This window comes from Lithobates pipiens, unplaced genomic scaffold (genome assembly GCF_037356315.1).
Source record: "Lithobates pipiens isolate NorthernLeopardFrog02 unplaced genomic scaffold, aLitPip1_a1.2 Scaffold_16, whole genome shotgun sequence".
Taxonomy (NCBI): Eukaryota; Metazoa; Chordata; class Amphibia; order Anura; family Ranidae; genus Lithobates; species Lithobates pipiens.
Genome location: NW_027507748.1, coordinates 48,556,818 through 48,845,175, shown reverse-complemented (window position 1 = coordinate 48,845,175; position 288,358 = coordinate 48,556,818). Strand labels below are relative to the sequence as shown.

The 288,358-nt window shown below is 45.1% G+C and overlaps 2 protein-coding genes across 3 annotated transcripts; both read right to left on the bottom strand.

The window, feature by feature from the left end:
• Window positions 1-63,640: 63,640 nt before the first annotated feature.
• Window positions 63,641-186,889, bottom strand: SH3BGR (SH3 domain binding glutamate rich protein). 2 transcript variants are annotated; one of them, XM_077479863.1, is made up of 7 exons: window positions 186,709-186,879; window positions 146,739-146,924; window positions 125,423-125,503; window positions 82,797-82,877; window positions 72,930-72,965; window positions 69,551-69,674; window positions 63,641-63,912 (listed from the first exon to the last, which is right to left on the bottom strand). In XM_077479863.1, exons 1-6 carry the CDS (start codon window positions 186,751-186,753, stop codon window positions 69,582-69,584), a joined length of 522 nt encoding a protein of 173 aa, XP_077335989.1. In that variant the 5' UTR covers window positions 186,754-186,879; the 3' UTR covers window positions 63,641-63,912; window positions 69,551-69,581. The 2 variants fall into 2 exon arrangements, with proteins under 2 accessions (XP_077335989.1, XP_077335990.1); XM_077479864.1 differs by lacking the exon at window positions 72,930-72,965 and having other exon boundaries at window positions 186,709-186,889.
• LOC143981473 (uncharacterized) lies at window positions 87,899-94,813 on the bottom strand. Its single transcript, XM_077479350.1, has 2 exons — window positions 91,091-94,813; window positions 87,899-88,026 (listed from the first exon to the last, which is right to left on the bottom strand). Exons 1-2 carry the CDS (start codon window positions 94,200-94,202, stop codon window positions 87,899-87,901), a joined length of 3,240 nt encoding a protein of 1,079 aa, XP_077335476.1. The 5' UTR covers window positions 94,203-94,813.
• Window positions 186,890-288,358: the final 101,469 nt, after the last annotated feature.

Genomic DNA, 288,358 nt, shown 5'->3' with positions numbered 1-288,358 from the left:
AACTTTAACCATAATTTGCTTAGCAGGTACGCCATTCAGCTGCAGCGCGGATTTATTTATCTTGACAGCAACAGCGTTTGCTCCCACGATACATAAAGCCGTGACTCCAGTGCTGTAGGTGGTGATTTCACCACCACAGTTAAAAAAGAGCATATATGCCGAAGCATGGGGGCATAAGGGGTGGAGGAGCGATTTTGCTCCTAATGCCGCGTACATACGGTCAAAATTCCGACGGAAGGCTTGCCCGTGGAAAAGTTTGAACGTATGTACGCGGCATAACTTTTTTGCGGGAGGATGCCCCCATGCTTCGGCATATATATATTTTAGGCACAGTTTGTGTTAAAAAATGTTTTATTTTTTACAGTTTTTTTTGGCATTTGCTTTGCAGGTATGGTATGGTAAGGTTTTACTGTGATGTTACTTTGTTTTAACGTTAACCATAATTTGCTTAGCAGGTACGCCATCCAGCTGCAGCGTGGATTTATTTATCTTGACAGCAACAGCGTTTGCTCCCACGATACATAAAGCCGTGACTCCAGTGCTGTAGGAGGTGATTTCACCACCACAGTTAAAAAAGAGCATATATGCCGAAGCATGGGGGCATAAGGGGTGGAGGAGCGATTTTGCTCCTAATGCCACGTACATACGGTCAAAATTCCGACGGAGGGCTTGCCCATGGAAAAGTTTGAACGTATGTACACAGCATAACTTTTTTGCGGGAGGATGCCCCCATGCTTCGGCATATATAAATGGTGCATGTATGTCCATCATTAGAAGTGGGTGGATGAAGGGAGGTATTCTAATGGTGGGCATACCCACCGATCAATCTCTTTTTTTTCGTTCAGACAACATGACTCTCAGTAAATAGCTTGGGGTGTCTACTTTCCAAAATGGGGTAATTTGGGGGGGGGTTTTGTGCTATTTTGGCATTTTATGGCCTTCAAAACTGTGATAGGTAGTGAGGAGTGAAAAAAAAAAATTAATGCCCTTAGAAATCCAGAAGGTGGTGCTTGGATTTCGGGGTCCCGTACGCGGCTAGGCTCCCAAAAAGTCCCACACATGTGGTATCCCTGTACTCAGGAGAAGCAGCAGAATGTATTTTGGGGTGTCATTTCACATATGCCCATAGCATGTGTGAGCAATATATCATTTAGTGACAACTTTGTGCAAAAAAAAAAAAAGTTTGTAATATTCCCGCAACTTGTGGCAAAATATAAAATATTCCATGGACTCAACATGCCTCTCAGTAAATAGCTTGGGGTGTCTACTTTCCAAAATGGGGTCATTTTGGGGGTTTTGTGCTATTTTGGCATTTTATGGCCTTCGAAACTGTGATAGGTAGTGAGGGGTGAAATCAAAAATTTGCACCCTTAGAAATCCTGAAGGTGGTGATTGGTTTTCGGGGTGTCGTACGCGACTAGACTCCCAAAAAGTCCCACACATGTGATATCCCCATACTCGGGAGAAGTAGCTGAATATATTTTGGGGTGCAATTCCACATATAACCATGGCATGTGTGAGCAATATATCATTTAGTGACAACTTTTTGTAAAAAAAAAATTTATTTTTATTTTTTGTCATTATTTAATCCCTTGGGACAAAAAAAAAATATTCAATAGTCTCAAGATGGCCCTCGGCAAATAGCTTGGGGTGTCTACTTTCCAAAATGGGGTCATTTGGGGGGGGTTTTTGCCATCTTGGCATTTTATGGCCGTCAAAACTGTGATAGGTAGTGATAGGTAGTGAGGAGTGAAATAAAAAAATTAATGCCCTTAGAAATCCTGAAGGCGGTGCTTGGATTTTGGGGTCCCGTACGCTGCTAGGCTCCAAAAAAGTCCCACATATGTGGTATCCCTGTACTCAGGAGAAGCAGCAGAATGTATTTTGGGGTGTCATTTCACATATGCCCATAGCATGTGTGAGCAATATATCATTTAGTGACAACTTTGTGCAAAAAAAAAAAGTTTGTAATATTCCCGCAACTTGTGGCAAAATATAAAATATTCCATGGACTCAACATGCCTCTCAGTAAATAGCTTGGGGTGTCTACTTTCCAAAATGGGGTCATTTTGGGGGGTTTTGTGCTATTTTGGCATTTTATGGCCTTCGAAACTGTGATAGGTAGTGAGGGGTGAAATCAAAAATTTGCACCCTTAGAAATCCTGAAGGTGGTGATTGGTTTTCGGGGTGCCGTACGCGACTAGACTCCCAAAAAGTCCCACACATGTGGTATCCCCATACTCGGGAGAAGTAGCTGAATATATTTTGGGGTGCAATTCCACATATAACCATGGCATGTGTGAGCAATATATCATTTAGTGACAACTTTTTGTAAAAAAATTTTTTTTTTTTTTTGTCATTATTCAATCCCTTGGGACAAAAAAAAAATATTCAATAGTCTCAAGATGGCCCTCGGCAAATAGCTTGGGGTGTCTACTTTCCAAAATGGGGTCATTTGGGGGGGTTTTGTCCAATCTTGGCATTTTATGGCCGTCAAAACTGTGATAGGTAGTGATAGGTAGTGAGGAGTAAAATAAAAAAATTATGCCCTTAGAAATCCTGAAGGCGGTGCTTGGATTTCGGGGTCCCGTACGCGGCTAGGCTCCCAAAAAGTCCCACACATGTGGTATCCCTGTACTCAGGAGAAGCAGCAGAATGTATTTTGGGGTGTCATTTCACATATGCCCATAGCATGTGTGAGCAATATATCATTTAGTGACAACTTTGTGCAAAAAAAAAAAAAGTTTGTAATATTCCCGCAACTTGTGGCAAAATATAAAATATTCCATGGACTCAACATGCCTCTCAGTAAATAGCTTGGGGTGTCTACTTTCCAAAATGGGGTCATTTTGGGGGGTTTTGTGCTATTTTGGCATTTTATGGCCTTCGAAACTGTGATAGGTAGTGAGGGGTGAAATCAAAAATTTGCACCCTTAGAAATCCTGAAGGTGGTGATTGGTTTTCGGGGTGCCGTGCGCGACTAGACTCCCAAAAAGTCCCACACATGTGGTATCCCCGTACTCGGGAGAAGTAGCGGAATATATTTTGGGGTGCAATTCCACATATAACTATGGCATGTGTGAGCAATATATCATTTAGTGACAACTTTTTGTAATTTTTTTTTTCTTGTCATTATTCAATCCCTTAGGACAAAAAAAATAAATATTCAATGGGCTCAACATACCCATCAGCAGTTTCTTTGGGGTGTCTACTTTCCAAAATGGGCTCATTTGGGGGGGGGTTTGTACTGCCCTGCCATTTTAGCACCTCAAGAAATGAGATAGGCAGTCATAAATTAAAAGCTGTGTAAATTCCAGAAAATGTACTCTAGTTTGTAGACGCTATAACTTTTGCGCAAACCAAAAAATATACGCTTATTGACATTTTTTTTACTAAAGACATGTGGCTGAATAAATTTTGCCCTCAATGTATAACTAAAATATAGTTTATTCGATTTTTCTTATAACAAAAAGAAGAAAATATCATTTTTTTTCAAAATTTTCGCTCTTTTTCCATTTATATCGCAAAAAATAAAAATCGCAGAGGCAATCAAATACCATCAAAAGAAAGCTCTATTTGTGGGAAGAAAAGGATGCAAATTTCGTCTGGGTGCAATATTGCATGACTGCGCAATTACCAGTTAAAGCAGCGCAGTGCGAAATTGTAAAAAGACCTCTGGTCCTTAAGGTGTTTATTGGTCCGGGGCTGAAGTGGTTAAGGAACTTTAAAAAATTTCTTTTGGAGGATCACTTTTATAAATATTGTGTATTGTTTATTTTATTGTGCATTACTTTTCATTTATTTTTTGGTACTATTCGTATCATTGATTGGAATTTTCACGTCAGGGGTAGGAAACCTTTTGAGCACAGTGTGCCAAAAAATTTGAAATTGAGCGTGCCGATTTTATAACAAAAAATGTCAACTTCACACTCTCAATCACAAAAAGGATTTTTTATAAAGTAATTGCTGTAAACTACTTTAGTAGTGAGAAATTAACATCCTGCACTCCCACACCTCAGATCAGCCCTAATTCATGCAACTCCACACCTCAGATCACTGCCCCCCCTGCAAATCTTTTTCACCATTGTACCCCCCTGCTCATCTGCCCCACCACTGTAACTCCCTGCACATCTGCCCCACCACTGTAACTCCCCGCACATCTGCCCCACCACTGTACTATCCTGCACATCTGCCCCACCACTGTAAACCCCCTGCTTATCTGTCCCACCCCTGTAATCCCCTGCTCATCTGTGCCACTACTGTAACCAAGGAAAAGAAACACAGTGCCTCTAAGTGCAGTATTGGTAAATTTGAATGTTCGAAAATTTGTACATTTGCACATTCGTAAATTCGTACACTTGTAAATTAGTAAATTCAAAAATTAGTAAATTCGGAAATCTGAAATAATAATAATGAACTAATAATAACTTAACTATTACTAATTATTAAATTATAGATATTGGAATTTCCTTTCAAATTTGGCTGTCAGTGAACGTAACAAATACAAATTTATCCAAAGTTACGAATTATCCGAAATAATGAATGCTGTATCTAAATGAATGGAACGTAATGAATTAATAATAATAAATAACAATAATAATAATAAAAACATTTTATTATTATTTATTATTTATTTGTTCTGTTCCATTTGTTTAGATGCGGCATTCGTTATTTCAGATAATTCGTAACTTCGGGTTAAATTTGTATTCAATACGTTCACTAACAGCCAAATTTAAAAGTAAATTTTATAGTTACTATTTCAGATTTTCTAATTTTTGGGTTTTCGGATTTTCGAATTTCCAAATTTCCAAATTTTCTAATTTACGAATGTACGAATTTACGAATATACTAATTTTCCAATTTACGAATGTACTAATTGCGATCATAACGAATGACCCGAAAAACTAAAAAAAAAAAAAAAAAAAAAAAGAAGCAAATGAAATGAAAATGAACACCTTTTTTGACAGTGCACATGTCTAGTAAAAAGGTCCTACAGGCAGAGCAGGGTCAACAGGCGGCGGAACCCCTTTAATTCTGGCTACAAAGGGAGGCCTCACACAAGGTGGGATCTGTCTCAAACTGGTGAAAACTCCCTCACCCTGTCCCTAGGTGTTCCGTAGCTAGTTAGGATGAAAGGGATAGTGATTATCTTGTGAATACTGGTGACTCTAGGGGAGACGTCTATATGGGGGGCAGAAGCTGGAAAGTAGAAGAACCTCTAGAGTGGGTAAGAACTGGAAAGGCTTTGAACCTAACATTCATGGAAGGAGTAACCAGTACCATTTTATTTGATTTTGATTTTGTTATCTCCCAGGGAGAACTGTGTGCTCAACATGGGACCAGGTTCCGTGGACTACAGCCCATCAAGATTGGGGGTATAATCTTCCACACATAGGTGGCCTACAGGAAAGACTGTCTATAATGATAGCAGCTAATTCCCCCTGTACACATTCAAAAAATTTCAATTAACTATTGATTGAGGAAATAGGGCAATTCAGAAATAGTTCACCAATTGATACAAATAAATTCATAACAGAAATAGAAGTGACAGAAAAAGAAAAATGGGATAGGAAAGCCTATATTTGCTCCTTGCCCACTAGGGAACATATGGATCAATATGTATATAGGTTAGAAACCTCATACAAAAATGAATTACGGGAATTTAAGATCTCTGTAAAAAAATATCCAGGAGAAAATAGATACAGTAAATACGAGAATGGTGGTAATTGAGCAAAAAGTAACACAAGTGTAGCGCTAACCCCCAAAGGAGCTGCTGGTTATTTTTGGGCTTACCGCTACCTTCAGCTCTCCTTGTGACATGTCTAGGGGATGTCCCGTGGTAGATGACCCAGTAACTTGAGACTGACAATAAATCCACTTGAATGGATTTTATTTTCAAAAACTCAAACCATTGAACAGTCTTTCAACTTGGGATCAGAGTGTTGGAAAGGGTAGTTCAGGTACTCTCAATGTCAAAGTCCAAAAAACGTTAAAGAACTTACTTACTTTGACTGAATCCAGAGAATAACCATTCCCAGCTGGATGAACACTCGGGTTGGACAGTCCCTCTCTCACAAGGCCTAGCAGCCAACAAGGTGCTTACTCAGGAACAAAGTCTTTGTCACAGACGTTGTTGCAGAACACGTATGGAAACTAAGCTGTAGAACACTTGTAGGATACCTGGATCTCTCAGCCTGCTTGGCGATATCCACAAGACCGGATTCTTTCGGTAACTTCAGCCCTTCCAGGCTCTTGTTAAGAAAATCAACCCGTACGTGGTGTTCTTCTAAAGTGTCCTCCCCTGGAATGCTCAAAGTACAATCCTTCTTTAGTTTCCTTGCCTTGGGCTAGCTAGCCCCAAGGTATCAAAGTCAGGTGGATCCGCACCCCAGGCCATAGCCTTCCTGGGGGCTGGTCAGGAGGACCAGGACCAAGTAGTCAGCACATCATACTGGACCGGAACCCCGAACCACATGATGTCCATATCTTAAATACTTATTATTATTATTATTATTATTATTATTATTAATAATAAATATCTTAAATCCTGAATAATAATAATAATAAATACTCTCTCCCAGAGGACACAGCGAGAGGGCCACTCCCACTGACCTGGCTCCGAAAGAGAGTAACTTAAGCACCTGACCAGACCATAGTTCTATGCCTGCAACAAGAGACAGTGCCCCCTGTGGCCAGGCTGAACATCTCACAGCCCAGTCAGACTAACACAGAAGTCCAATTTAGGCAAATAGACCCAAACCAAACTGTAGTTTGGATAAAGTTTAACTTTGAAAAAACACACAGAGCTTGCTCTTCAGGAGCCCGCCGCTAAACACACTCCCACCGCTTATTTAGACGATGTCCCCATCGTCTGGGAAAGACAGGAAAAAAGAAACCCAGAGCTAACAACTAGTCCTATCAAAAAAAAAACATTAGAGTACCTGAATATTGGGGTGGGAAAGGGAAAAAAAGGGAAGGGAATCAACAGTAAAACTTCCATATTGCAGCAAACACAGAATTATCTTACACCAGAGTTACCACCCAAGCCTGTCTATCTAACCCACCCATTCTCCGGCGGTTTGATAGATGCTCTCCGGTGAATCCTGGAAAAGAGAGGAACATATATACAATATTTTACACCTAACTATTAGAAGGCAGGATTCCAGCAATCTCTGTGGATTCCTCTCCTCTAAACTCTAAAATTTCTTAAACTTCTAAAACCGTTTTTTTTTCTGTAAACAGTACTAATTGCGCCGACTCGTGCCACCTAGTGGTATACGTTGCTGAAGTGCAGTCTTTAACCTAAAACAGTTTAAGTATTCTTGACACAGTGGATGTTCCATTCTCTGTGTGACTGGCTCTGACTAACTACCTCAAAGTTTAGTAGTTTCAAAGAAAAATGCAAAAGAGATGAAGACCCGGAGAAGCTCTCCTTGCAAATTCAAAGTCTTAACTCAGGAACAGTTCGCCAGTAGAAACAGGGATCAGGCAAAGTTAAATCTTTCCCCTTTGTATCCACGGTAGTGATAAAGTACACAGCACTGTCTTTATCCGGTCTGCAGATCACAACTTTGTCCTCAAAGATGTGCCGACCGTAACTCCAATGCTGTAGACATCCGACAAACCATTCATAAAGCTCCGGTGAAGAAGCCTTTTTCCGGAGCGGCTTTGGTACTTTTAACCACTTGACCACTGGGCACTTAAACACCCTTAATAACCAGACCAATTTTCAGCTTTCGGTGCTCTCGCATTTTGAATGACAATTACTCAGTCATGCAACACTGGACCTATATGACATTTTTGTCCTTTTTTTCACACAAATAGAGCTTTCTTTTGGTGGTATTTAATCACCGCTGGGTTTTTTATTTTTTGTGCTAGAAAAGAAAAAATACCGAAAATTCTGTAAAAAAATGAATTTTTCTTTGTTTCTGTTAGAAAATTTAGCAGATTAGTAATTTTTTCTTCATAAATTTTGGCCAAAATTTATACCACTACATATCTTTGGTAAAAATAAGTACAAATTGGTGGATATTATTTGGTCTTTGTGAAAGTTATAGAGTCCACAAGCTATGGTGCCAATATCTGAAAATTGATCACACCTGAAGTACTGACGGCCTATTTCAATTCTTGAGACCCTAACATGCCAGAAAAGTACAAATACCCCCCAAATGACCCCTTTTTGGAAAGAAGACATTCCAAGGTATTTAGTAAGAGGCATGATGAGTTTTTTGAAGTTGTCATTTTTTCCCACAATTCTTTGCAAAATCAAGATTCTTTTTACTTTTTTTTTTTTTTTCACAAAATTGTCATATTATCAGGTTATTTCTCACACACAGCATATGCATACCACAAATTACACCCCAAAACACATTCTGCTATTACTCCCGAGTATGGCGATACCACATGTGTGAGACTTTTACACAGTGTGGCCACATACAGAGGCCCAACATGCATGGAGCGCCATCAGGTGTTCTGGAGCACCCAGGACAATTCTGACATTTCTCTCCTACATGTAAAAATCATCATTTATTTGCTAGAAAATTACATAGAACTCCAAAACATTATATATGTTTTTTTAGCAAACACCCTGGAGAATACAATGGTGGTCTTTGCAACTTTTTATCTCGCACGGTATTTGCACAGTAATTTTTCGAATGCTTTTTTTTGGAAAAAAAACTGTTTTGTGCTTAAAAAAAAAAAAAAAACACAGTAAAGTTAGCCCAATTTTTGCATAATGTGAAAGATGAAGTTACGCTGAGTAAATAGATACCTAATATGTCACTCTTCAAAATTGCACACGCTCGTGGAATGGCGCCAAACGTCGCTACTTAAAAATCCCCATAGGCGACAATTTAAATTTTTTTTACTGGTTATATGTTTTGAGTTACAGAGGAGGTCTAGGGCTAGAATTATTGCTCTCGCTCTAACGTTCGCAGCGATACCTCACATGTGTGGTTTGAACACCGTTTTCATATGTGGGCGGGACTTACGTATGCGTTCGCTTCTGCATGCGAGCACATGGGGACAGGGGCGCTTTAAAAAAAAACATTTTTTTTTATTGTTCATTTTACTTTATTTATTTTAGTTTGACATTTTTTTCCCCAAAAATAATTTTTTTGATCACTTTTATTCCTATTACAAGGAATGTAAACATCCCTTGTAATAGGAATATGGCATGACAGGTCCTCTTTACAGTGAGATGTGGGGTCAATAAGACCCCGCATCTCACCTCTAAGCTGGGAAGCCTGAAAAAAAAAAAAGATTCTGGCTTTGATCGTATTAGCGATTCGGTAGAAGCACCGGAGGGCGGAGGGCGGCGGGGGGGGGATGTCTATGGCTGGGTATTGCAGGGTATCACCGACTATGGCTGGGTATCTCAGAGTATGGCTGGGTATCTCAGAGTATGGCGTTGCAGAGTACTGCGTTGCAGAGCATTGCAGGGTATTGGCGGGTGTTGCAGAGCATTGCAGAGTGTTGCAGGGTATTGGCGGGTGTTGCAGAGCATTGCAGAGTGTTGCAGGGTATTGGCGGGTGTTGCAGAGTGTTGCAGAGTGTTGCGGAGTGTTGTGGAGTGTTGCGGCGTGTTGCAGGGTGTTGCAGAGTGTTGCAGAGTGTTGCAGAGTGTTGCAGGGTGTTGCAGGGTGTTGCAGGGTGTTACAGAGTATTGCAGAGTGTTGCAGAGTGTTGCAGGGTATTGCAGGGTATTGCAGAGTGTTGCAGAGTGTTGCAAGGTGTTGCAGAGTGTTGCAGAGTGTTGCAGAGTGTTGCAGGGTGTTGCAGGGTGTTGCAGGGCGTTGCGGAGTGTTGCAGGGCGTTGCGGAGTGTTGCAGGGCATTGCGGAGTGTTGCAGGGCGTTGCGGAGTGTTGCAGGGCATTGCGGAGTGTTGCAGGGCATTGCAGAGTGTTGCAGGGCATTGCAGAGTGTTGCAGGGCATTGCAGAGTGTTGCAGGGCATTGCAGAGTAATGCAGAGTAATGGCAGGGTATTGCAGAGTAATGCAGGGAATCAAGGGGTTAATTTTCGGTGAGCAGCGATGTGGGCACTGCAGATGCAGCCCACATCGCTGCTGACACCGATCTCTTCCCCCTCCGCTGTACCGATCCGTTATGACGCCGGCTTGTTTACAAGTGATCACTCCGTCATTTGACGGAGCGATCACGTGGTAAAAAGCCGCGATGAGCGGCCGTTTACCGTGATTCGTGATGCGCCGGGTCCACTGGACCCAGCGGTCACGGATGCTCTCGTGTGCGCGCCCCAGGGGGCGCGCGAGAGCAGAATTCTGGGAGGCCGTTAATTAACGGCCTCTCAGAGTTAAACAACCGCCATGAGGCCGTTAATCGGCAATGGGCGGTTGTTAAGTGGTTAAATAGCTCCAAACATCGTCCACGTACCAGGCCTCATGGTTCTCGTCGATGACAGTCATAATGTTCCTTGGAACATAGGGGAATTCCAACCCCATGCTCTGTTGTCACCCGCCTATTCTAACAGTCTCGGAGACCCGATTGGCCTCGTTATGATCGGGCAGTTTTACTTTTTTGCATGGCTTAATAACTACCAGCCTTTAACAGAAAGTTTAAAAGAGTACTCAAGGCAACTTAGGTTCAAAGTGCCAGTCGTCTCCCTCATCTGAACCAGAGCTGTTCCCTGAGCTCTGTGACGACTCCCCTGCAGGCCGACAGTTTGTGGTAACAACACCCGTAGCCTTCCTGTGCCTATCCGCAGGTATCCTCTTCCAGATGTTCGGCCCGGTACGGCGTACGGACGATCCGGATTTACAGCCACAAGGAGTGCTGGACTGCTTTGTTTCCTTGCTATTGAGTTTCTCTGCAGCAATACTCACAGCAGGGGTCGTGTCCACAACCTCCGGAGCAGTTTCCCAAACTTTGGAGGGTGCAACATCCTCTTGCGCAATGCGAGCTCCAACCGATGATACTGGGGCATAGACAATCTCCTCCTCGGTTGCCACATCCGTGACCCAGTTCATGAGGTAGGCCCGAGGTAACTCAGTGGGCTGCTCGACCTTGAACCTGTATTCCCCACTTTTCTTGCACCTGGAGAATGGCAGAGGGTTAGCGATTAGGCCGTCGCACTTTCCGCACAGCATACCCAGGCCCTCAATGTCTCCAGTGGTATACAGAATAAACCGCCCCTGCGGCAGCAGACGAATGCCCATGTCCGTAAGTACAGTACCAGGCAACTGTATTCCTTTCCCTTCCAAGAGGCATCCTGGGTCCTTGCGCAGGCTGCACACCCGGAGCACGATACATCTTCAAGAAAAACTTTTTCTCTAACACTCCGAGAAAAATGTCAACCGCTCTTTCCTCCTTCCGCAGCACACTCTCACGCGGTGCCTCGTGCAGGAAAGAACAACTCAGGCTCCTCCCACTGGGATGCTCAGGTTGGGCAACTTTGCTGGCTTTTCGGCAAGGGCTCCTCCTACGCTTACGCACCTCAGTGAAAGTCCAAGTAAAGATGGAGCCAATGGCGCAGTTACAAAACACAACCCTCTGTCCTTGCTTTACCACGTGTACAGTTCCTTTGTGAGGAAACGGTAAAATCCCAGACTACGAGCCCCCACATGTAGCACTAACCCCCGAAGGAGATGCTGGTTATTTTTGGGCTTACTGTTGCCTTCCATTCTCCTTGTGACACGTCTAGGGGATGTCCCATGGTAGATGACCCAGTAACTTGAGACTGACAATAGATCCACTTGAATGGATTTTATTTGCAAAAACTCAAACCATTGAACAGTCTTTCAACTTGGGATCAGAGGGTTGGAAAGGGTAGTTCAGGTACTCTCAATGTCAAAGTCCAAAAAACGTTAAAGTACTTGCTTACTTTGACTGCATCCAGAGAATAGCCATTCCCAGCTGGATGAACACTCAGGTTGGACAGTCCCTCTTTCACAAGGCCTAGCAGCCAATAAGGTGCTTACTCAGGAACAAAGTCTTTGTCACAGATGTTGTTGCAGAACACGTATGGAAACTAAGCTGTAGAACACTTGTAGGATACATGGATCTCTCAGCCTGCTTGGCGATATCCACAAGACCGGATTCTTTCAGTAACTTCAGCCCTTCCAGGCTCTTGTTAACAAAACAAACCCCTACGTGGTGTTCTTCTAAAGAGTCCTCCCCTGGAATGCTCGAAGTACAATGGGTCTCTCCCTAACCGGAGACGGCACCCAACCACCTCAGAATCCTTCTTTAGTTTCCTTGCCTTGGGCTAGCCAGCCCAAAGGCATCAAAGTCAGGTGGATCCGCACCCCAGGCCATAGCCTTCCTGGGGGCTGGTCAGGTGGACCAGGACCAAGTAGTCAGCACATCATACTGGACCGGAACCCCGAACCACGTGACGTCCGTATCTTAAATACTCTCTCCCAGAGGGCACAGTGAGAGGGCCACTCCCACCAACCTGGCTCCGAAAGAGAGTAACTTAAGCGCCTGACCAGACCATGGTTCTACGCCCGCCACAAGAGACAGTGCCCCCTGTGGCCAGGCTGAACATCTCACAGCCCAGTCAGACTGACACAGAAGACCAATTTAGGCAAATAGACCCAAACCAAATTGTAGTTTGGGTAAAGTTTAACTTTGAAAAAACACATAGCGCGTGCTCTTCAGGAGCCCGCCGCTACACAAGCAAAATAAAAAATACAGTACAGGAACAAGATCGCCATTTAAAACAAGCAATAAATATTATAGATGATCAAGAAAATAGAAATAGAAGAAACAACATAAGAATCAGAGGTTTACCGGAAGCAGTGAGCTCAAAAGAATTGATACCATGTTACAAACTATATTTAAAGCACTAATACAAAATCCATCTCCAACGGAAATAATATTTGTTCGAGCTCACAGTGTAATGGTGTCTGGAAAACCAGATCCAACTAGACCAGGAGATGTAATATGTAGGATGCACTATTTTCAAATAAAAGAGAAAATCATGTTAGCCGCCTGACAAAATAAAAACATACAGTATGAAGGGACACAAATATTATTATTTCAGGACTTTTTTAAACATACATTGAATTTGAGAAGAGCTTTGAAACCTCTTCTGGAACAACTCCAAAAAAAGGACATACAATATAGATGGAAATTTCCATTTCAACTTCAAGCGCAATATGAAGGACTAACAGCAACATTCAGAGATTTGGAAGATCTACCGGAATTTTTGATGTTAAATTGCCATACTGTCCTAGAAAAAAATTTGAAACAATTAATGAATGTTGGAGATAAATGGAAGAAATAAAGTGGAAAGACTAAAGACTTTGATATGTTGAGGAAGATGGGGATTGGAGATTGGAAAGAGGGGAGGAGAAGGAATTGGAAGTAGTAGGGGTACTTAGGGGAGAGAGAGGATTCGATTATGATAAGGAAATTATGAAATTATAGTATCACGGGTTGCTCTAAACAAATATTATAAATATCACACATATAGATATTTAATCACATTTATTAATAAACAACAGAAATTAAATTGTCAGGAAATATATCATAACAAACACACTTATATACACATATGTATATATACATATATTACACAAAAGATGACAATAGACAAAAAGAAAGAAAAAACGGGAAGGATTGAAATAGGTCCTGGCTTGATGGCAAACCAGTAAATAGAAAATAGTAAGTGAAATGGATAGGTGACAATGCCAATAAAAGGCACCACCATCCCTGAATAGTATGTAAATCTGGAAGGGTAATTTAATGGGACTTTCAGGGTGCCAAATACAAAGAATGGAGTAATACAACAACAATTATAAAAAACGGACAAACGTTTTAAAACCAGTAGTGTTGGCTATACAGGCCTTCTTCCCTTCCTGCCTGTACTTCTTCTAGTCTAGCCAGCTATCTATCCGACGTTCTCCTTTATTCCCTTTCACTATCCACACTTCTCCTATTTATTTTCTTTTGTTGCCCTACTCGCGGACTTGAGAGCGGAGGCGGAGGACAGAGGCGCGTCCACTAATTGGGGCATGTCAGCTGCTCCAGTGCCACCTCCTCTGTCGCTAGTGTAGTTTTATATCCAGTGATCTCTCATCTCCAGGTGTGCAGTGCGCCGTCCACTGATTATGTGCCTTTTATGTGTTTCTACACACATAAAAAGAACCCTTTTCACTCCCATTAGCAGACACTGGATGGGGTCGCCATGCTTGTTACACCTTTTCTTTTTTTTCAATTTCTTTATTTATTTATTTTTTCCTTTCCATTTTTTTTTTCCCTCATATAAGCAAGAATGGAATTTTACATAAGCAATCTAAGAGTCATACATCGAATTTCCATATTCGTACATAATAAACAGAAAGAGCATAACAATTCATTCTATTCCCTTAGCCTCTTACTCCCTTTATAGTATAATATATAAGTCCAAAGAGAGAGCAGGCTAGGTTAATGGTAATATATAGGGACAGCATCATAGAAACTTCTCTCTCAGTCCCACATACCCTATATCTGGTCCTGGGTTGTTACTGTTCCCAGTCAGGCCAGAGTTGTGTTGTTATCCTCTTATTTCTCGTCTTCCCCCCCTTTTATTTTCACCCCTATTCTTCTCCAACCCCCCTTCCTCCCTTTCCTCTCTCCCCCCTTTCCTCCCTTTCCTCTCTCCCCCCTCTCCCCCCCCCCTCCAGACCAAAGAGAGGGGGAGGGGGGGAGAGGGGGAGTTCTCATCTTCTTCCCCTGTATCTCCCCCTCCTCCCCCCTAAATCACATCAATCTGTCTCCTTCCCTCCCCCGAGGAGATATAGAGGTTCCATGGTGTCCATATTTCCAAGTAAGTTTTCCTTCTTTTCCTGGCTGTCCATATTAGGTCTTCCATCCTGTTCACCTCCTCAACTTTCTTCAACCACATGCTCACACTGGGGGGTTGTGTTTGTTTCCACCTAAGTGTTATACATGACTTGGCTGTATTTACCAAGTGACACAGGATGGAATTCCCACCTATACTTCCTGAGGTCTCTGACAAGTTCAGGGGGAATACCGCTGGGTCCTCCCGTATTTCTACTTCACTGAATTTTTGAGTAATCTCCCGTACATCCTTCCAGAATTTCTTAATTTTTGGACATGACCAAAATATATGTAGAAAATTTCCCGCTTCTTTCTGGCACCTCCAACACTTATTTGATATGTGAGGGAAATATTTTTGAAGTTTTTCTGGTGTTCTGTACCACTGTGCGATAATTTTATAATTAGTTTCCTGTAATTTTGTGCATGTTGCTGTTTTAAAAATTGATTGTATCATATTTTTCTTCTGCTCCTCAGAGAAAGTCCTTCCTAGGTCTATTTCCCACTTCCGAAAGAAGGGTAACTGAAAATTTTCTACGGGTTTAATCAATAACGCGTACATTTTCGAAATTACATGCGTTATTGGTTCCTTTTCCGTACAGAGTTTCTCAAATGGCATATAGCCTCGGTCTAATAACTCTGGCGCTATCTCTGTTCTTAGAAAATGTCCTAATTGTGCCGCCTGCCAGAAATCTAATTGAAAGGGGCCTTTTCTATCTATCATCTCCTGCATTGTTGGCCATTTACCTTTTTTCACGAAATGCGAGGCTTGATATATTCCTTTTTTAATCAACTTGTCAAAAGGTCCTTTCTGTATGCCTGGTATAAATCGGGGGTTACCCAATATAGGGACTAGAGGGGAGTTCTGTGTCGATATCTTATTCTTAGCTAAGAGATGGTAACATATCTGTAATGTGGGTCCTATTGTAGGGTGTAGCTTCGTATCTAATGTCAGATTTCTGTAGCACCAAGGTGCTCTATGTAGTAGCTCCCTACATTGTGCTTGCTCTAATTTTACCCATATTTTCTGATCTCCATGTCGACACCAGTCTAGCAATCTACCTAGATGTATTGCCTGGTAATATTTATATACATCTGGTGTTGCTAATCCCCCGTATTGCTTCGGTAATGTTAATAATGTCCTCCGTATCCTTGGTTGTTTATCTGCCCAAATAATTTCATAAATAATGTTTGTATAGTTCTAAAAAAATTCCTTGGTATTAACATTGGGATTGCCTGGAGGAGGTACAGGAGTTTTGGCAAAATATTCATCTTGATTATATTATTTCTTCCAAACCAGGAATGTATTCCCCTGTGCCATCTCTCCAGGCATCCTCGTACCATCTTCAATACTGGTGCGAAATTTAATTCATATATCTTATTGAAGTCTGTTGCGATCGTTATTCCCAAGTATTTCAGGCCATAGTCCGTCCAGTTAAATTTGTAATTTAATTTTATTAGTCTCGTCATTTTCTCTGGGACTGCTATCATTAAGGCTTCTGACTTGGAGCAGTTTATTTTAAAGTGGGATAGTGTACTGTATGTCTCAATTTCCTTACATAGATTTGGGAGCGAAATTGTCGGATTCGTCACTGTGAAAAGCATATCATCTGCATATGCTGCCACTTTATTATGAGTTTCTCCTATGGTTATTCCTTGGATATCCCTGTTGAGCCTTACTCTGCATAGCAGTGGTTCAAGGGTCAACGCAAATAACAAAGGGGACAATGGACATCCCTGTCTGGTCCCATTTGTTATTGGGAAAGATGAAGATACCACTCCATTTACTCTTACTTGAGCTGTAGGTTTTCCATACAAGCTTGTTATCCAGCCTATCATTTTCCCCCCTAGCTTTATATGTCGGAGTACCGAGAACATGAACCCCCACCCCACCCGATCAAAAGCCTTTTCTGCATCTGTTCCCAGAAATATACAGGGGGTCTCGGTGGAGTTGACTGTATGTATTAGGTTTAAGGCCTTAATAGTATTGTCCCTTGATTCTCTTGTTGGGACATATCCCACTTGGTCTTGATGAATCAGGGAGGGCAAATACTGTTGTATCCTCAAGGCTAGTAATTTGCTGAATATTTTCAGATCCGCGTTCAGTAAAGATATTGGCCTATAGCTTCCACATTGTTTCGGGTCTTTACCTTCTTTCTGTATCACTGTAATTGTAGCTTTAAGTGTGTCTGAGTGGAAAGTCGATATGTCTCCTATTTCATTGAACAGTTTAACCATATATGGGCATAATTCCGGCATAAGCGTCTTATAATATTGGGCTGATAGTCCGTCTGGGCCAGGTGCTTTCCCACTTTTTATCTGTTTTATCGTGTTTTGTACCTCTTCTAGTGTGATTGGGGATTCCATCTCCTCCCGTGCAGTACTTGTCAGAGTCGGCATTTCACTTGAGCTTATGTATTCATTTATCTTAGCTTGGTCTAATGCCCTCAAGTTCAGATTATACAATGAGGAGTAGAAATCGCCAAACACACCAGCAATCTGTTCTGGCACCCGTTCTTCCTCCCCACCTTTTTTTCCTTATTATAGGTATGTATGTCTTGGATTGTATTTCCCGTAATGCTCTCGCTAGTTGTTTTCCGCATTTATTGCCGGATTCATAGCTACACTTACGTCCTATCTGAATTGCCATTTTAGCTCTGTACTGTAGCAGATCTGTAACTTGCCTACGTGTACTTATTAATTCTTGTTCAACTTCTAAGTTCTGGGCATGTTTATGTTGGGCTTCTAGATGTTGTATTTTTACTAATAGTTCTGTTAACTTAGTTTCTCTTTCCTTCTTAATCCTTGCTCCATGCTTAATCAGTACTCCTCTGATTACTGCCTTGTGCGTTTCCCAGATTGTTCCCGAGGAACTTTCTGGGCCTTCATTCTCCTGAAAGAAGAATTTTATCTCCTTTCTGACGTCCTCCAGGACTGAAGGATCCTGAAGGAGGCTCTCATTAAGTTTCCACATCCTAGGGGTTAGGTGTTTTTTCTCCGTTAAGTTATATTTTAGAAAAATTGGGGCATGATCTGACCAGGTAATTAGACCAATAGTGGCTTCCTTAACTGAGGATAATTGTTTATGCTTAATAAAAAATATATCTATCCGTGAGTACACTCTATGCGGATTAGAGAAAAAAGAGTAATCTCTTTCCTTGGGGTGTAATAATCGCCATATATCTACCAGTTTTGTTTCTCTTATTGCCTGGGCTATCCTCTTTCTTATTTTAGGTGTCACTGACGATGTCCCCGATGAGGTGTCTTCACTGGGGATTAATGGGATATTAAGGTCTCCCCCCATAATCAACTGTCCTTCTTCGAATTCCATAAGTTTATCAAGTATCTCTTTAACAAAAAAGTCTTGTTGTATTTTGGGGGCATAATATGTTGCTAATGTAACTCCTACCCCTCCTATAGTCCCCTTTCCAAACAGATACCTTCCCTTTGCATCTATCATGGAATCCCTATGATTCCATGCTACTGTTTTTGATATCATGATGGTGACTCCCTTAGTTTTGGAAATCGAATTAAATGCATGGTAAACCGTTGGATACCCCGTAGACCTCAGCAGAGAGAGATTATTTTCTCTGAAATGTGTTTCTTGGATAAACGCTACATCTATCTTCAGTCTCTTTAAATCATGGAATAACATTCGTCTTTTTTCCGGAACGTTCAGTCCCTTTACAATCAGGGACATTATTTTTAAAGTTTCCATATCTCCTCGGGAGGAGATGCAGAGGCAAATGAGAAAGAAAAAAAAAAAGGGGGGGGGGGGGAGAACCCCCTCTAAACCTACCCCCTCCCACCCCCCTCCCTCTCGTCCAATCTACTACTCCCTCCCTCCCTCCCCCACTACCAATCCCTGGGTTGGCCGTTCAGCAATGGTCTCCCCACGGATCTCAAAGCTCTACTGCTTTTAACCACTCAATTTCCGGACCCTCCGGATTATGGGTGTTTACCTAATGGGGTTTTGTGGTTGTGCTTGGCTGCTCCCAGGCAAGCTTCCCCCGTGCCCTCCGCCAGTCTTTTATAATATCACGTTTTCTACTGTCACCTGTTACTTCTCTGCACACATTGTGTCTACTCCAACATGGCTCTTGCGAAAGAAGGGGGGTATCAGAAAAAAAAAAGGAGAAAGAAACCATAAGAGAGACATAGTTAAATATGTCCGTCCCTTTCCATCTACGTATATACTTCTATGTATATCCACCCATACCCTTGCATATACATATATGAACACACACATCCACAGCTGAACCTGTGTTTGCAAATGCAGCATGTACCCATCTCTATATTTATCCAAAACTTAAGCCTCCCCTGTATATATAGTTTATATTAATCCCCCCCCCCCCCCCTCTTTCCCATTCTCCATGTCTCCTCTCCGTTTCTCTCTTCCTTCCTCCAGGAGCCATATTGTGTATTGACCTTATTCCAAAAAAAAACAGTACATTAATCCAATAATGCAACAATACAATACAATACCCTACATTCCTCATCCCAAAGAAATAAAAAGAGGGGGAGGGGGGGGGGAGGCGAGGAGGAGAGAGGGAGAGAAGAAGGGGGGGGGGGGACAGAGCCGGAGGCCACATCTCATAAAGTTATTTTATTCATCCTTAGGTTCGGGTAGGGGGGTCTGGTCCCAATCCGTAAGCCTTCCGTTTCCCCCAGGTCCCTAGCTATGTGCTTTATTTTATTAGTAGTGATATTAATAGTTGATAATATTAGTGATTAGTGATTAGTGATTAACCATATTTATTAATTATCCTCAAAAAAAAAGGAAACCAACAGTTTCTTGTGTTCTAATTCTATATACTCTCCCCCACCTACTCATTGTCCCTCATTGTCCCACCCTCTCATCCCTCACAAATCTAAACCATCCCATGTGCCACCATCATACCCATATGCATTTACTGCATTTACTGACCCTCCACATCCATTACTCCCTCCCTCCCCCAAAAGAGAAAAGAAAAAACATAAAGAAAAATATTATATATTATATTAAGTGCCCCCCCTCCTCCCAACACTTTTAAATAAAAAAAAAAAGGAAAAACCACTGCAACCCCTATCATTTCGTTTTCCCCCTCTTTATCCCTAGTGAAATATAATACTCTCCTGAGTAGCCACCTCTCCTAGGAACCTAGGTCATGTAAATCCCCCCCAGGGACCTGAACCCCCCCTCCCTTTATTATAATTATATAATCTTATTTGTGTGTTTATCTTAGACTCTCCACCTGTATCCCCCCCCCACCCCGCCCCCCCCCCTCCCGAGCCCCCCCCACCCACCTACTACCCCCACCTCGTCCCGCATTATCTCCACTCATCCTAATCCAAATCCAAAAAAAAAAAAAAAAGAATTGAGAGCATATCTCTCTCCTCCCATACTTCTTAAATCATCATGGGGGGGAACGATTAGACAAGTTGGAAGCCCATGGGATGAGGCTGCGGAGTAAAAAAAAAAAAAAAGGAAGTGGAAAAAAAAAAGGAAAGAAAGAAAAAAAAAAAACAGAGAAGGGGGAAAGCCCCAGTAGGCGCACAAACAAAACAAACAAAAAAAGGGGAAAAAAAACAGATTCAGAGATATGAATTAATTTGGCTTAATTTCTAACACGAGTCTCATTGTGCTGTAATATGTCTTTCTCATCCTTCCCACTCCCTCTCCTTCCCTCCTGTACTTTCTGTTTTTTTTCTCTGTAGCTGAGAGAGTGGGAGTCTCCAGTTCGGCACCATAAACGGCTCAACACCTATAAAGGCGAATAACTTTGAAAGATCGCTGTACAGTCTCAATGTGCATGTAGATGTTCCTTTTCTTATTACCACAGCAAGAGGGTATTTCCATCTGTATGTATGTCCCTCCCGTCGTACACAGTCCAAGACAGTACGCAACTGTGCTCTGCGCTGTAATGTGGCCCGCGATAGGTCAGGTAAGAGCTTCACTACTGATCCCTCTATCTCAATATTGCCAGCCATCCATGCCTTCCTCAGCAGAGTCTCCTTATGCGCATATCTATGGAGGCGGCAAATTATATCCCTGGGCCTTTGCGGGTCTACTGATTTAGGTCCTAACGCCCTGTGTACTCTGTCCAAGTCCATGTTGGGCGGGACGTTACCCTCTAAAATCATGTGAAAAATGCTCATTACCTTCTCCTGCAAGTCCTCCTGCTCAGCGACTTCTGGGACGCCTCGGAGCCTCAAGTTGCAGCGACGACTACGATCTTCAAGTTCCTCGATCTGAAGTTGCATCTCCACCAACGTCTCACCCTGCTCTTTGCTCTCCCTCTCCACTCTCTCCATTTTTCCTTCAAATGAGGATACTCTTACCTCCCCCGCTATCAGGCGGTCGGAAATGAGCTGGATCTCAGTGTGTACTTGCTGGATCTCAGCACGGTGTGTCTCCTCCACTCTCTTAATGAGAGCCTCTATATCGGCTTTCGTTGGTAGAGCCTGGATTAGACTCTTCAGATCCTCTGCTTCCAATCGTATACAACGAGGGGTAGCTTCCTCGTTTTCTCCTTTGCCATTCCCGGCCTCGGTTGAGCTTTTCATCTCCCCCCTATTCCTCCGCATGCTCACCTCCGCTTCCGATCGTTTAATACGAGGGGTAGCTCCTTAGTTTTCCTCTCTGCCGTTCCCAGCCTCGATTGAGCTTTCCCTCTCCCCCCTATTCGTCCGCGTGCTCACCACCTCGCGAGGCTTGGCTATGTCCGTAGTCTCCGCGATGTTCCCGGCAGCCGACATCCGCCTCGGGGAGAAATACTGCTGTATAGCGGGTTGCGGGGCACTGTGCCCTGCAGCTCTGCGAGAGGTTTTCGCTTCTCTCTGTCTAGGTGCGCTCATTCCGGGATCCTCAGGTGCAAATCACCTATGACTGGCGGTTCAGCTAGGAGCACAGACTCTGCACGCCCTCACTCAGCCATGCTCAGACCACTCCCCCAGCATGATATAGATATTTAATCACATTTATTAATAAACAACAGAAATTAAAATGTCAGGAAATATATCATAACAAACACACTTATATACACATATGTATATATACATATATTACACAAAAGATGACAATAGACAAAAAGAAAGAAAAAACGGGAAGGATTGAAATAGGTCCTGGCTTGATGGCAAACCAGTAAATAGAAAATAGTAAGTGATATGGATAGGTGACAATGCCAATAAAAGGTACCACCATCCCTGAATAGTATGTAAATCTGGAAGGGTAATTTAATGGGACTTTCAGGGTGCCAAATACAAAGAATGGAGTAATACAACAACAATTATAAAAAACGGACAAACGTTTTAAAACCAGTAGTGTTGGCTATACAGGCCTTCTTCACTTCCTGCCTGTACTTCTTCTAGTCTAGCCAGCTATCTATCCGACGTTCTCCTTTATTCCCTTTCACTATCCACACTTCTCCTATTTATTTTCTTTTGTTGCCCTACTCGCGGACTTGAGAGCGGAGGCGGAGGACAGAGGCGCGCCCACTAATTGGGGCATGTCAGCTGCTCCAGTGCCACCTCCTCTGTCGCTAGTGTAGTTTTTTATCTAGTGATCTCTCATCTCCAGGTGTGCAGTGCGCCGTCCACTGATTATGTGCCTTTTATGTGTTTCTACACACATAAAAAGAACCCTTTTCACTCCCATTAGCAGACACTGGATGGGGTCGCTATGCTTGTTTATCTAAATACACGCTGTTTGTTTCTATTTTTCTACTATCTTGCGCCTTCCCCTTTTGTTTTGTTTTCTCTTCCTGTTAACTGCTGCTGCAATTGACCAAGTCTGTTTTTATATGCATATTGTCTGAATAGATTTCTGCCTATTACCGTCTGCATGTACTTTCCCCAATCTTGCTTGAAGTGGGGACATACAATCTGTATTTAGGATATATGGTCCTTCAAAAATAGAAGATGACCTGTACACATACATACAGTGGTGTGAAAAAGTGTTTGCCCCCTTCCTCATTTCCTGTTCCTTTGCATGTTTGTCACACTTAAGTGTTTCGGAACATCAAACCAATTTAAACAATAGTCAAGGACAACACAAGTAAACACAAAATGCAATTTGTAAATGAAGGTGTTTATTATTAAAGGTGAAAAAAAATCCAAACCATCATGGCCCTGTGTGAAAAAGTGATTGCCCCCCTTGTTAAAACATACTATAACTGTGGTTGTCCACACCTGAGTTCAATTTCTATAGCCACACCCAGGCCTGATTATTGCCACACCTGTTCACAATCAAGGCATCACTTAAATAGGAGCTGCTTGACACAGTAAGGTCCACCAGAAGATCCTTAAAAGCTACACATCATGCCGAGACCCAAAGAAATTCAGGAACATTTGAGAAAGAAAGTAATTGAGATCTATCAGTCTGGAAAGGGTTATAAAGCCATTTCCAAAGCTTTGGGAATCCAGCGAACCACAGTGAGAGCCATTATCCACAAATGGCGAAGACATGGAACAGTGGTGAACCTTCCCAGGAGTGGTCGGCCGCCCAAAATTACCCCAAGAGCGCAGCGACGACTCATCTAAGAGGTCACAAAAGACCCCACAACAACGTCCAAGGAACTGCAGGCCTCACTTGCCTCAGTTAAGGTCAGCGTTCATGCCTCCACCATCAGGAAAAGACTGGGCAAAAATGGCCTGCATGGCAGAGTTCCAAGGAGAAAACCACTGCTGAGCAAAAAGAACATCAAAGCTCGTCTCAATTTCTCCACAACACATCTTGATGATCCCCAAGACTTTTGGGACAACATTCTGTGGACCGATGAGACAAAAGTGGAACTCTTTGGAAGGTGTGTGTCCAAGTATATCTGGCGTAGAAGGAACACTGCATTTCATAAAAAGAACATTATACCAACAGTAAAATATGGTGGTGGTAGTGTGATGGTCTGGGACCGTTTTGCTGCTTCAGGACCTGGAAGACTTGCCGTGATAAAAGGAACTATGAATTCTGCTGTCTACCAAGAGATCCTGAAGGAGAATGTCCGACCATCTGTTCGTGTACTCAAGCTGAAACGAACTTGGGTTCTGCAGCAGGACAATGATCCTAAACACACCAGCAAGTCCACCACCAAATGGCTGAAGAAAAACAAAATGAAGACTTTGGAGTGGCCTAGCCAAAGTCCTGACCTGAATCCTATTGAGATGTTGTGGTATGACCTTAAAAAGGCCGTTCATGCTCGAAAACCCTCTAATGTAACTGAATTAGGACAATTCTGCAAAGATGAGTGGGCCAAAATTCCTCCTGGACGCTGTAAAAGCCTCATTGCACGTTATCGCAAACGCTTGGTTGCAGTTGTTGCTGCTAAGGGTGGCCCAACCAGTTATTAGGTTTAGGGGGCAATCACTTTTTCACACAGGGCCATGGTGGTTTGGATTTTTTTTCACCTTTAATAATAAACACCTTCATTTACAAATTGCATTTTGTGTTTATTTGTGTTGTCCTTGACTATTGTTTAAATTGGTTTGATGTTCCGAAACACTTAAGTGTGACAAACATGCAAAGGAACAGGAAATGAGGAAGGGGGCAAATACTTTTTCACACCACTGTACATACATATATATATATCTAGCACTAACCCCCGAAGGAGCTGCTGAATTTTTCTGGGCTTACCGATTACCTCCACCAGCTCACACTCGTTGTCCTTGTCTAGGGGTTCCCAGGGTTGATGACCCAGTAACTGTAGAGACCGACACTTGAATTCTTTGTTAGGATTTTTATTTTTGCATAAAACAGTTGAACAAACTCAGTCTCTAAGTTGGGAATAGAGGGTATCAGGATAAAGTTTAGCTCAGGTGCTTGGAACTGCTGACTTCAATAAAAGTCTCTCTCACTGTACACAATCCAGTGAACAGCGGCTCGCAACTGGATTCTTTAACTGTTGGATAAATCCTTAAGTTTGGGTTTAGCAGCCAACAGGTAATTCTAGCTTTTCAAAGTCTCTCACACAGACTTGGTTGTAAACTTAGTTACAACTGGAAGGGTAGAAGTAGGAACTTTTCTTACTGTATCAGAATCTTTCAGCCGGTCCGGCGATACTGTAAGAATTGTAGATTCAATCAATGTCCATGGAAGCTCAGCTTCCAGGCTCTTACCGAGCAGCCAGCCTTGTGCGTGGCTCTCTTACTGAAGAGTCCTCCCCTGGTCGCGTGTAGATTTGCTGGGCCTCTCCAAACCCGAGACAGCACCGGAACACCTTAGAATCCTCCTTCCAGTTACTGCGCCTCGAACTAGCCAGTTCTGAGGCTCAGAAACCAATGGATCCGCACCCCAGGCCATGAGGGCCCCTGGGGGCTGGTCAGGAGTACCAGGACCATGGAGTCAGCAACAAATTCTGGACAGGAACCCCGAACCACGTGACTTCAGCACCTTAAGTACCTTCTCCCGGATTACGTAGTAAGACAAACGCGCCCACTGATTGGCCTCCGAGATGAAGATTGGTACCCAATGCGTCCAGCTAGACTGCGTTCTAAAGCCTCCCACAGGTGTACAACCCCACCTATGACCAGGCAGAACTTCTATACAGCCCAGCCAAACTGATGCCAAAGTACAATTTAGCACAATTAACCCCAAAACTTACTACAGTTTTGAGCAAAAACTAAATTTAAACATATAGCACGTACTCGTTAGGAGTACCGGCGCTACATATATATATATATATATATATATATATATATATATATATATATATATATATATATATATATATATGTAGACTGAGCAGGAACAGGTACTTATTGTTTATGTAAACAACAAATATCTTAAAATTCTACCCTGGCTTACATTTCTTAATCAGATAAAACCGCGTTATATGTTGGCACCCCTGGCTTTTTTCTAAGACCCAGTTTTTGTGGTCCGTAAGTACACTTGCCACTGTTTCACTTTGATCACCATTATTCACATATTACCCATTCCCCCTCCCCTCACCACACACCTAATTTCCTTATATCACTCTTTACTTTCTTGTGGCATCTTCACTTCATGTTACTCTGTATCACATCCATCTTCTTTCCCTCGTCTCCCCCTTATCCTTTCCTTCCACAACTCCTTCCCAATGTTCCCTTCCAGTTTTTTCCTCCCACCCTCACCTTCCCTCCCCACCCCTTTGTTTCCCTTACCTTTTCTCTCCTCCCCTTTTCCCCCTCCCCTTTTCCCCTCCCTTTCTCCTTTCCCCGTCTTTCCCTTTCTCCCCTCCCCCCCTTTTCACCCATTCTATCCCATTCCCTTTTCTATTCTATTCTCCCCCCCCCCCCCACTTTGCCCTTTCTTCCCCTTCTCCCCCTTTTCTTCATCCCCCATGTCTCGTCTCCTTCCTTTTTTCCCTCCCCACCTCTATCATCCCCTCCCCTTTTCCAACATCCCACCTCCCTTTTCCTTTTTATCCCTCCCCGTTCCCCCCTTTCATGTTTTCATCATTCCATCTCTCTCTCTCCCCCCCTTTGCCCACTCCCTCCCCTTCTCCTTTTCCCCCCTTCCCCTTCCCTGTTTTCTTTCCCCTCCCTTCTTTCTCCCCTCCCCATATTCTTCATCCCTTTTACCTCCCTCCCCTTTTTTCCCTCTCCTCCCCCCCTTTTTCCCTTCCCTCTTCCCTACACCTTCCCCCCCACTTCTTTCCTCTTTTTTCCCCTAAACAGCCCACGATTCCCTTCCCCCCACCCCCTATCTCTCTTCCCCCCTCCTTCCATTCATCCTTACTCCTAGTCATTTTTCTTTTTCATTGGATAGATTGGCCCCAGCCTCGGTTCTGGGCCTCTTCTGGTCAGCCTCTTGAGCACAGCCCAGTGCCTGTCTTTCTATTCTATTTTTGGCTCAACATCAGCATGCAGTTAACAAACCCCGGTTGATGGGTGGCTAATGGATCTGGACGGCCATGATATATTCTTGTGCACATTGTTATTGCTTTGTATGTTTTTAACTGTATTCTTGTTCTATGTAGTGACACATCTATTTCTGTCTTTCAACAAATATCCCCCGAGGAAGCCCCAGCGGGCGAAACATGTCAGGACACAATTGCTGAAAGACCCTGATCTATCCATCTACTAGATGTGCACTTATATCTGCACAATGTCTGTATAGCCAACACTACTGGTTTTAAAACGTTTGTCCGTTGTTTAATACATTTTGTTACTTTTTTTTATAATTGTTGTTGCATTACTCTGTTCTTTGTATTCGGCACCCTGAAAGTCCCACTAAATTACCCTTCCAGATTTACAGTAAATAGAAAACATTTAATGTACTTATTTATTAATAATTATTACACAAGCACAGACGGTTTGATACAATAGAAGGGAATAGGTAGTCACTTCAATAAATAGGTGGAAGGGGTGGGGGAAAGGGTGGGTAGAGGGAACTATAATTCCCCTCCTTCTTCCTTTTTTTTTCCTTCCCTTCTCCTTGCGATCTTTAAGACCTTTTCAAATATTCTTCATAGAAATTGATTTAGAAATGTATAAAAATGTATGGCTCTTTGTCCCTTGAAGATGGAAATAAGTTAAGTGATTTAGAGAAAAAGATAAAAAAATGTTTTTTTTTTTATAGCCTTATTATTAATTACTATTTTGAGACTAAAATGATAACACAAAACTGCAAATGTAATGGATATGATATAAGTCATGCTTTGGAGGATCCCCTCGCTTTTATTCCATTTGTTTTTTTGGGGGGAAGGGGTGGGGGGGAAGGGTGGGAAGAGGGGCCTATAATTCCCCTCCCTTTTTTTTTCTTCTTGGGAGTGGAAAACCTCAATAGATACATGTATTCAAATAATAAAATATAACAGTATAAAAAAGAAGGAATAGAAAAATGCTCAAATAATAAAAAATTTAAGTAGTGCGGCATGCATAACTTCGATGTGCCACAGATCAAATGACAGTATCTCCGGACCTCCCCCATTAGGGATCTTACTAATAAGTAATATAGACTTAAATTAAGTCAGTTAGTATTGTAGTGAGTGTGTAGATTTGTACGTGTTGTGATAGTTTTGTGTTTTAAAAAAAAAAATTATTTCTCTCTTCCCTCTCTCTTTATGGGTACGGTGAAATATTGTTCTTTCAATGCCAGAGGCCTTAACTCCCCCTCAAAAATAACACCATTTTTAAATCAATTTCCTAAACAAAATATTGGTATTATTTTGTTTCAAGAAACACATTTTCGTTCAGATCACATCTCCAAAATATATAATAAAAACTATCCAACATTGGTTCACGATTCATTCCCATATTCTAAGTCACAAGGAGTTTCTATTGCAGTTCACAGAGACTTACCCCATAAAATATTGCAAAATTGGAAAGGCAAATATCTTTAATTTTGAGGATCTTACTGTATGAAAAAATGTTTACAATCATCAATTTTTATTTGCCAAATCAGGAACAAATAAAGAATGGGATATAGGCTTTTTTGAGCGCAGTGGATAAAGCAGAAGGGACGGTAATAATTGGAGGAGATTTCAACTTTATAATGGACCCAAAAATAGATACAACAGTAATTTATTCATGCAGAAATGATAGTCAACTAAAATAATTGAAATATGCATTGGAAAAATATCGGATGGTGGATATTTGGAGGATTCAACATCAAACTGAAAGGAATTACTATAGTATTATAATTAATGTAGCGGCGGCTCCTGAAGAGCACGTGCTATGCGTTTTTCTAAAGTTAAAGTTGCCTAAACTGCAGTTTTGGTTTGGGTACAATTGCCTAAATTGGGCCTCAGCATCAGTCTAACTAGACTGTGAGATGTTCAGCCTGGCCACAGGGGGCACTGTCTCTTCTGGCAGGCATGGAACTATGGTCTGGTCAGGTGTTTAAGTTACTCTCTCTCGGAGCTCGCCCAGTGGGAGTGCTGCTCTTGCTGTGCTTTCTGGGACAGGGTATTTAAGATGCAGACGTCATGTGGTTTGGGGGTTCCAGTCTAGAATATGTGCTGACTTCATGGTCCTGGTCTTCCTGACCAGCCCCCAGGAAGGCTATGGCCTGGGGTGCGGAACCACCCGACTTTAATGTCTCGGGGCTGGCTAGCCCGAGGCAAGGAAACTAAAGGAGGATTCTGAGGTGGTTGGGTGCCGTCTCCAGTTCGGGAGAGACCCAGTGTACTTCAAGCATTCCAGGGGAGGACTCTTCAGAAGAACACCACATACAGGTTGGTTTTCTTAGCAAGAGCCTGGAAGGGCTGAAGTAACCGAGAGAATCTGGTCTTGTGGATATCGCCAAGCAGGTTGAAAGATCCAGGTATCCTACAAGTGTTCTAAAGCTTAGTTTTCCTATGGGTTCTACAACAACGTCTGTGGCAGAGACATTATCTTGTACATTTCTACAACAACATCTGTGGCAGAGACTTGTTCCCGAGTAAGCACCAAGTTGGCTGCTAGGCCTTGTGAGAGAGGGACTGTCCTGCTGAGAGGGCTCCCCTTGCGGCCGAGTGCAGTACAACCCTGAAGATGACACAGGGATGCAGTGCCCACAGTAGCACAGGTTGCCGGGTAGCAGCAGTAGATGGAAAAGCTGAGAAGACCAGTCTCCGGGGGCAACTGTGCAAGGAAGTCCAAAGGCAGAGTCAAGGCCAGGCCGAGGGTCAAACATGGGAGATCAATCCGGAGGTCAGAGCAACGGGTCCTGAGCTGGAGACCAGGAAGCAGAAGCCAAGCCAAGCCGAGGTCGGGTGCCAGGAGCAGACAAGGAATATCGGGTACAAGCCAGAGGTCGGAGCCAGGAGAGTAACAGAAGCAGGTCAAGCAAGCCGGGTCGGTAACGGGAGATCAAACAGCAGGGATCACGGGCACAGGTACTCAGGAGAAGCTGACGATAATCCAGTGATGCGGCACTGTCAGGTGAACGTTTAAATAGGCACGGTGCTTGGGTTACGTCGTGAGCGCGCTATCGCGTTCGTACGCCTACGACGTGTAACGTTATGTGCTCGTCCTACCCCGCGTACTCGCACTCGATCGGAAGCAACATCAGGTGTTCGTCTGGGAACCACATTGCGCCTCCGTGAGCGCTGACGCGCGTTAACACGGTCGTATCTCGCAAGGTTATGCCTATTTCCCTGACAGTGCCTCCCCCCAAGGGGCAGCCTCCGGATGCCTAAACGAGCCCATTTTTCGGGATGAAGACTACGAAACCTGTGTATGAGCCTAGGGGCGTGTACAAAACTTGCAGGTTCCCAAGAATTCTCTTCAGCAGAATACCCCTTCCCTTTAATTAGAAATTGGATTGTCCTACCTCTCCGACGGCAGTCAAGGATAGACTCGACTTCAAATTCGGTTTCGTCACCAACCTGAACCGGAGGCGGGGGCACTTCTTCTCTCCCTGAAAAAGGACTGAAGATGACACGTTTGAGAAGAGAAACATGAAACACAGGATGGATTCTGAAAGATTTAGGCAAAGCAAGTTCAAATGCTACAGGGTTAATTTCACGTCTAATCTCAAAAGGGCCCAGGAATTTGGGTCCCAACTTCCGAGATGGACATGACAATTTCAAATTTACTGCTGAGAGCCAAACTTTGTCCCCTATCTTAAAGGTAGGGTTAATTCTCTTCCTCTTGTCATAATGTTTCTTGTACTCCTCTTGAGCCTTCTTCATAGTATCCTGGAGCATCTGATAATTTGCTTGGATGAGGTTTACTCTGTCCTGAACTGCTGGGACCGTGGATTCAGGAATGGTATTGGGTAAAAATGAAGGATGGAAACCGTAATTTGCCCAAAAGGGTGATTGGTTGGTAGAGGCGTGCACTGAGTTGTTATACGCGAATTCCGCACAAGGTAGCAAGGAAACCCAATCATCCTGGGAAAAGGAACAGAAACATCGTAGGTATTGTTCAAGCGTCTGGTTGGTTCTTTCCGTTTGTCTGTTACTCTGTGGATGATAGGCCGAGGATAGACATATTCTAATTGACAGCAACTTACAGAGCTCCTTCCAAAACCTGGAGGTAAACTGTACCCCTCTATCTGATACAATGCTGTCGGGCACACCATGTAATCGGACAATTTCCTTTATAAAGATTTTTGCGGTATCCAAGGTGGAGGGGGTCCCTTTCATCGGCAAAAAGTGCGCCATCTTGGATAAACGGTCCACCACCACCAAGATGGTAGTATACTCTTCAGAAAGAGGAAACTCCACAATGAAATCCATAGAGATTTCCTTCCAAGGTTTCTCTGGGACTGGTAGCGGCCTTAGCAGGCCCCAGGATCTAGCGTTAGACCCCTTGTTACGTTGGCAGGTTGTACAGGAGTCAACGTACTTCTTACAGTCAGATCTTAGGGTAGGCCACCATAAGGACCGCTGCACAAGATCAATCGTCTTCCGGACTCCGAAGTGGCCAGCTAGTTGATGGTCGTGGAAGGTCCTTAATACGAGTAACCTGGCTTGCTGAGGAACAAAAATTTTATTCTGATGCCATAGAAGCCCTTCTTGGCTTCTCAGGGAAGAAACTTCTGTTTCTGTACACTGGCTAGAGGCCTGCACTATTGAAGCTCTTAGATCCGGTTGAATTAATAGGAAATTCTGAGGAGAAAAAATTGTACTGGGTGGTATTCTTTCTGGGGAATCTGGGAACATTCGGGACAAAGCATCTGCCTTGCCATTCTTAGATCCTGGACGATAAGTCACATGGAAATTGAACCTCGAGAAGAATAAAGCCCATCGGGCTTGTCGGGGTCTTAGACGTTTGGCCGTGCGGAGATATTCTAAGTTTTTATGATCAGTAAAAACCAAAATGGGGTGAGCGGCACCTTCCAGGAGGTACCTCCACTCTTCGAGGGCGGTCTTGATCGCCAGAAGTTCCCGGTCACCTACATCGTAGTTCTTTTCTGGGGAGCTCATCTTCCGTGAGAAAAAGGCTACGGGATGCAATAATGCCTTGGGGCCTTGACGCTGGGATAGAATCGCCCCTGTGGCCACCTCTGAGGCATCAACCTCCAGCACGTAGGGTAAGGCGGGATCTGGATGCTGCAGAATTGGTGCGGTAGTGAAGAGGGTCTTGAGCTGGTCAAAGGCGGACTGTGCTGCTGAGGACCAGAGGAACTTGGTATGCTGACGAGTGGTCTGCGTGATGGGTGCTACAATGGTGGAGAAGTTCCTTATGAATCTTCGGTAGAAGTTTGCGAACCCGATAAATCTCTGAACACCCTTCTTGTCAGAAGGAGCGGGCCAGTCTAGGATAGATTTCACTTTTTGGGGGTCCATGGCAATTCCACCTGTGGTGATGATGAGTCCCAGGAATTGAATGGATTCTTTTTCAAAGTCACACTTCTCGGCTTTAACGAATAGTCCATGGGTCCTAAGAATGCATAACACTTTCCTAACATGTATTCTGTGGAGTTCCAGAGTGGTCGAAAAGATAAGAATGTCGTCCAGATAAGCGACGACAAAGTGGTCTAAGTACTCCCGGAAGATGTCATTAATAAAGTGCTGGAAAGTTGCTGGGGCATTGCACAATCCGAAGGGCATAACTAAATATTCGAAATGCCCAAATCTTGTTCTGAATGCCGTCTTCCACTCGTCCCCCTCCCGGATACAGACAAGGTTGTAGGCTCCACGTAGGTCAAGTTTGGTAAAAATGCGGGAAGTGTGGAATCTTTGGAACAGTTCTGGGATGAGTGGAAGTGGGTAGCGGTTCTTAAGGGTGATATTATTTAATTCCCTGTAGTCCACACATGGTCTTAAAGTCTTGTCTTTCTTTTCTACAAAGAAGATGCCTGCACCGGCAGGGGATGAAGAGGGACGGATGAATCCCTTTGCCAGATTCTCGTCTATATACTGTCTCAAGGCCCCAAGTTCGGTCTCAGAAAGAGGGAATATCCGGCCAAAGGGAATGGGAGCTCCTGGCAATAATTCGATGGGGCAGTCATAGGGACGATGAGGAGGTAGGATATCTGCCTTTTTCTTGTCGAACACATCTCTGAATTCCTGGTAAGCTGCTGGTATGTTAGGAGCTGGACTGGGTATGGGTTGAACGGTCAAACAACTGGACAAGTCTCCAGATTCGGAATCCAGACAATATTGTTGGCAGTAGGCGGAAGTAAAGGATATTTCTTTCTTGAACCAATCAATCCGAGGGTTGTGTGCCTGAAGCCACGGGATTCCTAGGATGACGGGAAACATGGGAGAACACAGGACATCAAATTTAAGAAACTCCCGATGACCCGAATCTGTGGTCGTTAGAATGGGTCTTGTTTCCCTGGTGACATGGCCAGAGCTAGGTAGGGAGCCATCGGCCAGACGGACAGTCAGTCTTTGTTTCTTTAGAAGAAGTGGGAGAGCAAGACTCTTAGCCAAGGTTAAATCCAAAAAACAGCTGCAGGCCCCAGAATCAAGTATTGCCTGTAAGTGGACTTCCTGACCTGCCACCATCAACGTGACAGGAAGGGTGATGTGGGCTGAAGCGGGCTTCGTTACTTGGAGGTGAAATGGAGTACAGAGGGTCGGTTTACTTGGTCTTGTGGGACAGTTGTTTATAAGATGTCCTGACTCCCCACAATAGAAGCAGAGGTGTGCCTGACGGCGGTGAAGTCTTTCTTCAGTGGTTAAGGAGGAACGGAACAGGCCATTCGGAACAGAGGTTGCCATCGGGCAGACCGGAGGTGGAGCCTGGATAGGATTAAGAGTCCGAGCGCGTTCAGACTGGCGCTCCCGTAGGCGCCTATCAAGCTGAATGGTAAGTCGGATAAGATCCTCAAGTGTTGGGGGAACCTCCAACCTGGCTAGTTCATCCTTGAGGACTTCTGACAACCCCATCCGGTATTGATATTTTAGAGCTGCCTCATTTCAGCCAGCATCTGTAGACCAAGTACGGAACTCTACTGTATAGTCCTCTGCAGGCCGCTCACCCTGGCGAAGGGAGTACAAGGTTGCTTCAGCTGTAGCTGTCCGAAAGGGATCATCATATAAACGAGCCATAGCTAGAAAAAACTGATCGAAAGTACTAATGAAAGGGCTGCGTTGCTCTAGTAAGCCGTGGGCCCATGTCTGGGGATCGTCCCTTAGTAGAGAGATGGTAAAACCCACTTTGGTTACTTCAGAAGAAAAAGTCTGAGGTTGCAGGGAGAAGTATAAATAGCATGAGTTCCTGAAGGATCGAAATTTTCTTCGGTTCCCATGGAAATACTCTGGTGCAGGGACTCGTGGCTCTGGAGAGGTTGTAATTATAGTGGTAGAACCTTGGCCGGAGGGGATGGGCGACTCAGGAGAGTGCTGCAGACGTTCCTCCAGCCGGAGATACTTCTCTTGGAGTCCCTTAATCGCTGGGGTAAGAGCCATAACTTCCTGTAGGATGGCCTCCATCGGGGAGTTACCTCTGTCGGCCTCTGACATTGGCTGGATTATACTGTCAGTATCGAGGTAAGGAGGCCGAGATGCTGAGAGGGCTCCCCTTGCGGCCGAGTGCAGTACAACCCTGAAGATGACACAGGGATGCAGTGCCCACAGTAGCACAGGTTGCCGGGTAGCAGCAGTAGATGGAAAAGCTGAGAAGACCAGTCTCCGGGGGCAACTGTGCAAGGAAGTCCAAAGGCAGAGTCAAGGCCAGGCCGAGGGTCAAACACGGGAGATCAATCCGGAGGTCAGAGCAACGGGTCCTGAGCTGGAGACCGGGAAGCAGAAGCCAAGCCAAGCCGAGGTCGGGTGCCGGGAGCAGACAAGGAATATCGGGTACAAGCCAGAGGTCGGAGCCAGGAGAGTAACAGAAGCAGGTCAAGCAAGCCGGGTCGGTAACGGGAGATCAAACAGCAGGGATCACGGGCACAGGTACTCAGGAGAAGCTGACGATAATCCAGCGATGCGGCACTGTCAGGTGAACGTTTAAATAGGCACGGTGCTTGGGTTACGTCGTGAGCGCGCCATCGCGTTCGTACGCCTACGACGTGTAACGTTATGCGCTCGTCCTACCCCGCGTACTCGCACTCGATCGCCTGGGATCCACATTGCGCCTCCGTGAGCGCTGACGCGCGTTAACACGGTCGTATCTCGCAAGGTTACGCCTATTTCCCTGACACTAAGCCTCTGTACACACGGTCGGAGATTTCGACAACCAAATCCGTCGGATTTTGTCCGTTGGATCTTGTCCGAAACTGTTGCATACACACGGTCGGACAAAGTTGTTGAAAAATCCGCTCCTTCTTCCTTTTTTTTTTCCTTCCCTTCTCCTTGCGATCTTTAAGACCTTTTCAAATATTCTTCATAGAAATTGATTTAGAAATGTATAAAAATGTATGGCTCTTTGTCCCTTGAAGATGGAAATAAGTTAAGTGATTTAGAGAAAAAGATAAAAAAATGTTTGTTTTTTTATAGCCTTATTATTAATTACTATTTTGAGACTAAAATGATAACACAAAACTGCAAATGTAATGGATATGATATAAGTCATGCTTTGGAGGATCCCCTCGCTTTTATTCCATTTGTTTTTTTGGGGGGAAGGGGTGGGGGGGAGGGTGGGAAGAGGGGCCTATAATTCCCCTCCCTTTTTTTTTCTTCTTGGGAGTGGAAAACCTCAATAGATACATGTATTCAAATAATAAAATATAACAGTATAAAAAAGAAGGAATAGAAAAATGCTCAAATAATAAAAAATTTAAGTAGTGCGGCATGCATAACTTCGATGTGCCACAGATCAAATGACAGTATCTCCGGACCTCCCCCATTAGGGATCTTACTAATAAGTAATATAGACTTAAATTAAGTCAGTTAGTATTGTAGTGAGTGTGTAGATTTGTACGTGTTGTGATAGTTTTGTGTTTTAAAAAAAAAAATTATTTCTCTCTTCCCTCTCTCTTTATGGGTACGGTGAAATATTGTTCTTTCAATGCCAGAGGCCTTAACTCCCCCTCAAAAATAACACCATTTTTAAATCAATTTCCTAAACAAAATATTGGTATTATTTTGTTTCAAGAAACACATTTTCGTTCAGATCACATCTCCAAAATATATAATAAAAACTATCCAACATTGGTTCACGATTCATTCCCATATTCTAAGTCACAAGGAGTTTCTATTGCAGTTCACAGAGACTTACCCCATAAAATATTGCAAAATTGGAAAGGCAAATATCTTTAATTTTGAGGATCTTACTGTATGAAAAAATGTTTACAATCATCAATTTTTATTTGCCAAATCAGGAACAAATAAAGAATGGGATATAGGCTTTTTTGAGCGCAGTGGATAAAGCAGAAGGGACGGTAATAATTGGAGGAGATTTCAACTTTATAATGGACCCAAAAATAGATACAACAGTAATTTATTCATGCAGAAATGATAGTCAACTAAAATAATTGAAATATGCATTGGAAAAATATCGGATGGTGGATATTTGGAGGATTCAACATCAAACTGAAAGGAATTACTATAGTATTATAATTAATGTAGCGGCGGCTCCTGAAGAGCACGTGCTATGCGTTTTTCTAAAGTTAAAGTTGCCTAAACTGCAGTTTTGGTTTGGGTACAATTGCCTAAATTGGGCCTCAGCATCAGTCTAACTAGACTGTGAGATGTTCAGCCTGGCCACAGGGGGCACTGTCTCTTCTGGCAGGCATGGAACTATGGTCTGGTCAGGTGTTTAAGTTACTCTCTCTCGGAGCCCGCCCAGTGGGAGTGCTGCTCTTCCTGTGCTTTCTGGGACAGGGTATTTAAGATGCAGACGTCACGTGGTTTGGGGGTTCCAGTCTAGAATATGTGCTGACTTCATGGTCCTGGTCTTCCTGACCAGCCCCCAGGAAGGCTATGGCCTGGGGTGCGGAACCACCCGACTTTAATGTCTCGGGGCTGGCTAGCCCGAGGCAAGGAAACTAAAGGAGGATTCTGAGGTGGTTGGGTGCCGTCTCCAGTTCGGGAGAGACCCAGTGTACTTCAAGCATTCCAGGGGAGGACTCTTCAGAAGAACACCACATACAGGTTGGTTTTCTTAGCAAGAGCCTGGAAGGGCTGAAGTAACCGAGAGAATCTGGTCTTGTGGATATCGCCAAGCAGGTTGAAAGATCCAGGTATCCTACAAGTGTTCTAAAGCTTAGTTTTCCTATGGGTTCTACAACAACGTCTGTGGCAGAGACATTATCTTGTACATTTCTACAACAACATCTGTGGCAGAGACTTGTTCCCGAGTAAGCACCAAGTTGGCTGCTAGGCCTTGTGAGAGAGGGACTGTCCAACCTGTGTGATCATCTAGCTGCGAATGACTATTCCCTGGATGCAGTCAAAGTAAACAAGTTCTTCAATGTTTTTTTGACTTTGACACTAAGTGTCAGTATCGAGGTAAGGAGGCCGAGATGCTGAGAGGGCTCCCTTTGCGGCCGAGTGCAGTCCAACCCTGAAGATGACACAGGGATGCAGTGCCCACAGTAGCACAGGTTGCCGGGTAGCAGCAGTAGATGGAAAAGCTGAGAAGACCAGTCTCCGGGGGCAACTGTGCAAGGAAGTCCAAAGGCAGAGTCAAGGCCAGGCCGAGGGTCAAACATGGGAGATCAATCCGGAGGTCAGAGCAACGGGTCCTGAGCTGGAGACCGGGAAGCAGAAGCCAAGCCAAGCCGAGGTCGGGTGCCAGGAGCAGACAAGGAATATCGGGTACAAGCCAGAGGTCGGAGCCAGGAGAGTAACAGAAGCAGGTCAAGCAAGCCGGGTCGGTAACGGGAGATCAAACAGCAGGGATCACGGGCACAGGTACTCAGGAGAAGCTGACGTTAATCCAGCGATGCGGCACTGTCAGGTGAACGTTTAAATAGGCACGGTGCTTGGGTTACGTCGTGAGCGTGCCATCGCGTTCGTACGCCTACGACGTGTAACGTTATGTGCTCGTCCTACCCTGCGTACTCGCACTCGATCGGAAGCAACATCAGGTGTTCGTCTGGGAACCACATTGCGCCTCCGTGAGCGCTGACGCGCGTTAACACGGTCGTATCTCGCAAGGTTACGCCTATTTCCCTGACAGTGCCTCCCCCCAAGGGGCAGCCTCCGGATGCCTAAACGAGCCCATTTTTCGGGATGAAGACTACGAAACCTGTGTATGAGCCTAGGGGCGTGTACAAAACTTGCAGGTTCCCAAGAATTCTCTTCAGCAGAATACCCCTTCCATTTAATTAGAAATTGGATTGTCCTACCTCTCCGACGGCAGTCAAGGATAGACTCGACTTCAAATTCGGTTTCGTCACCAACCTGAACCGGAGGCGGGGGCACTTCTTCTCTCCCTGAAAAAGGACTGAAGATGACACGTTTGAGAAGAGAAACATGAAACACAGGATGGATTCTGAAAGATTTAGGCAAAGCAAGTTCAAATGCTACAGGGTTAATTTCACGTCTAATCTCAAAAGGGCCCAGGAATTTGGGTCCCAACTTCCGAGATGGACATGACAATTTCAGATTTACTGCTGAGAGCCAAACTTTGTCCCCTATCTTAAAGGGAGGGTTAATTCTCTTCCTCTTGTCATAATGTTTCTTGTACTCCTCTTGAGCCTTCTTCATAGTATCCTGGAGCATCTGATAATTTGCTTGGATGAGGTTTACTCTGTCCTGAACTGCTGGGACCGTGGATTCAGGAATGGTATTGGGTAAAAATGAAGGATGGAAACCGTAATTTGCCCAAAAGGGTGATTGGTTGGTAGAGGCGTGCACTGAGTTGTTATACGCGAATTCCGCACAAGGTAGCAAGGAAACCCAATCATCCTGGGAAAAGGAACAGAAACATCGTAGGTATTGTTCAAGCGTCTGGTTGGTTCTTTCCGTTTGTCCGTTACTCTGTGGATGATAGGCCGAGGATAGACATATTCTAATTGACAGCAACTTACAGAGCTCCTTCCAAAACCTGGAGGTAAACTGTACCCCTCTATCTGATACAATGCTGTCGGGCACACCATGTAATCGGACAATTTCCTTTATAAAGATTTTTGCGGTATCCAAGGCGGAGGGGGTCCCTTTCATCGGCAAAAAGTGTGCCATCTTGGATAAACGGTCCACCACCACCAAGATGGTAGTATACTCTTCAGAAAGAGGTAACTCCACAATGAAATCCATAGAGATTTCCTTCCAAGGTTTTTCTGGGACTGGTAGCGGCCTTAGTAGGCCCCAGGATCTAGCGTTAGACCCCTTGTTACGTTGGCAGGTTGTACAGGAGTCAACGTACTTCTTACAGTCAGATCTTAGGGTAGGCCACCATAAGGACCGCTGCACAAGATCAATCGTCTTCCGGACTCCGAAGTGGCCAGCTAGTTGATGGTCGTGGAAGGTCCTTAATACGAGTAACCTGGCTTGCTGAGGAACAAAAATTTTATTCTGATGCCATAGAAGCCCTTCTTGGCTTCTCAGGGAAGAAACTTCTGTTTCTGTACACTGGCTAGAGGCCTGCACTATTGAAGCTCTTAGATCCGGTTGAATTAATAGGAAATTCTGAGGAGAAAAAATTGTACTGGGTGGTATTCTTTCTGGGGAATCTGGGAACATTCGGGACAAAGCATCTGCCTTGCCATTCTTAGATCCTGGGCGATAGGTCACATGGAAATTGAACCTCGAGAAGAATAAAGCCCATCGGGCTTGTCGGGGTCTTAGACGTTTGGCCGTGCGGAGATATTCTAAGTTTTTATGATCAGTAAAAACCAAAATGGGGTGAGCGGCACCTTCCAGGAGGTACCTCCACTCTTCGAGGGCGGTCTTGATCGCCAGAAGTTCCCGGTCACCTACATCGTAGTTCTTTTCTGGGGAGCTCATCTTCCGTGAGAAAAAGGCTACGGGATGCAATAATGCCTTGGGGCCTTGACGCTGGGATAGAATCGCCCCTGTGGCCACCTCTGAGGCATCAACCTCCAGCACGTAGGGTAAGGCGGGATCTGGATGCTGCAGAATTGGTGCGGTAGTGAAGAGGGTCTTGAGCTGGTCAAAGGCGGACTGTGCTGCTGAGGACCAGAGGAACTTGGTATGCTGACGAGTGGTCTGCGTGATGGGTGCTACAATGGTGGAGAAGTTCCTTATGAATCTTCGGTAGAAGTTTGCGAACCCGATAAATCTCTGAACACCCTTCTTGTCAGAAGGAGCGGGCCAGTCTAGGATAGATTTCACTTTTTGGGGGTCCATGGCAATTCCACCTGTGGTGATGATGAGTCCCAGGAATTGAATGGATTCTTTTTCAAAGTCACACTTCTCGGCTTTAACGAATAGTCCATGGGTCCTAAGAATGCATAACACTTTCCTAACATGTATTCTGTGGAGTTCCAGAGTGGTCGAAAAGATAAGAATGTCGTCCAGATAAGCGACGACAAAGTGGTCTAAGTACTCCCGGAAGATGTCATTAATAAAGTGCTGGAAAGTTGCTGGGGCATTGCACAATCCGAAGGGCATAACTAAATATTCGAAATGCCCAAATCTTGTTCTGAATGCCGTCTTCCACTCGTCCCCCTCCCGGATACAGACAAGGTTGTAGGCTCCACGTAGGTCAAGTTTGGTAAAAATGCGGGAAGTGTGGAATCTTTGGAACAGTTCTGGGATGAGCGGAAGTGGGTAGCGGTTCTTAAGGGTGATATTATTTAATTCCCTGTAGTCCACACATGGTCTTAAAGTCTTGTCTTTCTTTTCTACAAAGAAGATGCCTGCACCGGCAGGGGATGAAGAGGGACGGATGAATCCCTTTGCCAGATTCTCGTCTATATACTGTCTCAAGGCCCCAAGTTCGGTCTCAGAAAGAGGGAATATCCGGCCAAAGGGAATGGGAGCTCCTGGCAATAATTCGATGGGGCAGTCATAGGGACGATGAGGAGGTAGGATATCTGCCTTTTTCTTGTCGAACACATCTCTGAATTCCTGGTAAGCTGCTGGTATGTTAGGAGCTGGACTGGGTATGGGTTGAACGGTCAAACAACTGGACAAGTCTCCAGATTCGGAATCCAGACAATATTGTTGGCAGTAGGCGGAAGTAAAGGATATTTCTTTCTTGAACCAATCAATCCGAGGGTTGTGTGCCTGAAGCCACGGGATTCCTAGGATGACGGGAAACATGGGAGAACACAGGACATCAAATTTAAGAAACTCCCGATGACCCGAATCTGTGGTCGTTAGAATGGGTCTTGTTTCCCTGGTGACATGGCCAGAGCTAGGTAGGGAGCCATCGGCCAGACTTGTTTCTTTAGAAGAAGTGGGAGAGCAAGACTCTTAGCCAAGGTTAAATCCAAAAAACAGCTGCAGGCCCCAGAATCAAGTATTGCCTGTAAGTGGACTTCCTGACCTGCCACCATCAACGTGACAGGAAGGGTGATGTGGGCTGAAGCGGGCTTCGTTACTTGGAGGTGAAATGGAGTACAGAGGGTCGGTTTACTTGGTCTTGTGGGACAGTTGTTTATAAGATGTCCTGACTCCCCACAATAGAAGCAGAGGTGTGCCTGACGGCGGTGAAGTCTTTCTTCAGTGGTTAAGGAGGAACGGAACAGGCCATTCGGAACAGAGGTTGCCATCGGGCAGACCGGAGGTGGAGCCTGGATAGGATTAAGAGTCCGAGCGCGTTCAGACTGGCGCTCCCGTAGGCGCCTATCAAGCTGAATGGTAAGTCGGATAAGATCCTCAAGTGTTGGGGGAACCTCCAACCTGTCTAGTTCATCCTTGAGGACTTCTGACAACCCCATCCGCTATTGATATTTTAGAGCTGCCTCATTCCAGCCAGCATCTGTAGACCAAGTACGGAACTCTACTGTATAGTCCTCTGCAGGCCGCTCACCCTGGCGAAGGGAGTACAAGGTTGCTTCGGCTGTAGCTGTCCGAAAGGGATCATCATATAAACGAGCCATAGCTAGAAAAAACTGATCCAAAGTACTAATGAAAGGGCTGCGTTGCTCTAGTAAGCCGTGGGCCCATGTCTGGGGATCGTCCCTTAGTAGAGAGATGGAAAAACCCACTTTGGTTACTTCAGAAGAAAAAGTCTGAGGTTGCAGGGAGAAGTATAAATAGCATGAGTTCCTGAAGGATCGAAATTTTCTTCGGTTCCCATGGAAATACTCTGGTGCAGGGACTCGTGGCTCTGGAGAGGTTGTAATTATAGTGGTAGAACCTTGGCCGGAGGGGATGGGCGACTCAGGAGAGTGCTGCAGACGTTCCTCCAGCCGGAGATACTTCTCTTGGAGTCCCTTAATCGCTGGGGTAAGAGCCATAACTTCCTGTAGGATGGCCTCCATCGGGGAGTTACCTCTGTCAGCCTCTGACATTGGCTGGATTATACTGTCAGTATCGAGGTAAGGAGGCCGAGATGCTGAGAGGGCTCCCCTTGCGGCCGAGTGCAGTACAACCCTGAAGATGACACAGGGATGCAGTGCCCACAGTAGCACAGGTTGCCGGGTAGCAGCAGTAGATGGAAAAGCTGAGAAGACCAGTCTCCGGGGGCAACTGTGCAAGGAAGTCCAAAGGCAGAGTCAAGGCCAGGCCGAGGGTCAAACACGGGAGATCAATCCGGAGGTCAGAGCAACGGGTCCTGAGCTGGAGACCGGGAAGCAGAAGCCAAGCCAAGCCGAGGTCGGGTGCCGGGAGCAGACAAGGAATATCGGGTACAAGCCAGAGGTCGGAGCCAGGAGAGTAACAGAAGCAGGTCAAGCAAGCCGGGTCGGTAACGGGAGATCAAACAGCAGGGATCACGGGCACAGGTACTCAGGAGAAGCTGACGATAATCCAGCGATGCGGCACTGTCAGGTGAACGTTTAAATAGGCACGGTGCTTGGGTTACGTCGTGAGCGCGCCATCGCGTTCGTACGCCTACGACGTGTAACGTTATGCACTCGTCCTACCCCGCGTACTCGCACTCGATCGGAAGCAACATCAGGTGTTCGCCTGGGAACCACATTGCGCCTCCGTGAGCGCTGACGCGCGTTAACACGGTCGTATCTCGCAAGGTTACGCCTATTTCCCTGACACTAAGCCTCTGTACACACGGTCGGAGATTTCGACAACCAAATCCGTCGGATTTTGTCCGTTGGATCTTGTCCGAAACTGTTGCATACACACGGTCGGACAAAGTTGTTGAAAAATCCGATCTTTCAGAACGTTATGACGATTGGGACTACATTCAGGCTAGTAGCCAATAGCTTTGATGTAGGAATTTGATCTGAGCATGCATGGCACTTGGTCTGATCAAAATTCTCTACACATGATCGGAGTATGTCCGACCGGCCCAGTTGGTCGGGGAATATTTCCAACAAGTTGGAAAATTGGGTCCGACGGATATTCCGACGGAATCAGTCTGATGCATACCACACACAGTCGGATTATCCGACAACACGGTCCGATAGGACACATTCCGACGGATTCTCCGACCGTGTGTACAAGGGCTTAGAGTACCGGAACTTCCTTTCCAACCCTCTGATCACAAGTTGAAAGACTGTTCAATTGTCTGAGTTTTACAAATAAAATCCATTCAAGTGGATCTATTGTCAGTCTCAAGTTACTGGGCGATCTACCACGGGACATCCCCTAGACGTGCAACAAGGAGAAAGGAAGGTAACGGTAAGCCCAAAAATAACCAGCAGCTCCTTCAGGGGTTAGTGCTACATATACATAATACATATCTTGACTGATGATGAATCCTTCCACTGACATAGGACATTTTTCCTAGTCAAACCACGCTCTGATATATATAGAATTATCGATAATTGACTGCAAAAAAACAGTGGGGGTTTGGCGGTTGGATGATAACTTAATTGAAGATACAAAATGTGAAATAGAAATTCGACAGGCAATCAGGGAATTTGTGCACATTCATTTTTATTATTATTATTATACAGGATTTATATAGCGCCAACAGTTTACGCAGTGCTTTACAATATTAGGGCAGACATTACAATACAATACAATTCAAGATACGGGGAATCAGAGGGTCCTGCTCATTAGCGCTTAAAATCTAGGAGGGAGGGTCAAGTTATACAAAAGGGTAATAGCTGTGGGGGATGAGCTAATGGAGAAAATAGTACAGTTGTTAGATGGAGGCAGGATAGGCTTCACTGAAGAGGAAAGTTTTTAGGGATCGCCTAAAAGTGTATAAATTTGGAGACATTCTGACAGATTGGGGTAGTGAATTCCAGAGGATGGGCGAGGCTCAGGAGAAGTCCTGGAGGTGGATATGGGAGGAGGTGATGAGGGAGCTAGAGAGCAGGTGGTCTTGGGAGGAATGAAAAGGGAGATTAGGTTGGTATTTTGAGACTAGACTAGTGATGTAGCTGGGGGCCGAGTTGTGGATGGCTTTGTAAGTAAGTGTTAGTATTTTGAATTTAATTTGTTGGGCAAGTGGCAGCCAATGGAGGGATTGGCAGAGAGGGGTAACAGACACTGTGCAGTTTGTGGATGAGTCTGGCAGCTGCGTTCATGATGGACTGAAGGGGGGATAGTCTATTTAAAGGTAAGCCAATTAGGAGGGAATTGCAGTAGTCAAGGCAAGAGATAACCAGTAGTCATGAAAATGAAAAAAATTAAATCCTTATGCAATGGGAAACATTAAAATGTGTATTGCAGGGACTCTTCATCAAGCATGGAGCTAGACTGAAAAAAGAAAAAGAACAAAAAATATTTCAACTACAGGGGGGAAATTGCAAAATTGTAAAAAAAACACATAAACATAGTCTTAATGCAGCAGATAAGATATTGCTAAATGAAAAATGTATTGAGTTGCAAATCCTGCTTGATGAACAGTCCATAAGAGAAAGAGATAAGAACAGAGTTCAATATTATCAACATTAGAATAGGACGGGAAAAATATTAGCTAGAACGTCAAAACAACAACTACCTCTGACTACTATAGTAAAAATCCTAAAAACTTTCAGGGAAATTACATACGACCCATTGGAAATCTCCAAAACATTCCATACATATTACGGTAAATTATATAATATAAACCCACAACAAGGAAGTAAGGAGGAGGAAAAAATATAGAGGAAATATGTCAAGATATTAAAGAGACAGCATTACTAATGCCGCGTACACACGATCAAACAATCCGGTGGAAAAGTCCCGCTGACTCAAGTCCGCCGGACAATCCCCCCGTGTGTGGACTCCGGCTGACTTTTTTTGCCCAAAAGTCCGGCGGACTAAGAAAGTAGTTTTGCACCACAGTACGGCCGTGTGTGTGCTAGTCCGCCGTACTTTTGAAATGAACGGACTTTTCCCGCACGGAGAAAAGTCTGCTCATTTTGAGCGCGGCTCCAGGTAGCCGGGAACAGTGAAGGAGGCGTCGCTGGCCCCGTCACCTGGTATGAAGTTAAAGGGGAAACCCTACGCCAAAAAAACGGTGTGGGGGTCCCCCCTAGGTCCATATCAGACCCTTATCCGAGCATGCAACCCGGCTGGTCAGGAGGGGGGGTGGGGACGAGCGAGCGCCCCCCCCCCCCCCCCTCCTGAGCCATACCAGGCCGCGTGCTCTCTGGGACTCTGGGACTGTGACATCATAATGGGCGGGGACATCATCCGGCAATGTCCCTATATAAGTCCCGCACGCCGCGTGCCTGTCATTGTGGCCAGAGACAGCGACGAGGCAACAGCTCAGGAAGAGGAGAACAGAAGGCCAGAAGACAGCGGCGACAGAAGACTGGGCCACCGCTTGTAAAAGAGCTAGAAGAAGGCACGGAGGCCCAGCAAGAAGAACCGAAGAGGGGGACAAGACCTCCGAAGAGGGGGACAAGACCCCCGAAGTCGGAAGAAGAGGGCGGCGGCGACGAAGAAGAAGAAAGGGGAGCTCCTCCGCTAGTAAAAGAGCTAGCAAAAGAGCAGAAGATACCGGAGGAGCCCGGCGAGAAGACCCCCAAAGACGGAAGAAGACCCCCCGGAGCTGTGCAGTAAACTATTTTAACCCTTGTATGTTGTGTTTTTTTACATTTTTTTTCACAGGTGAATGGGTAGGGGTACATTGTACCCCATACTCATTCACATAGGGTGGGGGGCCGGGATCCGGGGGCCCCCTTATTAAAGGGGGCTCACGGATTCCGATAAGCCCCCCGCCTGCAGACCCCGACAACCAATGGCCAGGGTTGTCGGGAAGAGGCCTTTGTCCTCATCAACATGGGGACAACGCGCTTTGGGGTGGGGGACAACGCGCTTCCCCAAAGCACCCCCCCATGGTGAGGGCACGCGGCCTGGTACGGCTCAGGGGGGGCGCTCGCTTGTCCCCACCCCCTTTCCTGACAGGCCGGGTTGCGTGCTCGGATAAGGGTCTGATATGGACCTGGGGGGGACCCCCATGCCGTTTTTTCGGTGTAGGGCTTCCCCTTTAACTCCATACCAGGTGACGGGGCCAGCGATGTTTCCTTCGCTGGTCCCGGCTACCTGGAGCCACGCTCAAAATGAACAAACTTTCCTCCATGTGTGTGGGCAAGTCCGTTCATTTCAAAAGTACAGCAGACTTAGTCGGAAAAGTCACAGTACGGCGCTTTGTCCGCCATACTAAGTCCGCCGGATAGTCTGATCGTGTGTACGCGGCATAACTCATTCCAAGGAAACAACAGAAGAATTGGAAAAATAAATCTCAACTGAGGAAATTCAACAAGCTATATCTGCACTGGTCCTGGGCGAAAGCCCAGCCTTTAACGGATATACTCCCAGATTTTATAAGGAATTTCAGGAAATAAATACAGTATATATTGTATTCTAGATAATATGTTTAGGTGAGAACAAATTAAGGGGAAAGACCATATACAAATCTTCTAGGATATCATGTCTAACTGTTTTGATATCTAGAATAATAACCATGGTGAGGCAAGTGATGAGATGTGTAATACTAGACTATACTAATAACTGTAGTAATAATGGTAAATGCACAATAGGAACTAACGAAAAGTGATCACAATAAAGCCTTGTACACACGGTCGGAGAATCCGTCGGAATGTGTCCTATCGGACCGTGTTGTCGGATAATCCGACTGTGTGTGGTATGCATCGGACTGATTCCGTCGGAATATCCGTCGGACCCAATTTTCCAACTTGTTGGAAATATTTCCCGACCAACTGGTTCGATCGGACATACTCCGATCATGTGTAGCGAATTTTGATCGGACCAAGTGCCACGCATGCTCAGATCAAATTCCTACATCAAAGCTATTGGCTACTAGCCTGAATGTAGTCCCATCGTAACGAAATTACGTCATCACGTTCTGAAAGATTGGATTTTTCGACAATTTAGTCCGACCTTGTGTATGCAACAGTTTCGGACGAGATTCGACGGACAAAATCCGACGGACAAAATCTGACGGATTTGGTTGTCGAAATCTCCAACCGTGTGTACAGGGGCTAAAAATAACAATGAGAAATAAAAAATTGTGATAAAGAAAGGAAATCACAAAAAAAAAAAAAAAGATTATATAAATAAATAAAATGTAATAATCTGCCATTTGAAAGACAAACAGGGCAGGGGGTATTCAGGATGCACATGTGTACTTATACAGGAACATAGAGTAACGCATACACATATAGGGAAATTATATAGCTATGTGGGCTACACAGGGTTCCACCCTAACAGCAGCATGAGTGATGCTTCTATGCAGATACAAACAGACAAAATATAAACTCATTGAGGAGAGACCCTGGAGGTGTACACAGATCAAATAAATGTGAGTCTCTCAATAGGAAGGACAAAGTCCATAGCAACAGTCTCTAAGATAAAGAGTAATGCCGGGTCTGACTATCCGGTGGACTTTTTCCATCGTGTGTGGGCTCCGGCAGACTTTTTCTTCCCAAAAATCGGTGGACTTTGAAAGAAGACTTGACTCAAAATTGTCCACCGGACTCTGCTTTAAAGCGGACAATCTGCTTGTCTGTATGCTGGTCTGCTGGACTTTCCAAATGAACGGACTTGCCCACACATGTACTAAAGTCCGTTCATTTTGAATGTGACTTCAGGTACGACGGGACTAAAGAAGGAAGTCAATCTCGCTGCCTCCATTGGCGAGATTGACACCTTGCAAGCCCCGTCACCTGGTATGGGTTTTAAGGGTAACCCCTACGCCGAAAAACGGCGTGGGGGTCCCCCAAAGTCCATATCAGACCCTTATCCGAGCAGGTCAGGAAAGGGGGTGAGGACAAGCGAGCGCCCCCACCTCCTGAACCGTACCAGGCCGCATGCCCTCAACATGGGGGGGTGGGTGCTTTGGGGGCAGGGGCACCCTGCGGCCTCACCCACCCCAAAGCACCCATGTTGATGAGGACAACCCTGGCTGTTGGTTGTTGGGGTCTGCGGGCGGGGGGCTTATCAGAAAATCCGGGAGCCTTTTTTAATAAGGGGGCCCCCAGATCCCAGCCCTCCACCCTATGTGAATGAGTATGGGGTACATCATACCCCTACCATTGACCAGGGAGAAAAAGTGTCAAAAAAAAAAACACACTACACAGGTTTTGAAAGTAGTTTATTAGGCAGTTCCAGGATCTTCTCTGCGCTTTCCGGTTCTTCTCGCCGGGCTCCTCCTCTATCTTCTGCTCTTTTGCCACTCTTTAGCTAGCGGAGGAGCCCGGCTTTCTCCTTCGTCACCGTCGTCTTCTTCTTCTTCCTTCTTCTGTTCTTCCGATGTTGACACGACGCTCTCTCCCGCTGTAATGCCGTGGACACAGTACGCGGCGACTTATAAAGGCATAAGGGGCTGGGTCACAGAGTGATGTCACATTGTGACACCGCCCCTTATGACATCACAGTCCCAAGCTAAACAGACGAAGCACACTACTCCCTTGGGAGCTTCTAAAGCCCCGTACACACTATCAGTTTTTCCTTCAGATTTACCAAAACCGTATAATATGAGGTCAAACCTTAGGAGTTTCAATGTGTACGCAATCAGGCAGGCCCTTGCACTACATGGTTTTGGTAAACCTGAAGGAAAAAATCTGCAGAAAATCTGATGTGTGTGTGTATGGGGCATAATAGTTCATACAGTATAGCTAGTTTAACCCCCTGCTTCTTCCACCCCCACTGTAGTAAAGCACACCGACGATTTAGAACAGTTCAAAACTTCAACTTTATTCCAGATTCCGGCAGGTACTATCACCTCAGTGATGCACAGAATACAAGTTGCCTCTGGATTGAAATGTGTGAGTGATAGTCCCTCTCCTTTTAATGAGCTGACAAGCATGCCCCTCTGAAAGACATGTGGTACTTTGAAACGCTAGCAATTCCAGGCCTCACCTGCTTCTCCTCCTGCCCTTTTCTTCCCAGGCCAGCTTAGGAAGGGTCCAGGTCAACCATGATTCACTCCGGTCATTTTGCAGCTCCTTCTTGCTTGATCAAAACCTTGCAGCTCTGGATTCCCTAATTCTCCGTTGCCTTCCGGTAAAGATCCATGGCTTTCCAGCACTGGGGTAAAGGCACCACCGGGCCTTCCAGCCCTGGGCCTTAGCGTCACATGTTTCTGCCTTTGTGGATTAGTACTCTCCCCATCTCCAACTCCCCAGGGAACATGTGACCCCAGTGTATATGTATGGACCCCACCCCTGACCAAGCAAATTAACGATTGGACAAGAGCCAATACACACTGCCTGTCCTTCAGGGCCTGACCCGTCTCCTTTCCAGAAGATTCCTCTGGAGAGCAAGGGAGGGTTTTCCCAAAGTGATGAACAGGTTATCACACCCTCTTCTAACCTATTACTCCACTCTAAACCAAACAAACCTCCAGGCCTGTACAAATACAGTAAGGCACTGGCACTTTAACCTAACTTCTAAACGAATAGCACCCACCTAAAGTGGTGGGCGCTACACATATCAGGGCCATTTTTAAGGCAGGGCAAAAGGGGAAACTGCCCTGGGCCCTGTCATTGTTGTGGGGCCCAAATCTGCTGCCTCATACTTGCCAACTATCCTGGTTTAAATTCCATCGTCCCCTGAGGTTTTAGTCCTGTGCTGTGTCCCAATATCTCAGTGTGAAGTGCTGCAATTAATGCTGCCCAGCTCTGCCCTATTGTTGTGTAAAGAGGACTCACCTGCAGACCCTGCATTTACATGTAAATCACCGGCATTCATATATAAATAGTGGCAGCATTCATATGTAAATAGGGGATATCATGCCCCCCTGAGGTCATATCCGCAGTAATCTCTAGCAACCAATCAACAAGCAGAAATCCTGTGCTGTAACCTCTAGCAACTAATCAGTGAGCTGTAATGTGTGCTGCAACTTCTAGCAACCAGTCAATGAGCGGTAATGATACACTGTAACCTCTGGCAACCAATCGCAATAGTTGCCTCTGATTCAGTAAACAGATTTTGAGTCTAGCTGCTAGCTGGGGCCCCAAGAAAAGTTTTGCCCAGGGTCCAATCAATATTAAAGACGGCCCTGACACAGATGTTCTATAAAACTCAGTTTTGTCAACATTTGGGAAATTGTTCTTGTGTTCATTGAGATTTATAATTGATTGGACTCATGCTTTCTAAAAGTGGTGTCCTCATTTATGCTAAGCCCTGTATGTGAAATGTATACAATGACTAGGCACAGATTAATCTTCGGTATAAGCCCCTCTTACCGTTGGAAAATCTGTTTAAGCCCATTGTTTATCCTGGCGCTCTGTACATGCCACAGAACTTGTTTTCCTGCTGTATCCAGGGATGCTATAGGCCTTTCATTATTCTAGTCTTGCTTTGTCACACTGACTTTTTGTATTTGTAGAGTCAGGTAGGTTGCTGGTTGTGGTTAATGGCAATTGTTACATATTGTATATAGTGTTGCAATATTTGTTTTCTTAGCTTATAATGAAAGTTTCTGTCAAATTTGAGGTTGTCAGTAAAAAATGTGGTCCGTCGAATTTTTCTTGAATTGTTAGTTCAAAAAAAAGTTGTTGGAGGATTGGTAACCCTGACACACAATGCGTGACAGAAATTAATTTATATGTTATGTATTTGCTTTTTGTCTGGTGCTCTGCATTCTCTTACCTTCTGAAAAGAAAACTTAGCAGACAAGTTGCACCATTCATCATAAAAGGTAAACATGCTTAATGGTCTCCAATCAATAGTCTTAATAGCCCCCGCACACCTTCTAAAAAGCACTCACAGGACAAGTTGGAGCTCTTATAAAAGGTTAAACATGCCTAATGATCTTAATTAAATAGTATCAATAGTATAAATGGTATATGGAATTTGCAGGCATTCATCATGTTTGGAGCACATTGCAAATGTCAGAGTATACATGTTTTTTTTTTATGTACAGTGGATAGAGAAAAGAATCACCCCCTTTAAAATAATCACATTTTGTTGCTTTTCAGCCTGAAACAAAGACAGACACAGTTTTTGTTTTATTCAGCTGCATTTACTAGTGCAATTTATCACATCCAATTGAAAGGTACAATACCAACATGTCAGAAAAAAACAAAAACAAACAGGTTTACTGAGTTGGGAAAAGGACCCCCCCAACTATCAGTATTTTGTTGAACTACATTTTGCTTTACAGCGGGGTTCCACCTCTGTTTTTTGGGGGGGGGGGAAATGCCAAGGAGTACTTTTTATATTTGTTTAACTTACTTATGCTTTTTTCTAAGTGTCCTGCTGCCGTTCTCCCGTATTGAAAAGACTTTATGGCCTGTGGGCATGTGAAGCCCACAGGCATTCTCTTCCGGGACACTGTGCTGCTGATGTCCCAGCATGCAGCACCCGTTCAATCGCCGATCTCACACATGCGCAGATGAAACAAATCGAGCACTGACAACAACTTAGGGCGCCGCACAAACTCCTGGGAAATTGAAAAAACGATCCCAGGAGACAGTGCGGCCAACAGGAAGCACAGACCTGCTGCTGAAGCCCCACCCATATCTGCAGCCGCACCGCCCCTATCCGGAGACTCTAGGAACAGGAAATTGAAAAAGAAAGAAACACAGAAGATGCCAGCAGCAAGTTATGGGGGATATCCTGCAATTAGACCACAATACAATCCTAAGGGCATAGGAGTGGTAATTCGGGTGGAGCTCCACTTTAAATACAGCCTTTAGTTTGTTGGGACATGTCTCTACTGGCTTTGCAAATCTAGACTTTGCAATCGACATGTGCAATTCGGTTTCTTCCAAAAAAAATTGTTAACCGCTTCAATACCGGGCACTTTGCCCCTTTCCTGCACAGGACAATTTTCAGCTTTCAGCGCTGTCGCATTTTGAATGACAATTGCGCGGTCATACAACACTGTACTCAAACTACATTTTTATAATTTTCTTCCCACAAATAGAGCTTTGTCCACAGGAAGAAATAGCAGACCTCCGAATACACAAACCCTCTCGTAAGGGCAGTTACATCAGAGGCAGAGCGGCAGAGGGGTGTGAGAAGTGCGGAGGGGGTTTGTGTATTTGGGGGTCTGCTATTTCTTCCTGTGGATTGGTCTCGTGTATAATAAGAGCATGTAAACTGCATTGGATGAGCCTGGAAATCTACCCTCTTATCAGCATTTGGTGTGCATATATTTGGGAATCGATCGTTGAGGAACCATCTCGTTATCCATACAAGGGCTTGACTTGACCTGTAGGGGTCGTCCTATGAGGTGGGTGGATGGGGCAAATGAGTGGCGTACAGCGGATGGTGGAAACATTTGGATGAAGCTGTCTTTTTTGCTGCTTACACATGCCCTTTCTTCTATGAACTGTCCATCTGTATTTTCTTTAACCACTTGCCGACCGCTTTTGGCACATGTACGTCGGCAGAATGGCGCAGCTGGGCAAAGTAACGTAACCATACGTTACTTTGAAATTCCTGACGTGCACGCGAGCGCCTGCTGCGAGCTCTGTGACCGTGCCCCCGGGACCCCCGGACTCGATCGCCACGGGGATACCCGCGATCATGTCACGGAGCTCAAGAACGGGGAGATGCCGATGTAAACAGAATCTCCCCGTTCTGCCTAATGGCAGGACACTGATCATCTGCTCCCTGTCATCAGCGATCAGTGTCCACGTCACACAAGCCCATCCCCCAGTTAGAAACACTCCCTAGGACACACTTAACCCCACCCCCTAGTGGTTAACCCCTTCACTACCTGTGACATTTTTACAGTAATCAATGCAATTTTAAAGAATTGATCGCTGTATTAATGCCAATGGTCCCAAAAATGTGTCAAAATTGTCTGATGTGTCCTCCAAAATGCCGCAGTCATGATAAAAATCCCTGATTGCCGCCATTACTAGTAAAAAAGAATATATTAATAAAAATGCCATAAAACTATCCCCTATTTTGTAGACGCTATAACTTTTGCGTAAACCAATCAATAAATGCTTATTGCAATTTTTTTTTTACCAATAATATGTAAAAGAATACGTATCGGTCTAACTGAGGAAAAAAATGTTTTTTTTATATATATTTTTGGGGGATATTTATTATAGTAAGAAGTAAAAAATAATGTGTTTTTTTTCAAAATTTACGCTTTTTTTGTTTATAGCACAAAAAATAAAAACCGCAGGGGTGTACCACCCTGCTCATCTGCCCAACCAATGTACCCCCTTTCTCATCTGTCCAACCACTGTAACCCCCTGTACATCTGCCCCACCACTGTATCACCCTGCTCTTCTGTCCCAACACTGTAACCCCCTGCTCATCCGCCCCACCACTGTACCTCCACCACTGTACCTCCATGCACATCTGCTCCACCATTGAACCATCTTCTCATCTGTCCTAACACTGAACTTATCTGCTCATCTGCCCCACCACTGTAACCTCCTTTCTCATCTGCCCCGCCTCTATTCCCCCTGCTCTTCTGCCCCCTGCTTATCTATCCCACCAATCACCTCCTTTCTCCCTTGCACCAGAACATAACCCCCCTGCTTATCTTTCCCACCACTGTAACCCCCTTCTCATCTGGCCCAACGCAGAACCCCTCCTGCTCATCTGCCCCATCACTGTACCCCTCTGCTTTTCTGTCCCACCGCTGAACTCCCACCAATGTACCTCCTGAACATCTGTCTTACCTCTGTTCCCCCCGCATTCCTGCCCCACCACTGTAACCCCTTGCTCATCTGCCCCACCAATACACCTCCTTTCACAACTGCCCCACTGCTCTATGCCCCTGCTTTTCTGCCCCAACACTGAACCCCCTTCTCATCTGGCCCAACACTGAACCCCCCTGCTTTTCTTTCTCACTGCTGGACCCCCGCCTCATCTCTTCCACCACTATGACTCCCTGCACATCTGCCCCACCACTGTACCCTCCTGCTCTTCTTCTCCATCTATGAACCCCTTCTCACATCTGCCCCACTGCTCTACCCCTCTGCTTTTCTGCCCCAACACTGAACCCCCCTGCTCATCTGACCCATCACTGTACCCCCCTGCCCTTCTGTCCCACTGCTGAACCCCCTTCTCATCTCTTCTACTACTGTCCCTTCCAGCACATCTGCCCCACCGCTTTACCCTCCCACTCTTCTGTTTTACCTCTGAACCCCTACTGCTCATTTTCCCCACCGCTGTACCCTCCTGCTCATTTGCTCCACCGCTGTACCCTCTTCTCATCTATGATATGTGTGATATGCAGAGTGGTGAAAGGAAGCAGAGATGAGACACATCTACCTGTCCTTGTGCACTCATCCTGCTGATCCACCTCTCGCAGCCAGCCCATGTGATGTATGTGATATATGTGATGTATGGGATGTATGGGATGTATATGATGTATTGGATGTATATGATGTATGGGATGTATATGATGTATGGGATGTATATGATGTATGGGATGTCACATACAAGCATATGGAATGGATGCGTAATGATGAGCTCAGGTCAGGGGCATTTTCTGAAGTGGGCCTGTGTGCAGGATCATAAGTTGGGCCCCCGCAGCTGAGAAAATGTGGATGGGTGTGATTTTCATTGCACTGAATACTGGCTGTGGCTTAAAGGGACACAGAGTGCCGGGGGTTCAGTAGTAAGTGAGGCAAAGGTTCAGGAATACAATGTGTGGTGGCACAGTGCCTCCCCCTCAGTGCAGGTGTGGCGGGCATGGGGAATTCTGAAATTGGAATGCATTATTGTCTCACTGACACTTTCCTGCGCTGCTCTTCTGAAGAGGGAGTCGAGTGCCGGCAAAAGAAGCTTCACGTGTCAGAGGTTGCCTACCCCTGTTTCACATTATATATATTATGTTTATGTGTATCCTTAGATTCAAGACTTCATTGTAGCATCTTATTTTGAATACATTTTATTAATTTTGTTTCACAGTGTTCAGGCATATTATGATTGACATGGATTGTTTATTCGCGACACTTTACTAGCAGAATTTAGCAGCACAAGCACATATATTTTACTGGTGGTTACATTGGTGTGGGAACACATTCAGTGGTTGCAGCAGCTAAATTAATTGTTTATCCATTCGTTTGGAGGGGTAGCGCACAATCTTTATTTGCTAGTTTATAATCTTAAAAAGGACTGTTTTTTTTTAAGACTGCAACCGACCTGCCCTACTATTATTTGGAACGCTTAATGGTCAACATACTTAGAAAATGTTTGATTGCAGAAAACCTCTCTCAAGAAATGAGAAAGCCAAATCAGCACACACAGAGGGATCTCACAAGGGAATTGGTCCTTTGGGGACTCTATACAGTTCCTCGAGAATGAAAGTTGTCCAGAATTCTCTAGAGGATGAGGGAACCTTTTAAAAAAGGGAACCTCTATCACTTTGGCAAGTATTGGACAGGGACAGGAACCTGCTTGTGAGGGACAGCACTGAACTTAGTAGTAAAAGGTTTCAGACAAATAAGGAAATGGCGGGGAAGGCTTCCTCGACACTCACTCTGGTAAACAATACATGAGCCTGAAGCCAACGCAGGTTGTTCTGTTAAGGAATGCTGCCCCCAATAACTGAAGCCACTGGGACCAATTATTTACTGAAGCTGTTTCAAGTGTCAAGGGCTTGCCATTGGTTACTATTGTATGAAGAAGTTTTTGCAAGATTAACATAAATACCTATGTGCATCATATATTGTGTGCGAGTGATTCTTCCCCAAGAAATTACCATATTTAGGCCCCACCTACATGCTCCGGGTGACATGCCCCAGAGGAATAAATGTTGAGAGAAACATTCTTGAGCCGTGGTACTTCTTGAACCTTCAAACCCCCCTCCTCCCTGTAGCAGCTTCATCAAAGCAGACTGACCTAAAGCATAGATGTTTCTAAACATTCCCCGACAGTCCTGCTAAAGTTTTTAACAGATCCTGAAATGGTTTGACAACATTAACAAAATTCCAGCATTCCTGGGTCATTTTAGGGATGTTCCAAGATATGGTGAGAGTTTGTGTCCATGACACCCTGAGCTCACAGGGTGAAAGGCATAAAGGGTAAATGTAGAGGGCGGGAGAGGATTGAAAGATGAGGAAATAGGCACAAAAAGAAGGCTACCACAAGTCATCCTATTGTCTTGTGCACCACCTAAATCCTGCCCATCTCCCATCATCTTCATTCTCCATCATCTGAGATCAGGGATGTTGGAGGGGCTTTTGGGTCCTTACCAAATCAGAATGATAGAGTTCAGGGATGAAAGGGCTCTGGCCTCTTTTACCATGCCTCCAATTGGCCAGTAACTTTCTTACTTCCTTGTTATCTGATTGGCTGGAGGAAGGAGAGCATTTGGAGAATGTAAGCAAAAAATGTGTAGCGCTAAGGCTTATAATAGTCATGTGAATAATATATAAAAATCACATAGTAAACAATAATGTGCAAATGAAAGTCCGGTGGCCAGTGTGAAACTGGTGAATAAAAGTCTGTCTGAAAGATTTAAATCTGAATGGAGATCAACAGTAATGTCTCGGGGGTGATGACTACAGAAGAATGTAATACTTGTGACATGGAGAACATCAATGCTTGAAACACTGAATGAGGTACTCTTACCAGCAAAGGTGGACACACATACCATATGGCAGTGGGTCAAATGTATTGTCATGTATTACTGTCTTTAAGTATGATGACGAGGTCCTGGTCACAGGGATAGGTTTGCAGCCGAAGATGGTCTCTAGGCACGTCTACAACCTCACAATCCAACTCGTCAATATTCACCGGTGACAAAAATGTCATAAAAAAAGAGGGAAGAAAAGTGCTCCATATAGTGCAGATCAGCCAATAATGTTTTATTGGAAAATTTCTCGCAGTCAAGGAGACATAAAAAGAACACAATAGTGTAATAAAAAATGGCATAAAAATGTTTAAAAAGCAGTGTGGAAGAGTCAAATAGCCATCCCTACACGTTTAGACTCAAACAGTCATCAACAGGGGCATCATGTGGCTCCCCACACTGCTGTCATATTTATACAAAATAGAAGAAAATGTAAAAGCCCCACCCAAAATGGCGGAACACCGGAAGTCTATGCCGAGTGTGCACTCCAAACCTCGATTGGTAGGAGTGCTTCCGGGAGAGGGCAGACCAAGCCTCAGTCCACGGAAAGCACCCAACCAGGAAGTCCCGATCTCCCCATTGGCCACATATATCTGCGGAACCCCATAGTTGCCCATGGCCAACCACATGGAATTAAAATTAAAAACAAAATATATGTGTGAATGTGTCTAAATATATATACACTTGGGTCTATCATGACAGATTAACTGTGGGCAAAATGCAGCATTGGTCTGATTCACCTAGATAAGTATGACTATGGGATAAAAAAAAAAATTCCACTCTTTTAATGCAGTAGTAAAGCTTCTTAAAAAAAAATAATTCTCTATGCAGGGTAAGATAATGTGCTAGAATGCATCACATGCCAACACATTATGAAATACTTACCTTAAAACGAAACCCTCCAGCAGCACTCTGTCACCGCTGACATGGCTGCCATCTTCATGCGGTCTTCCATCCAGGTTCGCAGGCTTCGGTCATCTGATTGGCCGAGCCACGATGACTCCTTTCCATGCGCGCGGGAGCTCCAGGCACAGCACAGAGCCTTGAAGGAAGGTCACAGGAATGCCTTTCCTTTAGAGCGCATGCGCCATTGATATCACCGGCTGCTGCACTTCCAAAATGGTGTGCATTTAGGAGAAATTCATTTTACCTACAGGTAAGCTTTATTATAGGCTTTCCAGCAGGTAAAATGTCACACAAGACTTTACTACCACTCTGCCTATCTTTTTTTAGTATACCAAAAATCTGGATAGCCTTTCCTCTGGTTGAAAGGTTGCTGATTTATGAGGAGGGAAGGAAACACAGTGTTGATGTCAGCATAAACTTCCCATCCACTAACATTGGTTTAAAGAACTGTATGGTCATTATGTAAGGTGTGGTACAATTACAGGTCCATTTATAAATGTTGTCACGCACGATTGAAACTTTAACCCAAAGATTTAAACATTTTCGCAAAGAAACACAATTGGAAAAATGTGGAAGTCTTGGGTGAAACTTGCATGACATCCTGTATATATAGACCATTTAAAAGAGAAGTAATGCCACAGCTTTTTTGGACAATACTTCTCTTCTAGGTCAAAGGAGTGCACTTATTTCTGCACTCCTGTCACCCAGATTCAGCCAACGCTGTCAGCTGATGTGATGTCTAGGCTGTAAAGGGATCCCGACTTTAAGGTTAGGATCCACCCAGATGCCTGACCAGTAGCAGGCTCAGCTTCTCAGCGTGCCATTGAGCCAGTCGCTCCTGCCCTTTCCACAGCCCAGTGCTCCAGTGGTTGCTGCAGGGGAAGAGCAGAGTGCAGTAATTGACAGTCACTGCCCCTTACTAATGTATATGCAGTCATATGATTATCTTGTTTTTGGTCTTAGAGCCGGCAGGGGACAGCTGCAGCATATAGGTGAGTATGTATATTTGTTTTTTTTTTTATAACCCACACTTCTCCTTTAAACTTTAACTAAACCTAAATCTAAAGTAAAGCTCAGTTCCAGGCATGGCGATTTTTACATTGGTCCATCTTGGATCAATGTAAGTATGTACACTCTATTAACACCAGGGCCGTCTTTAAGGCAGGGCAAAAGGGGCAGCTGCCCTGGGCCCTGTCATTGTTGTGGGGCCCAAAGCAGCTGCCTCATACTTGCCAACTATCTCAGTTTATATTCCCTTGTCCCTTGAAGTTTTAGTCCTGTGCTGCTACTAATGCTGCCCAGCTCTGCCCTATTGTTGTGTACAGATGACCCACCTGCAGACCCTGTGTTTACATGTAAATACTGGCATTCATATGTAAATAGCAGTGACATGCATATGTAAATAGCTGAGGCCAACTGCATTGATATGTAAATAAAGGCAGCATTCATAGGTATATCATGCCCCCCTGCAGTGAGGAGAAGATGTGCTGTAACCTATAGCAACCAGTGAGCAGTATTACTGTACAGCAATCTCTAGCAGCCAATCAACAAGCAGAAATGTGCTGTAACCTCTAGCAACTAATCAGTGAGCCTTAAGGAATGATGTAACCTCTAGCAACCAGTTAGCAAGCAGTAATGATATGCTGTAACCTCTGGTAACCAATCGCAATCGCTGCCTGATCTGATACAGTAAACTGATTTTAAGTCTAGCTGCTATTTATTGTATGTCTTTGAGAAGGTGGAGAGCGAAATTGCATGGGGGAGGGGGGCCCTAAGAAATTTTTTGCCCAGGGTCCAATCAATATTAAAGATGGCCCTGATTAATACCAAAGGTATTGGGAAGCCTGCCTTCACACACACATGAACTTTTAAGCCATCCCAGTCTTAGTCCGTAGGGTTCACTATTGGGTTGGCCCACCCTTTGCAGCAAAAACAGCTTCAACTCTTCTGGGAAGGCTGTCCACAAGGTTTAGGAGTGTCTATGGGAATGTTTGATCATTCTTCCAGAAAAGCATTTGTGAGGTCAGGCACTGATGTTGGACGAGAATGCCTGGCTCACAGTCTCCACTCTAATTCATCCCACAGGTTTTCTATCTGGTTGAGGTCAGGATTCAGTGCAGACCAGTCAAGTTCTTTCACCTCAAACTCGCTCATCCATGTCTTTATGGACCTTGTTTTGTGCACTGGTGCGCAGTCATGTTGGAACGGGAAGGGGGCATCCAAAAACTGTTCCCACAAAGTTGTGAGCATGAAATTGTCCAAAATGTCTTGGTATGCTGATGCCTTAAGAGCTCCCTCATCTGGAACTAAAGGACTAAGCCTAACCCCTGAAAAACAACCCCACATCATAATCCCCCCTCCACCAAATAATTTGGACCAGTGCACAAAACAAGGTCCATATAGACATGGATGAGTGAATTTGGGGTTGAGGAACTTGACTGGCCTGCACATCAACCCAATATAACACCTTTGGGATGAATTAGAGCGTAGACTGCAAGCCAGGCTTTCTCGTCCAACATCAGTGCCTGACCTTACAAATGCTCTTCTGGAAGAATGGTCAAACCTTTCCATAGACACACTCCTAAACCTTGTGGACAGCCTTCTCAGAAGAGTTGAAGCTGTTATAACTGCAGAGAATGGGCCAACTCAATATTGAACCCTACAGACTAAGACTGGGATACCATTAAAGTTCATGTGTGTGTAAAGGCCGGCGTCTCAATATTTTTAGTAATGTAGTGTATGTGGGATCTCTCTAGAAGCTGGAAATCACTGTAGTAGGCACTGCTTCTGCTGTGATTGTGAGGTCACCGACCACCCTCTCCACCTCATTGAATCAGAGAATGTTTTGCATTCATTGAGAAAATGAAAAGTGTTCTCTGAATGGTGTCTATGCCAAGCTAACAGCCTGCAATTTTCACTAAACAGCAAGGTAGCTGCTCGGCCTGGGACCTGGAAGCTAGTGAAGATCATTGTATTAGCGGTGCCTTTTCCATCTTCCACAGGGATCCCATGGATATGACAAATACATATTTATATTCCTGGAAGAAGCCAGAGTGACGAAACATGTTGGGGGGCGTGGCCACACGGATACGGACGTCATTGACAGAAAGACGCAGGTGCTCGTGGTTAGTCCAGTTTATCGGGAGCAGTGGCTGGGAAGTGGTGAGAGCTTACAACGCACACTTTGAGTTCCGCTATATCCGCATTTTAACACCTGATCATTTGGTGAAAAATTGCTGTGTTCTTTTCAATTGATGCTGCCATTTTTATCTAATATGTGAGTTGATGTATTGAAGTGATGTGTGTGGTGTTTTAATACATTTTTAAAACGATATCACGCTATCTGGAGCATTGTATCTCACTTTTTATATATGGATGAGCCTTGCACGGAATGATCGTGGGATAGACCCAAGGGGAGTTTACACTGCTTTTTTGCCAAACACGAATGTGGGAGGAAACATCAGTCGGTGAGTGCGTTTTTATTGGACGAGGTGTCACAAGCACATTGGTGTGGTGGAAGTCTGAAGGAATCTGTAAAGATTGATTCCCCTTTTGTGATTTTCAACATTCTGTTAAATGGACTTTTAGTTCTCTATATCACTGTATCACGGGGTGATAAATTGAATTATTTTCACTTTGCACATTTGTTATATTATGAGCGCTACTTAATTTGTCTTGGAGGTATAATTTATTTGTATAAAAGTTATTTGCCGGCCGGGAAGGGACAATGTTGTCTACTTCATCACTACGGTGGACGCTCAGGGGAAAACACTGACTTTTACTTTGCCTGACCCAAGATTTTATTGGTGGAGTAACTATCAGAACTGTTTTTTTTCTTGGCTCAAAAAAGTTTTTTTTTCTGAAATACAAGGACTGTGGCGTTAGCTAGGTAGAGCTAGTTTTCCTAAGAAAGCTCAGTGTCAGGGTTATCCACTGGCCACACCACTTATTTTAAAGAAGGACTTGCACTTCATCACTCTTACCACTAGGTGGTGTGGGTTTGGCAAAAAAAAAAAATATTTGGTCTCTTGTACGTTAGCATGAAAATTTGCAGCAGTAAGGAGAGAGAGTCTCATTGTCTGCTGAGGATGAGACTCTGCCTTCTAGTAATATAGGAGTAGCATATGTTTTACTGTTCTTTTGTGTGTTTGTTTTTTCTTTCCAGGAGTCACCAAGAGCATCTATCAAGCTACCGGAGAGTGGGTGGTGTAGATAGACAGGAATTGGGTTGTGTAATGTGTGACCTGTTTGTGTCAACCGTTAAGAATATTACATTGTTCAATGTTTCTTTTGTGTGTTTCCTTTCCATTTCCCCTTCCAACCCTAAAGTTCAGGTACTTATTTTTTCTAGGACTGAAAGTGTTTTTTCTTTCTTTCCCAGACGATGAGGACATCGTCTAAATAGGAGGGGGGAGTATGTAGCGCCGGCTCCTGACGAGCATGCACTATATGTTTTTGAAAATGAATATTCCTGAAACCACAGTTGGGTTTTAGGGCTAATTTTTCTAAATTATGGTTTCAGTACTAGTCTGGCTGGATTGCTCTGAGTTATCCTTAACCGCAGGTGTCGCTGTCACCGCCGGTAAGTGGTTAGAACGCAGTCTAGTCGGGTGTATTAAGTGCCACGTTTTCTCGGAACCAACCCAGTAGGAGTGTTCTCCTGCTGTGCACTCTGGGAGGTGGTATTTAAGGTACTGAGATCACATGTTTTCGGGTTCCGGTCCAGAAGATATTTTCTGTCTGCTTGGTCCTGGTCCTCCTGGCCAGCCCCCATGGCCCTCCTGGCCTGGGATACGGATCCATGCAATTCCGAGTCTCGGGGCTGGATAGCCCGAGGCGAAGTAACTGCAGGGACAGGCCTGAATGGATGTCGAGGCCTGAGGATTCAAAGGTGGTCCGGTGCCATCTCAACTAAGGAGAGGCCCAGCAATTGGGGAAGCAAGCAGGGGAGCACTCTTCAGGAGGAAGCCATTCACAAGCCTGGTTTCTCTGAAGGAGCCTGGAGGCTCAGTTGAAGGACACTTCATAGACTTACAATCTTACTGGTACCATATGATGGTTCTCTAAATCTGTCCATGACCCTTGGTTACGCTCAAGTAATTCATATCCAAGTCTGTGGCAGAGACCTTTCTCAAGTAATTCATATCCAAGTCTGTGGCAGAGACCTTTCTCAAGTAATTCATATCCAAGTCTGTGGCAGAGACCTTTCTCAAGTAATTCATATCCAAGTCTGTGGCAGAGACCTTTCTCAAGTAATTCATATCCAAGTCTGTGGCAGAGCCTTTGCTAAAGTAATTTACATTCGAGTCTGTGGCAGAGACTTCGCTTTACCTACCACCCTACCGGCTGCTAGGCCGTAAGAAGGGGTCTATCTGGAGGTTGTGAGAATCTGTGAAACGGTTTAATCTCTGGATTTCTTCTGTAAGAGACTTTCTATTTTTGCAGTTCCAAAAGTACCTGAACTTTCTCCTAACTCTCTACCCTTCATTAAGAGGCTGTTTTATCTTCTAAATAAATAACCCAAAAGAAGATCCAGTGTCAGTTTCTGCCTTTCTTTGGGCCATCTACCTCGGGAAACCCTAGAGCGAGATGAGGTCAAGAAGGTAACAGTAAGCCCCACAAAACCAGCACTTCCTTCGGGGGTCAATACTACATGTATAATAATGATGGTGGCACAGGAAGGGACCTGGAGTAGGAGAGTAGGGCAGGAGAAGAAGACCACACTGGAATAAATCTTAAGGTAAAAAGTAAATTATGAGAAAAATACATAGGGCAGCAGTTTTTAATACACAATGCTTAAAGTGGAACTCCAGTTTCAACTTCAAAAGCTAACTAGGCTAGCTCTAGGTGTGATGACTCCCTTGACTTGCCTTCTTTGCATGTAGAGCATTCAGCCATCATCTCTTGGACTATGTTTTTTAGACAAGCTTCTGACTATGCCACCGTCAGCATTGCACAATCATGTATTGTTGTGTTGATGCCCCCCTCTACACCCCATTCCTTGGCTCTCCACACTATGGACGTCAGCAGGGAAGAAGGATCAAAGCAAATTTATAGTTCTTTTAAAGGGTTCTTTACTCATTACAAAAAAAAAATAATAATATTCAAGAAATAATAATTTCTAGATTGATATTGAGTTGGTGTCTGGAGTTCCACTTTTATGGTTCCACCATATGCTTATGAATCTTTTTACTGCAACGCATTTAGGAAGTAAATAAGAAAAAGTGAAGCCACTTCTGAGCCTCCATGAAAAATATACAAGGTTTATTTCCAACTTTATTACAAACTGTGATCATGATATCCCGTTGGCAATAAATCCTGAGGATATCCAGTGCAAAGTCTAACACATTCAGTCATTTGCGAGTGAAAATGAGCCTAAGGTGCCGAAATAGGAGGTCTCTCTGAGAACTTCTTTATTTGTCTCTTTGTAGAGCGTCCAGCTTGCAGATTTCACAAATAGACTTCATGGGAACAAATCAAGGTGGAGTGACAGAATGCCGATTGGTTAAACAGTCTGAAAAGGAAAAAAAAAGTTGCTGCAACTGTACTTTGCATGAACACAAATGATAAATACAATGAAAAATTATAAAAGTATACACCAATGAGCTTACCAAAGAGCTTACTCTTTAAGAACCCTGCCTCTGAGAAGGGAAAGGTGAAGGGCAATCATTGCACACAATATTACAAAGCAAGAATCACACCCTATAAATTTAATGAGTAACTATAACTGCCCCGTGTGTTTGCGTACAAATATTTTATGTTGTGGGATAGTATACAGTAAGGCAGAAAAATTATTTCATCCCCTGCTGATTTTGCACGTTTGCCCACTGACAAAGAAATGATCAGTCTATAATTTTAATGGTAGGTTTATTTTACCAGTGATGGACAGAATAACAACAAAAATATCCATAAAAACGCATTTCAAAAAAGTTATAAATTGATTTGCATTTTAACCACCTCAATGGGCACTTACACCCCCTTCCTGCCCAGACCAATTTTCAGCTTTCAGCGCTCTCACATTTTGAATGACAATTACTCAGTCATGTAACACTGTACCCATATGAAATTTGCGTCCTTTTTTCACAGAAATAGAGCTTTCTTTTGGTGGTATTTAATCACTAGTGGGTTTTTTATTTTTTGTGCTATAAATAAAAAAAGACCATATATTTTGTAAAAAAAAAAATGCCCTTTTCTTTATTTCTGTCATAAAATTTTGCAAATTAGTAATTTTTCTTCATAAATTTTGACCACAATTTATACTGCTACATATCTTTGGCAAAAATAACCCAAATTAGTGGATATTATTTGGTCTTTGTGAAAGTTATAGAATCTATAAAATATGGTGGCAATCACTGAAAATTGATCACATCTGATCACACCTGATGTACTGAAGGCCTATCTCATTTCTTGAGACCCTAACAAGTCAGGAAAGTACAAATATGACCCAATTGACCCCTTTTTAGAAAGTAGACATTCCAAAGTATTAAGTAAGTAGCATGGTGAGTTTTTTTTAAGTTGTAATTTTTTTTCCCACAATTCTTTGCAAAATTAAGATTTTTATTTTATTTTTACAAAATGTTCATATTAACAGGTTATTTCTCCCACAAAGCATATGCATAAAACAAATTATGTCCCAAAATACATTCTGCTACTCTTCCCGAGTATGGCGATACCACATGTGTGACACTTTTACACAGCGTGGCCACATACAGAGCACCAACATTGAAGTAGCACCTTCAGGAGTTCTACGAGCATACACATCTCATTTCTCAACCACCTATTACACTTTTGAAGGCCCTGGTGCACCAGGACAATGGAATTGCCCACAAAATGACCCCATTTTGGAAAGCAAACACCCCAACGTTAGGACAAGCACATGTGGTTTTAAACTAACTGAAGTGTGACTGCACATACTGTTTGAGCATCTGTAAGTCCATTTTTTCATATGTAATATTCTGTGTATATATACAGTCTACTTTGACGTATTTTTTGATATACTGTTTTGTTATATTTCTTTAAAATAGGGTTTGTCTTACATTCTCACCCCTGAGGAAGGAGGAATTTATAGTCTCTGAAACGCGTTGGGTATGAGAAACCATTTTTGACTATAAAGGTGTATTCACATGTTGTATCTACTCTCTGAGAGATGTTCAAACACTTCATGTTTTTAATGTATACATATTTTTTTCCTGTGTATTTTTTGTAATAAACTATTTAAAATGTATTATTGAATTTTTTTTTTTGGGATAATAAATATCCCGTGCCTTAAAAGTCCACCCTATAGGGTATCCTTCTTTTTGGTTCTTTCAATATTGGATGTGGCACATGATATTTCTTTTTAGGTAGCGACGCTGGCTATATATATTTTTTCCCAAAAAACATTCTGCTACTCCTCCCGAGTATGGCGATTCCACATGTCTGAGACTTTTACACAGCCTGGCCACATACAGAAGCCCAACATTGAAGTAGTACCTTCAGGCATTCTAGGAGCATACATTACACATCTCATTTCATTCCTACCTATCACACCTTTGAAAGTCCTTGAGCACCAGGACTTACCCACAAAATGACCCAATTTTGGAAAGCAAAAGCCCAACGTATATTCTATGAGTCATGGGCTGCAGAAAGGTACTCGGGTACTCTGATGGGCTGCAGATAGGTACTCAGGTACTCTGATGGGCTGGAAAAAGGCTAAGCAACTCAACTACGTATGAAAACATAGGAACTGGGGCGCAGAAAATGGCAGCAGGTGCTCTGGACTGATGAGTCAAAATGTGAAATATTTGGCTGTAGCAGGAGGCTTGTTCCCTGAAGAACTGGAGAGTAGTACAATAATGAGTGTCTGCAGGCAACAGTGAAGCATGGTGGTGGCTGCATTTCTGCAAATGGAGTTGGAGATTTGATCAGGATCAATGGTGTCCTCAATGCTGAGAAATACAGGCAGATACTTATACATCATACTATTCAATCAGGGAAGCATGTGATTAGCTCCAAATTTATTCTTCAGCAGGACACTGACCCCAAACATACAGCCAATGTCATTAAGAACTATCTTCAGGTTTCTTCCTTTAAATATCTAAGGGTAATTATTACATTATCAACTAAGGAATTACTAAAGGCTAATATAGATCCCCTGGTTCAAGGAATTAGACTTAAGCGTAATGTCTGGGCTAAACTTCCATTATCTGTGGCTGGAAGGATTAATATGATAAAGATGATCCTTCTCCCCAAATGTCTGTATATAACACCCCACATGCCCACGGTGGTACCCAAGTCATTTTTCAAAGTATTAGATGCAAATGCGTACCTCCTTTATTTGGGTGAACAGGTGAAAGTTGAAATTCTCTGTTTTGCAGTGACCCAAGGCCGAGGCTGGAATGCCGCTTCCAAAATTACGCTACTACTACCTGACAGGACAACTGCGCTACCTAGTTGATTGGCTGGTTCTAGTCACTCCGGTGGTGGTGGAGTCACATTAGGCGTATGTACAATTAAAACATTTATTAATAAGAAGCCTCTGGACTTAATGCCCAAAGTTTGCCTGCCGATTTTGACCTTAGCCACACTGGTCTGGAAACAGGCTAAACGCCTTGATGGATTTGCTGACATAGACATAGCTTTACCTCAGTGTCATAACCCCATGTTTCCTCAGATGTTGAAAGTGCCTTCTGGGAGCAAAGGGGATAAACTCTCTTAGATGACATCTATACTGGGGATGTGATGGCTTCTTTTGATGACTTATAAAGAAAGTATGATCTCCAACAGACAGTATTCTACCCGTACCTACAGCTTTGTCATGCTTTACAAGCCCAATTTGGAATTAATGCACCCTGGTTCTCGGACTACCCCTTGATAGGTATACTGAGGTCTCAGGGTCCCAAGGGCTTACTCTCTGATGTTTACTCCCAACTTCTACATAAATAAGTCATTAGGAAGAAAGGGAGGAGGCATGCTCTTCCCTTTTTAGCTTTCTCACTGGCCATAAATAATAAATTAATTCAATTGTATATGCTGCATCAGTCATATTTATCACTGGTAAGGTTACATGCTATGCGCCACATTCCTACACCTGGGTGCACTAGGTGCATCCATCTCAGAGCTGATTTTAATCATATCATGTGGTTATGTCCTTTTATAGCTGGCTATCAGAAAAGGGTACTTGCAATAGTATCCCAATTGTTATCAGTTCCTATGCCATGTACTCCACAGATATGTTTTCTCGATGGGGAACAGTGGTTAAAATTCACTAGAATTCTGTGGAGAGAAACACTCTTCTTGACTCACAAGGCCATAGTGATTATATGGAATCAAGCTGCTTCTCCATCTACCTGACAGTGGCTCCAGATGGTGAACCAGATCCTCCCATTTGAAAAAAAATATCTTTAAGCATAGGGACTGCCCCACTAAATATAGTAAGGTGTGGGACCCTTGGTGTTCATCCACTCTCACTATCACAACTACCTGAGAGCTTAGAGCCTATACTTGGTTTATAGATCTGGACGTGCTCATACCTCCATGCCTAATAGAGTGTTGTCTGATGCCCGACTCACCCTTACTTAGCTAATAAATGACTGGATGTTATCCATTTATGTGACAAATGTATCATTGATCTCTGTATATACAGCTGTAAATATGAAACGTAATTGTGTACTGAACTGTATTTTCATTGTGCTCATGTTGAGCACCTTGGGCATTGTACCAACATGTCTTTCTTTTTTTAATAAACTTTGGAGCAACTGCAGTTTGCAATGTGCACAGTCTATTTGCCTTTAGTAAATCAACTCCTATGTGTACATTTACTGCACTCTGCAAGTGCAGTTGCTCCAGAGCATATTAAATGAGATAAAGCTTCACGTTGCAAAGAAAAAGAATAACCAATCACATGCAAGGAAAAAAAAAACAGCATTTTTGCTTGCACATTTGCGATTGGATGATAGAAGTCAGTAGAGCTTGTGCTCATTTACTAAGCTCTAGAGCAAGGGTCTCAAACTGATGGCCCTCCAGCTGTTGCAAAACTACAAGTCCCATCATGCCTCTGCCTGAGGGAGTCATACTTGTAATAGTCAGCCTTGCCATGCCTCATGGGACTTGTAGTTTTGCAACAGTTGGAGGGCCGCAAGTGTGAGACCCCTGCTCTAGAGCAACTGCACCGTCTAGTTGTCTTTAGTAACTCAACCCCATAGGCCAGGAGTCAGCAACCTTTTTCCACTTAAGGTGAGAATGGGGTCCCTGTCCCCAAGTGAGAAGGGGTCCCTGTCTCCAGGGGTGATGGGATCCCTAATAGGACCCCCTCATTGCAGTGCCCTCTGTCCCCCTCCACATACCTCCCATAGTAGTGTCCTCTGACCCCCTCCACCCATAGCAAGTTTCCTGTGCCCCCTAAAGCCGTGTCCTCTGTCCCTGCACCCCACCCCTCCAGTAGTGTCCTCTGCCCCATAGTGTCCTCTGCCCCCATAGTGTCCTCTGTCTTCTGCCCCAATAGTGTCCTCTGCCCCCCCCCCCTGCACCCTACCCCATGGACACAAAAACACACTGTGTTGGTACAACTCTCCTACCTTAGACAGGTGTAGAGCACAGTGGCAAGCGGCTGGTATCACAGGGCTAGATGGGGGAAGTTAACTTTTTAGTTTTTCGACAGGCTGACGATTGGTTGCTGGGATTGCTTGGCAACCAATTACCTGCTATTTAATGTAAAAAGTTAACTTTAGCCGATTCCCCCCCCCCCCCCATCCAGCTTTGATGCGAGCCGGTCGTCACTGTCCAATGAAAAGGACAGCTGCGAACATGTCCACGGTCCGGGTGCCCGTTAAATAATCAGGGGCACTGATGGCTCGGACAATTATCGGTGGCAGGCCAGGTGCGGCCCATGGGCTGCGGGTTGCCGACCCCTGCCAGGCTTTTATGGAAGTGAGTTTAACAGCTTTGGCAAAAAACAGCAAAGTGCACAGTCTAGTTGTCTTAGTAACTCAACCCCATAGGCTTTTATGGAGTTGAGTTTAGAAGCTTTGGCAAAAAAACACCAGAAGCTACTAAACTCAAATTTAGGAGCTGCCAGTGTAGGCTAGTGTACATGAAGAATAAAGAGCTGTTCCAGGTAAAAAAACATATGCATTACAGTCAGAGACATACAGCATTCCTGTGCGGAGACTAACCTGGCTATTAATACGATGACAGTGCTGAGGTCTATGATTCTTCTTCTTCCCCTTCTTCTTCTTCTTCTTCCTCTCCTTGTTCATCATCAGCCTCTCCTTGTTCATCATCGGCCTCTCCTCCCTCCTGGGAATGGAAGCATGTATCAAATGAGGAAAACTTTCAGAGGCCATTAAAATAACAGTGCCATTCTTAAACAAAAAAAAAAAACCTCTGTTTGGTAAAACTATATTCACATTTGAGTGCCCATTAAATGCCACTCCAAGTGTCTACTACGATATACAGTATCTGCAGGAAATGTTGTAATTGTCTTTTTCTATTCTCTCTGAAAAGTCAATAACTGAGATTACGTGCTTCAGTGTATATACCTGTATGTGTGTGTATATATATATATATATATATATATATATATATATATATATATATATATATATATATATATATATATACAGTATCTCACAAAAGTGAATTAAAATAACTTTTCATGTGACAACACTGAAGAAATTACACTTTGCTACAATGTAAAGTAGTGAGTGTACAGCTTGTATAACAGTGTAAATTTGCTGTTTCCTCAAAATAACTCAACACACAGCCATTAATGTCTAAACCGCTGGCAACAAAAGTGAGTACATCCCCAAGTGAAAATGTCCGAATTGGGGCCAAAATGTCAATATTTTGTGTGGCCACCATTATTTTCCAGAACTGCATTAATCCTCTTGGGCATGGAGTTCACCAGAGCTTCACATGTTGCTACTGGAGTCCTCTTCCCCTCCTCCATTATGACATCACGGAGCTGATGGATGTTAGAGACCTTGTGCTCCTCTACCTTCGGTTTGAGGATGCCCCACAGATGCTCAATAGGGTTTAGGTCTGGAGACATGTTTGGCCAGTCCATCCTCTTTACCCTCAGCTTCTTTAGCAAGGCATTGGTCATCTTGGAGGTGTGTTTGGGGTTGTCATGTTGGAATACTCCCTATCAGCCCAGTCTCTGAAGGGAGGGGATCATGCTCTGCTTCAGTCTGTCATGGTACTTGTTGGCATTCATGGTTCCCTCAATGAACTGTAGCTCCCCAGTGCCATGACACTCCCACCATCATGCTTGACTGTAGGCAAGACACACTTGTCTTTGTACTTCTCACCTGGTTGCCCCCACACCCACTTGACACCATCTGAACCAAATAAGTTTATTTTTGTCTAATGAGACCACAGGACATGGTTCCAGTAATCCATGTCCTTAGTCTGCTTGTCTTCAGCAAACTGTTTGCAGTATAGTTTGAAGCATCATCTTTAGAAGAGGCTTCCTTCTGGGATGACAGCTATGCAGACCAATGTGATGCAGTGTGCAGCGTATGGTCTGAGCACTGACAGGCTAATCCCCCCACCCCTTCAACCTCTGCAGCAATGCTGGCAGCACTCATACGTCTATTCCCCAAAGACAACCTCTGGATATGATGCTGAGCATGTGTACTCAACTTAGGCCATCTAAGAGGTGTACTCACTTTTGTGAGATACTGTATATATATATATACACACACACACACATACAGGTATATACACTGAAGCACGTAATCTCAGTTATTGACTTTTCAGAGAGAATAGAAAAGGACAATTACAACATTTCCTACAGATACTGTATATCGTAGTAGACACTTGGAGTGGCATTTAATAGGCACTCAAATGTGAATATAGTTGTACCAAACAGAGGTATGCAGATAAAATCTTAATCCAAATAGCCACATCATTCATTTAGTGTTAACCAACTGGTATCAGAATCATTAGTAATGTGTCTATTCTATCTTTCTATTATCGAAACCAAAATCAGGGAAGAATCAAACAACTGATGGAGAAGTAGGGTGACGTAGGAGGGTTACGGAGGTACATCCCCATCTTCGCAATGATCTAGATAATATGAACTTTTTTTTCCTTTCATTTTTTTCAGGAAGAAATCATATTTCAGAATTCCAGAGGATTACGAAATACAGTCCAAGAGGGAGGCAGAAGTTTGTTTGTCCAGTCTGTCATATTCTGCCACCAAAAGTTGCTCTAGGTCCATGATAGAAGCCATTTTTAATGGGCATCTGTGTGGCTCTCCAGTGGGAAGGAATTATAGCCCTGGCTGCGGTTAAAAATGACGGGAGAATATATATTTTTAAGCATAATTAAATGTACATTTGCACTTACAGTTTTCTCTTATTCCCCTTGCAAAGTCTCACAAAAATACCTGTTGATCCTGCCAGTGAAGCACATCTAATGCAGCTTCCTGTAATGGTGTGGCAACGATGCTGCACTGCTCCTAAATTCAGAGCAGAGTTGCCACTCTTATGTAGGTGGAGCCTGCCTGAACCAGGGTTTCAAACATGTTGCAGGGGGCATGGCTACTAGCATTGACCCCAGCTTGTCAATAAGCACCTTGTACTGCCCACTGTTTTGTTTGGCAGCACTGTTGCTGAAACCTTCCATTGTAGCCTGCAGTGTCTGGGAGGGGGAGCGTGTGAGACACAAATGGAGCAGGATTTGGTTTAGTCAGAGAAGGTAAAGGAAGTTTATTGATTTCCATAAAGTCGGATGTGAGCTTTTGGTCAGAAATTCCGACTGTGTGTATGCTCCATCGGACTTTTGCTGGCAGAATTCCAGCCAGCAAAAGATTGAGAGCAGGTTCTCGATTGAGAGCAAAATTCCTACGCATGCTCGGAAACAATTAAACGCATGCTCGGAAGACTGAACTTAATTTTCTCGGCTTGTCGTAGTGTTGTACATCACCACGTTCTTGATGGTCGAAAGTTCAGAGAACTTTTTTGTGACCGTGTGTATGCAAGCCAAGCTTGAGCGGAATTCCGTCTGAAAAAACATCCACGTTTTTTCCAACGGAAAATCCGCTCGTGTGTACGGGGCATAGGAAGCTTATGCCGCGTACACGCGACCGGACTTTTTCGACAGCAAATGCTTGGCGGAACAAATCCAATTCCAATTCCAATTCAATCATGTGTGGGCTCCATCGGACCTTTGCTGTCCAAAAATCTGACGGACTTTAGAAATAGAACATGTTTCAAATTTTTCGGCCGGAACTCTGCCAGACCCAGTTCCTATGGAGAAATCCGTTCGTATTTATGCTAGTCCGATGGACAAAAACCAACGCTAGGGCAGCTATTGTCTACTGGCTATGAACTTCCTTATTCTAGTCCAGTCGTACGTCATCACGTTAGAATCCGTCGGACTTTGGTGTGATTGTGTGTGGCCAAGTCCGTTCATTCGGAAAGTCTGTTGGAACTCTGCCGAAAGTCTGTCGGGAAGACCGCCGGACCTAGTCCCTCGAAAAGTCCGGTCGTGTGTACGCGGCATTAGACTGTCATACAAAATTCTTTAGTTGTATTTTTGCTTTACCTCCTCTGCTGTTGCTACCTCTTCTTCAGCTTCCACCTGCAAAAGAAATATTGAGAACATCTTGAACTGACCACTGCAAAAGTAAAATCATACTGAGAGATGGATATTTACAGTGTAAGTGATGCCGAGGTCCATGTTTTAAAAGGGGTAAGTAACTTGATGGCATATTAATGATGGCATATTAATGACTTTTAAGGTCTTACACTGCTGGATTAGTGCACATTGCTTGTGAGTGGTATTTTAATAGTTTTTTAATTAAAAAAAAAGCGATTTTGTTTTTTATTGATAAAAAACTATGTGGAGTTTTTTTTTCATTTGAGCGAAGGAGCCAGTGGATGAATAACCTTTATAAGTGTGGTTCATATTGGAACAAAGCAATGGAGGTGACCAGGTGGAAACAGGATGGTGGCATGTTGAAGAGGTGGATGAGACCTCGTAAAGGATAATGCTCATGGTGACCTATTTTGGTATAATAGGTCAACACACTGAGGTGAGTACACTGAGTTTATACATCAAAGAGTGTAAGAAGAAATATTGCATTGATTGTTGCATAAGCTTGGAGAAATTGTTGTAATTGCTGTATACACGTTAGTGGTGGTGGCTCTCACTTTTCACTTTATATGAGAAAGCATATAAGAAGACATCATTTATAAGAACACATATAAAGGACGTGTTTAACCACTTCAGCCCTGGAAGATTTTACCCCCTTCTAGACCAGAGCACTTTTTACAACTTGGCACTGCGTCGATTTAACTGACAATTGCGTGGTTATACAGTGCTGTACCCAAACGAAATTTGCAGCAATTTTGAAAAAAATATATATATTTTTTACTTTTTGCTATAATAAATATCCCCCAAATTTAAAAAAAAAGAAAAATGTCTTCATCAGTTTATTCCTCTACATACTTTTGGTAAAAAAAATCACAATAAGCGTATATTGATTGGTTTGCGCAAAAGTTATAGCGTCTACAAACTATGGGAAAGATTTATGGTGTTTTTATTATTATTATTTTTTTTTACTAGTAATGGCGTTGATCTGCAATTTTAATGGTATCGCGGCAGACAGATCGGCACTGTTGGCGTGCTTTTGGGACCACTGACATTTGAATAGCGATCAGTGCTATAAATCTGCACTGATTACTGTATAAACATCACTGTCAGGGAAGGGGTTAACACTAGGGTCCTATCATGGGTTTAACTGTGTGTTCCCTCACTGTGTTCTAACTGTGTGGGGATGGGACTAACTAGGAGAGATGACAGATCGTTGTTCCCACTTTGTAGGAACTCACGATCTGTCTCCTCTCCTCTAAGAGCACAGGGATTTGTGTGTTTACACACACACAAATCCCCCTGCTGGCTCTCGTGCACGCGATCGCGTGTGGCCTGCGGCGATTGCGCCATGCTTTTGTACTTCCTGTTTTCCAGATAATTTGGTTATCTCCAATCAATTTCTTGCCCGTTTCACTCCTTCTGCATTCCTTATCTTCACTACCACTCATTACCAACCTTTGGCATGTTCCTCAGCTACCCTTCTGCTTGATCCCAACCTGCAACCACATGCAACTGAACTTTGGCATGTTTACTGACTACACTTCTGCTTAATACCTACCTGATTCATCTGCTGTCAGACTCCAGCTTGCTCGCCTTCTGGTGGGGCAATCCTGAGTACCATGACTAGGCACTAGCACACGGCATAACCCATCTCCACTCACCATCGGGAGCTCTGATGAAGATCGGTTAGTGCTTAGACCCAGCACCTCAGGTGAGACTGCATCAATCGCCAGGATGACCTGCTCATGTGCATATCCAGCAGGTTGATGTGAAGCTTTCTACTCCTATAGCCATAGCTCCCACCTGTCCCTGATTTTGAGGGACTGTCCCTGATTTGGAGCAATGTCCCCCTATCACTCGTTCCCCATCATTTGTCCCTCATTTTGGTCTGAACTATATAGTTGTATATAAAATGCACTTTTTATCTTGCAAAAAGTGTTTCCCGGTGCGAAACATTTCATCCAAATTCTAAATTGCTCCATTTTTATTGGTTAATTCTTCTTTAAGGGAGTGTGGCAGGGGCGTGGCCTATGCCTACATACATTTGCTAGTAGGTGTTCCTCATTCCCATCTCAAAATGTTGGGAGGTATTGCTCTGAGGTTGCTCAACCTCGGAGCAATGGTAGAACGTGGTCTGGTCTGATGAATCACATTTTCTTTTACATCATGTGGATGGCCGGGTGCGTGTGTCGCCATCCTGAGGAAGAGATGGCACCAGAATGCAGTATGGGAATAAGACAAGCCAGCAAAGGTAGTGTGAATCTTTGGGCAAAGTTTTTGGGGGAAATTTTGGGTCCTGCCATTCATGTGGATGTTACTTGACATATACCACTTATGTAAACATTGCTGCTGTCCAAGGACACCTCTTCATGGAAACGGCATGATGATGGCAGTGGCCTCTTTCAGCAGGATAATGCACCCCACCACACTACAAAAATAGTTGAAGAGTGGTTTGAGGAACACAACAAGAAGTTTAACCACTTCAATACTGGGCAGTGGGCACTTTCCCCCCTTCCTCCCCAGACCAATTTTCAGCTTTCTGTGTTGTTGCATTTTGAATGACAATTGCGCAGTCATGCAACAATGTACCCAAACAAAATGTTTATCATTTTGTTCCCACAAATACAGCTTTCTTTTGGTGGTATTGGATCACCACTGGGGTTTTTATTTTTTGCGCTAGGAATAAAGAAATACTGAAAAATTGGATTTTTATATACAGCTTACCTGTAAAATCCTTTTCTTGAGAGTACATCATGGGACACAGGAGCTTCATTACATAGTGGGTTATATAGGCACCTCTGGTGATTGGACACTGGTTGACCCCAATTAAGGAGAATTCCTCCCCTATATAACCCCTCCCATATGGGAGGCACCTCAGTTTTGTAGCAAAGCAATAAGAAACCACGTAAAACCCAACAGGGGCGGGAGCCCTGTGTCCCGTGATGTACTCTCAAGAAAAGGATTTTACAGGTAAGCTGTATATAAAAATCCCATTTTCTTGATCATACATCACGGGACACAGGAGCTTCATTACATAGTGGGATGTCCCAAAGCAATGCTCAGATTGAGGGATGGGAGACACAGATCATAATTATAGACCGCCAGGGACCGGAGGACCTAAACTGCAGCCTGCAGTACACTGCGGCCAAAGGCGGTATCCTCTTGCCCTCTGACATCCACCTGATAGAATCTGGTGAATGTGTGGACTGATGACCAAGTTGCAGTCTTACAGATCTGAGCCAGGGAGGCCTGGTGATGCACTGCCCAAGAAGCACTTACAGCCCTAGTAGAGTGCGCTTTCACTGGAAAAGGAGGGATTTTCCCTTTAACACTATAGGCCTGAGAAATAATCTGTCTAATCCACCTTAAGAGAGTGGATTTTGACGCCGCCTGGCCCTTCCTAGGGCCTTCCGGCAAAATAAACAAGCAATCAGTTTTCCTTATCCGAGCAGTTGCTTGAAGATATAAACTGATTGCCCTAACCACATCCAAAATATGCAAAGATTCTTCTTCTGCGGACTGTGGGTCCGGAAAAAAGGATGGTAGGATTATGTCTTGATTCAAATGGAATCCCGAAACCACCTTAGGTAGAAAGGACCTGTTGGGACGCATGACCACCCGGTCCTTGTGAATAATTACATACGGCTCTTTGCTGGAAAGATCTGCTAGTTCTGATACTCTTCTAGCCGTGGATATGGCTACTAAGAAAACCATTTTTTTAGTCAGGAGAACTAATGAAGCCAGATGCAAAGGTTCAAATGGTTGCCCCTGAAAAGCCGAGAGAACCAAATTCAGATCCCATGGGCATACCAGAGGTTTGACTGGCGGTCTTATCCGCATGGCCCCCTGGATAAAAGCCCGCACCAGGGAATGCGATGCAAGTGGCTTCTGAAAAAACACCGACAGGGCTGAAATCTGCACCTTGATAGTGCTTATGGCCAAATTCATTTCTAGGCCTGACTGGAGAAAGGCCAAGATCCTGCTAATGACATATTTTCTAGGATGCCATTTCCTGAGTTCACACCAGGAAACATATGCCCTCCAGATTTTGTAATAAATAAGCCTGGAGGCCGGCTTTCTGGCATTGACCAGAGTAGAAAGGACTGGCCCCGAAAGGCCACGGTCTCTCAGAATGTGGGTCTCAGCAGCCAAACCGTCAAATTTAGACTGTGTAAAGCAGGATGGTAAATTGGACCCTGTGAGAGCAGATCTGGCCGGAGAGGGAGGATCCATAGCCTGCCTACTGCCAACTTCATGATCTCTGCGTACCACGGTCGCCTGGGCTAAGCCGGGGCTACCAAAAGGACCGATTTTGTCTCCCTCTTGACTCTTCCCAGGAACCGAAACAGAAGCGGGCTCGGGGGGAAGGCATAGATCAGATTGTACTGATCCCAGGGAACTGTCAGAGCATCTGACTCCTGAGCAAGTGCATCTCTTGTCCTTGACACAAAATTGTCCAGTTTCTTGTTGAACCTGGATGCAAACAGATCTACGTCTGGAGTACCCCACCTGTGACATATGTTCTGAAACACGTCGGGGTGCAGAGCCCATTCTCCTGGGCACAACTGCTGGCGGCTCAGAAAATCCGCCTGCCAATTTTCCACTCCTGGAATGAAGACTGCAGAAAGACATGGAACATGCTTTTCTGTCCAGACAAGTATGCGATTCACCTCTTTTTGCGCAACCAGACTCCTGGTACCGCCCTGGTGATTGATATAAGCCACTGCTGTGGCATTGTCGGACTGAACCTCAAACAGGGAGACCTCGTAGTCTGTAAGACCACTTTATGAGAGCCATATAACTTGCCCGGATTTCCAAGATATTTATGGGCAATAGCCTCTCGATCGCAGACCATTTCCCCTGCGAGCACGTCTCCTCCAACACTGCTCCCCAGCCTGTCAGGCTGGCATCTGTCGTGATAATCTTCCATGAAAGAGGAAGAAAAGTTTTGCCCTTCAGCAAATTCTTGGTTTGTAACCACCAGACGAGACTCTTGCGTGTCCCTGGGGATAGACGCATAGGAAGATCCAAGGATTGGGGCTTCCTGTTCCAAGCCGCAAGGATGCATCTTTGCAGAGGCCTTGAGTGGAACTGGGCAAATGGGATGGCCTCGAAGGAGGCGACCATTTTTCCTAACAGTCTCATGCACAAACGAATGGGTGATTATCTCATGCCTAGAATTAGGCGCACCAGATCCCCAATGGCCAAGGCTTTTGGCCTTGGAAGAAACACCTTGCCCTGAGCGGTGTCGAGGATCATACCCAGGTATTCCAACCTGGTGGCAGGCTGTTGGGACGACTTTACTAGGTTTATAATCCAACCTAGGCGTTCCAGGTGTTCTAGCGTTCTGGTAAAGCTGTGGTTCAGGAACGCTACTGTTTTCTCCATGAGAAGTAAATCGTCTAGATAAGCCATGACGGCTATACCCTGAGCTCTTAGGTTTGCCAAGAGAGGGTCCAGAATCTTTGTGAAGACTCGAGGGGCCGTAGCAAGCCCGAACGGCAAGGCCACAAATTGAAAATGGTGCCGCTCTACCACGAACCTTAGAAATTTTTGGTGTGCGGGAAAAATTGGCACATGGAGATATGCATCTTTGATGTCTATTGATGCCATAAATTCTCCCCCTTGCAGGGAGGAGACCACAGGGCGGATTGACTGCATTCGGAAGGACCGGATGCGTAAAAACCGGTTCAGATCCTTCAGATCCAGGATAGGTCTGACACTTCCATTTGGCTTCGGAACGGTGAAGAGATTCGAGTAAAACCCTGTTCTTTTGGGTCCACTTCTACTATCACCCCCTGGGATAGTAAGTGATCTAAGGCCAGAAATAGCGGTCTTTGCTTTACTGGACACCCTGGGGATCCTTGACCTTAGGAAACGAAAAGGTGGAATCTCCTGAAACTCTAGCCTGTAGCCCAGAGATACCGAAGAGATCACCCACTTGTCCCGGATCTCTTCCCGCCAGGCTCCTGCAAACTGCAGGAGCCTTCCCCCCACTCGGCCGAGCGGGGGCACCCCTTCACAAGGAAGCTTTTGGGCTCTGCTTGGCAGGCTTTCGCCCCCAAGTCTTTTTCTGCCCCTGGGCTCGGCCCTGAACCTTTCCTGTAGAGGAGGGTTGAGAAGGCCGTCGCCACTGCTTAGAGCTTGATGCTCCAGGAGAGAGAGCATGCCTAAATGATGGACGCTTGCTCCTTTTGACTGGAAGGAGAGTAGATTTACCTCCTGAAATTTTTTGGACAAATTTGTCTAATTCTTCTCCAAACAAACGTTCCCCTTTAAACGGGAACCCAATCAAATGCTTCTTGCATGACAGCTCAGCTGCCCAATTCTTTAGCCATAGGGCCCTTCGCATGTGTACCAACATGAGAGACAAACGTGATGCTTGTTGGACAGAATCCAAAATCGCATCAATCATGAAACACAGAATATGAGGCAATTCTGCATAATTTTCTACTTCCTCACTGGGAAGGAGCCCAAGCATCTGCTTAACCTGTTCCTTGAGGAACTGACACAACCCCACGGCTGCGACTGTAGGTTGCACAACAGCGCTAGTCATGGAAAAGGAGGCTTTTAATAAGGTTTCCAGCTTCTTATCAGTTGGATCTTTAAATACCTGTGCATTATCCAAGGGACAAGTCAGGTTTTTATTCACGCATGGTGGGTCCCATCGACGGATGGGACCCCCCATTTCTTGGTGAAACTTTCCTCCAAAGGATAATGCATAGAAAACCTTTTAGGAGGAGCAAACAGGATGTCCCCAATCCTCATACAACAATTCATCCATTAAGGGATGAATTGGGAAGGAAAAAGCAGTCTGTGGGACTTTCCTTACTCCTAGGGAAAAAACAGAGGACGTAGCGACTTCAGCAGCAGGCATTCTGAATGTGGTACGCACCAATTCTGTATAATACTGCACCTGCTTTCTGAGCGCCTGGGAGGAGGGGACTCTCTCCTCTTCCTCTGCCTCATCCGACTGCTCATGATCCCTGTCCCAAGATAGGGATCTCTCCTCATTGTCAGAAGAATCATCTGAGAGAGGAATTTCAGCAGAGGGAGGGGATCTACCCCTTTCCCTGCTATCTTTCAGGGAAGCAGAAATAAAATTCATCATTCTCCCTTCAAAACCCTCCAATGTAGCCCTAAGGGAGTCCTCAGTGACATAAACTGGGGCTGGGACATTAGGAGAGGCTGCAAAACCTGACAGGGGCACTGACTCGTCCTGAGAGGCTGGCTCCAGTCTTGCAGGGGGGGTGGTAACTTACAACCCCTGGACCTAGGCGGTGATTTACCAGTGCTCTTGTTACCTCCCCCTGAGACCCTCTTAGGAGGAGACATAATCCTAAGCTACAAAGCAGAGGTACTAGTACAAAGTGCAATCACTGTTGTGCTTAAAGTCTCACAATAAATATATATGCTTAAACTGCACAACCTGATGCTGAGTAGGTGTCTAAGGTTTGCCTGGATCCAATCCCCTGGGATGCTTACTGCCCATAGCTCCTGTGTCTCACACTTACAGCCCCCTGACGCTCTAGGCTTTTTAAAACTGCCGCCTGGCGCCTGCGCAGTACAGCGCCGTGCACACCAACGTGCACGGCTCACAACCACACTCCCCCCTCCTCCAATAGGCCGGGAACGCGCCTGGCGCGTGTGCACGAGGACCGCGGAATCCAGGGGGGGAAAGGAAAACTCCATCAGAGCTGTGTGGGACCCCCAGACTACGTGGGACCCCTATATTACCTCAATTGTGGCAGGGACTGCAGTGGAGATGTGAGACAGCTGGAGAACCAGGCTTCACTGAGTGTGTGTACTGAAAAGGCATGTAAGTATGCATCAGACTACTCTTACTCCCTCTAGTGGTGGAAACCAGGTAAGACATACAACTACTCAAAATGAAGAAATCCATCATATAATTATATATATAGGATTAACTTCCCTTACCTGTCCCCGCCGCAGGAATTGCTGAAACAGACAAATTCCAGCCTTCACCCATCACGGCGGGCAGTGTTAGCCAACCCTCAGGTTTATCTGGGGCTCTTTCTCGGAAGAACCTCCTACCTGGACCATGTAAAAGACTCTGCCAGAAACTTTTGTGCGCTCTGTGTAAACAGTACACCAAGTCTGGTTTTCCCAGAGCCCAGTCTTCCAATAGGAGAGGACTTACAGGCCAAACCTCGTTTCTTCGGCTGATGAGGCCCGGGTACCATACCATCTTGGGAGTCAAATATCGGCCCGAGATATAAGTCCGGTTTGTTGTAGCCCTTAGGCCCCGCAGGGACCTGCACAGAGCTAAAGTTTTACATGACCAACCACCATAGACACTGGCGAAAAAACAGAGGTGCCTGCCATATGGGAGGGGTTATATAGGGGAGGAATTCTCCTTAATTGGGGTCAACCAGTGTCCAATCACCAGAGGTGCCTATATAACCCACTATGTAATGAAGCTCCTGTGTCCCGTGATGTATGATCAAGAAATGTTGTTTCTGTTACAAATCTTTGTACATAAGTAAGTTTTCTCCTTCACTGATGAGCACCAATGAGGTTGCCCTGATGGGCACTGATGAGGCAGTACTGAATAGCACTGATGAGGTGGCAATGATGAGGTGACACTGATGATGAGGCACTTATATGCAGCACTGATGGGCACTAATAGGCGGCCCTGAAAAGTAGCACTGATGGGCACTGATAGGTGGCCCTGATAAGCAGCACTGACAGGCACTGATAGGTGACACTGATATGCAGCACTGATGGACACTGATAGGTGGCACTGATAGGTGGCACTTATGGGCACTGATAGTTGGCACTGATGGGCAGCACCGATAGATGACACTGTTAGGCAGCACTCATCAGGAGTCACTGGCAGGCATCACTGATGGGCATTGATTGGCATTTGTGGTGGTCATGGGTGGGCATCCCTGGTGGTCTTGAGTGTGCATCCTCAGGGCGCTACACTGATAATCAATCAGTGCAGAACCCCCTGTCAGGACATCAGCCGATCGGTTCTCCTCTACTGATGTCTATCAGTGCGAATGGTGGAAAAGCCGATAAACGGCTCTTCCTATTTACACTGTGAGCAGTTGTGATTGGACACAGCTGATCACATGGTAAAGAGCCTACATCAGGGGTTCTTTACCAAGATCGGAGATCTGTGTCAGACTGCCACACCGCACCACCGATCGCCGCGCTGGGTGCCACTGCGGTCACGCGCTAGCTTGTTGACCTGCTAGACATCATATGATGCCCAGTCAGGATAGCTGAACCACTTTCCACTTGTCATTCTGCATGCGGTGGGCGGGAAGTGGTTAAAGTATTCACTTGGCCTGATAAATTCTCCAGATCTCAATCCAATCGAGCGTTTATAGGATATGCTGGAAAAAGAAATGTGATCCATGGTGGCCTCTTCTAACACCTTACAGCACTTTAAGAATGTGTTACTGACAGATTCCACAGCATATCATTAAAGGTCCAGTGGTGCCCATGCCTTGATGGGTCAGGGCTGCTTTGGCAGCAAAAGGGGACCTACTCAGTATTAGGTTGGGGGTCATAAAGGTATGGCTGATCGGTCCATTTCCATATGTATTGATTTTAAAGCTATTTAAGTTCATTTTTATGATTTGTATTGTATATAATACAATTTGTCATGTTTTATTTATATATTTAATGTCTGTATACTGTATGTTCACACAAAGTCCCATGTTTTAGTAACAAGGTGAGAGGTCTTTCTGCCTTTCCCACTACTGTGGCGTGTACTGGGAAACTTCTGCATAGGGTCTGGAGAAGCTCTTGAATCACTCGGTAACAATTACAAAGGTCACATACCTGCTTCTCCTCTTCTGCGTTAGTTATCACTTCTTGGTTTTCAGCAGGCTTTTCTGTCTCTTCAGCAGAAATGTCAATGCTCTAACAAAAGAAAGGCACACTTAGATCAATATCAAGCCACATACCATGAAGTGTCCTAAATAAGTTGCAAACTGCTGATGCAGGGACTGTCTCTTATGACCATCCCTTATGATCCTGAGTTTGTTGAATACTCTCAATGGAATATGACCAGAGCAGTATAGAGGTCAGTGCTTAAAGCTGGCTATAAACAAAAAGATTTTTTCAACTAGCCTGCAGGCTGCACAAATAAAAAAAACTGGTAGATTTTTTTTATGGACGTTCATATAAAAAAAATCTCATCAGTAGATTTGATAACCAAAAAAATTGTACTAGTGCATCACTTCCAAATGTAAATCATACACAGTAAAATCTTGGTTTGCGAGCATAATTCATTCCAGAAGCATGCTTGTAATCCAAAGCAATTGTGTATCAAAGCAAATTTCCCCATAAGAAATAATGGAAACTCAGATGATTCGTTCTACAACCATTCATTCATTGGTCTTTCAGTTTATAGTCCATATAAAAAGATTATAACAATGTGACCAGTTTGTGTAACCATAAAATGTCCATCCACAAATGGAAGCCTCCACAAGGGGATTAGAAGCAAAATCCAGCAGGAGCTCCGGAGTATAAAAGAGAAGAGAGGCACCTCTAAGGCCGCGTACACACGCGGGGACTGTTCGCTCAACTTTGTCCGTCAAACAGTTTCAGCGAACAGTCCGCTCAAAATTAGCATGGACGGACTTGCCCACACACGACGAACGAACAGCTTGCTGAAACCGTGCGCGATGACGTGAACGGCACGTACGACGGGACGGAAAATACGACGTCCCATACACTGCATTACAACTTTCGGCGTGTAAATCCTTTCTAAACATGCGCGGAACTTAGTTTGACGAACAAGCCTACACACGAGGGGACTGTTCGCTGAAACCAAGTTTCAGCGGACAGTTTTTCGGAATTTCCGAAAAACTTTGTTCAGCAGACTGTTCGCTGAAACTGTCCGCTGAAAGCCCACACACGGGCGGACTGTCCGCTGAAACACTGTTCAGCGGACAAAGTTGGGCGAACAGTCCCCGCGTGTGTACGCGGCCTTAGTGTAGCAATATGGTTACATTTAATGAAGGTACATTTAGAAACTCACATAGTTGATGATTAACCTCCCTGGCGCTATGATTCAGTCTGGAATTAGGTGCTGAAAGCGGTACAATTATTTTGCATGGAAATCTGGCGTTTTATATTGTAGTCCTGTAATTCTTAGGAATAACGCTCTTAAATCTCTTCAAACCAGAGTCTAGCAGACATCCCCAGGTATGATAAAGTTTATAATATAATAAAGAATAATAAAAAATATTCAATAATGTAATCAAATCCTAAAACACTGAAAAAGGGACACTTTTTGGTTGCTATGGACAATCTCCAAATTCCAGGCAGAAAAAACAGTATTTATAATATAAAAGTGCATGCAGGGCACTGCACAGACCACTAGGGACAAAGGGGGTGTGTCATTTTTAATACAGTACTGTAATCTGTAAGATTACAGTGCTGTGTGTGTTTTGTGTCTTTTTACTTTTTTGAATTTGGCGCCGATCTCCGCTCCCATGCGTCGTAATGTCGCAGAGAACGGAGCTCGGCGGCATTCGGCACTGTGAATCGAGCGGAGGACAGCTCGATCACACAGCGCGGGGGACATCGCTGGATCCAGGGGACAAGGTAAGTAACTTCTCCCTGTGTCCTCCCTGCATCCAGCGATGCGATCCCGAGTCTGGCTCGGGGTTACCGCTCCTGCTAGTAAATTCCCAACCCGGGATTACCGCTAGGGAGGTTAAAAGAGGCACATCTAAGTATGCAGGCATCCGGGGTAAAGCTGTCCACATAGACCATCCTCTGCACCACTGGCTCTCACCGCTGTCAGTCTGCAGTCGTGACCGGGAAGACTACCCTGCAATAGAGTGATCTGAAAGCGAGGCTTGAAGTGCTCGTGGAGCACAGCGTGGAAGGGATGACATTGATGGCACTACTGAGGACGGTCTATGTGGACAGCTTTACCCCGGATGCCTGTGCAGGGCTGGCTCCTGACAAGTATGAGCTATATGTTTTCAAAGTTAATTCTCCTGAAACCACAGTTGGGTTTTGAGGCTAATTTTACTAAATGTATGGTTTCAGTACCAGTCTGGCTGGGTTGCACTGGGTTCTCCTTGACCGCAAGTGTCGCTGTCACCGTCGGCAAGTTTGTGAACGCAGTCTAGCTGGGTGTATTGAATGTCACGTTTCTCTCTGAACCATCCCAGTGGGAGTGTTCTCCCGCTGGGCCTTCTGGAAGGTGGTATTTAAGGTACTGACATCACGTGGTCCGGGTTCCGGTCCAGAGAGGGTTTCCGTCTGTTTGGTTCTGGTCCTCCTGACCAGCCCCCTGGCCCTCCTTGCATACACTTGCATACTTAGATGTGCCTGTTTTAATCATCAGCCATGTGGCTAAATGTTGTACCCTCATTATATGTAACCATATTGCTACTTTTAGAGGTGCCTCTCTTATATTTTACACTCAGTTGTGACATAACGCTACATGTATATCAAGACATCACTTGTATAGCAAGTCAAAATGTATTTATATTTATAATTTAATTATAAATATTTTTTTTTTTTAAATGTTGCTTGTCTTGCAAAATGCTCTCAAACCAAGTTACTCTCAAACCAAGGTTTTACTGTACAAAAAATATCTGTGAATACACCAGACTCACAAAAATCACATAAAAATGTGTTAATAAGTGTGGCGCGGCGGGTATATGAATAAATGCAACCAAATATAAATCAACTCTAATAATGTGATGATATAAATATGTGAAGTCTACTAGTAACTCCATGCAATTATAGTCACCTAAAATTAATGTGAATAAAGAACAGCACGGAGCAGGACCGAAGGGTAGGCGGAGTAAAGGCATGACAGAGGGGCTGGGCAAGGATTGGCCAGTTCAGTTCTAGGGGGGCGGAGCTTGAGCGTGGAGGAGAGCGCGCTCCACGCCCCAGCGTCAGTCGGCAAGTGAGAAGATTCCCACCCTCCCTCCCTTACATTATTTATTTCCATTTTTATGTTTTATTTCTTTGCTTGGCAATTATTGTTTGGTGGGCTGATAGCGCGGGGTGGTGCCCGCAGGGCACGGAGGGGTTGCACATCGTTTGGATACATGGTGATGCTACTTGGGTTTGTGGTAGTTCCATATAGTGTTCAGATATTAACTTATTTTCCTTTCAGGACTTAGTGCTGGATGTCGTAGCGGTGGCGGGTGTTGGTAGGTGCAGGCAAAGGATGATAACCCCTCCCCACAGAGAATTGTTGATGCGGGACCCATTGGAGATATGGGCTCGCTGCTGATATGCCATATAGCGAGGGTCTATATGGTAACTGGTAATGGGGTGCACTGCGGTCAAGAGTTGGGATGTCTTTGAGCTAGCATGTCAGCTTAAGGCCTAGTTACAGTAATATCACCGCAGTGCCTGTTTGATCAATATGATAATGGGTGAGGAGGGGGAATGTCCTGTGGAAGACCAACGTGCTCAGTGTTGTTAAGTTAAAAGGATGTTGTTATATTGTTGTTTTGGTTTACATGTTAATTATATTTTGATAATAAAGGGGCTGCTACGGCCACTAATTGCTCCAAAAATGTGTGGTCTCTTTAATGGGAAAGGGAAGGGTATGTAGGTGGTCATCTAGAATAACAGCGCAGCATCAGCCATACGATAGTCATGAAATAAACAAAAATCTCATAAAAGTCTCTGAAACCACTTGTGTACTATGAACCTTCTACTCTCTCCAAAGTACTTCTGGTGACCCACCCCCAATGGGTGAAGTGTTCACTCACCTTAAATATCACTACAGGGTCTACACTCCTCCTATAGAGAATGCAGCTAGATCTCCTTATCTTCCCATCCAGGGGTATATCTGCAAGCTGATACTGGCAATCAACGTATGACTTCACGGGATTCAGCTACTTCCACCTATACGCGTTACACCCTCTGATTCTGCTTCCTCAGTAGGCCTAAGAATGTTCATAGTACACAAGTGGTTTCATAGGCTTTTATGAGGTTATTGTTTCATTATTCACATTAATTTCAGGTGTCTGTAATTGGGTGGAGTTGTGCTAGAGTTACTAGTAGACTTCACATATTTTATATCATCATATTATTAGGTTGATTTATATTTGGTTGCATTTATTCACATACCCGCTGCACCACACTTATTTACACATTTTTAAGTACTTTTGTATAGCGGTTGGTTGTGAACACATCAAAAGAGTGTTGGTTGAATCTTAACCTTGGTAATAACTAATAAGGCAATATTTGTGTGTTTATCTTATAATTAGGGTGGTTGTGCTGATTTGTTACACAATTGTTTTGTCACAAAAAAAAATCACATGACAGTAAATACATATAAACAATAAATCAACAAATCTGTATAAAAATAAAACACAGATTAAACTATGTGCAACCACTACAGTTAATATATTGTAGATCAAAAAAATCTGAAACGTTCATAGTGCTCACTGCTAGTTTTTTAATCAAATGGGAAAAAGGTTTAAAAACACTTAGATGATAAATCAGCATATGCACAAGCCTATCAGGAAGCCGCCAATCCTAGTTTCTCAACATTCAACAGACATGCATGATGACATCATAGACTCCTCCTCACTGGATGCGTTGTGTTCCAATTGCGCTTCCTCAGTGATAGCTCACCTAAGGCTTCATGTACATTACAAGCTCCTAAACTTGAGCTTAGGAGCTTTTGATGTTTTTTTTTGCCAAAACTCCTAAACTCAACTCCATAAAAACCTGCGTGTCCGTGAACACATAGGCTTTTAGGATCATTTAGAAGCTGCTGTGGCTAGGGCAGGCTCAATCTCCCTCTCCTGGACACGGAAGAATCGCATTCAGGATAGGAATGTCTTGACCACCAGCTGCAAAATGTGGAAAAATCGTGGCAAGATTTTCCATTTTCTCAAGGCCAGTGGTCATAATAGGCTATGTGTACATGAAGCCTAAGGAAGTCAAATCAAGATGTAATGGGTCTGATTTACTAAAGGCAAATACACTTTGCTGTTGCACTCTGTGGGTGCAGTTGCGCCCGAGTAAATGAGCAGAACCTCTTCTGACTTAATAAAAACAATGTGGGACTCTGGTGAAATAGAAACACAGTGATTTGATGTAAGTAAATCAAAATAAAAAGACATGGTTTAAATAAACATAAAGTCCATAGGTAAAATGGAATATGTAGTGACACTGAATGTCCCTTAAAGGGACAGACACCAAATGTTCATAACATCATTGAGACATCAAAAAATAATGAATGGGTGATGAGATAATATGTGAAAGTGAGTAGTCCGCCACTGATAGGATGAAGGCTTACCAGATGGTTTGAACTCAAAAGGACATACGTCCTATGAGTCAAACAGGCTTGTATTGGCAAATGCCAAAGTTGAAGACATCGGATCTGGAAACCTTTGACACGTAAACCAAATCCTCATACAGTCACTGGGGTTGTGCTCTCCATAGAAGGTATTTCCATACAGACAAATGGATGGTTTCTTCCATATATTCACATATATATCGAAGAAAGGGGAACAAAGGAAGGCCACATTGTGTAATTCCATATAAAAAAAGTAGAAAATGAATGAGGTAAAAAATAGGGCTGTGGAAATTAAAGATTAATTCCTCAATTAAGCGATACATTTTTTTGATCGCTCAAAATTATTTTGATCGGTACTCACCTCTCCGCCGGCTTCCGGGTCTTCAGGGAGTTCCATCGGAGATCCAGTGACGTCACAGACATCGACGTCACTGGACTCCTCCCCCCTTCCCCAAGTGCCTCCGTCTGCTAATGAAGGGAAGGGGGAGGAGTCCGGTGACGTCAAAGTTCTGATTGAACGTAACGCATACGGTGGAGGAGCTACGCATGACGTCACCCGCTGCTGCCCTACGGAACTAACACGATTTTCAGCTTTACATGCTGTGTTTTTATCATCTTTATGTGAGTAGTTTGTGTTTGAACACAAAAATGAAATCTTATACGTATACGGTGAGTGTGACGAACGCTGGTGTCAGATCCCTGCCCTCCTCGCTAACTGGCGACAAAGGACCGGCCAACCTAACACCACGCTGTCACTTACGTAACAATGCCACACTCAGCTGCACCCAGCACAAAGATTTTCCAGCTTGCGGGACCACAATCTAGGTGCAGGCAGCCTGAGAGCGATTGTCACCGGGCTAATTACACAATTAACCCTTTAACTGCCACCACCCCCGTTTAAAAGACAGAGCCGGGGGGACTCGTAATTTAAGCAACACCAATTATAAGTTTAGAATAAGCGCCTGCAACACACACTGCCACCACAGACAGGTCTGCTCAGTGCCTTACTCTACCACAGTAGCGCCCTTTTAAGAGACAGGTTCGTTTATAGTTTGCATCAAGAGCTTTAAAGACAAGGTTAACACTTTTCAACGTAAGGATTTATTATGAAAAGGTCAAGGTTGGTGCAAATAAAACATTTACAGAAAAAGGATGTTCCAAAAAATAAAGACAATATACAGCCACAAAGAAATAAGGTAGAATTGGGAAGGAAGTATACTTGCAATTAATGTCCAAGAGTTGATCAGAGTTCAATCGATGAGCAAAGGTAATCGGTTCTCAAACTTGGCAGATGTTCCTGCTTGGATGGTAAAAGGAGAACTGACTATTGCCTTGGTCTCTCCTCTTTTCTGTCAAATCAAAGGGGGTGTTGACAGCGACCAGTGACCAATCGTCTGGTCATCTTGTTTAGGGGTTGGTTGCTGGGAGGTGTCTACACTCATGACCCTGTCCCAGGTACACTTTATAATACATATTCATATCTCTGCCTCTCTATTGTTTATAGACTGCAGATATCCATTTTAGTGATCAGCATGATATTTGCTTCAAAACGAGTCCACACATGACAGGTTTGCCATTTCAGGGTTAACTAGGAGGAGTAAGGGGTCCCAGGGGCTTCCCATATGACCTGGCATAGGGGTGTTTGGACTTGAAATGTTAGAAATTATCCAAGGAAACTAAATATATCCATATTATGGCTGTGCTATGATGGCTTTGAAAGTTATAAAAAATGTTAACGTTTCAACACTTTACTAATCTGTTTGCACGCTATCTGGTTGGAAGTATTTACGACGGGTATCTGTTGGTTGTCTGCATGGAGAAAGTGACAGTTTTACGACAGGCCGGAATATCTGCCAGGCAACTTGAGCCTTGTTTTCTCTGCTAAGATAACCTTTCTTCCCTTTGAAGATTTTAAGAGCTTTTGGAATTCCTAAGACAAGGGAGGGGGGAGTTTAGATTATTCTGTAAGTTTATTCTAAGGTCAGCCAAACTGTCATGGCTGCTTTCCACACAAAATGGCAACTAGTTACAATATATCCTGGCTCAGACGTGATATCGTTACACCTCCCTCCTTAGGTGGTTGCATGGGAGGGAACTACAATTTCCCTCCTGACGCAACCGACTCTTGCAGGCTCGGCTTGTCGCGACAGCCCATCAGCATTGCCATGGGTGCTGCCTTTCTTATGCTGGATGGTGAAATCGTATTGCTGAAGAATTAAGCTCCACCGAAGTAGTTTGCCATTCTCCCCAGCCACACGATTTAGCCAGCTCAAGGGATTGTGATCTGTGATCACAGTGAAGTGCCGTCCATAAAGGTACGTTTGTAACTTCTGGAGAGCCCACACGATCGCAAGACACTCCTTTTCAATCGTGGCGTATGCTACTTCCCTGGGAAGCAGCTTTCGGCTCAGGTAGAGGATGGGATGCTCCTCTCCAGCATCATCCACCTGGCTCAGGACTGCACCCAATCCATAGGCAGAGGCATCAGTCTGCACTAGGAAACGGCGGGTGAAGTCTGGAGCCTGTAGCACAGGAGCGCGGGCCAGCGCCTCTTTCAAGGCCTGAAATGCCTGCTCACATTCTGGTGTCCAAGACACCACCTTGGGCAGTTTCTTTTTGGTTAGGCCAGTCAAAGGTTTAGCCAGGCTACTATAGTTACATACAAACTTCCTATAGTAGCCAGCGGTCCCCAAGAAAGACATAACCTGCTTTTTGGTTTGGGGGGTAGGCCATGCCAGGATGGCATCAACCTTCCCTGTCTCGGGTTTCAGGGTGCCTCCTCCCACCCGGTGTCCCAAGTACTGCACATTGGTCATGGCAATCTGACACTTACTGGGTTTGACGGTCAGATTGGCAGCTGTCAGTTGGTCCAGGACCTGTGACAGGTGCACCAGGTGTTCTTCCCGCACAATTTCCAGCAGCGTCTCCATTTTATCCCTGAACTTTAGGACGGAATCTACAACAGAGACCTCTGGGTCGGCAATCTTGCCCTCCCAGGTCTCACACATTAGATTCAGGGGCTCTCTTACCCTCCGTCCGCACAGAAGTTCAAATGGCAAAAAGCCTGTGGACTCCGGAGGCACCTCTCTGTAAGCAAACAGCAGACGAGGCGGATATCGTTTCCAGTCCTTGCCCTGAGAGTGCACAAAGGTGCGCAACATTTGTTTTAAAGGGCCATTAAAGCTCTCGCACAAGCCGTTGGTTTGTGGGTGATAAGGACTGGCCAAGATATGCGTCATCGGTATTTTCTGACAGAGAGCTTGCATCAAGTCAGACACAAACTGAGGGCCTTGATTGATAATGAGCTTGGCTGTGAATTCCACTCTTGTGAAGATTCCCAGCAGAGCATCAGCGACCTTGTCCGTCCGGAGGCAGGAGAGAACCACCGCCTCTGGATAACGCGTGGCATAGTTGACAACTGTAAGGATATAACGTTTGCCAGAACTGCTAGGGATGGCCAAAGGCCCAACGATATCCACTGCCACCCTCTTAAAAGGTTCATCAATCACAGGCAAAGGTTTTAGTGGAGCCTTGTGGACATCCCCTACCTTGCCAACTCGCTGGCAGGTAACACAGGACCGACAGTAGTCAGCTATGTCAGCAAGCATCCTGGGCCAATAAAAGTTATGTACCAACCGCCCTCGGGTCTTAGTGATCCCCAAGTGCCCTGCGAGGGGAATCTCATGGGCTACTTTTAGCAGTGGTCCCCTAAATTGACTGGGTACCACCAGCTGTCTGTCACCTATGTCAGCCTCATTCCCCTCTGCAGGCAAATTTTCTCTATACAGTTTCCCTTTGTCCCAGTAGACCTTTTGTTTGTCATTCTCTGCAGGGGGGCGATCAGCTAGACTTCTGAGCTGTGCTAGTGTTTGGTCTGTCTGCAGTGCTGTTTCAAAGGCGGGACCACAACTCTCAGCCAGCAGTCCTGTGGCAAACGAGGACGGCTGCTGAGGCTCAACAGAGGTGGAGTCCACTGGGTCAGAACAGGGAGAGGGCCCCGAGACCTCCTCCTGCTGTTCTGCGATCAGTGCCTGCACCTCGGCTGCCTTTGCAGCACTGCGAGTGACCACTAAGACTGGCAATACATCATCATCATCATCATCATCATCATTATCGTCATCATTGTCATCATCATCACATTTAACCTTTATCAGTTCAGCAACATTGGAACATACATCAGGTACCTTCACTAGCAAGGGGGTCTCCTCTCCTGTCTCTGAAGGAGGACCTTGCACTTCAACTCCACCCTCCCCCTCCCTCTGTCCATCCACAGGTTGCCCAGATATTACCCCAACATCTGTAAACAGTACCTTGGTAGGTCCAGAAGGTTCTGTGGGAGCATCCTGGGTGCTCTTAGCAGGGGCATAGTAAGAAACAAGGGTACCTAAATCAGAACCCAACAACACAGCAGTGGGGATCTCCTCAGAGACACCCACCTCTCTCATCCCACTTCCAGCACCCCAATCCAGGAAAACATAGGCACGAGGTACATGGGAACAGGTTCCCCCAACTCCAGTCAGGGAAAGGTACTTCTCTGGGATGATGTCTGTTTCTTCTATCACCTCTGGTCTGACCAAAGTGACTTCGGCTCCAGTGTCACGAAAGCCTGTTACAGTTCGTTGGCCTACAATGACTGGCTGCAAGTTGACATTGGTTCCTGGAGGTTTTTCACCGACGAGCAGCACAGCAGAAGGGTTGCTGGCCGGATGGCCAGGGGTTGTCGTCTTCTTCTGCTCAGGGCACTGTGTCCGGAGATGTCCGCTTTTCCCACAGTTATAGCATTTGCGGTTGTCAGTCACAAAGGCTTTGGCTCCAGGAGCTGCAGGTTCCGGCCGCTGAGGAACTTGGTTGGTAGGTAGAGGAGGGGTTGCCAGGTGTGATTTCCCTCCTTTCCAGCTGTTTGGAGGAGCCTTGCGATGGTCAGATACCCGAGAGTGGATATAGGTATCTGCCAGTTCTGCTGCTGCTTTGGCAGAGGTCGGCTTTCGCTCCAACACAAACTGTCTGACGTCTGTAGGACAGATGTGCAAAAGTTGATCTTCAATCATAAGATCTTCCAAGGACTCAAAAGAATCGGCTTTCAAGCCTTTAGTCCACTGCCGGAATGTGGTGCGTAAGCGTCTTACCACATCCAGGTATGAGTCCCCAGGCCCCTTTTGCAAGGACCTAAAACGCTTCCGGTACACTTCCGGGGTTAGCTGAAACTTTTGGATGATTGCAGCCTTTAGGGCCTCATAATCACCTCCTTGCTCTTCTGACAGTTCTACATAAGCATCCAGGGCCTTGCCTCGTAGCCCTGGCGTCAGGTACCGGGCCCATTGTGCTGGGGGCAGATGGTACTGACGGCAAGTTTTTTCAAACGACAGTAGATACACGTCAATGTCACTGTCCTTTTCCATAACTGGAAATTTGGCTGCCGGGGTCACTGGCAGAGAGTCATCCCTGTGCTCTAGGGATCCGAGGTTCTGAACCTGTCGCTGCTGCTGGAGCCTAGCCATCTCCAGTTCGTGCCGACGATCAGCCTCTCTCTCAGCCCTGCGTTCCTCTCTCTCAGCCTGGCGCTCGAGAAACTGCAGGTACGCCACAGGATCCCTCTCCCTGAGGTGTTGTAGCGTTTCCTGCATTTGAGGACAGTCTATTCTGGTTCCAGGCAATCTGATGCTGGCCTGCTCCGGCGATGGCCTGGAGGTAACAATCCGTGGTAGTCCAGTGTCAGTCTCTGCTTGCCCATCTGGTGAGGCCGCCTCTGAACCACTGGGCTCTGGAGTAGCGGAAACCCTTTCTGGTCCAGTTTCCCCCAGGTTCTGGTCTGCACGGATATCAAACTCATGTAGGGCATGTATCAAGCCATCACGGTTTTTGCCACCGACATCAATTCCTCTTTCTGTGCACTCAGCAGTCAGATCATTTTTGCTCATCTTTTTATATGCTGATAACCCAGACATGTTGCAAGCAGAAAAGATAGAACAGAAAGCAGAGATAGGAAGAAGGCGTAGAAAGGAGCTGTTGCTGTATATCTCTTTTTAAAAAACGTAAACAAAAAATAATGTGCACCAGCTTGTCTCTAAGGACTGTTTCCACAAAGGTTACACTCCTTCAGTGCAGAGCTAATTCCTAACAATGCACTGAATGCTCTTAATGCGAAACTATCCCGCTACGCTGCCAGCCAATATGTGACGAACGCTGGTGTCAGATCCCTGCCCTCCTCGCTAACTGGCGACAAAGGACCGGCCAACCTAACACCACGCTGTCACTTACGTAACAATGCCACACTCAGCTGCACCCAGCACAAAGATTTTCCAGCTTGCGGGACCACAATCTAGGTGCAGGCAGCCTGAGAGCGATTGTCACCGGGCTAATTACACAATTAACCCTTTAACTGCCACCACCCCCGTTTAAAAGACAGAGCCGGGGGGACTCGTAATTTAAGCAACACCAATTATAAGTTTAGAATAAGCGCCTGCAACACACACTGCCACCACAGACAGGTCTGCTCAGTGCCTTACTCTACCACAGTAGCGCCCTTTTAAGAGACAGGTTCGTTTATAGTTTGCATCAAGAGCTTTAAAGACAAGGTTAACACTTTTCAACGTAAGGATTTATTATGAAAAGGTCAAGGTTGGTGCAAATAAAACATTTACAGAAAAAGGATGTTCCAAAAAATAAAGACAATATACAGCCACAAAGAAATAAGGTAGAATTGGGAAGGAAGTATACTTGCAATTAATGTCCAAGAGTTGATCAGAGTTCAATCGATGAGCAAAGGTAATCGGTTCTCAAACTTGGCAGATGTTCCTGCTTGGATGGTAAAAGGAGAACTGACTATTGCCTTGGTCTCTCCTCTTTTCTGTCAAATCAAAGGGGGTGTTGACAGCGACCAGTGACCAATCGTCTGGTCATCTTGTTTAGGGGTTGGTTGCTGGGAGGTGTCTACACTCATGACCCTGTCCCAGGTACACTTTATAATACATATTCATATCTCTGCCTCTCTATTGTTTATAGACTGCAGATATCCATTTTAGTGATCAGCATGATATTTGCTTCAAAACGAGTCCACACATGACAGGTTTGCCATTTCAGGGTTAACTAGGAGGAGTAAGGGGTCCCAGGGGCTTCCCATATGACCTGGCATAGGGGTGTTTGGACTTGAAATTTTAGAAATTATCCAAGGAAACTAAATATATCCATATTATGGCTGTGCTATGATGGCTTTGAAAGTTATAAAAAATGTTAACGTTTCAACACTTTACTAATCTGTTTGCACGCTATCTGGTTGGAAGTATTTACGACGGGTATCTGTTGGTTGTCTGCATGGAGAAAGTGACAGTTTTACGACAGGCCGGAATATCTGCCAGGCAACTTGAGCCTTGTTTTCTCTGCTAAGATAACCTTTCTTCCCTTTGAAGATTTTAAGAGCTTTTGGAATTCCTAAGACAAGGGAGGGGGGAGTTTAGATTATTCTGTAAGTTTATTCTAAGGTCAGCCAAACTGTCATGGCTGCTTTCCACACAAAATGGCAACTAGTTACAATATATCCTGGCTCAGACGTGATATCGTTACAGTGAGCACTTCGATCTTTTCTTTCTACCCATGACCTGGCGTCCTTGCTTAGATCTAAGGAGACGTGAGAGAAGTTTATGGTCCGTGTTAACCCTTTTGATACCCACTTGCATGACCAACTGTTTGCACATGGGTCCATGCCATAAGGTGAGAGTGATTAGTTAGACTGGAGGGGGAGGGATTGTCACGCTACTGTGGAAAAAAATGACTTACGTCAGTGCTACAGTTTGAATTTAAAACATATTTATGTGAACTGTGAAGTTAAGTCATGGATTGTGGAAACTAACTAGTGTCGGGTGATTGTATATAGTGTATACCACATTTACCACTGACTAATGCAGAGTTGCAATGCAAGGAGATCAGCTAAAAGTAGTTGGATCTGTATGTGCATTATAATTAATCGAAATTAGTCGATTAAAAAAAAAAAACGATTAATCGAACACAAAAATTTTAATCAGTAACAGCCCTAGTAAAAAAATCACATTTGAGAAGGGCAAACAGCGGTTTAAAAGTATGTATGGCGGCAGTGGAGCCCGTCCCGATGCGTTTCGTCTACATAGACATCATCTGGGGTGGGGTATAAATCACAGTGGCATAGTGTGGGATTGAGCACACAGATGAGCTGAAGTTTTACACATAGATTGTAGAAGATGTGTTTGCACAGTGCTTTAAGGAACTGAAACAAATTGACTGGCACAGATTGTGATCACTGTGGAAGACACCAGTGTGATTTATATGTACATTGGTTTACTTTTTATTGGCACTTGCTACTGTTTGCACATAGTTTATTTGCATTTTATTTTATTTTTTTATATATGGATTGGCTGATTAATTGTTTATTCATGGGTTCGCTGTCACATACATTTTTGAGCGTCTGATGTATTCATGTATATTTTTTGTATATAATTTATGTTTGGGAGTGCCGCACTAGTACAATTTTGTATTTATTCTGTTTAGTGTGTGAATCACATTTCAGCGCAGGCAAGCTCTGATTTCACAATTGAGTTTTGTTGTGGGGTAGCGAAGAGACATTATAATATATTAATTAGTAGATTTGGTAATGCCATCAGTACTTGACGAATGTTTGAAACTACTTCAAAATTTCATTTTCTTTTAACATTTGATTTTAGAATGAACGGAATTTACCTACCAAAAACCACATAAACTATTAGCCCTTGTACACGCAAACTGTTGCATACACACAGTCGGACAAAGTTGTCAGAAAATCCGATCGTACTTAACTTGATGACGTTATTTCGTTAGGACGGGACTACGTTCAGGCTAGTAGCCAATAGCTTTGGTCTAGGAATTTGATCTGAGCATGCGTGGCACTTTGTCCGATCGGAATTCTCTACACATGATCGGACAAAGTCCGATCGGATCATGTTGTGGGAAAATTTTATAGCCCAGCTGGAAAACTTGGTCCATCGGATACTCCGACGGAAACAGTCCGATGGAGCCCGCACACTGTCGAAATATCCGACAACACGGTCCGAACGGACATTGTCCATCTGAATGTCCGACCGTGTGTACAAGGGCTTAGAATTTTGTTCAAATTTTTATTAAAATTTTCCATCCTGCTCCTTTGGTTTCTGTGATCACTATGGTCAAAATGATTGTTGCTGTGACCACATTACCTATTATGCCACATACACACGATCGAATTGTCCAGCGGACTTAGTCCGCCGGACCGCATTACGCCGGACAATTCGATCGTGTGTGGGCTCCAGCTGACTTTTTCATCGTAAAGTCCGGCGGACTTAGAAAGTAGTTTTGACTCAAAATGTGTCCGGCGGACTTGGCTTTCAGCGGACAATCCGTTCATCAGTGTGCTAGTCTGGCGGACTAAGAATGACGCATGCTCAAAAGCAAGTACGAGAATGAAGCTAGTGGCTACTGGCTATTGAACTCCCTTTTTCTAGTCCCGTCGTACGTGCTGTACGTCATCGCGTTAGAAATCGGCGGATTTTCGGAATGTCCGTGTGTGGCCAAGTCCATTCCTTAGAAAGTCCGGTGGATTGTTTTCCCGGATTGTTTGCTGGACTAAGTCTGCCGGACAATTCGATCGTGTCTACGCGGCATTAGAAAAATTAAATAAACGTTACAAAATCAAAAAATTGTAAATGCAATCAGTGTATGATTATGTCTGTGTTTACCACACGGAGATGCACGGGCGTTGCGTTGGCATTCGGGGCTGTGCACCCGCACAGTAGGTGGATTGGGGATAGCGTCTATGCTTGTGTAGCCGCTACATTCTGCGTAGGGATATGGGGAATACCTGTGCATCCCTGCGTGGGTAAACATGACCCTCAAGGGGTGTATGCTTTAGTAGGCCTTAGACCACAGCCAGAGGGGGTTGTACACATACCGCATCAATTTTATTCCCTGACGCATTCAGCAGGCATTACCACCCCCAAATGTGACCCATTTACACTCACTGACCACTTTATTAGGTACACCTGTTCAATTTCTTGGTAACACAAATTGCTAATCAGCCAGCCACATGGCAGGAACTCAATGCATTTAGACATCTAGATGTGGTGAAGACAACTTGCTGAAGTTCAAACAGAGCATTAGAATGGGGAAGAAAGGGGATTTTGAGCATGGTTGTTGGTGCCAGGTGGGTCTGAGTATTTAAAAAACTGCTGATCTACTGGGATTTTCAGGCACAACCATCTCTCGGGTTTATGGAGAATGGTCCGAAAAAGAGAAAATATCCAGCGGCAGTTATGGTGGATGAAAATGCCTTGTTGATGTCAGAGGTTAGAGGAGAATGAGTGGATTTGAGATGATAGAAAGGCAACAGTAACTCAAATAACCACTCGGTACAATCAAGGTATGCAGAATACCATCTCTGAATGCACAACACATCGAATCTTGAAGCAGATGAGCTACAGCAGCAGAAGACCACACCAGATGCCAATCCTGTCAGTTAAGAACAGGAAACTGAGGTTACAATTCACACAGGCTCACCAAAATTGGACAATAGAAGATTGGAAAAATGTTGTTTGGTCTGACGAGTCTCGATTTCAGCAGCGGCATTCAGATGGTAAGGTCAGAAGTTGGCGTAAACAACATTTGAAAGCATGAATCTATCCTGCCTTGTATCACCGGTTCAGACTGGTGGTGGTGGTGTAATGGTGTGGGGGGTATTTTCTTGGCACACTTTGGGCCCCTAAGTACCAATTGTGCGTCGTTTAATGTCACGGCCTACCTGAGTATTGTTACTGACCATGTCCATCCCTTTTTGACTACAATGTGCCCATCTTCTGATGGCTCCTTCCAGCAGGATAATGCACCATGTCACAAAGCTCTAATCATCTCACCACTGGACAATGAGGTCACTGCACTCCAATGGCCTCCAAGAAATTTCCAAACACACTGTAACAGAGTCTATGGAGGGGTTTCCATGGGCATTAGATTTTTACAGATGATTATGCAGTACTTGTGGGGAGAGATGCTCAAGGATCGACAGCACCTGGCACAGAATGTGGCTGAGAGGCAGTAGGCAACAAGACACTGAAGCAGAAAGGTTCCTCCCAGCATTGATGACAACAGTCTCTATACTGTCCCTCCTCCTCCAGAACTCTGTCAGTTCCTGTCCCTGTCCTTTGCCACACACAAAATGCAGGCCACTGCAGTGAACTAGCCCTCAGCAAAGATGGCCACAGAAGTCATCCGGGGGAGTGACGCCCAATCGGACACCTGCTCACCTGATGACATGCATGGGCTAAGAGGAACGTAAGTTCCTCCTGCCCTCCACCCACCCTGCATGGTGGCCACCGACAGCCCCACCTGTGTAGGGAGATCAACCTACACCTGCCTACAACCAGTTTCAGGGTAAACCTTTATGTTTGTTGCTATGTTATAGAATATACAGGGGCTGGGAGACCTAAAATACTTAAATCTGCAATGTGGACTCAATCCTTAGAAATGCCTTATTTTGCCTGCTCTCTGGTTCTGTTTCTGCAAATGCCATGCTTCAAGGTCTAGCACCAGTCCACCTTTGAACTAGGGTTGCCACCTTTTCTTCAAGTCAAACACTTTAGCGGCACAATTATTTTTTTATAGTATAAACTAGACATATATTTTGCTATTAAATAACATTTCTAATCATATGAAATAAATTACAAGAGTCTCCCTTCACATCGGAGTCCGCAGAGTTCCCCTTTCACGTCGAAGTCCGCAGAGTTCCCCCTTCACATCAGAGTCTGCAGAGTTCCCCCACACTGTAAGGGGGGACCCTTGTGTAAGGGAGAACTCTGGGGACTCTAACATATGGGATGCTTTAGGAACCCCGATTTAAGGGGAAACACTGGGAACTCTGATGCACAGAGAGGACTCTGATGTAAGGGGGAACACTATGGCCTCTGGTCTAAAGTAGAACTCTGATGTAAGGGCTGCTCTGAGAACCCTGTTTTACCTTAGTGTACTCTCTCAGTAACAGGAGAGAGAAGATGTATCTGGAATGTGTGTGTGTGAGGAGGGAATTGTTAGGTTAGTGCTAACTTTGGGCAGTGTGAAAGAGAGTGTAAAGCCCCGTACACACGAGCGGACTTTTCAACATCCAAAGTCCGACGGAATGATTCCGTCAGACTATTCGATCGTGTGTGGGCTGCAACGGACTTTTGATTCGCAAAAGTCTGACGGACTTTAGAAATGGAACATGCTTCAAATTTTTCCGACGGAACTCCGCTGGACCCAGTTCCTACCGAAAAATTTGCTCGTGTGTGTGCTATTCCGACGGACTAAAACCGACGCTAGGGCAGCTATTGGCTACTGGCTATGAACTTCCTTATTCGAGTCCAGTCGTACGTCATCACGTTCGAATCCGTCGGAGTTTGGTGTGATTGTGTGTGGCCAAGTCCGCTCAGTCGAAAAGTCCGTCAGAACTCTGTCGGAACTCCGGCAGAACTCCTTCGGAAGTCTGCATGACATAAGTCCTCTCGTGTGTACGGGGCTTAACACACACTCTCGGTTTAGACAAGTACAGCCAGCAACTCTGGTGGGAAGTCCCATGTGAATAATGTGTCCAGGTTTCAGACAGTCTGAAACCTGGACGCATGATTCCAAACCCGAACTGTCCGGGTGAATCCCAGACAGGTGACAACCCTACTTCGAAACTGATTTCAAATATATGTTGATAAGTCCTTGCACTGGTATCAATTTATAGTCTGCCAGAAAATCAACAGCATATTGCATCAGCTAATATTTGCAATACAATCCAAGACAAGAAGGTAAGGAGAGCCCTGCTTGTGAAAGCCTACAATCTAATCAAAATGTGACATTCTTTTTGGGAACCATGGGCTCTGAAACCTCTGGAGAAGGGACCTTCTAGCTTGTCATCAACGCTCAGCTCAAAAGTCTGCATCTCTGATGGCATGGGGGTGCATTAGAGTACATGGAATTGGCAGCTTACACACCTGGAAAGGCACCATCGATGCTGAAATAAATATCCAGGTTTTAGAGCAGCTAATGCTCCTATCCAGACAACATCTACACTATATTACCAAAAGTATTGGGACACCTGCCTTTACACGCACATGAACTTTAACAGCATCCCAGTCTTAGACTCCATACACACTATTAGATTTTCTTCAGATTTAGCAAAACCATATAACATGAGGTCAAACCTTAATGCCGCGTACACACGATCGGACATTCCGACAGCAAAATCCATGGGATTTTTTCCGACGGATGTTGGCTAAAACTTGTCTTGAATACACAAGGTCACACAATGTTGTCGGAAATTCCGAACACTAAGAACGCGGTGATGTATGATGAGCCAATAAAATTGAAGTTCAATAGCCTGTGCGGCTCTTCTGCTTGATTCCAAGCATGCGTAAAACTTTGTGCGTCGGAATTGTGTACACACGATCAGAATTTCCGACAACGGATTTTGTTGTTGGAAAATTTGAGATCCAGATCTCAAATTTTGTGTGTCGGAAATTCCGATGGAAAATGTCCGATGGAGCCTACACACGGTCAGAATTTCAGACAAAAAGCTCCCATCGAACATTTTCTGTCAGAAAGTCCGATCATGTGTACAGGGCATAAGAGTTTCAATTTGTATGCAGTCAGGCAGGCCCTTGCACTACATGGTTTTCGTAAATCTGAAGACAAAAATCTACAGAAAATCGAATGTGTGTATGGGGCTTTAGTTTGTAGGGTTCAATATTGAGTTGGCCCAACTTTTTCAGCTATAACAGCTTCAACTCTGGAAAAAGCTGTTCACAAGGTTTAGGAGTGTGTCTATGGGAATGTTTGACCATTCTTCCAGAAGCACATTTGTTAGGTCAGGCACTGATGTTGGATGAGAAGTCCTGGCTCACAGCCTCCGCTCTAATTCCTCCCAACGGTGTTCTATCAGGTTGAGGTCAGGACTCTGTGCAGGTCAGTCAAGTTCCTCCACCCCAAACTTGCTCATCCGTGTCTTTATGGACCTTGCTTTGTGCACTGGTCCAAATAATTTGCTGGGGGGGGGGGGGGGGGGTTATGGTGTGGGGCTGTTTTGGGTTGGGCTTGGCCTCTTAGTTCCAGTGTAAGGAAATCGTAAGGCGTCAGCATACCAAGACATTTCGGACAATTTTATGATCCCCCACCCCCTCAGCAGCATAAAATCCACCAGAGCAACAACAGATTCACCTCACCAGCAACAATAGATTTCCACAGCAACAATAGATCACCCAGCACCGCCTAGCACCCCTTGGCATTATGTATATCCATCCATATGTATATGCGTTCCCCTGTATTCCCACTGAAAAAAAGACCTGATAATAAGATTATAAATATTGGTGTGAATGATCCCAATATGCTTTAAATTGTTTTCTCCACTTAACTGTGGTTTTCCTGCTGCTACCAAGGTTATGTTTTCCACGGGGAACCCCTGAAGTGTAACTGGCCCCTTAAGAACCTAATCTTGCATTGTAGAGACATTACAGGTTTACACTGCTACATAAAAGATAGCAACACACATAGGAAAATGGTTGCTGTAATCTTCAGCTGCGGTTTGCTATTTGGCCACTAGATGGCGAACCAAGCTCTATAATCTCCATTGGACAGGCCTGTTAATGTAAGCCAGGCAATGTGATATTAATGAAACCTACAGGGCTCAGTGCTGAGCTGTTTATTGCCAGGCACAGTGTGCATGATGGGATCCAGCTTTGTTTTCTGTCCCTGTAGAGGCGGGCAGTGCAATCAGGCCAGACGGTGACATAATGCTCCTCCAGCCAATTCTCTGTACATCAGCTTATGTCCTCTGCGATGATCTGTGAATGAAGCAAGCGATGGAGGCCATCTGCTCAGACAGGAGCCTCCATATTGTATGTCAGATCAGTGCCATGTCCGCCGGCTCTCCGAGGTCTCAGGGACAGGCCAAGGTTCTATAAAAAAACGACAAGTCCCTAGATTTATTTTTAGTTTTTTTGGACCCTTGTTAGGTGTTGAGTGTTCTTTTCATACCGGCGCTGTTATTGTTTTATATTTTTTAATTCATTTTTTTTAATCATTTAGAGGTTCAATCTAGTCAAGCTGGAGAATTTAGCATAGAAATACATCCAAGGATAACAGAATTAAATGGACAAGACTTGTTTCTCTTTATCCAGGCAATATGTTCATTTATTATCCTCTTGAATGCCAGTCTGTATATACCCCTTCATTACTGGGACACTTTTTAGTTTTCAGTACTATCATAGCTCCCAACTGTCCCTGATTTCGAGGGACTGTCCCTGATTTGTATCAATGTCCCTCTGTCCCTCATTCATCCTCATTTGTCCCTCATTTTGGTCTGATCTATATAATTGTATATAAAATGCACTTTTTATGTTTCAAAAAGTGTTTTCTGTCTGATTTCTAAATTGCTGTATTTGTCAATTCTAAAAGCCAATATAAAGGAATAGTAGTGGTAAAAAAAAGCACTAGTGGGTTTAACCAATCTTGTTTTATTGTACAATTTTTCTTTAAGGGGGTGTGTCCTATGCCTGCATACTTTTGCTGATAGGTGTCCCTCATTCCCATCTCAAAAAGTTGGGAGGTATGTACTATGATAGTTTGATTGTTCCTGGGGGAGACACCGAACCTTGTGCTACTATGGCCTGTTTAAACATACCTATGGAGCCTATTTAGTTATACTGACTGTGGGCAGGTATGTCCATATGGATTATTGTTGAAGCCCCTGTAACTGTGGACTGAAAACAGGAGGAAGGGTGTTGTTTGTTCTACCCTTCTCCTCTCTATTACTCTCCCCCCTTTAATTATTTGGATACTCACCAAGGCTGTATCCTGGCCTAGGCCAACAAGGCCCAGGCCTAGGGAAGCACTTTGCAGGGGGGCAGCACGGAAAGAGTCCCCGCCAGCTTGCGCTACACTGTTAGTGTAGCGCCAGTCTTCTGGGGAGGACTGGGCTGAGAGGCAAATTAGTGTAGCGCCCCGATAAAGCGGCGGCACTGCTTCCAGTAAGCAGGCGTCCCGCATTCCGCAACTGTGGGGGGGAGGGGGCGCCACGCTTCTAATTTTGACTGTCCTATCATCCTGGACCACAAACCTTCCTCACTGTGCTATATGTTTTCTGCTGCACCATTAGCATGGTTATATCTTCTTAGTCCTCTCCATAAAATGATCAGAAATTTGTGCTTAAAGTAGAACTATAGGCGACACTTTTTTTTTCCTTTTGGATAGAGTAAGGGAGGGTTATAGCCCCTGTCAGTTTATTTTTTTTACCATCCCTGTCCCATTGCAGAGATTTCCCTTCACTTCCTGCCCCATAACCACAAAGGAAGTGAGAGGAAATCTATGCAAGTTAAGGGAATCCACCCCCCACCCCCCCAGGCCCACAGAACTAGCGCCCCCACTCGAAAATGTCAGGGTCTTAAACAGCAAGGGGTGTGGCCTTGACAGGAAGGGGTGGGTCATATTTAAATTAGGGGGTGCACAAGTTTGGTCTGGCCTAGGGCAACACAAAACCTAAATACACTACTGATACTCACGGTGTATCTCCTTCCTCCCCCGGTGAACCATATGAGTTTATATTCATATCTATATATCCTTACACCATCAGCCCTATACACGGTCGCTGGTATTAGTAAGAAACTGCCTCCTGCTTTACACAGTGATTCCTGGGTGATCATATGGGAGCTCTCCATGTGGAGATATTTCTATGTTGACAAGTGAGACCTGTTCCTTTCAACTACCCCCAAGTGTGTCCCGACGAAGCAAAACAGTGAAACGTGTTGATGCACAGGGGCTCACTGTCATTTATTTGGTGTCAACTCTCTTGTTTACATTGATACTCATTACTATCATATGCCTATCATATGTTTTTAATGCTTTTTTACTTGACCTGTTTGATATGACTTATAGTGCAAAAATATATTTTATTAACAATATCATTGTCCATCTTGTCTGTAAAGTCCAAATTAGGGCCCTGTGGCCCTTTACCCCTTCTCTTTTCCACAATAGTTTGATTGAGAACTACTCAGTAATGCAACACAGTAGCCAAAAGATTTTTTATATTTTTGTTGGTGACAGAGATTTTTTGGTGGTATTTAAAGAGGAACTGCAGGCTGCTCATATAATTTGTAATAAAAAACATCTTTGCTATTCTGAAGCCTCCTTCCAACCACTTTGCATATTATTTTATATATACTGGGATTCAGCACTTACCAAATATGCTGCAGAAATCTCCCCCCACTGAGTCTGGCTGCAGCCATTTTAACTGTGGGCAGCTGAAGCGGTTGGCAAGTACAGAATCCCAGTGTATATAAAATAATACGCAACGTGGTTGGAGTGAAGCTTCAAAATGGCAAATATGTTTTTAATACAAATTATGTGAGCAGACTGCAGTTCCTTTTTAAGATGTAATGCATACCTCCGAATTTTCTGACATAAGGAAAAGGGACAACATTTAATAGGTAGGTAAAGGATACATCCCGCCAACACCCCCATTTAGAGTAAAACATGCAGTAATATGGAGTTTGAATGATAGGTTAGTGTAATATGACACTTTTTTGTAGTTAAATAGTACATTTTAATTTTACTGATGTCTATACGTCAAACCAAAACCAGGGACAACTGAGGAGTAAAAAAAATGACATTTGGGAGCTATGTTAATGTAGCCATGTTCAATATTTTCATTTTTTATTAATTCCTGCCATGAAGCTCATCGTTTAGCCACTTCCTGTGATGAGGTGACTACTGTCTCCAAAGTCCCTTGAGTATTTAATATCGCTAGGTAGAAAGACAGACTATCTGCCTGTTCTTGGGCCTATCATACCAGACTAGAGAATTCTAATACACATTCTTCCCAACACTAGGAGGGCAACACTCAAGAATGTCCTTTGCAGATACTTCCCTAGACACAAGCAATTTGCATGCTCTTATCTATAGTTCCCAACTGCCTCTCATTTGTAAGGACTTGTCAGGGCTGGGCTCAGCCCTTCCTTGTCTGAGCTGTCCAATCACCTGTCGGCTAATTGCCAGCTCCTATCTCTCCACAGCTACTAAGCTGTTGTTCATATCCTGCTCATCAGTCCTGCCTACTAATGCCGCGTACACACGAGCGGACTGTATGGCCTACTTAGTCCGCCGAAACACATTTCAGCAGACAGTCCGCTCGTGTGTGGGCTTCAGCGGACTTTTTCAGCGTGCAGTCCGGCGTACTAAGAATTTCGTTTTTTTCGGAATTCTGTCCGTCGTACTCGCATTTCGGCGGACAATCCGGCCGTGTGTATGCCAGTCCGCCGTACTTTTGAAATGAGCGGACTTTTCCCGCCCGGAGAAAAGTCTGCTCATTTCGAGCGGGTATCCAGGTAGGCGGGGCCCGCGAAGGAGACGTCGCTGGCCCCGCCGCCTGGTATGGACTTAAAGGGGAACCCCAACGCCGAAAAAAATCGGCGTGGGGGTCCCCCCAAGTCCACAACAGACCCTTGTCCGAGCACGCTACCCGGCCGGCCAGGAAAGGGGGGCGACCGAGCGCCCCCCCTTCTGAGCCATACCAGGCCGCGTGCCCTCAACATGGGGGGGTGCCTTGGGGAAGGGGGGGGCCGTGCGGCCCCCCCATCCCAAAGCACCTTGTCCCCATGTTGATGAGGACAAGGGCCTCTTCCCGACAACCCTGGCCGTTGGTTGTCGGAGTCTGCGGGCGGGGGGCTTATCGGAATCCGGAAGACCCCTTTAATAAGGGGGCCCCCGGATACCGGCCCCCCACCCTATGTGAATGAGTATGGGGTACAATGTACCCCTACCCATTCACCTGTAAAATAAAAGTACAAAATAAAACACAACACACGAGATAAAATACTTTATTGCACAGCTCCGAGGGTCTTCCGTCTTCGGGGGTCTTCTCGCCGGACTCCTCCGCTATCTTCTTGTAGCTCTTTTGCTAGCGGAGGAGTCCGGCTTTCTTCCTCGCCGCCGGCCTCTTCTCCCGACTTCGGGGGTCTTGTCCCCCTCTTCGGTTCTTCTGCCGGGCCACCGCGCCTTCTTATAGCTCTTTTACAGGCGGTGGCCCGGTCTTCTGTCGCCACCGCCGCCGCCTTCCGTTCTTCTTCTTCTCATTCTTCTCCAGGAGATGTTGACTCGACGATCTCTCCCGAAGTCGGGAGAAGAGGCCGGCGGTGAGGAAGAAAGCCGGACTCCTCCGCTAGCAAAAGAGCTACAAGAAGATAGCGGAGTCCGGCGAGAAGACCCCCGAAGACGGAAGACCCCCGGAGCTGTGCAATAAAGTATTTTATCTCGTGTGTTGTGTTTTTTTTTGTACTTTTATTTTACAGGTGAATGGGTAGGGGTACATTGTACCCCATACTTATTCACATAGGGTGGGGGGCCGGTAACCGGGGGCCCCCTTATTAAAGGGGGCTCCCGGATTCCGATAAGCCCCCCGCCCGCAGACCCCGACAACCAACGGCCAGGGTTGTCGGGAAGAGGCCCTTGTCCTCATCAACATGGGGACAAGGTGCTTTGGGGTGGGAGGGCCGCGCGGCCCCCCCTTCCCCAAGGCCCCCCCCATGTTGAGGGCACGCGGCCTGGTACGGCTCAGGAGGGGGGCGGTCGCTCGCCCCCCTTTCCTGGCCGGCCGGGTAGCGTGCTCGGACAAGGGTCTGTTGTGGACTTGGGGGGGACCCCCACGCCGATTTTTTTCGGCATTGGGGGTTCCCCTTTAAGTCCATACCAGGCGGCGGGCCCAGCGACGTCTCCTTCGCGGGCCCCGCCTACCTGGAGACGCGCTCGAAATGAGCGGACTTTCCTCCGCGTGTGTGGGCGAGTCCGTTCATTTCAAAAGTAGGGCGGATAGTACGGCGGACTTAGTACGCCGTATTAGTCCGCTCAAAAAGTGCCGTGTGTGGGCAAGTAGCCTGTTCGGAAATTCCGACGGACAGTCTGGCGTACTTTTCCGCCAGACTAAGTACGTCATACAGTTTGACCGTGTGTACGCGGCATTAAGCTGTCCAGTCCAGAGGACCTCTGCCTTTGCCTGGGTCAACATCACAAGAAACATCGCCTGTGTTCCTGTTTAAAGACTGGCTTTGCTGACATCCCTTCTGGTTCCAGATCCTGCTTTCTGTTCCACTACATTGATCCCTGACTTCTGGCTTGGCTGACTATCTGTTCCGGTTTGTGAATTTTGCTATGTTTTGATTACGTTTGTTCTTTTTACTTTTATTAATAAACAAGTGTGATTTAACTTTTACTTTTGCCTTGGTCTGATTTCATGGTTTCTGACAGGACTGTCCCATTTTGGAACCAAATCCCACTGTCCTTCTTTCTTCCTCAGTTGTCCCTCTTTTTGATTGGAGATAAAGACCTTTTTTAAAATAACGCATTATTTAACTATCAAAGGCGTTATACTATACTCAACTTTTCATTCTTCCTCCAAATTTTTTTAAAAAGCCAATGTAAAGGAAAAAAAGAGCAGTGAAAAAAGCACTTGTATATATTAACCACTTAATAACCGCCCTATAGCCGAATGACGGCTTTAGGGCGGTTTCTTAACTGTGGGAGGCCGTCATATGACGTCCTCCCAGAATTCCGCTCTCGCGCGCCCCCTGGGGCGCGCACTCGAGAGCATCCGTGACCGCCGGGTCCACAGGACCCGGCGCATCACGGATCACGGTAAACGGCCGCTCGTCAAATGACGGAGTGATCACTTGTAAACAAACCGGCGTCATGTTATGACGCCGGTTCCTCCCTCCCCCTCTCTGTACCGATCGGAACAGCGGAGGGGGAGGAGATCGGTGTCAGCAGCGATGTGGGCTGCATCTGCAGTGCCCACATCGCTGCTCACCGAAAATTAACCCCTCAATTCCCTGCAAATACTCTGCAATACCCTGCCATTACTCTGCATTACTCTGCATTACTCTGCAATACCCTGCATTACTCTGCATTACCCTGCATTACCCTGCATTACTCTGCATTACTCTGCATTACTCTGCATTACTCTGCAATACCCTGCAATACTCTGCAATACTCTGCAATAGTCTGCATTACACTGCAATACTCTGCAATACCCTGCAATACCCTGCAATACCCTGCAATACTCTGCAATACCCTGCAATACCCTGCAATACTCTGCAATACCCTGCAATACCCTGCAATACTCTGCATTACCCTGCAATACTCTGCAATACCCTGCAACGCTCTGCAACACCCGCCAATACCCTGCAACACTCTGCAATGCTCTGCAACACTCTGCAATGCTCTGCAACACCCACTAATACCCTGCAACACTCTGCAATGCTCTGCAACACCCGCCAATACCGTGCAACACTCTGCAATGCTCTGCAACACCCTCCAATATCCTGCAATGCTCTGCAACGCAATACTCTGCAACGCCATACTCTGAGATACCCAGCCATACTCTGATATACCCAGCCATACCCAGCCATAGTCGGTGATACCCTGCAATACCCAGCCATAGACACCCCCCCCCCCCTCCCGCCGCCCTCCGGTGCTTCTACCGACTCGCCAATACTATCAAATCCAGAATCTTTTTTTTTTTTTTCAGGCTTCCCAGCTTAGAGGTGAGATGCGGGGTCTTATTGACCCCACATCTCACTGTAAAGAGGACCTGTCATGCCATATTCCTATTACAAGGGATGTTTACATTCCTTGTAATAGGAATAAAAGTGATCAAAAAATTTATTTTTGGGGAAAAAAATTTCAAACTAAAATAAATAAAGTAAAATGAACAATAATTTTTTTTTTTTTTTAAATGTGCTCGCATGCAGAAGCGAACGCATACGTAAGTCCCGCCCACATATGAAAACGGTGTTCAAACCACACATGTGAGGTATCGCTGCGTACGTTGGAGCGAGAGCAATAATTCTAGCCCTAGACCTCCTCTGTAACTCAAAACATATAACCAGTAAAAAAAAAATTAAATCGTCGCCTATGGGGATTTTTAAGTAGCGACGTTTGGCGCCATTCCACGAGCCTGTGCAATTTTGAAGAGTGACATGTTAGGTATCGATTTACTCGGTGTAACTTCATCTTTCACATTATGCAAAAATTGGGCTAACTTTACTGTGTTTTTTTTTTTTTTAAGCACAAAACAGTTTTTTTTCCAAAAAAAAGCATTCGAAAAATTGCTGCGCAAATACCATGCGAGATAAAAAGTTGCAACGACCACCATTGTATTCTCCAGGGTGTTTGCTAAAAAAACATATATAATGTTTTGGGATTCGATGTAATTTTCTAGCAAATAAATGATGATTTTTACATGTAGGAGAGAAATGTCAGAATTGTCCTGGGTGCTCCAGAATGCCTGATGGCGCTCCCTGCATGTTGGGCCTCTGTATGTGGCCACAATGTGTAAAAGTCTCACACATGTGGTATCGCCGTACACGGGAGTAATAGCAGAATGTGTTTTGGGGTGTAATTTGTGGTATGCATATGCTGTGTGAGAAATAAACTGATAATATGACAATTTTGTGAAAACAAAAAAAAAAAAAAGTAAAAAAAATCTTGATTTTGCAAAGAATTGTGGGAAAAAATGACAACTTCAAAAAACTCATCATGCCTCTTACTAAATACCTTGGAATGTCTTCTTTCCAAAAAGGGGTCATTTGGGGGGTATTTGTACTTTTCTGGCATGTTAGGGTCTCAAGAATTGAAATAGGCCGTCAGTCCTTCAGGTGTGATCAATTTTCAGATATTGGCACCATAGCTTGTGGACTCTATAACTTTCACAAAGACCAAATAATATCCACCAATTTGTACTTATTTTTACCAAAGATATGTAGTGGTATAAATTTTGGCCAAAATTTATGAAGAAAAAATTACTAATCTGCTAAATTTTATAACAGAAATGAAGAAAAATTAATTTTTTTACAGAATTTTCTGTATTTTTTCTTTTATAGCACAAAAAATAAAAAACCCAGCGGTGATTAAATACCACCAAAAGAAAGCTCCATTTGTGTGAAAAAAAGGACAAAAATTTCATATAGGTCCAGTGTTGCATGACTGAGTAATTGTCATTCAAAATGTGAGAGCACCGAAAGCTGAAAATTGGTCTGGTTATTAAGGGTGTTTAAGTGCCCAGTGGTCAAGTGGTTAATTCTTCATGGTTCCCTGTGGGGCAAAGCAGGTATGTTTCCTTTACCTACATACAGGTGTCCCTTTTTCCCAATTTGAAAAGTTGGGTGGTATGTTCTCATCTTCTATAGGAAGTATTAGATGCAGGCCTTGGACTTTGGCAACTTGAATAGCAATATGGGACCAATGTCTTATGTGCTAAGGCCTAGTAACACTCCTGTGCCTGGCTGTAATGCTGACCCTTTTGCTTAAAGCATTTGTTACCCCAACACTTTATATTCCTGATATGTGCCTGCTGTACCCTGTACTTGTATGGGAAAGTATCCTGTTCTCTTTGTATTGCTTTCTTTATGTGAAATCCCTGGTGTTCCTGGTAGTTTCCTTGCTTTCCTATTAAAAACTGACCACACTAAGCAAGATAGCACAGCATGGTCAGTTCTATAGCTATGCTGGGAACTCAGTGTGCTCTCCTCCACAATGATCAGACTTTTCTGACATCCCCCCGCTGCACAGGCATTCACTGGGAAGCAGTGGCGGCCCGCCCATAGGGGGCGCCCGGGCGCCGCCCCCCCTCCCCCAGGTGTAAAAAAAAAAAGTTAAAAAAAAAAAAAAAAAGTTAAAAAAAAAAAAAAAAACGGGCCCTTTAAGACATTTAAAAAAAAAAAAAATGTCATTTAACAATTTGACATAGTGTACTGTGGCGCCGGTCACAGTGCACTATGAGAAGCGCCACGTCAATGCAATCACAAGATTGCATCCATGGCGCTTCATTTGCGGGTTAAAAACCCGCCTTGCGGCGCACTGCAGAACGCCGACTGGCTTCCGCCCGTAAAATCACTGTGATTCTACGGGCGGGAGCATTGTCATTCTTAGACAGGCACGTCACTTCCGGCTTTCGGCTGCTTTACGAAACCCGGAAGTGATGTCGGCAGCTCCGTTCCTCAGCCCGAGCGGAGCTGCAAGACAGGCAGGAGGTGAGTCAAGTCACCGCATAAAGACCTTAGTTTCTACTTTGTTAAATGTTCATGCATTTAGCTGAATGAATGGAAAAAAAGCTTTCACACTTCAGCCAGAAAGGTTTCCCCAGGCCAGGCGACTTTTGCCGTGGCCAATCAGAGAATGAGCTCTGAAAGGGAAACTCCTCGCCAAATTTCTGAAAAAAAATTGGCGTGGGTTCCCCCTCCGAGAGCATACCAGGCCCTTAGGTCTGGTATGGATTCCAAGGGGAACCCCCTATGCCGGCCCCCCACCCTATGTGAATGAGTATGGGGTACAATGTACCCCTACCCATTCACCTGTGAAAAAAAGTAAAAAAAAAAAAAACACAACACAGGGTTAAAATATTTTATTGCACAGCTCCGGGGGTCTTCCGTCTTCGGGGGTCTTCTCGCCGGACTCCTCCGCTATCTTCTTGTAGCTCTTTTGCTAGCGGAGGAGTCCGGCTTTCTTCCTCCCCGCCGGCCTCTTCTTCCGACTTCGGGGGTCTTGTCCCCCTCTTCGGTTCTTCTGCCGGGCCACCATGTTGAGGGCACGCGGCCTGGTACGGCTCAGGAGGGTGGGGGGGCGCCCGCTCGTCCCCACCCCCTTTCCTGGCCGGCCGGGTAGCGTGCTCGGATAAGGGTCTGGTGTGGATCTGGGGGGGACCCCCACGCCGTTTTTTTGGCGTAGGGGGTTCCCCTTGGAATCCATACCAGACCTAAGGGCCTGGTATGCTCTCGGAGGGGGAACCCACGTCAATTTTTTTTTCCGATTACATAAGGGCCGTGTTTTATGAGAAGTGGGAGGGGCCAAAATGGTGGGCGGGGTCATGATGGGCGGGGTCTGGCGCCCCCCATCCAAAAACTTCACCAGCCGCCACTGCTGGGAAGCTCAGTGTGCTGCTGCTGCTTCTCCTCCTCCCAGCTTATGCAGCTGAGAATAGAAGGAATGTCATCACTTATAAAAAAAAAGGGGGGGAAAGGTATTTATAATGTTATTATGTTATTTATATCTATACAAAATGTTTTGCCTTTCATTTTTATTTTAAACTGAATGAGTACTTTGAGTCTCTGACCTGGAAAAAAAGGCTGCATATAAGTACTTCTAACTTTGCTCTGACATTTCTCCACTGCATACTTTAAGGTGGAGAGTTAGCATGTAAAAGCATGGCTCCCAACTGTCCCTGATTTTGAGGGGCTGTCCCTGATTTTGAGGGACTGTCACTGATTTGGAACTAAGTCCCTCTACCCCTCTTTCCTCATTTGTCCCTCATTCCTGTCTGATGGATATACAGTAGTCGTATATAAAATGCACTATTTATCTTTCAAAAAGTGTTTCCCAGTGCAAAACTTTTCATCAGATCTCTAAATTGCTGCATTTGTAAATTTCAAAAGCCATTATAAAGGAATATTAATGGTAATAAAAAGCACTTGTTGGTTTAACCAAATTTTTTGTATAATTCTCCTTTAAGGGGGTGTAGCGGGTGTGTCCTATGCCTAAAAACATTTGCTAATAGTTGTCCCTCGTTCCCATCTCTAAAAGTTGGGAGGTTTGTAAAAGTCTGCTTAGCGAATGACAGTGTCTCCATCTAAGTTGGGAGGAATGGATATATAGCTCGGGTGGAGTATGTGCCTACAGTTTTGGCACAGTGCAGTGCAGAAGAGTCATGAGTAGTTTAAAACAATAGGAGGTCTAATCTGAGTCCTCATTAGAGCAACAGCCTCAGCTTAGAATATAAAGTTTTGTGATTTTCCCCTTCAGTGGAATGCCGCCTGTTCCAGGATAGATGGTAGTTACTAAAACAAAAAAAGAAAAACCCTATTGGTGGCAAAGAAATCTGGACTTGTCCAGCCATGCAAGATGGAATAATGTTTCTCTATAGAATTTGTTATACAAGTTTCCATACAGTAAAAAAAGTTATAGCGACTGAGTCTCTTTATTTCTATTGGACACAGGGTAAGTCTATGCCTAGGGAGCAGAAACAGAGACCAGCTCTGTTGGTAAACAGGTGACGCTCTAGTGAAGGCAGATTGTCTGACTTGACAGTGATAGCAATGGATTCAGGCATGTTCGGATCAAGCCCGCCAGGAAGCCGGCACTGCACACCGCCAATCTTAGGCAACCTGTGTATGTGCAGTTGCCGGTCGGGAAATGCCTCACTGCCTATGATTGGCGGTGCGCAGTCATGGCTTCCTGGCAGGTTCGATCCGAACACACCGGAGCCCATCATTAGACAATGATAAGATGGGTCCCCCTGTGCCTTGGTCATTTTTGGAGTTTAGGCATTCATCACTCCCCGATAGGCCTGTAATACCTGAAAACTGAGGGGTCTCTTATAATCAAGTGGACGTGTGATTCCTGTTGTGGCCCTTAGGCCGAGGAGTGTGAAGCCAGAGCAATAGAACTGGGGTACAGTAGGTCCCAGTGAAGGAACTGGCTTAACAACCCACAGCTAAGGGGGCACTACAAGCATAACAAACTCCCAGTCAGAAATATGAGAGGTTTTTTGCTGATCTGTTTTTTAGAGGAACATGGTCTGAGGCTATCATTTTCATCCTTTTTTCTACATGGAATATTCATGTTTATTTGGCGTCCTAAACAGTGGCATGACCAAGCATGAGCCTGTATCTTCTGCCAAGTGCCCCATGTCTGACCTTCAATTTCTGCATTACTTTATACTGTATCCCATGTGCAGATTCCACTTTCCCTGCTCCTCCATATCTCTCCACATGAGCCAAGCATTCAATGCTTTGAAGTGTGTCCCAAGCCAAAACTTTTATTTTTAATAGAGTGTTGAAGACTTTGGTCAGGTTTTTCCTGCTGTCCAGGGTCTCATTGAGGAGATTAACCTTCAAAACAACATTTTTAGGCTGTACATATGCTTTAAAATATGTTATTGCAGCTGCAATGTTATGCCATTATGCTGCTGAAAGTTATCTCCTATTCCATATTGCTTCCTGGAGCATCAACAAATTGTTAGATCAGGGTTTCTCAACCAGGGTTTCATGAAACACAAGGGTTCCTCCAGAGGTTACTAGGGGTTCCTTGAGCAATGAGCAATTTATGCCTCTCAAATAAATTCCCACTGACACCATTGATCTTTTTAGGTCTGTGTAAGGGGGTAATTCTTCCCAATGACCACAAGTGTAGGGATCATTCTGCCCAAAGACCATCACACTAATGTAACATGAGTTGTAGATATACTGTGTGTGTGTGTGTGTGTGTGTGTGTGTGTGTGTGTATGTATATGTATATATATATATATATATATATATATATATATATATATATATATATATATATATACTCTGTATTCATGTAGCCCATATCTACAGTGCATTCCATGGTGTACTGTTTCTAATACACTTCAGGCAGTGTACACAGTAGCTAATACAGTGTGTACAGTTTCTACTACATGTCTGGTGGTGTACACAGTATACAATACAGTGCAGCCCTTGTACAGTTGCTAATACAGTGCAGGTGGTGTACACAGTATCTAATACAGTGTGTACAGTTTCTACTACACTTCTGGTGGTGGACACAGTATAAAATACAGTGCAGCCATTGTACACTTTCTAATACACTTCAGGCGGTGTATAATACATTGTAGGGGTGTGTTGCAAAACAAAAAATACATCATGTGCGGAAGGCCACCAAGGAGAGGCAGCTGCTTACAGGCCACTAAAAGAGGGCAAGCAGCCTCTATGTGTATAGTCAACAGTGCTGGTCGTGTATATGGTGCATCCTCTGCAGGTGGCCATGGGGCACGCTTTTCCTTTTTTGCTGCTGCTGGCTGTTATTGAGCCACAATATGCAGAAGAGTTGGTGGAGTGGATAACAAAGCCGTCCTCATCCTCTGTCACCCAGGCACAGAGTAGTTTGCCTTCCAACGCAGCTGCCAGAGCGACCTATTACACGGCTCCTTATCCACAGTCACTCCTTCCGTAGGCCCACCTTCATGCATGGAGGAGTCCCCAGAATTATTCAACCACAGTATCGGTTATATGCTGCTGGAGGATGCGCAGCGATTTGAAGGCTCCGATGTTGGTTTACAGGTTGAGGAAGGGAGCAACGTGAGCTTAGAGAGAGGGGGTGCCACAGAAGGACAAGAAACTGGCAGTCATGTTCCACCAGCTGCAGCATACTGCCGAATTTTCTCCAGTGATTGGGAGGGGATGATGAGGTCACTGACCGTACTTGGGTGCATGAGAGAAGAGACGAGGAAATTGAGGAGGCTGCACAACTCCAACGAGGCAGGATGTCCTCTAGGGGGCAGCTTAACACCGCATTACACCACAGAGCTCCGCAGGTGCAGGGTGTTGCTGATTCCCCACTGACTTTTAAAAGTTCCTTGGTGTGGGCCTTTTTCGACACGAGTGCAGCAGATCGCACCATTTCTGTTTGCAACCTATGTCTGAAGTGGATCAGTCTTCAAGCAGCAGTCTTCAAGGGATGGTCTTCAATCCCCAGAAACCAAAGGAGTTGTACCTTGCTGGGAGGAGGTAGTTACGGATAATGTGATCCTTAGTGACCCAGAGGACTCAGAATCGAATGCCTCTGCAAACTGCGCTGCATGGCCTCTCTGATTCTGAAAAGCCTGCAAAAGGACCCTAGGATTCTTGGTATCAAGGAGAGGGAGCATTACTGGCAGGCAACCCTTCTTGATCAACGTTACAAGTGTAAGATTGCAGAACTCATCCTGCCTTCGCAGAGGGAGCAGAGGATGAAACATCTTCAAGAGGCCTTGAAGAAAGGTTTGTGCAATGCATTTCCAGACCCTGGGAGGTTACCATTTCCTGGTGCCTGGACATCGTGTTGCTGAGGCTTCGTTCAGTCAGAAGAAGAGCGGTGGAGAAGGTGGCTGGCTGACCGATGCCTTTAAACAATTTTTCAGTCCTCAGTGCCAAGGTCTGATCGGTTTAAGCAACCATCACCAGCGTCTGCATTATATGGTGCAGGAATATCTAGGCGCAAGAGCAGACTTGGAAACCTTTCCAACAGAGCATCCACTGAGTTACTGGGTCCTGAGGATGGCCCACTGGCCAGAACTTGCTCAGTATGCAACTGAGCTACTGGCCTATCATGCATCCAGCGTGCTTTTGAATGCACATTCAGTGCTGCTGGAGGGTTTTTTAATGGATTAAAGAGTTCGCCTGTCCACAGACTCCGTTGATAGGCTCACATTCATAAAAATGAATCAGTCTTGGATCAGCAGCTATCAAGCACCTGATGCTGATGTAACTGATTGAATTTTCTATGGATCTGACAGGCACACACGCCATCCTGATGGCGGGTCAGGCAGTGGGTGACAGCGGTGAGCTCCTGTGTCCTTCATGGTTCTCTGTCCTTCCATGTGTGTCTTTTTTCCGTTCCGTTAGGGGTCCAATCAGGTTACAGTGCCTTCAGCCAATCAGGTGACAGGTATTAGATCTGCACCTCCTGATTGGCTGAGAGACGGTTCAGTGTTAGAAAAGCAAATATTAATTTGCTTTGCTAGCACACCTGGGTGGACTGTGAGCGCAATGCTCTGCGCTCACAATCCACCTTTTTTGAAGCCTGTTAGAGCCTATGGCTCTAATCAGGTGCTTCAAAAAAACACCCCCACCACTGGAATTCAGGCGCCCAGCGTCCAAAAAGGGGCCGAACGCCTGAATAAGGGGTAGCTACAGTGGCCGTGGATAGATTCATGCAATGCATGAATATGAATCTATCCATTCTACACAGGGGGGGGGGTGGCGCCCATGCACCCTTAATGGACACACCACCCCTGGCTCTAACTGAAAGGGATCTAGCACCTGATTGCACTATTCACTGTCACCACACACTGTTTTGGGACAGAGCCACCTAGTGGCAGACTAGCTTACTGCACCTGCTTACAAGCATGCTTGTCCGTGTGCTGGCAACATATTTTATCCAAGTTGTACACTTTGACCAGTCATTACAGCACTCTGTTATTACTTGGCCAATTCCAATGTGGTTTGTGGGAGGAATGTACCAATAACCCCCATCCCCCCACAGTGCCTTCCAGCCCCTGTCCCATCCAGAGACCCTTGGGCACTTCAAAGACTCCTTTATTATAAGTCCTGCTGATACCAACTTCAGGTCATCTTTTCCTCACACTGACCACTTTTGCCACAGCGTTCTTCCTCCCTCAGATTACCAAACTGGGCCTGAACAAGGGTGGCATCCTTTGTATCAAGGCAGAACATAAGATGTTGCTGAATATTTCAAGACCAGTGACAAGGAGTCACACAAGCAACAGCAAATATCACAGAGGCCAGTATTACACTATATTGTTGCTTTGACGGTTTACTATTATTCATCACTGCCCATGGCAGGGGGTTACTAGAATGTATTGCTGTCTTGGGGAGGTTTTACTCATTGATTGCTCCTTGTAGTGATGATCATTAATAATGAATTGCTGCCTGCTTGGAAGGAATTATAGTGATTTGATGATGACTGCGAACAGTTTGTTATAATTTACTGCTGTAAGAGGAATGATTGTAATCTCTAATAATGTGTGGCTTTCAGGGTGGGGGGCATTCTAATTTAGCAGATTGCCAATCTACTGCAGTTTCAGGGGGTTATCATAATTTATTATCATGTGATATTATTATAATGCTCTGGGTGATAGATATTATTGGCTTGAGTCCATGTTATAATACTGCTAGAGATATTATAATGGTGAATCTATATTCACCCTTCTTTAAACAATGAGAAGGGGGGGCTGTGAGAAAACACAGGTGGGACTTTAAATGAGGCACATAGCTAGTGTGCCTCCATCCCTGGTACAAAGTAATGGAAAAGGGGATTTGGCACTTTGAATGAGGTTATAGACATGGTGGGGGTATGTTTGAAGGAAACACATGTTTATTAACATGGAGGATAAATGAGTAAAGATATCTGGGTCATAGTGTTGCGCATAAAATTGCATACATATTATGGACAACAGAGACACATAGTCATATCAACTTGGAAACGCATGACAATATGGCAAATACATATATATAACATGGTACATCAAGGATACAAAATTATATCAACTTAGAAGCACATGATAGCATTGAAAATGAATGAGCAATTCCCATGAATTCATATATGTATACAGTGGTGTGAAAAAGTGTTTGCCCCCTTCCTCATTTCCTGTTCCTTTGCATGTTTGTCACACTTAAGTGTTTCGGAACATCAAACCAATTTAAACAATAGTCAAGGACAACACAAGTAAACACAAAATGCAATTTGTAAATGAAGGTGTTTATTATTAAAGGTGAAAAAAAATCCAAACCATCATGGCCCTGTGTGAAAAAGTGATTGCCCCCTAAACCTAATAACTGGTTGGGCCACCCTTAGCAGCAACAACTGCAACCAAGCATTTGCGATAACGTGCAATGAGGCTTTTACAGCGTCCTGGAGCAATTTTGGCCCACTCATCTTTGCAGAATTGTCCTAATTCAGTTACATTAGAGGGTTTTCGAGCATGAACGGCCTTTTTAAGGTCATACCACAACATCTCAATAAGATTCAGGTCAGGACTTTGGCTAGGTCACTCCAAAGTCTTCATTTTGTTTTTCTTCAGCCATTCGGTGGTGGACTTGCTGGTGTGTTTAGGATCATTGTCCTGCTGCAGAACCCAAGTTCGTTTCAGCTTGAGTACACGAACAGATGGTCGGACATTCTCCTTCAGGATCTCTTGATAGACAGCAGAATTCATAGTTCCTTTTATCACGGCAAGTCTTCCAGGTCCTGAAGCAGCAAAACAGCCCCAGACCATCACACTACCACCACCATATTTTACTGTTGGTATAATGTTCTTTTTATGAAATGCAGTGTTCCTTCTACGCCAGATATACTTGGACACACACCTTCCAAAGAGTTCCACTTTTGTCTCATCGGTCCACAGAATGTTGTCCCAAAAGTCTTGGGGATCATCAAGATGTGTTGTGGAGAAATTGAGACGAGCTTTGATGTTCTTTTTGCTCAGCAGTGGTTTTCTCCTTGGAACTCTGCCATGCAGGCCATTTTTGCCCAGTCTTTTCCTGATGGTGGAGGCATGAACGCTGACCTTAACTGAGGCAAGTGAGGCCTGCAGTTCCTTGGACGTTGTTGTGGGGTCTTTTGTGACCTCTTGGATGAGTCGTCGCTGCGCTCGTGGGGTAATTTTGGGCGGCCGGCCACTCCTGGGAAGGTTCACCACTGTTCCATGTCTTCGCCATTTGTGGATAATGGCTCTCACTGTGGTTCGCTGGATTCCCAAAGCTTTGGAAATGGCTTTATAACCCTTTCCAGACTGATAGATCTCAATTACTTTCTTTCTCAATTGTTCCTGAATTTCTTTGGGTCTCGGCATGATGTGTAGCTTTTAGGCTGGGTTCACACTGCTGCGGGGGGGAGATCCGGATGTGATTCGCACCGCACTGCAGTGCAAATCACATCGGATCTCTGTAGCGATGCGAGTTCAGCCATACAGATAGTATGGCTGAATTCGCATCGCTCCCGCAGCAAACTCGCACAGGACCCTTTTTTTGGTCCGCAGCAGAATCGGATCGCATGGGTGTTCACACCATGCGATCCGATTCCTGTGCGAGTGTGCAGATCGCACTGCGATATGCGGACGGATCTGGGGGTGTCATTAAGATTTCATTGACACTCCCAGCAGTCCGCATAGGGCAGTGTGAACTGCCGGCGGGAGTCATGCGATGCGGGAAAACGCCGCGGATTCGCGGCGTTCCCGCATCGCTATAGTGTGAACCTAGCCTCAAGGATCTTCTGGTGGACCTTACTGTGTCAAGCAGCTCCTATTTAAGTGATGCCTTGATTGTGAACAGGTGTGGCAATAATCAGGCCTGGGTGTGGCTAGAGAAATTGAACTCGGGTGTGGACAACCACAGTTATAGTATGTTTTAACAAGGGGGGCAATCACTTTTTCACTCAGGGCTATGATGGTTTGGATTTTTTTTCACCTTTAATAATAAACACCTTCATTTACAAATTGCATTTTGTGTTTACTTGTGTTGTCCTTGACTATTGTTTAAATTGGTTTGATGTTCCGAAACACTTAAGTGTGACAAACATGCAAAGGAACAGATAATGAGGAAGGGGGCAAACACTTTTTCACACCACTGTACATGGGGGGGTTACATTAGGGGCATTACACGGAGGGGTACATTGGGGGCATTACACTGGAGGGTATTTACACAGGGGGGGATACACTGCAGGGGTTTTATACTGTGGGGATTTACACCAGGGAATACAATGGTGCAAGGAGTTACGCGTGGGAGTAATGGGGAGGGGGGATTTATACTGGGGGAATTTACACTATGGGAGATTAAACTGAGAGGATTTACATGGGGGAGGGGGAATTACACTGTTACACTGTGAGGATTTACATTGGGAGGGATATACACTTGGGGGATTCCACTGGGCTGCTCAGTCTTAAATGCCTGGGTCTATTTTTTGTCCCAGCCTGGGTGACACCATTAAGAAGGAAATGATATCCAACCTTGATGGTGTCACCCCCATCCATGACAGTGCATAGATTGGCACACTGGCATAAACCACAACATTTACAGGGGCCGGTTTGGGGTGCGCATCGTGATTGTGCGCTGCCATCCCGAAACTAGCCTGCCCAATGCCCTGGAGAGCACTGTGGCAGTCTAGACAGAAGAGAGCCCGATGCACTAGCCTGCTCAGTGTCTACTACTCTGTTCTGCTCCTGCTGTCACTTGGCAGCGGCAGGACAGAGCATTGCTGCAGGCTAGGGGGGAGTGCTATGCTAATGTGCTAGCCTGCTCAGTGTCCCAGCTTGCTCGGGGACTGGGGGGGGACACCATATTTTACCACACCAGGTGACACCAACCCTAGTGACGCCACTGGCCTGACCATGACAGAGAGAACTGGGAGGACTGTTTTGAAGATAGTACGAGCATACTACACCCCCCCCCCCCCAGAGGTTGCATGAGATATTTCCTCAGAGATCTCCAGTGTCCCCACTGTATTACAGGTCCTGGCTCTTACTTTCATATGTTTTCGAGCTGTTGAAGGGTGGCTCGGTTTTGGATGGAGGTGCTTGAGGTAATTAACCTTCTGCAGCTGACCCTCCCTATCTCCACTACTCTGGCGTTGTTGGGTATCTCGGATGATGAACAAAGACACAGATATACAAAACTATTAATCTCTTATCTTTTGTACTATGCCAAGAGGGAGATTATTCTGAAGTGGAACGCATATATTGACATATATTTTTCGGAATTGCCCTAAAATGTTCGACAGAGTGTGGCAGCCTTGGAAGGTTGATTCAAGCTGAACTAGTGGTACCACCCTGACTGGCTTGACATACAATTTGCTGTTGGTGGAAGGCTTTCATTAACAAGTTCATTAAAGAGTAACTTCTGCTATTTTTTCCTTGTTCCACGCCAATGTCTTAACCTCCCTGGCGGTATGATTATTTCGGATTTTAGGTGCTGAAAGCGGTACCATTATTTTGCATGGAAATTTTGTGTTTTATATTGTAGGCCTGTAATTCTTAGGAATAACTCATCCCGGGTATGATAGTAGTTTGAAACACGAAATCATAAATTATAATATAATAAATAACTATAAATAATTATGAACAAGTAATAATATAATAATAATAAAAAAATATTCAATAATGTAATCAAATCAAAAACACTGAAATTTGCTCAGTTGCAGAATTGTTGCTGTCATTAGATTTAGTGTTTGATGAATTTCCCCAAAAATCGATATCGCTCAATTCTGCAAGTGATTATAATTTATTATCACTGTTTTCTAGCTGGTCTATAACCACTTTTGACATAAAGGGACACTTTTTGGTTGCTATGGACAATCTCCAAATTCCAGGCAGAAAAAACAGTTTTTATAATATAAAACTACATGCAGGTCACTGGACAGACCCCTAGGGACAAAGGAGGTGTGTAATTTTTTTTATACAGTACTGTAATCTGTAAGACCCCAGCGAGTTTTGTGGTGCTATAAAGGCTTCCACCCAACCAAGTCAGAGAGGTTGAGGCTTCTAAGGAGGTCAAGGCCAAGAACAGGAGGACTCATTCTATCCAGCTACTACTACGGCGGTAGCGCTACATAATTGTACTTTTAACCCATTGTAACCAGGAAGGAGAATTAAGGGAAATTCCAAATTTTGGAGTTGTCTTCAGAACAATAGGTGAGAAGAAACCTTCCTTGGGCTCGTTCACAGGTGTAGATTATGAAGAATGAAGTAATGCTCACTAAATGCTCCCATAGCAATTATGATGTGTTTATGACGTGTTTTCATTGTGTTTAAGAAGCATTGAAATTGCTTCATGATTCCTTGATAAATGCCCAATGAAAATGTTGCTTTTCTAGTGGAAAGTGCTTATACGCTGGGCCATTTTTAAGGCAGGGCAAAAGGGGCAGCTGCACTGGGCCCTGTCATTGTTGTGGGGCCCAAAGCAGCTGCCTCATACTTGCCTACTATCCTGGTCTAATTTCCCTTGGTCCTTGAATTTTTAGTCCCGTGCTGTGTCCTGATATCTCAGTGTGATGTGCTGCTACTAATTCTGCCCAGCTCTGCCCTTTTGTTGTGTACAGATGACTCGCCTGTAGACCCTGTGTTTACAAGTAAATTACCGGCATTCATAAATATTGGCGGCATTCATGTAATTAGCGGCGACCGACGGCATTGATATGTATATCATGCCCCCTGAGGTCATAGCTACAATAATCTCTAGCAGCCAAACAAGCAGAAATCATGCGCTGTAACCTCTAGCAACTAACTAGTGAGTCATAATGTGTGCTGTAATCTCTAGCAACTAATCAGGGAGTCGTAATGTGGGCTGTAACCTCTAGCAACCAGCCAGTGAGCGTTAATGATACACTGTAACCTCTTGCAACCGATCACAATAGCTGCCTGATCTGATTCAGTAAACTGATTTTGAGTCTAGCTGCTATTTATTGTATGTCTCAGAGCAGGTGGAGAGGGAAAATGCATGGGAGGGGCCCCCAAGAAAAGTTTTGCCCACGGTCCAATCAATATTAAAGACGGCCCTGCTTATAGAACAAGTGATGTGGAGGAAATGATTTACCTTGAGGCGTGGTTAGGTTGTAGTGTGATAGCAGGCACTTTCTGAATTCTCTACACGATGGATTCATATACCTTGATCTCTTTTCCACTGGCAATAATGCTCAATGCCTGTGCTCCTACCTGGCACTGTCAGTATTGCTGACTAGCTTGATGCCACACAGTTGTTCTGTATTAAGTGGAAGTGGCTGGAGCTGCTTCTTCTCTGTTAATCTCCAGTGCATTCTGGGATACAGGAGCCTCCATTGCCTCTCCCCCAGTGCCCAGCTAACACTTTATAAATGCTTCACCAACACACAATTAGTGCTATAGGTGCTGTTAAGGTGAGGTTACAGAGCAATACCATTGAAATCAATTGAGGCGGCTGACAATCGTCTATGCCTCATGAAAGTGACACGCTGCTTAATTTTTAACTCAACACAATGCTACTAGTCCTGTGTGAGCAGCACTATGTGGTGCCCATTGTAATATTAAAGTGGTTTGCAAACCCTTACAACACACTTTCACCTACAGGTAAGCCTAGAATAACGTAATTAATGTAACTTTGCCCAACCGTGCCTTTCTGCCAACGTGCATATGCCGACAGCGGTCACCAAGTGGTTAATGCTTTTTGCAGAAACTACAGTCCATTTAACATGATTTCCTATATGACACGTTCACATCTATGCTTTTTTTTCCAGTCGCTGCGTTTTTGGCAAGGCTTAGGGACTTTTTTAAAAGCAAAGATGTTTTGGTTCAATAGACTTCAATGGAGAAGCTGCAGAACAGCATGTAGTGAGTTTTTGCCATGATTTTACCATGATTTGTGTTTTGCATCTTTTATTCCCCCCCAACAACAAATTGGCCAAAAAAAGCATAAAAAATGCAAAATGCATCAAAAAATTTGTCAAAAACGTGTGCAAAAACACGAAATGCACAGCTAAAACCACGCAGAAAGGATCAAAAGCAAACTGCATAGGTGTGAACCGAGCCATAGAGTAATTTAAAACACACCTAGCTACATGCACCATATCACTCATTTACCTTTGCAGATTTAGGTGGAGCCAGACCAAAAAATACATAGATTTCATTCCCTTCTTTGGCATCAAAGAAAGACTCAAAGTCCTGAAAATAGACAAAATCAAAGATCAATGGGTATAATATCAACAAATAACATTCTTTTTTCATACATCAGAGATTTTTAAAAACATTTATGAGAACATTTCATACAAAAATTAAGACAATAGAGTTGAAGAAGTTCAGAAAATATAATCCTATATACTGTAATTAAGCAATCAACTGGAATTTTTCTGCAATCATTTGCCCAACATGGTATCCAGTGAAGAATGATGGACCTTAATGTTTGTTTATTATCATCTTGATCTGTTTCTGTAAAGCTGTACATAGCCAAAACTATAATGTCCCATACACACGGTCGGACATTCCGGCCACAAAATCCGTCTGATTTTTTCTGTCGGATTTTGGCCGAAACTTGTCTTGCATACACACGGTAGCACAAAGTTGTTGGAAAATCCGATCGTTCGGAACGAGGTGACGTTATACATGTACGACGGGACTACGTAGAGGCCAGTAGCCAATAGATTTCGTCTCCAAATCTTTTCTGAGCATGCTTGGCACTTTGTGCGTTGGAATTCTCTACACGCGATCGGAAAAGGTCAGATCGGATTTTGTTGACGGAAAATTTTAGATCCATCTCTCAAACTTTTTCCGTCGGAAATTCCGACAAGCCCACACACGATCGGATTTTCTGACAACATAATCCGATATGACTTTTTCCGTCTGAATTTCTGACCATGTGTATGGGGCATTAGGGCCCTTTCAGTTTTTCAGGACCTCTCCATTCATTTCTTCGGACCCTCCATTCACCCCTATGGAGCGGCGGATGTCAGCAGTGACATGTCCGCTGATATCCACCACTATCCGATCCTGTCCGCAAAATTACAGACAGTCCTATTTTCCATCAGTCTGGCGGATTGGATCGGATGAAAACAGGCAGGTGGTTCGTTTTTCACCCTATCTCCCCATAGAGAGCAGGACTGGATCTGTCTCCACTCTGCACAGTGAATGGACACGGACCTGTCATCCTCCTGCTCAGCGGGATCAGTGGAGCGATCCCCCGCTAAGCAGGCGGATCCCGCAAAACAGAGGTGCCCATGTGAAAGGGGCCTTAGATATAGACACCCTATGTATAGCGCTACCCCCACAGGAGCCGCTTGAGTATGTTTGTTGTGTACTCTGCCTCTCTTGGCACACCTGGCAATAGTTTCAGTGCAATGATCAATGAAACACACACATTATGATAAAACATAGAAATTGTCTTTACTGCAACATTGCTTTGGAAAAGTAACAGACAGTAACAGTATATACATTCAAGTAATCAACTGGAGAGCAACAACTGAGATTAAGAGCAATATAGCTCAATACTATATTCAGGCTGCTTTCAAACCTGAGAATGTCCCCAAGAGCAGAGGCACACTTAAATGGCAAATGACTCACAATATGACACTTTATATCGTATTGGTTATCTCTATTCAAATTTGGCTCTGAGTCCAGGAAGGAGGAGAGCAGAAGACTGACCCTCTTTAAGATGGCTTTCACACCAAGCTGCAGGGGGCATCGGCCGTAAAGCGGCGCTATTTTTACCGCCGCTTTACCATAGTTTTAGCACCACTATTTGGCTGCTAGCGGGCGGTTTTAACCCCCCGCTAGCGGCCGAAAAGGGGTTAAATCACCGGAGCGGCGTTTTGCCGGCGGTATCGCAGCACTGCCCCATGGATTTCAATGGGGAGCAGTGGTGGAGGAGCGGTGAGTTCACAGCTCCTTCACGGCTCCAAAGAAGCTGCTGGCAGGACTTTTTATGACATCCTCTGGCTTTCACACTGGATTGAATGGAGTCCGGTTTTTTTAGGGTCGCTATAAGGGTGCTATTTTTAGCGCTGTAGCACCTGAAAAATGCTGGCAGTGTGAAAGGGGTCTATGTCAGACCTCTCTCTTCTGTCTCCTGATACCACAGGCCCAACTACAAACACTGTATTCAAAACAACATTCAATGGATCAGGCCCCAAACTGTCCCATATGACACTAGTAACTTCAGTCCCTTTGAAGAAGGATAAGGCTTTGTATCTTCAGCTAGCCACTCTCCTTGGTGCACTTAAATTAAACACAACTGGCCCGGATTATCAATTAAAGAATGCAGGATCTTCCGCAGCATGGTGAAAGGACAATGGTGTCTGTATACAGTGTCTCTGTATCTGAATGGCCTGGTGTCCTGTCAGCAAGGTGACTAACGGCAATGATGTCTGTATACAGTGTCCATTCAACTCTATCTGTGTGCAGGGTCCTGGTTTCCTGCAAATGCCCTCTCTCCCAATCCTGCGGTCAAGGCCCAAACGAACATCCTGGAACAGGCAGGCTTTTCTAGTGATCTGACTGGTCCACTAGATGCAGGCGCATCTGGATATGCACCTGGGATCCCCCTCTCACAGCCTGGATGTTCCCAGCCGGCTATGGGTGCTTGAAACAATGCAGTGGACTGATCTGGGAGGCAGCACCTCTCCCCTATGTCCAATCTCTTCCCTTGCCTCGTGTTGTCTGAGAGTCTCCTCAGATCAGCAAGATGGAGTCTCTAGTTCCTTTGCCCCCAGAGCAGGCTGGCTCTTGTAGTTCTGTCTCCATTGAAAACTATGGTGCCATTTCAGATGGGGACTACATATCCCAGAATCCTTTTTGCTACTGCTTGTTAAAGTCCTTTTGATTTGATCCTGTCATTGGCTCTCCTCCTCCTGCCAATAGGGACACGGGGGGGGGGGGTGCAGAGTGAGCAGCTCTGTGTGCCAGTGAAGAAAAAAAAAAGGGGGGGGGATCCCCCTTAGATACTGACAAACACTTTTCTCCCTCATAGAAGAACCTCGGCCAGCTTGGCCAGGCTGTGGGATTTGCAGAGCACCTGCTTCATATGTTTGTTAATATTTTTCTGTAGTATATTTTGGTTCTGTTGCATTCAGTATTTAGGGGCTTTAAGGTTGATTTACTAAAGGCAAATAGTCTGTTCACCTTGCAAGGGAGTTTTCCCCAAAGCTTAGTAAATGAGGTGAAATTTCATTGAGCAAAGAATACAATATCACGTGCAAGCAAAAATAATAATAAAAACAAATAAAAACAGCATTTTTCCCTGAACATATTTGGATGATGGAAGTCAATAGACCTTCAGCTCATTCACTAAGCTCTGAAGCTCTGGGGAACGTTCCCTTGCAAAGTGCAACTTCAATTGCAAAGTGATCAGTCTATCTGCCTTTAGTAACCCCCCCCCCCCCCATAATGTCTTTTGTATAAAGGATACGTTTTGGAGGATGATGCTCTGTAAAGTTAGCATTTACAGTACAAGGAACACTAGAAAAGATAGGATGGCTCTGCTGACTGGGTTTGAGAAGTGGCTCAGTGGCTTCATGGGTGAAATCTCACTGGCTTGGTGGACAAGTGAGTATAAGGCCGCGTACACACGGGCGTATTGTCTGCCCAACTTAGTCCACTGAAACGTGTTTCAGCGGACAATCCGCTCGTGTGTGGGCTTCAGCGGACTTTTTCAGCGGACAGTCTGACGGACTAAGTCTTTCGGAATTTCCGTAATTTTGTCCGTCCAAACTTGGTTTCAGCGGACAGTCCGCTCGTGTGTAGGCAAGTTGGACGGACTAAGTATGGCGCATGCTCAGAAAGGATTTACACGCCGAAGGTTGCATTGCAGTGTATTGGACGTCGTATTTCTAGTCCCGTCGTACGTGCCGTTCACGTCATCGCGCAAGCTTTCAACGGACTGTCTGTTCATCGTGTGTGGTCAAGTCCGTTCATTCAAAAGTTGGACGGACTGTCTGTCGGATTGTCTGACGAACTTAGTTGGGCAGACAATCCGCCCGTGTGTACGCGGCCTTAGACTTGACGGGGAGTGGAGTTGGCTGGAGGACAGTACAACAGCTGCCCATACCAAAAGTAGGGATAGAAAGTGAAACAAGGGACTTTAATTGGACCAGACATCAGCTTACCTAAATTAATTTGTTAGAAACAATAAAGTGGGTGGAAGCAAAGTCACAGGGGGACCTCAAGGTGCAGATTCAAGTTGGTGAGATTCAACGCAAAAAACGAAACGCATTAAGCCCTTATGAACGTCTTTGGAGAACAATGGCTGATTACCTTCTATTTGTGGCCACATCACCTTTCTAATGAATTATATCTTTGTTCCATCAGTATTTTTGCTGTGAATTTTAACATTTGAGATTTTATGGTGCTTTAAAATAAAGACTCTATGTTTTAATCTGTTTGTTTCCCTTTTCTGGTGCAATTAAAGTCCCTTATTTCACATTACATCCCTACTTTTGGTATGGACAGCTCTTTTTTTATACGTATGTCAGAAGGGGATAGTGCCATTATTTAATTTGATGTTGGTTTCATCCACATGAGTTTTGAAGTTGCAGTTACAGTTTTAAAATAAGCAGTTACCTAAAACTGTGGCCAGGATATGAAAGTTCAAATATGTACATACTCTTTTTTTTCATTTTTTTTGCCACTTCAGCGAATGCTATAAAAGGACTCAAATCAACTTTTTGTTCATTTCAGCCCCTTCTCGACTTCACATCATCGTAGCGTAAATCCTTTAATCTTTTGCCTCCTTTTATATGCAATTCCATCTTAATTTAGAAAAGTGTTTACCAAACATTCCTATAACAAACGTCCACTAAACCCCCCCCCCCCCATCCCAATCAAACCCCCCCCCCCCCCCCCCGATCCCTCGCTTATCTCTTACTACTTTACTTAAAATATTATTTCCGTTCCTTTTCTATTCCTTTATCCCAATATAATGCCGCATACACACAATCGGAATTCCGGCCAGAAAAAGACCGATGAGAGCTTTTCATCGGAAAATGCGACCGTGTGTATGCTCCATCGGAATTTAGCTCTCCGAATTCCTGCCAGCCAAAAATTGATAGCATTTTCTCAATTTTCCCGACGGAAAAACTTTCTATCGGAAATTCCGATCGTGTGTATGCAATTCCGACACGCCAAAAATCACGCATGCTCAGATTCAACTACGAGACAGAAGCTATTGGCTACTGGCTATTGAACTTCCTTTTTCTAGTCCCGTCGTACGTGTTATCAGAATTTGATGTGACCGTGTGTAGGCAAGACAGCTTGAGCCAAATTCCGTCAGGAAAACCATCAGAGCTTTTTCCGATGAGAATTCCGATCGTGTGTACGCGGCATAAGTCTAGGCTCTTACTTGTTCTTCATAGTTCCATGTTTTTTTTAACTCTCTCCAATCTTTCCATTTATCTATCGTTACAGCTCTCATCTCCTCATTACTATCACTTAGGTTTTCCATGTTGTATGTTTCTTCCACTGCATCTATCCACTCCCAAATTGTTGGGGCCTCTGCTTCCTGCCATCTTTTAGGAATCAGTCTTTTTGCTGCGTTTAAAAGGTGTGGAATTAACGACGCTTGATATATTTTTACTCCTCCTTCTATACCATGGAACAATACTATCCATGGATCTTCTACAATTTCTATTTTAGTAACTTCTTTCACATATTATAGAATCTTTTTCCAATATTTTTAGATTTTTGGGCAGCTCCAACATAGATGTGCTATTGTTCCTACCTCACTGCTGCCTCGCCAACAGTCCCCTGATTTACCCTGTTGGAATTTACTAGTCTTATCTGGGGTAGCATACCATCTAACTAAGCATTTATAATTCATTTTGGCGGTTTTACTATCGGGTGCCAACCTATGTGTTAATTGAAATATTTTTCCCATTGTAGTTTTATCAATCTGTGTTCCCTATTCCCTTTCCCATTTCTTGACAAATGGCATAACCTCCAGCCCGTCCCCCTCCAGCAGAAGTCTATACATCCTAGATATAATACCTTTAGGTTTATCTGTTGTACAGAGCCTCTCCAGTGGGGTCAGCTCATGCTCCAATCTTATTGGTTGGGGTAAACTCTTAACAAAGTGGGCTAACTGGCGGTACCGCCACTCGCCAATCCACATTAAGTCCCTATTGTGTTTTAAATCGTGATAAGATACTATTTTCCCTTCTTTTATTATATCTCTTATTTGTGCCCCTTCTTTTCACACCCAATTCCCCCCTATACTCTTTCTTCCTTGTGCAAAATATTCGTTCTCCTTCAGTGCTATTAATGGTAAATTATAGTGCCCATTTAATTGTTTATACACCCCATCCCATATTTTAAGTGCATTATGTGTCAATTCAGTTGTATTCAGATCAAGTGTCCTGTGATTTGGGGGGTTCCACACGATCTTACTCAATTGTGCCTTGCTAAACGTGTCTTCTAAATTAACCCACCTTTTTTCCAATTTATTCTCTCTTACCCATTCGACTATTCTTGACAACACTATTGCCTTATAATATTTTTGGATATCTGGGACTGCTAACCTTCCATGTTCTTTTTCCTGTTTCAATACTAAAAAGGAAACTCTTGGTTTTTTATTTTTCCAGACAAAATCTCTCATGGTTAGGAGTGGACGTATCAATACTCTGAAGATGTTTATCTTACCAAAGATCCTCTATAAATTTCAAATGATGCCCATAGCATTACCTAACGGATATTTCGCAAAGCTTAAATCTCAAATATGTAAATACTCTTAACATGCAGTATGTGGGCGGTGAAGTGGTGAATGTTCCTCGTGACTGTAAGTCCACCAGAGTTTCTAAGCTACACTGCATGCTGTATAAAGCTGCATCTCTCTCTTCCAAGAGCTGTCCCATTGCTCCACACACAGTGACTTGCTTAGGTTGCATTCAGAGTAGCAGGCCGAGCCATGCTACCTCCACCAGCCAGCGTTACCTCACTCCCAGTAACGGAATGAAATCTTCCATACCATCAGTTTGGCTTGGGCCTCCATGATCCTGGTCTGCTCCCAGCTGCTATGGGAGAGGGACCGCTAGGGAAGGAGTCCATGAAGCAACCCCTCACTACTAGCAGATACCTCACCTTTCCCATGTACTATGCCTCAACTAGTTTCATTGTGTCTTCTGTTGTGTACTTAGTTACCCTTAGTAACACCCTTGCTCTCCTTTAGCATGTTTGTTTGCTTGGTACATTCACTTGACATAGTAGTGTAGTGTTTTTCATACCCTTCTAGTGCTATTACAGGCCCAGAGTAGTTAACATATCTGCCATATAATGGCACTCATGCACTCCTTTAGTAACTTCAGAGCAGGCACAACACAGTTAATAAGCTTTTCTGAAAGTCTTGCAGAGTAACACAATATAGTGCAAAGTCCAGAACATCCTAGCTCTGACTAACTGTCTGTTTAGAGGCTGCCCAGGCATACCTCTAAATGGATAAAGTCCATTAACTGGTGGAAGTCCATACTTGCCAGTGCTCCAGTCTCTTGTGGGTTTACAAGGCACAGCAGCCCCTCAGCAGTTTCCCGTACAGGCTCCTCTCTCCCACCAGGCAGGTGATTGCTGGCTGCATCTCCTGTGTGCCTCTTGCTTTTTCCCATGTGGCAGGACTCATTTGGGCAGAGCCTTTTTATATGTTACAGGGAGAAGGGCAGAGCCCTACAAAAAGCCCACGAGCCAGCATAGATAGCATCACCCTACCCTAATCTGGGAAGACTAATTGGCTCACTAACATGATACATTCTCCTTATAGACAGCTGATTTCAGCCTGCCCACAAGTAAATGAGCTTCACAAACAAGAACAGAAAAATACTGCGCTTGTGTCACCTTACAATGTACAATACATGAGCAAACACACCAATGAGATATTTGTCCCCAAAAGAGAATTAATAATCAAAGTGTTGCGCTAAAAATACCAATATAGCATCAAAAATATATGTAGCGCAAGGTCCCAGGCCTCCTTCAGTCTAATGAGAACTTGCAGGGCCAAGGACAGCTGTCATCCTTCTATATATGGTGGGTTGTGAGGCATGGGGGATGCAAGGTAGTTAAAGTTATTGGGTGGCAGTCATGTCTGGTTGGATTGCAAGCCACAATCCCAACCCTACGCTGCTCTCTTGCTTCTGGATAGGCCCTCAGATAGCCTAACAGCCAGATGTGCCCAGGATAGGCCCAAACTCCAGCCTAGCAGCCCGGGCAATACAACACACATCCACCCAGACAGCCGTCCAGGTGGCACAGAACACAAATCACTTGACTCCACCAGAATATATAGGTTCTCCCAGCAGGCCAAGGGATCCAATAAAACCCCTGTCCATTGGCTGAGACACCTCACATACCCATAATCTAACCTCGCATGCCCTTCTCTTATCTAACACCACCAGGTACCCGGCAACCTAGCTGTAGAAGAGAAAAGTGCAACAAGGCCAGACTTAGGCCGCGTACACACGAGCGGATTGTCTGCCCAACTAAGTTCGTCAGACAATCCGACAGACAGTCCGTTCAAATTTTGAATGAACGGACTTGACCACACACGATGAACAGACAGTCCGCTGAAAACTTGCGCGATGACGTGTACAGCACGTACGACGGGACTAGAAAAACGACGTCCAATACACTGCAATGCAACCTTCGGCCATGTAAATCCTTTCTGAGCATGCGCCATACTTAGTCCGTCCAACTTGCCTACACACGAGCGGACTGTCCGCTGAAACCAAGTTTGGATGGACAAAACCAAGTTTCAGCGGACAAAATTACGGAAATTCCGAAAGACAAAGTCCGTCAGACTGTCCGCTGAAAAAGTCCGCTGAAGCCCACACACTAGCGGATTGTCCGCTGAAACACGGTTCAGCGGACTAAGTTGGGCAGACAATCCGCCCGTGTGTACGCGGCCTTAGGGAGAAACCAAATGATCTCTAACAATTAGCCAAGATAACTATTCCTGGCAGGTAAATTTGGGGAGCAACCCTGCCTAAACTCTAGTCTCTAGGGTGCTACATATAAATTAATTGAATAGTCCCATGTGAAAATAAATTAACACAGTCCCCAATGAAAGATAATGATGAGGGTTCTTCTCGGCACAGATCACGGAGTGAGTCACATCACACTTCCTTCATGACAAAAGCCGACCACCACCAAAAGAGATCAGTATACTTTGTATACTTACCATATAGCCAGGACCCCCTAGTTACAGGCAGGTCTGTCAAGCTTTACATACCGTATATACTCGAGTATAAGCCGAGATTTTCAGCCTCTTTTTTGAGGCTGAAAGTGCCCCCCTCGGCTTATACTCGAGTCATCGCTGTCTGCCCGCTCGATCAGCGTGTCGAGCAGACAGACAGCGGCCATTCTATTCAAAAGCCGCGCCTCCGGCTCCGCCTTCGCCTGTGATAGGCGGAACACTGAATTTCCCAGCAGCCTGTGTTCCGCCTATCACGGACATCGTATCATCCTCGTACTACGGACGAGGATGATACGACGTCTGTGATAGGCGGAACACAGGCTGCTGGGAAATTCAGTGTTCCGCCTATCACAGGCGAAGGCGGCGGCGCAGCTTTTGAACTTTACAATGGCCGCCGACGAAGAGGGCACGGGACGGAGGCAAGGGAAGGCACGGCACGGGACGGGACGGGACGGCGGCGGCAAGGCAAGGCAAGGCAAGGCACGACACGGGACGGATGCAAGGAGGCAAGTCACGGCACGGGACGGAGGCAAGGAGGCAAGGCACGGGACGGAGGCTCGGGACAAAGGTAGGCTGGACACACACACACACACACACACACACACACACACACACACACACACACACACACACGGATGGAGACACACACAGGGATGGATGGATGGATGGAGACACACACAGGGATGGATGGATGGATGGAGACACACACACACACAGGGATGGATGGATGGATGGATGGAGACACACACACACACAGGGATGGATGGATGGATGGATGGAGACACACACACACAGGGATGGATGGATGGATGGACACACACACACACAGGGATGGATGGACGGACACACAGGGATGGACGGACACACAGGGATGAACGGACACACAGGGATGGACGGACACACACACAGGGATGGACAGGCATGTCTCACCCTCGGCTTATACACGAGTCAATAAGTTTGCCAGTTTTTTTGGGGGTAAATTGGGGGCCTCGGCTTATATTCGGGTCGGCCTATACTCGAGTATATACGGTAGTTAGTAAAGTTGAAGGTGTCTACAATTGTCCCTATCCTTGTACACTCACATTGGTCCCTAACCTCAAGGAGCCCACAATCCAAGGTCCTCATTCATATACTAGGGCCAATTTTGGACAGAATCCAATTAACCTACCAGCACGTCTTTGGAGTGTAGGAGGAAACTGGAGTAAACCCACACATGCACAGGGAGAACATGCAAACTCCAGGCAGGTAGTGTTATGGTTGGGATTTGAACCAGCAACCCCTTTTACTGCTAGGTGAGAGTGCTACCCACTACACCACTGTGCCACAAAACTTTAGGGAAAATCCCTTTTAAATCAGCATTTGGGTGAACAGCATTGAAGCTCAACCTTGGAGTCCTACTTTTAAAAACTACAAGTTGAAATATTTTTTGGGCAAAAGAGGCATGCAAGATGCTGCTTGCAGTTCTTTTTCCATGTGCACTGCATGGCACATGTTCCATGCAGTATACAGGCCAGCTCATTCTCTGCATGCCACAGAGCACTGTAAGGTGGCAAGTATGATGTAATGGCCCTCAGGGTAACAGTTGTCGTAGGTAAGGAATAAAAATAATTGCCTTATTCCTAGTTGCTCCCATCAGCCAGCACTGTCCTCCACCCCCAGGATGTAGATGGGCACTCAACATCCTCACATCATGTACTGTACATGATGATGTTAGAGAGGCCATCTCTAGACAACCAGTGACAAGGAGCGGCTTTGTGGGGCTGGTCATATTATATTGCGTGGAGGAGGCATGTACAAGTGAAGGAATAAGTATTTCACAGTATTCCTACTAGATTAAATGGACAACAACAGAATATTTTTGATTGCTGACTGAAGCTCAACTGTTACCCATCTGGTACTCTGCTTGGCTTTATGCCCTTTGGTTATTGGCTTTGGCATGTTCTTGGTTTCATCTGCCTGTCGACTCTGTACCTTGCTTCCTATTAATAGTTGACAACCTTGGAATGTTCTTGACCCTGCACCACCTGTCTCCTGCCTGCTACTGCCATCTGTTGATGACTTTGGCTTGGTCCTGCACCTGTCTGCTGCCTGGCAGTGCTACTTCCTGCCTGTTGATGACTCTGCTCTGTCTACAACTATGCTGCTACTACTAACCAATAGGCAATCATGTCTCATGTCACCACTACCTGGGACACTTGGACTGGAGGGGCAAAAGAATCTGCCTGAGCCATATTGGTCTCCATGAGGTACAGTGCATGCAATAGAACATGTTATAATAGAAATTAACAATGGATTTTGGGGCATGGTATATGTTTACATAGTTACACTGGCATAGCATTGACCAATGTAACTATGTACTGTAGATACCATACCTGGTTGATGCCCCTGAAAGCTGGTAATCCACTGAAGTAGGCACCACTGCTCCAGTGATCTACACACCGCTTCTGCGTCCCAAGCTGAGCGGTTAGCCTGATGAATTGTGAACACAGGAGGTTGGCATCTTAGCACAGGCGCCATTCAGAGAACGCTTTGCATTGGTCCAAGTTAGACCAATATAACTATTTAAAAATATACCATCCCTGGAATTCTTCTTTAAATATTTATTTGAAAAAGCAAAGATATCCTTTTGTATGCAGAGCTGCAATGGCAGGCACAGCTTGGTCATTTGGGCTCCCTGTTCTGCGCTCAACTCCAAGAACACCCTCAGTGCCCCAACACACCTGGTTGAATAAAAGTTACTGCAAGCACTTATAAGAACATGAGTATAGATACCTTTTAAGTAGTGAATTAGCACCAGGGAATAGACACAAGACCATTTAATGGTAAATTAACTCAATGTTTTGGTAGGGGTTAGCATAAATGGTAGTTTGAGCATAAATGAACACACAGTAGATTCAGACACAGTATGCTAGACAGTATAATCACTAAGCCAAGGTAATTTAGAATAGAGCTCTGTACCACTAGACTGGGATTAAATCATGAATCAGCAAAGTCAGCAATAAACGGTGCATATAAGCATTAACTGCAATGTGAATAATAATACTATAACTAGTCTAGAGTGCACACAAGGAGAATGGCTAGTATATGATGCCATGTCCCCTGAGAGGTACCTTTTAGCATATTCAATAGGTGAAGTTCTCTGTGTAACAGCTGTTAAGGAACATTCTTTAATCTTAAGGCTTCAGCCAGATAGCGTAGGGGTCCAGTTGTTCAATTGGTGCACATGACAATAGTCCCAGTCAAACCTGGAGCCAGCAGTTAGACTACTAGTTGGCTGTATGGTCAGGTCCAAATCGTCTCAGTCTCTCTAGCAGCAGATAGTAAAGCCCCACAGCAGCAGCTGACCGGTCCCAGCGATATTGCAGATCACCATCAGGTCACACACAGCAATTAGTCTACTCTCTGCTCTGAACCCAAGTGACTCTGGTTGTCAGCACACCTGGACTCCCGATACTACTCAGGCCGCTGTGATGCAGCAATAGTGGTGCACACAGGACATCAATGTGCACTCTCCAGGCTCCCTCATGGCAAAAGGAAGCTGTATGCTGCATAGCTTGAGAAAATGCAGCTCTTTCACTTCTTTTTTTTTTCTTCCTTTTTTTTGCAGTTTGTAACCCATAAGGGAGATTTATTTTCCTGTCTCAAAGACACAACAGAAATGATAGGAAATCTATTCCTCTTAGACAGTGGTCACCACAACAGATGTCCCCTTGTTTTCTGTTCTGGTGACAAATATTTAGTTTAGGATTTACCTTGGATTTAATTACCATCACTTCTCGTTGATGGTCATTGGTCACCAGGACAAATCAAGAGGGTGAGCCTCCCCAGCAGGAACACAACAGTAAAAACATGAAAGGCTTTCTTACCCTTCCCAATTAGATCCAAAATCAAAAAAGAGTTGGCTATAAATACACTTTAAAGTGGTTGTAAACCCTTACAAACCACTTTGACCTACAGGTAAGCCTAGATTAAAGCTTACCTGTAGGTCCAAGAAATATCTCCTAAACCTATGCGGTTTAGGAGATATTTACCCGAAGACAGCCACCGCTGTCTACGGCGCGCCAGCGCACTGGGCAGGCCGCAGATCGCGGGGATATGCCGCGAGTGTCGGCTCCTGTGTGCTGTAATTCGCTGGAGCCGCGAGACCCGTAAGTCGCTCCGGGATCCATGGCATCGGCGAAGAAGAAGACGGAGGACCGATTCGAGGGCTTCGTTCTCAGGTAAGTTATTCATAATGAGCTAATATGCTATGCATACTAGCTCATTATGCCTTTGCCGTGCAGGGAGTGTTTTATTTTTTTCCCTTTACTTCCTCTTTAAAGTGAACCTGTATCCAGACACCAAACAAAAAAAGCACTTTAAGAGGAGCAGTACACGTTCTAATCCACAGCCTACCTGTGAACAGATCCTCTGCTATATTGGAGCAGAATGGATTGGATGTCACTTTTGTGACTTCTGTGTCTGTTCAGGTTTTACTCCATGGACAAAAATTGATCCAGGTAAGCGAACTTGTGTTTGTCTATATCAGCTCACCTCTGGTTTGATCATTAAAAAGGCACCTGTACATAAACTCTTTCTGCTTGGTCTGGCAGACCTGAAAAGACCCAAAGGGGGACAGATATAGCCGAAAGCAAGTTTTCTTTCATCTGCCCACCCATAGGGATGTATCACTGTCTATTTTTATCTGTATAATCACAAATAAAACAATTGGAAAATGGGCTTTAAGGCCTCATTGCCCTCTATAGCTATAAGAATCATGGAAAAATTAATCTTCAAAAGTCACAAGAGAGGTACTCAAGTATCTTTTATTTTCTATGGAGAACATACCTTGACAGTGTTGTAGCCTTCTAATGTTAATATGCAGCGGATATTTCTCAGTGGTAAAACATCAACTGAATCCGATGAGTCTTTGTTGTGATCTTTGAGGATCTTTGAGAATTATTTACTTCATGTTACAAGCAGCTAGAGAACTCGTCGATGGCTTGTTTCAAAGCCCCTTTATGGTTTGTTAAATGCAGAACTTAATCCTCCTATCATTTGAAGCCAAGTAAACTGCCTTGGGGAGCATGGCTTGTGGCGCATGGAGTAGGACGTGTGACCTCTCCACCGTAACTTCTGACACTAATCCTGACTGCCTGCATACCAGACACCATACCTTCTACACACACACCCCTGAGGGTAAAGCAAATGAGTGGCTATCCTCCAGTACCTGTCTCTCCCCGTCAATGATATGTCCAGGAAGGGTAAAGACCAGACAGCAGCGCCGAACCAAGCTGGCCAAGATGGCACCCGGCTGTCCCGCTTGGCAAAGGAAGCTGCATAGCATCTGTTTTCTAAAGTGAACTAGAAAGAACATCCTGCTATTTCTGCTTCTGCCACACCACATACCAAGCTCTCCACAGGGGGTTGGCTATCCCTGATGCGGAGGACCCAGACCCGGGCTGAGCAAAGAATCCTGAGGAATCTGCCATGTGAGACATTGTGAGTACCTCAGCCATTTTGGCTACTAATCAGGAGCCTGACATAGAGGGTTTGGATGACCCTGAACCCACACTAGGGGAAATTCTTGCAGCAGTAACCTCATGCAATCACACCTTACACTCCCTGATATCTAAAATTAAGGGGGTGAAATTTGAAATAACTTTGGTCAGGCAAGACATGCAGAAGTGAAAGACCACATGGAGGCCTTAGAAGGACGTGTGAGCACGATTAAAGATGATATGGAGCAGTGGCGGAACTACCGCCATAGCAACCCACGCGGTCGCTATGGGGCCCGCAGTCGCTATGGGGCCCGAAGCCTAGTGGAACTGCTGCCGAATGGGGGCCGCTGCCGAGCGGTCCGGGGCTCGGCAATGCATTGGCAAGCTTCTGTCCTGCCCAGAACACCGGCGTCAGCCCCCTCCCAGCGTCGTGACGTCACTCGGCCGGAGGCTCGATGGGCGGAGCGTCAATGCAGAGCTACTGCAGCCTGCATACACAGGAACCAGGCAGCACCGCCGAGGAGGAACCAGACTCACCCTCACTTGCAAAATTTGCAGACCATTCATTGCAATCAGACAGAGGTACTGTACAAGCTAAAGTAAGCTGATGCAATGATGGGGCCAGACTGCAGTCTAAACATTTTGAACTGTCTGTGAGTTTAACAGATTTTTATAATATGCAGCATGGCGGGGGGGAGGGGGGTGAATGTCCTGCACTGGTCACTGTAATTGTATTAATGTCCTGCACTGGTCACTGTAATTGTATTAATGTCCTGCACTGGTCACTGTAATTGTATTAATGTCCTGCACTGGTCACGGTCGAATGATTTTACTGGTTACGGTCACTGATGAATTATTTTACTGGTCACAGATGAATGATTTTACTGGTCACTGATGAATGATTTTACTGGTCACGGTCGAATGATTTTACTGGTTACGGTCACTGATGAATGATTTTACTGGTCACTGATGAATGATTTTACTGGTCACGGTCGAATGATTTTACTGGTCACGGTCACTGATGAATGATTTTACTGGTCACGGTCACTGATGAATGAATTTACTGGGGGGGGGCTGTTTGCAGGGGGGCCCCATACAACATTTTGCTATGGGGCCCTGTGATTTCTAGTTACGCCCCTGATATGGAGCCATTACAGCGTGAAGTGGTGCACGTGCAATCCCTAACCTCTGCTCATGCCGCCAAACTAGAAGACATGGAAAATAGACTAAGAAGGAACAATATTCGGGCTGTGGGAATTCCAGAGCGGGCTGAGGGGAAGAACCCTGTGGCATTTTAGCACTGGCTGACAGAAGCATTTGGGAGGGAACCGCTCTCACAGATATTTTCTGTGGAGAGGGCCCACAGGGTCCCAGCAAGACCACCCCGCCCAGACGAACCACCAAGACCATTCTTGTTTAAGTTACTGAACTTTAAAGACAGAGACACTATCCTGTATTTGGCTAGGACCAAAGATGAAGCAATGAAAATGGATAATACTCGGGCGCTTTCTGATTGCAGACATTTTCTCTGCCTACACTGTGGGCCATGGATCCTATAAGGTGGTATGGAACTCGTGTTACTTTGTTTAAGTTACAGTCCACAGTTATGTGGAGAAGACAATGGGCAGACTAGGAATGTACACCTTTTAGGGACGGATAGGTGCACTGAAAGAGTTTTCACTTGAAGTAAAAACCTTTTTTTCTATTTTTTATTTAAATGTTATGTGTTCTATTTATGGGAGGTTTAGTCTCTTATTGTACTTACCACTGTTTAGAAAGTGTAGACTCCCTGCAAACAAGTTCATCCTTTATGTAGAGTAAAACATAGCTCTGGATAGCTAATAATTGCTTATGCAGTCTTGAATGTATGTAATCTATATTTTCATGTACAATAAAAAAAATTCTGATTGAAAAAAAAACTGCCTTCTTTGCTTCTACAATTGGCATGGTTCTGCACATGTGATCAGCTTTGATGGCTTGATAGTTGGGTTGAGAACTAACATAAGTGCTCTAGTAACTGTAACAATTATCATTTAAGGCATGCTCTGAATGCAAGTGTTTTGGGAAACAGTTTAATCAGTGAATCTAGTTCTGCTTTGAGAATATATAAATACTTTAATGCCCATGGTTCCGACACATATGCACTTAACGTGGATGTAAACCAATTTAAAGGTTTCCAAAAATGCCTCTGGCATCACCGTTTTCAGTGTGCTTATGTCAGCTCCCAAATTTCAAGTCCTGAAATATATTATATCATAGCTGGTCACATGTACAGCCCCATGAAATATGCAGAGCTATGTAGAGTCTGTAGCGCAAACCCCTGAATAGTCCCGCTGATTTATTTGAGGTCCTCTCATCTGGGTCCCCAGTCAGCCAGGTACGCGACACTTGAACAGTCTCTTTCACAATAACCAGGCAGTGAATGTCTTTTTAGGCTTTAGTACTGGTTAAATTTGGATGGGGTGCAGGGAAGCTTTGGGATATTCCAGAAGTTAGTGCACAAATTATTTGGAGGACTCTCTCTGTTCTGTTTACTCTCTTCAGGAGCATCCTCCTCTTGGCAAAGACAAGAGACACAAGAACTTCGGGGACTCCCAACAGGGCAACTCCCACTTTAGCAGCACTAGTACAGTCACAAAAGGGGTTAAACAGTCACTAGGATCCCACTTCCAGTCCTCTACTTCCTGTGTCTCCAAATACTTGGATACTTCCTGTCCAATATTGGCTAGACACTGTGCTGTGAATCTCCAGGCCGGATCCTCAGTGCACCCCCTTGGCTTTTCTCAAAAATTGCTTCCATGAACAATAGGCCCCTCAGCTCCTCTTGAGCTGGGACCCTTGATTAATTCACTATGTTAGGCCCCCCAACTCCCACTGAGCTGGGACCTCAGTGAATTCTCTGCAACAGGTCACCCCAGCTCCCACTGAGTGGGGACCTTGGTGAGCTTTCTGCAGGCTTCAGCTAACCAGCAAGAAGGGCAGCAGCCCTTCAGTCTAGCATCTTGTCTTTCAGGACAAGAACACTGCTGCTCCGGGCCTCAGATTATTTATCATCTTCTCTGTAGAGCTGCATGATTAATCGTTAAAAAATTGTGATCTCGATTCAACACCCCTCACGATCTCTATGCAGAATTTCACGATTTGTTCATGTAACAAGTGTAGAGTTCACTGCTTACTCAGCTGTCAAAAGAAAAAAAATGGGCAGCCTGACAAGTTTTTCACAACATTGTCCACACTGGTAGATAATTATAAACATTGTAACTTTTCGTTCTTAGACCCCTTTCTCACTGGGGCGGCAGGTCTATTTGCAGTAAAGCGCCGCTAGTTTCAAGGGTGCTTTACCGTCATTTTAACATCACTTTTCGGGCGCTAGTAGTTAAACCCCCGTTAACAGCCGAACGAGGGTTAAGAGCACCCGTGTTGCAGCGCTTCTCAGATGCTTCTGAAGCGCCACTCATTAATTTCAATGGGCAGGGGTGCTGTAGGAGTGCTTTATACAGCGCTCCAACAGCACCCCCAAAGATGCTGTTTTCAGGACTTTTTTTCCCCTCACACAAGCACACCACTCCAGTGTGACAGCACTCAGGCTTTCACACTGCGGAGGCATGAGCTTTACAGGTGCTATTTTTAGCGCTAAAATGCCTGAAAAGCGCTTCAGTGTGAAAGGGGTCTTAGATCAAAGGGAGAATGAACTTCGGTCTGTAAATTAGGTCAGTTAAACCATTTAAAGACTAAATCTTTTTCTGACACTTGTGTCTTACAAAGTTGAAATCAGTGTTTTTTGCTATAAAATTACTTGGAACCCCCAAACATTATATTATATTATATATATATATATATATATATATATATATATATATATATATATATATATATATATATATTAGCAGAGACCGCCTAGGGAATAAAATGCCGATTGTAATATTTTATGTCACACTGTATTTGTGCAGCAGTCTTTCACGTGCAATTTTGTGAAAAAATACACTTCAATTAATAAAAAATAAAAAAAACAGTAAAGTTAGCCCAATTTTTTTGTATAATGTGAAAGATGATGTTACGCCGTGTGAATCATGATCTTTATTCTAAGCAAAAAAATTGTGATTCTGATTTTAGCCAAAATCATGCAGCTCTACTTCTCAGCCACTTACTGGGCACTCCCAGGGCTGGACTGGGACAGAAATTTGGCTCTGGACTTCATCCAGACCGGCCCACTTACATTTTGAGTGTCCCATCAGCACCCCTTACACCAGAGTGTCCCATTACCAGCCCCCTTACATCAGAGTGTCCCATCAGCAACCCCTTACATCAGAGTGTCCCATCAGCAGCCCCCTTACATCAGAGTGTCCCATCAGCAGCCCCCTTACATCAGAGTGTCCCATCAGCAGCCCCCTTACATCAGAGTGTCCCATCAGCAGCCCCCTTACATCAGAGTGTCCCATCAGCAGCCCCCTTACATCAAAGTGTCCCATCACCAGCCCCCTTACATCAGAGTGTCCCATCACCAGCCCCCTTACATCAGAGTGTCCCATCAGCACCCCCTTACATCAGAGTGTCCCACCACCAGCCCCCTTACATCAGAGTGTCCCACCACCAGCCCCCTTACATCAGAGTGTCCCATCAGCACCCCCTTACATCAGAGTGTCCCATCAGCACCCCCTTACATCAGAGTGTCCCACCACCAGCCCCCTTACATCAGAGTGTCCCACCACCAGCCCCCTTACATCAGAGTGTCCCACCACCAGCCCCCTTACATCAGAGTGTCCCATCAGCACCCCCTTACATCAGAGTGTCCCATCAGCACCCCCTTACATCAGAGTGTCCCACCACCAGCCCCCTTACATCAGAGTGTCCCACCACCAGCCCCCTTACATCAGAGTGTCCCACCACCAGCCCCCTTTCATCAGAGTGTCCCACCACCAGCCCCCTTACATCAGAGTGTCCCACCACCAGCCCCCTTACATCAGAGTGTCCCATCAGCAGCCCCCTTACATCAGAGTGTCCCATGAACAGTCCCCTTACATCAGAGTGTCCCATCAGCAGCCCCCTTACATCAGAGTGTCCCATCACCACCCCCCTTACATCAGAGTGTCCCGCCACCAGCCCCCTTACATCAGAGTGTCCCATCAGCAGCCCCCTTACATCAGCGTGTCCCATCAGCAGCCCCCTTACATCAGAGTGTCCCATTACCAGCCCCCTTACATCAGAGTGTCCCATTACCAGCCCCCTTACATCAGAGTGTCCCATCAGCAGCCCCCTTACATCAGAGTGGCCCACTGAGCCATCGGCCCACCGGGAAACTCCCAGTAGTCCCGATGGCCAGTACATGCCTGGGCACTCCCCCCTCCCAGGGATTGACTGAGGCTGCATAAATAATCAGGCCCAGGGTCTGCCTCTTCTAACCCACTACATTTTAGAATATACTAGAAGGTAGTGAGAAGTAGTTGAGTGTGCAGCCTGTGAGATCCAAAACAGACCAAAATAATAACACACCGCTTCAATGTTTACAGAGGAGCCAAACAGACTAAATTTACTTGAACCTCTCCAGCGATCTATTCTAGGAGGGTGCTACAAGTGTAAGCCCTTGTACACACAGTCGGACATTCCGACAACAAAATCCGTCTGATTTTTTCCGATGGATTTTGTCCGAAACTGGTGTTGCATACACACGGTCGGACAAAGTTGTCAGAAAATCGGGACTACGTTGCGGCTAGTAGCTAATAGCTTTGGTCTCGTAATTTGATCTGAGCATGCATGGCACTTTGTCCGATCGGATCATGTTGTCGGAAAATTTTATATCCAGCTCTCAAACTTTATTGGTCAGACATTCAGACAGAAAAAGTCAGATGAAGCCCACACACGGTCGGGTTATCCAACAACACGGTACAATCGGACATTTTCCGTCGGAATGTCCGACCGTGTGTACAAAGACTAAAAAAAGGGGGGGTTAAGTTCTAGTTTTAGTAAGTAAAAACGAAGCTCTGATACCAAACGTACCCACAGCAATGCAGGGCTGACACCTGGCTAGTGAGATATTTCTACGTTTCTCAAACCATGATCTTTCACACAAGTACTTAAAGAGGAAGTAAACCCTGATGGGTTTACTTCCTCTTTTTTTCCCTGCAAAGGTAAAGCATAATGGACTACTATGCATCGCATAGTAGCTCATTATGTGTCACTTACCTGACACAGGAGCCAGCGAAGTCGCCGCTGTCCCCTGTAGTCCGCCGCATCCATGTTGCTGGTGGCGTCTCGCAGCTCCGACGAATCACAGCGGCGCAGCCGCGATGACGTCACTCCCGTGCATGCGCACGGGAGTCGCGTCTCGCAGCTCCGCCGCTGCCATACGGCGAAGCCGCGATGACGTCACTCCCGCGCATGCGCACGGGAGTCGACAAATTAGGCAAATCCATTCTTGGATTTGCCGCATTTAGTGCGCCTGCGCGCCGCTGTCTACGGCGCATGCGCCGTAGACAGCGGTGCCCATTTTCGGGCAAATATCTCCTAAACCATATAGGTTTAGGAGATATTGCTTGGACCTACAGGTAAGCCTTAATCTAGGCTTACCTATAGGTCCAAGTTGTTTGGAAGGGTTTACTTCCTCTTTAACCTGCTACAGGACTCACTTTTTCTCCAGGGAGTCACAAAGACTACCAGTAAAGTTGCCCCAGCATAGCATCTACTTGGGAAAAGTCTGCAAACCATTGATCTGACAAGAGGTGAGAAGAACACTTTATATGTGAGCTGCCCCACAGACACCTACCCCACAGTACTGCTCCTCATTGAAGATCTGGGGAGGGAGAGGGATTCCATTTTCTGGCTTTTTTTCACCAGGCACATTGTCTCTCATCCACTTTCTGTTGTCGTCATTACATGCGATATCTCTTTGTTCAAAGTCAATCCTGTTTGCCTCCAAAAAACCAACCACCTCTTGCTGCTTCTTTTTTATCTGTAAGAAAAAAAATACAGTTATTTACAAGGAATCTAGAACCTCTCTTTAGAAGATTTCTAGAAAAATACGTGACTGCTAGGATGAATGATTCAATATTTTTCTTGTTAGTAGGTCCTGGAGAGTTAAATCCCATGACAGTCTCCTGGGACTCTATTAGTGAGATCTCATCACCGAGTTCCCCGGTCTGCACACTTGCTGCGGCTATTATAAAGGACTCCTTTTTGTAATGATTTTTTGTGATTTTATATCGTGAGGGAAAAAAAAAAGGAGGAGGAGGAGGAACACAGAAATGTGGAAGGGAACACCTAAACCTACCAGGTGGGCAAGAAGACAGTAAGGAATTCTGGCAGGGAGATCGCACTGTTGAACTATTCAATGATACATAAGAAGCCAAGGGCTGACTCAAGCTTTTTTTGCGTGTTTTGTTTGTTTCAAATTTCTCTTTATTTATATTATAAAACATACATTCAAAATTTTCCATTCAATTTTCACATCATTATAAAACATTCCCCATACACAAAAAAAAAAAAAAAAACACACATTGCGTGTTTTGAACACGTTTAAAAAAAATAAATTAAAGGCCTGAGGATTACATAAAACCCACAAACATTATATATTTTTCTCAAAGCAAACACCCTACAGAATAAAATAGTGGTAGTTAAAAATGTTTATGTCACACGATATTACCACAAAGGTCTAGGAAACCCAAAATTTCAGTAAAAAAAGCACAGTAAAGTGGATTTTAGGGCAAATAAATGCAATAAACTACTTACAATTTTGGTAAAATATAAAAGATGAGGTTGCACCGAGTAAATAGATAACCAATATGTCAATCCTTAAAGTGGTTGTAAACCTACTTTGAAAAAAAAAAAACTAACACCTGCAAGAGCATGGCATACTAGCTCATTAGGCATAATGAGCATGGCATACTAGCTCATTATGTAATACTCACCTGAGATCGAAGCCCTCGCTGTGTTGCCATACACAGCACCAACTGGCAACATCACTCCCGGGGGGGGGGGGGGGGGGGTTACTTCTAGGTATCGAGGCTCTGGCGCTGTGATTGGCCGGAGCTGCGATGACATCACTCCTGTGCATGCGGTACATTCACTGCGTGCCATTGCTTCAGTTTGCTTCAGTGTGCAAGTGACGATGACGTCGGCACATGCAAATACAGGGGATATCTCCGTGTAGGTTTAGGAGATATCCTGGGTAGCTACAGGTAAGCCTTATTATAGGCTTACCTGTAGCAAAAAGTGGTCTGTAAGGGTTTACAACCACTTTAAATTTGTGTGGTCCTGTGAAATGGCGACAAGCTTCAGTGCCCTATATTTTCTATAGGTGACACTTCTAAAGCCCCCTATAGGTCATCAGTTTAGTGTTACCGGGGAGGTCTGGTGCTAGAATTATTGCTCTCACTCCGTCGTGCATGGCGTTATGTAACATGCGTATCGCAATCGTTTTCACGCGTAGGTATCCCCAACACATGCGTTTACCTTTGTAATGCGTCCAAAAGACCCTGCATAAAAACAGACTTGGGGGGCACACCCTAATTTTGCATTACATTAAAGATAGTGCTGCTATGTGACCATACAAACAGAACAAAATATTATAGCCCACACATCCAAAAATGTAGTTTAAAATCCTACAAGGCTATTTAAAACATCATAATAAGCAAATAAGCAAATATGGGGATTCGGTCAAACCATATGACCATACAGTGCTTAAGCCCACTACTGTGTCAAAGTAACCCATTTTTAGTGGGTCCTACACTACTCATAGAATGAAAGATCGCATTTCTCACACATTTTTGTAAATATTTTATTCTATCTTTTCATGTGACAACACTGAAAAAATGACACTTTGCTACAATGTAAAGTAGTGAGTGTACAGCTTGTATAACAGTGTAAATTTGCTGTCCCCATAAAATAACTCAACACACAGCCATTAATGTCTAAACGGCTGGCGAGTGAGTTAGCAATTAGCAATTTTCCCTCCCTGATGTCATGTGACTTGTTAGTGTTACAAGGTCTCAGGTGTGAATGGTGAGCAGGTGTGTTAAATTTGGTGTTATCGCTCTCACTCTCTCATACTGGTCACTGGAAGTTCAACAAGTCACCTCATGCCAAAGAATTCTCTGAGCATCTGAAGAAAATAATTTTTGCTGTACATAAAGATGGCCTAGGCTATAAGAAGATTGCCAAGACCCTGAAACTGAGCTGCAGCACGATGGCCAGGACCATACAGCGGTTTTACAGGACAGGTTCAACTCAGCACAGGCCTCGCCATGGTCAACCAAAGACATTGAGTGCACGTGCTCAGCGTCCTATCCAGAGGTTGTCTTTGGGAAATAGATGTATGAGTGCTGCCAGCATTGCTGCAGAGGTTGAAGGGGTGGGGGGTCAGCCTGTCAGTGCTCAGACCATACGCCGCACACTGCATCAAATTGGTCTGCATGGCTGTTGTCCCAGCAGGAAGCCTCTTCTAAAGATGATGCACAAGAATGACCGCAGACAGTATGCTGAAGAAAAGCAGACTGAGGACATGGATTACTGGAACCATGTCCTGTGGTCTGATAATACCAAGATAAACTTATTTGGTTCAGATGGTGTCAAAGGTGTGTGGCGGCAACCAGGTGAGGAGGACAAAGACAAGTGTGTCTTGCCTACAGTCAAGCATGGTGGTGGGAGTGTCATGGTCTGGTGCTGCATGAGTGCTGCCGGCACTGGGGAGCTACAGTTCATTGAGGGAACCATGAATGCCAACATGTACTGTGATATACTGAAGCAGAGAATGATCCCTTCTCTTCGAAGACGGGGCCGCAGGGCAGTATTCCAACATGATATCAACCCCAAACACACCTCCAAGACGACCATTGGCTTGCTAAAGAAGCCGAGGGTAAAGGTGATGGACTGGTTAGGCATGTCTCCAGACCTAAACCCTATTGGTCATCCCCCGAAGGTGGAGGAGCGCAAGGTCTTTAACATCCACCAGCTCTGTGATGTCATCATGGAGGAGTGGAAGAGGACTCCAGTGACAACCTGTGAAGCTCTGGTGAACTCCATGCCCAAGAGGGTTAAGGCAGTGCTGGAAAATAATGGTGGCCACACAAAATATTGACACTTTGGCCCCAGTTTGGACATTTTCACTTAGGGGTGTACTCACTTTTGTTGCCAGTGGTTTAGACATTAATGGCTGTGTGTTGAGTTATTTTGAGGGGACAGCAAATGTACACTGTTATATAAGCTGTACACTCACTACTATACATTGTAGCAAAGTGTCATTTCTTCAGTGTTGTCACATGAAAAGATAGAATAAAATATTTAGAAAAATGTGAGGGGTGTACTCACTTTTGTGAGATACTGTACATAAAATTTGCACACCAACCTCCATTCCCCACTCCACTAAGCAAGAATTGATTTTTAAATGCACTTTAGCTAGACCGTTAGAGGAAGGTTCCTGCATAGGTGATACTTTATTAATTAGTGTAGTTCAGGACAGCTGCAGTATTCACACTAGCTCTCTGTGTCAGGATTCCTGTGCCAAAAACTACCAGCGCTGGTCTCCCAATGCCAAGAACAAATGTACCGGATTACTGAACAGTGTTCCCTCAAACAGCAAATCAGCATACTGGCATCTAAACAGATATTTACAGTAGTCCAGTTGACAGACTCTCTGCACTGGAGACTCCCTGGTCTGACCATGGCTCTTAATGCTATAAATTAGACACATACTCTCTCGAACATCACTCAAGTGCCGATCATGCCACCTCTCCTTTTTGCGGTGTTCAGTGGCTTGATAGCAGTTTTCTAGCACAGGATCAGTGCTTTGCCTCCTTTAGGCTTTTTTCACAACACCCGAAAAGCAATCTGTGGTGGATCGCTTTTCTGAAGGTCGTTGTAGGCATTCAGGAGACTATACTATGGCCTCCTGATGTCTGTTTTTTTTTTTTTTTTGTTGTTTCTGTTGTGCTGAAAGGCAATTTTATATTATATATACAGCTCATTATATTTATGTTACAGGAACAGTGCTACAACTGTAAGCCAAATGTCTGGCTCATGATTCTAGTGTGGCCCCATTCACTTATATGAATTCTGCCTGTCAAAGTTACATAGTTACGTAGTTACATAGTCACATAGTAGGTGAGCTTGAAAAAAGACACAAGTCCATCAAGTCCAACCTATGTGTGTGATTATATGTCAGTATTACATTGTATATCCCTGTATGTTGCGGTCATTCAGGTGCTTATCTAATAGTTTCAAGAAACGATCAATGCCCCTCGCTGATATCGCCGCCTGTGGAAAGGAATTCCACATGCTTGCTGCTCTTACAGTAAAGAACTCTCTACGTAGTTTAAAGTTAAACCTGTGGGGTCATCAGTATGGTATTTGTATATTGAAATCATATCCCCTTCTCAATCGTTTCTTCCCCAGAGAGAATAAGTTCAGTGCTCGCAACCTTTCCCCTTAACATAATATCCAAAGTATTCACATAACATTAAAATTGCTGTGGTGTGATGTAATACATCCTGGCCATGGCAATGGGGGCTATTTACTAAATCTGGAGAGTGCAAAACCTGGTGTAGCTCTGCATAGAAACCAATAAGCTTCCAGGTTTTATTGCCAAAGCTTAATTGAACAACTAGAAGTTGGAAGCGGATTGGCTACCATGTACAGCTGCACCAGGTTCTGGTTGCTCCAGTTTTAGTATATCAACCCCAATGTGTACTCTTCTGAGCGCCACCATGTCCGCTTGTAGGTAGATAAGGTAAAAATGCAGCTCTACTGCCTGATCTACTGCCCCCCCTGGCTGCCTGTGTGTTTTACTGTGCAGGAAGTATCCATTCTGGCCAATGGTGCCTTCCCTTGTAAAGTGCAGAGCGCTGTTTTTTTTTTTTTTTACTTTATTGAAATGTCAAACACATTTTATTAATTTCTAAGCCGTGCAGCTTGGCCGCGGTGCATAAAAATGCAGAAGGAATAAGAGGCGTGTTGAAAATGCAGAAACATTTCCCGTTTCTGCGCCACAAATCACCACAAGGCTGCCTTAAGGGCCCTTGGGGAAAACTCTGGCTTTCTAGTGCTACAGACTGCAGATCTGCGCTTAAGTGTGAACAAGCCATTGAAGGCTATGAACGTCAATCAAAAAATACATTTTTAAATTACGCACTTGTCTATCTAGTTCTGTGTAAGACTTTGATTCTCCATGCTGGAGTAAAGTGCTCACCATTTGTTGTACCATAGGTAGCGCTACCCCCAAATGAGCCGCTTAGCAATTTGGGGTTTCTATTCCATGCCTCGATGCCAAGAACAATCTTAGCTCCTCTGACACACTTTCTGCAAACACAAGTAACACCACAAATGTAAAATACCCTTCACCTAGCTGTGAGGTATTGCCAGTAGAAAAAAAAAAAAACACACCCAGGTCAGGGATAACTTGCTTAATCTATTAATGCAAATTAGATATACTCGCACAGGCACTCACCCTGGCATAGGAGAGCCTGCTCAAATCGGCAAATCAAGTCAGCAGCCTTCTCTGTTAGTCCGAACTCCTTCCGCAACATGGCGAGGTAGTCATAGGCTGTGCAGTGCGTTCGACTGAACTTGAGATTTCTGATAGCTTTTGCAGCAGCTCCTATCAAGCTCTCACTGATGAGCTGTTTCTTTTGGGCTTCTGGCACATCCCATTCTTCCAGGGCCTGCATGGCTTGCTCCATCCAGGTTTCATACTCATCTTCCTCAGAGGGCACTGACTGTTTACCCGAAAATGTTCTCAGCTTCTGATACCCTTTCCTCCACTCTATTAGGCCATTGTCAGAAACCATGAATCAGACCGAGACAGAAGTACAATTAAATCACACTTGTTTATTAAATAAAAAGGTAAATAGAAAAAGCGTAGCCAGAGTCCAGTAACCGGAGAGAGTAGTCAGCCAGGCCAGAGTTCAATAACCAGATCGGGTAATAAGCCAGGCCAGAAGTCAGGGATCCAAGTAGAGCAACAGCAAGCAGGATAAGGAGCCAGAAGGGATGTCAGCAAAGCCAGTCTTTAAACAGAACCGCAGGAGATGGTTTCTTGTGATGTGACCAAGGCGAAGGCAGAGGTGAAGTGAGCTGGACAGCTTTAAGTAGGCAGGTCAGATGAGCATGATCAGGAACAGCTGGTAACTGTGGAGAGAGAAGAGAGCTGGCAATTAGCCGACAGCTGAGCAGCCAGCCCAGAGAAGGAAGGGCTAAGCCAGCCCTGACAGCCATAAGTGTGGGAGTTCTCTTGATTGGGCGTGACGTCTATCACCCACACGTTCTGATCTGGTACTAGCGTCTTCACAGCTTTCCTGATCTTTTCCTTGGTCCAGGACACCCCAGGGATGTCAATTACAACACTTAAGTCCTGTTGGCCATTTTCCTCCTCACACTTCTGGGTTACAGCAGCAAGGTCCATCTTGACACTCTGGAGCGTTATCTTGGAGGTTTGTTAATAGAAAAGAGGTTCCCGGACGAGTTCCCCCACGTGTTGTGCTACCTCTGAAGAAGCTGCTTGGTAATTTTGGGTTTCTATTCCACTCCTTGACTCCAAGAACAATCTCCCAGATGCTCTGTAATAGTGAATCCACAGACACAGCTCTTACTGCTATATTTTTTCTCTTGTTTTTAAACGTTACACGATGGAATGTTGACATTCTTCTTGCTATCAAGTACTATGTAAGTGTACGAGCTAAATTTTCTATAAAAATTATTTTCTTGATTATAACTTTTCATTATTAGAAATTCATTGCTCTTTAACTATGTTATAGATACATTTTCCTCTTCATACACCCCTGAAGAAGGAGAAAGATTGTACTATGAAAAGCGTTGGATGCAAAGAGGACTTCATATGTGTTTACAAATATGGTGACAATATCAGAAATTGTTTAAACATTCCATCGTTCTATAGCTACATATGTACAATTTTAGTGATCATGTTTAATCATCAATACATATTTTCTGTATTATAAATACTTTGTATACTCTTTCAACTATACTTCTATGTGCCTTTAAAGTCCACTTTAGGGGATATTTTCTTTCTGCTCTCAATACTGGATGTGGCACCAGATTGGCATAATATTACCATTCTCTTTTTTCTCTGTTTCCTCCACTCTATTAGGGCATAATTGTGGAAGTTCTCTTGATTGGGCTTGACGTCTATCACCCATACCTTCTGATCTGGAACTAGTGCCTTCACAGCTTGCCTGATCTTTTCCTTGGTCCAGGCCACCCCAGGGAAGTCAATTACAACACTTAAAGCGGAAGTAAACTCCCCTATCGTTTTCAGCCAAGGAAGCTGCCATCTTTGCCTCTGTTTAATCTTCAACTGCTATGGTGCTGCATATGTGATTCCTTATGACACCAGCCATTGGATGGTTTGATAGTTTGGCTGAGAGCACAGCCAATGTGCAGTTAGCATTCCTGGCATGCCTTTTTTTTTAACTGTTTAAGTCGATGGGTTTACTTCCACTTTAACTCCCGTTGGCCATTTTCCTCCTCACACCACTGGGTTGCAGCAGCAAGGTCCATCTTGATACTCTCTGGGGAGTTATCTTCCAGGACACCACAGGGATGTCAATTACAACACTTAAGTCCTGTTGGCCATTTTCCTCCTCACACCACTGGGTTGCAGCAGCAAGGTCCATCTTGACACTCTCTGGGGAGTTATCTTGGAGGTTTGTTAATAGAAAGGTTATCGGACGAGTTCCCCCATGTGTAGCGCTACCTCTGAAGAAGCCGCTTGGTAATTTTGGGTTTCTATTCCACGCCTTGACTCCAAGAACAATCTCAGCTCCTCTGACACACCTTCTGCAAGCACAAGTAACACCACAAATAGTGGTGAAGTATTGCCAGTAGAAAAAAAAAACACACACCAGGTTAGGGATAACTTTCATAATCTATTAATGCAGATTAACATAAGTGCCAATTTCACCAGAATCAGATCAGGCAAATTCAGACTCAGATTGCTAAACAGGGTAAAAGAACTTTACCCAGTTGCCTACCTTCAGCGTGCTATAAACACCTAATAAATCTCTTTCTTTGTACTCCAGGCGTGTCTTGTACATCCTTGAGATGGCATGCAGTTGCTCGTTCACTTGCACAGCTCTGTGAGACCCGGTGTGTGTAGAAAGAGGACCTGCTGATGCTACGATCAGGAGCCAGTCAGAAGATTTGCCGAGCCGAGCCAACCTGCTGCAGTAAAACTGCAGCGGCAGGTCCGGAAATGGTCGACACGATTTGTTCCAAAAATTCAATTTTAGAGGTTCACAATAAATAGAACAATGGCAGCAAAATAAAATATATATGTTTTGCCCACAGTATGATACTTGTGTTCAAAATATTGCTGATCAAACTTGAAAAAAATATATTTTTTTTAAATTTGTACTAGTTTTTCCTCTTTAAATGCAAATAAATTCATAGAAATTCCCAAAAGACCTTAAGATCACAAGAAAGCCCTGTTTAGAGCCTCATGAATAGACATATAGCTGAAATTTGAAAATATGGCCTGGTCCATAGGGGGGTAAACAGGCGTGAGAGCCTGAGGGGATACCCAAGTAGGAAATTGGAAAAGAGAAAAAAAAAGTACAGTTCTATAGCATTAGCTAAAAGCAAAATATAACTCTAAGGGCTCATACACACAGGACGTTTTTACAGCTGCTGTTTGGGGCGTTTGATGTTTTTTTACCCACTTACCACCCGCCCACTATCAAATGACGGGCAGGCGGTGCGACTCTCGTTGTGGGTGGACGTCATATTACAGCTCAGCGATCGTGGCGACGCTGTGTTGCTAGGGCCCCGATCTCTGCAAAGAGCTGTGGCTCTTTAACCATGTGATCGGCTGTGTCCAATCACAGCCGGTCACATGTAAACACGAAGATGCCGGTAATTGGCGCTCCTCGCCTCACACTGACAGATTGTGAGGAGAGCAGAGCCAATCAATGGCATCTTTTCACAGAGGACATCTAGGGATGTAATCAGGGCACTGATCATCAATACCCTGATTACAATTAAGTGCCCACCAGTGACAGCAATCAGTGCCCACCTTTGTCCACAAGTGCTAGCAATCAGTGCCCACAAGTGCCAGAAATCAGTGCCCACAAGTGCCAGCAATCAGTGGCCAATAGTGATGCCAGTAAGTGCTGGCTATCAGTGCTGCCCATCAATGTCCATCACTGATGCCCATCAATGCCCATCACTGTTGCCCATCAATGCCCATCACTGCTGCCCATCAGTGGCTATCAGTGCTGCCCATCTGTGCTGCCTATCTTTGCCCACCAGTGCCACCTATCTGTGCCCCCCAGTGCTGCCCATCAGTGCCGCCTATCAGTGCCACATATCAGTGCCCAAAAGTGCAGCATATTAGTGCCTCCTCATCAGTGTCACCTAATCAGTGCCCATAAGTACCGCCTCATCAGTGCAGCCTATCAGTGCCTATAAGTGCCGCCTCATCAGTGCCCATTAGTGCAGCCCATCAGTGCCACCTCATCAGTGCCCATTAGTGCAGCCTATCAGTGCCCATCAGTGCCACCTCATTAGTGTCCATTAGTGCAGCCCATCAGTGCCACCTCATCAGTGCCCATTAGTGCAGCCTATCAGTGCCCATCAATGAAGGAGAAAAAATACTTATTTACAAAATTTACTGACAGAAACTAAGAAAAAAATATATTTTTTCAAAATTTTCAGTCCTTTTTTTATTAGGAAAAAATAAAAAACCCAGAAGTGATTAAATACCACCAAAAGAAAGCTATGTTTGTGTGAAGAAAATGATAAAAATGTCACATGGTTACAGTGTAGCATGACCGCGCAATTGCCATTCAAAGTGTGACAGCGCTGAAAGCTCAAAAATGGCCTGTGCAGGGGGTGTAAGTGCCTGGTATTGAAGTGGTTAACTGCCTCTAAATGCCCCTCCGTGTTAGCCTATGTGTCCATGCACACATAAACAGAGGCGTGTGGAGGCATAAGGGTTTAGGGGCAGTAGAAAAAAAAAAAGCAATAGCCTGTGCTTCCAGGAGCTGTAAAAACAAAAAACGACAAAAAACGTGGCTAAACTCTTGCAGCCGCTTTGACTTTTTAGGCGTATTTACATTATAAAGAGTGTTTTTAATGTAAAAAAAATCAAAAAATGCGGGAAAACAGGCAAAAATGCGGGAAAAGGCGCACTAACGCTAATGTAAAAAACCCGCTAAATGCAAATTACTGGCGTTTTTAGCGCTGCTGTATCGCTGGCGTTTTATTTTATTTTTTTAAACGTCCTGTGTGCAAGAGCCCTTTATGCTTTCAGAATGATATCAGCTCTATACTAGTTCTGAGTGCACTCATATGAATAGACAGGGGCAGGACACAGCCTTAACTGGCCAGCAGAGAGAGCTTCCAGGTGGTTACAACTAGGGGCAGTCCTTGGTCCTACGTTTCGTTGGAGCTCATTGGCGCATGTTGCGGCCGTCAGTAAGGCCAGCAGGCAGTGTTAGAGCTATGGGGTCACTGGTTAAGTAGCTCCTAGTGGCTTTATTCCACTTTCACTTTTAACAATTTGGCACTGCATCGTTTTAATTTACAATTGTGCGGTTGTGCGACGCTGTACCCAAACAAAATTTGTGTCCTTTTTTTCCCACAAATTTATTTTGGTGGTATTTGATCACCTCTGTGTTTTTTTGTTTTTTTTTGCGCTGTAAACAAAAAAAGAGCGACGATTTTGAAAAAAAATACATGTTTTACTTTTCACTATAATAAATATCCCCCAAATATTTTTTAAAAAACAAATTTCTTCATCAGTTTAGGCCGATACATATTCTTCTACATATTTTTTGGTAAAAAGAAAATTGCAATAAGCGTATATTGATTGGCTTGCACAAAAGTTATAATATCTACAAACTATGGGAAAGATTTCTGGCATTTTTATGGCTTTTTATTATTTGTATTTTTTTACTAGTCATTTTTAGCGGTATTGCGCCGGACAGATCAGAGACTTTTGACACATGTTTGGGACCATTGACATTTATAGAGCGATCAGTGCTATAAATATGCACTGATTACTGTATAAATGACACTGGCAGGGGAGGGGTTAACACTGGGGAGCGATAAAGGCGTTAACTGTGTGTTCCCCCATTGCGTTTCTAACTGTGTGGGGATGGGACTAACTAGGAGAGATGACAGATCGCCATCTGGTGGCTCTCCTGGGCAAGCCGTATATACAGTGGAACCTTGGTTAAAGTGGGGTGCCCCCTAAAAAAAAATAATTAAAAAGCAGCTACAAATACTGCAGCTGCTGACTTTTAATAATCGGACATTTACCTGTCCCAGGGTCCAGCGATGCGGGGGAACGAAGCCCACCCCTTTTTCCAATTATTTAAAAAAAAAAATTTTTATGAATTTTAAGCAATTATTTTTTTTTGGTGGCAACACCACTTTAACGAGCGTTTTGAAAGATGAACAACTTTTTTTTTTAGTTCTGACTCGGTTTGCGAGTGTTGTCTCACAAAACAAGCAGAATTCAAGCTAAAGGGGTGTGCAGTACCACATTTGGCCAGAGGTGTGGGGGCACCGGTGACACTCAGAACGATTCGGAGCCACTAGAAATACACGAACTCACTCGGAAATACTCAGAAACACTTGGAAATACCCAGTTTCTGAGTGTTCCCGAGCCTTTCCGAGGGTTTCCGAGTTAAGCCGAGCTGTCCCTGAGTATTTCCGAGGCTCGCCAGCACCCCCACCTCTGGCCATATGCGGTATTGCATGCAATAGAAGTCAATGCGGAACAAATTATCTTCGTTTCCATTGACTTCTATGGGGAAATTCGCTTTGATATGCAAGTGCTTTGGATTACAAGCATTCTCCTGGAACGGATTCCAAGGTTCCACTGTATAAGGGATTTCGCCCCCGGGGGGCCATTCTGCCGCAGTATATCTGCGTGACCTGGTTGGGAACCGGTTACCTTAACACTTAAAGAGGAAGTAAACTCACCCACTCTGATGCTTCTTTTCATTTAGTCCATTATAATAAGTCATTATCAGACTATAGCCACTGTAATCCAGCCCAAATTGCATATTACTTACTGTTTAAAGAAACTTTAAAAAAAGCGCCATCTTAAATATTGTTTTCTGAGTCCACAGGGAAGTGTATTTCCGCCCTTACATTGAGAACTTCCTGTACTGTTAACCAAGCCTCCTTCTCAATCCAATGTTTCTATGGCAACCATGCTTCCCTGTTCATAGCTGACTTGTTTTATTTCATAGTATTTATTTGTGCCGATTATCTAGTGTTTACCTGTGTGAGTCTTATTAGCTGTCTGATGGCCAGGTTTACACTGCATGTGAGGTCACATAGTCACATGGAGTGTAAGAGGAAGCTCTGAGTGATTATGAAGTCTCCTGGTATTTCAGTGTTGTGTGCCATAGGAAGTCCTGATAATAGATAGACAAATACACAGAGTGTGCAATAAAACAGGGGAGATCTGGGTATGCTCAGTGACGTCATTCTAAAGAACAAAAAGTATTACAATACTAAGCAAGTAAGGAGATATCTACAAGCAGTGTTTATTAGGGTTTTTTATGCTGATTTACATGGGAAAAAGTTGTGAGGGAGGATTTACAACCACTTTAAAGTGTTATTAAACCTGGACTATAAAAAACTGTCATGACATGCTATTTTTTTTAGTCATGTGACTGGCACAGCACCAATCAGGACTGCGCAGACAAAGACTCACGCTGTAGTGAGCATACATCAGCAGAGTAATAGAAGCCCCTCCCCCGAGGATCTTTCCCTGCAGATACCAAAGAATGGGGAAAGATCATGTGACCACACAACAGAGCTGCAGGAATATGGTACTGAGAGGATTAAAAAAAAAATACAAGGACATGATATATATGATTTGTGTGAATTAATTGTGACAATTAACACTTTGTTTAGTATCACTTTAATATTTAACAATTGTTCACTATATGCTGTTCTTCATAATGGTATCTTTCTGGAGGACTGTATGCTTTGGTACCAGAACACACTAATGCCGTGTACACACGATCGGACATTCCGACAACTAAATCCATGGGATTTTTTTCAGATGGATGTTGGCTCAAGCTTGTCTTGCATACACACGGTTACACAGTGTTGTTGGAAATTCCGAACGTCAAAAACGCGGTGACGTACAACACATACGACAAGCCGAGAAAATTGAAGTTCAATAGCCAGTGCGGCTCTTCTGCTTGATTCCGAGCATGCGTAGACCTTTGTGCTTTGGAATTGTGTACACACGATCAGTATTTCCAAAAACTGATTTTGTTGCCGGAAAATTTGAGATCCAGATCTCAAATTTTGTGTGTCAGAAATTCTGATGGAAAATGTCCGATGGAGCCTACACACGGTCAGAATTTCCGACAAAAAGCTCCCATCAAACATTTTCCGTCTGAAAATCCGACTGTGTGTACGCGGCATTAGTCTGCATGTAAATTGAGCCATGGAATCCATTCCCTGCTGTTTCATTTTATGACCTAAGGGTTTGTTTTCACTTGTGGTAGCCCTCTGAAGTGTGATTTGCAGGGGATCCCTTTTCAGAGGGCACTTGACTGGCAGTGAGAAGGCGTTATGTCACCTCCTCGCTGCCTGTTTCAACCCCTAAAAGCCAGCATCATCCTTTGCTATTCTATACAAAGCTAAAATAAAGTTTTTGCTTCAGATCCCCTTTGGGGTATACAGTATTCCTAAAAAAAAATAATTGTATCTCTAGTTACCAACATGTAGGCCTTTTCTGTGCTCTTCAGCACCATCTAGTGGCCATAATGTGGTATAAAACTACTGGACTCCCTAATAAAAGATCCTTTATTCAGAAAAAAATAGACTAAAGCCCCATACACACTATCAGATTTTCTGCTGATTTTTGTCATCAGATTTACCAAAACCATATAATATAGGAGTTTCAATTCGTATGCAATCAGGCAGGCCCTTGTACTACATGGTTTTGGTAAATCTGAAGACAAAAATCAGCAGAAAATCTGATAGTGTGTATTGGGCTTAAAGAACATTCGTTTTTGTCCAGCTCACACAGAATGAATGCATAGCTCCCAACTGTCCCTGATTTGGAGGGACTGTCCTTGATTTGGAGCAATGTCCCTCAGCAAACCCGAACTGTCTGCGTGACACGTGGCAACCCTATGTACCCTACTACAGATCCTGCTCTTTCCTGTGCAGCCACAGCAACCCCCGGTCTCCACCTCCCCTGGTCTCAGTACAGGCATACCCCACTTTTAAAGCGGAGGTCCACCCTAAAGTGGACCTTCCGCTCATCAGAACCCTCCCCCCCTCCGGTGCCACAATCGGCACCTTTCAGGGGGGAGATGGGTGCAGTTACCTGGATAATCCAGGTAACTGCACCCACTTCCGGGACAGCTCTCTGCGGAAAGGGGCGTAACTTACGCCCCTTTCCGCAAGTGCCCGCCCCTTCCCGCAAGTGCCCCGCTGCCTGCTGGGAAACACACAGCTCCCAGAGGCAGCGGGGAGCGTCCTTATTGCGCAGCGCAATTCGCGCATGCGCAGTAGGGAACCGGGAAATGAAGCCGAAAGGCTCCATTTCCTGATTCCCATACCCAAGATGGCGGCGGCAGGACCCGACAGACGACCTAGCGATCGGCTTCGGGTGCCGACATCGCGGGCGCGCTGGACAGGTAAGTGTCACTATTTTAAAAGTCAGCAGCTGCAGTATTTGTAGCTGCTGGCTTTTAAAAAAAAAAAAACGCGGAGTCCCGGTGGACTCCCGCTTTAAGTACGCCATGAGGTTTATTTACTAAAGCTGGAAAGTGCAAAATCAGGCTCACTTCTACATAGAAGCCAATGAGCTTCTAACTCCAGCTTGTTCAATGAAGCTTTGGTAATAAAACCTGAAAGCTCATTGGTTTTTATGCAGAAGTGAGGCTGATTTTGCACTTTCCAGCTTTAGTAAATAAACCCCATCGTGTACTTAAAAGTGGGGTATGCTTGTATTCAGCAGATTCTGGCAGCTGACTTCAGCCCTCCTCTGGTCCTCCTCCAGACCCTGCATTTTCTGCTTCCCCGCTCCGTCCCCAGATTCTTCCCGGCAGCAGCACATGGTAAGAAGGATGCACTGTGATGTTAGGGAAGGTGGGGGACTCATGACTGATGGTGGGGTGGACATCTGATGTAGGGGGGGGTGTGCTCTGGACATCTGCTTATAATAATATGAGAATAATACAATTCTATGACAGTTGAAACGAAGGGTCACACACCGACCAATAAAGTTTCTTGTGGATGATGCCAGCGGTGTGCGACCCTCCTCTTTAGATTTGCATTATCAGGAGTGGGAGTGGACTCCATGCCAGTCTGCACCTGCCCTTCACAGCTCAAGTCTTAAGTTATTACTAAAACTAGTAATAATCAAATGCAGAGGCAATTATTTAATATGTTAAAGAGTAGATACATTTACATGAAATTGATGTCATATTTTTCCCAAGAATAGCGATTTCTTTTGGTGGTATTTGATCACCTCTGCGTTTTTTATTTTCTGCGCTATAAACAAAAAAGGCCAAAAAATTTTGAGGGAAAAAAAAACAATATTTTTGACTTTCTGTTATGAAACATCTAATAAAAAATGTAAAAAATGTAATTTATTCCTAAATTTAGGCCAATATATTTTCTGCTACATATTTTTGGTAACAAAAGACCCATTTGGGGTTATTTACGAAAGGCAACTCCCCTTTGCACTGAAAGTGCACTTGGAAGTGCAGTCGCTCTGAATCTAAGGGGTAGATCTGAATGAGGGGAAGTTCTACTGATTTTATCATCCAATCATGTGCAAGTTAAAATGCTGTTTTTATTCTCCTTGCATGTCCCCCTCGGATCTACAGCGACTTTACTTCCAAATGCACTTTCAGTGCAAAGTGGAGTTTCCTTTAGTAAATAACCCCCAATAAGTGTACATTGATTGGTTTGCATGAAAGTTATAGGGGGTTATTTACTAAAGGAAAATCCACTTGAAAGTGCACTTGGAAGTAAAGTCGCTGTAGATCCGAGGGGGACATGCAAGGAAAATAAAAAACAGCATTTTAGCTTGCACATGATAGGATTATAAAATCAGCAGAGCTTCCACTAATTTCAGATCTACCCCTTAGATTTACAGCGACTATACTTCCAAGTGCACTTGTAGTGCAAATTGGATTTGCCTTTCATAAATAACCCCCATAGTGTCTACAAATTATGGGATATATACAGAATTTTTGATATATTTATTTATTTATTTTTATACTAGTAAAGGCGACGATCAGTGACTTATAGCAGGACTGCGATAGTATGTCAGGCAATCTGATACTAATGCCCCATACACACGAGTGGAATTTCCGTTGGAAAAATCTTGGATAGTTTTTCCGACGGAATTCCACTCAAGCTTGGCTTGCATACACACGGCCACACAAAAGCTCTCTGAACCTTCGACCGTCAAGAACGCAGTGAGGTACAACACTACAACGAGCCGAGAAAATTAAGTCCAATGCTTCCAAGCATGCGTCAAATTGTTTCCGAGCATGCGTAGGAATTTTGCTCGTCGGAATTGGTACAAACAATCGGAATTTCAGATCGGAACTTTTTCCGACCGAAAAATAGAGAACCTGCTTTCAATCTTTTGCTGGCGGGAATTTGGCCAGCAAAAGTCCGATGGAACATACACACGGTTGGAATTTCTGACCAAAAGCTCTCATCAGACTTTTGCTGGTGGAATTTCCGATCGTGTGTACGCGGCATAAGAGGTTGAGTCAAATACTCTGTGCACTTTGCTTTACCTGTTTGGCAGCCTTTCCATTCAGGAAAGCAGTACGGGGAAGTGGGGCGCATGATTCAGAGTTTAGTAAAAGTAAGGCTTCACTTTGCAAAGAATACCCAATCATGTGCAAGGCAGATAAGGAAAACAGCATTTTTGCTTGCACATGATTACATAGTCAGTAAGGCTGAATAAAGACACCAGTCCATCCTGAGTGAGTGTCTACAATTGTCCCTATCCCTATACATTGCACACATTGGTCCCTACCCTCAAGGAGTCCACAATCCAAGGTCCCCATTCATATACCAAGGCCAATTTTCCTACCAGCAAGTCTTTGGAGTGTAGGAGGAAACCACTCAGACAGAACATGCAAACTCCAGGCAGGTGGTGTCGTGGTTGGGATTTGAACCAGCAACCCTTGTTACTGCTAGGTGAGAGTGCTAACCACTACACCACTGTGCTGCTCATGATTGGATGATGGAAGTCAGCAGAGCTTCTGCTCATTTACCAAGTTCCAGACCAACTGCTCCTGCAGAGTGCAACTGTACTTTGAAAAGTAAACAGTCTATTTGCCTTTAGTAAATCAACCCCTATGTGTGAATTAGCCCTAAATAGCAATAGCTCGCTATAAACTGACTCTTAGGGGGTCAATTTACTAAAGGCAAAAAGACAGTGCACTTCGCAAGAGCAGTTGCTCCAGAGCTTAGTAAATGATCAAAAACTCTGCTGACTTCCATCATCCAATCACGTGCAAGCAAAAATGCTGTTTTCTTTTTGTTTGTTTTTTTCCTTGCACGTGATTGGGAATTCTTTGCAAAGTGAAGCCTTCCCTCATTTACTAAGCTCTGGAGCAACTGTACTTGCAGAGGACAACTGCACTTTGCAACGTGCACAGCCTATTTGCCTTTGGTAAATCAACCTCTGGGTCACAGGAGAGCAAAAGTAAGTTCACTCTTGTGACCCACAAGAGAAGCAGTAAAACCTTGGATTGCGAGTAACATGGTTTACGAAAGTCTCACAATGCAAGCTTTTTTTTAAACCCTGACTCAATGGGGCTGATTTACTAAGATAAATGCGCTGCGCCGGTTCATACCTTATTTTGTACGCCAGATAAATTATTAAGTGAGCATATGAACCGGTGCACGGATAAGCGCAACAGATGATAATATGCCGGCGCACGCGATAATAATATCCCATTGATAATAGCGCACGCCGTATCAGTAACAGTCCATTCACACAGGGGCAACACGCTTCCAGCACGACTTTGGGAGGCAACTTGGACATGGACACGACTTGAGTGTGAATCACATTGCAACTTGGGGTGACTTACAACACGACTTTAAGTCGCCCCCAGGCCAGGCGACTTTAATAAAAAAAAAAAAACGGCATGGGTTCCCCTGCAAGAGCATACCAGGCCCTTCAAAATCCAGGGGGGTCCCACTCAAAATCCATACCAGACCCTTATCCGAGCATGCAACCTGGCAGGCTGCAGGAAAAGAGGGGGGGGGACGAGAGAGCACACCCCCTCCTGAACCGTACCAGGCCACATGCCCTCAACATTGGGAGGGTGCTTTGGGGTCCCCCCCAAAACACCTAGTCCCCATGTTGATGAGGACAAGGGCCTCATCCCCACAACCCTGGCCGGTGATTGTGGGGGTCTGCGGGTGGGGGGCTTATCAGAATCTGGAAGCCCCCTTTAACAAGGTGACCCCCCAGGTCCTGGTCTCCCCCCCTGTGTGAAATGCCCCTACAATTTCACCAAAAAAGTGACAAAAGTGTTAAAAATTATATGAGACCGTTTTTGACAATTCCTTTATTAAAGTCTTCTGTCCATCTTCTTTCTTCTGGTCTTCTTCCTTCTTTTCTTCATCTTTCGGTTTCTTCCTCCATCTTCTTCTTGCTCCGGTCTTCTCTTCCGGCATCTTCCTCCACAGCGTCTCTTCTTCATCTTGGGCTCCCGCTGTGTGACGCTTCTCTTCTTCTGACAGTTCTTATATAATGGAGGACGGGGCCACCCGGTGACCCCACCCCCCTCTGACACACGGTTCCATTATATAAGTGTCAGAAGAAGAGAAGCGCCACACAGCGGGAGCCTCCCATTGCACGGAGCGGCCCGAGAACGAAGAAGAGACGCCGTGGAGGAAGATGCCAGACAAGAACACCGGAGCAGGAAGCAGAGGATCGGAGGAAGAAGAAGATGGAGGAAGAAACCGAAGGATGAAGAAAAGAAGAAGGAAGAAGACCAAACAAAAGAAAATGAAAGAAGAAGACTTTAACCCCCCTGACGGTATTCCCGAGTCTGACTCGGGGTGGATTTTTCATACCAAAAGCGGTATCCCCGAGTCAGACTCGGGACTGCATCGCTGGATCCAGGAGGAGGTTTACTTACCTTCTCCCTCGGATCCCGCGTTGTCTCCCCGCTGTACGAGCGAGCCGTGTCTCGCTCGATGCATTACATCGCCGATCTCCGTGCCCTGCGAGCGTTGCGACGCACGGGGACGGAGATCGGCGCCAAATTCAAAAAGTGAAACAAACAGCAAACATACAGTATAATGTAATCTTACAGATTACATTGCTGTATGTAAATATTTCACATCCCCGTTGTCCCTAGTGGTCTGCCCAGTGCCCTGCATGCAGTTTTATATAATAAAAACTGTTCTTTATGCCTGGAAACTGGAGATTGTCCATAGCAACCAAAACTGTCACTGTACATCAAAAATGATTTTAGACCAGCTAGAAAACAGCGATAATAAATTGGAATCACTTGCAGAATTGAGGGATAGCGATTTGTGGGGAGATCCGTCATCAAATACTGAAAAGTAATGACAGTGACAATTCTGCAACTGAGCAAATTTCAGTGTTTTTGATTTGATTACATTATTGAATAATTTTTATTATTGTTATATTATTATTTGGTACAATTATTTATAATTATTTATTATATTATAATTTATGATTTAATTTTTCAAACTTTATCATACCCGGGATGTCTGCTAGACTCTGGTTTGGACAGATTTAAGAGAGTTATTCCTAAGAATTGCAGGACTACAATATAAAACGCCAAATTTTCATGCAAAATAATGGTACCGCTTTTAGCACCTAAAATCCGAAATAATCGTACCGCCAGGGAGGTTAATAAAGGAATTGTCAAAAACTGTCTCTTATCATTTTTAACACTTTTGTCACTTTTTTGGTGAAATGGTAGGCCCTTACCATTTCACACAGGGGGGGAGGCCGGGATCTGGGGGTCCCCTTGTTAAAGGGGGCTTCCAGATTCCGATAAGCCCCCCGCCCGCAGACCCCCACAACCGCTGGCCAGGGTTGAGGGGATGAGGCCCTTGTCCTCATCAACATGGGGACAAGGTGCTTTGGGGAGACCACAAAGCACCCTCCCAATGTTGAGGGCATGCGGCTTGGTACGGTTCAAGGGGGGCCCTCTCTCTCCTCCCCTCTTTTCCTGCGGCCTGCCAGGTTGGGTGCTCGGATAAGGGTCTGGTATGGATTTTTTTTTTGGTGCGGGGTTCCCCTTAATATGTATACCAGACCTGAAGGGCCTGGTATGGATTTTGAGGGGGACCCCCACGCCATTTATTTATTTATTCTTGGCGCGGGGTTCCCCTTAATATCCATATCAGACCTGAAGGGCCCGGTATTGAATTTCGGGGGACCCCCACGCATTTTTTTTTTCCTAATTTTTTTGTTCTTAATGCTAACATGACCTCTGTGCAAATAGCCTTAAAAATAACATAGAAGTGAACCAGCGCAAAAAAAAGTCAAGTTGAGAGGTGCGCCTGTTCAACTTATACAAATGAATCTATGTGGCTTGACATTTACTAAGATTTTGCCGGTGCAGTGAACCAGAACATTTGAATGTGCACAAATGTCGCTTGCGTATGCACAGTGCATAAATTGACCTTGCGCAGTTCCAAGTGTATTTGCAGGCGCAGCAGGCTTGTTCACAGAAAGTTAATTTTCTGTTCTATTTTGGGCATATTTGTTACTTGGACAGTTATATCTATACTTCCTCACATCACCCCTATAATATTGGCACTTCCACCTTCTTTTAATTCTGAGTTGAATAATGCGTGCGCCAGGTCTATAGCGGCTCACAGATTGCGGCCGCCCGTGCACCGGCATGCTCACAGTAAATGGGGAATTGCGCTGTGTTACATTAGCAAATGCTTTGTGAATACGAAAACGGCCATTGTGAGTCAGCGTGCCCCGCAACTCATGGCGCAAACCCTTTGTAAATCAGCCCCAATGTGCGAGCGTTGTCTCGCAAGAAGAGCAGGATTCAAGCCTCTGGGGTGTGCAGTACCGCATGTGGCCAGCAGTGTTAATTTCGTCTACTAAAACAACTAAAACACTTTAGTCAACTAAATAAATATTATTTTAGTCGACTAAAATACAACTGAAACAACTGAGACGACTAAAATATGACTAAAACTAAAATGCCAACTTAGTCACAAGACTAAGACTAAAACTTAGAAATAAGACTAAAACTTTCAAAAATTGAATTTGACTTTAAAATTAACACGGGTCTGTAGTGCATGTTCATACCTCAATACCATAATAAAATACATATAAGATTTTTCACTCCAGCAGTATATAATGAGTTTGGAAATTGTAGAGAAATGTTAACTAATGCATTACAATTTAATTACACCCATTTGATTTAAGGCGACTAAAATGTACTGGAGATTTAGTTGACTAAATAAGACTAAAACTAAAACAATTGCAGAAGACTAAAATGGGACTAAAACTAAAATGCCATTTTAGTCCTAAGCAGGGCTTTTTTTCTTAGAGAATAGGTGCAGGAGCTCCCCCTTTCTGAGTCACCTCCTATGAACACCATTACTTGGTTTCACCCCCTACCCATCTCCCAGTACTGCCTTTAATAGAGCATACAGAACCAAGTATCACTTTGTATGGAATTTTTATGGAATTTGGTAATAATAACAAGAAAAGCACTAAGATAGATCCCCTGCAGATAGTAACAATAGAGCCCCCCCCCCCCAGCAACAATAGATTACCCCATCAACAATGGACCACCCACAACAAAATTCCCCTCAAGCAACAATAGGCTCTTGGCATCATTAACAGATCTCTCACAGCCAGCATCAATAGACTTTATGGCAGCCAACAACAAAAGACCCCTCCCTCAACAGTAGATCTCTCCCAGCAACAACTGACCCCTAGCAATATAAGACCCCCCTAAACAACAATAGATCTCCCACCAGAAACAGAAGACCTCCTCAGCAACAATAGACCCCTAGTGCTGGAGGTGCCGGAACTGCGTTCCTGCTGAAAAAAAGCCCTGGTCCTAAGACTAAGACTAAAACTAAATCGAAATTAGCTGCCAAAATGAACACTGGTGGCCAGAGGTGTGGGGGTGCCAGTGATGCTTGGAGGCACTCGGAGCCGCTCGTTAAAACTCAGAGACACTCAGAGACACTCGGAAACACTCTGTTTCTGAGTGTCTCTGAGCGTCTCTGAGTGTCTCTGAGCATCTCCGGGTGTCTCTGAGCATCTCTGGGTGTCTCTGAGCGTCTCCGGTGTCTCTGAGTGTTTGTGAGCATCTCCCAGTGTTTCAGTGTGCCTTCAGCGCCTCCCACCTCAGGCAAAATGTGGTACTGCATACACTAGCAGTGACACAAACTAATTATCTGAGTTTCCATTGATTCCTATGAGGAAACTCGCTTTGATGTGCAAGTGCTTTGGATTACAAGCATTCTCCTGGAACGAATTATCCTCCTAATCCAAGGTACTACTGTGCTGCTCTTTAATTTTGCCTTTCCCATTGACTCCAATGCATTTTGACAAAATCTCCTTGCCGAAATGACATGAAAATGTTCCCAATCTCTTCCATCACTACGGAGTTGTTTGCGGCCTCCCCTACGTAGCTGAATACACATGTACTAAGATATTGGTGTTGATTTACACTACCTCCCAACATTTTGAGACAGGAATAAGGGACACCTACTTGCAAACATATGTAGGCATAGGACACGCCCCTCTGTCACACCCCCTTAACCACTTAAGGACCGACGCATGTAGAAATACGTCGGCAGAATGGCATGTACGGGCACAAGCACGTATTCGTACGTGCCTGCCTTCCAGTGGGTGGGGGGTCCGATCGGACCCCCTCCCGCTGGCTGCGGCGGTCCGTTTCGCTTCAGGAGCGATCCGGGATGAGGGGATGTCTGTTGGTTTCTGGCCATCCCCTCTCGATCGCTCCTGGCGAATGAGAAGCTTCCCCCGCCTGTGTAGTGTAAACACAGGCAGGGAGGAAGTGATGTCACTCTCCTCGGGCACTCTTTTTGACCGGACTGCGAGGAGAGGACATAGTAAGTGCACCAACACTACACTGACATGTAGGTACACATCGGCACACAAATCGTTAGGTACCCCCATATACTACCCAATAAAGGTTTTAACCCCCTGATTGCCCCTAGAGTTAACCTTTTCACCAGCGATCACCGTATAAGTGTCACTGGTGACACTGGTTAGCCAGTTAGTTATTTCGTTATTTAGGTTCCCGCCAGGTTTTTATATAGCATCAGGGACCCCCCTATACTACCTAATAAAGATTGTAATCCCCTGATTGCCCCTAGTTAACCCTTTCACCAGTGATCACCGTATAAGTGTTACGGGTGACTCTGGTTAGTTAGTTTGCTTTTTATAGCATCAGGGCACCCACCATTTATTACCCAATAAAGGTTTAAACCCCTGATCACCCGGCGGGTGATATCAATTAGGTTTTAGGGTCAGATAGGGTCTGTGTCGCCCCAGGCAGCGCTAGGTTAGTGCCAGTACCGCTAACACCCACGCGCAAGGCATAAACCTCCCGTAGTGGTATCGAATCTGAACAGATCAATATCTGATCTGATCAGATCTATACTAGCGTCCCCAGCAGTTTAGGGTTCCAAAAAAATGCATTGTTAGCGGGATCAGCCCAGATACCTGCTGGCACCTGCGTTTTGCCCCTCCGCCCAGCCCACCCAAGTGCAGTATCGATTGATCACTGTCACTTACAAAACACTAAACACATAACTGCAGCGTTTGCAGAGTCAGGCCTGATCCCTGCAATCGCTAACAGTTTTTTTTGGTAGCGTTTTATATTTAAAGCGGGAGTCCACCGGGAGTCCGCCGTTTTTTTTTTTTTTTAAAGTCAGCAGCTACAAATACTGCAGCTGCTGACTTTTAAAATAATGACACTTACCCGCCCAGCGCGCCCGCGATGTCGCTCGTCTCTCGGGTGCTGCCGCAGCCATCTTGGGTATGGGAATCAGGAAGTGGAGCCTTTTGGCTTCATTTCCCGGTTCCCTACTGTGCATGCGCGAGTCGCGCTGCGCAATAAGGATGGTCCCCGCTGTCTCTGGGGTCCGTGTCTTTCCCAGCAGGCAGCGGGGGACCTTCGGAAAGGGGCATAGATTCTGCGGAAAGGGGCGTACCTTCTGCAGAATCTACACCAGAAGTGGGTGCAGATACCTGTACTGTACAGGTACCTGCACCCCCTCCCCCCTGAAAGGTGCCAATTGTGGCGCCGGAGGGGGGGAGGGTTCCAATGAGCGGAAGGTCCACTTTAGGGTGGACCTCCGCTTTAAATCCTGAAGGCAGTGCTTGGTTTCGGGGTCCCGTACGCGGTTAGGCTCCCAAAAAGTCCCCCACATGTGGTATCCCCGTACTCGGGAGAAGCAGAAGAATTTATTTTGGGGTGTAATTTCACGTATGCCCATAGCATGTGTGAGCAATATATCATTTAGTGACAAAAAGTTTGTAATATTCCCTCAACTTGTGGCAAAATATAAAATATTCCATGGACGCAACATGCCTCTCAGTAAATAGCTTGGGGTGTCTACTTTCCAAAATGGGGTCATTTGGGGGGGTTTTGTGTTATTTTGGCATTTTATGGCCTTCGAAACTGTTTAGGTAGTTAGGAGTGAAATCAAAAATTTGCACCCTTAGAAATCCTGAAGGCAGTGATTGGTTTTCGGGGCCCCGTACGCGGCTAGACTCCCAAAAAGTCCCCCACATGTGGTATCCCCGTACTCAGGAGAAGCAGCAGAATTTATTTTGGGGTGCAATTCCACATATAACTATGGCATGTGTGAGCAATATATCATTTAGTGACAACTTTTTGTAATTTTTTTTTTTTGTCATTATTCAATCACTTGGGACAAAAAAAAATATTCAATGGGCTCAACATGCCCCTTAGCAATTTCCTTTGGATGTCTACTTTCCAAAATGGGGTCATTTGGGGGGGGGGGGGTTGCACTGCCCTGCCATTTTAGCACCTCGAGAAATGAGATAGGCAGTCATAAATTAAAAGCTGTGTAAATTCCAGAAAATGTACTCTAGTTTGTAGACGCTATAACTTTTGCGCAAACCAATAAATATACGCTTATTGACATTTTTTTTTACTAAAGACATGTGGCTGAATAAATTTTGGCCTAAATGTATGACTAAAATTTAGTTTATTCGATTTTTCTTATAACAAAAAGTAGAAAATAACTTTTTTTTTCAAAAGTCTTTTTCCTTTTATATCGGAAAAAATAAAAATCGCAGAGGCAATCAAATACCATCAAAAGAAAGCTCTATTTGTGGGAAGAAAAGGACGCAAATTTCGTTTGGGTACAACATTGCATGACCGCGCAATTACCAGTTAAAGCAGTGCAGTGCCAAATTGTAAAAAGACCTCTGGTCCTTAGGCTGACAATTGGTCCGGGGCTGACGTGGTTAAAGAAGAATTAACCAAAAAAAGAGGTTGATTAAATCCACAAAGATTTTTTTACCACTACTATTACATTATATTGGCTTTTAAAATGTAAAAATGCAGCAATTTAGAATTTGAATGAAAGATTTAGCACTTGGGGAAACACTTTTTGAAAGCTAAAAAGTGCATTTTATATACAACTATATAGATCAGACCAAAATGGGGGCCAAATGAGGAGGAATGAGGGACATTAGGGGTTATTTACTAAAGGCGAATACACTTTGCACTGAAAGTGCACTTGGAAGTGCAGCCGCTCTAAATCTAAGGGGTAGATCTGAAATGAGGGAAAGGTCTGCTGATTTTATCATCCAATCATGTACAAGTTAAAATGCTGTTTTTTTATTTTCCTTGCATGTCCCCCTCGGATCTACAGCGACTTTACTTCCAAGTGCACTTTCAGTGCAAATTGGATTTTTAAATAACCCTTTACTAACCCTTTACTGTGCACTCTGCAAGTGCAGTTGCTGCGGAGCTTAGTAAATGAGGGGAAGCTCTGCTGACTTCCATCATCCAATCACATGCAAGCAAAAATGCTGTTTTTTTTTATGTTGTTGTTTTTTTTCCTTGCACATGATTGGGTATTCTTTGCCAAATGAAGCTTCAGGGCCGGTTCACACAGCGAGGCGATGCGAGGCGACACGACTCGCCTCACCTCGCTCCCGCAAGTCGCCCCCGTTCTGTACAATGGAACCGTTCTGAGAGGAGCGACTCGAGTCGCTCCGACTCAGAAAAAAGGTTCCTGTACTACTTCTGGGCGACTTCGGGGGCGACTTGCATTGACTTCTATACAGAAGTCCTCTGCAAGTCGCCGCTGAGGTCCCCGCAGGTCGCGGCGAGGCAAGTCGGAGACGCCTCGCCGCGCCTCGCTGTGTGAACCGGCCCTTACCTCATGTACTAAGCTCTGGAGAAACTGCACAGTCTATTTGACTTTAGTAAAGGAACCTCATTGCATTTTAATGTGGATCTCTGCAGTCAGTTTCCCTTTTTCGGTGGATTTGTCCTGTATGAAGGGACATGGATATTGGAATGCCTCATTACTGTAAAGACCCTGGAAGTAGATATTTGATAGGTGGTCTGGGGGAAGACTGAGCAGGGATACATGACGGTAGTGGGAGCATGGGGGGAAGGGACGCTGTTTCCTTATATATCCCTGCTTGACAGCTGATCTCTGATGAATTCAAGCCTAGTATGCAGCAACTACTCAAAGAGCGTTCTTGTCGGGCTAATAGAGATAGCCAAGGAATGCTCCGAAACTTCCAGACAACTACTAGACAGGAGACATTAGAAAAAGACCACCAGCAAAATGATTACTTCAACCTAATCTAATATAAAATATATAAAGAATACAACATTCAATTTGTACTCCCAAAAAATATCTTCTTTATTTTCACGCAAAGGAAAATAGTTCTATTATATGTACCGTGTAATGGAACCAGTCATAAAATGTACCAACATCTATAGAAAAGTTACTCCATTTACAAATTAGAACTTTATATTCATTTTTATAAAACTTCGCTGTACAAGGTGTTTCTTTGTATCTGTGATGTTATACAAATAGAGGAAATTATTTGATGTCTGAACAATGTACCTTGGAAGTACTACACCCCCCCCCCCCCCCGCACTTTCTTTATTTTATTTTCTTTAACCACTTGCTTACTGGGCACTTAAACCCCCCTCCTGCCCAGACCAATTTTTAGCACTGTCACTCTTTGAACGACAATTGCGCAGTCATACAACACGGTACCCAAATGACATTTTGGTGGTATTTGATCACCTCTGGGTTTTTTATTTTTTTGTTAAAATAATTAAAAATTACCGAAAAAAAAAAAAAAAATACAAAACCATTTATATTTTGTTAATAAATTTTGCAAACAGGTAATTTTTCTCCTTCATTGATGTACACTGATAGACTGCACTAATGGGCACTGATAAGGCGGCACTGATGGCCAGTAATAGGCAGCACTGGTGGGCACTGATGAGGTGCTACTGGTGGGCACTAATAGGTGGCACAGATGGGCAGCACTGAAGGGCATTGATAGGTGGCACTGAAGGGCACTAATAGGTGGCACCAAAAGTTGGTACTGATAGCTGGCAGTGATGGGCACTGATAGGTGGCAGTGATGGGCACTGATCTGCACTGATAGGTGACACTGATAGGCAGCACTTCTAGGTGGCACTGATTGGCACCAATGGTGGGCATTGATAGGCGGCACTGGCGGACATTGATAAGTGGCACTAATTGCTGGCACTTATGCAGATTCGTGGCACTGTGAGGGCACTGGCAGGTGGCACTGGAAGGTGGTATTGGTGGGCACAGATGAGGCGGCTTCGCCTGTTCCTCTTAGGGACCGATGTCCCTTGCACTGAAACCGGTAACTGGCTTTTTTTTCTCCTCGCGCTGTCAGCATGAGGAGAAAGAAAAAAACGATTAGGCTGCTTTCACACTGGGGCGGGAGCGGCGTCGGCGGTAAAGTGCCGCTATTTTTAGCGGCGCTTTACCGTCGTTTTAGCGGCGGTCTGCGGGCGCTAGCGGGGTGGTTTTAACCCCCGCTAGCGGGCGAAAAAGGGTTAAACCCGCCGGTGGTATTGCCGCGGTGTCCCATTGATTTCAATGGGTAGGAGCGGTTTAGGAGCGGTGAATACACGGTCCAAAGATGCGGCTAGCAGGACTTTTTTCACCGTCCTGCCAGCGCATCGCTCCAGTGTGAAAGCCCTCCGGCTTTCACACTGGAGTGAAAGGGGCCGGTTTTTTTCAGGCGCTACACAGGCACTATTTTTAGCGCTGTAACGCCTGAATACCGCCCCAGTGTGAAAGCAGCCTTACTGATCTTGTGTTTACATCACGTGATCAGCTGTCATTGGCTGACAACTGATCACGCGGTAAGGGGACGGGATCAGCCCCTTACTCCGATCTGTGATCACCCGAGTCTCATTGACTCTGTGATCACAGCGCACGAAGCGCGCGCCCTACAGGGGGCACGCGGGGAGCGCGCAAAGTTGACGTCCTCCCGGCAAAGTAGATCCGCGCTGTAGCCCTCATTCGGCTATAGCACGGATCTGAAGGAGTTGAAAGGTAACTCCACTTTCGTGGGAGGGGGGGGGAGCAAATAAAGATAAAATAATATAGCACATATAATTGCAACACTAATCATATTGTAATTGAATATTATTAAAAATTACATTTTCTTTTCAATCTACAGCCACTGTAATTTTCTGAGAATGCGTTGCAATATGGCTACCTGGGGTTGTTCTGCACACAGAGTGTGTACTGACCACTCCCCATAAACATCATTTCCTGCTTGTGTGATTGGCTTAATCTTCCCAGAAGTCTGCCTAAGATACAAGTCTGATTTCTGGCATCCCCTGCAACAAAAATGTAATTTTTAGAGAGGTACTTTCAATGGAAGCACGTCTAAAGGGATGCAGGCCCAGCAGATTTCCTCATTAGTGCCCTGCAGCTGCACACCTGACAGTGAATTATGAAACCACTCCCATTAGACTCACTCGGTACAGAGGCACAGAAAAACACACAGGGATTTCTTCAGAATAACAACAGGTATGAATCTTCAACAAAGGTTGTTATAATGTGCATAGATCACCCAGAGGGGAATGTTTTATTTTTTTCTTAAAAAAAGTGGAGTTATGCTTTAAAGTATATCTTTAAAACATAGAAATACTTTAAAGCGGTAGTAAACTCTTATATAGAACTTGTACCTACAGGTAATCTTGTGTCGGGAAGGAAAGTCATGCTCAAGGAGATGCCCATGCTCAAAGGAATGTGCATACACACAGAATAGTCCATAGGACTGTACATAGCATTATGACCTTTAATGCAACTTTATGGCCATGTGCGCATACACATGCTTATGCGCATGAGCATTAGCATGTGCGTGAGCATGCTTGTTTGATGGACTTTGGTGCCTAGTGGCCTATTTAAAGCCTCACAGGACTCAGGTTCATTGCTGAGTGGTCATCAGCTCCTTCTGCTTGTGACCTGATCCTGTGCTCATCTGTATCCTGACCCGGCTTGTCCATTCTGCTTGTAAGTGAACTGGTTTGTGACCCGAGCTTGCTTCCTACCTGCTGTTCCGGTACATCTTCTGCTTGCTTAATGCTGATCTCGGCCTGTCCCTGACTCCGCTCCTGGTTCCTGACTTGTATTCCTGCTGCCCGGTTGTTGCTGACCTCTGCCCATCTGACCACGTGCCCGAGATCCAGTATCTTCCTACTGCCAGTTGGCCTGCTCCAGCCCCAATTTTGCTTTCAAGATATTTCAAACTGGATCTCTTCGAGGCACCTGTGCCACTCTGTGCCCTGTTATACCCCATCATCTTCACCAGGGGAAACAGGACAAGAGGTGTAAGGGCTAGTTTACACTTGCTTCGGACACGCTTTGTTAAAGCGCTCTGAACGCCAGTCAAAGCTCCTGTCACTAAATAAAATGGTTAGCTTCAGTCCTGTTTACACCGTGCTTTGCTTTGCTTTGCTTCAGCTTTGCTTCAAAAATTATACCCCATGTCAATTTAGAGGTGCTTTGAAGCATCTTCAAAGCCTCCATAGAAGTCTATGACAAAGCTTGGTTGAAGCACCATCAAAGCACCATCAAAGCATCATCGAAGCACCATTGAAGCACCACCGAAGCACTGGCGTTCAGAGAGCTTTAACAAAGTGTGTCCGAAACCTTGTTTTGAAGCAAGTGTAAACTAGCTCTAAGTCTGCCATAATGTGCTAGTATGCAGCGCATACTAGCACATTATGTCATAACACTAACTGGGTCCCATCTTCCTTGTTGCTGTCTAAGGCTAGCTGTGAGGTCAGACAGGACACCCCTCCTCCTTTCACAGTTATCCAACAACTAGCAAGGAGATTGCTGCTTTGACAGACAGAACTTTTTTCTTCTCCAAATACTTGCCAGAGACACGTGTCTCATGTGGAATGCAGGGGAGGCTTAAATACCCTAGGCAAGCAGGCAAATGCTTGGGAATGGAGAAAAGTGGCATTGCCAAAGCAGCCAGTTGCGTTGTTGAATGGCCGTGGAGGAAGAAGGGATGCCCCGGTCTAACCTCACAGCTAGCCTTAGACCGCACCTAAGATGATGGAACTGTTATATGTACTTGTCCCACGGATAACAGACCACAATCAAAAATGGTAGTCGGACATGCTAAATGCGCAATAATGTGTTCCAGGTTCAGTCCATTTGGTATTCTGACCTTAGTAGAAAAATGGGCGCTGAAGTGACAAAAACTGGAAGCAGGATATATCACCAACACACCTGAACGTTTACAGGAACTTTAAAGACATGTGGCATTTCTGGACCATACAAGCCCCCCCCACCCCTCACCCTTTATCAAGGCTACAGAGTGATGTTCCTATACCAGCATGCTGGAGATGGGTTGGCAACCAAGCTGTGGTGCTAAAATGCAATGAGGTCACCAACCTGTCTGTTCTGTCTGGCAGAAGTGCCCAGATCACAAGACTACAGCTGCTAGGAACTTTCTTTTTTGTGTATTGTAACTGTGGTCTGACATGTTAAATGTGGGACATCTGATTTCATGGAAGCCTTATGCCTGCCATACACGGCTCGAATTTGTCCGGTTCCAAATCTGTTGATCTAAGCTGTGGGTGGCACTGTTTGCACGACCTGGCTCAGCAAAAGTCTGTTTTTCACTCAATCTTTATTGAAGGGGCCGGGTGGAAATCTGTTGGCCATACAGATACTGCATCCAATCAGATGCATCCACTGTTCCTGTAATATGACAGCTGCAGGTGCCAGCTGTCTGAATACAATAGCCACAGCTCCCAACTGTCCCTGATTTTGAGGGACTGTCCCTCATTCAGAACAATGTCCCTCTGTCCTTGTTTCCGCCTCATTTGTCCCTCATTTTAGTTTGATTTATATAGTTGTATATAAAATGCACTACTTATCTATCAAAAAGTGTTTCCCAGTGCTAAACCTTTCATCCAATTTCTAAATTGCTGCATTTGTACATTTCAAAAGACAATATAAAGGGACAGTAGTGGTTAAAAAAAAGCACTTGTTTGTTTCATTAATCATTTTTCATTTTTTGTAAAATTCTCCTTTAACCTCCCTGGCGGTATGATTAGTTCTGGTTTTAGGTGCTGAAAGCGGTATAATTATTTTGCATGGAAATCTGGCGTTTTATATTGTAGTCCTGTAATTCTTAGGAATAACTCTCTTAAATCTGTTCAAACCAGAGTCTAGTAGACATCCCAGGTATGATAACGTTTATAATATAATAAAGAATAATAAAAATTATTCAATAATGTAATCAAATCCTAAAACACTGAAAAAGGGACACTTTTTGGTTGCTATGGACAATTTCCAAATTCCAGGCAGAAAAAACAGTATTTATAATATAAAAGTGCATGCAGGGCATTGCACAGACCACTAGGGACAAAGGGTGTGTGTCATTTTTTAATACAGCACTGTAATCTGTAAGATTACAGTGCTGTGTGTGTTTTGTGTCTTTTTATTTTTTTGAATTTTTTTGAACTTTTTTGAATTTGGCGCCGATCTCCGCTCCTGTGCGCCGTAACGTCGCAGGGAACAGAGCTCGGCAGCATTCGGTACTGTGTGAATCGTGCGGAGAACAGCTCAATCACACAGCGCGGAGGACATCGCTGGATCCAGGGGACAAGGTAAAGTAACTCTCCCTGTTTCCTCCCTGCATCCAGCGATGCGATCCTCATTCCCATCTCAGAAAGTTGGGAGTTGTCCAATAGCCGACAAGCTGTTTAGCATGGTTGGAGGAATCCATCGAATTGCATATGGCTAGACTGAGCAACTTATGCCCTGTACACACGACCTGTTTTCCCGTCGGAATAAACACTGGAGGTTTTTCCAACGGTGGCCTGACGGAATTCCGCTGAAATTGTCTTGCGTACACACGATCACCCCAAAGTCCAACCACCAAGAACGCGGTGACATACAACACATACGACGGGACTAGAAAAAGGAAGTTCAATAGCCAGTAGCCAATAGCTTCTGTCTCGTACTTGCTTCAGAGCATGCGTAGTTTTTGGTCTGTCGGAACAGCATACAGACGAGCGGTTTTCCCGATAGGAATTGGTTCCGTTGGAAATATTTAGAACATGTTCTATTTCTAGGTCCGTCAGAATTTTCGACTTAAAAATTCAGATGAGGCTACACACGATCTGAATATACGATGAAAAGCTCCCGTCTGACTTTTTCTGTCGGACATTCCGCTCGTGTGTACGCGGCATTAGTGTTTAACAGATTTAGCCACTCAGATTTAGCCACCCAGGAGTTTGACTTTCAAGCTTTAGACCCTGTTCACATCTAGCGATTTGGATTTGCGGGAAGAATCGCCATGATTCTGGCTGCAATTCCACATTGCACTGCAATAGTTGCAAAATGCACCAGGTGCGTTTCGGGGGCATTCATTTTTAATGGCACCCCAAACATGGAGAGGTTTTGCCACAACTGTTGCACGATAAATCGCAGAAAATGGCATCACACAAAGAGTTTTTGCAAAGCACTTCTATAGTGTGAAACGCGTCAACCTACCTGTATTTCCCCTGCCTGTACCCATCCAGTTCTTTTAATATTTATGCTTCAATAAAGACTTTATACTTTACTTTCTGTGTGAGTGTGCTGTCGATTTGAAGATTCTCTGTTCCAGGCATCACGCAAAGCTTGACGCCCAAAGAAGCTCCTGCACACAATGTGGTTTGCTGCGCAATTTATCATGCGGCAAAACCACACCGCATTTGTGGTGCCATTACAAAGGATTGGCACCTGAACACACGTGGCGCATTTTGCCACTATTGCAATTTGGAATCGTAGATAAAATTGTGGCGATCCCAAATCGCCAGATGGGGAACGGGGCCTTACTTCCCAATTAAACTATGCACAGCAAAGGCAGTCACACACTGACTACACACAATCAGATGTGGTCATTATGTGATCAGCTTCTCCATGGCATTCATTGAATATCTAGATGGATAGTCTGCACATAATTGGACAGTATATGGAGGATAATCATTGGGAGTAACAATTAATCGCTAAGCAGAATAAACAAAGGATTCCTATAGGCTGTCACACTGGGGCTTTTTCAGGCGCTACAGCGCTAAAAATGGCGCATGTATAGCGCCTGAAAAAAATGGCCCCTTTCACTGCAGCGTGAAAGCCGGAGGGCTTTCACACTGGAGCGGTGCACTGGCAGGATGGTGAAAAAGTCCTGCTAGCCGCATCTTTGGAGCGGTGAAGGAGCGGTGTATTCACCACTCCTAAACCGCTCCTACCCATTGAAATCAAGCTATACCGCCGGGAAAAGCGCTGCTGCAGCGGCGCTTTGCAGGCGGTATTAAACCTTTTTAACCCGCTAAAACGACGGTAAAGGAGCGCTAAAATAGCGCCACTTTCCCGTCAACGCCCGCACCCCCCCCCCCCAGTGTGAAAGGGGCCTTAAAGTAAACTACACAAGTAACATAGTAGAAAACATGCTCCATGCACTTTAGGCATTTAACCTCATTGTATGGGGCTCTGGTGTTTAGCTTCGGACAAAGGGCTCAGGTTTCCCTTCCAGCCCCCTGCCAGCAGCCTGTCATACTTTATGACAGGCTGACAGGCGATGTGGCTGGACGGGGCTGGATGGTGCACTTAGCAGTAGGAGCCCAGGGACAAATGCCCAGAAGGTGGACTTACTGCGCTCAGGGCATTCGTCCCCGGTTGTACACTGCCATAAATGTAAGTACCGCTAAGTGCACCATCCAACCACGTCCAGCAGCTGTCAGCCTCTCTTAGAGATCCACAGTGAGTATAACAAGCATGCTTTACTGCATATACAGACTGATTTTATGGTTATGGATTTAGTAATACTTTAACTCTCCGCATAACCTTCACACTAAATCACCTCACAACCCTAACACTATTGTAGCACTGACCCCGAAGGAGCTGCTGATTTTATTTGGGCTTACCGTTACCTTCTTCACCTCGTGTGCGTCTAGGGGTTTCCCGAGGTTGATGGGCCAAGAACTGCAGAGACTGACACCAGATCCTCTTAAGGGATTTTTATTTGCAGAATGGAGTAGACAAAACACAATCTCAATGAGGGTCAGAGGGTTTTAGGCAGAAAGTTCAGGTACTCTTGGAACTTAGTCAAATAGGAAGTCTCTCACTTTTGGAATCCAGAGACTAGCCATTCACAACTGTATCCTCGCCCTTATCGGATAGACCTCCTCTCACTAGGCCTAGCAGCCAATAGAATGCTCAGATAAAGCAAAGTCTCTGCCACGGACTTGTTGTAGAACACTTGAATAACTGAAGGATGTAAACCAATTTAGAGAGCCCTCATACGGTACCAGTATATCGCAGCCGGTCCGGCGATACCGTACGAGTGTAGATTCGCTTGGGGTCTTTCAACTAAGCCTCCAGGCTCTTTCTGAGAAGCCAGCCTTCTGCACGGCCTTCTCCCGAAGAGTCCTCCCCTGATTGCTTCTCCAGTTGCCGGGCCTCTCCACAGATGAGACGGCACCGGACCACCTCCGAATCCCTCCTTCCAGTTTCTTTGCCTCGGGCTAGCCAGCCCCGAGACTCAGACTTGGGTGGATCCACACCCCAGGCCAGGAGAGCCATGGGGGCTGGTTAGGAGGACCAGGACCAAGCAGACAGAAAAATCTTCTGGACAGGAACCCAGAAGCACGTGATGTCAGTACCTTAAGTACCCTCTCCCAGAATGCACAGCAAGATGACACTCCCACTGAGCTGGTTCCGAGAAAGAATTGGCATGCAATGCGCCCAGCTGAACTGCGTTCTCACACTTGCTAGGGATGACAGCACCACCCATAGCCAAGCAGAACCCAGTGCAATCCAGCCAGACTGGTAATGAGACCATAATTTGGTGTAATTGAACCCAAAATCAAACTGCGGTTATAGGAATGTTAAATGAAAAAAAACACATAGCGCATGCTCTTCAGGAGCCGGCGCTACATTATTGTAGCCCAAAAGTAAAAGCAGTATTAAACCCAATGTCAAACATTGAATATGTTACAGCTTACTAATTCTTAAATATGATGACTGCATTCGTTTTCTTTTTTAGGCTTTCTTTTTTTTTTCATCTGGTGATCTGACCAGTAAGTCTATTGTTTTTCAAAAGAACAAGTTCTCTTCCAAATCTATCAGTTTACAGGGATGAGACAAACCATTTAACCACCTTTTATTTATTTATGTAAAAGCTTTATCCCTAAAGGAAAAAAAAAGCTGTTTGCTGTCCCTGATTATAAAGTGTGAGCTGGAGTTTGACTTCAATCTGTTAGTGTATCCCCCCTAGACTGCTGCTGTCCAAAAGGTGCCCCCTGTGCTCCTTCATCCAGAGTGGGGGCACTCTAAAACAGATGTGTGTTACTGACCTGATCACCAGGTGAAAATAGAGGGGGGAAAAGCCTAAAAGAGAAAATGAATGCAGCCATCACATCTAATGGTTGGTAAGTTGCAATATATTGTATTATCGTTGTTTTTGGTCACCTTTAACATTCCCTGTAACCCTTACACTTGCCCTGTATCCCCGGCATTATCTGTAACCCTAAAGTTAATCCTAAAGTTATCACACTAACCCTCTCTGGGACCATAGTACTAACCCCCCCCCCCCCCTTAAACCCCCAACTAACCCTTTCTTTAAACCTAACATTAACTATAATACTTCCTCTCCCTGTTACCCTAACACCAACCCCTTTCTATTATGTAAAGGTAGCTCAATGTTTGAACGCACCCCTCTCCAGTGCTGGAATCCTCTTCACCAAAAAAGGATTCCTGGGATCCCAATGTCAGGATCTGCTCTTCCGAATAAGATGGAGTGCCCTTCCAGTTAGTGTAGGTTGTTATGTAAAGTTAGTTAGATCCTGTGGATCAGGGATCAATTGTTCTAGTCTGTTCAGTGTTTCACAGGCTGCTGGACTGATTGCTTCCCTCTGCATTCTAGAGGATTCTAGAATTACAGTGGGAGGAAGAATGGGAGAGCAGCTTGAAAATGTATGGGGAGTCTAGCCAATCCCCAGAGCAGGTGTGTCCAGTAGGTGTCTGGAGAGCCCATAAATAGACTGAAGTCTAGAAGAGAGGGAGAGAGTTCCTGGGTCCAGTCTTGCTGGAAGAGACACCTGTGCAGGGAATCTGCCCCTGGGGCAGGATTACTGAAGGTGCCATCTGGAAGACATTGAGCACCTATCTGAGGCTTTAGCTGGCCTAGTCCTGGGGTTGTTTGGGTCTGGAGATTGCCAGGAGAAAGTTAAGGGAAAGGTGTCCAACTGTCCTATGGTGGTGTGAGTCTGTGTCTCACTGAGGAATGCACGGTGGATATCGGGAGGAGGCAACCGATGATCCTGTGGCCGTGTGAGTAGATGAACCCAGTGCCAGAAGTTAGTGGCTGTCAGCATTAAATATTCTGTGGGACATTTTTACAGCTCAGTAAGATAGAGAAGAAGTCATCATGGTGGGCGGTTCAACATTATTTTTCTTGGGGTACTCCATGGGGTACCTCATCCCATCCAAGTTCATCGTTCCAATAAAACCCTGAGGCTGGGTTCACATATATGGGAATTGGATGCATTTTTACCCGCATCCAATTTGCATACCATGTGTATGTGACCGTCTCTCAATGGAGCCGGTTCACACATGTCCGGGGGGTGGCCGCAGTGCAGTTTTGAAAAGATTCCTGTACATTTTCAGGTGGGAACCGGACCCCATCTGAATTGTACCTAAACCGGTGAACAGCAATGCGCCGAACTGCAAACCGCAGCCAGACATGTGTGCAACCAGCCTAAAAAGACACCCATAGACCGTTCCACTCGAACCAGTAAAAGTGGAGAAAATGCTGTGCACCTGGCTGTGTGTGTACTAATCGGGGGGGGGGGGGGGGTAAAGCCTCATTATGGGGTGCTCCATAAAAATATATTCCCATATTTCTCTGCCTGAATTCAACTAGATTTACAAAACATTTGACAGCGCGCTTTAGGAACATTCCCGGCATTAATAGTCCAACAAATATGAACCAACAAGTCAGAAGATTTTCATATCTTGTCCACTGTACACATATATATGTAATGTAATCTAATCAAATTAATTACCGAGATCAGAAATAAGCAAATCCCACAAAGATGTCAGAGGTGGCAGAAATAATCATAATTTTTTTAAATGACGGCAAAGCATTGAATAAGCAGCTGGAAAGAGGAAAATGTTTGCTTAACCGCTTCAGCCCCGGAAGATTTTACCCCCTTCCTGACCAGAGCACTTTTTGTGTTTCGGCACTGCGTCATTTTAACTGGCAATTACACGGTAGTACGGCGTTGCACTCCACAAATAGAGCTTTCTTTTGGTGGTATTTGATTACCTCTGTGGTTTTTATTTTTTGCGCTATAAACAAAAGAAGAGCAACAATTTTGAAAAAATTTTTTTTGCTATAATAAATATCCCCCAAAAATATATAAAAAAAAATTTTCCTCAGTTTAGGCCGATATGTATTCTTCCACATATTTTTGGTAAAAAAAAAAAATTGCAATAATCGTATATTGATTGGTTTGCGCAAAAGTTATAGCATCTACAATATAGGAGATAGTTTATTGGCATTTTTATTATTATTTTTTTTTTACTAGTAATGGCAGCGATCTGCGATTTTTATTCAAACTGCGGCATTATGGCAGACACATCGGACACTTTTAACACATTTTTGGGACCATTGGCATTTATACAGTGATCAGTGCTATAAAAATGCACTGATTACTGAAAAAAATTTCACTGGCAGGGAAGGGGTTAACACTAGGGGGCGATCAAGGGGTTAATTGTGTTCCCTCACCGTGTTCTAAAGGGGGGAGAGGGGACTGTGTAGGGGAGATGACAATTCGCTGTTCATACTATAGTATAAACAGATGATCAGTCTATTCTCCCCTCAGAGAACTGGAAAGTGTGTGTTTACACACACAAATCCTGGTTCTCGGTGTGTCACCAGCATTCGCAGGAGCCCGGCGGTGATCGCGAGCGTCGGGCACTTGCATCGGCTCCAGGGGGCGAGTAGCGCCCCTAGTGGCCACAGGGCGAAGCGACGTTACATAACGTCGTTTTGCCCAGCCGTACCATTCTGCCACAGTAAGGCCTCATGCACACGGACGTTTTTACAGCCACTTTTTTGAGCTTTTTTTTGCAGCTTAAAAACGGCTGTCCATGTTAGTCTATGGCTTCATGCCCACCTAGGCGTTTTTGAGCTGCAAATGGCATAGGCGTTTTTTAGCTGTAAAAAAAACCCAAGACCAGTGTGTCCCGTGGCATGGAGCTAGAGCTGTAAAAACGTGAATCGCGGAAAAACGCGCATAAACACGCAAAAACGCGCATAAACGCGTAACATATTTTCTTTGTTTTCTGTGGCATTGTGGGAAATTTGGGAAACACTACTTAACGCTAACGCTAAAAAACGCTCAAAAACACGCAAAAACGCCAATGCAAAACGCGGTAAAAATCGAGTTTTTAACGCTGATTTTTCCAGGTGTCAGAGCTAGCTTTGCAGCCACTTTTTTAAAACGCCCGTGTGCATGAGCACTAAAACTGCGGCGGCTGGTCGGCAAGTGGTAAATAATTCCTATGGAAGATACATTATAACTGAATACAGGCTCAGCAAATGCTGGTCCAAGTCCAATCCACCATCTCAGCCGTAAAAGTGACCCTATAGATTATTATTTATTTATTTTTTACATAATTTTTTTTATTGCTTTCTGGATAATTTGTACAAACAAGAGGTTATCATACAGAATGTGTCAAATAACGCTTATATTGGAAGAATGGTAAGTACAATATGTGCGGATCATCTGATAATAATAATTTGTACTCTTAACGTAAGCATGGATGAATCGTTGGACCATTTTACTGTTTAACATTTTAACAATTCTAGATTCCTTGTCAAAAACCCATTCTAACTGAGTAATTTTGAGTATTTTAGAGTATGATAAAGTATAATAAAATAAGATATAAAATAGGAATAAAATAAAAGCAAAAATAACTTCAAATTCCTCAAATATAAGCGAAGAGGACCTAGAAACCTGGAACTCTAAAGGATCTACAAAAAGGATAGATTATTTTTAAGTTTCTGATTTTTCTGTGATGTACATACAGTAGTGTTCTTTCAATTTTTTTTTTACTTTTAGTAGCAACTAAAAAACACAAAAAAAATATATAAAAAAAAAAAAAAAAACGTAACCCAGACTTACCGCAGTGGATCCTGCCACAGTGGCAACAAAGACCTTGATGACCATTTTGCCTGTGGGATCGAGAGAACCCTGTTAAAAACGTAACAAGGACCCCGAGCGTGTGACTGCCAGCCAGAATCCCCGAGCACTGTGTGTAACCCTAACCAGCTCTCCCTGCTCTCTGCACATTGCAACCTAATCATTGGCTGCGAGATATTTTGGGACCGATTGGCTCTCGCAGGGCATCTGTTGTGCGCAGACTAGCAACTGCATCAGAGCAGGTTAGGTTGGCCCCCAGTCCGTACAAGGAAAGGTAAAACAATACACCAATCAGAATGTCCTTGCAGCGTGCAATTGATTTCATATGCTGTAAATCACTCATAACAGCCGTGGTTGGAGGAAAAACACTTAGCAACTGAAAGACACAGCAAATACGACTTTTTGTTATGTCGTGACGCACAGGTGGTTGTGTTATGACATGGGGCTTAAAGGGGTGCTCCACGTTTCTACAACTTTCTGCAAACCATGTTTTTCTCTGTTAAGTTTCTATAGCTATTTAAATATGTATTGTGTTTAGTGGGAAAGGTGGAAGTTTTTTGGTTTCTTTTTTTGTCACTTTATCTCCCTGCAGCTGTCTAGAGTTACCCACAGCTGACAAAAGAATGTTCAACTTCTGACACAGACTAAAGGCCCGTACACACGGTCGGACTTTTTGACAACAAACATGAAAATTAGCTGTTTTGGAGCAACATCCGACTGTGTGTACGCTCCATCGGACAAACTTTTTCTGTTTTCATCTGACTTTTGTTGGCTGTGCGAACGGACAAACTTTCTGGCAACAAAAGTCCGATGGAGCAAAGTCTGACCGTGTGTACGCAAAAGCATCGGACTTTTGTACAAGGTACAAACACGCATGCTCAGAACCAATGCAAAAGATCAGACTACAATACAGAAGTTGACCAAAGGTGGCGCTGGAGTCATTGAACGTCCTCTTTTGAAGTGGCGTCAGTACGTTGTGACGTCACTACGTTCGTGTTTGTTGTAAAAAAGTCCGACCGTGTGTATGCAATACAAACTTGTGGACCACGCCCTTTGTACAAAAGTCCACGGAAAAGTTTGTACAAAGTCCGACCGTTTGTATGAGGCTTAAGAAATCCATGTGTGTATGCAGTAGTTCCCACGAGATGACATTTACATCCTTCAAGAGCATGTGCAAGTATGGCAGAACAAGATATTAAAGGGTAAATTATACCTGTACCTATGCATTTTCCATTTAAACAAATGGAAACGAATCAAAACACATATTAACATGTGTTGACGCACGTTAATGCGTATTGTTGCATGCTACAAAAAATGGGATTTTTATATACAGCTTACCTGTAAAATCCTTTTCTTGAGAGTACATCACGGGACACAGGAGCTTCATTACATAGTGGGTTATATAGGCACCTCTGGTGATTGGACACTGGTTGACCCTAATTAAGGAGAATTCCTCCCCTATATAACCCCTCCCATCTGGGAGGCACCTCAGTTTTGTAGCAAAGCAATAAGAAACCACGTAAAACTCAAGAGGGGCGGGAGCCCTGTGTCCCGTGATGTACTCTCAAGAAAAGGATTTTACAGGTAAGCTGTATATAAAAATCCCATTTTCTTGATCATACATCACGGGACACAGGAGCTTCATTACATAGTGGGATGTCCCATAGCAATGCTCAGATTGAGGGGAGGGAGACACAGATCATAAACATAGACCGCCAGGGACCTGAGGACCCAAACTGCAGCCTGCAGTACACTGCGCCCGAAGGCGGTATCCTCTTGCCCTCTGACATCCACCTGATAGAATCTGGTGAATGTGTGGACTGATGACCAAGTCGCAGCCTTACAGATCTGAGCCAGGGAGGCCTGGTGATGCACTGCCCAAGAAGCACTTACAGCCCTAGTAGAGTGCGCTTTCACCTGAAAAGGAGGAATCTTCCCCTTTAAGCCATAGGCCTGAGAAATAACTTGTCTGATCCACCTTGAGAGGGTGGACTTTGACGCAGCCTGACCCTTTCTGGGGCCTTCCGGCAGAATAAATAAACAATCAGTCTTTCTTATCTCAGAAGTTGCTTGAAGATAAACACTGATTGCTCTAACCACATCCAAAGTGTGTAAAGACTCTTCCTCTGTGGACTGAGGGTCCGGAAAAAAGGATGGTAGGATTACATCCTGATTCAAATGGAAACCCGAAACCACCTTAGGTAGAAAGGACCTGTTGGGACGCATAACCACCCGGTCCTTATGGATAATTAAATACGGCTCTTTACTGGAAAGAGCTGCCAACTCTGATACTCTTCTAGCCGTGGATATGGCTACTAAGAAGACCAGCTTTTTAGTCAGGAGAGCTAAAGAAGCTAGATGCAAAGGTTCAAATGGTTGCCCCTGTAAGGCCGAGAGAACCAAATTCAGATCCCATGGGCATACCGGAGGTTTAACTGGCGGTTTTGTCCGCATAGCCCCCTGGATAAAAGCCTGTACCAGGGAATGTGATGCAAGCGGTTTTTGAAAAAATACCGACAGGGCCGAAATCTGCACTTTGATAGTGCTTATGGCCAAATTCATTTCTAGGCCTGACTGGAGAAAGGCCAAGATTCTGTTAATGACATACTTTCTAGGATGCCACTTCCTGAGTTCACACCAGGAAACATATGTCCTCCAGATTTTGTAATAAATACGCCTGGAGGCCGGCTTTCTGGCATTGACCAGAGTAGAAAGGACTGGCCCCGAAAGGCCACGGTCTCTCAGAATGCGGGTCTCAGCAGCCAAACCGTCAAATTCAGACTGCGTAAAGCAGGATGGTAGATTGGACCCTGTGAGAGCAGATCTGGCCGGAGAGGGAGGGTCCATGGCCTGCCTACTGCCAACTTCATGATTTCTGCATACCATGGTCGCCTGGGCCAAGCCGAGGCCACCAAAAGGACCGACTTCGTCTCCCTCTTGACCCTTCCCAGGAACCGCGACAGTAGCGGGCTCGGGGGGAAGGCATAGATCAGATTGTACTGATCCCAGGGAACCGTCAGAGCATCTGACCCCTGAGCAAGTGCATCTCTTGTCCTTGACACAAACTTGTCCAGTTTCCTGTTGAACCTGGATGCAAACAGATCTACGTCTGGAGTGCCCCACTTGTGACATATGTTCTGAAACACGTCAGGGTGCAGAGCCCACTCTCCTGGGCACAATTGCTGGCGGCTGAGAAAATCCGCCTGCCAATTCTCCACTCCTGGGATGAAGACTGCAGAAAGACACGGAACATGCTTTTCTGCCCAGACAAGTATGCGATTCACCTCCTTTTGGGCCACCAGACTTCTGGTACCGCCCTGGTGATTGATATAAGCCACTGCGGTGGCATTGTCGGACTGAACCCGAACCGGGAAACCTCGCAGTCTGTAAGACCACTCTATGAGTGCCATGTAAACTGCCCGAATCTCCAAGATATTTATGGGCAGTAGACTTTCGGTCGCAGACCAATTCCCCTGCGAGCACGTTCCCTCCAATACAGCTCCCCAGCCTGTCAGGCTGGCATCTGTTGTGATAATCTTCCATGAGAGAGGAAGAAAAGTTTTGCCTTTCAGCAAATTCCTGGTTTGTAACCACCAGACAAGACTTTTGCGTGTCCCGGGGGATAAACGCATAGGAAGATCCAGGGATTGGGGCTTCCTGTTCCAAGCCGCAAGGATGCATCCTTGCAGAGGCCTTGAGTGGAACTGGGCAAATGGGACGGCCTCGAAGGAGGCGACCATCTTTCCCAATAGTCTCATGCACAACCGAATGGAGGAAGATCTTCTGCCCAGAATCAGGCGCACCAGATCTCCAATGGCCAAGGCCTTTAGCCTTGGAAGAAACACCCTGCCCTGAGCGGTGTCGATAATCATACCTAGGTATTCCAACCTGGTAGTCGGTTGTAGGGACGACTTTTCTAGGTTTATAATCCAACCTAGGCGTTCTAGATGTTCTAGCGTTTTGGTGACGCTGCGACTTAGGAACGCTGCAGTTCTCTCCACGAGAAGCAAGTCGCCTAGATAAGCCATGACAGCTATACCCTGAACTCTTAAGATTGCTAAGAGAGGGTCCAGAATCTTTGTGAAGACTCGAGGGGCTGTAGCAAGCCCGAACGGCAAGGCTACAAATTGAAAATGGCGCCGCTCTACCGCGAACCTTAGAAATTTCTGGTGTGCGGGAAAAATTGGCACATGGAGATATGCATCCTTGATATCTATTGATGCCATGAACTCTCCCCCTTGCAGGGAGGAGACCACAGTGCGGATTGACTGCATTCGGAAGGTCTGGATGTGTAAAAACCGGTTTAGGTCTCTCAGATCCAGGATAGGTCTGACACTTCCATTTGGTTTTGGAACGGTGAAGAGATTTGAATAAAACCCTGAACCCTGATCTTTCGGGCTCACTTCTACTATCACACCCTGGGATAGTAATTGATCTAAGGCTAGGAATAGCGGTTTTTGCTTTACTGGATCCCTGGGGATCCTTGACCTTAGGAAACGAGAAGGTGGAATCTCCTGAAACTGTAGCTTGTAGCCCAGAGATACTGAAGAGATCACCCACTTGTCCTGAATCTCTTCCCGCCAGGCGCCTGCAAACTGCAGGAGCCTTCCCCCCACTCTGCCGAGCGGGGGCGCCCCTTCACAATGAGGTTTTGGGGCTCTGCTTGGCAGGCTTTCGCCCCCAAGTCTTTTTCTGTCCCTGGGCTCGGCCTTGAGCCTTTCTAGCAGAGGAGGACTGAGAAGGCCGTCGCCACTGTTTAGAGCTTGATGCTTCGGGAGAGAGAGCACGCCTAAATGAAGGACGCTTGCTCCTTTTGACTGGAAGGAGAGTAGACTTACCTCCTGAAATATTTTGGACGAATTTATCTAATTCTTCCCCAAACAAACCCTCCCCTTTAAACGGGAACCCAGTCAAATGCTTTTTGCATGACAGCTCAGCAGCCCAATTCTTTAGCCATAGGGCCCTACGCATGTGTACCAACATGAGGGACAAACGTGATGCTTGTTGGACAGAATCCAAAATCGCATCAATTATGAAACACAGGATGTGAGGCAATTCTGCATAATTTTCTACTTCCTCACTGGGAAGGAGTCCAAACATCTGTTTAACCTGTTCCTTGAGGAACTGACACAACCCCACTGCTGCGACTGTAGGTTGCACCACAGCGCCAGCTATGGAAAAGGAGGTTTTTAATAAGGTTTCCAGCCTTTTATCAGTTGGATCCTTGAATACCTGCGCATTATCCAAAGGATAAGTTAGGTTTTTATTCACACAAGAAACAGCCGCATCGACAGATGGGACCCCCCACTTCTTGGTGAAACTTTCCTCCACAGGATAATGCATGGAAAACCTTTTGGGAGGAATAAACAGTTTATCGGGATGTCCCCAATCCTCATACATCAATTTATCCATTAAAGGATGAATTGGGAAGGAATAGGCAGTCTGTGGGGCTTTCCTGACTCCCAGGGAAGAAACAGAGGACGTAGCGACCTTAGCAGCAGGCATTCTGAATGTGGTACGCACCAATTCAGTATAATACTGCACCTGCTTTCTGAGTGCCTGGGAGGAGGGGACTATCTCTTCTTCCTCTGACTCATCCGACTGCTCATGATCCCTATCCAAAGATAGGGATCCCTCCTCATTTTCAGAAAAACTATCCAAGAGAGGGATTTCAGCAGAGGGAGGGGATCTACCCCTTTTCCTGCTATCTTTTAGGGAAGCAGAAATAAAATTCATGATTCTCCCTTCAAAACCCTCCAATGTAGCCCTAAGGGAGTCCTCAGTGACATAAACCGGGGCTGCGACATTAGGAGAGGCTGCAAAACCTGACAGGTGCACTGACTCGTCTTGAGAGGCTGGCTCCAGTCTTGCAGAGGGGGATGGTAATTTACAGGCACTTTTGGAACCCCTGGACCTAGGCGGTGACTTGCCAGTGCTCTTATTACCTCCCCCTGAGATCCTCTTACGAGGAGACATAGTACTAAGCTACAAAGCAGAGGTACTAGTACAAGTGCGATCACTGTTGCGCTTAAAGTCTCACAATAAATAAATATATACTTAAACTGCACAACCTGACGCTGAGTAGGTGTCTTAAGGTTTGCCTGGATCCAATCCCCACGGATGCTTACTGCCCACAGCTCCTGTGTCTCCAGTTACAGTCCCCTGACGCTCTGGGCTTTTAAAACTGCCGCCTGGCGCCTGCGCAGTACAGCGCCGTGCACACTGATGTGCACGGCTCGCAACCACACCCCCCCCCCCTCCTCCATAAGGCCGGGAGCGCACCCGGCGCGCGTGTGCACGAGGACCGCGGAATCCGGGGGGGGGGGAGAACCCAAAACGGAGCAGCGTGGGACCCCTGAACTGCGTGGGACCCCTGTTTACCTTCATCTGTGGCAGGGACTGCAATGGAGGCGTGAGTAGCTGGAGAAACCAGGCTTTCACTGAGCGTGTTGTATTGAAAGGCATGTAAGTGTGCATCAGGCTGCTCTTAATCCCTCTAGTGGTGGAAACCAGGTAAGACATACAACTACTCACAATGAAGAAATCCATTCATATATTTAAATATACAGGATGACTTCCCTTACCTGTCCCCGCCGCAGGAATTGCTGAACCAGACCAATTCCAGCCTTCACCCATCACGGCGGGTATTGCTAGCCAACCTTCAGGTATATCTGGGGCTCTTACGAAAAGAACCTCCCACCTGGGCCATGTAGAAAGCTCTGCCAGAAACTTTCGGGCGCTCTGTATAAACAGTACCCCAAGTCTGGTTTTCCCAGAGCCCAGTCTTCCAATGGAGAGGACTTACAGGCAAAACCTCGCTTCTTCGGCAGACGAGGCCCGGGTACCATACCATCTTGGGAGTCAAATATCGGCCCGAGGTATGGATCCGGTTTGTTGTAGCCCTTTCGGCCCTCGCAGGGACCTGCATAGAGCTAAGTTTTACGTGACCATCACCCAGACACTGGTGAAAAAACTGAGGTGCCTCCCAGATGGGAGGGGTTATATAGGGGAGGAATTCTCCTTAATTAGGGTCAACCAGTGTCCAATCACCAGAGGTGCCTATATAACCCACTATGTAATGAAGCTCCTGTGTCCCGTGATGTATGATCAAGAAAGCTTATTATTGGATGGCAACGCTCGCCATGACATAGGTCAGTGCAACCCATCATCAGGTTTATTCATCTCATCTTCACTCACCAACTCAAACAATGATAATTGTCTCACAAGCTTACAAATTCTCCTTATTGCAGAGCTCCAAATAAGTGGTTTCCAAACTGCGGCATGAGGACCAAATGATTAGGGTTAGGGTTGGGGTTAGAGGGTTAGGGTTTCCCCAAGAAGAACAAGGTTAGGACTTAGGGATTGGAATAGGGACCTCCCCCAAAGGTCAAAGGTCAGCAGGCGTGTTCCCCAGAGGTCAAAGGTCAAGGGGTCTGACTGACCCACCCCCACCAAAGTGTTCCGCCTACCCCCAACTAAGTCGGGCATGAACAAGTCGGGGCATGAACAAGTCGGGGAAAGTGACAGCTGGGCCTAAAACCCGCCACTGGCACCAGTGATAGCAGATTATGATGGGGCATTAGTCCTCCCACTACCAACAATGATGGGGCACTATCTCTCCCACTAATACCAATGATGGGACATTAGTCCTCCCACTAATACCAGTGATGGGGCACTATTTTTTCCACTGACACGAACAGCCGAGTCTAAATTCTGCCACTGATACCAATGATAGGAGATTGGTCCTCCCACTAATACCACTGATGGGGCACTATTCTTTCCACTGATACTAATGATGGGGCACTATTCCTCCCACTAATACCAATATTGGGGCACTAGTTCCCCCACTGATACTAACAATGGTACATTAGTCATCCCACTGACATCAATGATGGGGCACTATCCCTCCCACTGATACCAATGATGCGGTGTTAGTCCTCCCACTAACATCAATGATGGGGCCCTATTCCCCCCACTGACACCAATGATGGGGCATTAGTCCTCCCACTACCATCAATGATGGGGCACTATTCCTCACACTGATATCAATAATGGGGCATTAGTCCTCCCACTGATACCACAATGGTATTTTCCACTATTCCTACTAAACCCTATGTAAGCACTATTTAAAAAAAAAATTAAATTCTCCCAATGACCAACAAACCTGAGGCATTGTTTACCTCAGTGATGCTGGGACATTTTCTACTCCCAGCAACATAATGTCTAAAGGACAGTATGCTGGCCCTTTATTTAGAAAGTTTGGAGATCCTTGCTCTAAATCAAAAATTCATAGGCCACTTGCAGCGTGGTACATCAGCAGAATACATTCAGAGTCCAAGTGCAGAGAACAGAAATATATTGTAGTTGAAGTTCGGCAAAATACAACAAGCCCAATGGGAAGACAACCCGTCTGAGACCACTCACAGTCTATAACAACAATGAGTAATAGCAGAAGGTCTCAGGTGTGGCAGCTTCTGTCTCGACGGGTGGATTGTGGCCTGGTTGGTCCATACCTTTTGTGTAAGGTGATAGACTGGCAAAGCATGTCTCCAGACCTAAACCCTATTCAGCATTTGTGGGGTATCCTCAAGCGGAAGGGGGAGGAGTGCAAGGTCTCTAACATCCACCAGCTCTGTGATGTCATCATGGAGGAGTAGAAGAGGACTCCAGCGAAACCTGTGAAGCTCTGGTGAACTCCATGCCCAAGAGGGTTAAGGCAGTGCTGGAAAATAATAGTGATCACACAAAATATTGACACTTTGGGCCCAGTTTGGACATTTTCACTTAGGACTATGCTCACTTTTGTTTCCAGCGGTTTAGACATTATTGGCTGTGTTGAGTTATTTTATGGGGACAGCAAATTTACACTGTTATACAAGCTGTACACTCACTACTTTACATTGTAGCAAAGTGTCATTTCTTCAGTGTTGTCACATGAAAAGATATAATAAAATATTTACAAAAATGTGAGGGGTGTACTCACTTTTGTGACATACTGTATATTAGTATGGATATCAAAAAATGGACATTGAGATTGACACTGTGCACAATCATTCTGTTTTCCTTTAGCTATGAGTAAGCACCTATAAGCGGTGTGAAACATGTCAGCCATTCTGTTCCTGTACCTCATGTGACCATATGCATTTTAATGGATTTAAATAAAGGTGTTGTATCAGAGTGCGGCCATCCAGCATTTCTTTGTTTTTTTTAACATAATGAGGGTATTTGTTAGGAAGCTGGTCATGGTTAGACCACATGGGGCTATAGACCTCCATGTCCCCGCTAGAGTCTTTTCTCAGGTAGTCATCTTTAGCCTGAAGATCCGAAGCCTCAGGTGTATGGAGATCAAAAGGGTCAATCATAACCCCTTCACCTGGACTCAAGGCTGACTTCTATGATGAGTCGAGACAGTCATCTGGGCCCGCAGGGGCTTCTGGACTATCTGTAGATACTCTACTGGGGCCTTCTCCTTCCGAAATTGTAGGGGCTGGAGGCTCCAGCACAAGAGGAGGCAGGGACCATTCATCAGGAACCTTTTGAACTGGTAGGACATCTATGGCATTGTGTTTCTCTATATCTCCAACAGGTTTGGCAGAGCAGTAGCCACTGAACACACAGGGTCTCAGCAGGGTTTTCCACTGATACCAATGATAAGACATTAGTCCTCACACGAACACCAATGATGGGGCACTAGTCCTCCCACTGATACCAATGATAGGGCTCTATTCCTATGTATGCACTATGTCAATTTTTTGTTGCTATAGCCAAACCCAAAATGCATGGGAGTGAGGATCTTAAGTAAACTCTGCCTTACCTAAGATGGCCGCCAGAGCCAGATGGGGCACCAGTATCCAATCGGATAGCTGCCCTCTGTGACCCAAGAAACCATAGAAGAACTAGGTTCCTCTTTACTTCTTCTCCCTCTGTAATGCCGCTGAGCACCACCTGCAGTGGAGAAAATAGACTGCACATCCGTACACACTCACAGACTTTCAAAAACTCCCTTCTCTCCAGGATGCCCTGGGCAAGATATTATAACCACCATCCCTTGTTAAAGCGGGAGTCCACCGGGACTCCGCGTTTTTTTTTTTTTTTTTTAAAGCCAGCAGCTACAAATACTGCAGCTGCTGACTTTTAAAATAGTGACACTTACCTGTCCAGCGCGCCCGCGATGTCGGCACCCGAATCCGATCTGTAGATCGTATCTCGGGTGCTGCCGCCGCCATCTTGGGTATGGGAATCAGGAAATGGAGCCTTTCGGCTTCATTTCCCGGTTCCCTACTGCGCATGCGCAGTAGGGAACCGGGAAATGAAGCCGAAAGGCTCCATTTCCTGATTCCCATACCCAAGATGGCGGCGGCAGCACCCGAGATACGATCTACAGATCGGATTCGGGTGCCGACATCGCGGGCGCGCTGGACAGGTAAGTGTCACTATTTTAAAAGTCAGCAGCTGCAGTATTTGTAGCTGCTGGCTTTAAAAAAAAAAAAAAAAAAACGCGAGCCGCGCTGCGCAATAAGGACGGTCCCCGCTGCCTCTGGGATCTGTGTGTTTTCCCAGCAGGCAGCGGGGCACTTGCGGGAAGGGGCGGGCACTTGCGGAAAGGGGCGTAATATACGCCCCTTTCCGCAGAGAGCTATCCCGGAAGTGGGTACAGATACCTGTACTGTATAGGTATCTGCACCCCCTCCCCCCTGAAAGGTGCCAATTGTGGCGCCGGGGGGGGGGGGGGGGTTCCGATGAGCGGAAGGTCCACTTTAGGGTGGACCTCCGCTTTAATGAAAGAATGGAATCAAGATTTAAGCCACACTCTCCCCTAAGGACTGACATAAAGCTTCCCTATTTTTTCACAAATCCTTCATTTCCTGCTATGCACAAGAAAAAAACGTGTTCATTATATCCTCTGAGAAATTGTGCAAGTACAGCAGAACAGAATTTTAAAGGCTCGATCAACCCAAAACAGATATTTAGGTTAAAATGACACCCACTGTGCCTTGAAAAATTATTCATACCCCTTGAGATTTTCTACATTTTGTCATGTTACCACCAAAAACGTAAATGTATTTTATTGGAATTTTTACAAATAAATATCTTAAAAGTGTGGCGTGTATTTGTATGGCGCCCCCCTGAGTCAAAACTTTGTAGAACTTCCTTTCACTGCAATTTCAGCTGCAAGTCTTTTTTGGGAATGTCTCGACCAGCTTTGCTGTGATCTCTGTATTCGTGGGTCTGCACCTGTGCTGTGGTCATTAGAGGGGCTTCCACTCTCCCTGCTATATTGTTTACTTTAAATTATGAAGAATCTTACAGGAAGAGCTGGAACACATGGAACACCAAAAGCTCCCATGTGAACAGGAATTAGATGGGGTCAGGGGATTATGCAGAGAGATTACGCTGTTGAAAAATCCAAGGCCTATAAGTAGGCAGAGGCTAATTCCACCAGGCTTAAAGTGATTGTAAAGTCTCGTTTTTTTTTTCCTATAAAAATAATAAACATGCTATACGTACCTCCTTTGTGCAGTGGATTTGCACAGAGCAGCCCCGGTCCTCCTCTTCTCTGGCCCCTCTTCTGTGATCCTGGCCCCTTTCTCCTGTTCAGTGCCCCCGCAGCTAGCAGCTTGCTATGGGGGCACCTGAGCTGAGTCACTGTGTCCATTCAGACACCAACCCCGACCCGGCCCCACCTCCTCTATCCCCTGATTGGCCAACTGACTTTGATCGACAGCAGCAAGAGCCAATGGTGCCGCTGCTGTGTCTCAGCCAATCAGGAAGGAGAATCTCAGAGGGCTGAGACACTCGTGGACATCGCTGGACAGAGAGGGACCTCAGGCAAGTGTTAGAGCGGCTGAGGTGGGCTGCTGCAGACAGAAGGCTTTTTATCTTAATGCATTTTATGCGTTAAGATAACTAAAACCTTCAGTGTGCATCAGCCCCCCTAACACTTACCTGAGCCCCATATTGTTCCAGAGATGTTGCACGAGAGTCTCGAATGTCTGTGACTCTCCCTCCTCATTGGCTGTGACAGCAGCGCTGTGCCATTGTTGCCTCCTGCTGCTGTCAATTAAAGTCAGTCAGCCAATGAGGCGAGAGAGGGGGTGGGGCCAAGCTGCTCAGCCCCTGTGTCTGAATGGACACACAGAACAGTGCCCTCGCAACAAGCTGCTTGCTGTGGGGGCACTCAGCTGGAGCTGGAGGGAGGGGCCAGGATCACCCGCGAGGGAACTGAGAAGGGCAGGATCTAGCCTGCTCTGTGCAAAACCACTGCACAGAAGAGGTAAGTATAACTTGTTTGTTATTTTTAAATGAAAAAACAAGACTTTAGTATTACTTTAAACCTATAACTAAAAGCACTATTATGATTGATAGGTCCACCCTTCCATTCACAGATCCTGTTTCATCCATAGAAGCTGTAGTAATTACTTTTATGAATGGAGGAGAGGTTTGGAAAGGGTGGACATAGTCTCTCCTTAGGAGTGCCTGTGACAGTCCCTTAGTTCTATTAACCCCTGCCTCACCAGAGGACTACAGCCTCTGGATTTCAGGGGCATTGTAGGGGAAAGATTTTAGAGAAAGGAGAACACAATACATGAGCCACATCTCATTGAAGTTAAGCAATGTCCCGTATGTGATTTAATAGTTTAGAAAAACTCAGGCTTTGAAGTGTGAAGTGTGTAAGGCCCCTTTCACACATGCGGAACGTATGTCCGTATTTCATCCATCCATTTGCAGATGAAATACGGACATACATGCATTCCTATGGGATAGCGGGTGTCTGCGGATGAACATCCACAGACACCCTATAATCGTCCATCTCCGCAATGGTCCGATTCTGCAGACGGAGGAAAATCCTATTTTTCTATCCATCGGCAGAGCGGATCGGATGAACACGGACAGACGGTGCGTGTTCATCCGATCCCCATAGAGGAGAGCGGAGATCTGACAGGGTGGTCCCTGCACAGTGTGCGGATAAACGGAGCGATCCCCACTGAGCAAGCGGATCATCACGGGGCGGATCATTACGGATCCGTCCCGTGTGAAAAGGGGCCTTAATCATACAATGGGAACAAATGTTCTAGTGACAACTGTGTTTGTGTTTGTAGGAAATTCCCATCACTTTATAAAATAGAGGGTTTTCACTCTTCCCTACTCTAGCTAAAACTAAAAACAGTAATGCATGTGGCCATAAAAAATAAAAAAACACCAGTTTGCAATGGCTGATATACTGTACATGTTCTGGGGTCAATATACATAGCTCACAACTGTCCCTGATTTGGAGCAATGTCCCTCTGTCCCTCTTTCCTCCTCATTTGTCCCTCATTTTGGTCTGATCTATATAACTGTATATAAAATGCACTACTTATCTTTAAAAAAGTACTAAACCTTTCATTCAATTTCAATTTCTAAATTGCTGCATTTGTAAATTTCAAAAGCCAATATAAAGGAATAGTGGTGGTAAAAAAAAAAAAAAAAAAACACTTGTGGGTTAAACTAATCATTTTTATGTATAATTCTCCTTTAACCACTTGAGACCGCGCTATAGCCGAATGACGGCTACAGCGCGGACCTCCTTTGCCGGGACTACATCTATTGACGTCGTCCCGTGCACGAGGGGCGCGCGCGGCGCGCTCTGTGATCGGCGAGTCTATGAGACTCGCCTGATCACTGATCCGAGCAAGGGGTCGATCCCAACCCCTTATCACGTGATCAGCTGTCAGCCAATGACAGCTGATCATGTGATACAACGGAGCCGGTAATCGGCTATTATTCCTCCTCGCGCTGACAGCGCGAGGAGAAAAAAAAAGAGCCGATCACCGGCGGCCGTGATCGGGACATCAGTCCCGATCATGGCCAGCCCTGCCAGTGCCCACCTGCCCCCTGCCAGTGCCACCTTATTAAAAAATAAGGGCCCCCCGTCAGTGCCACCCAGCAGTGCCCATAGTGCCACCCAGCAGTGCCCAGTGCCACCCAGCAGTGCCCACAGTGCCACCCAGCAGTGCCACCCAGTAGTGCCCACAGTGCCACCCAGCAGTGCCCACAATCTGCCTCAACAAAGGTGCTGCACCCCAGTGCCACATATCCGTGCCCATCAGTGTCATCTACCAGTGCCCAGCAGTGCCGCCCATCAGTGCCCAGCAGTGCCACCTATCAGTGCCACCTATCAGTGCCCATCAGTTTCATCTATCAGTGGTACCTATCAGTGCCCCTTAGTGCCACCCATCCGTGCCACCCATCCATGCCACCCATCCGTGCCATCTTATCTGTGCCCATCAGTGCCGCCTTATCTGTGCCCATCGGTGCCGCCTTATCTGTGCCTATTAGTGCCGCCTTAACTATGCCTATCAGTGCCCACCAGTGCAGCCTATCAGTGCCCACCAATGCAGCCTATCAGTGCCCATCAGTGCAGCCTATCAGTGCCGCCTCATCAACGCACTTCAATGAAGGAGAAAAATGACCTGTTTGCAAAATTTTATAACAAACTATTAAACATGATTTTTATTTTTTTTATTTTTTTGCATCTTTTTTTGTTTGTTTAGCAAAAAATAAAACTTCCAACTGTAATTAAATACCACCGAAAGAAAGCTCTATTTGTGGGAAAAAAATGATAAAAATTTCATTTGGGTACAGTGTTGTATGCCCGCGCAATTGTCATTCAAAGTGCATCAGCGCTGAAAGCTGAAAATTGGTCTGGGCAGGAGGGGGGTTTAAGTGCCCAGTAAGCAAGTGGTTAACCACTTCACCCCCGGAAAGATTTACCGCCTTCCTGACCAGAGCAGTTTTTGCGATTCGGCACTGCATCGCTTTAACTGAGAATTGCGTGGTCGTGCGACATGGCTCCCAAACAAAATTGGCGTCCTTTTTTCCCACAAATAGAGCATTCTTTTGGTGATATTTGATCACTCTTGCCGTTTTTTGTTTATTGCGCTAGAAACAAAAAATAGCGACAATTTTGAAAAAAATGCATTTACTTTTTGCTATAATAAATATCCCCCAAAAATATCAAAACTTTTTTTTTTTCCTCAGTTTAGGCCGATATGTATTCTTCTACACATTTTTGTTAATAAAATCGCAATAAGCGTTTATTGATTGGTTTGCGCAAAAGTTATAGCATCTACAAAATAGGGGATAGTTTCATGACATTTTTATTAACATTTTTTTTTTACTAGTAATCGCGGCGATCATCGATTTTTTTATCATGACTGCGACATTATGGTGGACGCATCGGACAATTTTGACACATTTTTGGGACCACTGGCATTAATACAGCGATCAATGCTATAAAATTGCATTGATTACTGTAAAAATGTCACTGTGCAGTGAAGGGGTTAACCACTAGGGGGCGGGGAGGGGTTAAGTGTTTCCTAGGGGAGTGTTTCTAACTGTCTGGGGGATGGGCTGTATATGACATGGACACTGATCGCTGCTCCTGATGACATGTCATTAGGTAGAACGGGGAGATGTCGATGTAAACAGCATCTCCCCGTTGCTGAGCTCCGTGACACGATTGCGGGTATCCCCACAGCGATCGAATCCGCGGGTCCTGCGGGCAGGGTTACAGAGCTTGTGGCAGGCGCGCACATGCGCACAGCGGGAAATTCAAAGTAACGTACGGGTACGTTACTTTGCCCAGCCATGCCATTCTGCCAACGTATATATGCCGACGGCGGTCGGCAAGTGATTAAGGGGACATGGCAGGGGTAATAGATGGTTAGTGCATCAATGAACAATAATTTTAGTGCATTCAAAGTATTAACACGAGTGCAAATCCTTTGTCACTATTCGCCTACAAAAAAACTGTGTTAGATCAGCAGCATAGATATTGCAGGGTTGGAGCATTTCCACAGGGATGATCCTCCAACAATTCAACCACACATAGCAATCTTTAATACTGAAATATAGTGTTTTAGAGTCCATAAATTCATTTTGCTATTGTGTTGCCACCTAGTGGCCAAAAAGTACTACAACACCCCTAGTGGGCAAAATCGTAAACACAGAACCTGATCTGGTAATAGATGCAATGATATTGACACACCATCATCTCACAGAGCCCTGAAATAAAACATAGAGAAAGCATATCTAATCTAATCTTAACTTCACTAACTAAGCGTATCAGTAACCTTGCCCAACAAAGGCAAAATGTACTACTATGTCCTTTAGATTGCATCGACATATATGATATATATATACACACACACACACACACATACACACACACACATATATTTTCAAAAGTAATGGCACGCCTGCTTTTACACACCATAATCCCCCCTTTACCAAATGATTCATAAAGACATGGATGTGTGAGTCTGGGGAGGAGGAACTTGACTGGCCTGCACAGAGTCCTGCCCTCAACCCGATAGAACACCTTTGGGATGAATTACAGCGGAGACTGCGAGCCAGGCCTTCTCGTTCAACATCAGTCCCTGACCTCACAAATGCGCTTCTGGAAGAATGGTCAAACATTCCCATAGACACACTCCTAAACCTTGTTTAGCTGTTATAGCTGCAAAGGGTGGGCCAACTCAATATTGAACCCTACGGACTAAGACTGGGACGCCATTAAAGTGCATGTGCGTGTAAGGACAGGTGTCCCAATACTTTTGACAAAATATTGTATACATATATCACATGTTTACACCATGACCATTGGCTCTGCAAGCCTAAACTCCAATAGGGAAAAAGTCCAATAGGCCTAATGTCCTTGAAAAGATCATCAAAATGTTGCAAAATAAATAAATAAATAAACCCTTCAAATTTACCCGCAAACAATGGATTTTATTCTCATCTTTTTTTGTGTTTTCTTGTTTAGTTCAGCAACTTTTGAAACCGCCGAGGGTCCCCTCTGCACAACCAGCATGACAGCGTAGTGTGGCCCATACTCCATTTGTCAGACAAGTTGCCCCCTGCCTTAGGCAACAGTTCAGTCCAAGTGTAAGATCTCCTGAGGATGAGCAGCATACTGTGACAACTATTAGCTATTAGAGTATTGAAATAATGCTTTGTAAGCTTCTTCGATACAGCAAATGGCTTTACTTTTATGGATAACGTTAGATTATGTCTTACAGTATTAGAAACATGAACAGAAGGAGCATACAAGTACATACACTGAACATAGATAGAACATGTGAACTGTAATCACATTACCATAGAACAGGGGTTCCCAACCTTTTGAAGAGCGAGGGCCACTTAAGCGACTTGGTAACCGGTCGTGCCACAATGAGTGGAGCGGGTGGGTGGCATGTCCGTGTCCACTCTGCATTTGCAGGGCGGACACAGATGCAGCCCACAATAGTTTTTGGTGGATCGTATTAGAGGTAGAACACAAGTTGGTTTATGTCTGCCACTACTTAGAGGTGAATGGAGGGTCCAATTGGTTGGACTGACGGACTGACCGTGTGAAAGGGGTCCACGGCTGCTTTCACACTGATGCGCAGCGGTTTACCCGTACCACGCATAGAACGCAGTGTACCTTTAGCTTTCCTACAGTTTGCAATAGACTTCTATTATATTCTGCAGGTTTGGTGCACTTTCAGAAAGCTCACCAAACTTGCAGGGAATAATAGAAGTCTATGGCTCAGTGCAGGTAACCTGCAGGTAAACTGCTCTGCACCTGCGGATCAGTTTGAAAGCAGCCCAGTAACCACCTCAGAACAGATATGCCCATATATACACTGTGATTTTAGAAATAAACTGACCTTTAATAATGTATTCTCTCTATTCTATCCCAGAGAAGGAGGTTGCCGGCCACATCAGAGGGCTCCACAGGCCACATGTGGCCCCTTGACCGCTGGTTGGGCATCCCTGCCATAGAATAACACACTATAACACTGCAGTGCCACCTGCTGGATATATAGGTATAATGCATTCAGTATTATGTGTTTATTAACAACTTTACATTACATGTTGTTGTTCTTCCAACACCCCTTCTCAACAGCATGTGCTTTGTCAAATTATATTCAGCTTCTTCTGGAAATAACTATGACATTTCTTCAACAAAGGTTTGGTGAGTGCATCAGCAGTCATCTCCTCTGACGGGCAGTGTTGAATGTCAATAACACCTTGCTCTTGACTGTCCCTCGGCAGGTGATATTTGACATCGATGTGTTTGGTCCTAGAATTGACCCTTTCTGCTTGCTTAAGCTTTATACATCCCCGTATAAAGCATATAATAAATGGGAATTGGCTTTGACATGTCTATACCAATGTCAACAAAAAGTTGACAAATCCATATCGCTTATTGACGATAGAGCGACAGTTGTTTGCTTTCGACTAGACCAGCTTATGGTTCCTTCCCCATACCGGAAGATGAATCCACTTGTGGATTTGTGGTCTGTACAGTCCCCGCCCCAATCAGCATCCACATATCCGACCAGTGTTGGATCTGATGTTGCTGGTAACTGTAACATCATCTGACTTGTTCCTTTGAGGTACTGCATCACTCTCCTCACTATGTTCCAGTCATGCCGACTGGTAGCTGAGATTTTCCTGCATAGTACGCCCACTGCTGCAGCTATGTCTGGTCTTGTCCCAGTGGCAACATATAGTAGCTTACCAATTGCTCTGCAATACATGTCATTGTTGGGTACCAAGTTTTCTGCTTCATTGCTCTTTAGATAACCTGGTTCCATAGGAGTTGTTACTTCATTTGCATCTTGAATATGGAATTGTTCCAAGATTTCAGAGATTTTATGAGATTGGTTGAGAAGATAACTTCCATCTTCTTCTCTATCTATTTGGATTCACAGATAGTAGCTAATGTTCCCTAGCTCTTTGATTTAAAAATCTTCTTTCAGCTTGTGAACTGATTGTAATCCCCTTCTTGTTTAAAACAGGTTATAATGTTATCAACATAGATAAGGATGTATATCCCTCTGTCTTCTTGATTCTTGGAGTAGAGACAGGGGTCTGCTTTACCTCTTGAGAATCCCTCTCTGGTAAGCACTTCATTCACTTTCTCATTCCACATCCTTGCACATTGCTTAAGAGCAATGCAAGGTCAGATAATGGGGACCAGTGCCAGGACCAGGTCATCCAGTGCCCAGGGCAAAGTCCCAAACTGTGCTCCCCCCCGGTGATGTGCATGCTTAGGGGATCCTACACCCAGCAGTCGCTTGTTAAATCACTGCCGCTGTCACTACTCCTGTCAGCCTTGCAACACCAGCAAGGTCCCCCCATCTCTACAGCAAACTATAGCACCCAGGGCAACTGTCCCTTTCACCCACCCCTTGTCCTGGCCCTGCTGACATCACACCCACCTAAAGTGATCTGCTGTAACACCATTGACCACCTGGTACACTGCCACCTACTGGACACTAGACAAATGTGCTCATATGTTAATTTTACATGTGAGTGCAATATATCATTTTTATTTGTATTCAGTTTTAATAAATACTACACTCATGTAATGGCGCTCTCTCTCTCCCTCTTTCTTTATTTTTTGGTGTTTACATGTTCTGCTAATGGGAACTGTCCCAGATCCTACAGGAAGTAGAGACTGCTGTGCTGACACTACCCTCATATGAACTTTTCATGTTTTTTCCCTTTGGACTTATAGTTGTAATATAATAATTTTTCCTTGTTTGTGTTATATGATTTAAATTTGTGCGCTAGAGCCGTTTTGTGTCTGGGTGTGTACTTTACATAGCTGACAATATTCGGGTAATGAGTGCAATTTTTTAATTTTAACAAAGGCACTTCCTGGTGAACCAAGGTGCAGACTTCCTGTGTCACTTGCTACTGTTATGCCCCATACACACGTTTGGAATTTCAGCCAGCAAAAGACAGATGAGAGCTTTTGGTCAGAAAATGTGACCGTGTGTATGCTCCATCGGACTTCTGCTGGCCGAATTCCCGCGGGGAAAAGATTGAGAGGTTCTCTATTTTTCAGTCTGAAAAAGTTCCGATCAGAAATTCCGATCGTCTGTACAAATTCTGACGTGCAAAATTCCTACGCATGCTCAGAAACAATTTGAGCATTGAATTTCATTTTCTCAGCTCATCGTAGTTTTTAACGTCACCACGTTCTTGATGGTCGAAAGTTCAGAGAACTTTTGTGTGACCATGTGTATGCAAGCCAAACTTGAGTGGAATTCCATCGGAAAAACTATCCAAGTTTTTTCTGACGGAATTTCTGATCGTGTGTACGGGGCATAACTCTCTTGCAGGTTAAGTCATTATGTTATTTCTTGGAAGAAAACCAAGATTAATTTGACTTGTGGTGCTTAAACTAGCTACAGAGGAAATTACATATAAACTTTAAGCAATTTTTAATAGAGTTTTCTTGCTTCAACATGCATTACTAACACTTATACAGTACAATATGATACTGATTTCCTATTCCAGGAGCTCACATCCTAGACTTGACTTGACCGATGTATTTGGCAAGCTGAGATTTACTGTGACAAGAAACACAAGAGGGTGCTCTTTACATATGCCCAAGTGAATGAACTGGTGTGGGGTCAAGACCTTGAATCCAACTACCCCAAAATCACTTGTGCATATGATTATATTCTTGTGGCGGATGTAGTCTACCAGCTATATCTATAATGCCTTGTACACACGGTCTGACATTCCGACCACAATATCCGTCTGATTTTTTCCGCTGGATTTTGTCCGAAACTGGTGTTGCATACACACGGTCGGACAAAGTTGTCGGAAACATAAAAAAGAAGAAAGATGCAGCGCTAAAAAAAAACACATATAAATTGTCTATAGTTTAAATGGAAAAACAATCCCAGTGAAGAGAAAAAAATCGCATGCAGGTGACTTCGTGGACTGATCACACCTCCACCACTAGTTTAGATGGCAGCTTACCTCACTTTAATGGACCCTTTAGTTACAGAGGGCCTAAAGTGCCTTCCCCTTTTCTGCAGGGGATCAAATACTCATCACCAATGGTATCCAATAGGGCTTCTTAAGTATAGATCAAACAAGCTTGCCAGCTCCAATCCAATGTCACATGTAACATGTAATTAAAAAGGCAATATATAGTGCTCTCTGTCTGTACGTATAATTTATTAAAATAACTTAAAATACAACTATGGCGCTGATAACCAAGTGCCCGGTTCAACAGCATGTAAACAGAATCTGCAGTGGCTGCAGGTAACGTCACCTCCGTTCCTCCGTATGCAATAGGTCCCAATAGGTCTTCATCAGCGGATCCGGAGTAGCCGTGAAAACCCGGATACTAACAGGTATCCTGTACAAGCACGCCAACTTGTCATATTATCCAAACACCCCCCAGTCGTAACACGCTGCTCAGCCAATGCGGACTCGTTACAGTGAAGGGGATGATGTAATGACGCTGCATGTAACAACAAAGCGTGACATCATCCATATTTCAGCGTCCCCCTCACCACATGCGGAAAACTCAGTGGAGAGAGGGATGACACCTTGTGCCGAAGCCGGTGTTCTGCCATATAGTGCCCGGCCATTATATAGTGTCCGCCCCGTATTGCGCATGCGCAGTACGGAGCAGACGAAGCTTCAGAAAATCTCCGAAGCTGAACGGCGCCTGCGCCGTGAGTGGAGGTTGTAGCCCCACCATCCAAGTGGACATAGGGTTGTGAATATTAGAGGGCCCCTCGTGGGCGAGCTTAGCTCGCCACGCTTCGGGCTTGGCCTCGCTCCGCTCGGCTCTTTTATATTCCTACTCTGTGTCCACTTGAATAGTGGGGATAGAACCTGGACTCATGGCGCAGGCGCCATTCATCCTCGGCAATTTTCAGAATCTGTGTTGCTGTGTACTGCGCATGCGCAGTACGCAGCGGACACTATCGGATGGAGGACCTTATATGATAGGACACCGGCCAGGACGAATTAGCCAGGGAGTGTCCCCATCCATAACATTATATTCCATGCAACCCGATCAACAGTGATGCATCCCTTATAAGTTATATAATATATAAAACACTGCTTATAAAATACTGCAATCTATTGCCAAAAATACAAGCACATTTGATAGTGTCCCATTTAGTGCATACCCTTAAATAAAAAATCTACAAAATATAAAAAAACACAAAATATAAAAATATAAGACATATATATAAAAACTTTTTTATATATTCCAAATTCCATCCAATAAATGGAGGGAAAATATTTATATATCTCTCATCTCTCACCCAATAGGGTAAGATATAATCCTGTGACTAGGGTCAAACCCATTAAGCCACAGAGAAAAGAAAGGGACATCACCCACAGCCACACAAAATTACATAAAACAAGAATATAATCATCGGTCAGTAATAAAACAATTTGAGGCGAAATTGACATTGAGTCCGCCAGGGGTTAAAACTTTGGTCTCATATATCCAATATGATTCCCTGCGGCTCAACTGACGTACACAATTGCCCCCTCTCCAGTGTTTAGTTACTCGCTCTATACCCCAGAATTGTAAACTCCGTGGACTCTACTTATGGAATAGCTTACAATGGCGGGATACATTGTGTGTGGTAAGACCCTTTTTGATATTGTTAATGTGTTTGGCTAAACGCACATGCAAGGGTCTTGGTGTCCTCCCAATATAAAGTTATCAAAAAATCAGATCGTTCGGAACGTGGTGACGTTTGCTGCATACAACGGGACTACGTAGAGGCTAGTAGCCAATAGCTTTGGTCTTGTAATTTGATCTGGGCATGCGTGCCACTTTGTCCGTCGGAATTCTCTACAAGCGATCAGAATAAGTCGGATCGGATTTTTTTGTCGGAAAATTTTAGATCCTGCTCTCAAATTATTTCCGTCAGAATTTCCGACAGAAAAAGTCCGATAGAGCCCACACGCGATTGGATTTTCCGACAACATAATCAGATCGGACCTTTTCGGTCTGAATTTCCGACCGTGTGTACAGGGCATTATTCTGCTTGCTTACTTTAATACACAAGAACAAGCACTGTCACACACTGTTTCTAGGTTCCAGCTAGAGCCAAGCTCATCGGCTCCTTTAGTTCACAGCGCCGCCGCTAGCACAGCTCTCTGTGCTCCTCTGAGTCTTTCCATCCACCCCCAGCTGTGAGTGATGGGCCAGGACTAACATGGCTCCTCCGTAGGGGGAGTGCACAGTGAAGCACAGCATGCTGACATGGAAGAGAGGTGAAGGACTTGCAGGAGCGCACTCGGCACACTTACAGACAGTTTTACAGGTACAGGCAGCAGTGCTGGCTAGTGTGTATAGAGTCAGGGCCGGATTAACATAGGGGCTATTGGAGCTGCAGCTCCAGGCCCCTTTCTCAAGATAGGCCCATTTGCCCCAAAAAAATAAAATAAAAATAAAATAAAAAAAAGATCGACCTCGAGGATTGTAGCTCGGCGATCAGGAGTCACAGAGACCCCATATTTGGGGGGTATGTAGCTTAAGACCCACTCCAGCACTGGTTAAAATATGGGGCTGCTATCATCTATGGTTCCGGAGATACGGGGCTCCTTGCGCAGCCTGTCAGAAGCTACATACAGAGCGGCAGTATAAATACAAGCTGGAACACTCTGCAGCAGACTGAGAGGATGAACTCACAGTGCTTATAATAATTATTTGTATATTACTTATGATAATTAACCCCTTGCCACCCAGGCCCATACTGAGACTTCTCTCCTACATGTAAAAATCATCATTTTTTTATGCTAGAAAATTACTCAGAACCCTCAAGCATTATATATTGTTTTAGCCGACACCCTATGGGATAAAATGGTGGTCTTTGCAACTTTTTATGTTGGAAAGAAACTGTTTCATTCATAAAAAAAAACACTAAAGTTATCACGATTTTTTGTTGTGTATTAAGCCATGCTTTACATTTTTTTACAGTTTACATGTTTAGAGTTACAGAGGAGGTCTAGTGCTACAATTATTGCTCTCGCTCTAATGATCTTGGCGTATGTAACCTGTGTGTATCTGGCTCTGATACTAACCAGTGCCTACCCAGGGACTCACTAGTATCTCTCCCCAGCCTGTCCCCACACACCCTCTCACCTGCTGACCTGTGAATGGGACAATCACTCCCGCAGTGTTATTGTGTTCTGCCAGTGAATACAATGATTAGTGTTGCTAACTATAGCTGGCAGCACTGATTGTTTTGGGGAAAACCTGACAGGCTGGTTGTACTCAAGTCGGTTAATAGGTTGACTTGTGTAAAACCAGCTAGCCCATACATAGATCGACTATGGCTGGTCTCTGCTTAATTGGTGTAATTTCAATCCAAGTCTGGCCCGCTTAACCACTACGCAGTCCCTAATCATCCTTCCACAAACCTTTAAATTTTTCCTTCCCAGATTACTTCATCCTCCTCTCCTATACATAGTGCCCACTGTCATACTCTCCACACTTCTCTCCTATACATAGTGCCCACTGTCATACTCTCCACACTTCTCTCCTATACATAACGCCCGCTGTCATACTCTCCACACTTCTCTCCTATACATAGTGCTCACTGTCATACCCTCCACATTTCTCTCCTATACATAACGCCCGCTGTCATATCCTACACACTACTCACCTGTACATAGTGCCCGCTGTCATACACTTCTCTCCTGTACATAGTGTCCACTATCGTACCCTTCACACTCCTCACCTATACAGTGCCCACCGCCATACCCTCCATACTCCTCTCCTATACATAGTGCCCACCGCTATACCCTCCATACTCCTCTCCTGTACATACTACTCACTGTCATACCTTCCACACGCCTCTCCTATACATAGTGCCCACTGCCATACCTCCAACACTTCTCTCCTATACATAGTGCCCACTGTCATACCCTCCACACTCCTCTCCTGTACATACTACTCACTATCATACCCTCCATACTCCTCTCATATACATAGTGCCCACTGTCATACCTCCAACACTTCTCTCCTATACATAGTGCCCACTGTCATACCCTCCACTCCTGTACATACTACTAACTGTCATACCCTCCATACTCCTCTCCTATACATAGTGCCCACCGTCATACCCTCCCTCCACACTCCTCTCCTGTAATTACTGCTTACTGTCCTACTCTCCTGTACATAGTGCCCACTGTCATACCCTCCACACTCTTCTCTTATATATAGTGCCCAATGTCATACCCTCTACACTCCTCTGCTGTGCATACTGCCCACTGTCTTACCCTTCACACTCCTCTCCTGTACATAGTGCCTTCTGCCATACCCTCTGCACTCCTCTCATGTACATAGGGCCCACTGTTAGACCCTCCACATTCCTCTCCCTCACCTGCACATACTTCCCACTTTTATACCATCCCTACTCCTCCCCTATGCCTCTTACCTACAAAAATTGTCCTTTAAAATTATATGTTAAAATTCTATGTTAAAATGATATGTTCCTCGATGTTACCAGCTCTAGAATGGGCACTTTTGTCAGTTCAACTAAAGGAAATCTCACAGTCCTCATATTTGTTATGCCCCATTATTAGTACTTATTTTATTTTGTAATTACTATTGTGATGTATAGAGGAACATAGGGGGATGTCAGCTACTCTAAATATAGCACTTGTAAAAAAAGCGTCCCTGAAAATATTTTTGAAATGTTGACAACCATGTACGTAGGCACTGCCCAAGGGCCACAGGGTCAGTAGGGGCCCCATGAGAGGCTCCGGGGGATAGTAAAGCGGTAGTAAACTTTTCTAACAGTACTACTTTTTAGAGGCCCTTGGGTAGGTTATGCCATAATGTACAAGTATGCCCAGCATATTAGCACATTAGGGCACACTTAAATTGTCAGACTGAGCCCTCCAGTGCTGTGCTGTTATCAATCCGGAGGGGCCCGGGCACTTCCACCTTCACCCGGTCTTCCTTCTGGGTTCTGTGCCTTCCGTCATTTGCCTTGGCCAGGCTGCGTTGATGTCATTCCCACACATGCTCATGTGCATCCTCTCTCTCATCCCCCCCTTTCTCTCTCATCCTCCCTCCCTTACCCCTCACACCTCTTTCATCCCTTTCTCTCTCTCTCTCATCCTCCTTCTCTCTCTTTAATTTAATTTGTTATAACAAAAAATAGTTAGCATTTTTATTTATTTATTGTTCATAAAAGGCCCCACCAAAATCCTCAGCACCAGGCCCACGATGTTCTTAATCTGGCCCTGTATAGAGTGACACCTACGAGTGCGCCCCCCCCCCCTTCTCCAGCAAATTGTACCACCCAGGGCATCCATCCCTTCCTCTCCTGCCTTGTACCAGCCCTGATGGGTATATGGGGTATCTCAGCCAATGGGTAGAGGTTTTCTTGGATCCCTTGGCCTGCTGGGAGCACCATATATTTGGATGGAGTCAGGTGATCTGTGTTCTGTGCCACCTGGACGGCTGTCTGGGTGGATGTGTGTTGTACTGCCTGGGCTGCTGGGCCTATCCTGGGCACATCTGGCTGCTGGACTGCCTGAGGGCCTATCCAGAAGCAAGACAGCAGCGCGAGATGAGGATTGTTGCTTGCAGTACAACAAGAAGTGATGGTTCTGCCAGCCGGAGAACCTGTCAAGGTCGGAGGTAGAGGGGAACCAACCACCTTATTACCAGGGACCACAGTGAGTAACTGAAGCAAGTATGGGAGCAGTATTCTCACCAACCAGGGACGATGAAGAATCAGAAAACTTCAGTGGGAATCAAGCCAGGGACCCAGTCAACGGAGGTGAAGCTTGCAGGGCAGCCTTGCGTGTCAAGCCAGGGACTGAGCAGGCCAGTGGGGTGAAGCTTGAGAGGTATCTTGAGTGCCAAGCTAGGGACCCAGCAGAGAGGCAGGGGTGACGCTTCAGGAAGATACCACCGTGAAGATTGAAGGAGCTCAAGGGATTCAGTGGCAGTGTATCACCCAGTCTAGTGAGAGACTGGGAGCTCAATGGGCTGAGGAACTACAAGGAGTGATTGTAGTGGAAGTGAAAGAACTGTTATGCTTTGTGTTAGGAACTGTTAAAGACATAGGAGGCAGCATTCCTGCATGGCTGTCCTCCTGTTGAAGTCTCGGAGTCTGCTAATTGAACTTGCAACTACCTAAGGATGTTCTGGCCCTAACCTTCTCTCCCCCAAAAAGTTTGTTAAGAGAAATAATCTCTCTTTTGCATCCAAGAAGTGTCTGGCTCCCAATAACTTTAACTACCTTTCACCCAACATGCCTCATAACCCACCATATACAGAAGGATGTCAGCTGTCTTTGGCCCTGGAAGTTCTCATTAGATCGAAGGAGACCAGGGACCTTGCTACATGTGGTTAGGAGGGAGCTTTGTGAGAGTACAGGTTTTATTTTCTTGAAGTGACTTTTTTTCTTCTTCTGCTGCCTTTCTCCATTCATTGGCTTCACGTTTTGGCAGTTTTTCTATCTCTTCCCAGGATGGTGGTTCAAGCATGCTGTGTGTTTTCACAGTGTGTAACAGCTTGCAGGGTGGTATCCCCTTTGTAGTACCAGTGGATCTTTCTGACAGACAGTTCAGCAGGATCTGGTGGGAAACTTGATTTAGGCATTGTGAGTTCCACCTCTTGTTCTGACCCTGCACATTTTCACTTTGATGGACCCTTTCTTTTAGTTTGCTTTGCATATTAACTTCATAGCTTTCAGGGATTGGTGTTTCTGATGATGGGCTCTCATCATAATAAACACTACGGCTTATTGTCACCTTGTCAGTCTTTGGGTGTAGGATTCTGTAACCCTTATGCCGCGTACACACGATTGCACATTCCGACAACAAAATCCATGGGATTTTTTCTGTTGGATGTTGGCTCAAACTTGCCTTGCATACACACGGTCATACAATGTTGTCGAAAATTCCAAACGCCAAGAAAACGGTGACGTAAGATGAGCCGAGAAAACTGAAGTTCAATAGCCAGTGTGGCTCTTCTGCTTGATTCCGAGCATGTGTGGCACTGTGTTCGTCGGAATTGTGTACACACGATCAGAATTTCCGACAACGGATCTCAAATTTTGTGTGTCGGAAATTCAGATGGAAAATGTCTGATGGAGCCTACACATGGTCAGAACTTCCAACAAGCTCCCATTGAAAATTTTCCATCTGAAAATCCGAGCGTGTGTACGGGGCATTAGTTAGCTCACTGTAGCCTACTAGAATGCCCTCTATGCCTCCATGTTCCAGCTTGGATCGCTTTTCACTTTACATCCAAACACTCTGATGTGCTCTATGCTAAGCTCTGATCCATGCCACATTTCGAATGGAGTACGTTTAATGAGTCTTGAGGGTAGTCTGTTTTGTAGGTAGGTTGCAGTCATGACTGCTTTTCCCCAGTACTTGTGAGGTAGGTTGGCATCCAACAACATTCATCTGGCCATTTCTATAAGAGTGCGATTCTAACTTTGATACACTGTTTTGTTCAGGAGTTTATGGTGTGGTTGTCTGATGTACTATTCCTTGTCCCTTCAGATATGAGGCCACTTCTTTATTTATGTATTCTCCCCCATTGTCGGTGCATATTATTCCTGGTTAGCATTGGTTGCTTGACGTGGCAAAGAACACAGGAAGTTTCTCTGAAGTGTCATGCTTATGTTTCATCAAATAAGTAGTTGTGTACCTGGAATAATCATCAATGAAAGTCAGTAAATATATGTTCCCGCCTTACGTGGAAGTTTTCATTGGACCACATACATCACTGTGTATGAGCTGCAGGGGGTGGGTAGTTTTTCTTTGAGATGCCTGTGGAAGTACGTGTGGCATTTGCTTCAATACAGAATTTGCATTTCATGAGCACTTTGCAAGGCACTATTGTCAAATATTCTGATAAGCCTCTATTTATAATGTCCTGTATAGCTTCTGGACTTCTGTGCCCCAGCCGCCTGTGCAATAAGTGAATACATTTGTTGTGTAGGTCATTAGAGACTATATTGGCTTGCTGGTCTGTGGTGATGAGCCTGTATAGGTGATTATCCAGTTTTCCTTTTGCGAGGAGTCGCTTGTTGTTGTGAATTGTGCATTCATCACTCTTAACTGTGAAACCGTTGTTTGCAAGATTTCACTGATAGAAGGCTGCCTTCTAGTTCTGGAACATACAGCACTTTCTTAACAAGGATACTCTGCTCACCTTGTGGAGCAATGCAGATCAGGAAGCCCTGGCCTTTACCTTCGGATGTGATGCTTTTCCCGTTTGCTAGGAAAACTGAGTCTATGCACCAGCCGCATAGCTTGCTGCTTTAGGTTACTTTAAAGAGGAAGTAAATTCTGATGAGTTTACTTCCTCTTTCATTCCCTGCAAAGGTAAAGCATAATGGACTACTATGCATTGCATAGTAGTTTATTATGTGTCACTTACCTGACACAGGAGCCAGCGATGTCACCGCTGTCCCCTGTAGTCCGGCGCATCCATCTTCTCGGTGGGATCTCGCTGCTCCGCCGCTGTCATTTGGCGAAGCCGCGATGACGTCACTCCCGCGCATGCGCACGGGAGCTGACACGCGCGGCATCTTCGTCGTTGACGATGCCGCGCTCAGTGCGCCTGCGTGCCGCTGTCTACGGCGCATGCACCGTAGACAGCGGTGCCTGTCTTTTGGCAAATATCTCCTAAACCGTGTAGGTTTAGGAGATATTTCTTGGACCTACAGGTAAGCCTTAATCTACGCTTACCTGTAGGTCAAAGTGTGTTGTAAGGGTTTACAACCACTTTAAAGGTGCCACTCAATGATGTGTCTGCAGTTTCCTTTGTGATTGCTTTGACTCTTTCTTTTGTGAATAGCTCTAGCTTTAGCAGATCAGCTTTCCAGAACTGATAACCGAAAGAACTGATAGAACTGATAACCGGTACTATAGAAGTCCTGGTCTGCACCTAAATGAGGAGGATGCAGATCAGCTGGGAATGAAGATGGCCAAAAAGTTAGAGGGGTTTTTGCACTAGGCAATTGGGGGGGGGGGGTCCAGAGGTAGAGATAGTCAGCGCGGAACATATCCCAGAGAGTAGTATTGGGGGCATTAGTGGTAGGTTGACCAAAGCACATAAACCCAAGGTAAGTATAGTAGCAAGTCCTAGTTCCAATCTCGGAACACCCAAGAGGACAATATGCGACCGGTCTAAACTACCTGGCATGTTCACCAATGCCAGGAGCCTGGCGGACAATATGGGTGAACCAGAGACACTGTTGTACGAGGAGGATTTGGATTTTGTGGGAACTTCAGAGACCTGGTTCAACAGCTCTCATGATTGGCTGGCAAACGTTCAAGGTATACCCTTTATCGCAAGGATAGAGAGGGTAAAAAAGGGGGAGGGGTATGCCTATATATCAAGAACAATGCACAAGTGATTGTGAGAGATGACATCACTAAGGGAGCAAGGGAGGAGGTGGAATCCTTATGGGTAGATCTCCAAAGGGATGAAGCTAAGGGAAAATAATACTGGGAGTATGCTATAGGCCCCCTAACCTGAGGGAGGAAGGGGAGACAGATCTCGTATCACGATTAGCAGCAAGGATGGGAAGTGTTATCATAATGGGGGATTTTAACTATCCAGACATAGACTGGGTGGAGGGAACCGCACATTCATCTAAGGCTTGCCAGTTCCTAAATGTCTTGCAGGACAATTTTATGGATCAGATGGTAGACACGGCCCGGGCACTTCCACCTTCACCCGGTCTTCCTTCTGGGTTCTGTGCCTTCCGTCATTTGCCTTGGCCAGGCTGCCTTGATGTCATTCCCACACATGCTCATGTGCATCCTCTCTCTCATCCCCCCCTTTCTCTCTCATCCTCCCTCCCTTACCCCTCACACCTCTTTCATCCCTTTCTCTCTCTCTCTCATCCTCCTTCTCTCTCTTTAATTTAATTTGTTATAACAAAAAATAGTTAGCATTTTTATTTATTTATTGTTCATAAAAGGCCCCACCAAAATCCTCAGCACCAGGCCCACGATGTTCTTAATCTGGCCCTGTATAGAGTGACACCTACGAGTGCGCCCCCCCCCCCTTCTCCAGCAAATTGTACCACCCAGGGCATCCATCCCTTCCTCTCCTGCCTTGTACCAGCCCTGATGGGTATATGGGGTATCTCAGCCAATGGGTAGAGGTTTTCTTGGATCCCTTGGCCTGCTGGGAGCACCATATATTTGGATGGAGTCAGGTGATCTGTGTTCTGTGCCACCTGGACGGCTGTCTGGGTGGATGTGTGTTGTACTGCCTGGGCTGCTGGGCCTATCCTGGGCACATCTGGCTGCTGGACTGCCTGAGGGCCTATCCAGAAGCAAGACAGCAGCGCGAGATTAGGATTGTTGCTTGCAGTACAACAAGAAGTGATGGTTCTGCCAGCCGGAGAACCTGTCAAGGTCGGAGGTAGAGGGGAACCAACCACCTTATTACCAGGGACCACAGTGAGTAACTGAAGCAAGTATGGGAGCAGTATTCTCACCAACCAGGGACGATGAAAAATCAGAAAACTTCAGTGGGAATCAAGCCAGGGACCCAGTCAACGGAGGTGAAGCTTGCAGGGCAGCCTTGCGTGTCAAGCCAGGGACTGAGCAGGCCAGTGGGGTGAAGCTTGAGAGGTATCTTGAGTGCCAAGCTAGGGACCCAGCAGAGAGGCAGGGGTGACGCTTCAGGAAGATACCACCGTGAAGATTGAAGGAGCTCAAGGGATTCAGTGGCAGTGTATCACCCAGTCTAGTGAGAGACTGGGAGCTCAATGGGCTGAGGAACTACAAGGAGTGATTGTAGTGGAAGTGAAAGAACTGTTATGCTTTGTGTTAGGAACTGTTAAAGACATAGGAGGCAGCATTCCTGCATGGCTGTCCTCCTGTTGAAGTCTCGGAGTCTGCTAATTGAACTTGCAACTACCTAAGGATGTTCTGGCCCTAACCTTCTCTCCCCCAAAAAGTTTGTTAAGAGAAATAATCTCTCTTTTGCATCCAAGAAGTGTCTGGCTCCCAATAACTTTAACTACCTTTCACCCAACATGCCTCATAACCCACCATATACAGAAGGATGTCAGCTGTCTTTGGCCCTGGAAGTTCTCATTAGATCGAAGGAGACCAGGGACCTTGCTACATGTGGTTAGGAGGGAGCTTTGTGAGAGTACAGGTTTTATTTTCTTGAAGTGACTTTTTTTCTTCTTCTGCTGCCTTTCTCCATTCATTGGCTTCACGTTTTGGCAGTTTTTCTATCTCTTCCCAGGATGGTGGTTCAAGCATGCTGTGTGTTTTCACAGTGTGTAACAGCTTGCAGGGTGGTATCCCCTTTGTAGTACCAGTGGATCTTTCTGACAGACAGTTCAGCAGGATCTGGTGGGAAACTTGATTTAGGCATTGTGAGTTCCACCTCTTGTTCTGACCCTGCACATTTTCACTTTGATGGACCCTTTCTTTTAGTTTGCTTTGCATATTAACTTCATAGCTTTCAGGGATTGGTGTTTCTGATGATGGGCTCTCATCATAATAAACACTACGGCTTATTGTCACCTTGTCAGTCTTTGGGTGTAGGATTCTGTAACCCTTATGCCGCGTACACACGATTGCACATTCCGACAACAAAATCCATGGGATTTTTTCTGTTGGATGTTGGCTCAAACTTGCCTTGCATACACACGGTCATACAATGTTGTCGAAAATTCCAAACGCCAAGAAAACGGTGACGTAAGATGAGCCGAGAAAACTGAAGTTCAATAGCCAGTGTGGCTCTTCTGCTTGATTCCGAGCATGTGTGGCACTGTGTTCGTCGGAATTGTGTACACACGATCAGAATTTCCGACAACGGATCTCAAATTTTGTGTGTCGGAAATTCAGATGGAAAATGTCTGATGGAGCCTACACATGGTCAGAACTTCCAACAAGCTCCCATTGAAAATTTTCCATCTGAAAATCCGAGCGTGTGTACGGGGCATTAGTTAGCTCACTGTAGCCTACTAGAATGCCCTCTATGCCTCCATGTTCCAGCTTGGATCGCTTTTCACTTTACATCCAAACACTCTGATGTGCTCTATGCTAAGCTCTGATCCATGCCACATTTCGAATGGAGTACGTTTAATGAGTCTTGAGGGTAGTCTGTTTTGTAGGTAGGTTGCAGTCATGACTGCTTTTCCCCAGTACTTGTGAGGTAGGTTGGCATCCAACAACATTCATCTGGCCATTTCTATAAGAGTGCGATTCTAACTTTGATACACTGTTTTGTTCAGGAGTTTATGGTGTGGTTGTCTGATGTACTATTCCTTGTCCCTTCAGATATGAGGCCACTTCTTTATTTATGTATTCTCCCCCATTGTCGGTGCATATTATTCCTGGTTAGCATTGGTTGCTTGACGTGGCAAAGAACACAGGAAGTTTCTCTGAAGTGTCATGCTTATGTTTCATCAAATAAGTAGTTGTGTACCTGGAATAATCATCAATGAAAGTCAGTAAATATATGTTCCCGCCTTACGTGGAAGTTTTCATTGGACCACATACATCACTGTGTATGAGCTGCAGGGGGTGGGTAGTTTTTCTTTGAGATGCCTGTGGAAGTACGTGTGGCATTTGCTTCAATACAGAATTTGCATTTCATGAGCACTTTGCAAGGCACTATTGTCAAATATTCTGATAAGCCTCTATTTATAATGTCCTGTATAGCTTCTGGACTTCTGTGCCCCAGCCGCCTGTGCAATAAGTGAATACATTTGTTGTGTAGGTCATTAGAGACTATATTGGCTTGCTGGTCTGTGGTGATGAGCCTGTATAGGTGATTATCCAGTTTTCCTTTTGCGAGGAGTCGCTTGTTGTTGTGAATTGTGCATTCATCACTCTTAACTGTGAAACCGTTGTTTGCAAGATTTCACTGATAGAAGGCTGCCTTCTAGTTCTGGAACATACAGCACTTTCTTAACAAGGATACTCTGCTCACCTTGTGGAGCAAAGCAGATCAGGAAGCCCTGGCCTTTACCTTCGGATGTGATGCTTTTCCCATTTGCTAGGAAAACTGAGTCTATGCACCAGCCGCATAGCTTGCTGCTTTAGGTTACTTTAAAGAGGAAGTAAATTCTGATGAGTTTACTTCCTCTTTCATTCCCTGCAAAGGTAAAGCATAATGGACTACTATGCATTGCATAGTAGTTTATTATGTGTCACTTACCTGACACAGGAGCCAGCGATGTCACCGCTGTCCCCTGTAGTCCGGCGCATCCATCTTCTCGGTGGGATCTCGCTGCTCCGCCGCTGTCATTTGGCGAAGCCGCGATGACGTCACTCCCGCGCATGCGCACGGGAGCTGACACGCGCGGCATCTTCGTCGTTGACGATGCCGCGCTCAGTGCGCCTGCATGCCGCTGTCTACGGCGCATGCACCGTAGACAGCGGTGCCTGTCTTTTGGCAAATATCTCCTAAACCGTGTAGGTTTAGGAGATATTTCTTGGACCTACAGGTAAGCCTTAATCTAGGCTTACCTGTAGGTCAAAGTGTGTTGTAAGGGTTTACAACCACTTTAAAGGTGCCACTCAATGATGTGTCTGCAGTTTCCTTTGTGATTGCTTTGACTCTTTCTTTTGTGAATAGCTCTAGCTTTAGCAGATCAGCTTTCCAGAACTGATAACCGAAAGAACTGATAGAACTGATAACCGGTACTATAGAAGTCCTGGTCTGCACCTAAATGAGGAGGATGCAGATCAGCTGGGAATGAAGATGGCCAAAAAGTTAGAGGGGTTTTTGCACTAGGCAATTGGGGGGGGGGGGGGTCCAGAGGTAGAGATAGTCAGCGCGGAACATATCCCAGAGAGTAGTATTGGGGGCATTAGTGGTAGGTTGACCAAAGCACATAAACCCAAGGTAAGTATAGTAGCAAGTCCTAGTTCCAATCTCGGAACACCCAAGAGGACAATATGCGACCGGTCTAAACTACCTGGCATGTTCACCAATGCCAGGAGCCTGGCGGACAATATGGGTGAACCAGAGACACTGTTGTACGAGGAGGATTTGGATTTTGTGGGAACTTCAGAGACCTGGTTCAACAGCTCTCATGATTGGCTGGCAAACGTTCAAGGTATACCCTTTATCGCAAGGATAGAGAGGGTAAAAAAGGGGGAGGGGTATGCCTATATATCAAGAACAATGCACAAGTGATTGTGAGAGATGACATCACTAAGGGAGCAAGGGAGGAGGTGGAATCCTTATGGGTAGATCTCCAAAGGGATGAAGCTAAGGGAAAATAATACTGGGAGTATGCTATAGGCCCCCTAACCTGAGGGAGGAAGGGGAGACAGATCTCGTATCACGATTAGCAGCAAGGATGGGAAGTGTTATCATAATGGGGGATTTTAACTATCCAGACATAGACTGGGTGGAGGGAACCGCACATTCATCTAAGGCTTGCCAGTTCCTAAATGTCTTGCAGGACAATTTTATGGATCAGATGGTAGACACGCCAACTAGAAATAAAGCGTTACTGGATCTACTGATTATCAACAATACAGACCTGATCACGGATGTGGAAATACGGGGAAATTTAGGTAACAGCGATCACAGGTCAATTGGCTTCAGTATAAATCACACAAATATGAAACATAAGGGGAATACAAAGAAACTGAATTTCAAAAGAGCCAACTTCCCTAAACTACGAGCCTTGCTAGAAGGCATAAATTGTGATAAAATCTTAGGAACAAAGAACACGAAGGAGAGATGGGTTTTCTTTAAGACAAAGCAAACAGAATATTGGCATGCATTAAAAAGGGGATCAACTCCAGAGATAAAATGATAATTCTCCCGCTCTACAACACTCTGGTCTTGCCGCACCTAGAGTATGCTGTCCAGTTCTGGGCACCAGTCCTCAGGAAGGATGTGCTGGAAATGGAACGAGTACAAAGAAGGGCAACAAAGCTAATAAAGGGTCTGGAGGATATTAGTTATGAGGAAAGGTTGCGAGCACTGAACTTATTTTCTCTGGAGAAGAGACGCTTGAGGGGGGATATGTCTTCAATATACAAATACCATACTGGTGACCCCTCAATAGGGAAAAAACTTTATGCAGAAGGGAGTTTAACAAGACTCGTGGCCACTCATTAAAATGAGAAGAAAGTAGGTTTAACCTTAAAATACATAGAGGGTTCGTTACTGTAAGAGCGGCAAGGATGTGGAATTCCCTTCCACAGGCGGTGGTCTCAGCAGGGAGCATCGATAGTTTCAAGAAACTATTAGATAAGCATCTGAACGATCACAACATACAGGAATATACAATGTAATACTGACATACAGTATAATCACACACATGGGTTGGACTTGATTGACTTTTGTCTTTTTTCAACCTTGCCTACTATGTACCTAGGTAACTATGTAACAGCTCCTTTTTGAGTGACCAGTCCTTTTACAGCGAAACAGGCTCTTTCTTTGTTATGCTTTGTACCTTTGCTCATATTAATAGCTTTGTCATCACGGTGTGTATTTTCTTTCCTTCTGTCATATTCATCGATTACTTTCCCTTTGACATATTCCAGTGTCAGCTCCTGCTGGTTTCTAAAGCGTTAATGAGAGCAGTATATGTCTCTGGAAGGTTGCAGAGGAGCGGGGAAACAATATGATTATCTTTAATGTCCACTCCGGTGGCACGCAGCTGCTCTAGGATCTCTAGCATAGCGTTCACGTGGTCACACATTTGCTGGCCTTCTTGTAGTCTCATCTTGTATAACTTTCTTAGCAAAAACTGTTTGCTGTTTAGACTTGAATGCTCATGCAGCTTTTGTAATGAAATCCACATATCTTTGGCCATTTTCTCTGTTCTTATGTGGATAAGCTGGTCACTTTTCACTGGTAAACTTATAATTGCTTTTGTCTGTCTGTCCTTGCTATCCCAGTCCTCCGTCTCTCCATCTGTGGGTCTGTCTGTATTCAGCACTTTCCACAAGTCATCCTTGCCTAGAATCATTTCTAGTTTAAACTTCCACAGCTGGTAATTGGCATTGTTCAGCTTTGCTATTGGAAACTTCACATCTGAACTGCTTGCCATCTTTCAGCAGCTTGCAGACAGTACTCACGGCTTTACTTTTATGGAGGATGTTAGATTATGTCTTACAGCATTACAAACATGAACAGGAAGAAGGAGCATACAAGTACATACACTGGACATAGACAGAGCATTCTGTGATCACATTACCATAGAATAACACACTATAACACTGCAGTGCCACCTGCTGGAGAGATACAGTATCTCACAAAAGTGAGTACACCCTTCACATTTTTGTAAATATTTTATTATATCTTTTCATGTGACAATACTGAAGAAATGACACTTTGCTACAATGTAAAGTGCAAGTGTACAGCTTGTATAACAGTGTAAATTTGCTGTCCCCTCAAAATAACTCAACACACAGCCATTAATGTCTAAACCGTTGGAAACAAAAGTGAATACACCCCTAGGTGAAAATGTCCAAATTGGGTCCAGTTAGCCATTTTCCCTCCCTGGTGTCATGTGGCTCGTTAGTGTTACAAGGTCTCAGGTGTAAATGAGGAGCAAGTGTGTTAAATTTGGTGTTATCGCTCTCAATCTTTCATAGTGCTCACTGGAAGTCTCTGAGGATCTGAAAAAAATAATTGTTATTCTACATAAAGATGGCCTAGGCTATAAGATTACCAAGACCCTAAAATTGAGCTGCAGCGCGGTGGCCAAGACCAAACAGCGGTTTAACAGGACAGGTTCCACTCAGAACAAGCCTCACCATGGTCGACCAAAGAAGTTGAGTGTACATGCTCAGCCTGTCAGTGCTCAGACCATACGCTACACACTGCATCAAATTGGTCTGCATGGCTGTTGTCCCAGAAGGAAGCCTCTTCTAAAGATGATGCACAAGAAAGACCGCAAACAGTTTGCTGAAGGAAAGCAGACTAAGGGCATGGATTACTGGAACCATGTCCTGTGGTCTGATGAGACCAAGATAAACTTATTTGGTTCAGATAATGTCAAAAGTGTGTGTGGCAGCAACCAGGTGAGGAGGACAAAGACAAGTGTGTCTTGCCTACAGTCAAGCATGGTGGTGGGAGTGTCATGGTCTGGGGCTGCATGAGTGCTGCCGGCACTGGGGAGCTACAGTTCATTGAGGGAACCATGAATGCCAACATGTACTGTGACATACTGAAGCAGCGCATGATCCCCCCCCTTCACAGACTAGGCTGCAGGGCAGTATTCCAATATGATAACTTTTCCAAACACACCTCCAAGGCAACCACTGCCTTGCTAAAAAAAGCTGAGGGTAAAGGTGCTGGACTGGCCAAGCGTGTCTCCAGACCTAAACCCTATTGAGCATCTGTAGGGTATCTTCAGACAGAAGGTGGAGGAGCACAAGATCTCTAACATCCACCGGTTTCGTGATGTCATCATGGAGGAGTGGAAGAGGACTCCAGTGGCAACCTGTGAAGCTCTGGTGAACTCCATGCCCAAGAGTTTTAAGGCAGTGCTGAAAAATAATGCTGGCCACGAAAAATATTGACACTTTGGGCCCAATTTGGACATTTTCACTTAGGGGTATACTTAGGGGTATACTCACTTTTGTTGCTAGCGGTTTAGACATTAATGGCTGTGTGTTGAGTTATTTTGAGGGGACAGCAAATTTACACTGTTATACAAGCTGTACACTCACTACTTTACATTGTAGCAAAGTATCATTTCTTCAGTGTTGTCACATGAAAAGATATAATAAAATATTTACAAACCTATGAGGGGTGTACTCACTTTTGTGAGATACTGTAGGTATAATGCATCCAGTATTGTGAGTTTATTAGCAACTTTACATTACATGTTGTTGTTGTTCTTCCAACAACAACCACAAAGGAAAATCTTAACGCCAAACAACTAACTTGTGGCTATCGGGATCTGGCATGTGTACCATATGCCCATCTGAACCCCAAATGTTTATTAGGAAAATATCCCACAAAATATCCCAAGCTTTGAACATCTCACGGAGCACTGTTCAATCTATCATCTGAAAATCTAAAGAGTATGACACAACTGCAAACCTACAAAGACATGGCCGTCCACCTAAACTGACAGGCTGGGCAAGGAGAGTATTAATCAGAGAAGCAACCAAATGGCCCATGGTAACTCTGGAGGGGCTGCAGAGATCCACAGCTCAGGTGGGAAAATCTGTCCACAGGACAACTATTAGTTGTGCCCTCCACAAATCTGGTCTTTATGGCAGAGTGGCAAGAAGAAAGTCATTGTTGAAAGAAAGCCATAAGAAGTCCAGTTTGTAGTTTGCGAGAAGCCATGTGTGGGGGACAGCAAACATGTGGAAGAAGGTGCTCTGGTCAGATGAGACCAAAATTGAACTTTTTGGCCTGAAAAGAAAAACGCTATGTGTGGTGGAAAACTAAACCTGCACATCACCCTGAACACACCATCCCCACCGTGAAACCTGGTGGTGGCAGCATCATGTTGTGAAGAAGCTTTTCTACAACAGGGAACAGAGTTAATGGTAAGATGTGTGGAGCCAAATACCAGGCAATCCTAAAAGAAAACCTGTTAGAGCCTGCAAAAGACTTGAGACTGGGGGGAAGGTTCACCTTCCAGCAGGACAATGACCCTAAACATACACCCGAGCCAACATGGAATGTTTAGTTCAGAGCATATTCATGTGTTGGAATGGCCCAGCCAAAGTCCCGACCTAAATCCAATTAAGAATCTGTGGCAAGACATGAACATTGCTATTCCATCCAATCTGACTGAGCTTGAGCTTTTTTACAAAGAAGAATAGGCAAAAAATTCACTCTCTAGATGTGCAAAGCCGGTAGAGACATCCCCCAAAAGACTTGCAGCTGTTATTGAAGCCAAAGGTGGTTCTACAAAGTTTTGGCTCAGGGAGCTGAATACAAATGCACACCACACTTTTCACATATTTATTTGGAAAAATTTTGAAAATCATTTATCATTTTCCTTCCACTTCACAATTATGTGCCACTTTGTGTTGGTCTATCACATAAAATACATTTATGGTTTTGGTTGTAACATGATGAAATGTGGAAAATTTCAAGGGTTGTGAATACGTTTTCAAAGCACAGTAGATCAGTAAAAAAATAATATAGAAAACTGCAGTGCCAGTCAGTATTTTAAAGCGGAGTTCCAACCAAAAGTGTAACTTACGCTCATCGGACCCCCCCCCCCCCCTCTGGTGTCACAATTGGCACCTTTCAGGGGGGAGGGGGGGTGCAGGCACCTGTAAAAACCAGGTATCTGCACCCACTTCCAGGTATAGACTCCTTTGCGTCACCCCCTGCTGTCTCCTGGGAAACACACAGGTCCCAGGAGATAGCGGGGACCATTTACTACACGCAGTGTGACTCGTGCATGCGCAATAGGGAACCGGGAAGTGAAGCTGTAACGCTTCACTTCCTGATTCCCCCACCGAGAATGGCGGCGGCAGCAACCGAGAGCCGATCGATTGATCGGCTTCGGCTGCCGACAATGCTAGACTCCAGGAAAGGTAAGTGTCCATTTGTTGAAAGTCAGCAGCTGCATTTTTTGTAGCTGCTGGCTTTTAATTTTTTTTTTTTTAGGTGCACTCCTACTTTAAGAGTGTACATGTGTATGCATGCACAATAGACTCCTCAATACAACAAAAAATAAATATTGCATTCTGGAATGTATACATGCGCAAATATGACATTTCATAACATCAAAATTGTAATAACCTGGGCTCCCTGCATGCTTCACAGCTTCTCCTATGCTGTTTAATTACTTTTCTAAGAATTGCATATCCCATGGTACCTAGCCTGCAAGCAATGATCCCTGCACTGACTCTGCCTCCTGAAACTCCTCTTAACGTCTCTGTAATTCAGAAGGCAGTCTTTGTGAAATGTGTGACACAGCGGTGCCTACTCACAGGGCATAGTGAATATGTGTCTCAGAGTTCAAAGAAGCACAGTATATGTGTGGAGATCTTTACAAAGTAAGTTTTACAAACTTCAATATTAATAGGTGTACGCTAGAAATAATTAAAATACAAAGTAGAAATTAATATATGATTTTCTTATTTGAATCAGAAAAAAAGGTTTATTTTTGCTTTCCATAATACAAAATATATGCCATTCAGTCTACAGTAGAAAAAAGAGCAGTACATATTAAAACAGGAGAGGATAAGGTATAATTCTTATAAAATCATATGCTGCCAGCCAATATAGTACATACACAGGGGCGGAATGACAACTCATGGGGCCCTCCGGGCAATAGGAGATTATGGGGCCCGGGCAATAGGAGATCATGGGGGTCCCCAGGCAATAGGAGATTATGGGGCCCCCAACAATAGATTATGGGGCCACACAGTATACACACACACACACATGCAGTATATATAAACACACACACACAATATACATACACAGTGTCAGGAATCCGTCCGTTCCATTCGACCGGCTCTCCGTGCGCGCACACGCGTTCGTGTTGCGGGTCGTCGTAGGCACGAGCGCCTTCCGACGCGCGCGGGTGCACGACGATCGTATGTACGCGCAGCGCACGCACGCACGAGCGTACGTTAGCTCGATTGGCGCCAGTGACCCTTTTTAAGGGCACAGTTGTTGTGGTTCTGTGCTGTCTCGTCTGCAGCTAGTGCCTGAAGTTACCTGATACCTGCCTGCTACTCATCTGATACCTGACCCGGCTCCGTTTGACCTTGCTGACCTCTCCTGCTCCGACCCCGGCTTGTTTGACCCTTCTTGGACTGTTTTCCTGTTGCCAAACCTCCTGCTTGTACCTGACACCTCTGCTTGATTCCTGCCTGCTCCTGAGTCGGCTACCTCCTCGTCCAGCGGACCCCCTCCATCCAGGATCCACAGTCAGCAGCCTTCTCCTTGTTTCTTCCATACTACTGAGAGTTCCTGCTCCAAGGATCCTCATCTACCCAGCACCGGTTGCTGCACCTGGCCGGACTCTTCTACCCGCTGCGCTCCTGTCTCCCTGTCCCCATTCCAGAGAGACCGGAACCAGAGCCGTAGGAGAGGTCCCCTTCCACCAAGTCAGACTCAATACCAGACGTTCCTAACAGTACGAGACAGCCATGTCTGAGTCTGCGGAAGGGACCTCCGCCATGAAGGAGATTTGCTCCCACCTTGCGGCCCTCACCCAGGTCGTGAAATCCCTTCAAGATGGCTACTCCAGGTTGGAGGAACGTGTCCAGCACCTCTCTACTCCGGGATCATCTGACGCCATACCTCAGCCTCCTCCTGTCCAGCCAGCTGCACATTCAACAGTCATGATGCTCCCACCTGAGCCTAGGGTTCCCACTCCTGAGAGATTTTCTGGGGACCGCTCCAAGTTCCGGGCTTTTCGCAACGCTTGCCAGCTTTACTTTGCCCTCCAGCCCAGGACTTTCTCTCTGGAGGCCACCAAGGTGGGGTTTGTCATTTCTCTCCTGCAAGGAGAGCCTCAGTCCTGGGCCCACCATCTCTTGGAGAATGACAGCCCCCTTACACAGACTCTCGCCACCTTCTTCGAGGGGATGGCGCAACTTTACGATGACCCCCAACGGGCTACCACCGCAGAGTCTGCATTAACTGCGCTCCAGCAAGGCCGCAGGACGGCTGAGGACTACGTCTCTGACTTTAGACGTTGGAGCGCAGATACCCTGTGGAATGAGGCGGCCCTTAGACACCAATTCCGTATGGGCCTGTCTGAAAGCCTCAAGGATGAGTTAGCTCGTGTCTCCACTCCTGACGCTTTGGAGGACTTAATTGCTCTGGCCATCCAAATAGACCGCAGACTTCGCGAGCGTAGGGCCGAACGCTCTTCCCAACCACTGAGACCTGCCTGGATGACGGCTAGGACCTCGTCTCCCACACCTTTCTTCTCTCCGCCTCCTCAAAGAGGACCTACCAGTGTGCCTCCTGCTCCTGAGGAACCGATGCAACTTGGACTACTCCGACCCTCTCTGCTTCCTGAAGAGCGAGCCCGCCGCCGTCAAATGAACTTGTGCCTATACTGTGGCGGCCCCGGACACTATGTGGCCAACTGTCCTGTAAAGCCACGTAAGTGCCTCTCACCTGTGTCTCACAGTTCCTTTAACCCACCTTCCAACCCTCTCCATGTTGTCCTTCTGCTCTCGTTTCAGCTGCCGGGAAGAACCATACACGTTAATGCCATTCTTGACTCCGGAGCCTGCGGCTGCTTCATCGACTCCGCCTTCACCGACCTGCATTCGATTCCACTACAGAAAAAGACTCATGGACTTGCTATCTTTTTGGCCGATGGTTCTCAGATTAAGTCCGGCCGAGTCACCCAGGAGACCCTTCCACTATCCGCCTCTACTCCCTGCCAACATTCTGAACTATTAATCCTGGATGTCATCTCATCCCCACTTTTCCCTGTGATTCTGGGCATTCCGTGGCTGCAGGCCCATAATCCCTCCATCGACTGGACTACAAGGGAGGTGAAGTTCCTCTCCCCTTACTGCCGGGACCACTGCTTGCCTGGGGCTTCTATACACACCAGAACACTCCTCTGCCTAGACCCAGACTTGGACTTATGCCAATCTGTCCCCGAACCTTACCATGAGTTTCTGGACGTTTTCAGTAAACGGGGGGCTGACTCCTTACCCCCACATCGTCCCTATGACTGCCCCATTGAGCTCCTTCCTGGGGCTGAGATCCCGTTTGGACGTGTCTACCCTTTATCCGAAAAGGAACAAGAGGCCCTGAAGGCTTACATTTCCGAGAATCTCCAAAAGGGGTTCATTCGTCATTCCACATCTCCTGCCGGGGCTGGAATATTCTTTGTTACCAAAAAAGATCAATCTCTTCGACCCTGTGTGGACTATCGGGAATTGAACAAGGTTACGATCAAAAATCGCTACCCCCTACCTCTGATTCCTGAGCTCTTCCAGAAGCTGAGGTCAGCTACCATCTTCACTAAATTGGACTTAAGAGGTGCCTATAACTTGGTCCGCATACGAGCAGGTGACGAATGGAAGACCGCATTCCGAACTCGTTTTGGGCACTACGAGTATCTGGTAATGCCTTTCGGGTTGTGTAATGCCCCAGCCACCTTCCAACATTTAATTAATGATGTCTTCCGTGATTTCTTGGATATCTTTGTCATCGTATACCTTGATGACATTCTGATCTTCCCCAGGTCCCTGGAGCAGCACCGGGGGCACGTCGGCAGAGTTCTGCTTCGGCTCCGGGAACATGGACTCTATGCTAAAGCCGAGAAGTGCAAATTTGAACAGCAGGAGATCCAATTCCTCGGCCTCGAAATCTCCCCAGCAGGCATCAAGATGGACCCGCAAAAGGTCGCTGCTGTCCTCGAATGGCCAGCCCCTACCGACAAGAAAGGCATCCAGCGCTTTGTGGGCTTCGCTAATTTTTATAGAAAATTCATTAGAGGGTTCTCTGCCATTATTTCCCCCATCACCCAGCTTACCAAGCAAAATACACGCTTTCTTTGGGGTCCTGAAGCCCAGGCTGCCTTCAAGAGACTTAAGGACCTGTTCACCTCCGCTCCTATCCTCAGCCACCCGGATCCATCCAGACCTTACATTCTAGAAGTTGACGCCTCTGAGATAGCGGTAGGGGCGGTAGTCTCCCAGCGCCTTGGCGTGGACGACCTGATGCACCCCGTAGGGTTCTTTTCCCGAAAACTCTCTCCAGCGGAAAGGAATTATGATGTAGGCGACCGGGAATTACTTGCCATTAAGTCCGCTTTGGAGGAATGGAGATATTTACTCGAAGGGGCGGTACACCCCGTGCTCATCTACACGGACCACAAGAACCTCGAGTACCTCCGCTCCGCAAAACGCCTGAAACCTCGGCAAGCTCGCTGGGCCCTCTTTTTCTCCCGGTTCTGTTTTCATATAACTTATCGTCCCGGATCTAAGAACGTTAAGCCTGATGCACTTTCCCGTATGTTTGACAGCCCTAAGGACACCACACCCCCGGATACCATCCTCCCTGCTAATACTTTTCTTCTCATCCAGCCAGATCTAGTAACTCTGCTCAAGAATGCCTCCTCCTCCTCTTCCGGTCCCCCGGGAATCTCCCTAGCATCCAGGGAGGGTCTGCTTTGGAAGGACAACTTGATCTTCGTCCCTGAAGACGTGAGGATTAAGGTCTTGGGTCTCTGTCATGACCACCCGCTCGCTGGGCACTTTGGTGTCCGCAAGACTTTAGAACTAGTACAGCGTTCCTTCTGGTGGCCAGGCGTGAGGGAATTTTGCAAGCAATATGTAAACACCTGCCCCGTATGCAGCCAGAATAAGGTTCCCAGAAATCGGGCTTGGGGGCTGCTTAAACCTCTTCCCGCACCCGACCGCCCTTGGCAGATGATCACGATGGACTTCATTGTGGAACTTCCCCCTTCTGAAAACTGCACTGCCATATTTGTAGTTTGTGACCGTCTGACCAAGATGGCCCACTTCCTACCCTTAGCGGGAACCCCCTCTGCAACCGAGACTGCCCATGTCTTTATTAAGGAAATAATCAGGCTCCACGGGGTACCCATCAATATTGTGTCCGATAGAGGGGTCCAGTTCACCTCCCGCTTCTGGCGAGCCCTTTGCGAATCTTTAAGAATTGAACTGGCTCTGTCCTCCGCCTACCACCCACAGACCAACGGGCAAACGGAGCGCACCAATCAGACCCTCGAGCAATATCTTAGATGCTTCTCTTCTTTTGTCCAGGACGATTGGGTCCCCCTGTTACCTCTGGCGGAATTCGCCTATAACAATGCCAGCCATGCCACCACTGGGCAGTCCCCGTTTTTTGCCAACTACGGTTTTAATTTGTCTTTTCTTCCCGATGTTCCTACAGAATCCCAGGTTCCAGCGATCCAGGATAGGATATCCTTCCTGCAACAGAATAATCGGACGCTTCAGGAGGTCATAACCAAAGCTCAGGCTGACAGTAAGAGGAGCTTCGATCGAGGAAGAAGGGGAGAACTAATCCTTCAAGTTGGGGACCAGGTATGGCTGTCTTCCTCTAATTTAAAGTTAGCATGCCCCTCCAGGAAGTTGGCACCCAAGTTTCTGGGTCCATTTCCCGTTAAGAGAAAGATCAATGAGGTGTCTTATAAACTGCTCCTGCCTGATTCCATGAGAATTCACCCAGTTTTTCACGTAGCTCTTCTTAAGCCTGCTGTACCTGATCCCTTCCCTGGTAGAGAAACAAGACCACCTGACCCTGTGCTAGTTGATGGCAATGAAGAATTTGAAGTTGAGGCCGTTCTGGATTTCAGAAGACGACGGGGACAAGGTCAGTTTCTTATTAAATGGAAGGGCTATGGCCCAGAGAGTAATTCTTGGGAACCTGCTTCTAATGTACATGCCAATAGACTGATCCGGGCTTTCTTTGCTGCTCACCCGGAGAAGAAAGCCTCTAGGGGCACCCGGAGGTTGCCCCTTGTGGGGGGGCAATGTCAGGAATCCGTCCGTTCCATTCGACCGGCTCTCCGTGCGCGCACACGCGTTCGTGTTGCGGGTCGTCGTAGGCACGAGCGCCTTCCGACGCGCGCGGGTGCACGACGATCGTATGTACGCGCAGCGCACGCACGCACGAGCGTACGTTAGCTCGATTGGCGCCAGTGACCCTTTTTAAGGGCACAGTTGTTGTGGTTCTGTGCTGTCTCGTCTGCAGCTAGTGCCTGAAGTTACCTGATACCTGCCTGCTACTCATCTGATACCTGACCCGGCTCCGTTTGACCTTGCTGACCTCTCCTGCTCCGACCCCGGCTTGTTTGACCCTTCTTGGACTGTTTTCCTGTTGCCAAACCTCCTGCTTGTACCTGACACCTCTGCTTGATTCCTGCCTGCTCCTGAGTCGGCTACCTCCTCGTCCAGCGGACCCCCTCCATCCAGGATCCACAGTCAGCAGCCTTCTCCTTGTTTCTTCCATACTACTGAGAGTTCCTGCTCCAAGGATCCTCATCTACCCAGCACCGGTTGCTGCACCTGGCCGGACTCTTCTACCCGCTGCGCTCCTGTCTCCCTGTCCCCATTCCAGAGAGACCGGAACCAGAGCTGTAGGAGAGGTCCCCTTCCACCAAGTCAGACTCAATACCAGACGTTCCTAACACACAGTATACACACACAGTATACTCATACACACACTTAAAAGGTACTGGAGAGGTGGGGCAGCTATAATCTTGGGATTTTTAAAAAAACACTGATTTTTACATATTGTCCCTGGTTTTATTGAGGCTGGCAACCCTGATGGGGCCCCTCAGTGGCATTGGGCCCTCAGGCAGTGCCCGAGGGCCCGAAGGGTCAGTCTGCCCCTGTACATACAAAAACATGTAAACCAGAACTACAAAGATTGACATAACATATATACAAAGTACAGTGTAACCGGGAAACCTAATGCCGTGTACACACGACCGGAATTTCCGGCAGAAAAGGTTCTACGGAATCATTTCATCAGATATTCTGATCATGTGTGGGCTTCATCTGACTTTTTTTTCAAAAATTCTGACGGACCTAGAAATAGAACATGTTTTAAATCTTTCCGACGGAATGAATTCCTGTCGGGAAAAACGTTACTCTGTATGCTATTCCGACAGACCAAAAACAACGCAAGTGCAGCTATTGGCTACTGGCTATTGAACTTCATTTTCTAGTTCCGTCGTACGTCATTGTGCTCTAAACAAATGGACTTTGATATGGTTGTGTGTAGGCAAGTCAGTTTCAGCGGAACTCCATTGGAAAGACCATCATAGTTTATTCTGATGGAAAGTCCGGTCGTGTGTACACGGCATAACAGTTCAACCTAGCTAAACCCTCATGCCCCATACACACGATCAGAAATTCTGCCAGCAAAAGTCGAATGTGAGCTTTTGGTCAGAAATTCCGATCGTGTGTATGCTCCATTGGACTTTTGCTGGCAGAATTCCAGCCAGCAAAAAAGTTAGAGCATGTTCTCTATTTTTCGGTCGGAAAAAGTCCCAACAGGAAATTCCAATCGTCTGTACCAATTCTGACATGCAAAATTCCTATGCATGCTTGGAAATAATTCGACGTATGCTCAGGAGCATTGAACTTCATTTTCTTGGCTTGTCGTAGTGTTGTTCTTGATGGTCGAAAGTTCCGAAAGTTCCGAGAACTTTTGTGTGACCGTGCGTATGCAAGGCAAGACTGAGCAGAATTCCGCCGGAAAAACCATCCAAGTTTTTTCTGACGGAATTTCTGATCGTGTGTATGGGGCATCAGAGCCCTGAGGTTTAACCAAAAACAAACACGGCCTACCCAATTCAATAATACTGTAAGGGAATGGATCTTGTGTGGCATAGAACCTAGTCAGCCACTATTCTGGATCTCCTGAAAAATGCACCCCTGTAGGAGCCTGTCTCTAATTAACTGGTGTGGTGCCAATCCCAGAATATCCAGCCACATTGAGTAAAATTTACATGAAACATTTCTATGTTGGCAAGTCAACTTTTCTCGTACTAATAATTTATTTACATGCTTCACCCATTGCTGCCTGGTAGGCACCCTGGAAACGATCCAAAATTGTGCGATCAGTTTACGTGCTATTTACAGCAAGAACAGCAGTATGAGCCTGTGGAGTTAAGGACTCCTCATCCAGAGCACCCAACAAACATACAACCGGGTTTCAGGGAATGTTAAACATAAAAACTTGAGAGACCACGTCAAGGACCTCCGTCCAGTAGCGGAAAAGCTTGGGGCATTTCCAGAGCATATGGATGAGGTCACCACGATCTCTCTCGCATTTCAGGCATGGAGGGGTATTATGATTCCCCCATTTATGGAATTGTACAGGCGTTCTATATACCCTGTGTAGCAAATACAGATGGAATAATTTGTGAGAGGCAGATACCGACACCAAAGGGGCGGAGGTCAAGCAGAGATCCCACATTTCCCCATATATGGGACCTATTTTGCAGCCCTAGTTTGGAGAAATCCTGTATAGCATTTAAGAAGAATATTATAACTTGTGGAAATCATTCCCTTTTTATCGCTTTCCATAAGAACCTCCTGTATTAAAGTATGGTCAGTCAACTTAAGTTGGGTATATCTTAATTGTGTCTGTAGGACGTGTCACAGCTGTAAATACCTGAAGAAGTGACCATGATATAGCTGGGATATATAGCATAGTCCTGCCCATTCCCAGTCTCTAAACCCCCTGAGTTTCAATATCTCCTTATAGCTCAGGCTGCGCCATAATGGAGTATGTGTTAGAAAGCCTTGTATCCCTAGCATCCGTTTAACATAGGACCATAAAGTCTTCCGTAGAATTATTCTACTGGTCCAAGTGCATGAACCCCGCCTCCAAACTCGCGAGGGTGGAGATATAATCTCCTGATGGGATTAGAAGGCTGTGTATAGGGTCTGCTAAGTCCACAATTCCCCAGCCTCCCAGCTGCTGTATCTGGGAGGCAAGGTAGTAAACTCTAGAGTGAGGGACTGCTAGTCCCCCCTGACCTTTGCTATGCTGTGATGTTGACAAACTAATCCGAGCTACTTTTTTACGCCAAATCAGTTCCTTGAATGGGGAGTCTATCCTAGCAAACCACTGTCGAGGAACCCAGACTGCAGAATTGTTGAATATATACAACAATTGTGGTGCCCAGACCATTTTGATGAGGTTAATTCTCCCCACCACTGATAATGGCAGTTTACACCAGATAGTAAATTTTTCACAAATTTTTACGGAGTAAGGGAATTCGACTAAATTCAATATATTGAAATGGGTCGAGGGTAACCTGAATGATAGCGAAAAGAAGATACCACTTGCACCATTTCCGCACATTCAGGAAGGGGGGCGGATACAGGGTCCAAACGCATCAGGACCGACTTGTTCCAATTAATGGAAAAGCCTGATAATGCGGCAAAGGCCTCAATAAGGGTCATGACGGCTTGCAAAGTACCCTGAGTATCTCCCAAATAAAACAGGGTATCATCAGCGTACATTGATACCGCGTCAGTTCCCGTACTGTGTCTGAACCAGATTATATTGGCCTCCTCACATATTCGCGACGCGAAAGGTTCCAAAGCCAGGGCAAATAGCAGGGGTGACAAAGGACTGAATAATGCAAAAGGTTCTGAGAGCTCTCCATTCACCCTAATCCTAGCCGAAGGATCAGCATACAGTATCTTGGCCCACTTGATAAAATAAAATTGGTGCCTAGGCCCATACATTCTAAAACCTTCTACAGGTAAGTCCATTCAACACTGTCAAAGGCCTTAGCTGCATCTAGTGATAAAATGGCTCGGTTACCAGGATTCTTCACAGGCAATTGTGGGTTTAGAAAAAGCCTCCGAAAGTTCTGGGCCGTGGATCTAGTGGGGATGAATCCAGATGGCTCCTTATGTACCAATTTATGTTCCACCTTAGCCAGTCTGGTCACCAACACCCGGGCCTGTAATTTGACATCGGTTGTGAGCTGGGAAATGGGTCGATATAAGTCAGGTAAAGTAGCATCTTTGAATATATGATTTTAAATGTTTACCATACATCCAGTTTAATATTGCAGCAAAAGCTGGTTTTGATCTTTTAATGTGCTATTCAATTTATGATGATATTTTTGTCTGGAGTTCTGCTTTATGGTTGGAATGGGTGACTGTTTGAGGATCTAACCTCCAGGGTGGGCATTAGAATACTACTATTTGTGCACCAACGTGCTGTTTACATTATGTCAATTTCAGCTTCCAATACTTTATTTCTGAAGAAAGTCAGAGATGGCAACCTTTGTATTCCTTTCTGTAACAAGAAACATTCACCTTAGTACACTTACCCTTACTGATGAGCCTATAAAACTGGCGGGGCCAGCGGCGGCAGGTCCATAAGGGCACACGGGTGCTGCCCCCTCTCTCCTCCCACCCCATCTAGCACCAATAGATAGATTCATGCTATGCATGAATCTATCTATGGCCGCCGCCGCCACCCCTTAGCCAGGTGCCCAGCCCCTTTTTGGGTGCCGGATGCCTGAATTACAGCAATGGGAGGGTGTTTTTGAAGCACCTGATTAGAGCCATAGGCTCTAATAGGTGTCAAAAAGGTGACCTCAGCTGCGTTAGAAAAGCAGATGAATATTCCCTTTCTTAACACTAAACCGTCTCTCCACCAATCAGGTGATCGGATCTGTTACCTGTCACCTGATTGGCTGAAACTACAGTCATTATGATTGGACAGCTATCAGGCATCAAATCATAGCAGAGGATGGGAGAAGACATCAAGGAGCATCGAGGAGGTGTCCCACCGAGACAAGGTAAGTGCAGACGGCGGGCAGGGGGCACACTGGCAGCATTTGATATGGCACAGTGGCAGCATTTGATGGCACAGTGGGAGCATTTGATATGGCACAGTGGCAGCATTTGATGGCACAGTGGGAGCATTTGGTATGGCACAATGGCAGCATTTGATGGCACAGTGGGAGCATTTGATATGACACAGTGGTTGCGTTGGATGGCACAGTGGCTGCGTTGGATGGCACAGTGGTGGTAATTGATGGGCACAGTGGCTGCTTTTGATGGCACGGTGGCTGTGTTTGATGGTACAGTGGCAGAAATTGATGGGCACAGTGGCTGAGTTTAACGGCACAGTGGCTGCATTTGAGGGGCATAGTCGCTGCATTTGATGGGTACAGCGGCTGCATTTGATGGGCACAGTGGCAGCAATTGATGGGCACAGTGGCTGCATTTGATGGCACAGTGGCTGTGTTTGATGGTAGAGTGGCGGAAATTGATGGGCACAGTTGCTGGGTCTGATGGCACAGTGGCTGCGATTGATTGCACAGTGGCTGCGACTGATGGTACAGTGAGGCTGCAATTGGGTTTTTTTTCCGATAAAATTTCAGTTTTTTTGCACCCCCCAAAAAAAAAAATTTGAGCACCAGCCACCACTGGGTGGGGAGCTCATGAACTGAACATTGCCCAGCCTAATAAGTGTATCATTCATTTACTTTAGTTGAGTCTCCAGGCACATTCAATCCTAAGGTAGAATACCAGACAGAAGTCACTGTAGACGTTTTTAAAGCAGTTTAAAATTACTATGTAATTGCTCACCACTTGGTGGAGGATGGGTGAGGGATGCAGGATAGATGTAGGAAATTCAGCAACCATTCCGATTTGGCCCCATGAATACCATGTAGCAGTGCAAGGATAGTCCCTTCAGAATCAAGGTTCTGATGTTTGTCTAAACATTTTACAAATACAGATAGTTTAGTACCACATCTGATACAAGGGAAGCTGCCCTTGTTAGCCGTGGATCAGAAGACTCAGATTGAATTTGCCTTCAACATATAACTAGAGGCATTTTTTTTTTTGCTTTGGATAGACTGAAGAACACTCATAAGCCGCGTACACACGGGCGGACTGTCTGGCCTACTTAGTCCGCCGAAACACATTTCAGCAGACAGTCCGCTCGTGTGTGGGCTTCAGCGGACTTTTTCAGCGTGCAGTCTGGCGGACTAAGTATTTCGGAATTTCCGTAATACAGTCGTACTTTTGAAATGAGCGGACTTTTCCCGCCCGGAGAAAAGTCCGCTCATTTCGAGCGGGTATCCAGGTAGGCGGGGCCCGCGACGGAGACGTCGCTGGCCCCGCCGCCTGGTATGGACTTAAAGGGGAACCCCAACGCCGAAAAAAATCGGCGTGGGGGTCCCCTCCAAGTCCACAACAGACCCTTGTTCGAGCACGCTACCCGGCCGGCCAGGAAAGGGGGGCGAGCGAGCGCCCCCCCTCCTGAGCCGTACCAGGCCGCGTACCCTCAACATGGGGGGGTGCCTTGGGGAAGGGGGGGCCGCGCGGCCCCCCCCACCCCAAAGCACCTTGTCCCCATGTTGATGAGGACAAGGGCCTCTTCCCGACAACCCTGGCCGTTGGTTGTCGGGGTCTGCGGGCGGGGGGCTTATCGGAATCCGGGAGCCCCCTTTAATAAGGGGGCCCCCGGATACCGGCCCCCCACCCTATGTGAATGAGTATGGGGTACAATGTACCCCTACCCATTCACCTGTGAAAAAAAGTACAAAAAAAACACAACACAGGGTTAAAATATTTTATTGCACAGCTCCGGGGGTCTTCCGTCTTCGGGGGTCTTCTCGCCGGACTCCTCCGCTATCTTCTTGTAGCTCTTTTGCTAGCGGAGGAGTCCGGCTTTCTTCCTCGCTGCCGGCCTCTTCTCCCGACTTCGGGGGTCTTGTCCCCCTCTTCGGTTCTTCTGCCGGGCCACCGCGCCTTCTTATAGCTCTTTTACAGGTGGTGGCCCGGTCTTCTGTCGCCGCCGTCGCCGCCGCCTTCCGTTCTTCTTCTTCTTCTTCTTCTCCAGGAGATGTTGCCTCGACGATCTCTCCGGCCGGAATGCCAGGGACGCACTGCGCTGGCCACTTATATAGGGACAATGGGGCGGTGTCACATGGCTTTATGTCATATGGGTTGGTCACATGGGTTGATGTCACATGGGGACTATGACATCGTAAGGGGGCGGGGTCACCATGTGACCAACCCATGTGACATAAAGCCATGTGACACCGCCCCATTTTCCCTATATAAGTGGCCGCGCAGTGCGTCCCTGGCATTCCGGCCGGAGAGATCGTCGAGGCAACATCTCCTGGAGAATAAGAAGAAGAAGCAGAAGAACGGAAGGCGGCGGCGACGGCGGCGACAGAAGACCGGGCCACCACCTGTAAAAGAGCTATAAGAAGGCGCGGTGGCCCGGCAGAAGAACCGAAGAGGGGGACAAGATCCCCGAAGTCGGGAGAAGAGGCCGGCGGTGAGGAAGAAAGCCGGACTCCTCCGCTAGCAAAAGAGCTACAAGAAGATAGCGGAGGAGTCCGGCGAGAAGACCCCCGAAGACGGAAGACCCCCGGAGCTGTGCAATAAAATATTTTAACCCTGTGTTGTGTTTTTTTTTTACTTTTTTTCACAGGTGAATGGGTAGGGGTACATTGTACCCCATACTCATTCACATAGGGTGGGGGGCCGGTATCCGGGGGCCCCCTTATTAAAGGAGGCTCCCGGATTCCGATAAGCCCCCAGCCCGCAGACCCCGACAACCAACGGCCAGGGTTGTCGGGAAGAGGCCCTTGTCCTCATCAACATGGGGACAAGGTGCTTTGGGGTGGGGGGGCCGCGCGGCCCCCCCTTCCCCAAGGCACCCCCCCATGTTGAGGGCACGCGGCCTGGTACGGCTCAGGAGAGGGGGGTGCGCTCGCTCGCCCCCCTTTCCTGGCCGGCCGGGTAGCGTGCTCGGACAAGGGTCTGTTGTGGACTTGGGGGGGACCCCCATGCCGATTTTTTTCGGCGTTGGGGTTCCCCTTTAAGTCCATACCAGGCGGCGGGGTCAGCGACGTCTCCTTCGCGGGCCCCGCCTACCTGGAGACGCGCTCGAAATGAGCGGACTTTCCTCCGCGTGTGTGGGCGAGTCCGTTCATTTCAAAAGTACGGCGGATAGTATGGCGGACTTAGTCCGTCGTATTAGTCCGCTCAAAAAGTGCCGTGTGTGGGCAAGTCCGTTCATTCGAAAGTATGACGGACTGTCCGTCGGATTGTCTGACGGACTAAGTTGGCCAGACAGTCCGCCACGTGTGTACGCGGCTATAGTCTTTATTTCTGACTGTGTCCCTCTTAGCCCCTGTACACACGGTCGGAGAATCCGTCGGAATTTGTCCTATCGGACCGTGTCTCTGGATAATCCGACTGTGTGTGGTATGCATCGGACTGATTCCGTCGGAATACCCGTCGTACACAATTTTCCAACATGTTGGAAATATTTCCCGACCAACTGGGCCGATCGGACATACTCCGATCATGTGTAGAGAATTTTGAGCGGACCAAGTGTCACGCATGCTCAGATCAAATTCCTACATCAAAGCTATTGGCTACTAGCCTGAATGTAGTCCCATCGTAACGAAATTACGTCATCACGTTATGAAAGATCGGATTTTTCGCCAACTTTGTCCGACCGTGTGTATGCAACAGTTTCGGACAAGATCCGACGGACAAAATCCGACGGATTTGGTTGTGGAAATCTCCGACCGTGTGTACAGGGGCTTAGGGTGATCCACCCTCTCTACTTGTTCTGGTGACACCGAGAGTAAAAGTGAATGAAAATCCTTAAGTTGGAGTTGTCACCTGAACAGGAATAGAGGGGGAATGTTCCAGTGGAGATACTAGTTCTGGTAACCTTGGTGACAACCAGAGATTTCCCTCACAGTGGAAAGATTTCTTCTCACTTCCTGTTGCAGCAGTGGGCAGGAAATTTAAAAGGAAATCCCCCGTGGGACACAGATGGCAAAAAAGTACAGGGGTTACTATATCCAAAACTGAAAAAAAAGGATTTTGCTCTACCATAGCACCCCCTCTGGGCAAAATCCCAAGAGAGAGAGACCTATTAAGAAAAGTTGTTCCAAATATTTATAAGCTTTCCCAGCTCACATTACAGGGGTGTACTCTGCGTTGATTGATTGGGCTGAAAAATATTCATATTTTAGACGTTAACTCCTCTGTTATAGATTACTGGAGCAAGTTGAACAGTAGATGCCAGAAGCAATCATAAGCTTAGGGAGGTAAGTTTGGATTTTAGAAGACATTTTTTTTCAAACCCATATCATGTAGGTGCAGAGGGTGGGAAACAGAATGTGATTGCCCGGAGCTGGGCTTTAAATGTCAATTTATTTCCAAACTCAGTGTTCTAAAAGCAGCACTGTCGATCTCCTGGCCCCTAATCATGCACTGCGGTTCCTCCTAAAAAACCTGTATGTCAATACAAGACATAGTAAGGGTCATCTGGAGGAACCACAGTATAGAGGAGAAATAGAAACTCAACATTCCTGGTAGCATCTGATTCAGAAGAGTCTTCAAGGGATTTTGCTCTGAAATTGGCAGCACAGGTAGTAGTGGTTTCAGGGCACTTTCTGCAACAAAGGAGCTCAAAGACCTGGCATCCCTGCCAGTGCTTTTCATGTCCATAGGAATTCATAAAGAGTGCACAAGGGGCACGCATGGATGCGCATTGGCACATGCATACGCGTGCATGAATGGGCACTGGAATGTGCATGCACACTGGCGCACAGTTGCGCACGCTCCCAGCCTAGTTTGGCACAAAATGGCCTTTATAAGGAAGCCAGTCAGTCTCTGCAGTTTCTGGTTGATCTTTGGCTCTCCAGTGCGTTTGTTTCTGTGTTCCCTTTGCCTCTATGGATTCCTGTTACCGACTTGGCTTGCCATTGGACCTGTCTTCTGCCTGCCTCCTGACCTGACTCTGGCTTGTCTAACAGATCTTCTCTCTGCATGTGTATGACACCGGCTATCCTCCTGGCTACGCTTGCTCTGATCCCCACCTGGTACCTGACCTTGGCTTTGAACCAACTTCTCTCTTGTTCTCTGCTCTACTAAAAACCTGCTGCATCCCATGGGCACCACCTGCCAGTAAAACACCATTTCAGTGCATCTGCTGTATACTGGCCGTTACTCTAACAAGCATCCTACTCAGACCATCCCTGCAAGCATACCATCAGGCGACCCGTGATACTTTGGGTCTAACTCGTTCTGTTCCATTTTCATCAGGTGAGTCTAGAACTTAGCCGCAAGGGAAGCCTTCTCTCCATTGGCCTCCAGCACCAGGTATGTGATAAGTGGAAGTGAGGTTTACATATTGTCCTTGCTAGGGTGACATTTGTTTTTTTTTTAAATCAACATAGTCGCTTTAAAAAAGAGTTTGTTGCTGTAAAATCAACATATGCCCAGTGGGGCAAATTTTTCATTAGTGGCTTATTTCTCTGTTGGTCGTTATGTTCTTATACATAATATAGTTTGCTTTTACCAGTCTTCCAGACTCAAAAAACCATAACTCCCGTAGAATGTGGCAGGTTTAGCAGCTATCATCACTTAGTGGAAATTGGCAAGAACCCTAAGATAAGATTTACATGAGGAGCAAAAACAGTTCTCAGCATAAACCTGTTAACTGATATGGGACACTTGTCCAAACACAACGATCTGCCAATATGTCCAGTGAAATGTTTACTATCTCTGGATCCTTCTGTCCAGCAATAATCCCAGAAGTTTTAAGTGATGGCTAGAGCCTATGGGGTTGAGTGAACTGCAGAAGATACAAATATAATAGGATAATTATATCTAGGAACTCTTCCTGTTACACCCAAAAGATGCTTAAAATATAACAAACAGCTACATAGATAAGTATTAGGGTCTGTGTCAACAGACTTTGAGTTTGTGTTGATGGCATCAGTTGGAAACATGTCTGAAATCATTCAGAATTCATGGGCAAGTGCATTTGACCTTCCTCTGACCTGCTACAAGTGGGTTTTGCATTCCCATAGACTTGTATGGGAATGCAAAACCCCTTTGAAGTGAACAAAGGCCAGCTGATACAGGCCGGCCTTAGCAAAGCTTGATACACTTGGGCCTGTGCCCATTACTCTAGACTTAACACCACCAAATTCTATAACTCCCCCTACAGTTCACTTTACCACCCTATTATATCCTTTACCTAAAATGCCCAACACTCATAATGACTCCTTTGCACTTCCCTATCACCTCAACTCTTATAACCTGCTACAACTGTCATAGTATTTCTTCTCCAGAGAAAGTGTCAGGACAACAACAATTCTAATCAGTGGACTCATTCTAGGTGTTTCAACACTTTGACTGAGACTGGCCAATTAGAGTGCTTAAGAGAACAGTATAACTCATATCACCACCAGAAAGGTGATGATGATGGTGAGGAGGTTTTGATAAAGCTAGGTAGCATCTAAGGCAGGGGTAGGCAACCTGGGGCCTGCCACCTGTTGCAGAACTACAAGTCTCATCATGCCTCAGGGAGTAATTGTAGCTGCCAGCCTTGCAATGCCTCATGGGAAATGTAGTACCACAACAGCAGGAGGTCCCCAGGTTGCCTACTCCTGCTCTATGGTAACCTCAGAAGCAGGGAAACCATTTGCAAAGGCAACCATAGCTAACTCCAGTCCCACAACGCATCTTTGCAGTGCTCCCGAGTGCTCATGCACACTGCATCTCAAAGAAGCTGCTCCTGCTTTTTTTTAGCTCTAATTTTTCTGCCTGGAAACTTCCCTCCATGTTAGCCAATGTGTCCATGTACACTATGGCTTTTTCAGGAGTTCACAGGCATATGCTCTTACAGGCAGAGAAAAAAACTCACCAAATTCACATTTTTTTTAGGAACTTACGAGCAGAAAAGACGCCTAAGTGGCCAAAATCTTGCAAAAAAGCATAAAATAGTTCAAAGAAGCTCAAAAACACACGCAAGAAAATGGGAAATATGAGCCAAAGGGGAGGATTTGTAAAAAAAATGCCTATGCTCAAAAAATCTCAAAGAAGCTCAATAAATCTCAAAAGCCCCGTACACACGAGAGGACTTATGTCCGACAGACTTCCGAAGGAGTTCTGCCGGAGTTCTGCCGGAGTTCCGACAGAGTTCTGACGGACTTTTCGACTGAGCGGACTTGGCCACACACAATCACACTAAACTCCGACGGATTCGAACGTGATGACGTACGACTGGACTCGAATAAGGAAGTTCATAGCCAGTAGCCAATAGCTGCCCTAGCGTCGGTTTTAGTCCGTCGGAATAGCATACACACGAGCAAATTTTTCGAAGGGACCGGGTCCGGCGGAGTTCCGTCGGAAAAATTTGAAGCATGTTCCATATTCTAAAGTCCGTCAGACTTTGGCGAATCAGAAGTCCGTTGCAGCCCACACACGATCGAATAGTCTGACGGAATCAGTCCGTCGGACTTTGGATGTTGAAAAGTCCGCTGGTGTGTACGCGGCAAAAGAAGCTCAATAAAAATGTGCAAAAGAACACAAAAAAGCTTAACTAAAAACTCAAATGCCTGTGAAAGCAGCCCTAACAATAATTATAGAAAATATGAAGATATTGCAGTATTAAAATGTATCTCTAGACTTTTTGTTTTCCTTTTGGTTAGAGCTGGTAATGACTGAAACCCCTATTGGGGAGACTTCCCTTCCTGTACCAGTCACAAAAGGAAGTGGGAGGAAATCTCTCTAAAATAAAGGGAAATACCCTCTAGAATAGTTGTTGCCACAGCAGGTGTCCCCAAGGGATGATATGCCCTCACTTTATGTTCCTTACAACGGTAAAATCTGTGATTTTCCATTACTTTCTGTCCCAGTGATAATGGGGACCAATACAAATAGAGAGGAGAATCTCCCCTGTGGGGGCACATACAGCAAATAATGTCCGCCAGGGGTTAAAATTTAATATAGCTTGTTAGAAAGTTTTTTTAATCTAATATTCATCAATTAACAAATATTAACAAATTAATGTATGGATTAGATCTTTATAGAATAATTGAGTTGAATATATATATTTATATCTTCTAGGTATGGATAAAGTGAAATTATATAGACTCTTATACTTGTAAAAGTATACATATAAGCTTCATAAACATTCCTATTGAGAACCAAACGTGTGTTAGTAATTATGGATCTTACATTGGTTTCCCTCACCTTCCGCCTTCTCAGATGGAGAAGGAAGGATTCACATTTCTTAAAGCGGTTTTGTACCTAAAATTTTATCTTCTTCTTATCTAAATCACATGGTAACATAGTTACAGTAATGAACATTGAAATAAAATATTATTCAGTACTTACCTTATATTTGTGATGTTTGTGCCGACTTCCGGGCTGTCCTCCTGTGGGAGTAGGCGTGGTTATTGGCCTCGCAATGGTCCTTGGGAAATTTCTTAGCTATTTCCCAAGAATCCATGGGGGACATAGTAATGCCGAAATCTCGTGAGATTTCGGAAGGAGGACACCGGTCACGTGACGAGGGCGTGTCCGAAATTGCCATTTTCAAAGTGGGCAGGCAGCCCGTTGTGATGGCAACAAGAAACTTTTACAGCGCTGCTCACTGCTATCAGTGAGCATGCGCGAGATGGAGCGGTGGATGCTGGGAGCCCAGCGTCATCGCATACAGGAAGTAAATGCCTGTGGGCTTCAGACGCCCACAGTAAAAATGGAAACCGCCGGACTGCTTTTTTAAAAGTTTCCCATTGCAATAAAATCGTCACGGTAGGAATCGCCCACCAGTGACACAGGTAAGAAAAAAACAAAACCGCAGCGGAATCCCGCTTTAAGATGTAAAAGTTCATGTTTTAATTAAGATTATAAGTTCTTTACACTACAATATTTCTTGGTTAGGATATTAATAAGAACATTAGGTTTTCAATTAATATAATATACATACTGATTCGTGTACTATTTGATTTAGATGTTAAAGAAGTAATATCCTATACATACTCTTCTTGCCCATCCCCAAGGGATGTTGTGAATAGAGATGGTGTTGTATTTCATCATCTGGCGTTAGACTGAAAGTTAGAAAACCATTTGCCAATAAGTCTGTGGAACTATAAGACCAAACTAACCCTTTTTAGGAAGGTGAAGGCTATTTTCGTGGGTTTTTATTTGTGGAGTAAAAGCTTTTGAACAACAGATTTGCTGGGCACACACCGCGAGACATTGAAGGAAGCTAGTACAGCTTCATACACACTCACAGACACATATCTGATTCAATCTTCATCTTAAGAATATAATACGTTATTGATATTTGTATATTCTACATTTTGATATTGTTATTGTAATATTTTGCCATTTTATTATTAAATACATTTTTGAGTTTTCACACAAGAACTGAACTGACTTTCTTGGAACTTTCGTCATCAATATAATTGACAGAATATAGATATTTAATACCAGAAAAATGGTATTTATCATGGCTTGCCAAGTTTGACAGGTGTAACTCACTCATTGAGATCAACTGGACCACACGGCAACTGCTTACAGTTGTGGCATGGTAGATCCACTAAAAATCATTATTCACCACCAAAAAAAGATTGAAAAAAAAGCCCAGACATTCAGAAGGCTACAGGATCGCCTCATGAACACCTGCAAGGATTCACTTTTTTAGCCTAACGTAGCCCAACAGGGTTTCCAACCCTTCCACACTCTATCCAAAACTAATAATAAATGTTTGACTTGATATATACTTTAACATTTTTTCATAATCAAGATTGTATTGAGATTTTGCATCAAAAGAAAAGGGATACAAGAAAAATTCTACAATTTTTATGTGTACCAATGGCCGCGCTTATGGAAAAGAACAGAATAAATGGGAAAAATATAAATAAGAAGATGCTGAGCCGCTGCTGAGGACGTCTATGACGAAATGCGTACAGCGTCACCATGCACACTACGTCACTTCCGGCTTGTCTGACTCGTGGAGCGCAGCTGGAACGCACGCCGCTCGCCCGCGAGTTTTCTTTGATCACAGCCGGATACATTGGCTCGTAATAGCGATTAGGCGCTTTGCAAATCATTTTCATCTATTTTTAACTATTTTTATTTTTTGTAAAGCAATACTTTGGGGGTAAAAAACTTAGAGGTTAGAAGTCTAGTCCCCATCGGGACTTAGGTGCCGTAGCCCTTATATTGGGGGGCACCAGTGAGGGGGTGATACTGGCCTTTTCTCTAAACATTTGCCTAGCAGGTTTATATTACTAGCTTTTCCTGTTAAGCATATGTATTTTGTCTCCCATTTTTTGTGATGCTGTATTGCTTTCTAATTTTAATATTTTTTAATATTATTTTTCTTCTGATTGCTCTTTTTGATAGATTTTTTTATAATAATTTTTTTTGATATATATATATATATATATATTCCAATAAAAGAAGTGGTTTAAGATCCTTTTTTGTGACCTTCATAAATTTGTGTGCCCTGCGCATTTAATGAATTTGTTCTAGTACCACTTAATAAGTCCCTCAAAAATTTTTGAGGAAAATGTGGTAAAAGTTTTTTTACCCAAAAATTTTTTTTTTTTGGTGACTGACATACTATACCATGAGAGCTGTTATTTTTCCCCTTTGAGGAACTACCGCACCCGCCACAGATCGTTTTTTCTTTATATCACCGTGTGAAGAACAAGAACCTTTGGCAGAGTGTAGAGAACACAGCTGACAGGTGGAACCCTTAACAGCAAGGAGCACAGTGGTGGAGAACATATACGCTTATAACCCCCTAGGGGGTACCTGGATCTGGTGTGTGGGGACCCAAAAGGGGGAACGAGCACGGAAGTCACCAAAAATATCTATATGATCAGGAAAGTCACCTTCTTTGTTCCTTCTGAGTTGGGATTCTGTATGCTGTTGGACATTTACTAGCAGAACTATTGTGGACTACCTCCATATTTATACAAGTTTTTTTTTTCACTTAAACGTTTTTAATTTTTTCAATTTTATCTCTATTATATATAGAGATTTTTTATATATAATTTTTTATATATAATGTAGATTTTCACGCTTTTATACAATTTTCTTACAATCTTTATATATATATATTTTTTCCTAAGTCTGCATAGGATTCACAAATTTGATGGTCGATGACTAATGCACCTATAAGGTTTAGCCTATATAATTTGATATCTCTCGTGTTATTTTCACGTATGACTTAAGGTTTCTGCACTGATTTAATTTAATCTATTGGGAGCCGTAGGGTCGCTATGTACAAGCACTAATATCATGGGGAATTAGTGCTGGTTTTTGGATTTTGGTAATATTTTGCACTTTATGATTTTTTATTTTTTATTATTTATTTTTTTACCTCTTTTTTTATATTTGTTTGCTGTATCAGTAACTATTTATAGTGATTTACAATTTGTAGATGCACTTTATTAGATTGTAAAGATTGTACACCTAAGTTTTATTTTGGTATATGATTAGGGCCTGAGGTATCCCCTGTGCACGCAGACGAGTAAAACTGTGTGTGGGGGGTAATATCTCTGGACCCTACACTTGGAAATAAGAAACGCGGTGCACGTATATAGATGTATCTCACTACTTGCCTATTACTCACTTTTCTCTAAAACTGTGTCTTACCTATTATAGCCCCAGATTCAAGGTTTCTTTTACTATCCTATAGGGGCTACTGCACACACATTTTTTGGTGCGCACTATTGGTGCCACTAGCACATATATATAGGTGACAGGGAACGTTTTCATACATTGGTATATCATCTATTAATTCAAGGGTTTGTTAAAATAGTGGAGGTCAGTAGTTAAATGTAAGGCCTAATTTCCAGCAGTTTAATTATATTTAATAGAGGTAGCGCCAATAGCCCACACTAACATCATATAATAGTCACAAGAAAAATTCTGGCTTTAGCAATCATAAGGTATATCAATAATAGCATGGGTCACATAGCACACAATTGCAACATCATAATGCAGAATACAATAGGAGTTGTTATAAGCAATCTCATGCATCACACATTCACAAGATCAGTACAAATAAAAACATTAACACAGTTGGCACCAGTCATAGGTATAATATGAAAATGGTCTAGCAATACTCGTTCAGCACTCTGAGAGCCAGAGGTGTATGAATCGTGAAACAGAAATAGAGATGTGTGAATCAGGCATCCTGCAATAGCAAAAAAAAATAAAAAATAATCCACTGGCACCTGAAAGCCAGGGGATCTCATCCACAGTATGATGGGTTCAAACAAGTTTATTCATTTGAAGAGAAGAATACATCCAACTAGACCGGATGTCCCTGAACTGCTCCTCTCTATCATTGGTAACGTGAACCCATGTCTCTGCCTCCACTTTAAAGCGGAGGTCCACCCTAAAGTGGACCTTCCACTCATCGGAAACCCTCCCCCCCTCCGGCGCCACAATTGGCACCTTTCAGGGGGGAGGGGGGTGCAGATACCTGTACAGTACAGGTATCTGCACCCACTTCCGGGATAGCTCTCTGCGGAAAGGGGCGTAGATTACGCCCCTTTCCGAAAGTCCCCTGCTGCCTGCTGGGAAACACAGATCCCAGAGGCAGCGGGGACCGTCCTTATTGCGCAGCGCGATTTGCGCATGCGCAGTAGGGAACCGGGAAATGAAGCCGAAAGGCTCCACTTCCTGATTCCCATACCCAAGATGGCGGCGGCAGCACCCGAGAGATGATCGAGAAATCGGCTTCGGGTGCCGACATCGCGGGCGCGCTGGACAGGTAAGTGTCACTATTTTAAAAGTCAGCAGCTGCAGTATTTGTAGCTGCTGGCTTTTAAAGAAAAAAAAAATGCGGAGTCCCGGCGGACTCCCGCTTTAACTTTCTTTTTAATATACTAGCCGTTGTGTTTGTGGCACATGGTAGGTTAGCATTCTTTATTTTTAAGTTATGTTGAAGGTTTGGCACCAAAATTTTTAGCATATGGATTTTTGAAAAAACATATATTAACTAGGTTGCTTCAAGTCAACTTAACTCTTACCTTAAAGGAGTTGTGAAGGTAGAAGGTTTGTTTTAATATTATTGCATTCCTAATGCATTCTAACAACTATCAAAAATAGGTTTGGTCCAGAAGTGTTAAGGAACAGTGTAAATTGGAGGCCTGGCCATGAGTAGGGACACAAAATGGCTGCATTCACTATGCACGGTGACAGGTACACTTTAATGGTTTCTAATAACTTACATATGATTCCTAGTGACATTTAGTGACACCAGTGCATAGCTTGTAAGTAATCCTAACTGACAAGTTACACCTGTAAGCGATAGGACCAAAGAGCAGATAGATTCTTATGGGTATTACTCTCATAGCTGATATTAGTTGTTAGACTACAGTGAGTTTGAAAAAGTTTTGAAATGTTTAGTGCAGAGCTAGGCAACATGTAATCTTGCGATGGGTGTTCATATCTAAGCAGATTGGATTTGTAATAATCGATATATTTTTTTTATAATTCAAAACTAAACACTAAATAGATTTAAAAAAAAAAGTTTATTTACAAAATGCATTAAAACACATGACAAAAAGAATAAAAAATATATTCAGTACACTTCTCCAATACATGCACATTTCCTCACGTGTTTTTTTTTCACGGTAAAACGCTTTATGGTCAGATTTATACTGTTTTAGTGTGGTAAAACACACTCATTAAACCACATTACATTGGAGTTTGAAACCAAACACCGTATACAAATTAAAGCTGAAGTTTAGCTTAAATGTAGCGCCGGGCTCCTGAAGAGCATGCGCTATGTTTTTGTCAATTTAGTTTTCCTAAGACCATAGTTGGGTTTTAGGGTTAATTTCAGTAAAATTATGGTCTCAGTATCAGTTTGGCTGGACTGTATTGTGTTCTGCCTGGTCATAGGTGTGGGTGTCACCTTTGGCAGGCATTGGAACGCAGTCTGGTTGGACACATTGGGTACCAATCTCTCTCTCAGTGCCAATCAGTGGGTGCGTTGTCTCGCTGTGTATTCTGGGAGAGGGTCCTTAAGGTGCTGAGATCATGTGATTTGAGGTTCCGGTGCAGAAGTATGTTCTGACTCCCTGGTCCTGGTCCTCCTGACCAGCCCCCAGAGGCCCTCATGGCCTGGGGTGCGTATCCATCCATTTCCGAGTCTCGGGGCTGGCTAGCCCGAGTCACAGTAACTGGAAGGAGGGTTCCAAGGTGGTCCGGTGCCGTCTCGGGTTTGGAGAGGCCCAGCAACTGAAAACGCCCAGCAACTGAGGACTCTTCAGAAGAGGGCCACACACAAGGCTGGCTGCTCGGTAGGAGCCTGGAAGCTAAGCTGAAAGGACACCAAGTGATTCTGCATTCTCATGGTATCGCCGGACCGGCTGCAAGATACTGGTACTGTAAGAGAGTTCCTAATTTCATTCTTCAGTTACAGCTAAGTTTCTGTGAGAGACTTTCTGTTCTATTCTAAAGTTCTACAATCAAGTCTGTGGCAGAGACTTTGCTATACTTAAATCACCTGTCGTTTGCTAAATTCACCAAAAAGGGATTTATCCGATAGTTGAAATATCCAGTTGTGAATGGCTATTCCCTGGATCATCTAGAGAGAGACATTTCAAGTGTCAGCAGTTCCAAGAGTACCTGAGCTTTACTACCCATACCCTCTATTCCCTACTGAGAGACTGTGTTCTGTTCAGAGTTTTGCAAATAAAAATTCCTAAAGGGATTCGAGTGTCGGTCTCTACAGTTTATTGGGCCATCAACCTTGGGAAACCCCTAGACAAGCACGAGGTGGAGAAGGTAACAGTAAGCCCAGCAAAACCAGCTGCTCCTTCGGGGGTCAGTGCTACATAAAAAAAAAAATCTTCATTGTACAGATTCCCTGTCCTCTTTCTATCTCCAAACTTTCAGCACTACAATAGAGAAAGTGATTTTAAAGTCATAAGGTTTTTTACTATGCATTATGGTAAAAAAAACTTTCAGTTATTGTTAATTAAAGTGATACTAAGGTCTCTGTTTTTTTCTGTTAAAAATAACAAACATATTATATTTACCTGCTCTTTGCAGTGGATTTGCACACAGAAGCCTCATCCTATTCTCGGGTCCCTCTTCAGTGCTCCTGAACCCTCCCTCCTGTTGAGTGCCCCCACATTAAGCAGCTTGCTATGGGGGCACCCGAGCTGGAGCTCCCTGTGTTCATTCAGACATGGAGCCGCGGCCTGGCCTTGCACCCTTTCTCTCCTCATTGGCTCACTGACTTTGATTGACAGCAGCGGGAGCCAATGGCGCCACTCTGCTGTCTCAGCCAATGAGGAGGGGAGTCCCAGACAGCTGGGTCTCTCGTGCAACATCGCTGGATCACGATTGACTTCAGGTAAGTATTAGGGGGGCTGAGGGGGGCTGCTGCACACAGAAGGCTTTTTATCCTAAAGCAGATAATGCATTAAGATGAAAAAAACCTTCTGCCTTTAATCACTTTAATTGTACTATTTTCACTTTTCTATCTAAATTAAAATATATGTAATATATCTGTTATAATATTGAATTTTTTTTGGTACAATAATTTATTGTCTGTATCACTCATCAGTTATACCATCACAAAGACTGAAAAAAGAAGTGGATCCTGAGGATGCCCATGCTGGGCAAAATGCGTTGATCCAACAGTCCTTCATTGTTGTTTGACGCATTGATGCTTAGAGAGCTGACTATATGTTTTTAGATTTAAACTTTTATATTGTGTAAAATAAACCTACTACCTATTACCCTTTTATCAACACAATTTAGGTTGTTATTGGTTAAATTGTTAGGCTCCTAAAAATCCCCCTTCCCCCTAATATCTTTGATGGAGAGACATGGGGACATTCTTTCCCTAATCTTAAAAAAATATTTTTCCCCCTCCCCTAAATACTTACCTTAGTCTTGTATTGATCCAGCTCTGTGCCAATAGAAGCATCTTCCTATGGTGGCACACACAGAAGAGGAAAAGCCTAGAGCACCAGCGGGGGACCCCACAAGTGGAGGTTTGTGTATTGCACACAGCAGGTACAGTGCCTTGAAAAAGTATTCATACCCCTTGACATTTTTCACAGTTACAAACAAAAAAGTAAATGTATTTTGTTGGAATTTTATGTGATAGACCAACACAAAGTGGCACATAATTGTGAAGTGGAAGGAAAATGAGAATGTTTTTTTTTTTTTTTTACAAATAAATATCTGAAAAGTGTGGCATGCATTTGTATTCAGCCCCTTTACTCTGATACCCCTAACTAAAATCTAATGGAACCAATTGCCTTCAGAAGTCAACTAATTAGTAAATACAGTTGAGTCCACCTGTGTGTAAATACAGCTGTTCTGTGAAGCCCTCAGATGTTTGTTAGAGACCTTAGTGATCAAACAGATCATAAAGGCCAAGGAACACACCAGACAGGTCAGGGATAAAGTTGTGGAGACGTTTAAAGCAGAGTTATTTTTATTAAAAAATATCCCAAGCTTTTAACATCTCACGGAGCACTGTTCAATCCATCATTCAAAAATGAAAAGAGTATGGCACAACTGCAAACCTACCAAGACATGGCTGTCCACCTAAACTGACAGGCCGAGCAAGGAGAGCATTAATCAGAGAAGCAGCCAAGAGGCCCATGATAACTCTGGAGGAGCTGCAGAGATCCACAGCTCAGGTGGGAGAATCTGTCTACAGGACAACTATTAGTCGTGCTCTCCACAAATCTGACCTTTATGGAAAAGTGACAAGAAGAAAGACATTGGTGAAAGAAAGCAATAAGAAGTCCCGTTTGCAGTTTGCAAGAAGCCATGTGGGGGACACAGCAAACATGTAGAAGAAGGTGCCATGCTCAGATGAGACCAAAATTAAGCCTTCTGGCCTAAAAGCAAAACGCTATGTGTGGTAGAAAACTAACACTGCACATCACCCTGAATACGCCATCAAACAACATGATGGCATCATGTTGTGGGGATTATTTTCTTCAGCAGGGACAGGGAAGCTGGTTGGAGTTGATGGGAACATGATAGAGCCAAATACAGGGCAATCTCAGAAGAAAACCTGTTAGAGTCTTCAAAAGACTTCCCCTTCCAGCAGGACAACGACCCTAAACATACAGCCTGAGTTACAATGGAATGGTTTAGATCAAAGCATATTCATGTGTTAGCCCTTGTACACACGATCGGAGATTCCGACAACCAAATCCGTCGGATTTTATCCTAAACTGTTGCATACACACGGTCGGACAAAGTTGTCGGAAAATCCGACGTGATGACGTTATTTCGTTACGATGGGACTATGTTCAGGCTAGTAGCCAATAGCTTTGGTGTAGGAATTTGATCTGAGCATGCGTGACACTTTGTCCGATCGGAATTCTCTACACATGATCGGAGTATGTCCGAATTAAGCATTTTGTCTGAAAATTTTACCAACAAGTTGGAAAACTTGGTCCGTCGGATACTCCGATGGAAACAGTCCGATGTAGACCACACACAGTCGGAATATCCAACAAAACGGTCCGATCGGACACATCTCTCCGACCGTGTGTACAAGGGCTTAGAATTGCCCAGTCAAAGTCCAGACCTAAATCCAATTGAGAATCTGTGACAAGACTTGAAAGATGCTGTTCACAGATGCTCTCCATCCAATCTCACAGAACTTGAGCTATTTTGCAAAGAATGGGTAAAAATGTAACTCTCCAGATGTGCAAAGCTGGAAGAGACATCTCCAAAATGACCTGCAGCTGTAATTGTAGCGAAAGGTGGTTCTACAAAGTATTGACTCAGGGGGGCTAAATATAAATGCACGCCATACTTTTCACATATTTATTTGTAAAAAAATGTTGTAAAACCATTTATCATTTTCCTTCCACTTCACAATTATGTGCCACTTTGTGTTGATCTATCACATAAAATCCCCCAAAAAACCCATGTACATTTTTGATTGTAACATGACAACATGTGAAAAATTTCAAGGGGTATGAATACCTTTTCAAGGCACTATAAGTATAACATGTTTTTAATTTTAGGAAGAAAAAAATAAAGTGCTTTTTATTTAATCAAAGGATATGGTTCAAGGACATACAACACAATATGAACAGTTTTGGCATACCATACATCATAACAGATATGCATTACATAAAATGAAACGTTGTAAACCCAGGATGACTTTATGTCCATTGGCTACCCAAGGTGTCTTGTATATGCCAGGCTAGAGGTGAGAAAGATAGAACCTTGGAGCCAGGCATGATTAAGGTAAGTCATAGCCAAAACTCGAATATGTTTCGATAGGATGAGGCCTCGGAACCAGCCCAAATCAGTTTTCCGATTTTATATAGAAAAAGAGTAACATGGAGACATAAGGACACTGGTCCATAAAGAAGAGACAGCGTAATATAAGAGAAGAAAAAGAAAAATGTAAGAAAAGGAAGAAGAGTAAGAGGTGGGGGAGGGAGAGCAACAGGGGATGAGATGTGGAGGGGAGGTGGGGGAAGGAATAGAGAGATACGAAATGTGACGTCACAGACCACATAGATGGCCGATGGGAAGCGGGTTTGGTATTTCTAGAATACCAAGTGGGGTCGAGGTCCAAGTAAGATAGGTTTAGTTGGCAGGGTCACAGTCAAGGAGGGCTCTACCTTCATCAGAGAAGACGAACATGTTCCAAAGTGACCAAGTCTTGGAATAGCGTTCCTGTTGGTGCCGTTCCCGAGAGAATGAGGTTTTCCAGCTTATTTATTTCCCCTACCTTCTTAAAGCGGTCGTATAGTCTTTTTATAACTTTTACCTACCGCCGGACCCTGCCGGAAAGAAATCTACTGCATGCGTGGAAGTGATGATATTGTGGCTCCGGCCACTCACAGTACCAGAGCCGCGATACCCGGAGGACACGCGAAGGGAACATGTCAGCTCCCTTGGCGTGGATCGGGAGAGATGTTGAGGCCTCATTCTAAGGTAAGCATTTCATAATGAGCTAATATGTGGTGCATACTAGCTCATTATGCCTTTTCCCTTGCAGGTCTAAAAAAAACGGCAGCGGGTTTACTCCCGCTTTAAGCCACATCCCGATGGTCAGAGGTTGTGGGGATTAACATTTAAGAGGAATGCACGCTTTGGCGGCCTCAAGGAAATGGCAAATTATTGATTTTTTGTAGATTCTCCCAGGGGCATTGGAGGCATGGAGGAGGAAAAAGGCTGGAACGTCTGGTATCAGGCACTCTGTGAATTTTTGGCCAATGTGTTTATCCACCTTTTAATAGTGTTTTAGTTTGGGACAGGGCCAAAAAAATATGGCGAATGGTGTTCCGTCCTTTCTGCCATCTCCAGCAATAACCAGAAATAGTAGGAAACATTTTGTGTAACCTCACCGGCGTTCTATACTATCTAGTTAAAAATGTAAACCTTCATGCAGATAGAGGATTTGTACATAAATCGGAGGATATGTTGTCTTTGTTGTGTACTGAACGAGTTACCAAGATCCCGCTCCCATTCTGAATGCAGCCTAGGGAATGAGGTTCAGAAGGTGTGATCAGTAGGTTGTAGTTGGCTGAGAGCGTGTGAGATATCACTTCCAAATCTGAGTAGTACGCCTCAAAACTTGTGAGGGGTCTATTGATGCTGTTCTGAGACGGGAGGGATCGTGAGAAAATGAGTGAGTTTGAAAGCCTTCCAAAATCCCAAACAGAAGGCACCACCACCCGGATTGACAAGAGCTGAGATTGATGGCCAATGCACCTCAATCAAGAAGTGAGAGGCTTGCGAACGTCCTGACCTCATCAAGTTCTGAAAGGTTGGATCCTGAAATCACGGGGTGAAAAGTGGGTTCCCCAATATTGGGAATAATGGCAAGGTCGAGGATGAGAGAGGAGTGTGTGTAAACAGGATCGAACATAGTTTTGCTGTTTGGCCAATCAGAGGTTGGTTTTAACCTCCCTCAGTAGAGAGACATAGCACCAAGGTGCTTTACAGAAGGGTATGACACTGAGTTTGCTCAACCCAAACCCATAATTTCAATTTGCCATGTCTATTCCAATCAAGGAGTCTACTTAGGTGTATAGCCTGATAATGTTTGCTTATGTCTGGCACAGCCAGTCTTCCATATTGTTTAGGTAGTGTGAGCTTGCTGCATTTCAATCGTGGGTGTTTATGGGCCTATATGCATGCAAAAAATGCCCCTTGGATCTGTTTGAAGTAGTTAGATAGGATATGGATAGGTAGAGCTTGTAGGAGATATAGGAACTTAGGGAGGATACTCATTTTGAGAATGTTGCAGCGGCCAGACCACGAGTGGAGTCCAGTGTTCCATTTGTCCAGAAGAGCTCTGACTTTTTTCAGTAGTGGGGGTTTAGTTTGAATATTTTGGATCTGTTGGAAGGGATAAGCGTGCTCAAGTATGTCAGTGCGGTGCTGTTCCACTTTAATTTAAAGTTGCTCTGGAGTTGTGAGAGAGTCGGCTGCGGGAGGTTGATTCCCGTTGCTTCAGACTTGGAGAAATTAATTTGGAGATTAGGGAGGGCTCCTTGAGCTCTCAAATTCTTTCATCAAATGTGGGAGTGAGATCAGGGGGTTCATGAGGGAGAATAACATTTTGTCAGCGTAGGCCAAGATTTTGTGTTGGGTATCTCCCACTGTTATGCCAGCTACGTCCAGGTTTAAACGTACGGTACATAAAAAAGGTTCTAATAACAGGGCGAAAAGGAGGGGCAAATATGAGCATCCTTGTTGCGTTCCATTTGTAATTTTTTTCTTTAACATATATGTTTATTGTAGAACAAATCAGCATTACAATGTTATGATCAATAGAAATACATCCTGACATACACAATAGAGAGGAGTAAATTCATATAATCCTGTGGTCTAATTCCCAATATGGTGGATTTCATACTAGAGATTTACAGAATTATTCCTAACCTCTCCACCAGCATCATCTTCCTTCATCCTATTCCCTTACATATAGCCTACATAACTGAGAGGTGTAGTATTGTTGGGGGGGGGGGGGGGGAAGGTGAGCAAGAATAAGGAACTAGATGAGACTACCTCTGCCACATTTGGCCTTTAAGGTCTGCCAGAACTATTTTAACCTTTAACATCTATCCACCCCAACCAGACCTCATGTCATTGTTGCCAGTATTTAAATTTCCATGAGCTAAGTATCGAGTAAAGGGTTTTCAATTCCTGAAATGTCATGAGTTTTCCATCTTTGGTAATATGTTTCAAAGTCCCTTTCTTTGCCATAAGTACAGACTTATCCTAGTTGAAGCGTATGCCCAAGTAGCCACTGAATTGATCAAATAGGAACAGCGGGGTGTGGAGAGATGTGGATGCATCAGCTAGATACAGTAGAGCATCATCCGCATAGAGAGACAGTTTTTCTTTAACTGGCCCAACTTGTATACCCCGCAATTTCCTGTCAGCTCCAATGAGCATGGCCAGAGGTTCTAATGCCAGAGCAAACAGTCCCAAGGATAGGGGGCACCCTGACGTACTCCATTGTGAGCTGAGGCGATTTGAGGACTTATTGAAAGATGGCACTCACCGTGGCTGGAAGGTCTTCGGTGCCTGTAGCCTCTGGTAGTCCCCGCAACCGCAAGTTGTCTCTGCGGGCTCTATCTTCCAGGTTGAGATGAAAATCAACCGCCGTGTGTACTTGGGAGATGCAGGAGTGTTTTAGGGCTGCCACGTGCTGCTCCACGGTGGATATCGATGCCTCCTCTGTATTCACCCTCTCCGGGAACCAGTGGACGTCCGCTCTAACCACCTGGATGTCTTGGCGGTGCGTCTCCTCCACTTGGAGGATCAGGGTCTCAATGTCCTGCCTTGTGGGTAGGGTCTGTAGGAAAGCCTGGATAAATCCGTTTTGGCAGCCTGTGTCCCCAATTGGTGAGGCGTTAGCCATCTCCAATGGATCTGTATGGAAGAGTGCAGGGGTCTTCAGTAAAGAGTCCGCGATGGAGAAGGAGGCATGAGATGCACCCAGACCCGCCATGGTCTGGGTGCTCTGGCCTGAGCCATGAGGTGACACCAATATGGCGCCCAGAGAGGTGCAGTGTGCTTGCTGGAAATAATGGTGTATATCCCCCTAGGAGGTGCGGGAACGGGATGACGATCTGGTCCTGTACTTTCTTGCGGTTAGCATGCCGTTGTAACAGGTGGTGGATGTCGGTCCTGTGTAGCTATAGGCAGGGGAAGCCTGGAGCTCACAGAAGACATGCCCTCACACTGCCATGTCCAGGCTATGCCCTGGCAGAATGTTTTTTTTACCTTAAAGAGTATATAAACCCAACATTTCACATTCCTGACCTGTGCCTGCTGTACCATGTGCTTGCATGAAAATGGATCCTGTTCTCTTTGTATTGCTTCCTTTATGTGAAATTTCTGGTGTTCCTGCTAGTCCCTCTGTTTTTCTATCATTCCTATCACCACACTAAGCAGGAGAAAACACCTTGGTCAGTTATCTACATATGCCTGCTCTCCTCCAATGGTCAAACTTGTCCTGGCACGCCTTCAATGCACAGCCTTACACTCCACTGGGAAGATAAGTGTACTGCTGCTTCTCCACCCCCAGCTTGAATGCAGCTGAGAACAGAGGGAATGTGATCACTTTGTTTTACAATCACTTTAAAGGGTAACGCTGCTGTCATGGAGGGAAAAAAAGCAAATAAAAAAAATAATAATATAGCATATACAAGAGCAACACAAGTCATATTGTAATTGAATGTTATTAAAAATGACCTTCCTTTTCAATCTGCAGCTGCTGTAATTTTCTGAAAATGCAATGCAATATTTTATATTAATAGTTGTTCTGTGCACATATGGTTACAGAACTCCCCCCAGAAACATAATTTCCTGCTTGTGTGATTGGATCACTGATTTTCCCAGATGTCTGCACTAAGATACAAGTCAGATTTCAGGCATCCTCTGGAACAAAAATGTCATTTTTGGTGAGATACTCCCAATAGGAGCATGTCTAAAGCCATGCAGACCCTGCCACTTTCCTCATTAGTGCCCCGCAGGTGCAGCATCTGATTGATAATTATGAAACTACTACACTCACTTTCCCAGATGAGCACAGACAAACACACAGGGATTTCCTCAGAAAAACAAAAAGTAGGAATCTGCAACAAAGTTTGTTAAAATCCTTGTACTGTACATAGATCGCCCAGAGGGGAATGTTTTTTTTTAACAAAAGTAGACTTACGCTTTAATGCATTCTCTCCATTAAGATGAAAAAACCTTCTGCATGCAGCTCCCCCTTTACCTGAGCTTGATCTGGATCCAGCGTTGTGTCTGAGAGCAAAGGCTCTGTTGACTCTCTCCGTCTTCATTGGCGCAGACACAGCAGTGGGAGCCATTGTAGCTCTTGCTGCTGTCAATCACAGCCAGTAAGGAGGAAGCAGGAGGCGGAACCGAGCTGCACCCTTGGGAAAAATTCATTTTTAAAAACATTATTTTCTATTTTTCTTCAATAAAGACCACGGAAATATAAATGTGTTTTCAAATTTTCTACAAAATGAAAGGCCTATAGATCCTGAAAAAAATGATGTATGATATGTTAGGGTAACACAAAAATGTAATAATTAGCTGAATGGTTGACCTGGATGGACTTGTGTCTTTTTTCACCCAGATTAACTATGGCAGGGGTGTCCAAACTTTTTTCAAAGAGGGCCAGATTTGATGAAGTGAACATGCACGAGGGCCGACCATTTTTCTGACATTCTTTGAACCATTAAAATTCGGTCTAAGTGTGTTAGTTCGAACACTAATACACGGCCCAACAAGAATTCTCTTGCCTTTGTGGCTGTGTGTGTTAAAGAGATGAGCTCGGGCGTGTTATTTGGATATACCGTATTTATTGGCGAATAAGAGAGAAGTTTCAGGAAAAAACCTTAAAATTTTAAATAAAAAACTGTAAAGCAAAATAAGGGTCAGTGCCCATCTGCGCGCCCACCATTGCTGGGAATGCAGCCCCCACCATTGCCAGGAATGCAGCCACCATTACCAGGAATGCAGCCACCATTACCAGGAATGCAGCCACCATTAGCCAGGAATGCAGCCACCATTAGCCAGGAATGCAGCCACCATTGCCAGGATTTCACTCACTATTAGCCAGGAATGCAGCCACCATTGCCAGGATTTCACTCACCATTAGCCAGGAATGCAGCCACCATTAGCCAGGATTTCACATACTATTGCCAGGAATGCAGCCACCATTAGCCAGGATTTCACTCACCATTAGCCAGGAATGCAGCCACCATTAGCCAGGATTTCACTCACCATTAGCCAGGAATGCAGCCACCATTAGCCAGGATTTCACTCACCATTAGCCAGGAATGCAGCCACCATTAGCCAGGAATGTACTCACCATTAGCCAGGATTTCACTCACCATTAGCCAGGAATGCAGCCACCATTGCCAGGATTTCACTCACCATTAGCCAGGAATGCAGCCACCATTGCCAGGATTTCACTCACCATTAGCCAGGAATGCAGCCACCATTAGCCAGAATTTCACATACTATTGCCAGGAATGCAGCCACCATTAGCCAGGAATGCAGCCACCATTGCCAAGATTTCACTCACTATTAGCCAGGAATGTACTTACCATTGCCATCAGTGCAGCCTTGGAGGGGACATGGAGGGGGCTGAACGAGCGCCAAAGAACAGGAGAATCTCCTGTTTACACAGCGGCTTCTTTAAGAGAAAGTCCCGCCTCCTTTGATGGACAGAACAGACGTCCAATAGCGGAGATGGGACTTCCTATTACAGAGGCTGCAGTGTAAACAGGAAATACACCTGTGTGCACGGCGCTCGTACAGCCTCCTATCTCCAATGCAACCAGACTATATATCTTTTGTGGCCCCGGCGCTGGGAGATCGCCGGGGGCCACAAAAGATATATATGTTTAGATTACGAGGCGGGCCGTTCAAAACCGGGCCGCGGGCCGCGATTGGCCCGCGGGCCGGACTTTGGACATGCCTGAACTATGGGGTTGATTTACTATAACTGGAGAGTGCAAAATCTGGTGCATCTGTGCATAGAATCCAATCAGTTTCCAGTTTTTGTTTTTTTTGTCAAAGCTTAAAGTGGTTGTAAACCCTTACAACACACTTTGACCTACAGGTAAGCCTAGATTAAGGCTTACCTGTAGGTCCAAGAAATATCTCTTTATGTCTTTCGGCAAATATCTCTCTTCTTGGAGATATTTGCCGAAAGACAGGCACCGCTGTCTACGGCGCATGCGCTGTAGACAGCGGCGCACAGGCGTACTGAGCACAGCACCCGTCATCGGCGATATGCCGCGTGTGGCGGCTCCCGTGCACATGCGCAGGAGTGACGTCATCGCGGCTTCGCTGAATGACAGCGGCGGAGCAGCGAGACCCACCGAGAAGATGGATGCGCCGGACTACAGGGGACAGCGGTGACTTCGCTGGCTCCTGTGTCAGTTAAGTGACACATAATGGACTACTATGTGATGCATAGTAGTCCATTATGCTTTACCTTTGCAGGGAATGAAAGAGGAAGTAAACTCATCAGGGTTTACTTCCTCTTTAATTGAACAAGCCGACTTTGTGGCACCGATTTCCAAAAGTAGTTCCTGCATTACTTTTTGTGACTTCGGGGGCGATTTCAATAGACATCTGTGCATGAACCCACACAGATGTGTTTCAAATTGCCCCCGACCTTGCACTGAAATGCGGTTTTAAAATTGTGCGAGTTCAGATGCAGTCGCACAATTTCAAACCCACGTTCAGTGTGAACGAGGGCTTAGTCATTCAGCCCCTATGTAACTATGAAATGAGAAATAAAATCTCAGACTCAAGGGCATTTAAGGAGAAAAAAAGCTGAAAACTCAAAGTTAATCTCTTATGTTAAAAAAAAAAGAGGAGTAATGTTGTGGAAAAAAAACTTCCAACTGCCATGTAGCACCCTTTGTCCCAAAGCAGGGCTACAGATAAATTACATCAGGGCTACAGATAAATTTAGCTTTGCTAGGTGGTAGCCAACCTGGCTAATGTGTAGTGTTTAGTGGTCAAATGACTTCCTTACTAATCCTGTTTTAGCTGTGGCTTCTCCTTTTTGTCAGTAGGTGGCGCTGTTGCCTTTGACATTAATATGATGAGCTGCAGTGAATCCAGGTTTACTAATAAGCATACCTTTCTCATCCAATCAGACTGGCTGCTATGAATGCTGGGTGAAGGTATTTATTTGGAGAGAGTCAGGTGATCTAGGTCTTTCTCCTCCCAGACTGCGGTCTGGGTGGTTGTGTTTGTAACAGCTCCTGCTGTGTAGGCCTGAAGCCTAATCATAAGCTCAAGGTTCTGCAAGGAAGAGCCTGCTCACTACTTGGAAGCATGAAGGAAAGGATGGAGACCTGAGATGAAGTACCAGAGGTGACTCTTGCATGGATCGGGGACCCATGAAGAGCCTGGGAAAGTGTCAAGATGGAATCATCCATAAAGTTCCTGCACCTTCCGTGAGTTAAGTTCATTTACTATAGGAGACAGCATATTCTACAAAGTACAGATGTGCTGGTTCAGCTTAAAAGGCTCTTTTCCTGTACTGCTGTCTGCCTTATCTCACCTTTTTGTCTAAGGAGTCTGCCCACCTGCTTGTCCGCTCATCGTTACTATTTTTTACTAAGGGTGTCCTGTGCCCTATCCCTTCTCTCCCACATTTTTCTGTTGTGAGAAATAAACTTCTCTTTGTTCAAGCGTGAAAGTGACTGGCGCCCATTTTCTACCTTGCACATCACCCACCATGCCTACCCTGAGGAGTTATGTGGGTCCTCCCTGCCTCTGGGGGTCGGCCCCTGGGAAATTGGGGTAGGCTCTACAGCAGGGTTCTCAAATTGGTGGCCCTCCAGCTGTTGCGGAACTATAAGTCCCATCATGCCTTTGCCTGTGGGAGTCATGCTTGTACCTGTCAGCTTTGCAATGCCTCATGGGACTTGTAGTTTTGCAACAGCTGGAGGGCCGCCAGTTTGAGACCCCTGCTCTACAGCCATATGTTCAGTCCATGTGTTTCAAGTATTTCAAATAAACCAAGGATTCTGTTGTGTAGCTATATGAGTAACAACATTTTTTCCAATAAAGCAATTTTCATACATAAACCATATACAGGTACCTAATTGCACTTTACACAAGGATAAGAATCATTATTTTAGCCATGTGACTATCTTTTTTAAAGCACGCTGGACACAGGTGAAAATATCACTTTTTTAAAATAATGAACCTTATGCTGATGTTTTTGCTTGGTATGTTGTAAATTTAGCCTTTTATCTTTATTTCTAAAAAAGAAAGGCTTTTTATTACTGCACACAAGATTAGTAAATATTATTCAGTGTTTGATTATTTCATTAAATTAATTAATAAATATTTCTAAATGAATATTAAAAAAAAAAAAATAAATCCTTCTAAAATCATCACAGATGACTTTTTGTAAATTTCACTTTATTTCTGAAAATCTAAAAGAGAGGTCGGAGTTAAAAATTCCCCAGACATTTTGTCTTTATCAAAAGTGAAATAAGATGCGTATTTTGAAATGGATAACGCATGAAGCGAGCACAGGGAGATATTTCTCTGTCCAGAAGATGGAGTCTGGGCTCCAGAAACTACACCTCCCAGCATTCTTAGCTGATGCTTTGGTTCACCGTATCAGTAGCGATGGGGTGCATGTTTTGTCTCCAAAGAAAACGTGTGATGGAGGACGCAAGCTCGATGCAGGGAATAGAAGACTAGGAATGCAATCCTGGACTGTATGTTATGGAAAATATAAGTGCCCCCCAATTAGTAGAATTAAACTGTACTAGCAGAGATCTACTTTTTAAATCAGTTTCTAAATAATAATTATCATTACAATGTCAAATAGTAATAATATAAAACGTAAGATTTATATATATATATATATATATATATATATATATATATATATATATATATATATATATATATATATATATATATATATATATATATATATATATATATATATATATATATATATATATATATATATATATATACACACATATATATATATATATATACACACATATATATATATATATATATACACACATATATATATATATATATATATATATATATATATATATATACATATATATATATATATATATATATATATATATATATATATATATATATATATATTATTTATGAGTATTATCACCTATGAGATGTATTCGATTAGATAGATAAGAGATTAATAATATAGATTAATAATAATAGATTATTATATAATAATAATAGATCATTATAAATAATAGTTTATATAGATTAGAAATAAACTTCTCTCTACTGCTTCCTTTTGGTTTGTTAAATATACTTTGTTTTGGTATATCTGTTGGCTAAAAACAAATATCGATATATATAGTCAAAAGTATTGGGATGCCTGCCTTTACATGCACATGAACTTTAATGGCAACCCTGTCTTGGTCCACTTCTGGGAAAATGGTCAAGCCTTCCCATAGACACACTCCTAAACCTTGTGGACGGCCTTCCCAGAAGAGTTGAAGCTGTTATAGCTGCAAAGGGTGGGCCAACTCAATATTGAACCCTACGGACTAAGACTGGGATGCCATTAAAGTTCATGTGCCCATGAAGGCAGGTGGCACAATACTTTTGACAATATACCGTATTTATCGGCGTATAACACACACTTTTTTCCCCTTATAAGCAGGGGAAAATCGTGGGTGCGTGTTATATATGCCGAGCCCCCGAAATTCTGAGCCTCTGGGCGGCTTTCAGCCGCCTTCGGCTCTTCAAGGTGACTTTCGGCCATTATCGGCGGCTTTCGGCCGTTCTTGGCAGCTTTTGCCCGCCTTCGGCTCTTCTCTGCAGCTTTCGGCCGTTCTCGGAAGCTTTCGGCCGCCTTCGGCTCTTCTCGGCGGCCGAAAGCTGCCGAGAATGGCCGAAGGCGGCCGAAAGCTGGCGAGAAGAGCCGAAGGCGGCCGAAAGCTGCCGAGAAGAGCCGAAGGCGGCCGGAGGCCCGCTGAGAACTACTGCACGCCGCCAAGCTACATGGCTGCAATGGGGGACAAGACTGCAATGGGGGACAAGACTGCATAAGGCTGTAATGGGGGACGAGACTGCATAAGGCTACAATGGGGGACAAGACTGCACTGGTGGACAAGGCTGCATAAGGCTGCAATGGTGGACAAGGCTGCAATGGTGGACAAGGCTGCATAAGGCTGAATGGTGGACAAGGCTGTATAAGACTGCAATGCTGGACAAGGCTGCAATGGTGGACAAGGCTGCAGATGACATTGATGGGCATATAAATCTAAGTTTTTTTTTTTTTTTTTCCCCTTAAACTTCCCTTCTAAAAGTTTTTTTCCTTAAAATTCCCTCCTAAACTTGGGGTGCGTGTTATACGACGGCGCGTGTTATACACCGATAAATACAGTACATATATACATATATATATATATATATATATATATATATATATATATATATATATATATATATATATATATATATTATACACTTACATTTCTGTTGGTTGCCATGTTTGCGGCACTTCAGGAGAACCCAGGCGGTGCTCGAGGGTGAAGTAGCACCCCAGTTGAGAAACACAACTCTTATCTATCCCAACATAAATCTAAAGAATTAGGAAATTAATAATAGTGGAGATTTGGGAATGTAATGGATACAATTTAGATACAAAAAAACATCTGAACTAGAGTTAGGGGGTTAAAAAAATTAAATCCAGTGCACATCAGCATAGTGAAGATTAGTTAAACCTTAAGCCGCGTACACACGGGCGGACTGTATGGCCAACTTAGTCCGTCAGACAATCCGACGGACAGTCCGTCCTACTTTCGAATGAACGGACTTGACCACACACGGATGCAAAACAGTCCATCGAAAGTTTGCGCGATGACGTGTACAGCACGTACGACGGGACTAGAAATAGGAAGTCCAATACACAGCAATGTAACCTTTCGCCGTGTAAATCCTTTCTGAGCATGCGCCATACTTAGTCCGTCGAACTAGCCTACTCACGAGCAGATTGTCCGCTGAAACCAAAGTACGACGGACAATATTACGGAAATTCCGAAATACCTAGTCTGCCAGACTGCACGCTGAAAAAGTCCGCTGAAGCCCACACACGAGCGGACTGTCCGCTGAAATGTGTTTCGACGGACTAAGTTGGCCAGACAGTCCGCCCGTGTGTATGCGGCTTTAATGATATTAAAACATACAAGTGTGGTATATGGCCTTGTATATCAATTTATTTCAAAATGCAGTATCTGAGTGTAACAGGTATAACCTCCATATGGATGTCCATACAATCTCTGCTTTATAAGGAACACAAGTATTGCACAACACTCTTTGTTCATTGCATATGACCCTTGTGTGTATAATTTGTAAAACAATAAATGATCTTCACTATAAAATTGAAAATATAGGACTATTTTGGGGCTTATGCTGCGTACACACGACCAGTTTTTCCATCAGAATAATGATGGTTTTTCCAACACGGAATTCCACTGAAACAGATTTTCCTACACACGATCACACCAAAGTCCGATGGTTTAGAATGCGTGACGTATAACATGTGCAACGGATTAGAAAAAGGAAGTTCAATAGCCAATAGCTGCCCTTGCGTCGTTTTTGGTCTGTCGGAACAGCATACAGACGAACGGTTGGAATTGATTCCGTCGGAAAGATTTAAAACATGTTTTATTTCTAGGTCCATCAGAATTTTTGAAAAGAAAAAGTCCACCGAAGCCCACACACGATCGGAATATCCGATGAAATTATTCTGTCTGACTTTTTCTGCCGGAAAGTCTGACCGCGTGTACACAGCATTATATTGACGAGGGGGAAAAAAATTATTCGATGTTCGCAAATGATATTCACCATGTCAGTGCATTTTGGATTAAAGTTCTTTATGCACATCTTGATTAGACTAATGTGCCAAGTTGACTTTTGGCCACTTTAATAAAATGGTTGGATTTGGAACATTATGGTATTAGTATCCTTTTGCATTTGAGTCCGGATTTTATTTTTTTTGTCAAAATTGGAAAAATGTGTGAAGTGGGAAAATTAAGTGTGTTTTTTATACTCAGGATGACAACAACAATTGCTGCAAAGGAGACCTGGGACACTTAACAGAAGACCCAGGGTGTACACCTTGGGGACAGAGTATAACAACAACCATGATGCTTATCTGCTAATCTAAGCTCCATGAAAGAGCAGTTATGAGCTGCCTATACCAGTCAAGTTGGAACTAATTTAAGCACTTATATTGGTGGCAGCAGGGGCGTAACTAGAAATCACAGGGCCCCATAGCAAAATGTTGTATGGCCCCCCCCCCCCCCCCCCCCCATCAAAAAAAAAAAAAAATGAACTAATGCCATTGAACAACAGACTACCACACCCATGTGGCACAGTACCCAGGCAACAGCTTATATTAATTTTGAACAACAAAGTATGCACTATACTGTATGCAGCCCCTGAAGGGAACACATTGCAGACCTCCAGGCCTTCTAACCAATTTCTGTTCTGTTATATAAAATGAAATAGTTCAACTCACCATAATGCAAAATCAGTGGGAGCCCTGAGCGTGTCACTTGCCATCATCGCCTGCCACCAGATGCAGATTGTAACTTGTCACAGGTTGCGGAATGTCACCTACCACATGTTGCAGATTGTCCACTTGCCACATCCCAGATTGTCACTTGCCAAGATAGATAAGTCACACATTATGCCACACATTATGGATTGTCACTTGCCACGTCCTGGATTGTCACTTGCCACGTCACTTGCTAAACATTATGGATTGTCACTTGCCACGTCCTGGATTGTCACTTGCCACATCACTTACCACACATTATGGATTGTCACTTGCCACGTCCTGGATTGTCACTTGCCACGTCACTTGCCACACATTATGGATTGTCACTTGCCACGTCCTGGATTGTCACTTGCCACATCACTTGCCACACATTATGGATTGTCACTTGCCACGTCCTGGATTGTCACTTGCCACACATTAAGGATTGTCACTTGTCACATCACCTGCTACATGTTGCGGATTGTCCACTTGCCACATCGCCTGCCACCAGATGCAGATTGTCACTTGTCACCAGTTGCAGAATGTCACCTGCCACATGTTGTGGATTGTCCACTTGCCACATCCCGGATTGTCACTTGCCACGTTACCTGCCACACATTACGGATTGTCCACTTGCCACGTCCCGGGTTGTCACTTGCCACGTCACCTGCCACACATTACGGATTGTCACTTGCCACATCACCTGCCACACATTACGGAATGTCACTTGCCACGTCACGGATTTTCACTTGCTACGTCCCCTGCCACATGTTACGGATTGTCACTTGCCACATCCAGGTTGTCACTTGCCACGTTACCTGCCACACATTACGGATTGTCACTTGCCACGTCATTACAGATTGTCACTTGCCACATCCTAGATTGTCACTTGCCATACATTATGGATTGTCACTTGCACGTCCCGGGTTGTCACTTGCCACGTCACCTGCCACACATTACGGATTGACACTTGTCACGTCACGGATTTTCACTTGCCACGTCACCTGCCACATGTTATGGATTGTCACTTGCCACATCCAGGTTGTCACTTGCCATGTCACCTGCCACACGTTATGGATTGTCACTTGCCACGTCCCGGGTTGTCACTTGCCACGTCGCCTGCCACACATTATGGATTGTCATTTGCCACGTCATGGATTTTCACTTGCCACGTCACCTGCCACACGTTATGGATTGTCACTTGCCACGTCGCCTGCCACACATTATGGTTTGTCACTTGCTCTGCCACTTTCCTGCTGTGTCACTGAGTCAGGCAGCAGATTATCAGTCAGACAGCAGAGAGATAATGTCAGCTCTCTGCTTCCTGGCTGCCTGCCCAGTGAGGGGGGAACTGCACTGCAGGGATGCAGGGCGGCCAGAGATGATGTCATCTCTATGCTCCCCGCCTGTCAGCTCCCTGATTGGCCAGCCCACTCTCTCACCAGCGAACTGGCCACTCTCATCCGCCTCCCACGGATCCTCTGACCACCCGCTCTCACTCACTGAGCCGCCTGTGGACCACCCGCGGAGCCGCCCGCGGACTACCCGCGGAGCCGCCCGCGGACTACCCGCGGAGCCGCCCGCGGACCACCCGCGGAGCCGCGGACTACCCGCGGAGCCGCCCGCGGACCTCCCGCGGAGCCGCCGGCTATCTCCCGCGGAGCCGTAGCGCCTGTCCTCACCGGGCCCCACTTGACTGCGGGCCCCATAGCGCCCGCATGTGTTGCTATGGCGGTAGTTCCGCCACTGGGTGGCAGTTCTTCCTCCATGGGTTTTAGGTGCAAGTGGCTAGTGCTTCCATCAGTACACCAAAATCCATCCACCACGTTTATTGAAAGACTGCCACCAGGACTATATCAACCGACCAAGGGGTGACGACGTTTCACACATACAGTATCTCACAAAACTCAGTACACCCCTCACATTTTTGTAAATATTTTATTATATCTTTTCATGTGACAACACTGAAGAAATTACACTTTGCTACAATGTAAAGTAGTGAGTGTACAGCTTGTATAACAGTGTAAATGTGCTGTCCCCTCAAAATAACTCAACACATAGCCATTAATGTCTAAACTGCTGGCAACAAAAGTACACCCCTAACTGAAAATGTCCACATTGGGCCCAATTAGCCATTTTCCCTCCCCGGTGTCATGTGACTGGTTAGTGTTACAAGGTCATAGGTGTGTTAAATTTGGTGTTATCGCTCTCATTCTCGCATACTGGTCACTGGAAGTTCAACGTGGTACCTCATGGCAAAGAACTCTCTGAGGATGTGCAAAAAAAGAATTGTTGCTCTACATAAAGATGGCCTAGGCCAGGGCCGTCTTTAATATTGATTTGACCCTGGGCAAAAATTTTCTTAGGCCCCCCCCCCCCCCCCCATGCAATTTCGCTCTCCACCTTCTCTGAGACATAAAATAAATAGCAGCTAGACTTAAAATCAGTTTACTGTATCAGATCAGGCAGCGATTGCGTTTGGTTGCCAGAGGTTACAACATATCATTACTGCTTACTGACTGGTTGCTAGAGGTTACAGCACTCCTTAAGGCTCACTGATTAGTTGCTAGAGGTTACAGCACATTTCTGCTTGTTGATTGGCTGCTAGAGATTACTGTACAGTAATACTGCTCACTGGTTGCGATAGTTTACAGCACATCTTCTCCTCACTGCAGGGGGGCATGATATACCTATGAATGCTGCCTTTATTTACATATCAATGCCATTGGCCTCAGCTATTTACATATGCATGTGACTGCTATTTACATATGAATGCCGGTTATTTACATGTAAACACAGGTCTGCAGGTGAGTCATCTGTACACAACAATAGGGCAGAGCTGGGCAGCATTAGTAGCAGCACAGGACTAAAACTTCAAGGGACAAGGGAATGTAAACTGGGATAGTTGGCAAGTATGAGGCAGCTGCTTTGGGCCCCACAACAATGACAGGGCCCTGGGCAGCTGTCCCTTTTGCCTTGCCTTAAAGACGGCCCTGGCCTAGGCTATAAGAAAATTGCCATGACCCTGAAACTGAGCTGCAGCACGGTGGCAAAGACCATACAGCGGTTTTACAGGACAGGTTCCACTCAGAACAGGCCTCACTATGGTCGACCAAAGTAGTTGAGTGCACGTGCTCAGCGTTATATCCAAAGGTTGTCTTTGGGAAATAGACATATGAGTGCTGCCAGCATTGCTGCAGAGGATGAAAGGGGTGGGGGGTCAGCCAGTCAGTGCTCAGACCATACGCATCACATTGGTCTACATAGCTCTGATCCCAGAGGGAAGCCTCTTCTAAAGATGATGCACAAGAAAGCCCACAAACAGTTTGCTGAAGACAAGCAGACTAAGGACATGGATTACTGGAACCATGTCCGGTGGTCTGATGAGACCAAGATAAACTTATTTGGTTCAGATGGTGTCAAGCGTGTGTGGTGGCAACCAGGTGAGGAGTAAAAAGACAAGTGTGTTTTGCTTACAGTAAAGCATGGTGGTGGGAGTGTCATGGTCTGGGGCTGCATGAGTGGGGAGCTACAGTTTATTGAGGGAATCATGAATGCCAACATATACTGTGACATACCGAAGCAGAGCATGATCTCCTGGGTTGGGCCACAGGGCAGTATTCCAAAATTATAATGACCCCAACCACACCTCCAAGAAGACAACTACCTTGCTAAAGAAGCTGAGGGTTAAGGTGATGGACTGGCCAAGCATGTCTCAAGACCAAAACCCTATTGAGCATCTGTGGGGCATCCTCAAACGGAAGGTGGAGGAGCGCAAGGTCTTTAACATCCACCAGCTCCGTGATGTGGTCATGGAGGAGTGGAAGAGACTCCAGTGGCAACCTGTGAAGCTCTGGTGAACTCCATGCCCAAGAGGGTTAAGGCAGTGCTGGAAAATAATGGTGACCACACAAAATATTGACACTTTGGGCCCAATTTGGGCATTTTAACTTAGTGGTGTACTCACTTTTGTTGCCAGTGGTTTAAACATTAATGGCTGTGTGTTGAGTTATTTTGAGGGGACAGCAAATTTACAGTGTTATACAAGCTGTACACTCACTACTTTACATTGTAGCAAAGTGTAATTTCTTCAGTGTTGTCACATAAAAAAGATATAATAAAATATTTACAAAAATGTCAGGGGTGTACTCACTTTTGTGAGATACTGTACATTGTGCTTCTTCAAAACAAAGGGTTTGAAGAAGCAACCTTGGTCCGTTGATATAGTACTGGTGGCAGTCTTTCAGTAAACCTATTGGACGGATATTGGTGTGCAGCTATTTGTTCTATTTGGCCTTCATGTTCACGGTTGCGTGCCGGAGTTAGCACCCAGCCCGTCCTTTTTCGGTGGATTATCATACTCACCTGGAGCAGCGATCAATTTCATTGTTCTTGCTTCCATCAGTACTTTATCAATTCCATTTAAAAAAAAATCAGATTTTCTAGACAATCATTTACAGTTCCAACATTGTATTTGTATGTTCATACAGCCCTCATGCCCCCTTTAATTGTGTTTAGATGATATTAATGACTCCTGGAAATGAAAAGGCTCAGAGATTCATGCTAAAATAAAGTGTAGTACTGTGAACTCCAGGATCATATTACTGCTGCTACTTCACTTGGAGTAACAACTGAATGTATGTGAGTCAGCCAAGAGGCCCCATCATGGAAATTCTAGAAGAGAATATTCAAGTAACACTGCAAGTGGTACTTTGACTTTAGTGGTGATGAGTGTTACAGCAACCAGATGGAAGGTGCTATTCAGACACATCAAAGAATAACACATGGCCAACATAAATTTTCTTTCACCAGTGATTTGTCTGGATACATAATTGTTGCCATAACAGTACAATATTTCAGAACTACATGGTGTCCCTTTTTCAATGCATGACAATTTAACACAACTTCTTCATAGCTAAACTCCAGGCAGATTTGGAAGACACAAATAATGAAGCTCTGTATTCATTATTATATCAATCATTTTTAATTTTTTTTTACTTTTAAAGTCCTTGTAAAGTAGAGCTCAGAGCTCAGGTTAGAAGAGGAAGAAGCAGCACAATGAGCCAATTGGTTGTACTGATGTGCTAACAAGGAACATTCCAATAGGTGAAAGGAGCAGAGTGACAGAAAGATAAGCCCATTACTCTGTGGAATCTTCTTTCAATGTGGAGGAGGAACAAGACCAGTGTTACTGAACAGCAGCAGAGTAAAATCAGAGCTGTACTGCGTGGTAGAGCTGTGTAATACCGCGTACACACGTAGCAGACTATCCGGCGGACTCAGCCCACACACGGCACTTTTTCAGCGGACTAATATGGCGTACTAAGTCCGCCGGACTATCCGCCGTACTTTTCAAATGAACAGACCCGCCCACACATGCGGAGGAAAGTCCGCTCATTTTGAGAGCGCGTCTCCAGGTAGGCGGGGCCCGCGAAGGAGACGTTGCTGGTCCCGCCACCTGGTATGGACTTAAAGGGGAACCCCAACGCCGAAAAAAAATCAGCGTGGGGGCCCCCCTCAGGTCCACATCAGACCCTTGTCCGAGCACGCTACCCGGCCGGCCAGGAAAGGGTGGGACGAGTGAGCGCCCCCCCCCACCCCAAAGCATCTTGTCTCCATGTTGATGAGGACAAGGGCCTCTGCCCGACAACCCTGGCCGTTGGTTGTCGGGGTCTGTGGGCGGGGGGCTTATCGGAATCCGGGAGCCCCCTTTAACAGAAGACCGGGCCACCGCCTGTAAAAGAGCTAGAAGAAGGCGCGGTGGCCCAGCAAGAAGAACCGAAGAGGGGGACAAGACTCCCGAAGTCGGAAGAAGAGGGCGGCGGCGAGGAAGAAAGCCGGGCTCCTCCGCTAGTAAAAGAGCTAAAGAAGATAGCGGAGGAGTCCGGCGAGAAGACCCCCGAAGACAGAAGACCCCCGGAGCTGTGCAATAAACTATTTTAACCCTTGTGTGTTGTGTTTTTTTTTTTTACTTTTATTTTACAGGTGAATGAGTAGGGGTACATTGTACCCCATACTCATTCACATAGGGTGGGGGGCCGGTTAAAGGGGGCTCCCGGATTCCAAAAAGCCCCCCGCCCACAGACCCTGACAACCAACGGCCAGGGTTGTCGGGAAGAGGCCCTTGTCCTCATCAACATGTGGACAAGGTGCTTTGGGGTGGGGGGGCCGCGCGGCCCCCCCTTCCCCAAGGCACCCCCCATGTTGAGGGCACGAGGCCTGGTACGGCTCAGGAGGGGGGGGACGCTCGCTTGTCCCCCCCCCTTTTCCTGGCCGGCCGGGTGGCGTGCTCGGACAAGGGTCTGATGTGGACCTGGGGGGGACCCCCACGCTGATTTTTTTCGGCGTTGGGGTTCCCCTTTAAGTCCATACCAGGTGGCGGGGCCAGTGACGCATCCTTCGCGGGCCCCGCCTACCTGGAGACGTGCTCAAAATGAGCGGACTTTTCTCCAGGCGGGAAAAGTCTGTTCATTTCAAAAGTACGGCGGACTGGCATATGCACGGCCGGATTGTCCGCCGAAATGCAAGTCCGGCGGGAAGATTGAAGTGCAAAACTACTTTCTAAGTCCGCCGTACTTTCGGGTAAAAAAAGTCCGCCGGAGGCTACACACGGGGGGATTGTCCGGCGGACTTGAGTTTGCCGGACTTTTCCTCCCGATTGTTTGATTGTGTGTACGCGGCATAAGTCTCAGAACTGGATGGACTGATCTACAAATCCTTTGTTAGGTAAGACACAGTCTATATATGGCAAATATTTTATCTCTGTATTCAGCTGTTTGTCAGAAATCCAGTGAACACATCATCAGTAAGCATCTGTAATAATCCGAATCTCCTCATTCAACCGGGCCGTTTCTCCACTGGTCTTCGGGTCCCCGACACCACCATCTTGGCTGTAGTGATGGGCACAACTTTCACCTTTCTGTGAAGTTCCACTTTAAGCCACAAATGTTATACATCACTCTAATTACCAGTGAGTACAAACACTAGAGGATTGTATAGACCTTCATTGACTTAAGCCTCGTACACACAGTCGGATTTTCATCTGAGAATTGTGTGATGATAGACTGTTGGCCTAAAATCCGACCGTTGGTATGCTCCATTGGACAATTGTTGACCAACTTTCCACCAACAAATGTTGGATGGCAGGCTAGTAACTTTTGGTCTGTTGTCAGATTTTCGAATATCGTGTGTACACAAGTCCATCACACAAGTCGAAAGTACAAACACGCATGCTCGGAAACAATGCTCACCAAACACGACATTAGCAGAAGGTGCCCAAAGGGTGGCGCTCATGAGCTGAAACTCCACGTAGTGCGTCACTATGTTCGTGTTTGTTGGCTGACAATTGTGTGCTGTTTGTATGCAAAACAAGCTCACGCCCTTCGGATAAATGTATGATGCTTTGTCTGCAGAAAATCCGATTGTGTGTACAAGGCTTTAAGCTTCATATACACAGGATGTTGTTTAATCTCTCCTAAACGATTTAACTTGACAGCTAGAAACTGATATTTAAAAAGTCAGTTTAGCCGGGTTTGACGTTTAGGAGCGTTTTAAAAAGAAATTATTATTTTTGTTGTTAAAATGAAAAATGCCTTTAAACGAAATGTTGCTAAACGCGAGTTACCGCGTTTAGCATCGTTTACAGGCTATTACAGGCATTTGGCGTTTCAAATGCCTCTGAACATCCGTCTTGAACCCATTTTTTTTATGTTCCAAAAAAATCCTATAAACTCAACTGCCTAGAAACAACTATAAACGAACCTATGTGCATGTACTGATAAGATAACAAAGAGGAGAGTTCAGGGGCAGTTGAAACAAATGCCCAACTTCTCCTAAACGTCCGTTTAGCAGCAGCAGTGTACATGAGGCCTAAAAGTGACACTAAACACACAATGTTTAATTTCCATTGTCCCTTCTCCTTCTGGATGTGAATGATGGCACTGTAATTATTTTAATAAAAGAAAAACATCTAAGTACTTTTTTCTAATGGATATACAGCTGTCACATGACCCAGATCTTTCCCAGCCTGTCTGCAGGGAAACCCAGGCAGGAGGAGCTTCTAGTCCTCTGCTTCTGGGCACATGTTCAAAATAAAAAAAGCAGCCTTTGGAATACATAAAGAAAAAACTTTTACATTTTCAATTGTCATACAAACATAAGTTTGAAATCAAATAAAAGTCTTTTTTGGTAATAACATGGTGTATGTGGCTTTCTGCCAGTCACAGGCTGTGTCACGCCTCTGCAGCCGGTGTCTTAGAATAAGAAGAAGGTGAAGCCTCCATGAATCTACCTGTGTTTAGTTGGTTAGTGGGCATGGGAGAGGAGGAAGGGAGTGGCCTTTCATTTACCACTGTGTATACTCCCACATGTGTGAGTCATGGGCTGCTCAGATGTGATAGGGCGGAAATACTCAGCATAGAAACTCACTGAAAACTAAGCATGTGCAGAGCTGCCAACACTGCTCTGCAAAATCCCTAGCTGAATTGGGGACAGAAGGTGGAGACTGAGAGCAGTAGGATGAACCAGGTTTTTTGCAGAATGCAGAAAACAAATATCATGGTTACTGAGTGAGTATGAACAGCATGAAATACACCATTTATTATTTATTTATTTATTTTTATGATGTGGGTTTAATGACACTTCCCAGATAGCAAGTATAACATGCCACAAATTTGTGTCAGTGTTGAATTGTAAGTCTTGGTAACTTGATGCATATTTTCACTGGCAATTTGTACACTTGCATAACATTTGAAGCACAAATTCTAGTTGACACTTTTCCAATTTGTAGCAAATTTGCGTGGCAAGACTCTAGCAAGAGCAAAGTGGTGAGTCTACAGCAAGAGTTCTTCAAGTCACAGTGACCCCCTGTGGTGGGATGACTATTGCACAACATTTCTGAGCCAGAAGTTGCACTAGACTTGCAGAATGTTTGCAAAGAAAGTTAATCTGGAGTCATGTATTGCGGACTTGCTGCAATTGTGCAACAAACTTGTGAAGCCTGGAAAGTCTAGCATGAGCTTAGCAAGTCCTTTTCAAACTTGCAGCTCAATTGCTTGCTATCTGGATTTAGGTCTCCAGCTACAAGACTGCTATACCCTTACTGTGCCTTGTCATGTTTGGCTGTTTAGCCGCCATGTACGAGGTCTGTCCCAAAAATCAGAGACAAATTTTTCACCAACCCTCAGATGTGGATTTAAGTTTAAGTTGAACAGCACAGCATCTCGACAAAAAAGACAAAAAATATCAAAGTTTGGGTGTTGCAGACGGTAAACAAGGTAAATGGCTCTGATTTTAATCTATTCCTTTAGGCACAACAGAAAAGAAACCATACAGTTAAAGTAGAATTCCAGGCTTCCATCCAACTAGTTTTAAAAGTGGTCTCTCCTCCCCCTTCCTAAAACTGACTAACCTATGTAAGAAAGATATATATACTTGCCAAGTTTCATCCTGCTCCGGTCTGTTCATGTGATCCCCTGTGTCAGACAGTGGCAGCTGCAGCGGGAGAGGAAGGAGTGATCCAACAATGGCTGGTAATGCCTGTGAGTGGTGACATCACCCATATACTCCTTTGGCAAATTCTATTGTTGGTGTTCCTTCCTCTCCCCTGCAGCCACCACTAACTGACGTAGAGAAGCTGGATCACGTGAGGTTAGTCATCATAGATGTTAGGAGGGGAGAATTCTTAAGACTAGTAAGGTGGTAGCCTAGAATTCTACTTTAAGAAGAAGAAATGCCTTTACAAAAGTTAGTTATGAAAAATGGAAGTGGGACCAACGTGATCAATGCTTGAAATAATGGGACCTTGTAGTGATCGATAAACATTATCTAAACTGAGGAACGAAAATGTAAGCCCTTGTACACACGGTCGGAGATTATAATCCGACTGTGTGTGGTCTCCATCGGACTGTTTCCGTCGGATATTCCAACTTGTCTGTAAAATTTTCCGACAAAATGCTCCGATCGGACATACTCCGATCATGTGTAGCCTACTCCGACGGACAAAGTGCCACGCATGCTCAGATCAAATTCCTAGACCAAAGCTATTGCCTACTAGCCTAAACGTAGTCCCGTCGTATAGAAATAACATCATCACGTTATTTACAATCGGATTTTCCGACAACTTTGTCCGACCGTGTGTATGTAACAGTTTCGGACAAAATCCAACGCATTTGGTTGTCAGAATGTCCGACCGTGTGTACAAGGGCTTATGCATTGCAGCTTGCATTTTTTTCTCAAACTTTGTTCCTTTATTTTTCACCTAGTGATCCTTACAATGCCACACTTCATTCTCTAGGGTGACAAAGCACACATAGTGCTGTATCCAGGGCTTTTTTTCTCAGGGTGACCCCTTTCCGAGTCACCCCTTTTCTCCGCCCCCTACCCACTTTCCAGTACCATCCCTTTTAGACAATATAGAACCAAGTATCATTTTGAGGTGCTGTCATGTGTGTCTCCGGGGGCTGCTGAAGGAAATGTTCTTCACCACAAGCCATCATCCACAGAGGAGCCAGAACATTAGAAAAGGCCAAGAGCACTAAATCCGTCCCTTTCTCTGTCCACATGGATTTCACCACCAGACACAGCTATGTTCTCAGCTGCTGCTCTGGACTGGAATAGTCATCAACAAAGACTGATGTTAGGACAGCCAGAAGCAATGTTCTACAGTTCACAAGTAAACTGATCAAGGGGAAAAATTCTAAGAACACAGCGCAGTAACTTACAGCAACCAGTCAGAATATTATGAAGTCAAACCAGAACAAAATGGATACTGACTGATTGCAATGGCCACTGAAATTTGTTCATACCCCTTTGTAGGATTTTATTAGGCAAAACCTAAAGTGGTTGTAAAGGCAGAAGGTTTTTTACCTTTGTGGATTCTATGCATGAAGGTAAAAAACCTTCTGTGTGCGGCCCCCCCCCCCCCCCCCCAATACCTACCTGAGCCCCATCTCAATCCAGCTATGTGCGTGAAAGCCTCGGCTGTTCCGGGTCTCGCCCTCCCCATTGGTTTAGACACTGGCTCCCGCTGCTGTCAATCACAGCCAGTGAGCTAATAAGGAGAGAGCAGGGGGCGGGACCAAGCCACGTTTTTGGGGAAATGGACACTCAGAGTAACGGCTCAGGAGCGAGCCTGCTTGGGTTCCCCCCTAGCAAGCAGCATGAGGAGGAGACCAGGGGCGCGGGTGGGGGACCTGAGAAGAAGAGGATCGGGGCTGCTCACATGCAAAAGTCTATATAAAAACATGGGAATTGCCATGGGTGTCAGGTTAAAACAACTTATGGCCCATCCAATCAAGGGGGCTGGTGACAGAGCAACCATATCACATTTCTGAAGGATGGTTACGTTACTAGCAAAACTGCGGCTCAACCACCTATTTTTACTGCCTCCTGACAGCAAGTATAAAAGAGCCCTGATTTTCTTTGTGTTTTCACTTGCGTTTGTGACAAGGTTAATTATGATGAACAAGGTATTTGTTGCAGTGTTAAATGTGGTGTTATTGTAGAGTTAATTGATCTCTTTTGCTTTCTTAATAACACATGTTTAGTATTGCCTTGCCTCATTCTAAAGAGCTCTTAACATGATCTTCAATTGATGAAGTGTTGTTTTCCTTTCATCAGTCTGGTCCTTGTAGCCAATGGAATAATTGTAGCACACGTGTTGTCAATATGCCATGTGATTTACAGTACATATTGATCTACCTACAGTATATGTTTTATCTCACAAACAAAGTGCCCAAACTACATCTTAACATATGCAGCCAAAATGACCTACAAATAGTTGTGGATTCTCAGCATAACTCCAGAGCTTGTCTGCCGGGTTTATCACCTCCGACCATTGGAGGGCTCAGTCTGATGCTCGCGGCTGCCTAGCCTTGTTGGTTCATGACGTTGGGGATGTCCCTTCACTATGAGCCACTCTACTTTCAACACTGAATCTGTGCCATATTCTACACTCTGACCTGCTCGGGGTGTCATTTGTGCTCTCTGGGTGTCACCTGGGTTGTGCCCCCTCAACCCCGGTCTATGGCATTTTTGGCCGGCCTGACTACCAATGTGCCGCACCACCTCTGCGCAGGTATATATGTTACCATTACGGTCTTGCTCCTGATGAGTGACAAAAAGGTCACGAAACGCGTAGAGCTGTCAACTTCCGTTTTGTGTATACAATTTTCAACAAAGATTGGACGTTCCTTCTTTATTTATCTCTTATTGTTTTTGTATTTTTTCCAAGTGACACGTTAATGTGTTACATATCCATATATAATTGGTGCTTATTGAATGTCAAGTGCTTCATATATTTACCATTAAGTCCTTGTTGGAATGTATATTTTAATGAAATTGAAAATATTAATGTGTGATTATGGGCAATAACATGTAAATATATGACTATTTGTATTTATTAAAACCCGTTTTTTATCTAAATTTATTTTTCTGCTTCCGTGTGCCTCATATAAAGTCCCGCCCATTGCTTCCTTTTTTTCTAAATCCAGAGCTTGTATCTAACTGTATTGCACATGTATGGATGACTCTGCGGCTTCTCAATGGCTCTATACAAGTAATTTATTGAAGATATTAGTAGGAGGTGGTAGGTCCCTTGACTCAAAATCACCTTTGTAGTTTGAGCCAGAAACAGGTCAAGGTGTTGGTAGATGAGATGCTTCCTTGGGTGCTTCAGCAGGAAAGAAGGGACCGGGAATGAGACAGAGAGGAGCGAAGGGTAATGGAGGGCCAGCATGACAGTGGTAGAAGGGCACAGGAGAGGGTTAAATATTTAGAACAAGTAGTGAGTGAAAGGGGGGTGGCTAGGAAAGAAAGGGGATGGGAGGTTTTAAAATGAGCCAGGCAGGAAGAGGAGGAGCAGTTGAGGAGTGCACGAGGAAGAGGTAGGAAGTTTAGCTCACAGTGCTGTATAGGCAGTGTTATGCCGCGTACACACGGGCGGACTGTATGGCGTACTTAGTCCGTCGAAACACATTTCAGCGGACAGTCCGCTCGTGTGTGGGCTTCAGCGGACTTTTTCAGCGTGCAGTCTGGCGTACTAAGTATTTCGGATTTTTCGAAATTCTGTCCGTCGTACTTTGGTTTCAGCGGACAATCTGCTCGTCAGTAGGCTAGTTCGACGGACTAAGAATGGCGCATGCCCAGAAAGGATTTACACGGCGGAAGGGTGCTTTGCTGTGTATTGGACTTCCTATTTCTAGTCCCGTCGTACGTGCTGTACACGTCATTGCGCAAGCTTTCGACGGACTGTTTGGGTATCCATGTGTGGTCAAGTCCGTTCAGTCGAAAGTACGACGGACTGTCCGTCGGATTGTATGACGAACTAAGTACGCCATACAGTCCGCCCGTGTGTACGCGGCATTTGTGTCAGGGCCAGGCTAGGGACATGGCCGATATGGAAAGTATTTTTGCCCAGCTTAGAGCGGCGGCCGTCGCTGGCTGGAAGGGGCAGGTGGCTCCGCTGCTAGTGTCACAGGCTGCGGCCGGGGGGTCCACTGCGCCACGCGCACGGAGGTCGCGGGCTCCGGAGCGTTCTAGTCCGGACCTTTCTCCGCGAGCTGCCCGCCACGATAGGAGCCCCCCCGGATGGGACCCGTCAGGCCCGCCGACGAAGCGTGCTCCTGCTTCTGCCGAGTCAGGGCCTGGGCGGAATCCTCAGCTCCGGAGTCAACAGAGTGATCCGGGCTCCCTTCCCCCCCTGGCGAGGGGAGGGGTAGGCCTCGGCGGGAGGCAAGACAGGAAACGACCGCAGGGCCTTCCCCATCCCCGGCCGGCGGTTCTGGATCTCGGAGGCGTGGCCAAGATGGCGGACGGAGGCCGCTACGGAGCGCGGTGGCGGTGGCTGCTGGGGGACCTGGAGGCCCATCGGGGAGCTGCGTGACGGCGGAGACGGATGGGCCCTGGAAGACCGGCTGCGGGAATGGCGGAGAGTGAGGAGGTCACGGAGCCCCTGCATGCCCTGGAGTTGCTGTCCGAGGGGGAATTGAGCGCGTCTGACCAGGAAGGTCCGCAGGTGCGTCCGTCAGCAGTGGAGGCGAGAAGAGCGGTGGCGGGGTCCATCCCTGGTCGGCCCGGTAAGTCTGTTTACTTGTTGTCGGGGGTGGGAACACTTGCGCTGTTTTATTGTCCACGCTGCAACAGGTGGCGGATTCGTTCGGGATTCCTTTGGCGGTGGACAAGACTGAGGGCCCGACGTCGTTGATTAGCTTTCTGGGGATTGTGATTGATTCTGACGCTATGGAATGCCGCCTCCCTGAAGGGAAGCTGTTAGCCCTCCGGGAGGAACTACGGTTGGTGGCGGGCATGCGCAAGGTTCAGCTGCGGAAGCTACAGTCGTTGCTGGGCAAGCTGAATTTTGCCTGTCGGATCATTCCCATGGGCAGGGTGTTCTACCGACGGGGTGCAGGCGCCCACGCATTTCATTCGAATCACGAAGGAACATCGTGAGGATTTGAAGGTTTGGCACGCCTTTCTGGCAACGCACAATGGAAAGTCCCTGTGGCTTCGCGGGCCCGTGAGCAACTGGGACTTGGAATTGTTTACGGATGCCGCAGGGTCGACTGGGTACGGGGCCTACTTTGGGGGCCGTTGGAGTGCGGCCCCATGGCCGGAGGAATGGGTGGAGGCGGGGCTGTGCACGAACCTGGTTCTGCTGGAGTTGTTTCCAGTGGTGCTGGCGGTGGAAATTTGGGGCGCAAACTTCCGGGATATGAAGGTTAGGCTGAACTGCGACAATTTGGGCGTGGTTCAGGTCATCAACCGTATCTCGGCGTCCTCCTTGCCGGTTGTGCGGTTGCTGCGGCACTTGGTGCTGCGCTGCCTAGAATTAAACATTTTCTTGTATGCAGTGCATTTACCGGGGTCGATAATACGTTGGCTGACGCCTTATCTCGTTTCCAGTGGGACAGGTTTCGGGAGTTGGCAGTAGACGGCCGATCGGGAGGGGGTACCCTGCCCCAGCTGGATGTGGTCGATGTTTCGGGAGCCCTCGCGGGATGGATCGAGCGGTTGGTGAGTGCCTCCACGTAGGGGGGCCTACAGTAAGGTATGGCACGAATGGGGTGCCTTTGTCTTTTAGGCGGGGATCCGTCTGCGGAGAATTTGAGGCTCTTGGTTCTTTATTTTGTGTCCAGGAATCTGGAAAAGGGGTGTCGGTTTCGGTGCTGGACAGGAAATTGGCGTGGTCTGGCGTTCTGGTTCAAGTTGCGAGGGTACCGGGACTATACCAAGGAGTTTTGCATTCGGCAGGCGATGATAGGTTATCGCCGGGCACGAAAACAGAGGGATACCAGGAGGCCGGGGACGTTCGGTAACCTGACGACCTTGGCAGGTAGGTTGGGTTCGGTGTGCTCCTCGGCGTACGAGGCATTCCTATTCCAGGCAGCCTTCTCGCTGGCTTTCTTTGGCGCGTTTCGCATTAGCGAACTGGTGAGTCCGTCTCGGAGGATCCCCGGGGGGCTTATGGTGCAGGATGTGAGATTGTTCGGGGACCAGGTCGAGGTGTATTTGCGGAGGTCGAAGATGGACCAGGTGGGAAGAGGGGTCCGAGTGAGCTTGTATCGCTTGGAGAGGTCGCCGCTGTGCCCGGTACAGGCGGTAGGGGATTTTTTTGGGGGTGCAGCCGGTCGGGGATGGGACTTTGCTCATTGACGGCGGCTGGCCTGGACAGCTCGCAATTTGCCTCGCACTCCTTCCGCATAGGGGCAGCTATGGAAGCGGCTCGCTGTGGGTTGGACGAGGCGGCGGTCAGGAGAATAGGGCGTTGGGATTCAATTCGGTTTCGGTCGTATGTAAGGCCCGAGTTGGTGGTGGAGTGAGGGGTGGTTCACGGTTCAGTGTCCCGGGGGGGGGGGGGGGTGGGGGCCGTGTGTGTGTGTTCATGTCTGGGTTTTGTGGAGTGGACTGTTATCTGTGATCTCTTCTATGTTTTTCAGATGGATTTCAGATGGGGCTCGTCTGGATACTGGGCCACTCTTATGTGTTCAGGGGGGCCCGGAGGGCGGATATGAGGCCAAACGGCAGGCAACTGGGGATTCCACGGGTGGAGGCTTGTGTTAGGTGGATTGGGAGGCCGGGGATGCAGTGGGGCAGGGTCTTGCCGGAAGTGCTCCATGTGGTGCGCCTGGACAGGCCGCCCGACATGCTGGTTCTGCATGTTGGGGGCAACGACTTGGGGGGCAGGCCAGCTAGGGAGCTCATTCGTGATGTCAAATTGGACTTCCTGCGTTTGAGTACCCTTTTGCCGGGCTTGCTAATAGTCTGGTCTGACATAGTGGCCAGAACGTGTTGGCGGCTGGCTCGGTCCGTGGAAAGGATCAATAAGACACGCATCAAGGTGAACAAACGGGTGGGACAGTTTTTCGTCAGGAATGGGGGTTTGGTGGTCCGCCATCGGGAGCTGGAGCGGGATGTGGGCCTCTACCTCTTGGGTGATGGGGTACATTTGTCTGATGTGGGGTTGGATCTTTGGGCTTTGGGTTTGCAGGACGGGATCCAGAGGGCTCTGCGAGTGCGGCGGGGCTCCCAAGGGTGAGGGGGTCTCCCTTGTTAGCTGATGGCGGTGGTGGTGGCTTGTCTGGTGGTAACTGACCCAGGAGATGGATGTGTGGGAGACCCATTAGGGAAATGGGCTCCTTTGGTGGACAGCTAACGTGGGTTAGCTGAGGATGGGATGATGGACACTGCGAGTAGGGAGTTGTCTCCGGGCTGAAGTATTCACGGCCGGAGGCCTAGGACAGTAGCCTGCCCACAGTGTAAAAAAGGTGTGACATTATATGGGAAAGTGCCAGACAAGCCACCGGGTGGAAAACTGACGTTCCGGAGTTGGGGGGTTGTTAGAGAAAAGAAATGGAGATTTTGGTTATTATGGTTCATATGTTTATATGTTATATATGTTATATATTTTATATATTTATAAATAAAAGACTGCTGTGGCCGGTTATACCCCATAAAGAAGGTGTGGTCTCATTATGATAGGTTAAGAGAATGGGTATATATGAAGGGGTGTAACGCTGGGGCCGCAGTATGGGGGGGGGGAGACACGAAGGTGCCTCTTAGGTCCACTAGTCAAGAAGGGCCCGGGAATGAGACAGCGAGGAGCGAAGGGTAATGGAGGGCCAGCATGACAGTGGTAGAAGGGCACAGGAGAGGGTTAAATATTTAGAACAAGTAGTGAGTGAAAGGGGGGTGGCTAGGAAAGAAAGGGGATGGGAGGTTTTAAAATGAGCCAGGCAGGAAGAGGAGGAGCAGTTGAGGAGTGCACGAGGTAGGAAGTTTCCCGCCCACCCTCCCTATGTTTGGGTCGAGCGACGGGGCCTAATGTTTTGTTTTTGCAGGTGCTGGAGTGGTCGTCATGGCAGCTGTCAGGTGGCGGTGGTGGTGGCTTGTCTGGTGGTAACTGACCCAGGAGATGGATGTGTGGGAGACCCATTAGGGAAATGGGCTCCTTTGGTGGACAGCTAACGCGGGTTAGCTGAGGATGGGATGGTGGACACTGCGGGTAGGGAGTTGTCTCCGGGCTGAAGTATTCACGGCCGGAGGCCTAGGACGGTAGCCTGCCTGCAGTGTAAAAAAGGTGTGAAGGTGCCTCTTAGGTCCACTAGTCAAGGGTGAAATAAATGCTGGACCTGCAACCTATGCTGCTGAAGTAGCTCATGGCTCACTTGGCTTGTTTTGCTACGGGTACTAAAGGAACTTGTCCCAGCACAAGGCTTGACCCTCCTCTTTGGATCCTTATTATTCATTTTCATAGTTCCAACACAGTATACAGCTTTTTACAGAGACTTTTCAACCATTTCATAAAATGCCTTGAGTGTAAATTATGATGTCTTTCTCACAGTCTCATTTACTTTTGAAGAACAACCCTCATAGCAAGAAATCATGCTTCAAGTTTGAAAATGACTTGCTAATCCATTGCTAGACTTGCCAGGCTTCACAAGTTTGTTGCACAATTGCAGTAATTCTGCATTGCATGACTCTAGATAAACTTTCTTTAAAAGCATTCTGCAAGTCTGGGGCAAATTTCTGGTTAAGATATGTTGTGCAATAGTCATCCCACCAGAGGGGTCACTGTAGCTAAATTTGCATGCTGTAGACTTGCAGAGCTGTTCGTGTAGACTCACCACTGCAACTTTGCTCTTGCAAGAGACTTGCCACGCAAATTTGCTACAAATTAGAAAACAAAAACTTGTGCTTCAAGTGCTCTGCAAGTGTACAACTTGCCAGTGAAAATTTGCAGCAAGTTAACAAACTTACAATTTAACACTGCCACAAATTTGTGGCAAGTTATCCTTGCTATCTGGGAATGCAATGAACTTTGCAATCATTGTACAAAGTATGTCCCACATACAAACCTCAATGTTTGCGGGGGATTGGCCAGCAGTATAATTTACATAGGCACTGATGCAAGAAAAGGCAGACACTCAAAAATATGTAAAACATCTGTGAAAAAGAGGTCCTTTACGCCTTTGAGACACCACATAGGTTTTTTCTTTTTGATGCAGTAAAAGAGTTTTGCTACATAATTTTGGGGTGCTGGCCTTTCCTTGCATTAAATTTAAATGAGAGCAACAGAGGAACAAACATGGTAATAACTACAGTATCTCACAAAAGTTAATACACCCCTCACATTTTATTAAATATTATATTATATATGTAGCACTAACCCCCGAAGGAGCTGCTGGTTTGATTGGGCTTACCGTTACCTTCTTCTCCTCGATTTGTGTCTAGGGGTGTCCCGTGGTAAAAGGCCCAGTAACTTGAGAGACTGACGACAGATCCGCATAAAGGGATTTTTATTTGCAAAAAACGTAGACAAACAGTCTCTTAAAATAGGATAAGAGGGTTAGGAAGGAATTTCAGGTACTCTTAGTGTCAGTCAATAATGAAGGACTTGCTTACTTTGACTAAATCCAGAGAATAGCCATTCACAACTGGATGTTCACTCAAGTTGGATAGTCCCTCTCTCACAAGGCCTAGCAGCCAACAAGGTGCTTT

Excerpts from the sequence above, each read along its gene's own strand:
- LOC143981473 (XM_077479350.1), bottom strand. The coding sequence starts at position 94,202 with ATGTCTGGGTTATCAGCATATAAAAAGATGAGCAAAAATGATCTGACT. Across the intron at positions 88,027-91,090 it reads CAATCTGACCGTCAAACCCA|AGTCCCACATTGTTTTTATT; the intron begins GTAAGTGTCAGA and ends CTATTTCACCAG.
- SH3BGR (XM_077479863.1), bottom strand. The coding sequence starts at position 186,753 with ATGGTCATCAAGGTCTTTGTTGCCACTGTGGCAGGATCCACTGCG. Across the intron at positions 72,966-82,796 it reads ACGCAGAAGAGGAGAAGCAG|GTGGAAGCTGAAGAAGAGGT; the intron begins GTATGTGACCTT and ends TTTCTTTTGCAG. Across the intron at positions 69,675-72,929 it reads AGGTAGCAACAGCAGAGGAG|GAGGGAGGAGAGGCCGATGA; the intron begins GTAAAGCAAAAA and ends TTCCATTCCCAG.